At 43.6% G+C, this 288,358-nt stretch overlaps 1 protein-coding gene, 2 long non-coding RNA genes and 3 pseudogenes across 3 annotated transcripts, besides 11 other annotated features; 3 read left to right on the forward strand and 3 right to left on the reverse strand.

Moving 5' to 3' along the window:
• Window positions 1-8,754: 8,754 nt before the first annotated feature.
• LINC00668 (long intergenic non-protein coding RNA 668) lies at window positions 8,755-13,150 on the reverse strand. Its single transcript, NR_034100.1, has 7 exons — window positions 13,064-13,150; window positions 12,132-12,249; window positions 11,401-11,500; window positions 9,938-10,865; window positions 9,721-9,839; window positions 9,353-9,506; window positions 8,755-8,999 (listed from the first exon to the last, which is right to left on the reverse strand). It is a non-coding gene; the product is annotated as a long intergenic non-protein coding RNA 668 (long non-coding RNA).
• Window positions 10,255-11,496, forward strand: SCML2P1 (SCML2 pseudogene 1; annotated as a pseudogene).
• Window positions 20,193-20,301, reverse strand: RNU6-916P (RNA, U6 small nuclear 916, pseudogene; annotated as a pseudogene).
• On the reverse strand, window positions 25,023-201,078 carry LAMA1 (laminin subunit alpha 1). Its single transcript, NM_005559.4, has 63 exons — window positions 200,941-201,078; window positions 163,568-163,738; window positions 163,256-163,368; window positions 133,975-134,217; window positions 132,359-132,538; window positions 129,559-129,648; window positions 128,003-128,120; window positions 126,508-126,686; window positions 125,426-125,531; window positions 123,357-123,517; window positions 122,091-122,231; window positions 120,859-121,032; window positions 119,268-119,369; window positions 117,760-117,971; window positions 116,265-116,376; window positions 115,347-115,457; window positions 109,260-109,387; window positions 107,661-107,747; window positions 106,445-106,656; window positions 100,559-100,665; window positions 99,772-99,952; window positions 99,003-99,139; window positions 97,096-97,332; window positions 95,276-95,419; window positions 94,581-94,760; window positions 93,481-93,666; window positions 92,520-92,647; window positions 91,769-91,889; window positions 90,420-90,557; window positions 85,545-85,666; window positions 83,192-83,278; window positions 82,726-82,919; window positions 81,023-81,165; window positions 78,638-78,727; window positions 76,922-77,033; window positions 75,842-76,001; window positions 69,418-69,628; window positions 68,808-68,924; window positions 68,518-68,681; window positions 66,380-66,515; window positions 65,778-65,871; window positions 63,802-63,918; window positions 61,477-61,659; window positions 61,008-61,162; window positions 59,218-59,361; window positions 58,184-58,317; window positions 56,338-56,488; window positions 55,138-55,262; window positions 49,428-49,578; window positions 48,569-48,713; window positions 47,943-48,084; window positions 45,226-45,340; window positions 44,867-45,040; window positions 42,622-42,773; window positions 41,758-41,943; window positions 39,917-40,046; window positions 38,634-38,746; window positions 34,063-34,252; window positions 32,382-32,540; window positions 31,684-31,837; window positions 30,444-30,577; window positions 26,461-26,683; window positions 25,023-25,520 (listed from the first exon to the last, which is right to left on the reverse strand). Exons 1-63 carry the CDS (start codon window positions 200,999-201,001, stop codon window positions 25,360-25,362), a joined length of 9,228 nt encoding a protein of 3,075 aa, NP_005550.2. The 5' UTR covers window positions 201,002-201,078; the 3' UTR covers window positions 25,023-25,359.
• Window positions 34,605-35,162: an enhancer, noted in NCBI's record as "H3K4me1 hESC enhancer chr18:6951323-6951880 (GRCh37/hg19 assembly coordinates)". NCBI's record gives its function as "activates a minimal SCP1, AML or CMV promoter by ChIP-STARR-seq in naive H9 embryonic stem cells {active_cell/tissue: H9 hESC(naive)}" and the evidence as "EXISTENCE:reporter gene assay evidence [ECO:0000049][PMID:30033119]".
• LOC101927188 (uncharacterized) lies at window positions 37,958-40,700 on the forward strand. The gene is made up of 2 exons (NR_126040.1): window positions 37,958-38,198; window positions 38,647-40,700. It is a non-coding gene; the product is annotated as an uncharacterized LOC101927188 (long non-coding RNA).
• Window positions 41,928-43,127: an enhancer, noted in NCBI's record as "BRD4-independent group 4 enhancer chr18:6958646-6959845 (GRCh37/hg19 assembly coordinates)". NCBI's record gives its function as "activates an origin of replication core promoter dependent on BRD2, P300/CBP, MED14 and CDK7 cofactors, and independent of BRD4, by STARR-seq in HCT116 cells {active_cell/tissue: HCT116}" and the evidence as "EXISTENCE:reporter gene assay evidence [ECO:0000049][PMID:35650434]".
• Window positions 117,969-119,168: an enhancer, noted in NCBI's record as "MED14-independent group 3 enhancer chr18:7034687-7035886 (GRCh37/hg19 assembly coordinates)". NCBI's record gives its function as "activates an origin of replication core promoter dependent on BRD2, BRD4, P300/CBP and CDK7 cofactors, and independent of MED14, by STARR-seq in HCT116 cells {active_cell/tissue: HCT116}" and the evidence as "EXISTENCE:reporter gene assay evidence [ECO:0000049][PMID:35650434]".
• Window positions 121,382-121,882: an enhancer, noted in NCBI's record as "H3K4me1 hESC enhancer chr18:7038100-7038600 (GRCh37/hg19 assembly coordinates)". NCBI's record gives its function as "activates a minimal SCP1, AML or CMV promoter by ChIP-STARR-seq in naive H9 embryonic stem cells {active_cell/tissue: H9 hESC(naive)}" and the evidence as "EXISTENCE:reporter gene assay evidence [ECO:0000049][PMID:30033119]".
• Window positions 121,382-122,627: a biological region, named in NCBI's record as "P300/CBP strongly-dependent group 1 enhancer GRCh37_chr18:7038146-7039345".
• Window positions 121,428-122,627: an enhancer, noted in NCBI's record as "P300/CBP strongly-dependent group 1 enhancer chr18:7038146-7039345 (GRCh37/hg19 assembly coordinates)". NCBI's record gives its function as "activates an origin of replication core promoter dependent on BRD2, BRD4, P300/CBP, MED14 and CDK7 cofactors, with strong dependence on P300/CBP, by STARR-seq in HCT116 cells {active_cell/tissue: HCT116}" and the evidence as "EXISTENCE:reporter gene assay evidence [ECO:0000049][PMID:35650434]".
• Window positions 121,591-121,885: an enhancer, noted in NCBI's record as "tiled region #1572; HepG2 Activating non-DNase unmatched - State 12:CtcfO, and K562 Activating DNase unmatched - State 12:CtcfO". NCBI's record gives its function as "activates a minimal TATA promoter and a strong SV40 promoter by Sharpr-MPRA in HepG2 cells, with weak activation in K562 cells {active_cell/tissue: HepG2 | K562}" and the evidence as "EXISTENCE:reporter gene assay evidence [ECO:0000049][PMID:27701403]".
• Window positions 121,883-122,383: an enhancer, noted in NCBI's record as "H3K4me1 hESC enhancer chr18:7038601-7039101 (GRCh37/hg19 assembly coordinates)". NCBI's record gives its function as "activates a minimal SCP1, AML or CMV promoter by ChIP-STARR-seq in naive H9 embryonic stem cells {active_cell/tissue: H9 hESC(naive)}" and the evidence as "EXISTENCE:reporter gene assay evidence [ECO:0000049][PMID:30033119]".
• Window positions 127,029-127,230: a silencer, noted in NCBI's record as "fragment chr18:7043747-7043948 (GRCh37/hg19 assembly coordinates)". NCBI's record gives its function as "represses an EF-1alpha promoter that drives an FKBP-Casp9 reporter gene in an ReSE screen in HepG2 liver carcinoma cells {active_cell/tissue: HepG2}" and the evidence as "EXISTENCE:reporter gene assay evidence [ECO:0000049][PMID:32094911]".
• SLC25A51P2 (SLC25A51 pseudogene 2) lies at window positions 217,401-219,156 on the forward strand (annotated as a pseudogene).
• Window positions 241,493-241,993: an enhancer, noted in NCBI's record as "H3K4me1 hESC enhancer chr18:7158211-7158711 (GRCh37/hg19 assembly coordinates)". NCBI's record gives its function as "activates a minimal SCP1, AML or CMV promoter by ChIP-STARR-seq in naive H9 embryonic stem cells {active_cell/tissue: H9 hESC(naive)}" and the evidence as "EXISTENCE:reporter gene assay evidence [ECO:0000049][PMID:30033119]".
• Window positions 286,402-287,079: an enhancer, noted in NCBI's record as "NANOG-H3K27ac-H3K4me1 hESC enhancer chr18:7203119-7203796 (GRCh37/hg19 assembly coordinates)". NCBI's record gives its function as "activates a minimal SCP1, AML or CMV promoter by ChIP-STARR-seq in primed H9 embryonic stem cells {active_cell/tissue: H9 hESC(primed)}" and the evidence as "EXISTENCE:reporter gene assay evidence [ECO:0000049][PMID:30033119]".

Below are 288,358 nucleotides of genomic sequence, written 5' to 3' on the forward strand. Positions count from 1 at the left end.
TGCCAAGGGAAATTAAATATGAACTCAGTAAATGGAAGGATAGTCCACGTTCCTGTATTGCAATATTCAATGTTGTTAAGGCATGCATTCTCCCCCAAATGGACCTGTAGACACAACGAAATCCAAATCAGAATTCCAGGAGTCTTTTTTTGTTGTAGAAATTGAGAAGCTGATTTTAAAATGCATACGGAAATTCAAAGGACTTAGAATAATCAAAGAGTCTTGAGAAAGTACGATAAATTTGAAGGACTTATATTACTTGTTTCCAGACTTATTACAAAGCTACAGTTATCAGTACAGTGTGGTATTGGTGTAAGGATAAGCAGAAGGATCACTGGAACAGACTAGAGTTAAGAAATAGACGCATACATACATAGTTGATTTTTCACAAACTGCCAAGGCAATTCAGTGGGGAATGGAAATTCTCTTTAAAATACAGTGCTGTGATTCCCGGGTGTGATGATTAACTTTAGGTGTCAGGTTGACTGGACTGAGGAATGCCTAGTTGCCTGGTGATGCACTGTCTCTGGGTATTTCTGTTAGGCTGTTTCTAGAGGAGACTCGCCTGTGAGTCAGTGAACTGAGAGAAGCCCCACCCTCAATATGGGTGGGCACAATTCAATGGGCTGGAGGTTTGGCTGGGACAAACAGGTGGAAGAAAGGGGAATTCTCTGCTGTCTCCTCTCTGTTCTCTCTCTCCCTTCCAGAGACAGATGCCTTTTTTCCTTCTGCCCTACCAGACTCCAGGTTCTTCAGGTTTGGACTCTGTGACTTGCACCACAAGACTCCCGAGGGGCTCTCAGACTTTAGGTCTCAGACTTGGGGCTGCTTCCAGAATGAGCCGAGCTATGGGTTTCTCTGGTCTTCAGCTTGCAGATTCCCCTATGGTGGGAATTTTCCACCTCTCGTTGATTTTGGGAGCCAATTCCCCTGAATAAATCCCTTCCCATATATATGATTGGTTCTCTCTGGAGTACTCTGACTAATACACCGGGACATCCCTTTGGGAAAAAAAAAAACCATGATGAACCTGGACTTCTATTTCACAAAAGTACAATATATGCAAGTTAGATCACAGGCTTTAATGTGAAAGCTAAAAGTATAGTCTTCCAGAAGAAGACTGGGGAGGTTATCTTTATGACTTTGAAGTAAGTAATATTCCTCAGACAACGTTGCAAGACATCTTCTCAATTCCAAAGTTCTCTTCAAAATATTATTTCTTTGACAACAACACATGCAAACAGATGGAAGAGAATCAGGAGTTGGGGCAACGCAGGGCCCTTGGATATGTCATTTATCTCTGCCACCATAAATCATACTTTCTCTCAATACCTACAGACGGGGGTAAGCAGTGAGGAGAATTGGTAGGGGTATGATTTTGAAAGATTTTACCGTATGTGTACTCTTACAATGTGTTTATGAACTTGTACCTAATGATAATTCATTCTGAGCTTTGCTCTTCCATCTCGTAACATTTTTATCACTGTGCAGGTGCAAGCCTGTGCTACAGTGTAGACTCCACCACCCCAGGGCACCAATCCAATCACATAACAATCTGCATGTATAAGTACCAAAATCGGTACTACCATACCCATCAGTAATAGTCCGCCAATTCTCCAATCTAAAAATCTATTGCCTAACAGGGTTGTGGAAGCTATTTTCTGCTTCCATAAATCTTTCAATGCTGCAACTTTTTGTTTTCGAACAGTAACAGTTCGGTTTCAACAACAGCTATTTTGCAAATGGTTACCAACATGATCCAGTTCTAACAAGTAATCCACAGTTATTCTGTTGTCAATTACATGATCAGTTACAGTATTTCTAACCCTACAACTCTTGACTCAGTAATGAAATCATTCATGAAGTATGATTTAGTGATGCAGATGATAAGCACAAAATATGCTGCGCATAAACAGTTAGCATCCCTCTACATTAATTTGACAAGTTAACGTCACCCCACGCCATTTTGCCAACGGTTGTAAGCAAAAGGATTCATAAATGATAAAGAATCCCGGGATGCTATTCTTAGCCACCTCTATTTGAAGAAGAATATGAATTTACAAGTCTGGAGAGTTTCCTTGGTCACAACACCAAATAGCAGTCACTTGTTCATCTTTTGAACACGCTGTGATGTCATGCAGAGATTTCAAAGTGCACTTCCGGGAGTAAGGCAGGGCCAAGCACAGTTGTTGTCCTCAGCAGTTTACAGAGGGATGAGTCTGGGGAGTTAATCTCGGTGGTCTTTCTGTGCCTACCGGAGCTAGAACCAGAACTCTATGTCAATACATTGCGCTACCCAACCAGTTGAGGAGAAGTCTTTTCTGTTTCAGGACAGAAAGGTTACAAAGACCATAGTTTGAAAAGATACATCCTAAGATCGGCCATTCTTTTCCTAAAAGCAATGCTCTCAAGCAAACATTTCATGTCACCAGGTTCCCAGGGGAAAGGAGGTAGACAGCCTGCAGTTAGATTTTCACAGAGATAGAGAAAAGATTATGTTAACCTTTTATGCAGTCCTTCCACCATGTGATGTAGGTTCAATCCACTTAACATACAAATATGCAAAGTGATATATATATGAGAACCAGCATTTGACTTTTTCTATGGGACAGTAATCTCCCTTTCACCTCTTGACCAATCCAATTACTTAATGTCCAAGTAATCTTAATACGACTCCAATATTTTTATCCTGGGAATTATGGGCGTAGTTACATCAAATAACAGCATGACAATGTTTAACATATCAAATTATAGTACAGCTAATTTTTTTGGTTTTCAAGCCATGTTTCATTTTTATTTTAAAAAATAAATCTGGTGGTGTATATTTAAGGTGTTCAACACGATATTATGTATCTAGTGAAATGGTTACTAGAGTACAACAGATTAATATATCCATCATCTCACATAGTTACCCGTTTTTCCATTTTTCCGTTTTTCCGCCTTGTGGCAAGAGCAGCTATGATCTACTGATTTTGCAAAAATCCTTAACACAACACACTATAGAAACGACAGTCCCGATGTTGTTCATTAGATCTTTTGATTTGTTCCTCCTACATACTTGCTACTCTGTATCCTTTGACCTAAAAGGGGACGCGTGCTAACCTGGAGACAGCATAATTATTGCTCAGTTTAGCAAGTATTCCCTTTTAAACATTCCAATTTAGCACGTTTCAAACTGGATTTTTAAATCTTTATGCCCAAATCCGTTCCACCCACATTAAAAAAAAAAAAAATCTCAGTTAACAGTGGCTTTTTCAGTTTCTCAAGTCAGAAATCTTGGAGTCCCCTTGACGACTTTCTTCTTGTCACATCCCACACCAGCCCCTTAGCAAGTGCGGGGTGACCCAGTTCAAGGCACTGTCATGAACACAGGATGACCAGGTTCTTCTGGCTTGCACTTGCAAACCTTTAGACGATCACTTTTTGCCTCTTAAACAGCTTTCTTACTATATATTCTGCTTTCCCGGTATTCGTCGCTAGACGGCAGCAGAGGATTTTGATTGGATTCCAAACTGGTTGGTTAAAGCAGCCTGAGCAGCTCAGAGGGAGGTTGTGGTTGTGTGTTGTGGTGCTGGTGTGTGGTTGTGGTTGTGGTGTTGTGTGGTTGTGGTTATGTGTGGTTGTGTGTGGTTCTGGTGTGTGGTGGTGGTGTGTGGTTGTGTGTGGTTGTGGCAGTGTGGGGTTGGTGGTGTGTGGTTGTGGAGGTGTGTGGTGTGGTTGTGGTAGTGTGTGGTGGTGGTGGCGTGTGGTTGTGGCGGTGTGTGGTTGTGTCGTCCTTGCTGTTGCCTTACTTGTCTTGGAACTCTTCAGCAGGCAGAGGAGAGAGAGGTTCTTCAGACCGTCCTCATACCTGGGGACTAGTGGGTGGCTGTGCGGCCGGAGGCTTTAAAGCTTTGTCTTGCATCCGCGGGCCACGCTGGAGGTCGGGCGCCCGCAACCCTGCGCCAGGCCGTCCTGGGCTTGCCGACGCTCGGCCCCTGCAGCTCCATCCGCCCGCGGGCTGCCTTTGCTTTGCCTCCCTGTGTGGCTGGGAACCAGCGGGGCGGGTGCCATCGTCCGGCCTCACCCCCTACCCTGGGTCCTGCACGTGGGCACTGCGGGCTTCTGGGCCACCTCCGCCCTTGCAGCGCAGAGGGCCCCGTGGTCTTCGTCAGCGCTCAGTCAAGGTGAGTAGGGCAGGCAGTCTTTTCTTGAGTCTCTTCGTTTCTGACACCTGTAAACAAAGGTGAACCCTAAAGAGCCACTCCTTCAAGAGGCACCCAGATGGCCAGCTGGGCCTACATTTTGAATAGAGCCACGCAGCCATCTGCAGTTGACTAGAGGTCACCCTGAGTCCCCAGACCACCCGCACTTCTGCTGTACTTTGCCACACGCTGCGCTCACCTGAACCAGCCAAGGAGATCTCAGCTGTATCAACCAATCAACCAGAGCTCAGCTGTATTGACCAATCACAACTAGGCAAGTTTGAATCTTTTATTTGCATAAATGAACATGATTGGGCACCTGGGCAGGCACTGTCACTATAAAACCAGAGCCCTCCCTTTGTACTTTGGAATGTACCTTCCTTTAAGGCTGTATCTCCCAGGTTTGCAAACTGTTCACTGGAATAAGCCTCTTTCCTCCAAATTCCTTTTCAAACGACTTTTGTTCACAAACCCCGCACAAACAGCTTCATCCCATAGGGTTAATTTACTTCCCTGGATATAGCTCCTGACTTTGGCACAGAATGGCCCTGAATGATAACTAAGCCCATGCACCCCATGCACTATCTCTATCCTTTCTCTTTCTTGGCGGATCCAAATGCTAGGTTTGGAAGAGTAATGGCAATTGTCATCCTATGGTAATATTTCCTGCCCTGTTACTGGTATTTTTTCTGTTCCATAGCTAAGAAAGCTGTCATTCCTAGTTAATTGATGGCTTCAAGGGCATATTTAGGAGGTTATCTATTCCTACCTTCTTGACTAGGAAATGCCTGCTGTCCCCTTCTGGCCATCCTGGAAGGTTCTGGCCCTGAGCTGGGTTGCAATCTCTTCCACTAGATCAACTTGGAACCCTGCTGGCATTATCTCAGTTCCAAAGACATCTACAAAATGTTGTTTGACAGCAAAGCACACAGCAGATGGAAAAGAATCAGGAGCTCCAGGGAAGCTGGAGGCTCTATTAGACACATTTCTCTCTTCTTCCCAGCAGTAAATTACACCTTCTCTGACCAGAAAGAAGTTGGAAAGGGATACATGGGAGGGGACACCTTTGAAAAATTTATCTGAATTTTGCCAACTAACAATCACTTGCATAGTCTTCCAGGCAATGACATCTTATTTATGACCTTTTATGTTATATAACACATACAGCTCATTTTCGGTAGTTGCTCTGCATTTGCATAACATTTCTATCACTGCATAGCAGTGAGCTTTGCTATAGTCCTGAGCTCCATTTCCTTAGACATTGGAAACAGGCTTCTCTACCACACAGTTCTGTGTCACTACAATAGGACCACAAAAACCTTAGCCATAGAAGGAAATCATTGATAAATTGGATCCATACAATTTAATATTTTTGCTCAGTCAATAAACTGTTAAAGGAAAGCTATAGATTAGGTGAAGAATGTGTGTGTTTGTGTGTGTGTGTGTGTATAATTCACAGAATATGTAAAGAACTCTAACAAATCACTGATTTTAAAAAGATAATTTTTTAATGGACAAAAGACTTGAACACTTCACAAAAGTATAGAAATAGACAACATGCATAAAAAGATACTCAACATCATCAGTCATCAGAGAAATGCAAATTAAACCACCAGGTGATAGCACTATGCAACCACAAGAATACTCAACATTGGCTGGGCACGGTGGCTCATGCCTGTAATCCCAGCACTTTGGGAGGCTGAGGCAGGTGCATCACAAGGTCAGGAGATCAAGACCATCTTGGCTAACATGGTGAAACCTCGTCTCTACTAAAAACACAAAAAATTAGCTGGGCGTGGTGGTGGGTGCCTGTAGTCCCAGCTACTTGGGAGGCCGAGGCAGGAGAATCACTTCAATCCGGGAGGCAGAGGTTGCAGTGAGCCGAGATTGCACCACTGCACTCCAGCCTGGGTGACAGAGCGAGACTCGGTCTCCAGAAAAAAAAAAAAAAAAAAAAAAACCATGCTCAACATTAAAAAGAGACATAATACCAAGTGTTGGCAAGGAATACAACAACTGGCGTTCTCATACATTGCTGTTGGGAGTATAAAGTAGCAGAACTACTTTGGAAAACTGGCAATATAGTATAAACATAACCATGTACCTACCCTATAACCTAGAAATCAACTCCTAAGATATTACCCAAGAGAAATTAAAACACATCCACACAAATACTTGTGCAAGAATGTCCACTGAAGTTTTATTCATAACACACAAAACTTGGAAAAGGGTTAAATACACTTGGTTAATTCATATAACGGAGTACTACTCAACAATAAAATAAAATGAATTTAGAGCACATGCAACAATATGAATTTCAAAAACATGTTGCATGCAAAAAGTCAAACATGAGTCCATACTGACAAAGGTTTTCTTTGACCTAACTCCAGTGAGGCCCTCTAAGCCCTCAAAGCTTAAACTTTAGACTGTCCTTGGTTCATTTAGGTGAGTTACAATCTTGTTGGGTCAGTTTATCGAAAATCCCCCACCATTGTTATCTGATCAAATTCCACACCCCCCACTCTTCATATCTTCCCATACTGGCCTGCCTTGAGCAAAGATCCTGTTGAGCTCCTCTAACAAAAACCTCCCTAGCTTTGATGTTTCCTCTTAGTAACTTTCCATCCACTGAGCCCCACCCTGCTCCTTGGCTAGAAACCCCCAGTTGTCCTTGTTGTGTTCAGAGTGGAGCCAAACCTTTCTTCCCTACTGCAAAACCCCATTATGGAGGTCCCCCATGTTAAAATCTGCCTTATCATCTTTAATGAGTGTCATGAATAATTTTTCTTTAACAATGCATGATTCCACTTACATGAAATTCAACAGCAGGAAAAACTAATCTATGGAGATATACATTAGAAAAGTGGGTCGCTTGGAGCAGGGGCCGACTGGAAATGGGCATGGGGTAATTCCCCTGGGCTCTCCATGATCAGGCCCAACCTACTTTGTCCTTTTTCCTCTCCCATTGCTGCACAGCAGGGTCCCTCTGCTTCAGTCAAGAGGTTAGATCTGCCATGCCTTCACCACCCACCCATCCCCACAGTCTCATCCCCACAGTGACAGCACTTTGTGAACTGGGCTGCTCTACCACAAAGGCTGCCAGCACACATTCTGCAGAGCCTGGTTACAGATGGCATCTTAACAGATGCCCATATCATTCACTCCATCCCACTGTACAAGTTAGCCCTTCATTTTGTAGTGTTTTAAGGTTAAAAACACATATGCCTCTTGATCCTTGCAATTTTAATAAAGCACTCTCTCCATTTTCACCTCAACATCCAGTCCAGGTGAAAGGTAACAATTGATAAATATCTGTTGATGAATGTTCAACATTTAATCATGTATCACTCCTAAATAGCATGAATCATGTTAAGACAGCTGCATGGACAGACCAAATGGGAAAGGAATGCCTTATTGTAGAAGGCCTATTTGTTGGACCCTATTCTCCAGGTCCAAGAAGTCTTTGTCTTTGACACAAAATGAAGTTACTCCTGGCCCACTTGTGGTACTTCTATGGACTTATTCAAGGGGTTGACAAACTTTAGAAAGGCCTAAAGAAATTGTAATTGAATACAACTTCCTTCTTTCATTGTTCTGCTCCTTCTGAAATGTAGGGGACTGCCACTCACTAGCATCCTTTGTCCGGAACACATTCCCACTCCGGGAACTTAAGAGGAAACAGCCGGCCTGCATGCAATGTCAGGGTAAATTGAGAACATCACTGTCTTAGTCCATATGTGTTGCTCTAAAGGAATACCTGAGGCTGGGTAATTTATAAAAATAGGTTTATTTGACTCGTGGTTCTGCTGGCAACAGCATCTACTTCTGGTGAGGGCTTCCAGGAGTTTCCACTCATGGCAGAAGGGGAGCCAGTGTGTGCAGACATTACATGATGAGACAGGAAGCAAGAGAGACAGAGGGGAGATGCCAGGCTCTCTTTAATAACCAGCTCTGGAGGGAACTGATTATGTGAGAACTCACTCATTGCCATGAGAACAGCACCAAGCCGTTCATGAGTGATCCACCCCCATGACCCAAACACCTTCCACCAGGCCCCACCTCCAACACTGGGGACTAAATTTCAACATGAGGTTTGGAGGGTCAAATATTCAAACTATAGCATCAGCCAAAATTATAGCTGCAGGGAAATTAGAAGAAAAACTGGCAAGATGAAGAAAGATTTAGTGGAATATAACACATTAGAGAATAAAAAGGGGAGTCTATAGGGTGCAATTATAGTTGATTGTATGTTTTTGCATAATTGGTTTGTTCAATTAACTGTTATGGGAATTTTACTGAGGATTTTAACATCTGAATACAATAGTTGAAAGTGTTCTCTAAGTGTCTAACAATTTCCTTACCTTGTTTGGGAGTCAGGATTATAACAGCCTTGATAAATGTGTAGGGAAGCTTTCTTCTTGCCTTTCGGGAAAAAGCGCATTAAGTATTTGAGGGGTTGAAGGGAGGGGCTCCAAAGGGCATGGGGAAATTTTCAGGGGTAATGGGTATATTCCTTATCTTCAGTGTGCTGATGGTTGCAGGGGTATATACAAATGCCCAAACGCATAAATTGTACACTTTAAATATTCAAGTTTATTGTATGTCAATTATACTTCAATAAAGCTTTTTTTTTTTTTAAACCCTCACAATTTAGTTCTGGGCTCTGTGCTTGGGCTCTTGAAATTCGGTGGCAGTGGCCTGAATCCCCATGCCCACTGTGACAGAGCAGGAGCACCATCCTCTCGGACAAACACCGCCACTTTAAGTGCCAGCTCCCTTTCCAGCCTCATGCATTTCAAGAAAATCACTTCTCTTCTAACAACAAGCAGACAGAAAGAGCAGACAGTAAAACATAGATGAGACAGCTCAGGCACAGAGGGAGGTGGGGGGAAAGTCTCTTGGGTAATTGCCAAACTTCACCCTCATACATTGGGCCCCAGTATAACAGTGGGCCTTAATAAGCACATTCTTTCCCTTCAGGTGCACTAAGATAGGGAAGCTAAAAGCAGACCTGGGGGTATGCCTGCAGCTGCAGGAAGATGTATGGAAACAGACACACAACTCCCTCCCAGATAAGCACACCTAAAGAGACACAGAAGCAGTCCAAGCCTCTGATAAACTCTCCCACCCTGAATCCTTAAAAACTCTTAGTCTGTAAGAGAGCATGCCTCTGATCTAACTCAGCCAGAAGCCACTCTTGGGTTTGTTTTCTTTAAAATAAACCTGTCCTCGACCATCAAGCCATTGTGTTTCTTTCCTCTTTCTTTAATTCTTACACACTGGAGCCTAGGGAAAGGATCATTCTCTGCCCACTTCCATTACCTGAGAAAAGAACGCCAGAAAAAGAAGCCATGGGGAAAACATTAAGATTTGTAGCCAGGCATGGCAGCTGATGCCTGTAATGCCAGCACTTAGGGGGGTTGAGGTAGAGGATTGTTTGAGGCCAGGAGTTTGAGACCAGCCTGGGCAACATAGTGAGACCCTGTCTCTACAAAAAAAGTTTTTAAATAAATTATCTGGGCCTGGGGGCAAGTACCTGTAGTCCCAGCTGCTTAGGAGGCGGAGACGGGAAGATCCCTCGAGCTCAGTACAGCTCAGGCTGTAGTGAGCTATGATGGCACCACTGCATTCCAGACTGGGTGACAGAGCAAGACCCTGTCTCAAAAAAAAAAAAAAAAAGATTTGTAGACTTTTGTAGACTGTCAAGAGGGACATCAAAAATGTCTCCTGTGAGGCCGGGCATGGTAGCTTACATCTGTAATCCCAAGCACTTTGAGAAGCCACCGCGGGAGGATTACTTGAGCCCAGGAGTTCGAGATCAGCCTAGGCAAGATAGACTTTGTCTCTACAAATAAAAATAATTAGCCAGGCATGGTGGTGCAGGCCTGTGGCCCCAGCTCCTCAGGGGACTGAGGCAGGAGGATTGCTTGAGCAGTCCTCAGGCAGTGGAGGCACCAGTGACCTGTGGTAACAACACTGCACTCCAGCCTGGGCGACAGAGTGAGACCCTGTCTCAAAAGAAAATAAATAAAACAGAATGTCTCCTGTGTAAAATGACAACTTCCAGTAGAACAATTATAGGAAAGATACAGGATCTTTCTGTTCTTTCCACAGTATCTCAGATTTCAGACCGCCCAAGATTCCTCTAGCTAATGACTTCACAGTTGGTAACAGCGAGTTAACTTCACAATGTTTCTTCAGCATCTATTATGACAGTTCTTGGAACTATACGTGCCAGATTACAGTTCACACCTGGTGGTAGTGACAATGGAAATGCCTTTAGGAGGCTTGCAGATCCCTTGGACCCAGAAAATACAACTTTTTGAGACATATGGGAGAAAAAAGAGGTTTTTACATCAGCTTTCCCTGGGGTTCCACGAACACTAAATGAATCTGAAGACACACCTTCAACATTCTTTAAGAAGGAACCATGGAAGCCAACCTTGTATTGTTTAAAGAGAGAATGAAACTTGAAGCAACAGACAGGAAGAACCCTTATCTGATCTGCTCCGCAACTATTGGAAACATTGAAGGAGACAGTTTACACTACAGTGGATGGGAGTGGTGGCTTAGGCCTATAATGCTAGTGCTTTGGAAGGCAGAGTGGGGAGAATTGCTTGAGGGAGAGTTCAAGGTTGCAGGGAGCTGTGATCCAGCCTCAGCAACAGAGTGAGATCCTGTCTGTAAAAAAAGAAAAGAAAAAAAAGTTTACATTACATTTGGAGACTAGAGAGGAGCTTTTGAATATTGCTATGATTCTTCAGATAGTCTCCTAATTGGGTAGGTTGTATCGCTTGACAAATGTCTTACAACCATCAGAAAATAATGCTCCCATTACAATAAGTAGAGCGAAAGCACAATCTTCTCCTTCCCGTGTGGCTCAGCATTCAATGCAGGCGAGAAAACTCGCCCAGTAACTTGGGTCAAGAAATCAGGTTGGGATAAACCACCTGCATAACTTTCCTCCCCACGAAGGAAAGGTTTCTTAAAAATGATTCCCTGACAAAGGTCAGCATTCGTAATTAAAAGAGGCCCAAAATGAGAGAAAAAGGAAAAATTGTCTTCCTGTTTTGTGTTCTCCTCCATCTCTACTTATGTAGTTGCTAGAAAGAGACCTTGGCCTTCCACTAGATCAGGGATGACGTTGCCGAGACCATGACTGCAGCAATGTCTGCAGTCTGTTTCTTTGCAGACAAACAGGGGACTCCATACTCACCTGCTTCAGAAGAGAGCCCAGCAGCTGCCCACCTCCCGCTGGCCCCGTGGGTATGCAGCTCGGTGGACCATGCAGACCTATGTGGATTGTGCCTTCCGAGCTGTGATAGAAGAGTTAAAAATAAATTATTTAGGCAGACAGAATAAGGAAGTCCTTGGTAAGGTTTTCCTTTTAATGAAAAGCATTAAAAGGAATGCCCCAAATCATTTTCTTTTCTAACAAAGAACAACCTGTAAAATCAAGCTGCAGGCACAGACAAGCAAGCTGGAAGCTTGCATAGGCTAATACTGGTGGTTGTGCCAACAGAGAAAGGTTACCTGGGAATAGACACGTTCAAAACGGTGGCTCCATCTTCTCCTGTCTTTGCCACCCGCGTGTATAGTAAGGAGCAGACAAGATGGTACTGGCCAAGTAGAAAGCCCATTTGTTTAATAAGATTAGGGTGGGACGACCAGCCTTCCCCGAGCGCTATGTAAACGTCACACCTGATCAGACCAATCTGTGGGCCCTGTGTAAATCAGACGCCGCCTCCTCAAGCCTGCCTATCAAGTCTGCTGTGGTCCACCTCAGGCCGGCTTTTTCCCTTTTGGATGCCTCTCTCTAGAAAGAGAGAGAAAGCTGCTCTCCTCTCTCCTTTCTTCAGCCTATTAAAATTTCCGCTCCTCAACCCACTCACATGTGTCCATGTCTTTAATCTTCTTGGTGCAAGATGGTGAACCCCAGGTATTTACCTCAGACAGTGATGCTGCTTCAGCTGGACGGCTCTTGAATGCCTCCATAGAGGAGACGTGGTCGCTGCCTCCTCTGGTGGGGAAAAACATTCTACCTCCCTTCGGTGGTTAACACCTCCTCAAAATAAAAATGGTAAAAGCCAATCAGCAGAGGCAGACATACTGATGCTCTCAGAACCCTCCATCATATGCCACTCCTCTCTCACCTAAGGATCCCACAGAGGTATATGTACCACAGGCAGAAATATTGTCTTATGACGACAGACATGCCAGAAGAGCAGAGGCTTTCAGAAAGCCACCAATTCAGCAAACTAACTCTCCGAGCATGGACTGGGGAAATTCCTCAGCTCTCTTAACTATAGGAATTATTTTCAGCCTGTGTCAGCTATGCTGAGCTCATCCCCAGTTCTGAATAAACTATCACTGATTTCTACCAAGGACAATTATAAGAAGTCAGTAAAATCCACATGCAGAGGAGATGGACACCCAACTCAACAAGTGAATGTGACTACCCAGAGGGAGAGCCCTGTAGAGTCCCCGCCCAGCGTGCCCACCCAGGGTTTCCACCCAGTGTCCCCGCCCAGGTCCTCAACCAGGTCCCCGCCCAGCGTCCCCGCCCAGCCTCCCGGGGTCTACACCAGGCCACCTGCGCTCGCTGGTTGACAGCACAGCCCCTTCCGGCTAGCTTGACGGCCTCCGCCCGATCCACCCTGCGTGAATACAATTATTTCCCTCTGCCTTCCACTCGGAGAGAGCGGCCAGGATGCCAACTGGCTTCACTGGAAACACCCCGGCCCCCCAGCCCTCCTGGGGCATCTCTAGGTGACACCCCACAAGGCCTGAGGCCTCTACGCCTTCTCTCCCATCCGCAGTGACCCTGCCTCGCACCTGCCACGTGGGTCCAGCCACACTGTCCCGGCAGACGCTCTCACCTTAGCCTCGGGCTGGACTTACTGCTTCCAAAAGCGCTGGGCACAGCCTTATATGACTGACCCCGCCCCCGAGTCCCAGGCCGCCCCATGCAACCGCCCAACCGCCCAACCGCCACTCCAAAGGTCACCAACCACTGCTCCAGGCCACGGGCTGCCTCTCCCCACGGCTCTAGGGCCCTTCCCCTCCACCGCAGGCTGACCCCGCCCACCTCACCAACAGACACGCCAACTGCGTCTGGCCCCGCCCCCGCCGTTCTCTCTTCCGGCTCCACGGCCCCACCCCTTCGCAGCGGGTCTACTCTGCCCGCCCCAAGAACCACCACTTCCACAGCCAGGCACCCCAGCTCGGGCTGAGGTCTTCTTTGGCTCCTGGCAGCTGTTACCCCTGCAGCCATGTGTACCAGATGTCTGCTGTGTTTTGTCCCCCACATATAGTTTTGATACATTTTTAAAACTTAATCTATATCTCACTTACTCCACTCCCTGTGAGGGTGGGCAAATGCCTGTTCAGCTTAGGATCGGATCCTTAGCACCTGATACAGGGGCTGGTGCTCTATACCCACACCTGCTCTGCCGGCTGCACAGGATCATCATGGCAAAATGAGATGGTCTATGTAAGAGCACTTGTGAAAATTCTAGAACTCTTTCTATACCCCTGAAACTCCAGAAACGTAAAGAATTATTTTCATTATTATTGCTTTTCAGTACATTGATCTGGGCCCCACATTTCCAGCTTATGGTTTGGTTACAGCTCTGCATGACCCAAATGGAAAGATAAAAATGCTCTCCTTTGCTCATCTCCGTTTTAAACATGATTTCTTCTTAAAGGTGCTTAAAGGAATTTCATATGCAGTCAGTCCTTTTATCATCTATCTCTAATGTTTTACCTGGATTTTTTATTGGCTGTCATACAGTAATGACAAGAAAATCCATTTGTGGATTGGAATCTTTAGGTATGAAATGTGCCATGCTTGCCTGGTTGAAACAATGTAGGACCGTCAAGCGAGGGCTGGAGGTTTGTTTGCACTGGTGTGGAAGAGGAAGAGGAGAAAGAAAAAAGGAAAACATAGGGTCACTTTAGGCCAACTGCTCAGAAGATGAGAGAAACTGGACCCAGTGGCACTTAGGCTGAGACCTGGCTGGGTAAAAACAGGTGGCAATGTTTTTCTAACAAAAACATCAGGACTCGTAAATAAGTACAAAGAAACTTTTGTGGGTAGTGGTACTAAATATTTCCAATTGGAATTGCTGAATAAGATGCAATATTTATGGTTGCTATAGTATAGGAATGATGACTGATTATGTGTTTTGGATGTTTGTCCTTTCCAAATCTCAAGCTGAAATGCGATTCCCAGTGTTGGAGGTGGGGCCTGGTGGGAGGTGATGGGATCATGGGGGTGGATCCCTCATGAATGGTTTCTCACCCCCCCCTTGGTGATGAGTTCTCGCTCAGTTCATTCTTGGTTGAGATCTGGTTGTTTGAAAGAGTTGGACATCCGCCTTCTCTATCTCTCTTTCTCCCATTCTCTCCACGTGATGTGCCTGCCCCCCGCACCGCCACAACTTCACCTTCCACCACCATTGTAAGCTTCTTGAGGCCCTCACCAGAAGCCAAGCAGTTGTTGGTGCCATGCTTGTACAACTTGCAGAACCGTGTGCCAATTCAACTTTTTTTCTTTATAAATTACCCAGGCTCAAGTATTCCTTTATAGCAATGCAAGAACAGCCTAATAAAAGTAGAGTCAGCCTGAAGAGATAGTGTTTCACATCCCTCGATGTCTGTCATCTCTTCATCTCTGGAAATCTACAAATCTCACCCTCCTCTTCTCTCTTTCCATCTCTTCTCTCTTTCTGAATAGCTTCAATAAGGCCCTAAAGAAGTGGGGAAGTTGAACATTTTACATTTCTCTTAAAGTGTCAGTGGCTGTGCACCACAGAGTATTTTCCCCTTTGATTGTAATCTACCACCCTGCATTTTTTCTAACAAATGTCAACACCTGGGGCTGTTTCCTAAGACCAAAGCATGGGTATCCTCTGTGTCTAACTTAGTGGCTCACGGAATTTGTCTCATCTTTTCCTTAAATCTTACAATGATTAATGAAGTAGGACTTGGTATAACATTGTATTAGCAGCCAAAAAGCACACTAGCTCCAAAATACCCAAGTTAGAATAATTTTCATGAATGAATAAATTTTCATTCTCAGGCCCAGAGCAGTTGATAGGAATTGCAATGACAGGTGCTGCGAGGGCGAAGTTTGAGAGCAAACTCACCTACAAAGAAATACAAGACACTATCTTGGGAGCGATCACAAACAGGACTTTGTTTTAAGATAATCTGTCCTCGAATTTGTAGGATAGGGCATGTTAAATGTCACAGAGTTTCTGCTATGTTACAAAAACTCACTTTAACATTTCTCCTATGAGTACATGTTGGCAATATGGCTTTGTATGTCTACCTACATGTTTCTAAAATTCCACTTCTGAACACAGATCTTTTTTTTTTTTTTTTTAGATGGAGTCTCGCTCTGCTGCCCAGGCTGGAGTGTGGTGGCGCGATCTCAGCTCACCGCAACCTCTGTCTCCTGGGCTCAAGCAATTCTCCTAACTCAGCCTCCCGAGTAGCTGGGATTACTGGTGCCCGCCACCATGCCCAACTAATTTTTGCATTTTCAGTAGAGATGGGGTTTTACCACGTTGGCCAGGGTGGTCTTGAACTCCTGACCTCAGGTGATCCGCCTGCCTCGGCCTCCCAAAGTGATTACAGGTGTGAGCCACCGCGCCCAGCCTGAACACAGATCTTTCAAACATCAGCCTGTTTGGGGGATTTATTCAGTGTGGGTGAGCTTTGCCAAGAAAAATCATGTTGCTGTCATCTATTTATTTTTTCATAATTATGGTGATTAAACATATGTAACGAAATTCACTATTTTAACCACGCTTAAGTGTGGTTCTGTAGCATTAAGTACATTCACATTGTTGGGCAACCATCACCGGAACTTTCCACCTTCCCCATTCTCCCCAGTCCCCCGACCCTGGCAGCCACTATTCTACTTTCTATCTCTATAAACTTGAAAGTGTGTGACTTTCAGTGTTGTTCTTCATTTGCAAGATTGTTTTGGCTATTCAGGATCCTTGAGATTCGGTATGAATTTCAGAATTGTTTTCTGTTTCTGCTAAAAACATTGCTGGAATCTGTAGATTGCTTTGGGTGATATTGACATCTCAACAGTATTAAGTCTTATTTATTAACAAGGATATCTTTCCGTTTATTGCTGCCCTTAGTTTTAATTTCTCTCAGTAATGCTTCAAGGTTGTTAGTGTATAAGTCTTTCAGCTCCTTGGCTAAGTTGATTCCTAAGTATTTTATTCTTTCTAATGCTATTGTAAATGAAATTGTTTTCTCTATTTCTTTTGGGATTGTTCATTGTTCGTATGTAGAAACGCACCTGATTTTTGTGGGTTAATTTTGTATCTTCCAACTTTGCTGAAATTATTGATTAATTGTAAGAGTTTGTTTTATAGAATATTTAGAGCTTTCTAACATATACGATAATATTGTTTGCTAACAGAGAGAATTTTACTTTTTCTTTTCCAATTTGGATGCCTTTCATTTATTTATTTTCTTCCCTAAATTCTCTAGCTAGGACTTCTAAGACTATGTTAAATAGAAGTGGCAAAAGCAGCATTCTTGTCTTGCCTTTTTTTTTTTTTTTTGTCTTTTTGAGATGGAGTCTTGCCCTGTCGCCCAGGCTGCAGTGCAATGGCACAATCTTGATTCACTACAACCTTGCCTCCTGGGTTCAAGCGACTCTCCAGCCTCAACCTTCTGAGCAGCTGGGATTATAGGTGCTCATCACCACGCCCAGCTAATTTTTTTATTTTTAGTAGAGACGGGGTTTCACCATGTTGGCCAGGCTGGTCTCGAACTCTTGACCTCAGGTGACCCACCCACCTCAGCCTCCCAAAATGCTGGGATTACAGGAGTGAGCCACTGTGCCCGGCCCCCTTGTCTCGCTTCTTAGATCTTAGATCTTAGAGGAAAAGCTTTCAAACTTGCACTATTCAGCACAATGTTAGCTATTGACTAAAGAGAGAGGATTTTAGTCAATAGCTATTGAGTAAAGAGGATTTGGGGAAGCCGCATTTTTAATTGATTAGTTTTTACAACTTACTGAGGTATTATTAAGTAGTATTGAACAGCACTGTTCAAAATGATGGGTTTTGATATTTGTTTACACCCCTGAGGTCATCATAATCGAGATAGTAAACAGTTCCATTGCCCAACAAGTTTCCTCATGCAATTTTGTAACCTATTCCTCCCTCCATTTAACCCCTGGCATTTTCTAAAAATTTTATGCAAATATGATGAAGTATGTATTTTGGTGTAAGGCATTTTAAAATTCATCATATTTCTGAGATTCATTCACATTGTTGTATGTATCATGGTTTAGTCCTTCTTATTGCTACATAGTATTCCCTTGTATGCATATGCTACAGTTCATCTATTCTACTGATGGATACCTGGGATAGTTCCAGAGTTTAGCTAGTATAAATAAAGCTCTGACATTTATCCATAAATCTTTGCCAAGAATAGCTTACCTGGGACATATGGTAAGTATATTTAAGTTCTAAAGAAATTACTAAACTTTTTCCAAAGTGGTTGTAGCATTTTACATTCCCACCCCTCAACAATGTACAAGAATTCTAGTTGCTCCACATCCTTCCAACAGTTTTAGCTATCCTGGAAGGTATGTAGTTAGATCTCCCTGTGGTTTTAATTTGCATTTCCCTAAGGACTGATAGTGCTGAGCCTGTTTTCTTATGTTTGTTGGCCATTCATATTTGTAAAATATCTATTCAAATCTTTTGATCATTTATAATTGGGTTGTTCATCTCATGCTGAGTTATGAGAGTTCTTTCCATGGGCCCAAGAGTAGGACCTGGTAATGACTTCTTTTTGTTGTCTTTCTTGTGAGAATGTCTTTATTTCACCTTTATTGCTGTAAGATATTTGTAATGGATATAAAATTATAGGTTGAGAAGCTCTTTTCTTTCAGTACTTTTAAGATGTAGTCCTGCTGTCTTCTGGACTTCATGGTTTCTCGGAGAAATCATGGACATAAAGTCATGATTTCCCTCTATGTAATGTGTGCTTTTTGTTTTTTTTTCCACTATAGCTACTTTCAAGAATTTTTTAGGTATCTTGGGATTCAGAAACTTGATTCTTATGTGTTAATAGGGATTGTTTCCTTTGAGTTTGTTTTGCCCAGAGTTTGCTAAGTGTCTTGAATCTGTAAATTTATGTCTTTCACTAAATTGGGGAGTTTCTGGGCATTCTTGCTGAAATTTTTTTTCTATTTTAATCTTTTTCTCCTCTCTTTCTGAGACTCAACTTACACTATGTTAGACCTTTAGATGGTAACACACAGGTACCTGACACTCTGGGTTTGTTTTCTTTAAACCCTTTATCTCTCTTTGTAGATTGGATAATTTTCATTGTTCTACCTTCAACTTAATTTTCCTTTTATCATCTTTATTCTGCTATTGAGTCCAACCAATGATTAACTTTTGACTGCAGAGATTGTATTTTTCATTTCAATATTTTTTATTTGCTTCCTTTTTAAATTTTCCTTTTTTCTGTTGAGCACTTCTATCATATCAGTCAATCGAAGTGTGCTTTCCCTGACCTTACGAGCATAGATAAAATAGCTGCTTTAAAGTCTTTGTCTGATAATTTTCTCTTGAGGTTGGTATTTGTTTGATTGTCTTTCCACCTTAAGAATCAGTACCATTTTCCTGGTTGTTTGTATATCAAGAGATTTTGAATTGTTTCCTGGACATTGTGAATGTTGTGTATTGCAGACTCTGGATCTATTGTCGGCCTCTGGAAAATGTTGATGTCTGTTTTAGTAAAAAATTAGACTACGTTATGTTCAGACTATAAGTTATATCCCATCTTCTGTGGTTATATCAGTTTAAATACACACACACACACACACACCCCTTTCCACTTAACTTTGGGAAGTACTGTGAGAATCAGCAGTAATTCAATGATTTGCCTGGTGATTTTATCATTTTAGGATTCCTTCCCTCCAATTCACTCAATTTCAATGTAACACCTAATAAAAGAAGAGAAATGTGTTTCCTTTTAGGTTAGCTTACTAAAAAAGATTTTCTTTAGTTTGCTTCCAATGCTACCTAAATCAAAAGCTTTCCACTGAGTCTTCTTCCAAGCTTGAACATTTTTTCCTAGCAAGACTTAGTGAATGGTCTTGATCATTTCCTACTTATTCTTTTGTCATTTTTACTCACACTTCTTAAATTCCATGTTCGATTTAATCAGACCTCAAGGGTGCAGAATTACATTTAAGCCACATAGTATTAATCACACTAACTCCCTATCCATACCTACGTCCTGCCGACCTTCTAGTCTGGGTGGCAAAGCCGCACATGCATCCTCTGGTACTTGTGTGTCTATTCTTTACAACCTCCTACCTCCTCCCTTGACTGATGTTCTTCCTCTAATTGTTTTCTTCTGACCACCTTCAGGGACACAATTCAGCATTGTACCATTTTTAGCAAAGATTTTACTGGGTTTTATTCATATCAGAAAATCACATTTGCATTTCAAACACATGCTAAAAATTAAATCATGGATGAAATGCCTGATGCATAGAACGGTTCTCGTTAAAATAAACTTGTCTCTTTTATAACAATGTGAACAGAGACCACAGTTCTTTAGCATTCACACTGGAGTTCATGTTTCAATACTTTATAATTAAGCATTATGCTCAGCATATACTGTGAAAGGACAACATCATTTTAAAAATGTGTTACTCAGAGAGAAAACAGTGATTTTCATTATGTTCCCCTCCAAGCCTTTGCTTCAGACAGCTGGTATGGCTCCCATTGTCGGACACTGAAGGGGTTTGAAAGGAACATGAGCGCTGCCATTGTCACCCTGTGAAAAAAAATCCTGATAGTTTTTACATTTCAGGATATATTAAGTTGAAAACTTCACTGTATATTATGAAAACTGTTAAGCCTGTAGATCTTTTTGCGGAATATGTTGCAAAATGGCTGATTTTGTCATTTTAAAATTCTTTCTCAAATTTTCTATTAGACTTTTAAAAATATGGAATGCTTCACGAATGTGCATGTCATCCTTGCACAGGGCCCATGCTAACCTCTGGATCGCTCCACTTTTAGTATAATATATGTGCTACCGAAGAGAGCATGATTCTGTTCTGTTTAAATGCTTGTTCGATGGCTTGTTAGAAGAATCACATTTGCAAAGATCTTTTGAAATTTATGGAAAAACGACACTGCTGAAGTATGTTTAGAGAAAAATGAGAAACTAGTATTCAGTTTAATAATTATGTACTAATAACCTCTGCCATGTCCTTATTGTATTAACTATTATGTCAGGGAGAAATGCCTAAGAAATATCCAACAGAATATCGACCTTCAAGGAGCTATAAAACAACTAGAGGCTCTTTGAGGAGAACATCCAATCTGAGGGGAAAACTCAGCATTAACTTAGAGCCATTAAGAACCAGAACAGTTCCGGCCGGGTGTGGTGGTTCACACCTGTAATCCCAGCACTTTGGGAGGCCGAGGCGGGCGGATCACGAGGTCAGGAGATCGAGACTATCCTGGCTAACATGGTGAAACCCTGTCTCTACTAAAAATAAATAAATAAATAAAAAAGGCGCCTGTAGTCCCAGCTACTCCGGAGGCTGAGGCAGGAGAATGGCGTGAACCCGGGAGGCGGAGCTTGCAGTGAGCCGAGATCGCGCCACTGCACTCCAGCCTGGGTGACAGAGCGAGACTCCGTCTCAAAATAAATAAATAAATAAATAAATAAATTAATTAATTAATTAATTAATTTAAAAAAGAGAAACAGAACAGTTCCAGGGCAGTCAGCACTGCAGGGGGCTGACCAGGAAGACTTACCAAGGGCACCAGAAGGCGAAGATGTTGCCTGCACACCACTAAATACAAACGGGAGCCATGAGCACTTGGGATGTATGTGATACTTCTGAAATTTTGAAAACTATGTGAAATATGAACCTGACAGAGAAATACCTTCCATACAGTACAATTTCAAGAAGAAAAAGCAAATGGGTATCACAAAGTGATGGGAGATGTGTCCAGATCCGTTTTGCAGTCTGAGGCAGGAAATTGACCCGATGCTTCCCGTTGACTTCCTTCAGACATTCAGAAACTGTGCTAGAGACTGACTGTCCCATGAGGAACAACTAAGTAACAACATAGCTTGCAGCTGTGAAAAGGGTCCCGGGCAGGACGCAGGGCAGAACATCACGGAGGCAGGTACTGGAGAATTATCTTCAGCCACAGTTCCAAGCTAGCGGGAAAAGCAGGTAGTAGTGTGGAGAGGGAGTTTATTACGGCTGAGGGGAACACACCCAGGGCATTGTGTGACATTTAAAAATATATACTCAGCCGTTACAAAGTTTCTGCCACTGGGGAAGAAGGAAGTGCCACAGGTACCAAGTAGTATTGTTGTTATAAGAAAAATAGTGAAACTTCCTTATCTCTGAATCACTAATTTTCTGGTTTTTTTTTTTTTTTCTTTGAGACGGAGTCTCAGTGGTGTGTGCCTATAATCCCAGCTGCTCAGGAGGGTGAGGCAAAATAATCACTTGAACCTGGAGGGTGGAAGTTGCAGTGAACCGAGATCATGCCATTGCACTCCAGCCTGGGCAACAAGAGTGAAATACCATCTCAAAATAAATAAATAAAAAAATGAAGTTTCAGTTATGCAAGCTGAGTAAGCTCTAGGGATCTGCTGTCTGTACAACATGGTGCCTATAGTTAACAATAATATATTGTGCATTTAACATATGTTAAGAGGGTAGATCTTATGCCAAATGTTTGACCATAATAAAAAAATTACCACATGTGAGAATAAAAGAAGAATTTACGGGCTTGCAAATGTACTTAGTTATCATTTCCCCTAAGGACTGAATTGAATTTATTAGTATTTTATAAAAGATATTTACATCAAAGTCCGTAAGTAAAGTTGGTCTGTAATTGTTTTATACTTGTCTTGTTTCATATGAAGTTATTCCATCAGTGTTAAATGAGTTGGTCAGTTTTCTTCTCTTTTCTGATGTTTACCAATGCTTGCCTATAAATCCATCGGTTGTTGGACATTCTTGGAAGGCAGGTGTGACTGAGGATTAAATTTCACTATGGTCAATGCTGTTGGCTTATCCACGTGCTCTCTCTCTGAAAAAAATTTTAATACTATTTTCTAAATATTGTGATACCTTTTTGAGGTTGGTATCACAACCTTTTTTACAGATGAAGAAACTGAGGCTTGAGAACAGTGCTGCATGCTATGGAAAACAGTATAGTTCTTTCTCAAAAAATTACAAATAGGGGCCAGGCGCCGTGGCTCATGCCTGTAATCCCAACACTTAGTGGATCATTTGAGGTCAGGAGTTTGAGATCATCTTGGCCAACACGGTGAAACCCGTCTCTACTAAAAATACAAAAATTAGGCAGGCGTGGTGGCACCCGCCTGTAGTCCCAGCTACTCGGGAGGCTGAAGCAGGAGAATTGCTTGAGCCTGGGAGGTGGAGGTTGCCATGAGCCAAGATCACAGCACTGCACTCCAGCCTGGATGACAGAGTGAGACTCTGTCTCAAAAAAAAAAAAAAAATTACCAATAGATTTACCATATGATCCAGCAATTCCACTTCTGGATATATGCCCCAGAGAGTTGAAAGCAGGGACTCTGAACAGACATTTGTGCATCCATGTTCATTGCGGCACTATTCACAATAGCCAAAAGATGGCAGCAACCCAAGTACCCATCAAGGGATTAATGGATGAGCATAATGTCTATACATACAATGGGATGCTATTCAGAATTAAAAGGGAGGAAATTCTGACACATGCTAAATAGAGATGAACCTTGAAGCTATTATGGTAAGTCACTTATATGAAGTACCCAGAGTGGTCAAATGTGTAGAGACAGAAAGAATGGTGGTTGCCAGGAGCTGAGGGAAGGAAGGAATGGGGGCCTACTGTTTAATTGGTACAGAGTTTTAGGTTTACAAGATGAAAAGAATTCTGGAGATGAATGGTAGTGGTTGCATACCGTATAAATGTATTGAATTTCATGGAAATGTACGCTTAAAGATGGCTTAAAATGGTAAATTTTATATTTTCTATATTTTGCCAGAATAAAAAAAAGTACTACATTAATTGACAGACTAAACAAGGACTTTTGGCACCAAAATTAGACTTTGGAAAGAAATCAGTCTCTCAGTAAAGTCGTCATGAGAAAAACATGATCGTCAATAGGTTTTGTTGCATGTGCTTTAAGACATAGATTTGCTTTTATTTGGAATCGCTTGGCAGTGAGGGAAAGGGTATCATAATCTTTTTATGCCCTTGGGCTCCAAAGTAGGGTTGCCAGATTCAGCAAATGAAAAACACAGGAGCTGTGCAATATTTAGCATGTGCTTACGCTAAAAACATGTCTGTGGTGTTTATCTGAAATTCAGATTTCCCTGGGTTCTGTGTTTTATCTGGCAACCCTCTCTAAGAACCTGAGTCCAGACTTGGCGAGAGGAATTAAGGAATAAGTGTGAGAACCCGAAGTGAGAACCATAGCTGGTGTCTGACCTGGGAGCACAGGCTCAAGGTCACGGGGACAGATCTACACCCAGGTCACTCTACTCTGTGCTTGTGAAAGGCCAAGGGAGAGCTGGTGGGTTCTCCCCCGAGGGATCCTTCAGAGAGACCTTGTGAACAGCTGTACTGATGAAAAGCCCATGCTCCATTTTAACTCTGTTAAAGAGCGGGTGGAGGCAGGGCTGGAGTGCAAAGCTCAAGGCAACTCCACAGTCTGTGCTCTATGTCCTGGTTTTGGTCACTTCCTCACCCAACACGGTGGGCCAGGATCTAGAATGTCAGAGCCTTCATATCCCACTGTAGCTGGTTTCCGCAGAAACATGAAACCAAAGACCACCCACAGCCCAGCAAAGAGGTTCTCGGTGCACGTGCACTGCCGCTGAGACGGGCAGGTGCCTCTTCTGAGCCCAGCTGCCCAGGAGCTGCCTTTGAAAAGTCTGCATTCCTCCCATGGCTGGTGCTACAGAAACAGCACGTCCACAACTGGCGGCTGCCTTTCTCTAAGAAACATCTTCATGCAGGTATTTAAATGGGAAAGAATTATAAATTTCAAATATACACATCAAGAGGTGTGAATCCCCATAAGGGTTCAAAAACAAGAAGGCAATGAACAGGGACAGGGACCAGAAGCACAGCTGCCTTCCTTGTTTATCCAATCAAAATCTCTCAGAGACACAGACACTAATTCTGGCCTCCTCCATGTTGGAAAAGCAGGTCATGGCTAAGACAGGTGGAGACTGCTCTTCAAGTGAGCCTTTGGAAAATGGGATCATTTTTCTGAAGGATACGGATAGCGGCCACTGTGACCCGAGCTGCAGCCACAGAGCAGAACTAAAATGAATGTGGACTGAATGCGACTTCAGAAATCTGGGTCTACAGCTGCTTGGTCCATTAAAATAATATACTTACATGGTTTTAAAATGTTCTCTCTTTTCAAATTACACATACTATACCAGAAAAGTAGCTGATTAAGGCAAACTGTTTCATTCCAAGTGATGAAAATAAAATTGACAATAAAGGAAGCACTAATTTAAAATGATGCCATCTTTTCTTTTTTTCTGTCCTGCAAAATGCGCTGTTAGGTGAGGTCCTGATAGCACAAGGCCACCTCCAAGGACGGTCCAGCTCCTTCCTTTGCTCCCTTTGCCCCTGTGACTTGCTGGAGCCTCCCTAAAAGGTTATGTGGCAAACAGCTGGTGTGCTCATCTGGAATTAATCAATGAACATTGCTTGTCTGTTGTAGAAATTGGAGCTTAGAGTTTTCTTGAAGAAATAAAAGGCTTCATACTCTGATCTGTTATCATCTGTATTGATACTTTTTTAAAAAGCTCAAAATGAAAAACATAAAATACTATCAAGTAATCAACAGAACATTCAATGTGTATAAAGATTTTTTTAAAAATACGTTTAAAAAGAGAGCCAGGGAATTCAATTTACATTTTAGACCATTTAATGGAGGTATTTGTTGCACATGTGGTTTTAGTGTAACGTAAACACAACATCTCTCCCCAGAAACACTTAACCTGAGTTGGAAATGAAATATGAACTGAAGAGATTCTTAATTCACACATACACTTCTCCTCAAAATATTAGCAATGATTCCAACTGAGGATTCTGCTTGAAGTTCAGGACTCGGTCCCAGGACAGGAATGAAGGAAAACTCCGTGCAGTTCGAACGCTCTGCTGAAGTCAAAGGACTGCACCTGCGGGCTCTTAATCAGAGCTAGCTTCCTCAAACACCCGCGGAACGAGGTCTGGCTGCGCAGGCATTTTTGCTTCACACCAGCTGTTCAGGAAAGAAGAGAAGACAAATCTTGCTTAATTTTGTTGAAATGCGATCCATAGCACAAAAGCAACAGAAATAATCTCAAGCGGGTTTTTTTATTTTTTAAATTTTTCACTATCAAAATTAGGAGAATATCTTCCACATATGTGGTGTCAGTGACTAGCAGAATTCAGAGAAAACTTTTTTTTTTTTGAGATGGAGTCTCGCTCTGCCACCTAGGCTGGAGTGCAGTGGCGCGATCTCGGCTCACTGCAACCTCTGCCTCCCGGGTTCAAGTGATTCTCCTGTCTCAGCCTCCCGAGTAGCTGGGGTTACAGGCACCCGTCACCACGTCCAGCTTATTTTTGTATTTTTAGTAGAGAGAGGGTTTCACCATGTTGGCCAGGCTGGTCTCAAACTCCTGACCTCAAGTGATCCACCCACCTTGGCCTCCCAAAGTGCCGGGATTATAGGTGTAAGCCACCGCACCTGGCCAAAAACTTTTAATATATAAAATTTTAAGGCATAGTTATAACTTAAAAAAAGTCATACAACAGGTGTTTATTATTTGCAACAATTCCTTGGAACATCTAAAATACATAATTCTAATCCAAAATTGACCAGAGAGATGAGTCACAAGTTTGTTTCCTAAAACGATTCCCTAGCCCTAAAATGACTCCCAAGTCTGACAGTCATGAAATTTACTTCGGTAGAGTCATACGGCTGCCTTTATATCAGACCCAATGTTCTCACAGTCTTACCCAATGATTAACTTGTGTATGTAGATTATTTTAAGTTATCCAAGAATTCTTAGATATTTGAAATAGCCTTTCTAAAATGGTAAAGGATTTGTCACCCAAACCATGTACCTTTCTCAATCCCTATTCTACATCCACCTGAACCAAGACTTCCTCCAGGGACAGTGCCCCTTTTGAGTGGAAGAGCAGGTACCCGTACATACCAGGATAGCCACCAACATAAATGGGATTGTTGGTGTCCACTGAGGTAGACTGGGTGTGTGGACTTTCAGCGCCAACTGCGTTCCCGTCAACAATCAGAGTGATACGGTGTTTGCTTTTGTTAGCTTGAAGAGTGTGCCATTTTCCATCACAGAGCACAGTGGCGGTTTTGGGCTCATATGCAGCTGTTATCCTGCCAGCACCATTGTTGACATGGAACAAGACCTAAAAGCAAATATCTTGGTGAGTTTTTGTGTATTTAAGGAACACAGTCCATTTGTATAAGCTCTTGGAGTAGATAAAATTGCAGCATTATGTTTAAAAGGAGAGCTAACTAGGAGAAACAGAAAATAGTTTTGAAAAGTAACCTTTTAAAGGATTCAGATGATGGCTGGGCATGGTGGCTCACACCTGTAATCCTGGCATTTTAGGAGGCCGAGGCAGGCGGATCACCTGAGGTCAGGAATTCGAGACCAGCCTGAGCAACATGGAGAAACCCTGTCTCTACTAAAAACACAAAAAAATTAGCTAGGCGCATGCCTGTAATCCCAGCAACTCAGGAGGCTGAGGCAGGAAAATCGCTTAAACCTAGGAGGCAGAGGTTGCGGTGAGCCAAGATCGTACCATTGCACTCCAGCCTGGGCAACAAGAGCGAAACTCCATCTCAAAAAAAAAAAAAAAAAAAAAAGATTCAGATGTTATACTAGTCCCCAAATTCCAGAAAGCGCAAATGGCCACCTTCATGACCACAAGTCTGAGCACACTGCATCCTTAAATGAGGGCCTCAATTTTAGGACATTTTAGGAGCTAATAGCCTTACTGGAGGTGCTGGTCATACTTTCATTTTTTTTCTTTGAGATGGAGCTTCGCTCCTGTTGTCCAGGCTGGAGTGCAGTGGCGCGGTCTTGGCTTACTGCAAACTCCACCTCCTGGGTTCAAGTGATTCTTTTGCCTCAGCCTCCCGCATAGCTGGGATTACAGGCATCCACCACCATGCCCAGCTAATTTTTGTATTTTTAGTAGAGACAGGGTTTCACCATGTTGGCCAGGCTGGTCTTGAATTCCTGACCTCAGGTGATTTGCCCACCTCGGCCTCCCAAAGTGCCGGGATTACAGGTGTGAGCCACCGCACCTGGCCCGGTCATACCTATTGATAGCACCTATGAGCGAATATTTACTAACTCTCTTCTGATGAACTGTAGATGCTCTCCCACAGCAAGTAAAGAGATCTCAGCTTTGCAAAGGATAGGAGGTGTTATGGGCTGAAGACCGCCCTCCAAAATTCATATGCTGAAGTCCTAACCCCCAGTACCTCAGAATGTGATTGTATTTGAAGATGGAGCTTTTAAAGAGGTAATTAAGTAAAGATGAGTGACTAGGGTGGCCCTCATCCAATCTGACTGTGTCTTTATAAGAAGAGATTAGGACACAGACATGCACAGAGGGAAGACCATGTGAGAACACAGGGAGAACGAGGCATCTGTAAGTCAAAGAGACAGGCCTCAGAATAAAGAACCTTACTAACACATTGATCTCGGACTTCTAGTCTCTAGAGTGGCAAGAAAATAAATTTCCATTGTTTAAGCCACACAGTCTGTGGTACTTTGTTCTGGCACCCCAAGCAGACTAAGACAGGAGGAAAGAATTTCAAATGTACTTTTTGAAGATTCTTATGCTATATATGAAACTGCTCAGTATTATTTCTAGGTGGACTGTGACAATTAAGGATATGTCATAAACCCTTAGGTAACAACTAAAAATGTTAAAAAAGAACTATGCATAATAATCCAATAAGAAGTAAAATGTATAATACAACAGAAAATTACATTGTTTGCAGCAATTACACTTCTGATTGCATTCCTAATTTTTTATTTATCTAAATAAAATATTTTTCAAAAATAGAGATGGGGTGTCGCTATGTTGCCCTGGCTGGTCTCAAACTCCTGGGCTCAAGCAATCCTCCTGCCTCAGCCTCCCAAGGTTTTGGGATTACAGGTGTTAGCCACCATATCTGGCCCTGGTAACATTTTTTAGATGTCACATAAAAACATGCAAATAGATACAAAAGTTTTTAAAGTATAGATGAGGGAAAAAGTTGGCTGTAAGTCAGTGTAGAGAGGCAGCAATATGACATCAAGTTAGTTCTGGTTTGTCATGAATCGGAAAAGAGGTGAAGGGCAAAAGGTCAGACATGACCTTTCAGATCCTCCCCACCCCCACTCTAGGATATCCTAGGGGTCAAAACCCAGCGGGGAGTAAGTAGGGAAATACCAGAAACAACCGGTAAGTCCTGGGGAATCTAGAACATGGAGACTTTTTCCTTGCCTTCCAAGAGGCACTAGTGTTGGAAAATTCAGGCATCTTACTCCCACAACAACAAACATTGACCACAGTGCTGCAGAAATGCTGGTAAAATGTAGTTAGGTAGAGAGAGGACCAGAGAGACACCATCCCTGATTCCCCATGGCCTCTGTGTGGCTTGGCAGAAATCCCCAAGTTTGCACATGACCCCACGGGGAAGCGGGAAGATGAAGAGGTGGCACTACTCATGACAACCAGGATGAGAAGCCTGAGCTGAAATGGACGCTGGCCAAACTCTCCAGGAGCAGCCCCCATGCAGGGGCAACACTGAGACCCCAGACCACTCACTGTAAGAGGCTGCCCTGAAGACCACGATATGGCTATGGCTCAGCTGCTGTCCACTAGAGAGCCCACAGAAAGGAAAAGGGCCATCGAGACTCCCTTCCCCGCATCCTGCCTGCGCCCAGACAGCCCCAAAGGGGAGAGGAAGGGAAGTGAGAACTGGGAGAAACTGTGAAGGAGGCGGTTTTCAAGCAGGAGACTAAAGGACTAGTACTGCAAATTGTGGAGTTCATTTTGTTGCCAGCAGGAGAGGGACATGAGAGGCTGAAAAGCAAGGGCAGAACAGTCACAGAAAAAAATAACATGTTCTACATTAAAAAAAAATTATAGCATGGTACGTCTATCCCACAGAGTAATACGCCACCACAAAAGGGAACGGACTGTTGATATGCACAACCACCCAGATGACCTTCCCAAGATCAGGCTGAGTGTGAAAAGCTGATCTCATAAGGATACCTACTGCGTTATTTCATTTATATAACACTGGCAAAACAGAAATTAGAGGGACAGCAAACAGATTAGTGGTTGCCTAGGATTAGGGGTACAGGAGTTGGGTGTGGCCATGATGGGGTATTAAGGGGGAGCCTTGTAGTATTGATACAATTAAGTATCTTGATTGTGCTAGAAAAATGCATAATGTTTGTAATCCCAGCACTTTGGGAGGCGAGGCGGGCGGATCACGAGGTCAGGAGTTCGAGAACAGCCTGACCAACATGGTGAAACCTGGTCTCTACTAAAAAATACAAAAATTAGCCGGGTGTGGTGGTGCACGCCTGTAATCCCAGCTACTCAGGAGGCTGAGGCAGGAGAATCACTTGGACCTGGGAGGCAGAGGTTGCAGTGAGCTGAGATTGCACCATTGCACTCTAGCTTGGGCAACAAGAGCGAAACTCCGTCTCAAAAAGAAAAAAAATGCATAGTGCTACCACTGGGAAACCTGGGTCTGGGTGAATGGTGCATGGGGCCCTCCCTGTACATTTCATTGCAACTTCCTATGAATCTGTAATAATTTCCAAATAAAAAGTTAAAAAAAATTATTAGAAGGGATAGGGCATCAGGTCAGCAGCTTATTCTCAGATGGTTCAGGAAAAAAAGTTCTTTGTATTATAGTTGTAATTTTGCTGAAAGCTTACTTTCAAACATATAAAAAGTTATTTTTGAAAAGCTTTTAAAAAATAAACCAAAAAGGTTTTCTTGTAGCAATATCTGTTTTTAAAATAGTAATGGGACCATTGTTTGACTCCATGAAAATAGATAGTTGTGAATTTGAATCTGCTGTTTCTCAATTGCTCTGTCTCTGACACTGGGGGGAGGAAGACCCTCATGGAGAGGAAGCACCCACCTTGCCGTCCACAAGCTCTAGTCCAATGGCATCCACTTTGGCAGTGCTGATCCCCAGGAGGACGCCATTCTGCGAGGAGGTTCGAAACTCCAGTGTGATGTTCACATCTGACTGGACTTTGTAGCCCTCTTTGACTGTAACACACAAGGAGGACCCAAGTCAGGGTGAGCGCTGCCAGGCCCAGGTTGAGCATTTGGCCTCCTGGCTAGGGGTTGGGGGACCTGGCTCTAGCTCCTCCTTTGGATCCAGCTGCATCCCCACCAGCAGGTCACTCCTGCCCTCTGAGCCTCGGCTTCCACATCTGGGAGATGACGTGGAGCTTTTAAAGAAGACGCATGCAGTCAGCCAGGTCAGAGCAGAGCCAGGCACCTCCTTCATCTGTGGCCACAGAAGCACGTGGCCCTGCCTCACCCTGTGGACACGTCCTCCCTGCGGCAGTCTTTCCCGTGGGCTGTTGGGATTTGATCCCTGGAATCCCTTTATCATCATCCGAGAATAGTCCACTTTATTTTCCTAGTATCTGTGTACTTGTGGGAATCATCATTTACTGAGTGTATCAGAGTCCATACTAAGTTTGTTAAAGGTGGGGATTGAATGGAATGCTTTTTTAATTCAGGTGATAAAAAAGCCGAGGAGCCACACTGGGTGGGGCTATTGACAACAGCAGGCAGTTGTTACCATGCCCAGGGCTGAAGGGAAAAGGGGAGAAGATGGTATGCCCAGAGCTGGGGGGTGCAAGGGGAGCTGAGGCCATGGAGGGGGCTGCCCAGCAGGGCTGGAGCCTGAGCCCCAGGAACAGGAGAAAGGAAGCACAGAGTGAACGAGAGATGTTCTGCTGGCTTCCCCCTCTTCCCCACCCAAACTTCTGCACAGCCTCCCTGGCGCCAGCTGGTCTAGACATTTTATGCTGCTGATTTTTAATTCAAAGCCCTTTCTTAACTTGGACAGTAAGTGTGCATTACAGAACCTGGGGAAACTATAGATGAAACTAGCACCCCATGTCTGGCCTCTGTCAGGAGTCACACCACTCCTTGGGGGAGACTTTGTCAGGCCATCCAGATAGCACAAGACCTGAGAAGGCTTTTTACGCCAAGAAATTAGGAATCAACTGGAATACTAAACTCAATGTGGTTTTCCTGCAGCCTTGTCCAGTGGGTCCTGTCTTATACTCTTGGATCCACATCGCTTTAGAGTACAGACTCATTCGGGGACTGCCTTCGAGAGTGTTGCTAACACATACCAAGAGCTGCATATCCGCTTCCGTCAAAGTATGTTCCTTCCTGGGCCACTGCGTAGCACCTGTTCACCGTGAAGGCAGACACCGGGCTGTCCTTGTCCAGCTGTTTGCTGTTAACCGTCACATCCCCAATGCAGGCAGGGATGCTGTGGGTGATCTAAGCCAAATGACATGCAAGAGTAGACAGTGGTGATTCTAATGGGAAGGGTTTGGACACATTTTCCTTCCACTTCATCAGACTGGTCTCAGCAAAACACATTAAAATGTAATCTTTTTGTTTTAAAACTTTAATTGCCACAATACTTCACATGAATGTCTAAGTTAGAGCTACCATTTGAGTATCTTTGCTAATAATGCAGTGGAAGTGTTTTCTATTATTTTAGTGAAATATTGTGGAAATCAAAAAATGCTGAGTTTACTAATGTGCGAATATGCATTTGCTGGGCTTCCCTGAATTGTGCTGTGGCCACGTGGCTGCGGAAAGGGAGATGTTCATTAACTAACAGGCTGGAAAGACTGATCGGGTTCTGAGGGGCGGCCCTGGCACACGATCTGTGGACATGCCTGCAAAGTAAACCTCTTCACAAGCCCCAGGTTCAAACAAGGTAATTTAAACATAAAGATGCCGTGAGGTATGCTCTTCTACAAAATAAACACGAACACAACGAAGGTAAAATGTCAGTATGGAAAATGCTGCTTACATTTCCAATTTTCCTGGCCTGGTACTGGGAGGGCAGGCCTCCTAGGTAGAACAAACCCTCCACATCCAGCATGGTTCCATCTCCCACCACAGTCACCATGGGAGACTCTCGGCCGTCGACAGTTATGAAGCCTTTTCTTTTAACATAGTCTGTCTTGACCTACAGCAAAGTGAAAACATGCATAATTTTTGAGGAATCTGAAAAAACTTTTAACAGATGTATAAACTTTAACAGATGCAACATCTGTTTCTGAGAGCTATAACAACCTGAATGCAATGCTAAAGGAAGGTTCAAATTTTTAGACAGTTGGTGACGAAAAGTGGATGAGCCTGGCAGAAGAAAGGAGGCAGGTATGAAACTGCCTTTGCAAAAACTGTAACAGTGAAAGAAATCTGACATAGAAAAATGACAGCAAGAGGAATCTGACATAACTGACTCTATCTTGCTTCTAACCTCATAAGCTGTCTTTGCTAATTCAACCTAGCTATGGGAGGAATTTAGTTGATAGTTTAAAACAAAGATGATAACAGTCCCTTCTGGAAATGGGAGGAATTTAGTGGATAGTTTAACTTTAAATCAAAGATGATAACAGTCCCTTCCCGAAATGGGAGGAATTTAGTTGACAGTTTAAAACAAAGATGGTTAACAGTCCCTCCCCAAAACTAACTCCCTCCTTGCTCAGGGACCAAAATCGCCTTTGTAAAATTAAGGAAATGCCACAAGGTTGGAATTGTGATAGGGGCCTGAATTCTGCTAAGATACAGGCATAAACTCTAACCAGCCATTGTTTCTCCTGCTAAGATGTAGGCATAAACTCTAACCAGTCATTGTTTATACTTTGCCCTTTTAAACTACTTATTGCTTAGGAATCACGTAGCCAATAGTCGTTAAGTGTTATACCTTCTCCAATTGCCCCATATAGATAACATTGCTATTGTAAAACCTAGGACTGGCATTTGAGATATTTTTCAGACTTTGCATTCAGTATGAACCAAATGGCACCACCCAGAGCAGTAACCCCTACCCAGGAACTGGCTCAGCACAAGAAGACAACTTCGACCCCCTGTGATTTCTTCCCCAATCCAATCAATCAGCATTTGCCATTCCTTATCCCCCGGCTGCCAAACTATCCTTGTTTACACGAGGTTTTAACCCTAGTCCTTGAATTCTTGGGGAGGCGGCTTTGAGAATTATCTCCTGGCAAGTTGCCTATGCAATAATTAAACTCTTTCTTTGCTGCAAAACCTGCCACTCTTAGTGCATTTGCTTTTCTGGGCAGTGGACAAGAACAACCCAGCTGGCCGATTACAGGCACAGGTAAAGCGTGCTGCACACCAGAAAGTGCTCCAGAGTTCCGGTTATCAGAAAGCAAATGCCATGAGGGGAGGCTAGGCTTTACATACTCCTTGCCAAGTCAAGAACATGTCTAGTACCTTTTGTTCATCCCGCCAATGTTTGCTGAATGTCTATTTCACGTCAGGTACTAAGCAAGGCCCTGGGGATATTTCGGAAGCAGAAAAGATCCCTGCCTTCAAGACTTGTAGTCTCTGGGGGAGACACCAGACACACACGGCGAGATAGAGATTAATGGGGATAATGTGCCTTTGAGAAATGGAGTGAACCCGAGTGATAGATGGAACAGAACTCAGAAGCAGCCACCACAAGCCTCCTGAGATCGTACCGTGTGCCACTTGCCATCACTGAGCAGTGCAGGGTGAGAGACCTTTGTTCTGCCTTTGCCAAGGTCAAACATGAAGTGGAGGCGGCCCCCGTGCAGCTGGAGCACAGCGTAGTCTGCTTGGTTCTGATGAGCCATGTAGTAAATCAGGCCGCTGGAGGCGAACGTGCGGATGCTTAGCTCAACCGAGAGCCTGGGGAAAACAAGTGCTCAGCGTTGAGAAAGGAAACTTTTACTTTTCATTTTTAAAACCTCAAAAGAGGACCCAACAATTGTTTCAGCGTTTACATTGAACATCTCAGGAGAGAGGGGTATTCATTCCTTCATCCATTTACACATCCATTCATATAATGAGTTATTAGTGCCTACCTCTGTCTGCCGGGAACTGTTTCAGGATGAGGATAAAGCTGTGAACAAAGAGGAAGATCCCTTTGCTCATGAAACTAATACAGAAACACATCAGACAGTAAAGTGGGTCCTGTAGAGGCCAACCAGTGGCTACCTTAAGCATTCAACGCGGGTAACTCTGCAAAGCTGATATCTCAGCTGAGGTCTGAATGACAGAAAGGGGCAAGCCCCTGCAAAGTGAGAGCTTGATGGCAGGGGACATCAGGAAGCCCACCTGAGGCCGTGGGGGAACCAGAGTTACTGCAGGTGTGGAGGAAGGCTGCGCCTGGGTAGGCCCTGTCAGAGGGACCACGGTGTCACTGGACCACCCAGGGACAGCACCAGGGCAGATGTGGCTCCAACATAGGGAGGAGGGGCTTTGAGGGTGTTTGGATTTTCGGCACAGTGGGAAGTCACAGGAGGGCTTTGAAAGGGGGAGTGGCCGAGAATTCCTTTAAGAGATCCTCTGTCTAAACTGAAGAACAGGTCAGGGGGTCAGGGGTGAAGCGGGTCCCATCAGGCAGCTGTTACGACAGCCAACGGGAGGGAGTCGGGTGGCTTAGACCAGGGTGGCGGTGGGGACTCAGAACAGATTCAGGAAACGTTCTGGAGGAAGAAGCAACAGGATTTGCCAATGGACTGGATTTGGAGAGTGAGAAAAAGTGAAATGAAAAATAGCCCCTAGGCTTGGGCCTTGGGCAACCAGGTGAATGGTGATTGTGCCCGCGGCAACGGCAAAGAGCAGGAGAGCAGGACTGAGGGAAGCCTGCGAATTCCATTCGGGGTGATGAGGCCCAGGAGACTGTCCCAGGCCACACAGAGATGTTGAGTGGCTGAGGAACCTGTCCCAGTCCACATGCAGATCTCGAGTGGCTGGTGGGCCCACAAATCCTGAGTTCTAAGTGGAGGCCAGAGCTACACAGGTAGGTTCTGCCATATCTAGGTGGCATTTTAAGGTGATCGGAACATAGAAGGCCATCCTGGGAGAGCGTGTGGAAGGGCCCAGCACTCTCAGCTGGGAGACTGAGGAAGGCGGGCCGAGAGAGAGCAGGGAACTAGGAGAGTGTGCATCTGTGACAGCCAAGGAAGTCCAGGGGCTGCTGAGAGCCCAGTGCAGGGGGCTCCGCACCATGTAGCTGCACAGGGGTCTCGAGTAACTCTCTCAAGAGCAGCTGGGGGTGTGCGGGAGGCTGACCGGATGGTTAAACGAGGAAACAGTCCCTGAGGAAAGGGCAGCTCTTTCAAGAGCCTTGCTGGGAAACAGAGCCAGGTACTGTGCATGTGTGTGCGGGGGAATGTGACGTCTCCTGGGGGGTTCTGCTTTAGAAGTCAAAGTGAGAGAGGGAGTGCAGCACAGAGGTTACAGCAGTCCCTTCTTATTTGCGGTTTTGCCTTCCAAGGTTTCACTTTTTGAGGTTTCAGTTACCTGCAGTCAACTGAGGTCTGAAAATACTAAATGGGAAGTTCTGGAAATAAATAATACATAAGTTTTAAATTGGGCATCACTCTGAGTAGCGTGATGAGATCTCATGCCATCCCACTCGGTCCTGCCCAGAAAGTGAATCCTGTCTGTGTCCAGTGGATTCACGCCATGGGAGCCATGTCTGCCTATGTCCAGTGGATCCACACCATGGGAGCCATGTCTGCCCGTGTCCAGTGGATCCACGCCATAGGAGCCATGTCTGCCTGTGTCCAGCGGATCCACGCCATGGGAGCCATGTCTGCCTGTGTCCAGCAGATCCACGCCATGGGAGCCATGTCTGCCTGTGTCCAGTGGATCCACACCATGGGAGCCATGTCTGCCTGTGTCCGGCGGATCCACGCCATAGGAGCCATGTCTGCCTGTGTCCAGTGGATCCACGCCATGGGAGCCATGTCTGCCTGTGTCCGGCGGATCCACGCCATGGGAGCCATGTCTGCCTGTGTCCAGTGGATCCACACCATAGGAGCCATGTCTGCCTGTGTCCAGCGGATCCACGCCATGGGAGCCATGTCTGCCTGTGTCCAGCGGATCCACGCCATGGGAGCCATGTCTGCCCGTGTCCAGCGGATCCACACCATAGGAGCCATGGGCCCATTGGTCACTTTATAGCTGTCTAGGTTCGCAGATCGACTGTGGCAGTACAGCGGGGCTTGTGTTCAGGTCACCCTGATTTTACTCAATAATGCCCTCGAGGCACAAGAGGAGTGATGCTGGCATATTGTTATAATTCTTCTATTTTATTATTATTGTTAATCTCTTCCTGTGCCTAATTTATAAATTCAACTTTATCATAGATATGCATGCATAGGAAAACACAGTGTATATGACGTTTAGGTACTAGCCGAGGTTTCAGGCAACCACTGGGGGTCCTGAACGTATCCCCCGAGGAGAAGGGGAAACTACTCTACAGGCACAGACTCTGGAGCCAGAAGGCCTGGGTTCGAATCCCGGCTCTACCATTTACCAGCTGTGTGACTTTGAGCAGATGCCTCAGGCTCCCTATACCTCAATCTCCTTATCTGTTAAATGGAGATAATAACAATTCCTTCCTCATAGGAGAATTATGAGGAGTAAATTAGGGCATCTGTGTAAAAATCTTTGTGTCAACCTCCAGCACAATAGTTTGCTGCTCTTGCTGTCACTGCTGACGATGGGGTGACAGCGGCATCTGTGTGCTGGTCTGTGAGGAGTGGCTGCTGTGCATGTCCTAGGAGGAGAGGGCGGATGGGATCCAGAGGACAAGCTGGGGCTGGCTGGGTGGGCTTTGCTAGGAACAAGTACCCTTCATCTGTGGTAGCAGAAGAGATAGAGGGTCAGGAACAAAAGCAGGGGCTGGTCTTTTTGGTGGTGGACGGATGAAGGAGCTCTTTCTTCTCAACGAGGCAAGTCATCAGCTGGGGTGGGAAGAGGGACTGCGGTGCACAGGGCTCTGAGCTAAGAGCAGCTATGAGGAAGTAGTCATGGAGAATAAAAACCATGAACATATTAGAGCAATGCACTGGCTCCCCATGTCGTTTGGAGGCTCCATCTGAGATTGACGGCTATGATATCCAGCTCAAACCAGCTAGGAAGGAGACATCCATCTCCTTGGCCTTGGTCTCCCGTGTGGGTTCTGGCACAGAGAAGGCGGAATGTTGGCTTTTACCTGGGCTCGCAGGAGTGGGAGAGAGAAAGGGTTAGGGGATTTTGCAGAGGACACCTGTAACACTGGCCTGGAACCTATCTGGGGGATGAATTGTGATTTGGGGCTAGAGAAGAGGGGAGATAGTGGTGGGAGGGCATTAGGGCTAGCGGCTTAGAGGTCTCCATGCAGCTGAGAAACTGCAGGAGTGGGGAGGCACAGAGTGGAGACAAGAAGAAAGGGGTGTGCTAATAGGAGGCTTTTAAAGTCGAGACTGTGAGAGGGATGGATACCTGTGAAGAAGTCAAGGGTATGGCCACGGAAGAGGCTGGCTGAGGAGGGAGCAGGGAAAGACCTTCCACAGATCACAGTTTGAGCACAGAAAGGTCAGGTGTTAGGCAGCTGTTGAATTCACAGAGAGTGATGGCAGGAGCTGCAGAAGACAGACAGGAGCCCAGGTCTAAGGGGGTATGACAGGGTGGCACAGCCAATGACAACAAGACGGGCAGGGCATGGCAGAGACTGCAGGCAAGCCTGGCAGGTGAGCTGGAGGACCTCAGGAGGAGAGAGGAGCAACATGGAGTCCGGGAGCCCCAAGCTCCAGGCCTTGAGATCTTCCCTTGGCAGAAGGGTCCCAGGGACAGGCAGGTATGAGGGCCAGAAGGTGCAGAGAGGGGTGGGTGTGGCACTCGGGATTTTGGCCACCACAGTGTAAGAGTTTGGGTAGACAAAGACATCAGACTAGGGAATGCTTAAAGTGGAATGGGGTTGAAAGTCCAGACAATAATAGATCCAGGAGACTTAATTTAGATGCCCACACGCTTCCTTACATGCACACAGAAAGGGGAAGCCAGCCACTCTCCAGAAGGGAAAAGGCAGAAACCACAGACTCCCCAGTGAACCACCATGAAAGCGTTGTGATTTGCACCAACACTGAATTCCTTCTCTTTGCCATTTGGTTGCAAATCAAGCACTTCATCATAAAATAAAAGCAGGTTCTTTTGGAAAAGACTCTGTGGCTGCAGAACACCCCCATACATCTAGCAATGAGACGCCGCATAAGGATGTTAGAATGATACCTACTTCTTTCTGACAGCCGACTGATTAAAAGGCAAGATGAAATGGCTGTTTTGTGTGAGACCAAACTGGTGAGCGCCGGGAACGTACTCCAGAGCTGCATCCACCACACACTGTTCCTGTAAGAGACACACAGGGACACTCAGCCGCCACCCGCAGCCCGAACCCCACTGACACACGCGTGTTCCGCCATGAAGGGCCATCTACGAAGCAATCCCATTAGAACAGCAACAACCACCAGTGCCTGTTGGCGCTCACTCCATCTTCGGTTTAAATGATGCACTCGCCAGCGCTTTATCTCCCTGAAGAAAGCACTTAGAGCTTCTGTCTGTCACCTTAATCCCACTCGGCTTCACTGAAATTCATAAGGACACTGAAGTCTCTCCTACAAATTTTCATCAGGCTTAAGGGGCAAAGGCCTTGCTGTCCCCCTAGGCCCCCGCCGTGACCCGAGGTTTTGGGAATGGCCCTAAGGATGCAGCTGCCGAGACGAGCTGCGGACCAGGCACTGGAAAACTGGAGGTGCCCACAGGTGACATGTTTTGCAGGGCCTCAGAGTGTGAACCTAGGTCCACACTGACAGGGCAGGATGCAGACAAGAGGAGCCAGGCGGGAAGGGCCCCTGAACCCCACGCAACCATCTGCGGGCTGTCCTAAGAGTGCCCAAGTCATGGGGGTCCCAGATGCTGTTTTCTGCTTCAGCACAGGCAGATGCTACCATGAAAACTGCCCCGAACTCAAAGCCTCGCCCTGCTCAGAAGGTCCTGCTCTTGAATGCTTCTGCCATCTTCTAAATTATTAGAGTGCACACTTTAAACCAGGGAAACAGAGAAAGCAAAAGGGGAGAACATGAAAAATAGCAATGGCTGCCATTCAAAATATTTGGCCAGAACTGGCTTTTCCTAATGAATTGAATCTTTTTTTTTTTTTAAAGCAACAAATATGTGCACAATGGCTTTACATGAAGTACTTATTTTCATGCTTTCCTGGCTAAATGTAAATTGATAATGAGTCCTTATAGAAGCTCTGCCAAAAGCATATTATACATCAGCCCAATGCGCGGCCTGGGTGTTGGGGCCTACAATCTATGGATTGGGCCGTGTCATCTGAGTTGCTTGAGGCACCCTTTCCCTCCCTGTCCCCGCTCTGATTTTTAGCACAGCTCCAGCTCCAGCTCCAGCTCCAGCTTTCGCAGGCACCTTTACAGCAAGGCCCCATTTTAACTCCCTCTGTCCTAGGCCCTCCTTTGCTGACTGGACCTGACTGATAGTAAAGGAAGCCGCTCCTACTGGAAAAGCCCGGGGCTCTGGCAAGAGCTTGCTGTCCTCTGCATCGGGAGCCAGCTTAGGCCTTTCTGACAGCCAGCAGGTGTCCAGGTCGACTTGCTCATGGCCAACTGCACTGTTGAAATCCAAAAGTCTAGGTAGAAACAAGAGAGTGTTTTCAAAATTAGGATATCACAAACCAGTCCATGAACCCAAGTCATCTGATAACTGTACAATGAAAATCAATTAAAAACCATGTATATATTTCTCTTAGAGTAACCAAAGTGCCAATCCTTCACTGTGACTCAGAGTCCAAACATGCTATCTTAATATTTCTTGTCTGAAGCTTCTGCTTGCAATGGCACCCAGCCTAGCATATCCCCATGTCAGACCCTGGCCATTCCTGAGCACCCCCCAGGTCAGCTCCGATGCCATCGCCTCCTCCTGCAGCCTTGACTGGGCTGCCTCAGGGACACGTTTTTGTCTCTAGTTCCCAAGCGCTGCACAGTGACCTCCACGAAACACTGATTTCTTGTTTACGTGCTTCCCCTTGCCAGGAGGTTGTGGGCTACGCTTGTCACATGCACTTTCACTCTGCAGCTCCTGTGCTGTGTCCTGTGCCTGCGCACGTCCCCCTGGCACTTTCCCGGGCACAGCTGGGAACTCCACAGAAACGTTTCTGCTCTACCGAGTCCACAAACCCATGACTTTCAGGAGCATGAGGATGCCTCATGAATGAATGAATGAATGAATGAATGAATGAACAGACAACTGGGGGAATAAACATAAACCTGTGCAAAAATCTAAACCAGAGCTCTGACATTATGATTGTATTCAAACCCAACGCTATGTTTTATTCTTGCAAATTTCAGGGACTCCTAAGAGGTAATTTCACAGATAAGGACACTGTGACCATGAAAGATCCAAGTCTTTGTCCAAGGTCACTAGACAAGTCAGTGACCCAGCCAGGAGGGAGCTTCAATTTCCTGATGCCCAGGGCACTTCCAGGTGTTCCTGGGCAGATGCTGGTCCCACAGAGCAGAGCACAGCTTGTGTCCCATCAGCACCCTGTCCAGAGGCAGAGGGTGAGCAAGGAGGAATGAACTGCTCATGGGCACATGTCAGTTCTTTTCCTCATCATGAGCTCCACACAGGGAATGGAGGCTTCCAGTTCTTTTTTTTTCTGAGACAGAGTCTCACTCTGTCGCCCAGGCTGGAGTGCAGCAATGGTGCAATCTCAGCTCACTGCACCTCCGCCTCCCGGGTTCAAGTGATTCTCCTGCCTCAGCCTCCGGAGTAGCTGGGATTACAGGTGCCTGCCACCACACCCGGCTAATTTTTTGTATTTTTAGTAGAGACGGGGTTTCACTATGTTGGCCAGGCTGGTCTCAAACTCCTGACCTCATGATCTGCCTGCCTTGGACCCCCAAAGGCTTCTGGTTCTTAATTATACAGTAATTGTTTTTGGGGAAGCCATTGATAACCTGAAGCTGCTAGTAGCCCCATAGTAAACAGCTCCTTCAAAGCAATGCTCTCAGGACAGCAAGAGACTTACATCACAAAATCCCTATGTTCCTTCAAATGCATGTCAAAAATATATTAAAATCCCGGCTCTTTATGGACAGCCACAGAGAGCTAATGTTCAGCGATGGTTTTTAAAGTATGATGACCAGATCTGTCTAACATTCTAATCCAATAAAATCCATCTGGGGAGACTTACATGATAGAACAATGGGGTTCACTCATTATTTGGGAATTTGCAAAGTTTTCAATCTCAAACAGTACAATGAGATTTCAGATTAGTGTTAGCACTCACCATGAAAGGTCAGAAAGTGCAAGAACATGCAGAGAGCAGGTACACTTACTCCAAATTGAAGATCAGGTTTTTGATACAGCCATGGAACGATCTTCTCATTGTGAGCAGTGACGTCCCCTCTCCCTCTGGAATTCCCCCGACGTACAGATTGGACACATTTATCGTCCTGCTTTCTACTAATGTGCCCAACTTCATTTCCACAGGATTGTTCTCATCCAATTGGACAGTGATAATTCTAAAAGACCAATGGAGAAAATAAATGAAAAGCTTTAAACATAATGAAATAATAATTCCATTTTAGTCCATAATTCCCACAAGTTCTCACTGAATAATAAAAGTTCCCTAAAGGTTCATTTTAACAAGACACTGTCTGTGACCAAAAAGGTGAATCTTGAAAATTAAAACTCACAACTGAAGATTTTTCAGAAACGAATGGAATGTTATTAAATATCCATTGAATGAGATTGCTTTTTGGAGAGATTTTCTTTTTCTTTTTTTTTTAACCTCTTTACCTATGATGAAAATGCCCAGTGTGCTTTTAAAGCATTCAGTCTATATTTTGGAGGGAAATATACAGGAATGTTGATATAATGCTATTTACTATTGATATAATACTATTTACTAATAGTGTACTACTATTTGCCACAGAATCAATCCAATGTAAAGACAATTTATGCTGGGCCCCAGTAAAGGGCAGAGCTAAAGTTGTTTAATTATAAAAATTCTACAAGTATCTTATTACAAAGCAGATGAAACTGGTTCCCAGGAAAGAATCCTAGCAAGGTTCTAGAATCGTCTGGATGCCGATGACCCCAGTCATCTAGCCGCCCAGGGCACCACCGCAAGGTTCCTCCCACATTCCCTCTGAGCTCACCACACCTTCATTACACACTGCCTGGCCGCGTGCAAGTACCTCCGATTCCTGACCAAGGAGATGGAATGCGCTTGTCCATCACTGCAGGTACCCGTGGGAGCGTGCAGGAGAGCTTTTCTCAGGCCTGTCCCATCCCCAGGATTGACATGTACCTCAATGTTGCCTCCGATCAGCATGACGGAAAAGAAGGGCTGGGGAGGTTGCATAGAGAATTTCCCAGACAAAACACATTACTATATGATTTAGAAAACTTTCATCTTATGAAGATAACGTGAGAAGATTAACATCAAGTGAGTAGAGCAATTCCTTAAGAATCTCTTCAGCTGTCACAATGTTACATTTTGTATGTTACTTTCTAATCTCTGTTCATATAATTTATATTCTGCATTATGCTATTATTGCTGAAGATTTCAAACATTTCCATTCTGCATTGCCTCATATTTATGGTTTATTGCTACATTAGATACCAATAAGTAGATATATTGTAATTTGTCTTTTTATCAATGAAATTTAAAGTATTTTCCAACTTTTTATTACCATACATGTGAATGTTTAATTGTTTTGCCTGTGATGTTGTTTCCAACATTATGAAAAGTAGAATTAAACATTTGAAGGATGTGAAAATGTTTAAAGCTTTTAATTTTTTTTCGACACATTGAAAAGAGGTAGTTTATACACTAGAAGAATTGGAACGTGAGTATCTCACAATACCCTTGCTAGCAATGGCTAATATCATTCCTTTTTGCTGACTTAGTAAGCACACTTTGATTTGAAGGTAACCTTACTAAGACTAATGGAGAAGAAGTTTGGCAGTTCCTCAAAAAGTTAAACATAGAATTATCATATAACCAGTGATTCCACTCCTAAGTATACACCCAGAAGAACTGAAGACAGGGACTCAAACAAATACTTATCCACATATGTTCATAGCAGCATTTATTCATAATAGCTAAAAGGCAGAAATGCCCCAAAGTTCATCCATGAAGTAACTGATGAACACACTGTGGTATGTATATACAGTGGAATATTACTCAGCCATAAAAAGGAATGAAGTACTGATCCATGCTCCAATGGGGATGAACTTCAAAGACATGCTAAGTGAAAGATGCAAGACATCATCATATGATTCCATTTGTACAAAATATCCAGAATAGTAAATCCATCTATACAGCCGGAAAGCAAATTGGTGGTTGCCAGGAGTGGGGAGAGAGGAGAATGGGGAGTGACTAATTAATGGCATAGGCTTTTGAGTGATGAAAATGTTTGCAACTAGATAGGAAAGGTGGCCTCGTAACATTGTGAATGCACTAAACGCTGCTGAATTGTTCACTATGAAATGGTCGATTTTAGGTTATATGAATTTCAGCTCAACTACAAAAAAAAAAAAAAAGATCAGTGGAACTCATTAACCAGTCGTAGTCACTGTCAGCCCTTCCCCAAGTATGTCGTGACATGTTTGGGTTCTGCAAACTTGTGTTCCAGTCCTGACTGTGACTCATACCAGTGGTGTGACCTTGGTCAGGTTTACTAGGCTCTCTCAGCACATTTCTTCCTCAGCAAAATGTAGGAAGCAGCATTCCCCTTGCAGCATGGTTGTGATTAATTACACAGCAATGTCTGTAAAGTACCCTGCAGAGTACAAGGTGGCATTCTATAGATTTTAGCTGCATGGACTCAACTTGATTAAGACAGTGTGCTAACATTCTGTAAAGTCTCTTCAAATTATGTGATAGACACAAATTTGAGCAGAGGATGGGGAAATATCACCTATGCTCTTGAAAAGGAACATAAATAAGGAAAATGGTCATCATTTCTCTCCTTTCCCCCTGTTAGTTTACTGTGCTTATCACAGCCCACATTTCCCTTGCTGCTCCTTTCAATCCTATAATAGATAAAGAAAGTCTTGCTTCATCCAGCAGTAGACTGAAGACCTCGACAGGATTTAAGGACTGCTGTTGGCCTTGGAATGAAGAAAAATGACCACAACATGGGGAAGAAAACTCCGTATATGCTATCTGAATGAGTTTTTAAAAAATTAGAGGTAGACAGCAAATAACTTTTTCCTCAGTCACCAGACAATGAAGATGGATTATGCAATATGAGAAATCATTGATTCATAATGGGATGACATTCAGCAACAATAACTTTTACTTATTGAAAATGCACATCCATAAACAACCAGGAACACGGTGACAATAAATGTTTATGAGTCAGTCATTTTCCACTCATTGTTTCCCGAAGTAATTTCCTGAGCTTGGGGCTCAGGAGCACTGGCCCTACTCACCACGTGTGCTTCCTCACGATCACCCCGCTTCTCCACATCCCCGCCGAGGGCAGCCAGGATGATGCCACTGCTGTTCGTGGTGGCAAATGTTACCAGCCATTCTGATTCTGGTGACAAAGATTTGGGTGGCAATTCAATGTAGCCGCCTTTCAGGAAGCTAACACTCCGGATGGGCTGGACACAGAGGAGATGGAACAGCATGGTGAGTTCCTAGCTGCGGCCAAACCTTCCGTGGGGAGGACACTGCTGATTTCCCCATCATCTCTTTTCTATCCCCACTGGTTTGTTGTGTTATGATGTTGATAAATCAATGGACACTTATGGAAACTCATTTGAACATTAATAACAATGTTTCCTACCTCCAGTAAACAGCCTTTTCTCACTCCATAGGAATTTCTGAGTAAGTCAAAGGTTGATCTGGATATTTCCAGGTTCTTGATGCAGCCCACAAAGCTTTTGGTGGTGACACCTCTCCTGTAGGGAAGGGCATGAGAACAATCACAAAATTTGGGTTTTTAAATTCCATTTTTGAAAGAAGGAATACAAAGCCACTGGGCAAGGCACAGTGGCTTATGCCTGTAATCCCAGCACTTTGGAAGGCTGAGGTAGAAGGATTACCTAAGCCCACGAGTTTGAGACAAGCCAGGGCAACATAGTGAGACCCTGTCTCTACAAAAAATAAAAAATTAGCCAGGCATGGTAGCATGCACTTGTAGTCCCAGAGACTGAGGCAGGAGGATTGCTTGAGCCCAGGAGTTTGAGGCTGCATTGAGCCATGATTGTTCCACTGCACTCCAGCCTGGGTGACAGAGCAAGATCCTGCCCCCCAAAACAAGAAAGGGCGGGGGGTGGGGGGAACCCTATACTTCTGGAATACCTGTTTCCATGTGTTACTCTGCAGAAATGTCTTGGCCTCCCTCTAAGAGCAATATTGATAGTGAGAACTTCAGGTCAAACAAATACTCTCTTACTCTCCTTAGGACTAGAGAAAGGGATCAAACTTAGTGAGTTTGGCTACTTGGATGGCTACCTACAGAAAACACAGGCCAATTATAAGAAAGACAGTGCACAGTGCATTGCAGCACATAGATTATAATCCAGTCTCCATGTAGAGTAGAATGTTTGCTTCCCATGGGGACAAGTGCAGGTAATGCTATTTGCCAGGATCTGACTGCTAACAAAGGAAGTCATTGGCTGTTGTTTACGTTGCATATCCATGAACTTTGTCCTAAAGGAAGTAACTGTATTTGGTGAAGTCTGGGATTATCCGAAACTCTACTTCTCAATGTTCAAGTCAATATCATATTTTTCTTACCAGAAGTCTCCACACTCCTGGCTGAGGTCAGGCTATAATGTAGTCCAGCTCTAATTTCCAAAATATGGAGACCACTGAACATCTCCCAGCTGCACTCTTCTGTACCAGCTCTTCACAGGAGAGCTTTGCAATAACATGGTTTCCTGTTACAGCCACACCTCATTTTTTTTTTTTCTCATGTTGAACAATGAGCTATGGACCATTAAGCAACTATATGATTTTGGACAAATTTCAGCCTTTCTAGATCTCAATTTCTTTCCATGTAAACGAGGAGGCTGGCTTTGATGACACCTAAGTCCCTTCTACTGAGAACATCTGTGATATGGGCTTCTGTCCTTTCCTGCGTTGTCTACACTGGGCCGTCTGGGCAAAGTCCAGATGTACTAGGACATAGCCGAGGCTACAGGAACACCCCAGTCCTGGTCCCAGCATGACAGGGCATGAATCTGGGATGGGATCTGGAGACAGCTTCCAGTCCTGGCTCCGTCTTGGCAGGAAGGTAAGACTTCGCAAGTGACCAACTCCGCTGAGGTTTAAATGGATTCAATTCTAAGATCAGGAGGCGGCTGTGGTTGCAAACTGTGTTCCCTGGGACTTTCTAAGATACCTGGCAAAGAGAAGGGGCACAGTGGAGAAGTGGCTCTCTCTACAAAAGGCTGCTCATCATAGCAACTGAATGGCTGCAGCTCTGTGCCACATAAGAGGAGTCTATGAAAGAACTTGACCTAAAGATAGAGCACTGCTACAAATGGACATTTGCTAACCACTACGCTGAATGGCCCAGTTTGGACATCTAATGACCCCACTCCCTGCAAGCTGTCTTACCTTGACTATTGGACTTTCACAAATGTCTTTTTTGAATGGTGTGAAAGAACCTTAGAGTTTAATTACAACCAAAATTACAAAACTGAGGACAATGAACCAGCCACACAAAGTTTCTGTAAATCATTAAAATCACAAAGCTCAACATGAATCAGTCTTACACAAGGATTCCATTGTGTGTCCTGTGCCATTTCATTCCACTTCTTGATGCTGGTCTTTCAACTTGCACATACATTATTCAGTCTAACCACACAAAGGAGAATCCAGAAAAGTCTGCAGAAAGCATGATTTCTTTTTTTTTTTTTCCTTTTGCCTTAAAAGAGATCTACTTCTCTAAAATGTCTAGAGAGAGGGAGATGAAGTATGACAGCAAGTAGGGTCTCCAAATATTGCACGGTAACAGGATTTAGACGTTCTAAAGGCAATACATATAAAATCACTAATTTTTCTGCAGAAGGCCTGCTTTACTTCTCAAATCACATGGCATAGAGTACTCTGAATAAATAGAAGCAGATGTTACAGGTTGAACCGTGTCCTCCCAAAAGATGTGGTAGTCTTGATCCTCCTTATGTGTGAATGTGGCCTTCATTTGGAAAAGGTCTTTGCAGAGGTAATCAAGTTAGGATGAGGTCATTAGGGGAAGTCCTTATGCAACATGACAGTTGTCCTTATAAAAAGGGGAAATGTGGACACAGGACCCAGGCCAAGGAATCCCTGAGGCGACCAGAAGCTAGGAGCATGGAACAGATTCTCTCTCACAGCCCTCAAAAGGAAGCAAGCCCTGCCAACACCTTGCTTTTGGACTTGCAGCCTCTAGAACTGGGAAAGAATAAATTAGTGTTGTTTAAGCCACCTGGTTTGTGATACAGTCCATTCTCAGCCCTAGCAAGCTAATAAAGTTGGAAATCAGCGACATGAAAATTCTGCAGTTTAATATACCTTACAACTCTTGACCTTGGTAATCCACCCACATAAATCGGGTCCTTGTCTAGGCGGTTGAGGTCAGAAGATGCTCCCGGAGTCTCGCCCTGCTTGGTTTCTTTATTACTGGTGTTATAGGCATCGATAACTGCTAGCACTCCTAAAAGGAGAGCACAGGCAAGAGATAAGAAAAGGAAAATCCCTTTCCATGTTAAGGTAAAATGCAAACTTCTGGCAACAAAGCTCATTTACAAATGCATATTCTTTTAGATTCTGCGAATTTGATCAGCTAATGTTCTTGGCTATTGAAGGACAAGTGAAAATCCTCTCTATCAAAGTCAATACACATTGCTAAATAAGAGCAGTATGCATGTGGAAGAAAACAGAATGGATTTGATTCTTGATTCCAATCCAGCATTTACTGTTAAATAACACACTTGGAAATCACAGGCAAATACAAGTATAACCCTCCTCCAGCAAAATGTGAATCCTGTTGGTTAGTATTCCAAAGACAACACTGGCTTCCAAGTAGACTATCATTCAATACCCAGGAAACTACTGTGGAAAAAAAGAATGCTGATTTTGAAAAGATTTCTATTCTTATGAGGGTGACCGACATCTGGTGAGTCCATCTGTGTCCCTACCTTGCTTCCGGTTTCGCTGGAAGGCAATTTTGTACCAGGTTCCATTGTTATAACGTCTGTCTGTCAAAAGGGTAATGGGTCCTGAACCCAGGTCAGTCATAACCTTCACTCTGCCACGAAACAGCTCGATGGATAAAAAGTCTTTCTGTAAAAAAGAGAACACAGTTCCCCAGGTTATAGCTTTATCCCAGGTTTCCCTTTCCCTTCAAGTCAGGGATGGCTGAAACCTTCTAAAGTCAAACTGAGAAAACTGGATCTGGCCCCACAGCCAGAGGTCTATCGGCTACGAAACCAAAAATGCCCACGAAGGCTTTCTAGAACACTACACTAATATAAATGAAATGTCATCTGTTGTTACCAAAATCCACAATTCAGTAAGAGAAGTGGAATCTCCTCGTATCTTTTTCATTGAGACTGACAAGGGGCCCGTTCTAAAAAATAAAACCAAAAGACTGAAAGACAGAAATCACCAGCCCATGAGATGCAAACAAGAACATGAAATTCCCATGGATGGAATTCAAACAATGTCACGGTGGTCACAGTGAACCCAGAACAAGACATATTATTTGAGCTCGAAATTTAATAACAAATGTTGAATTGATATCTATAAAGACTAGAAGGCTAGTTTCTACTTGGTGTTCTTCTATATTTTTCTAAAGGTTCTACAATGATAATAAATAATTTAAAATGAGGAAATTGTTTAGCACACACATATATTAATACTAGCATATGCTCATAAAAATTGTATGGTATACATATGTACATATTTAATTAGTAAATCCTCATTAAACATAAACAACCACATAGCAATCTAAATGTGTGTATACAGTAGGGCCTAGGGCCGCACAAACACTCTTACTGTGCCGTATGAACCCAGGTAGAGAAGAAGTCCATTAGGTGAAAAGGTATTAAAAAGCATGATTATCTGGGTCACGGTAGCCGGAAGTGACTTCTCCACGACAGAGTACCCACTCCCGTCAAAATGGAAGGAAGGGTCTTCATTCTGGGAGCTGCAAAGCAGAAGAGATGAAATAGAATCCATTCTCAGGAGGGTAGAAAGAACCAAGAACACACTTACTGAGTTCTCCTTCACAAAGATCACTGTAGAGCTATTAGTTCCATACTTTCATAACAAGTGTAGATGATAATATTTAAAAATATGCTTGCCATGTGAAGATGCAAGACAAATGCCCAGCTGCTTTATAAGGAAAATAATGTTAATGTAGGCAGTATTCATTGTGGTAAAAATACATTTCTTTACAGGAGGATAACTGCTATAAATATTTCAGTTTATCAACTGGATTTATTTATTCTAATCTCCTTTAATATAACTGTCCTCTCTTAACTCTGGTGCCTTCAGAATAATTTTTATATTGACATTTTCACTTTGCTGATGAGGTTTTATCTAATACCTTAGGGAAACTAGAGTTATGATGGAAAGCAAGTATGTGCCCATATACCAGAAGCATCACTTCACAAAACAATCATCACTGACATCCTCAAAAATCTGCAGGATGAGCTTAAAGACCCATATCATACTTAGAGATGAGTACGTAGGTTGAAACAGGGATATAATACGGCCCAGGGCATTTTCAGGTGAGTGTGTTTTCTGGTCTTCTCCCCCAACAGAGCAAAAGGCTGACTTGACTCACTATTCAATCGCAAAGCCATTCATCTGGAACAGATCATAATTATGTTCCAAAAATAATTTTCTGGAATATCATGAGGCTTGAGAGTGAAACTTGGATGAGGATAGTTTTTGGGTAAGAATTTGAACTGTTCCCAGTTAGAGGTGTAACAACAAAACTCAGTGCCACATTTCCAAGCAAGGCAGTCTAACCAAACAGTAAAATCGTTTCCATGGATGATAAAAGAAAACAAAACAAAAAATAGTGCTTTGTGAAACCTGAGGTTTCAAATGTATAACTATAACTACCTGCACTCTTGCTTTTTCAAAAATTTCCATCATGTGGTCTCTTTGAGGAATTATAACTTAAAAGAAATGCACTCTAGATAAATTCTTCAACTATGGTTTAATTCTTTAATTCTTAAGCCTGTGGCTTCCTAGCCATATGTTCCATTGTTCTACCTCTTGGCCAACCACAGTGCATGTGCCGGAGGATAGAGACTCTAGAGCTAGACTACTAGGGTTCAAATCCCAGGTCCCCAACATACTAGCTGTGTGAACTTGGAAAACTCACCTAACCTCTCTGTGTGCCCTTTCCTTCAGCTATAAAACAGGGATAACCATAAAACCTCTCTGGGAGGGCTGCCCCAGGCAGTTCTTAGAACAGTGCCTGGCACACAACAGATGTTTTCTCTCATTATTCTGCAGTGTTCGGAGGTCCTCGATGGGCCGGTCTTCATTTCTGCCTATGAAAAGCTGAGCCTCAAAGATTAAAGTACCTTGTTCAAGGACACACCCCAAGAAATCACAAAGCCAGGTTTCAAACAAAACTCCAGAAATTTGTCTTGGTCCTCAGTGCATGGCCCTTCCCTCTCCAGAGCCCGTGAGCCCTCCTCTCCCAAAAACATGGGGGCTTTCTCCCTTCCCAGAGCCTGTGAGCCCTCCTCTCTCAAGAACGCGGGGGCTCTGCTACTGGGTTCTCTCCCCAAACAGGGCCTGCTGGAGTGAGGTGGCCACGAAGAGGGGGACCTCAAATGAAATGATGACTGAACATGACCGAAGGCTTGTCCCCATGTCAGTCACTTCCCTGAACTTCTCCCAGAGCCCCTGCCAGTTTCCAGACTATGACCAGAGGCACATGTGCCTCAACAGTCGGCCCAGGTGCCTGTTCCCCAAGTGGGTCTCTGCCTTGGTAAGGGCCCAGGACAAATGAAAGCTCGGTTCATCACAGCACTTTGTGGACAGCTCTGTTCCAGCCTTGGAAATGCCACCATCACCCGCAGGTTCAAGTGGGAGCCTGGAATTAGGAGAGCGTCCGCCCTCCCCAGCGCTCAGCCCCGTGAGTCTGGAAGAATCACCAGACCTCCCTGATTCTCCGAGGGCTCCCTCATGAGATGTGGATAATCCGGAGCTGACCTACTAGCATGCCCTGCTGCCGTCATGCGAGGGCATGAGATAACCCTGGCCCGGGCTTGGGATGCTGCTTCTCCAACTCTGGCCCCTTGCCACAGCCCATGCATTTTCTGCTTTCTATACAGGCATTTTCCCCTACGCCATGAGATGTCTGAGGACATAAATGTGTGATGTATGTGGACATGGCCGGTACCTAGCAGAGGGCCCGGAACGCAGGTGACTGACTCGTGTCAAAGGCCAGCCACGTAGCCAGCACTCTCTCACAATGTCCACTCGTAAATAATACAAGGATTATGCCTGTTAATTAAATAAAGGGTCTTTCCATATTGATTTTGATGAGGACTGTTAGAATCAGTGGTTAATTCTGCAGCATCCTTTGAGAATATAACAGACTGCTCATAATTACAGAGTGACCCCATGTACAAGTGTAATAATATATTCAAGGAGGAATAAAAAAGTTTCAATTCATTTACTTGGTAATATAAATCACGTTTAAGAGTAAACAGTCAAAAATTTTTTAAAAATTTAGAGGACATCGATGGGCTACACTAATGATTTAATAATGGCAAATTATACACAAACAGAAAGGGACAAGGAATTATAATCTAAGTCTGCTAAAATGGATTGTTACTAGAATTAGGGTATTAACTCTTTGAACTAAAGTTCTTGTCTAACAGGAGAAGGGGTGCAGTGGGGGATGTTACCTAAAATGAAGACGGTTCAATCAATTTACAAACAGACGTAAAGTGCCAGTCTGTGCCTATATCAGCACTTCACAAAATATGTTTTACGAGGCAGATGCAACTCCAGATGCACTTTTTTTTTTTTGAGACAGGATCTCACTCTGTCACCCAGGCAGAAGTGCAGGGGCTCAAGTGCTCCTCCTACCTCAGCCTCCGGAGTAGCTGGGACTACAGGCGCACGCCACCATGCCTGGCTAATCTTTTTCAATCCACCTGCCTTGGCCTCCCAAAGTGCTGGGATTACAGGCGTGACCCTCACCCAGAGGTACCTTTTCAGAAAGGGTTCAAGCTCAAGTGAGTTTGGGAAATGCTGCAACTCTAGCCTCTCCCCAGGACAGGGTTACCATGCATGTCAGCATATTAATGCTAATTAAAGGCTCCGATGGCCTCGCAGCCAAGAAACATGCTTATTTTTTTAACTCAGTGTTTCCCAAACATTTATGATCAGTACACAATACCTATTAATACCCTACACCAAACTAGCATTCTTTACAAACACGTATTTTTGGAAATGTTGGCCAATATAACAGTGGATTTGTTCAGTCCCCAGAAAAACATATTTAATCAGACCCTAGTTTGGTTGAGCTGATGAGTCAATGTGGTTCTACTACTCAGCTGGGTGGCCAGCCCTCCGTCAAAAAGCCAGTCTCGAGTTGGCAGGAGGGCAGCATCTTTGACCCAAAGGTCCAGGGTGTGTGGAAATCCGGAGGCAGGCCAGGTATTTCAAGGGGAACAAAACATGTGACCACCTAAAAAGCTGACTTCCTCATCCCAACAAAAAAAGAAGAGCCGGAAATCATTCAATTCATTCAGTGCTGTAGCTTGACGTCAATGATTTCAAAATACCTCTGGAAATGACTGATGAAAATAGAGGATATGGTCACAGGTAAAGTAGGGGGACTTTTTCATACTAGAAATGTTTAATTTCTGTTAACCATTTTTCTTTCTAACAGTGAGGTTAATGATCTGGGGTCAGTGGAGGGGATAGAGTCTAGGGGTCGGGGTGTTTTTCATGTTAGAATTACTAAATTGCTGGAAGAGTTCCTTGCTGGAAACACAGAATAAGGAAAAAGTGGCGGATCAGAGAGCCTGAATTCAGATGCTCTTTCCACTGAAGTTCCAGAGCAGGGTGTGTCATTACCTCACGAGGCAACAGCATTTTTTATCATAGCTGCCAATTACAAAGCCATGCTTTTTCACACGTTTATTGTCAAAAAAAAATCCTGTGACATTTATCTACAAAGCAAAGCCACATCACTGTAGGAGACCAGTGGTGAAGACTGGTAAAGTGTTTCCAGTTTATAAAGCATTTTCACACGCATCATGTTGTGTGTTCATCACTGTGATTTATAGAGGTGGGTAAGACAAGAACGATGATCATTTTTCTTTTCTGGAAAAAGAAACCAAACCTCAGTGAGGTGAAGAGACTTATTATCCAAAGTCAGGGAAGAAAATTTTGGTGGGGGACCTGGGCCAGAAGCCTGAGAAACTCAAGACTCCAAACCCTATATTCTTTTTCAATCTTAAGGCTACAATCACCAAACCTCTGGTCCTAACTTTTTTTTTTTTTTGAGATGGAGTTTCGCTCTGTCACCCATGCTGGAGTGCAGTGGCATGATCTTGGCTCTGCCTCCCGGGTTCAAGCAATTCTCCTGTCTCAGCCTCCTGAGTAGCTGGGACTACATGCATGTGCCACCATGCCCAGATAATTTTTGTATTTTTAATAGAGACGGAGTTTCACCATATTGATCAGGCTGGTATCGAACTCCTAACCTCAGGTGATCCGCCCGCCTCGGCCTCCCAAAGTGCTGGGATTACAGGCGTGAGCCACCATGACCGCCTGGTCCTAACTTTTTAAACAAGCGAAGGAAGGGGAAAAGAGAAGGCTTAAACTACAGACCTGACAATGACAAAATGAAAAATTCACCCGTGAGTTTCTAAATGTGCTGTGAGTTGCTTTAACTGATCTTGTCACTGGATAATTGCAGATATCCATCTGGACAGAGCAGCCCATTAGACAAGAGAAATTATATCAGATGTTACATTTCTCTAACGGAAAAAAGCAATTTATGTCTTAATTACTAAAGTGATGGAAAACAGGTTTTATATACTTAAGGAGTTGCAGTTATTTTGTTATAAAATAATGGGTTGGGGGGGAAGATGTTGCACTTGGTAAGGTTAAGTCATTGAATGCCTTTATATCAATATATGCAGAAACATACTCATTTTTCTCTATTTCCTAATGCATTTTATTTCTGGAATTATAGAACTTGGTTCGGAATTGGAAAGTACTTAGCTGTAAAAACTGACCACACGTGAAAAAATTCTTATCCTTGGAGATATTTTCAAAATAAAAATGTACAGTGATTTATAAAGATTTGGTTGTGGCTCTCTGAGACAGAAGGTTGTTTGAGAAATTGTCTGAAACGTTTAGGGTTTATGATCCATGATCAAAGCATAAAAGACATAGGAAAAAGAGCACTTCTTTTTAAAGGGTTAAAAATGATACCTGTGCTTCTCTCAGTAACTAATCTACATTATATCATCTGACAATATAATATAATAATATAATGTAGATTGGTATAATCTACATTATACCAATGTCACAGGATTTTTTTTTGACAATAAACGTATGAAAAAGCATGGCTTTGTAATTGGCAGCTAAACACCTACCAGCGATATCACAAACTCTATTCCTTGACGTGCATGTATTAATACATTCTTTCAGCACTTCTCAGATGTTAACAGAATAACATACTATGTGCTAAACCGTGACGACATCTTACCTTCCGAAGCACCCACGGCACTTGCCTTCCCTTTCAATATAGTTCCATAGGCCTATGGATTTTCCATTCAGGAAGGCCTCCCCCAAGCAGCCTTTAAAATGAGTAACCTTCACAGCAGGAGATTTCTAATGCAAACAAGCAAACAAACATAACCAATATATAAGCTGACCAAGCAAAATACATTCTCCAAGTGCACAAAACTTCTCTCTGGGAGCTTCAATCTAACAGATCCAAATTTTGAGAGAGCCACATTAGAAAAAAGCCAGTTTGTAATCACTGGATTTCCTTTCAGTTATGAAGTGGAATCCTAGAATGAGTAACAACTGGGCAGGATCTTAAAGATCATCTCAGTGACTAGGGTTGATGGAGAGAATCGTGTTGTACGAGTGAGAAAACAGAGAGCCAGAGAATGTGATTGGTAGTGAGGGCCCAGCTGGACCTGAGACCTAGACTCCCACTTCAGAGCATTGAACCAGATCCAAAAAACACAATTATATTTGGTGAGAGGAGAACTGATATAATAAAATAAATATGGTGGGCTTTTTTGCTAAACACTGATTAGTATTAATTGACCACTAACTAGAGCTAGACTAGAGATAAAGAAACTTTACAGAAATTAACGTGGAGCACTGAATTTCCTGTTCATCACTGGGAAAGAAACCCAAACAGCAAGATGAGCCATTGGCTTTTTCTCCATTTATGCTACTGATGAAGCATCACCCTTTACTGTACAAAACCAGCCTAACTCTGCAGAGGAACTGTCAGAAAGCAAAACAAAAGCAGAAACATCTTCATCTGCTTAGGATATATTCAACCATCTAAACATATGCTTTTATTTTTTTATTTTTTTGAGATGGAGTTTTGCTCCTGTTGCCCAGGCTGGAGTGCAATGGCGCGATCTCAGCTCACTGCAACCTCCACCTCCCAGGGTTCAAGTGATTCTCCTGCCTCAGCCCCCTGAGTAGCTGGGATTACAGGCATGTGCCACCACACCCGGCTAATTTTGTATTTTTAGTAGAGACAAGAGTTTCTCCATGTTGGTCAGGCTGGTCTTGAACTCCGGACCTCAGGTGATCTGCCCACCTTGGCCTCCCAAAGTTCTGGGATTACAGGCGTGAGCCACCACGCCCGGCCCATGACTTTTATATATAGGTAAAATCAGTCAATCAGTCCTGTTCAGAAGAACTTTCGTAATGTTACCTTGATTTGTCCTCCAAGACCTCCAACAAACATGAGTGTTGAATTGTTTACATCCAGAACATTAGCTGTCCCAGGGGATTTACTTGTTTTTGTTGGTGACTTTTGATTTGAGCTCATTTCCTTTACACTCAGTGAACCAATGTTTCCAAATCTAAGGGTTACAAAGAATTGCAAAAGAAATTTTCAGAATTTCCAGTCAGCGCACATACAATCCCGTTTCCTTCACACCCACCATCTGCTTCTCCCCAAGGGCCCTGCAACAGCACCCCCCTGCTGGCCTCCTGGCTTCCAGTCTTGCCTACTGCCCGAAATCTTCAAGAGTGTCTCTTCCGAAACAGAAATTTCATCATGTTGTGTCCCTGCTTAAAACATCTGAGATGAGCTAAACTGTATCTGAAGATATGTCTACTCCGTAAATATTATCCCATTTTGTAAATTAAAAAAATCCCAACAAACCATAATATTATAGAAAAGTGAAAACATACACTTAAAGCTGCTCAAAAGTGATTACCTCTGAAGGATTTTAAAAAGAAGAATTTTGCTTTGTGCCTGAATTTTAAGAAAATGCACCCCCCACTTGCATCCTTATTTTCTGTCCTTGACTTAAGTGCAATGTGCTGCCAGCCACATGCAATGTCTACCATGCCACACCTTACACCTCTCTCCTGAGGAATTTTACCAGGTTGGCTGCCTTACACGTAGACTTTCTAAAAGTAACATTCTTTACTTTTTAACTTTATTAGAGGCAGGGTCTTGCTCTGTCGCCCAGACTGGAACGCAGTGGTGTGATCATTGCTCACTGCAGCCTTGACCTCCTGTGCTCCAGTGATTCCCTGCCTGAACCTCCCGAGTGGCTAGGACTACAGGCACACACCACTGTGCTTGGATAAATTTTTAACTTTTTTTTAGAGACAGAGTCTCACTATGTTGCCCAGGCTAACCTCAAACTCCTTCTTGCTCAAACAATCCTCCCACCTCGGCCTCCCAAAGCACTGGGATTACAGGAGTGAGCCACCATGCCTGGTCTCCAAAGGTAACCTAAACTTTTAGACATTTTAGACATTCTAAAGGTAACCTAAGCTTTTCAGTTTTTTCTTCTTCTGATTGTTGATTTTGGTATCAAAGTTTGTTTCTCCTGCAGTAAGAAAAAAATCCAAACCTTAAGTTTTTAAAAAAATTTTTTGAATTAATTTTTATTATATATTGTCAAATTATAGTTGTATATACTTCTGAGGTGCAAAATGTTGTTATGATTTTTGGATATGATGTGGAATGATTAACCATCAATGTGTGAATGGATAAAGAAAATGTGGTTTTATACACAAATACACAATGGAATACTATTATTCAGCCTTAAAAAAGAAGTTCTGTCACTTGTAACAAATGCTTATTTCTTTTCTTTTTTTTTTTTTTTTTTGAGATGGGAGTCTCGCTCTGTTGCCCAGGCTGGAGTGCAGTGGTACGACCTCCACTCACTGCAACCTCCACCTCCTGGGTTCAAGCAATTCTCCTGCCTCAGTCTCTTGAGTAGCTGGGATTACAGGCACCCACCACCACGCCCAGCTAATTTTTGTATTTTTAGTAGAGATGGGGTTTCACCAGGCTGGTCTCGAACTCCTGACCTCAGGTGATCCGCCTGCCTTGGCCTCCGAAAGTGCTGGGATTACAGGTGTGAGCCACTGGCCACAAATGCTTATTTCTACAGCTAACCTAAACCAAGTATTGTTTGGTTATAATCTGACTTTCCAGAAGTTTCAAAGCCTATTATATGATGTTACAAGCATGTAATTACTTATGAGACACACTTTAAAAAAGAGAGCTGCTTTGAGAGAACATTCTCTTCTACCTGGCTACATGGATACTGTGCCATCTGTTGTCATCAATGGGAAAGTCTGGAAACTCCAAGCGTGTGGACCCGGAGCCCAGGTCCCACAGGAAGGCCACTCTCCCTCGCCGCATCTCCACTGCAAGGAAATCAGACTGGGGGGCGAGGAATGAACGGGGATCAGTTTACACACTGGACTGTTTGCTGACCACCACAACACTTTACAGAGTCAATTCTTACGGGGTTTTCTCTTTTCTTAAAAATAAATACATAAAAAGCAAACCCCCCAAATCTATTTTCTTTTGTTTGAAATGGTCCCTTCCCTGGAGCTGGGGCATGACTCACAGCCCCGGGGACATTAGCGCCTCCCTGCGTGCCTGGCATGGCCCTCCTCAATGTCTCCCACAGAGTCCCCAGGAAAATTCGCTGCAGGTCACAGGCAGTCCACAGGGAGCACCAGGGAAGGCACTGAGCTTGCTCCTTTGCCCAGTCTCCGAGGTAAGAAATGGATGTGAAATATGCAGTAAGACAGGAGCCATGAGGTCCCACCCCTGTCACAGACTTGCATGCACTTTGCATCTCATCTCCTGAAGACATTTCAGATACTATATGTGCCCGTTAACATTTTCTGCCCTACACACCCCAGGCTTCTGACCTGTTCTCACTGGCACAGCCAAGGTATCGAAGACCTTTCATAGGCACTTGCCATCTGGAGACCACTGGAATCCTTGGCAAGAAAAACCTGACAGAAGCTTGACAATTCTGCTACTCAGTCACTCCAGGGGTCAACGGGGGAATCACAAAAAAGTTCCATCCCCAAGGCTTACAATTAAGATGGCATCCTTCAGAAACGCCACTTTCCTTCTCACAGGCATTCCATTTGGTAGTTTGTTCATTTTTCATCTAATGCTACCATTTTAACAAAGGTTAGTCCCTATGGGAGATTTAGAGATTTCACTAAGGCCTATTTTTTTTTCGTCAAATAAGTGAAAATTCAGAAAAATCTAGAAGTGCATAAAAGATTCAGTGTCGCTTTCCAAAGGTCCATAACTTACAGCGGTGCTGCTACCGAGGTAGAAGAGAAGATTATCGGGTTCCTGTGTCTTAACATTTAGTGTTAAGGTATTGTAGTTGGTAGAGGAAATCTGAGGCTGGTAGGCCCGGATGCAATCTCTGTCTGCAGACACGGCGACTTTAATCTGTAGAAGGAAAATGAAAGTGTCCCCATCATTTAGTGACACACACCGGCAGCTCACCAGCAGCTCAACAATGCTATTCTGTAATGAATTTTCACTGAGGCAGGTTTCCTCTCTTGATAACATACAATGGTTCATGTTTCATGAAGTGACATATCAGATGGTAACAAAAATGATTTCATTAAGTGTTTAAATATGAGAAAATCAGTGTTAGTTTTTAATAAGTTATTTTATATAGGAAACTGTCTTGCTCATATAAGATTTAATTCCTTAAAGACAAGGATCTTATCACCTTGGAATCTTTCCGCCTGACACAAAGAAAGAGGGTATTTGATAATCATCTGTTGAATAAATGGAGAGGTAATATATTTATTCACTCAGCAGATATTTATAGAGCAATTATTGCACTTACTACATATTTCTTTGACTAGTAATTCGTTGCATATGTATCTTACATTAAAGAGTCTAAGTTTGGTATTAACCTAGCATCAAGAAGCATTCCTTGGGCTTATATTTATTTATTTATTTATTTATTTATTTATTTATTTATTTAGGGTCTTGCTCTGTTGCCCAGGCTGGAGTGCAGTGGCGTGATCATAGCTCACTGCAGCCTTGAACTCCTAGGCTTGAGCAATCCTCCTGCCTCAGCCTCCTGAGTAGCTGGGACTACAGGTTCACACCACCAAGCCTGGTTATTATTATTATTTTTTTTAGTAGAGACAGGATCTTATTATGTTTCCTAAGCTCATCTCAAACTCCCGGCCTCAAGCAATCCTCCCACCTCAACCTCCCAAATTGTGGGAGTTACGGGTGTGAGCTACCAGGCCCAGCCTGTATTTATTTAGCAATTGTAACTGAAACAGATGCAAGCCAGAGCTCATGGAAACCAACATTCCTTTTCCAATAGCAAGGACACTTGAGGTTTTGGAAAAGACAGAGCCCTGTGCTCCTTTCTCTTCCCTAGAAAGCCTCAGGTGGACAAATGCAAGCCCAGAGGCTGCATTCATCCTCTCGAAGTCCCCAATCACATGACGACTGCACATTCTCTCAAAAGGAAACTTTTTCCCTTAGGGCACAGCCAGTGCCATGTGCCATGGGTAAAACATCTTCTCATGTGTGAACTGCTCCAGGTGTCCAGTGCCTCAGGCATTTAGTGACCTGGATTTGTGCAGCCTTCGTTGCATACAAACTGTTTTCTCAGACACCTCAAGGATGAGGCCCATACTACACAAACATTTTAAGGAATACTTGGATTATTAAAACTAAGTTGGTAAAACGAAGAACTAACACCACATGCAACCCATAAACTTAAGAGTGATGTTAACACGTAGATTTGACATGTTCCGCACTGTCCAGGCTAATAGTTTTAAATTTAGTCTATAATGATAAATCTCCATAAAGACATGGAAATCTCTTTGCTAACAACATTTTGAAGCATGTTGAACAAAAGCAGAACTCAAAGAAAATGAAGCTAGTTATTGGCTTTAAATATACCAAGACAGGGCTATGAGGAAGCCCAGATTATTGGGATCTGGGTCTTTGGAAGCCCTAAGGGGCGCAGTGTGACTGAGGGCCATGTCTGCATGAATTCCCTGGGACCCCACATGACTGAGAGCCCAGTTACGAAAGCCACGGGGCCCCAAACTCACAGAAGCTGCTTGTTTGCGGGCCTGGCTGATCAACAGTTTAATTTCTGATAGGTTTCTGCTCAGATTCTCCTCTAACATCTTCAAAGGCTTCAACCGATCAAACAAAAGGTTGGCTTGAATTTCCACGTCTTTGACTTTTCTTCCAGCCAACAGAGCTAACAAATACAAGAAGGCAAGGGGTGGCAAGAAAGTTGGGGAGAGGGAAAAACAAGATAATTAATTGTCCATTAACAATGCACTTGGTAAAACAACACCCTAACAATCAAAGCCATGACATTGTGGTACAAAGATGAAAACTGCACAAGTAGCATGCATTTCCCAAGGTCCTTCTCTTAATAAAGGCTAATCCAGATGTTAGCATACTTCTACTTTTCAGGAATGTTGTGAAAAACGCACCACTGTGTGCTTAGCTAGCTCCACGTCTGCATGACGCAGACGATCATGACTGGAAGGAAGGGCGCTGACATACTGGCCATGGTGGAGTCCTGCAGAAGCTGGTGTGTCTCTCGTAATGTGGTGTTGACCCTGGACAGGCTGGCAGATGTGTTCAGCAGCTCCTGGCTCAGCCCCGCCACGTCCCTCAGCGTGCTCACCGCGCTCTGGCTTGCAGACGTGGCCAGCTCTTTGGTTTTGGCTCCCTTGTCTCTTATACCTAAAATAAATGTATATAAAAGCATGCACTTCTGGTGCTTACACACAGAGAAAAGAATAAAACGACAACAAATGTAATTTCGCACAGAAATATATTATTGTCATATTACTGATGCTGAACACAAACTGAGGCTTGTCTGTTTGCTTTTTTTTCTTTTGGGCAGTGGTCAATGAACTAAGAGCTTCTTGTTTCTAATGGCAATATTAAAGCTGCATATCATATGCTCTACTATCCCCTTTTAGGGACAAATGAAATAATTTTTGTTAATACTTCTCTGGAATATGATTTCAATAAACAATGAGATCACAAAAGTAATGGCCAATCGCTGTGTGAGCTGTGTCTTACATCTTAATAAGCTGAACTTCTTTATTTGGGTCCTTTTCCATCACTCCTTTCTCAGCTTCATGAAACATGTCCTCCACCTCCTTTCATGTCTGGATAATAAGGATTTGGATCCTAGGTCTGCAGCTAAGGTGGGAATGTCTTAAGTTAAAGGAAGAGGTATTTGCCCATAGCATCAACTGGCTGCTAGAAGTAACAGCAGAATAAAGCCCAAACAGCCACTCAAGGTAAATTGGAATTCAGTTATTCTAGAAAATCTGGGTGAGGATTTTTAAAAGACACTATCATTCATTTTCGAAGCATTTAATCACAAGTGGGGCAAAACATTTACAGCAGAAAAAGCTGGAAAAAGGGTATACAGGTGGCCTTTTTACTTTTCCTGAAACTTTTCTGTAGGCTCGAAATTATTTTCAAATAAAAACGTTATTAAGCATTTAGTCAAAATATACCATGGCATCCTTATAAAAAAAGAAAAGGAAAAAAAAAATCTTCCGGATCAGAAAATGCTCCATTGTTTCAAAGTAAGAAGTAAGCCCAATGCAGCATGCCCAGTTTCCCCAGGTAACTTCCATGCTTACAAACAGGACTTTGGGGCTTCCTGTTTTTAATGGCTTTAAAGCACTTTATAAGACTTTTTCAAAAGATGCTTATTAAGAAAAAAAGGAGGACAGGCACAGTGGCTCACACTTGTAATCCCAGAACTTTGGGAGACCAAGGCAAGAGGGTCGCTTGAGGCCAAGAGTTCAAGGCCAATCTGGGCAACATAGCAAGACACGGTCTCTATAAAACAATTGAAATTTTCAAAGTAAAAAACAACAAAAGAACAAAAGAGAAGTTTGAGGTGCAGCACGATTCATTTGTATTACACATAAAAAAATTATCCTATTTAAAACTTTAGGCCAGGCGCGGTGGCTCACGCCTGTAATCCCAACACTTTGGGAGGCCAAGGCGGGCGGATCACGAGGTCAGGAGATCGAGACCATCCTGGCTAACACGGTGAAACCCCATCTCTACTAAAAATACAAAAAATTAGCCGGGGACGGTGGCGGGCGCCTGTAGTCCCAGCTACTCGGGAGGCTGAGGCAGGAGAATGGTGTGAACCCGGGGGGCGGAGCTTGCAGTGAGCCAAGATCGCGCCACTGCACTCCAGCCTGGGCGACAGAGCGAGACTCTGTCTCAAAAAATGTGTGCTGCTAGCCGGGTTCAGGCTTCACCCACTGGAAAGAACCACCATCTGCTCTAATCATGTAGACTTATTGCGGCCTGGCTTCTCTGTTACAATAAAATTACTGTAGACCCCCCCAAAAAATTTCATGAATACCACATTTCTAAACCATCAGTATTAAAGTGATCAGTGAGCCTAATGTTTTACTGCCTCACTGAGGAAGATGGCCAAGCGAGCAGTCTTCAGTTCGCCACACTGATAATGAATCTGGCATTTTCCCCTTAGGCAGGTAAAGCACATTCCAGCTTCTTTACTTGCTGACTTCTTTCAATGGTCCTTCTTCCTCTAAGCAATGTGTCAATCCCATTTCAAAAGTAAGCAATTCAGATACTATGCAGTCTCTGTTTTTAAGACTATAATTCTAGTAGCTTGATGCAAGTATTGTGATGTTATTTTAAAAACCAATGATTTTCATTTCTAAATCATATTCCTTTGCAAGTAAAAATTTTGCCAATCTTAGTCTCATTTTTGAGCTAAAGCCTTTATCAGTCTTGAGGCAGGACTTCCTTATGTTCCTGAGTGATGCTTTTACAATGAGAAGACGTTATTTACAGAAGAAAGTCCTTTCCACTTACCTTTAGGAATTGCTCTAAGTATCAAGAGTGATTCATTGGTTTGCCTGGTAATTTCAACAGCATTCTCTTGAAATCTGTTTGTCTTATTTCTCAATTCACTCAGTTCCAATGCAATACCTATTTAAAGGGAGAAAAATGTTTCCTTTCAGGTTAGCCTACAAAAAAGTTGCCTAGGCAACAGCTTTATCATTCTTGACCATCGACAGAATTCATAGCTTTCTAAAGAGATTCCCAATATTGACAGTTTTTCCAGCAAGACTGAGCACCACTCATTATAGAAATTAAGAGTATGGGCCAGGCGCGATGGCTCACGCCTGTAATCCCAGCACTTTGGGAGGCCGAGGCAGGCAGATCACAAGGTCAGGAGATTGAGACCAGCCTGGCTAACACAGTGAAACCCCGTCTCTACTAAAAATAAAAATAAAAATAAACATTAGCCAGACGTGGTGGTGGGCGCCTGTAGTCCCAGCTACTTGGGAGGCTGAGGCAGGAGAATGGCGTGAACCCGGGAGGTGGAACTTGCAGTGAGCTGAGATCGTGCCACTGCACTCCAGCCTGGGCGACGGAGCGAGACTCCGTCTCAAAAAAAAAAAAAAAGAAATTAAGAATGTGTTTCTAGCTTGCTCGATCATTTTCTCTACTTTGCTTGTTGACTTTTTCACTAATATTTCTACTTAAATTTCATGTCCAATTTTACTAGAGCTCAAGGATGAAGAGCTGTGTTTAAGTCACTCAGTCTTAATCAGACACACTAACTTTCTATTCCCATCTGAATCCTGGCCACCTTTCTCCTCTGGGTTGTAAAACCCCTAGGGTGGGCTCCTACCTGGGAGTCTTCCTCACAGTCTCCCACCTGCATCTCTGGCCAATCCTCCATCCCCTACTATTCCCTTCTGGCCACCCAACTGGAACTCAACTCAACCTCCTTCTCAAGTTTGATCACAGCTTTTACTTTTAAAATTTCTGTTCATAACATACAATCACATTTGGATTTTGAGCACATGGTTAAAACGTGAAATTTTAATTGCCAGCAAGCTCCCAATTTCACTACCTATGAAGTACCTCTAGTTGTACAGACTGAAATTACAGCCCATCAACACATTATACATTTTCGATACTGTGAGATGACAACATAAATTTTAAACTGTGTCACTCAATGAGAAAAAAAAATTATGTACATATCCAAGCCTTTAGTTCAGACAGCTGTGGAAGGATCCAGTGTTAGACTCGGAAGTAAGTCACCTGTAAAGGGTATGAGCTGTGTGCCTGGCCCACTATTTACTCCTCCAGAAATCTTGGTATTTTTGATCTATTAGAATATATTAAGGTGGAAAGCACATTATTTGTTATAAAAAATTGTAGGCCTACGTAGTTTCTCTTACATAACAGATTCCTGCTGCCACTTTGGTTCATGTTTATTGGATGGATTGCTCTTACATATGCCAAGTCATTCTTTCTTGAAACTTTAGGACAAACTAAACTGCATAGGTATTTTTTGAAAAATGGCTAAATCAATTAGGATTTAATTTAATGATTATTAAATGAGAACCTACCATGAGTCTAATATGATATTAGTTCCATGAGAAAGGTAAAAGAAATATCAAGCATAATACATCTCCTCAAGGAAAAACTAGAGGAGCACACGCAATCAAAGATAACCCAACAGACACTAGGAAGAACAGTGAAGGCTCCAAGCTAAGGCAATGAGTGGAGGATTATGGACAGGTTAAAGATAGAGATGACTGCACAATAAAGGAACAGATATCACTAGAATAAAAATGCCAAATTATATGAAGTTTATATGATAGGAAGTTTATACGATAGGAAAATTTATATGATAGGAAATTGGAATATAAATGGGACACAGAAATGCTAAGCTTCAAGTTGCTGCATGCAAGGAGAACATTCTTAGAGGCTGCTCAGCGAGACGCTCACGCTCACTCTGCCTGTCTACACCGTCCGAGCCACATACTGACCTGGAAGCTTCCTGCTGAGGTTGTTGCCTTCTTTTAGAAATCTGGAGCTGCGCTGCACGGCCGCTTTCCCGTTAGAAACAAGGGATTCTGAGAGCTGGAAAACAGAACCACTTAAGCGTGGTGAGAGCAGGGCAGGGTGGAGTCCTGCTGGGGACAGAGGAAGTGACTCCATCAGAGTAGCCCCCAGACACATTCCCAGCAAGAAAGTCAGCCAGGTACCAGGTAGGGACAATTTAAAATGGCTGAGGCAAGAGAAAACAAAGACATTTTTAAGTAGATAAGGAAGGAAACCAGCCATTCAATAAAGATTTTCACCATGGTTATAGAAAAATGTCTCCAGTAGGTATCAAGTAGCATCATCATTTTTAGCGCAAGGAAATGTGAGATTGTTCTCATCTCCACACTGGTTTCTAGTCTGTATAAAGAAGTATTTATGACCTTAAAAAATTAAAACACAGATCATATGATGACAGAAGCCAGAAACAGATTCCACCAGAAAAGAATGTTAATAGGCAGAAATTGGGGCCACTGAATCTCTGCTCAAACCCGGTACAGAAAAATCTCCCACAGAGCCCAGAAAAAGAAGCCACGTCGTTTCCTACCAGGCTCGTCTCAGTCACAGTCCTGTGAGCATCTCTGGCCAGTTCCTCCGATTCTTCAATCAGGCTCTGGATGTTGTAATGGACATAGGCTGCACTGGTGGCATTCAGGGACACATTTCTGATGTTTTCAAGGCCACTATCAAAGCAGCATATTTAGATACGTTATGATAAACTAAATCAAACTTGCCAATTCACTCACAAAAATCATAAATGCCTACCAGTTTTGAAAGCCTCCTATCTTCTTTCCCCTTAGAAGAGTATCATCCATAAAAAATAACAACCTATGGGTTCCCATGTAACTTCAAAAGTAATCTTTGAGAAGCCGTAGCCACTTTGTCATAACACTCAGAACTGCTATTCAATCAATACCCAAGAAGAGACTATTGCTGTTTCCCTTAGACGACCATTCATCACTTTCCACCAGCTGCCCTCAGCATTCCTCAATCTCTGTTCCAATCCCCTGCGCGTGTCTAGGGCGCCACTGCATGCTTGCATTGGTTATAAACTTCCTGCAACATACTTGGTAACCTCCAAGAAGTGTTTCTAAGCATACCTGAGGCCGCTGAATCTTATCCCTCTAATGGCATACGACAATTTTACAAAATTCACTAGAGATTTTGGAGGAAGATCAGCTAATATTTCAATCAGCTTAACATCATTCTAACAAGTGGGCACATTGCTTAGGAACTTGGTAACTGGTAATGGCACAATGTCATCCAGTGCTCTCTGTCTTGAAAATAAAGTCTGGCAATGGGCACATCTTTGCCTGCTGAGTAACTCACTTCATTTTCTTTCCAAGGTTATTGAGTCGGGCAATTCCCAGACCGAATATTAGCAGCTATTGTTTGTTACTATTGGACTGGCAAAATTCTGTGATTTATAAATAAAAGATAATTATTTAACTTTGTGTTAAATCACAACAAATTGTTTCTATTACTCATACGAAGTAATAAAGATTTTGTTTTAGCTAGGTATGGAGTCAGAATATTTTTTTCTCTTTGGGGGAAATGATGAAAACTGATGAGAAGAGAGGAGCTGGTATCTAATGCCATTTTCCACTACTGATCCCTAAGACATATTAGGAAGCAGTACTCAATTTAGCGCATAATTTATGCAATATTCTATCTTATACGATTTTTAATTGCTTTTGTTGTGTGAACTAATCTTTTATGTCAGCATTTTTCCAATAAGGAGACACGCATCTTTCCCCTTCCACAGAACATGCACAAGAACATACATTTTCCCAGTGTGGTCAGACTTGTCACCCATAACGCATAGCAAATTTTAAAGAAAGAAATTTACCAATTAACTCACAGTATTATGTAAATCACTGATAACACCTAAAACTTTGGTTCCCACATTTGCAGCACATTAGAATCACCTGAGGGTTTTTAAAAAATCACAAAATCCTACACCCCAGACCCATTAAGTCACAATCTTTGGGGGGAAGGCAGCTAAAGGACAAAGGCATCGGTGGCTTAAGAAGCTCCCCAGGTGATTCCAATGTGCAGACAAGTTTGAAACGGATGGCTAAAATTGTGCTTCTCGTTTAAAGGAATTTTTAGCAAGTTGAGTACATATTTTTTAAATATCCAAAAAATATAAGTTAAAGTAATTGTATTACAATGGCAGACTTTCAGGCAGTAGAAAATAATTGGAGGTGGTATCTCTCAGGGATTGGAAAAGAGACTCCCAACACTTCTATAGGTAGAGAGTGGGCAGCCACATCCTCCAACCAAATAATAAACTCCAAAGAGGCAAGATCTGTAAAGAAATTAATAACCTCATTCTGTTCCACCTGCAACCTAACAAAGCCCTGAGCATTCAGTAGGTGCTTAATAAAGCCTTGATGGCTTGATACTGTAGCATAATATGTGTTTTATTATATTAATATTATACTGTAGCATATTATGTGTTTTAAGTCTTCTCCTGTTATTTGCATTTTTCCACCATATATGTAGGCCAATGGTAAACTATGTTAGCAGACACAAGGAAATCCAACTTGCCAGGTAAATAAAACAGGAGTGCTCATTTTTACACAAAGGAAGAGTGACCCATCACTGTGAATAGAAACATCCATCTATTTCTCCGATCAATAGACTGCAAGCTCTTGAGTTCCCACAAAGGCGTGTTCCTACCTGTACAGAACATCTGCTAGTCTCTGGAACTCAGCGGCATGGTCCTCAGCTCTGTAGACCAGGTCGACTGCGTTCCTTTGGGACATGTGCATGACCAGGTCATCTATGTGGTGCCTGATTTTGGCAGACCATAAAAGTAGCTTATCCTGGTGATCCTCTAAGTGCTACATGGAGAAATTAATATTGTAAATATATGCACATCTACTTAATAACAGATATGTGTGCATATAGAAAAGATGTGTGAAGATTCTTTAAAAACTGTACTGTGGCTGTGCTGAGATGTAATTTACCTCTAGAGCATCTTGTACAGCATCTGTTTGTGCAGCAGCAGCATCTATCAATCCTCTTCCTTGGACAATGAGCTCTGAGGTCAGATTTTGTTCTTCTTGAACATGCAGCTTTTTATCCTGCAGCAGAAACGGCATTTTAAGGGTGCTTCATAAAAGCAACCCTGCTTCTGACCTTTGGTGCCTAATGCTACGTGCAGAAGTTAGTGCATGGGACTCACTTTTATTTTATTTTAAAGTTATTTTCATTTTTTGAGATGGAGTCTCATTCTGTTGCCAGGCTGGAGTGCGGTGGCATGATCTCGGCTCACTACAACCTCCATCTCCCAAGTTCAAGCGATTCTGCTGCCTCAGCCTCCCGAGTAGCTGGGACTACAGGCGCATGCCACCACGCCCAGCTAATTTTTGTATTTTTAGTAGAGACCGGGGTTTCACCATGTTGGCCAGGATGGTCTCGATCTCTTGACCTCATGATCTGCCTGCCTCGGCCTCCCAAAGTGCTGGGATTACAAGCGTGAGCCACCCAGCCAGGCCAGGGCTCACTTTTAATTGCTTACGTTGGAGTATTTTGTTACCTGTTCTAATTGAGAAGGAGAGAGCAAGTGAGACTCACACTGAATTCTCTCAGATTAGCATTGACCATGAGCAGCAGGTGGTTGCTTTCCTGCATCTTTGCCTCAGCTTCCCTCACGAGCGCCTCAGCCGCCTTTAGTTCATTGTTGTGCTTTGAAAGGACGTGGCTTGCTGCTTCTTTCAATACCTCCAATTCTTCCAGCGGCTTCTGGTAATTTTCCTGAATTTGTGACAATAAATCTTCAGCAGCCCTGATAAATATGAATGGTTCACATAGTAAGTAAATGAACAACAAAGCTCCTATCTCTGAAATAATAGTGGAAAAAATTTTTACGTATTTATGCCTAGTCTCTTTTTGAAATTGTAAGTGATACATCATAACTTCTTAAGAATGGAAACAATTTTTCTAAGATAGCTACAGGTATGGCAGGTTTATATTTTATCCTTAACAAATTGTCTTTTTTTTTTTTTAGTGGTGCATCTCACAGATACATTTATTCATGACAGGAAGTAAATGGTACTTATATAAGTGCACAGTGATGTTCCATGTTCCCATATAGTTTGCTGAAATTTACAGGCACGGTGATCTTTCATCTCATGTGTATTTCAAGTTAAGCCGGTTAGGATGACCACAAGCAGGCACAAGTCTTGAAGCTTTCAAAGCTTTACTTCTTATTTTTTGAGAGAAGACTTGCTCTTGTCCCCTAGGTTTGAGTGCAATGGCTTGATCTCAGCTCACTGCAACCTCCACCTCCCATGTTCAAACGATTCTCCTGCCTCTGCCTCCCAAGTAGCTGGGATTAAGGTGCCTGCCATCACGCCCAGCTAATTTTTTTTAGTAGAGACGGGGTTTGGGTTTCACCTGTTGGCCAGGCTAGTCTCAAACTCCTGACCTCAGGTGACTTGCCCACCTCGGCCTCTCAAAGTGCTGGGATTACAGGCGTAAGCCACTGCGCCCGGCCCAAAGCTTTACTTCTTTTATCAGCAGCTCTGATGATTTTATAAATGATGAAGCTCATTAAATCCCACCTCCCCAAATTTCCTGGTAAACTTGGGTCCAGTGGGCTTTGTGGGAATCCGAACACTTAAACTTTCTAATACATTTTAGTAATGGAATTAAAAAAGATCATCTCCATGAATCTGGATTCAGGAAATTGGGACAACATTCTGTGTTGATGGGAACTGCAATCTTTCATTATATATAATACAGCAAGAAATTGAAAGAAAGCTATTCAGTGATTTGTTAAGAATTTACCAATTTATATATACGATAAAAGGATTTTCTGCAGCTAGTTAAGAAGAAACAGATTTCATAAAAGCTTTCAAATTCAAATTGACAAAAAGATATGATTTGTACCATGGATAAATGCAAGCTTTAGAATACCAAAAGATTTTTTTCCTATGTCTTTATAAATATGCCATCAAATTGCTGATTTAAATCAATTTTGAATTTATAGCTGCATAGAATAATAAAATTTCATGCTACAAATCCTTGCAGTGGTGGAGTATATCCTATTAACTCTTCATTTTAATTTGTCAGGACAATTTTGAAAAATTCTATGGAAAATGCCCTGTAAAACACCCTCAGCTTTCACAGGTGTCAGGTCACTGGGTTAAGACACGACCAAAAACATTTTTCAAGGTTATAAATTTGAACTCTGACATTATTAGAATAACATCGGCACTTATAATTTTTAATGATATAATTTTTAACGATAATAAAGACGTTGCATTATGAGCAGGCAACAAGAACTAAAACACATACGTAAGAAAACACAAATAAACCCAATATATTTCTAATGTGTGATCATGAATCTATTATTCCTTATTATTAAATAAGATATCTCTCTAAGAAAATTTAAAATAAATTAGCCAGGCATGGTGGTGCGTGCCTGTAGTCCCAGCTACCCAGGAGGCTGAGGTGGGAAAATCGCTTGAGCCTGGGAGGTGGAGGTTGCAGTGAGCTGAGATTGCGCCACTGCACTCCAGCCTGGGTGACAGAGTGAGACCGTGTCTCAAAAAGAGAAAAAAGAAAGCTCAAAACAGAGGCCAAATTTTCATCTACAAGATGACTCTTCTATCTAAACTACAATCAGGTGAAATGACATAGTCCTCAATGACTTGAACAAGATTAATCAACAAAAAAACCCCACTCAGCACTTCATTAGCTTCTTCTAGCAAAATTAACAGAGGAAACTGGTGTTTCTCAAACTATGTTCCTCTACAACACCAATGTCCCATGAACTGCCAGGCAGATTCCTTGAACAAATATTCCAGGGTGAAAGAAGTGAGCCGGATCCTCCACGGGGCTGCTGATGTGCGTCAGCGTACTAAAAGCTTTGAGAAGACCTGCAGTACAGAACTTGGCTCTCCTTAGTAGACACTGTGTCTTGGAATGTGCTTCTTTAATGACATATCTTTGGTCGGGCGCAGTGGCTCATGCCTGTAATCCCCGCACTTTGGGAGGCCAAGGCGGGCAGATCACCTGAGGTCAGGAGTCCAAGACCAGCCTGGCCAACATGGTGAAACCCTGTCTCTACAAAAATACAAAATTACAAAAATTAGCCGGGCATGATGGTAGGTGCCCGTAATCCCAGCTACTCAGGAGGCTGAGGAGGGAGAATCGCTTGAACCCGGGAGGCGGAAGCTGCAGTGAGCTAAGATCGCACCACTGAACCCCAACCTGGGAGACAGAGGAGACTCCGTCTCAATAAAAAAAAAAAAAAAAAAAAAATCTTTTAATAGGTCTGAGATACCAGCATGGAAATCATTTGAAAAACAGCTACAAACAATAATCCGAAGTGTACAGTAAAGAGTCAACGTGGCGGGCTGGATGGAGTCTGCTCTCCTCTGAAAGGCCTGCTGGCGAGGTGGGCTGCGTTCCCACTGATCCCTAACTGCTAAGAGTAGCTCACTACCTGGGCTGTTTGTGCAAGCAACATGGTTTATGCTGAACACCTGCTTTCCTTCTGGGAGTCGACTTTTGCTATGTGCTAGGCAGAGGGTGCCTACCAGTACAGCTCCAACAAAATCCCTGGATACTGCATCTCTGACAGGCTTCCCTGGGCAGAAACATCACACACATGTTGCTGCATTTTTCTTGCTGGGGGAGGAGTGCTCTCTGGGATCCCACATGGGGAGAGGACTTCAGGGATTTCTCCAGACTCTGCTGTGTCCTTTTGTTCCATCTGGCTGGACTTCCTTAATAAATCTTAGCTGTAAGTACAGTTATATGCTGAATCCTGGGGGTCCTGGTGAAACTCTGAATGTGGTGTTAGTTCTGGAGACCCCCGACCCAGCATGAAAAGTAATCAGTCTGTGTGCTAAACTTCTCATCTATACAATTGCCATGCTTCAGCATGAACCACCAATGTTTTAAGAATTATAATTAAAAAGCAGATAATTCCTAAAATAATCCATGTATTTTGAAATGGCATATATATAGGGATTATCTATGGAAAATCAGAAAGTGGAGGCCAGAGAATACATTTTAAACTCTTGATTTTTAAAATAAAAGGTCTCTTTAGTAGTATTTTAACTTACAAATTAAAGGGATCCTAGAGGCCCTCGCCAATAGGGGAGGGTCAGGAGGCACTGAGGGGAACAGGTGGGGGTGGGGGCTGGCCCTGCCTACCCACCTCCTTTCAGGTCTCTCCAACCAGGTCTTCCCAGGAACCACGCACTCTGGAGGCAGTGCCCCAGGGCTGGGCTCCACTCCCTAACCTTCCTCAGCCCCCCACACATCTGAGTTGCTGGGGAGCTTGTTAAGGATGGAGAGTCCCAGGCCTGCCTTGCAGATCCTAGGAAGGTTAATATTTGTTCAAGGAATCTGCCCAGGAGTTCATGGGACACTAGTGTTATAGAGGCACATAGCTTGAGAAACACCAGTTTCCTCTGTCAATTTTGCTAGAAGAAGCTAATGAAGAGTGCTGGGTTTTTTGTTTTGTTTTGTTTTTGGTGGTTAATCATGTTCAAGTCATTAAGGACTATATCATTTCATGTGATTGTGGTTTAGATACTAACATCATCCTATAGATGAAAATTTGACCTCTATTTTAAACTTTCTTATTGTATTTAAAGTGCATATTCAGAAAATAAACTTTCCCTAAATTGACCAGGAGCTCCTAGTGGGCAAAAGGCTCTATTGTTCCCCTGTATGTTCCCAACTCCTGGCACAATGCTTGTAACCAGGGTTCAGGTCACTTTGCTGAATGAATGAATGAATGAACTGACCTCAGAAGGGTAACGGTGGGAGGGGAGAGCCCCACAAAATGATTCTCTAGGATCTGCAGGGTGGGCCTGGGAATCTCCATCCTTCACATGCTCCCCACCAACTCAGATGTGTGGGGGGCTGAGGAAGGTTAGGGAGCAGAGCCCCACCCAGGGGCATCGCCTCCAGGGTGGGCAGGTCCTGGGAAGCCCTGGTTGGAGCTGCCCGAGAAGAGCACAGCTGAAGCCTCAGTGTGCAGTCGGGGCTGCAGGACTAACGTTCGCACCTTGGCTTCTGTCACCACTACCCATTGCCTCTCAAATTCGATGCAAACTTCAGCTGAGCTTCTTTGGCTCCAGTGTTCCCTTGTTCAATGGCTCTCCACCTATGCTAGACTTAGATCTCGTTTCCCCGCCCCTGAAAGGCCCTCGATGTCTCCGACTGTCCAAATTCCACCTGCCCATCTTTTATGGAATGGGTCTCAAATGGTACTTCCTTTTGTTCTGGGTGGGAAAATAATAGGGTTTAGACTCAAACAGATTCAGGTTTGTGGTCAGGTTTCATATTGTCCCGGGGGCTTAACATAGGGCAAGTTACTTATATTCCCTGGGCCTCAGTTTCCTCAACTGGGTTCTCCCCTACTTGGAAAGACTGAGATGATCACAGAACACAATGTGAGAAGAGAAGCCAGCACTCTCCTGGCACAGAGGAGGGGCTCCACAGACAGCTGCTCACGCCCATCTCCCAGGACCACGTCCTCCTCTCATTCCCCCTGCGCAAGGCCTTTAGATCCTAGTTCTCTCAGAGCCCTTTCCAGGCCCTATTATTCTAGTAATTAGATTACTAGTCCTCTCTCCAAACTCCATCCAACTGTAAGCACCTCCTTTTGTTTTTCACCTAACAAATCAACAACGTCAAAAATTATGCTCTATGATGAAAAAAGACACATACCCAACCCTCTAGTGTGTTGCTGGTGGCAGTGAACATTGTTTTTAAAAAATATAAAAAAAAAATTATTTGGAAGTGCATGTTAGGAATCCTCAAAACACAAATTCTTTGACTAAATAATTCCACTTCTTCTTCTTTTTTTTTTTTTTTTTTTGAGACGGAGTCTTGCTCTGTCGCCCAGGCTGGAGTGCAGTGGCATGATCTCAGTTCACTGCAACCTCCGCTACCCAGGTTCAAGCAATTCTCCTGCCTCAGCCTCCCGAGTAGCTGAGATTACAGGCATCTACCACCATGCCCAGCTAATTTTTGTATTTTTAGTAGAGACGGGTTTTGCCTTGTTGGCCAGGCTGGTTTTGAACTCCTGATCCCAGATGATCTGCCCGCCTCAGCCTCCCAAAGTGCTGGGATTACATGCGTGAGCCACCACGCCCAGCCAATAATTCTACTTCTTAATATCTACCCTGAAAATAATCTGAAATACAGAAAAAGAAGAGATATATACAGTATAAATAAATATTTGATATTTCAATATAGAAAAAGATATAAAACATTTGAATAAGAAGTCCCTCACAACATAATTTAAAATAGCAAAATATTAAAGTTTAAATATCTCACATGACTATATCATTTCATTAGATTATAGTTTAGATAGTAACGTCCAGAGTAGAGTTTTAATAAAGTATCATGTAACTATTTATAACAGCACTTCAGACATTCATTACAACCTGCAGAGAGACAGCCTGTGCTAGTATATCAAGTAATACCTGTGTGGAAATGCTAAGATAAAAGCTGGAAAGGAAACTCCAAACTCCTTGTGACTGTATGTAAGAATGCTTTGTGATCTCTGTGTCACTTCACATCGTGGGTTTCAATGTAACTATACTTTTTTATATAACTAAGCTCAATTATTCTGGCATAACATTGACCTGTCTTAGAGTTCATGGTATGGGTGGCCACCAACGATTTTTTTCTATGAGAGTTTACTGCCTTATCCTTGATCTACAGTACCATGAGGCTATGCTGTTTGTGCTAAGTGGAAACATCCCGGAATCACAGAAAAGGACAGAAGCTACCGCATGATAGCACAAAGATAGATTACACTGACTGCACAGATTACACCTTTCTATATTTGGAGGGGTCAGTACCCATCTCTTCATTTACTTGACCACAGGGCCCCTTCTCCTCTCTTAGGATATTTCATTTCCAGTGAGCACTTTTCTTCCACGATGCCTCCTTCTCCTTTGGAGATAGCGTGCAAGTTTCTCTCTCTACTTGGTTGCATTGCACACAGTAATTAGAAACTTACTTGAGTTCAAGGGTGGCATTTTGGTGCAACTGTGTGAAGTCTCTTATCTGCATGATTTCTAGCAAAGATGTACCATTCTGTTGCATGTTCTGAAGAGTAGAATTGGGTAGTAGGAAATCTTCATCCAAAGTCTGATTTAAAGTTGTCTTTTCCATAATTTCTATGGAGAAAATTCATCAATTATTTAATAAGCCTCTCAAAAGTGGCTAGTACCAAGTGAAGAACTTAGAAACTTCTCTGCTGAGGACTGCTCTGTTTACCTAAGCTGAGTTGGACCTCCATGTCAGGCCAGGCCACCTGGCATATCCCAGTGTACTCTGCACATCCCCTAACTAAACATTCATGAACTTGGGATTACTGGTCTATTTCAAAGTCTTCTCATGCACCAATAAACTCCCTAAAGGCAAGGACATGGTGTCAACCTCAGCATTTCCTTGTACCTGGCAGAGACATCTGCACATGAAAAATAAATGTTCTCAATAAATATTTACTGCATAAATAAACCACCAATGCTTGATCCTACTTTTTTTATTAAGTATACTTTGTTCTAATAATTTCCTTACCTTTTGCCCTATAAAGTCTGATTTTTATTGGATTCTGTACTTTTTAAGCCCTTACACTATAATATAAAAAGAAGAGCGATCATATGTTTCTGGTAGCCAGAAAACTGAAAATAGTATGCTAAAAGCCACAGCACACCCAACTGAGAAGTGATTAAATTATTCTAATGTGATGGATATACTTGGTACCTAACTGAAGTCCCAAATCCTGTCAGCTCCTATTCTGGGCAAATGGATGGAGAGCTACCATACTAACTTTACCATAACAGGGCTTGAGAATTAGGATCTAAGTTTTAGGCATAATGCAGAAAATAAAAAAAGAAATATGCATTTTTTTAAAGCTAAAACTCTCAGTCAAAGACTAAAGTTTGCACATCTCAGGATCCCCAAACTATTCCAGCCCCTCTGGTTCCGGAAACCCGATGCAAGAGATATACATCTATTCATATGTTTAATAAAGCAATGGTGACTTCTTACTAGATAAGCACAGATACTTCAAACTAGACACTGCCCACACTACCTGTGATGCTCATCTGCAGCCTCTCAATGGCTATGGCCAGGTCTTGACTCTCCTTGAAGATTCTCTCAGTTGCCCTATTCACCTTTTGGGTACTCGCTAACATCCTAGTGAGCTGGTGGAAAAATAAAGTCTCAGGTTAGTTTGACTTTAAGTAATTAGTTTGACTTTAAATAATACGCAAGTTGTAATATTCCACTGTTGCCGCTTATAAGCAACAACATATATTCCAGAATATAGAGTAAAGATGAGCATTATCATGCAAGCCGAGCTTAATATTTTGGGGTTAGAAATGGACTAAGTAGTTAATGAAATAATTTACAACTCACTCAGCATAAGAAAAGATGGGTATGTTTTTAAAAGCAGGCTAATTGTGTATTAAACTACAGATTCTCCTAGTGGCTATACTGTGAGGGCCCTCGATTCACTTTAAAACCCAAATATACAGAATATAGAAAGTAAACCTTACTGATTTGTATGGCCTATGAGATGTTAGTCTCTAGGAGTTAAGAACACGGAGTCAGGCAAGCTGATTTTAGACCTGATTCTCCAGGCTGTGGACAGGCCCAGACATCTCCAAGCATTGTCTGTAACACTTGGGAAACAGCAACGCTTACCTCCCAGGGCTGCTACGAGAACTACACAAGACGAGAGCCAGGAAGTCAGCAGCCCAGAGGCTGACACTTAGCTGTCCTCAGCTGTTATTTCTACTGGGATTTTTACTCTTTGTTAAAGGAAAGGTTGTTTGTAATTTCCAAGAATGTAGAGTAACCCAGTCTGAGTTTGGTGTTTTCTAGTCAAGACCAAAGAGAATAACGGATACAGAGAATTTATTTTAATCAGCCTATTTCCAACCAAATGTTTGCTTGATGAGGTACTTAAACCCAAACTTAAACCCTTCAACTCTTTCCAAAACATCGTTAATTCTAAATTAACAGGAGCCAAACTATACTTCCTAGGGTGATGTTTGTGTATGTGTGCATGTGTTGATGGAGATTAGACATCCATATGTATAGATACACCATCACAGTACAGACACACACACACACACACACACACACATACAAAATTCATAAATGAAAAAACAGTAAATTTGACAATAATCCTTCCTCACCATCTGCAGAAGGGGAGATTCTTTTTTAGGTCACTAAATGCCATTCCTCTGGCACAGGCTAAACAGAATAAATAATTCCCTGATGACAGAAAAACAAGCTCACTTGCCATTCAGGGCCCTAAAATCAGAACCACCCCAGCCTGAAGCCTGAAGTTTGCACAGATGCCTCATCATGAGGTCTGTGCCCTCCCTGCTCCACCCAGCAAGCTGCAGAGAGCATTACTGATGTTCAGTCCGTGCTTTTGGGCTCACCGTGTACTTCGTTACTGAATGAATTTAGGAGAAGGAAGAAACCTCAGCAATCTTTTCATCCCCGCCCCACCTTTGTTTCAGAGGAGAAAATGAAAGTCAGAGCCAAGAGACTGCCCAACTCTGTCCTCAGCAGAGATGACAACAGACATTAAGTCGGGAGCCTTTTCCCACTAAACCACAGAAACTGGCAGGGTCAAAACCAATTTGATGATTAAGTACCTGGAGCACAGCTCGTGGGAGGAAGAGGCTGGCATGATCTAATCAGAACCTTCCAGACAGCCCCAAGGCAACTGCTCAGGAGGGCTGATGGGAGGGACCAGGAGGAAGGTTGGTTGGTTATGGAAAGAATTTACCTTCTTTTGCAGGTTGTCCGTTTCTTCTGCAACACCTTCAAGCTTAATTTTTCCCAGGTCCTTTTGCATATTTTCTTTTAATAAAGATTCCTAGGAAGAATGGAGGAAACAAATTACAATGCTTCGAAGTAAAATGTTCTGATTCTTAACTAAGAAGCACTTGCATTTCTTTTTTGTTCACAGAAAGAAATTCTTCTTTCCTTGGAACTGTCATTTTAAAAAAAAATGGATCACATTTACTTAGGTTTCGATTATAGCGACATGATTCTACACTGCCATCCTTTGCATTATATTTCTGATATAGATATAAATTTAAAATCTGTTGTGTTCAGCAGAATCTGATACTGCTGCAATTCTCAGATAAAAGTCTGGCTTTATCTCAATAGCAGAGTCACACAAATTTAACTATAATTGCAACACCTAAGAAAAAAATGCCTTTTAGGCTAAACTACAAAAGAATTCAATAAAGAAAGACTTTATAAATACTAAAAATAAAGAAAAATAAAGTGCTTAATTTATGCCAACAGCCTTCTAATTTCTTGTATAATTTTATTTCAACCTTAAAACTTGATGAATACTTTACATAAACACAAAAAGTTATTTAAAGAAAACGGACAAGTGGTTTATTTAGAGCAAATCATTCAAAATGAGTTAAAATTTAAATCAAATATTTGTCTTATTTGATATATATAAAATAGTTATATCCCTGGGACCAAGACTGGCAGATATTATACTGATCGTGTATATAGTGATTGGAAAAAAAAGTTAAATATTCTTTTTTTTATAGAGGTAAAAGCTCTCATTTTTCAAAAACACTTTGTGACGTTTGAGGAAAGTATAACATAAAAACATCTCTTAGAGGTCCCTAACCTTTCTGAACTACCATTATAGAGAAAAGACCACTGCAAATCAAGACGGATTCAAGAACCAGCCCCATCCCAGCGCACACATAAACACACGCACACACCTAAGGAAGTCCTAAGTTTGAGGAAAACTCTTATCTAAGAAAAGGCATTTAGGAATGGCCATCCCTTTTATTGCTACCTGGTGCACTGCATAGATTATGTCAAATTCTAACGCATATATAAAGCAAAATTTAAGAATCACACTGTTTTCCAATTAGAATTAAAAGTAGGTCGGGCGTGGTAGCTCATGCCTATAATCCCAGAAATTTGAGAGGTCAAGGTGGGAGGTTCTCTTGAGCTTAGGAGTTCAAGACCAGCCTGCACAACATAGTGAGAGCTCATCTCTATTAAAAATAAAAATAAAAGAACTAGCCAGGCATGGTGGTGTGTGCCTGTAGTCTCAGCTACTTGGGAGGCTAAGGCAGGAGGATCCCTTGAGCTATGGAGGTTAAGGCTGCAGTGGGCCATGACTGCGCCACTGCATGCCAACCTGGGTGACTGAGGGAGACCCTGTCTCAAAAAAATAATAAAATAAATAAATAAGATAATAAAAATAAATAAGTGCTATAGTAGGATGCTGTCTACTAAGTTAATTTCTTAACTCCTCACCCTTTTTTGACCCAGGCTCTGTTGATGAAAACATAAAACTATGATTTACTGCCAGACATTTAATGTAGCCTTCCAGGGAGGAGAGATTTTGTGCCCTGCAACTTTAGTGCAGTGAAGAATAATACACTTTAAAAATAATATACCTTAAAGAAGATACTGTTCAGATTTATTTTCTGCTTTTCTTCTCTTTTTCTTTTTCTTTTTCTTTTTCTGAGATGGAGTCTTGCTCTGTCGCCAGGCTGGAGTGCAGTGGTGTGATCTCGGCTCACTGCAACCTCCACCTCCCAGGTTCAAGCAATTCTCCTGCCTCAGCCTCCCAGGTAGCTGGGACTACAGGCACGCGCCACCACATCCAGCTAATTTTTGTATTTTTGGTAGAGATGGGGTTTCACCACGTTGGCCAGGATGGTCTCGATCTCTTGACCTCGTGATCCACCCGCCTTGGCCCCCCAAAGTGCTGGGATGCTGGGATTACAGGTGTGAGCCACCGTGCCTGGCCTATTTTCTGCTTTTCTAATAGGGCAGCTGTTTGCAAATACCCAAAGTTGTCTTACAGAAGAGCAAGTGGACTTGGCCTTATCCCAAAAGGCAGAATGAGGGCCACAGAGGGCAGCATTGATGAGGAGTCCTCCAGAGAGCACTGAAATGATGAGAGCTGTCCCACCGTGAAACAAGCTAGCGTGTGAGATAAGTAAGTAAGTGCCTGTCACTGGTCACAGTCAAGGAAAGACTGGACACCTGCCCGCAGGGGCTGATGGAAGTTGGGCTCTCACAATGTGGGGAGGACACATGGAATGACTCCCACCATTCCCAATGACTATATCCCTTAATGATACAAGTGTCTGTTCATCTCTGTATTTCCAGTACCTACCTGGAGATATTTAGTTGTATTTTCCAGGTTTGACAAAATTCCATATGGGACAGGGATAATGCCAGTGAGGTTCAGAGAAAGAACGGCATCACCAATCTCATCCAAGTCATTCAGCAGCACACCTACACACTCATCATCACAGGCTACAAGACAAATTTTTAAAAAGGAGAGTTAAAGTTAATGCGATGTGGTCTGCCCATTTTTTCATGGAGTTGCGCAAGTTGTTTTGTGAAAATGACACATGCGGTCAGAGTACACTCCAAGACCCCGTGCACCACATCTGATCTCATTCTCACTCCAACTGTGCCATGGGTGGCACGGCAGGAAGTGCTAGGCCCCTATTCAATGATGACGCCAAGACTCAGATCAGATAAGTAACTTCCCAGAGGTCACACAGAAAGAAACAGCTGAGGCCAAGAGTGGCGCCCAGTAAGCAAAAGGGTCTTTGCTTACTAAGTGATAAGGTGGTAAGAGAGTTGAAACAACTATGAGCAAGCATGAAAAACAGCAGGGGGAAGAGGGGTGAACACACGCTGACGAAAAGAACTTTATTGACTGTAATGAAAGGCGAGGAAGGCAAGCCAGGGAAGCAAAGGCAAGGAAGTAAGGCAGAACTGGAGAACGGATGCACCTAAAGACAGGCAGGGAGTTATGGCACACATTTCATTCTTCTGCCCCCATCTTTATGCTGCCTGGCTCATCTTTAACTAGGACCCACTGCACTGAATCCCAGCATTCCCTTCCACAGCCTGCTCTGTCACCTCCTCAGGCAGTTTGCAAATGCATCTTTCACAAGTACAAGTGAAGGACACTGGAGAGAATAGTGGGGGTGTTTGTGCTTATAACCCACACAAAAGTCAAAGCAAAAAAGACCTCCAATGCCATGGTCCTAACAGGCCTCCCTATCTTCCCCATTAACCCCTGAGAAGACATCCCAAGCTGACTATCTCATGCACTTGCTGGTAGAATAAATCAGAACTGGAAAAAAAGTTTACAAAAGCCCACGACAGGCCGGGCATGGTGGTTCATGCCTGTAATCCCAGAATTTTGGGAGGCCAAGGCAGGCGGATTGCCTGAGGTCAGGAGTTCAAGACCAGCCTGGCCAACATGGTGAAACCCTGTCTCTACTAAAAATACAAAAATTAGCCAGGCAAGGTGGTGGACACCTGTGATCCCAGCTACTCGGGAGGCTGAGGCAGAGGAATCACTTGAGTCCAGGAGGCGGAGGTTGCAATAAGCCGAGATTGTGCTACTGCACTCCAGCCTGGGGGACAGAGCAAGACTCCATTTTTTTGTTTTTGTTTTTTTTTTAAGTCCATGATAGTCACGAGTGGAAGCTATCATGAAATTGGGGTAACACAAATGACAACCCCACAAAGCTGTTTCCTCTCCTGCACTAAATCACTCCTGGCTCCACTAAAGGAAATATTAATGCCACTAAAGGAGAAAGTTGAAATCACTGTGCTGCTCTGAGTGCCAGAGGAATAAACTGCTATCTTAGAACCTCCTGCCTCAGCTGGAAAACACATGATGAAAGGTTCAGTTCAGCAGATGCAACAGTGATCTATGCTTAGAAAATAAGAAAATGAAAATAAAATAGGATGTTTTTATTCTGCAGACACTTTAGCGTGCCGTCACCACTTCTTTCCCGACACATTTGGGAGGAAAAACCATCTTTACACATTTAGAGGAGAAATACTCACAAACACAATCTGTTTCCATCAGAATGTGCCTCGGTTCACACTCATCGCACCGGAGCCCCGAGGCCCCCAGCCTGCAAACGCACTGCCCAGATGTGCGGTCACAGTCACCGTGGACAGAGCCGTGCGGGTTGCAGTCACACTTCTGGCAACTGCCACCTGGTGTTTGAGGGTTCCCATAATAGCTTGAGGAGCACCTACAGAAAGGAAGGGACATAGGTGCAGACAGGATGGTCAATACCAGCTTCTAACTTGCGACAGTAATCATTTCCGCCAAATGAAATGCAAAGCACAGATCCATTCACCTTGGGAAAACTTGTTCTGGAACAGTAATGAGGTCTTATTTCAATCAAGCACATCCAAACTGATAATTGATAATGGCTCCCAGATTACTATAGTAAATATGCCCAATACCTTATAAAAGAAACAGAGTGCCCAGGGATTTCCACATGACAATCCACCCATGTACCTTTCACAGTGTTTTCCTTCATAGCCCAGGAGACAGGCGTCACAACGGAAATCGTGGTCCCCTTCCAAGACACAAGTGGGACTAAAACTGGAGGAAAAGAATTTCTTTTTGAATTTTCAGATATACAATTTCCATCTTTCCTTAAGGTACTTATTCATTACTCTTAGGATACACCATACTGGTCTCAAAGTTATGTGATTACACATAGCTTTTTAGAGCTTACAATCTACCTGGCAAAAAGAAGGAAAATAAAAGTAATCAGTAAGTGCACACACATCTTGTATCCAAAAGACATTCATAAGACCCTGTCCAGGGACAATCATGTGAATGTTAAGTGGAAGAAGACTGACCTTAGGGATTATCACTAATTGGCCACCCAACAAGAGAGTGTCCCAAGGAAAAAGGGTCTTTGCTTACTAAGTGATAAGGTGGTAAGAGAGCTGAAACAACTATGAGCAAGCATGAAAAACAGCAGAGGGAAGATGGCTGAACACACGCTGACGAAAAGAACTTTATTGACTGTAACGAAAGGCGAGGAAGGAAAGCCAGGGAGGCAAAGGCAAGGAAATAAGGCAGAACTGGAGAACGGATGCACCTAAAGGCAGGCAGGGAGTTATGTGGTAGGCTGCCATAAGCAAAATGACAGAGCCTCTCAAAGTTTAATCATCGACTGGGATTTGATCTCCTCATTCATGGATTTCTGCTTTTGTTTTACTCCTTTTTCTCAACATCCTCTACCCTCTGCCTTCACGTTTTAAATTACCAATGTGCCATCTAGAGGCTGAGCTGGGTGCATGCAAACTACTGGAGACAACAATAAAAAACAAAACCAGTTAGAGCCAAGTCTGGTTCCTTTTCGTTAGCAAGATGAAGTTTCCAGCGTCAGTTATCAGCCCCATACCACTTCCGACTCTTTTTCCTCCTTAAAATAGTAAAGGGATAGACTTCAGTGGAAACAAAATATGTAGAAAATAAAGCGTGTGTTTTAGGGCATCTGAGATTCAGAGCACACAAGAATGTTCACAACCTGACAATCTCTTCCTGATAGCACAAACTTTAATTTATTAATGCGGACTTTGGGGATGTTTATAACCTTTTTATGATTGCAGAAGTAAAATATTCAAACAGCACAGAAACGTGCAAAGTAGTAGGGTAGAATGTCCTTCCCAATACTTCTCTGGGCACATATATAGCCACCTATAATATGGGTATGAATAGACGTGGATATGAATTTTTTCCAAAATGGCATCACACTCCATATTCAATTACATACTTCAATTGGCCATTTCTCCAATTCTGTGCCTACAGATATACCTTATTCTTTTCTCCGTGTTTGTAAAATATTTCACTCTAGGAATGTAACACAATGTATATAATCAATTCCCCGTAAGTAGATATTTCCGTTTTCCCCCTATTCCTCATGAGTAAAAAGCAATGCAAAAACACATCCATCTTTACACACACATGCAAGTATTTCTATAGCACAGACTACAGAAGTGGAATTGACAAGTCAAAATTTATATATATACATTTAATATAAAAAATAAGCACTAGTAACAACAAATTTTAGGATGCTTCATAGCTTGCAAGGGAAGTGTACATAGTGCCTCTCATTTGGTACTCACCATCAGGCATCATTTACTTGGAGGCAATAAAAAACAGAAGATTCAGACAAATATTAAAAGGAATACTTCATTGCAGTATACCAAGAGTTAACATTTGATCTTTGTATGTTCAATACCTTGCCAAATATTCTAAGCAATAATAAAATATTATTGATGAGTTATAATTTTCATTTGATCCAAAGAGGATTCTTTGATATTCTAATTCCCACTTAAAATTTCTGGTTCCCTTTTGCATTCAGGTAATTCTGTACAAGCATCATAAGTACAAGGTAGAAACTAGTCCCAATTTTATCACCATGTGGTATTTCAGCACTTAGGCACCAGCTTATATAAACTCTAACCCCATTCCCTTATATAAACTCTAACCCCATTCCCTTAAATGGTAATTGGGTTCTTTTGTATCATTATCAATAAAATTAATAGCAATTTATCTCCATGCAGATTGGATACATATGCTGTGGGCTAAAATGAGTCTTAAAAAACAAAACCTAAAAGTCCTTTCTTTAATTGCTTCCATCCAAACATCCAATACCAAAACAGATACTTTGCTTTTGAAAAGATTCTCTTCCAATGCTTTTGAGAATGAACACCTTTTCTTAAAATTAGCCTTTTGCAACCAATGGAGAATATTCATTAACAACAGACCACTCAGAGACCCTTGAAAATGAGGCTGAACTGGAAGCAGCCCTGGGCAGCCCAGCATGCCAGCTGCCCCTGTGGGGACTCACCTGGCAGGAGGGCTGTGAGGACAGGCACACAGAGCACAGTCACTTGCTGAGCCAGTCACCTTCCCGTAGTAGCCAGAAGTACACACATCACAATGGTCACCTGCTGTGTTATCGCCACAGTTCTGGGAGCCCACATTTAAAGGAAGGGGGAAAAAATGGGAAATTGTTAGAAATCATTCTTATCTGGTAATAGCTAAGCACTGCCACGTTTTATATCAGCTAGCTTTTAAAAATATTCTTCAGGAAAGGGGAGCATTTTCCTCCATATTCTTAAAATCCTGAAAACATTTCCCGCTCTGTGGCTTTCATTCATCCTAAGGCTGCATTCATCCACTACAGCCAAGAAATTACTAGTACATTCTTCTTAAGGAAAATAGACATAGGAGCCCTAAAAGCAGTTTGCAGAACCTTAAAACACAGATTTAAAATATTTAGTGCCCCAAAAAACAATTTGAAGCACCAGTTTTGCACACAGTCAGGGTTCAACAACCACATGTAAGGAGTTGAAGAATGGATAGATGATTTAGGAAATAGACAATGAGGGAAGAAAACTCATGGTTTTAGAGCACCACTGATAGATTACTGCAACCAACAACTAACTTCCAGTTAATTTTTTTCTTTCTTTTTTTTTTTTAAGGACGAGGTCTCCCTGTGTTGCCCAGGCTAGAGTGCAGTGGTGCAATCATAGCTCACTGTAGCTTTGACCTCCCAGGCTCAAGTGATTCTCCTGCCTCAGCCTCTCGAGTAGCTGGGACCAGAGGCACACGCCACCATGTTTGTCTAACTTTTAACTTTTTTGTACAGGTAGGGGGTCTTGCTATGTTGCCCAGGCTGGTCTCAAACTCCTGGCCTCAGGTGATCCTCCTGCCTTGGCCTCCTAAGTAGCTGGGACGACATGCACGAGCCACCCCATGTGGCATTTCCAGTTAAATTTTATATCATCCTTTGGACCTACGGTCTTGCTATTAAAAAAGGTACACTTATTTTGGTTGTTTTTTTTTTTTTGAGACAGAGTCTCGCTCTGTCACCCAGGCCAGAGTGCAGAGGCATTATCTCGGCTCACTGTGAGCTCCACCTCCCGGGTTCACGCCATTCTCCTGCCTCAGCCTCCCGAGTAGCCGGGACTACAGGTGCCCACCACCACAACCGGCTAATTTTATTTTTATTTTTATTTTTAGTAGAGACAGGATTTCACTGTGTTAGCCAGGATGGTCTCGATCTCCTGACCTTGTGATCTGCCCGCCTCGGCCTCCCAAAGTGCTGGGATTACAGGCGTGAGCCACCGTGCCCGGCCAAAAAGGTACACATTTTTAAAGCTAAAAGAACAAGCAGTTCTTGCCATCTGATTCCAATTTGAAATTGGCATTTGCTCAATTCATCTCTATTTACTCAGCCACTGGGCACAAGATTCCATGTCTGATGCAGCTGAATAGGTTTCCAGGATCAGTGAGGAACACCTGAGCAAACTCCCAGGCTGACTCACACTTTTATCCTTGGCAGTGAGAGGTGATACAGAAAGACATCTTGTTACATGTTAAAAAGGACTATTTTAAGTTCATTTAAATGTTTTTAAAATTCTAGTATTTTTCATTTTAAAGTTCTATTCCTATTTTTTTCCCTGATGAGGATAAATTTTACTGGGATCTACCTGACCTCTCAAACTCATCTCTCTGTAGAAGTAAAATTTGTAATCTCTCTCTTGAAAAGTAAAAGTGTTAATGGCATGGCCTAAACCTGACAAGGAATAAATATTAGATGATGAGAGAGAATTGAAGATTTTCAGGTTTTCCATGGCTAACACCAACTCCCTCTGACTTACGACAGACTGTGGGCTCCCTAGAGAAGCAAAGACAAGCTGCCCCAAGAGTGGCAGGGAAACAAGGACCCCCTAATGAGAACCAAAGTGTGGGCTGAATTAGTTGCTATGGGAAATTCACAGAGAATGCCTGCCAATATTTCACTGATGTAAAAAGGTTCAGTCGTATCTCCCAGAAGGCGGTGGTAGGGAGTGGGTAACCAGGACGAGGAGCTCCCAGGCTACCGCCCTTGTCCTCAGTCTCCCCAGCCCCTTCCAAGGCATACTTCCAATCAATCACTTTTTTTTTTGAGGTGGAGTTTCGCTCCTGTTGCCCAGGCTGGAGTGTAATGGGGCGATCTCAGCTCACCGCAACCTCTGCCTCCTGGGTTCAAGTGATTCTTCTGCCCCAGCCTCCCGAGCAGCTGGGATTACATGCATGAGCCACCACGCCTGGCTAATTTTGTATTTTTAGTAGAGATGGGGTTTCTCCATGTTGGTCAGGCTGGTCTCAAACTCCCAGCCCCAGGTGATCCGCCCACCTTGGCCTCCCAAAGTGTTGGTATTACAGGCGTGAGCCACTGCGCCCGGCCCCAATCATTTTTATGATAACACCAAATGCTCAGTGACCTGAACATCCTATATACTAATGACAAAATCAGATCCAAAAAGGTCTTCATATCTACCTGTACAATAAGCACAGGGGGAGTGCTTAGGAGATTATGTTGAAGGGAAATGAACTGCACTAAACCACAAAAGGATTTGAAAAACTGAGGATGGAAGGGAAGGTCCTGAGCTCAAAGAGCAAGGAAGAAGGGACTGAGGCGCTATATTGATGGGAAGAGTTCAAGGGTCTTGTGTCTAGTCAATGCCGTGAGGCAGCAGTGACAGGGCAGGTATGACTACCCTGTCCAGGCTGGGCCATGGAGACACAGCACCTCGAGTTAAGGAGGGAAGCTCCCACTGACTCTGGGAGCAAAGGCGTTAGGCTCAGGGCAGGATACCGAAGACAGACAGTGACATGCACACCACAGGCTGGTGAACGGACCCACGACCACTCCATCTGGCCTCCAGGCATGTGAGGGTACGTGACTTGGAGGGCTGAAGATTCAGGGCCTTTGGACATGGGAAAGAGGGATTTGATCAAGTAGTTTCACAAGGTATCTGTTAAGATCCCATCACTTTTCATGAATAATCTGAACTCATGGTTTATCTCAACAGCTCCAAAGAATAAAACTGCACCAACAGATGCATGGTCAGGGGCACTGGCTTAGAAAGAATCAGAGCTGCCCAAAGATGAGCAGAGCTGTTTTGGGAGTGAGCTCCCCATTGTTGCAGGTGTGTAAAATGTACACTAAATTACTGCCTGGCATGGCTGCTATAGTTCAGACTTAATATCTGAAGGGACAGCCGGGCGTGATGGCTCATGCCTGTAATCCCAGCACCTTGGGAGGCCAAGGCAGGTGGATCATTGGAGGTCAGGAGTTCGAAACCAGCCTGGCCAACATGGTGAAACCCTGCCTCTACTAAAAATACAAAAATTAGCTGGGTGTGGTGGCAGGCGCCTGTAATCTCAGCTACTCAGGAGGCTGAGCAGGAGAATTGCTTGAAGCCAAGAGGCAGATGTTGCAGTGAGCTGACTGCGCCATTGTACTCCAGCCTGGGTGACAGAGCAAGCCTCCATCTTGAAAAAAATAATAATAATAAAAAAATGTGAAGGGACTCTGACAAGAATAGAAGGACCACTGCAACCCTGAAATCCCATCCTCCAAGCCCAGACACCATTTTTTGTTTATAATGGGTTTCAGTGACAGGAATTGTCAAAAAGAGGGAAAACCAGAATCAAAATGTGGCGGGAGGCAGGTTGGGAGCCTGCAGTCCTAATTCCTCTGTTTTGGCTCCAGTGTTTCCTTGTGATTGGGCCACACCCAGGATCTCCGAGGCTTCGGGTGTGTCCTTGGTGGGCAGCTCATTTCCCTTCAATGCATTATTTTACCCAAGGCGAGTTAATCTTGGAACAATTAGTAATCAATGTTTCCACCTGAGTGACTGTAAAGCATGAGGCTTCAGGAGTAGGAAACGAATATCACATTATTTTGTTATCTGCCTCATTGGCTTAAGCTAAATCATGGACACAGGAATTTGTCCTCGGTCAGGGCTGCGAGGCTTCTGTCTGGGCCGCTTAGTCGTTTACAGTGGTCAGAGCTCTCCATGTGTCCCCGAGACCAATCTTGGCCTAGGAGAAGGTGGCTGAGAAGCAAACACACACTAACATGTGAATAATGTGCTGTTATCATCCCCTAGAGAATATGCATTTTTTTAAAAAATGCAAGGAGAGGGCAATACTTTACACAGAGAAATACATTTTCAACACTGGCATTAACTTATTTTAAAATTCCCACGTGAGCCCCCAAACTTCATCGTATACAGTTCTCATCTATTTTGACTACGGCAACCAGTACTGCAATTAAAAACAAGGCATGCAACTACAGTCATCCATCACTTAAAGATGGGGATACTGCCTGAGAAATGCATCCCTAGCTGATTTCGTCACGGTGTGAACGTCATAGAGTGCACTTATACAAACCTAGATGGCACAGCCTACTACACGCCTAGGCCATATGGTAGAGCCTATTGCTCCTGGGCCACAAACCTGTCCAGCATGTTACCGTACTGAATACTGTAGGCAGTTGCAACACAACAGGAAATATTTGTGCATCTAACTATAACTAACATAGAAAAGGTACAGTAAAAACACAGTATTATAGTCTTATCAGACCACTGTCCTATATGTGATCTGTTGTTGATGAAAATGTCATTATTTGGTGCACGACTATAATTCCCAAATTGATGCCCACAGATAAATTCATCAAGAAAGGAAAATTTATAAAAGAATTTCCACTGATAAGGTCAGAACCACTAAGCTATGCCGTCCTCAAGGAAATAGGTTTATATTTTATATTTAGCTAAATTTAACCTCTCACTAAACCAAGGCACGGCTATGACTTAGACCGGAAATCTGACACTCAGCGTCCACTTTACTTCTAAACTCAGGCAAGCACCCCCACAAACCAGCATACCAGACACTTCCCGGTGTTGGGGTCACAGGTGTCACTGTGGTTGTTGCAACTGCAGGGAACACAAGGAGCAACCAGAGGGCGTGGTCCCCTGTCACTCCCTGCTGGGAGCTTCCCTCTGTGGTACCCAGGGGCGCAGTCCTGAGGGGGTGCAAAAGGGAGGACAAAAAAGTCTGATTAATGAGTGAGTGAAGGACTTGAATAGACACTTCTCCAAAGGAGACATACAAATGGCCAACAGGTATGTGAAAAGAAGTTCGACATCTCTATCAGAGAAATGCAAATGAAAAAACACAAGGTGATGCCACCGCACACCTGTTAGGGTATCAACTATCAAAAAAAAAAAAAAAACTAACAAGTATTGGTGAGAAACTGGACCTTGTATACTGCTGGTGAGAATGGAAAATGGCACAGGAAAAACCAGTAGCTATACCATTTCCATCCCTCCAAAGATGGAAAATACAAGTACCATATGATTCTGCAAGTCCACTTTTGGGTACACAACCAAAAGAACTGGAAGCAGAATCTCAAAGAGATATTTGAACCCCTATGTTCATAGCGGCATTATTCACAATAGCCAAGATGGGGAAGCCACCCAAGTTTATTCACTGACAGATTAACGAATAAGCAAAATGTGGCATGTATGTACAATGGAATATTATTCAGCCTTAAAAAGGAGGGAAATTCTGACACATGCTACAACATGGATGAGCCTTGAGGACATTATGCTAAGTGAAACAAGCCATTCGCAAAAAGACAAGTTCTGTATTACTCCACTTTTATTTATTTATTTATTTATTTATTTATTTATTTTTGAGACGGAGTATCTCTCTGTCACTCAGGCTGGAGTGCAATGGCACGATCTCGGCTCACTGCAGCCTTCACCTCCCAGGTTCAAGTGATTCTCCTGCCTCAGCCTCCTGAGTAGCTGGGATTACAGGCATGTGCCATGCATATATATATATCATATAAGAGGGCCATAGAGTGGTCAAATACATAGAGACCAAAAGGAGAATGGTGGTTTTGGGGCACTGGGGAGAGAGGAAATGGGGAGCTAGTGTTTAATGAGTGCAGAGTTTGCGTTTCGGATGATAAAAAGTTCTGAGGATGATAGTGGTGACAGTTGTACAACAACGTGACTGTACTTAACACAACTAAACTGTACCCTGAAGAATGGTTAAGATGGAAGATTTTGTTATGTACATTTTACCAAAATTAATTTCTTTTTAATTCAAAAAGAGAAAAAAATGATATAGTAGATACACATAAGTTCTGTTCATCTCTGGGAGTTGCTGTAACAAGCACATTTCAACTCAAACCCAGGAAATAGATTTCGACTAGAGTCTCCGTACCTGACATGAGAATCCCACAGTGCCAGGAGGACAGACACAATTCTCTAAAAGAGATGCAACCTCTTCTTCTGGGTGCAGCTTTTCAGCCTTTCTGCCAACCTCCATTGAAATGTCTGAGATTCTGTGCAGCCATCATGTTAAGAGAGGAAACGCTAACATTTGAAAAACTTTCTAGAAACATAGCACATGACCTAACACTTGCATATATATGAAACCAGAGCTTTCTTCCCTGTTTGGAGTAGTTCCTGCTTGTGATTGTAAGTGAAGTGTGTTAAAGCACATTACTAACTGTCATGACACACTTTAGACATTTTAGAATTTAAAAATAATGTGACACAAGTACACCTAAAAGACCTCTTGAAGTGCTGATTTGGCCAAGACCTAATGGCTTTCTTTTTGGGCTAAAGTATGAGATGAGTAGGTGACAGCATTCTTTATACATCACTACGAAGACATGGGCATTTCAGTTTTCATGTGCAGAAACAGCAATTGTTTTTTTTGCATTTTATCTTCAGCTAAGATTCCAACATTATGTCCTTATATTTTATATCGACATTAGCATGCTAGGTGGATACTTTAAGTTATAATTCGCACATTCCATAATGATATTAATATTTAACAATGTTTTGGTAAGGAACTGAACTACATGGATTAATAAAAATAGTAGGTAATGGAAGTGAAGTGAGTCAAATTCTTTCAGTTTGCTTTCAAATATGAAAATAACGGTCAAAATTCTAGAAGCTCCAAGTACCTGCTCTGCTGTAATCCTTGACCATACGATGCCTTGATGAGGATGTACTCAATATCGCTGAGGACAGACATAAAATCCTCTCGCGTGACAGGTTTTTCAGAAACAGAGTTAAAATATTTCCAAAAATTCTGTAGAATGAGAAACACATTCAATTAAGCTCAGAGGCCAAATTCTGACAGGCATAAAACTTATAAAGAATAAATTCTTTTATAAATTTCTCCAGAAATGAGCCATGTTCTGTGCATGCCACTGAGTGTAACTGACAAAGACCTCCTGAAACCTCCATGGACAGGCGCAGTGTCAGTTCCATTATCAATAGATATGCATTACCTAAGGCAGTGCCAGCCACACAGCAAACATCCAGTAAACATCTGCTGGAAGAATAAACACTTCCCAAATCTGAGCAAGTCCAAAGTCTCCTGTACCACTATCTCTATGCAGGTTGAAAATAGTACGCCAAGATAAAGAATTTAAGATGCAGTGCCCACTAAATTGACATAAAACTAATATACATTTCTTGAGAATTTGAAATTCAAACTGTTTTTGGAGATCTTGCTAATCTCACTGGAATTTTGATCCCAGGGTCTTCTTGCTCGGTCTCTCTGTCGCACAAGCTGGAGTACAGTGGCACAATCTCGGCTCACTGCAACCTCCGCCTCCTGGGTTCAAGAGATTCTCCTGCCTCAGCCTCCCAAGTAGCTGGGACTACAGGTGTGTGCCACCATGCCTGGCTAATTTTTATATTTTTAGTAGAGACGGGGATTCATCATGTTGGACAGGCTGGTCTCAAACTCCTGACCTCAGGTGATCCACCCACCTCGGCTTCTCAAAGTGGTGGGATTACAGGTGTGAGCCACCGTACCTGGCTGCTCATTCTCTTATTAATGGCTTTCATCTTTCACTACATCCATAGCAAAGTCAATGTCTTTAAGGAACTTCTATGAAAAGATCCCATTATCACCTCTCTCATTGCTACTTCTTGTTCCTGTCTCACTCCATTCTCTGGGGCTGGTGCATCCATGTAAATGACTTGCTTTCTGATCCGACCACCTTTGATGAGAACTTGAGGCTCAAAATTGGAGGTGCCGACGCCATCCAAAGAATAGAAGGCCACGCTGTACTTCAGTTTGCCACCATAGGCCATGAGCTATCAAATAATAAAGTGTTGTTTACTTCTCTGACAAAGCTTTCATTCAAAAACATTTTATTGCAAGACTGCCACCATAAGAGAGAAATCTTGTATCTTAAAAATACATCACATGGGTGAAATTTGTTGTCTGGAATTTGCTTCCTTCTAATTCCATTTAATTATGGATTATTAAGTTGACCTAAGTTATATAGTTCCTTTCGAGAAAACAAACAAAAGTGAGCTCCAAAATAACAAATCAATGTGGTAGTGATGCAAATTATTTTCAAGCTCCTTTAGATTAAAAATTTCTCTATCTCCAGGAGCACTGGGTGCATATTTGCAAATTGTAAAGATCAGGGTGAATTCACACACAGACTCCAATGTTTATATAAACAAAAATCCAAGTGATGCCTTTCATGATCTTTTATAGTAGTTTTTTCCCCCCAAATGAGTGATAATTTCTTGAAAAGGGACTCCCAGGCCATAGCACCTAGGTTTGTACCAAGAGCATATCAGTAAACACAGTGGGTCCCATACCACGTAATGATATTTCAGTCAATGACAAACCACATATACGACCATGGTCTCATGAGATTATAATAATAACTTTCGCACCTAATGACACATTCCCCTAGAATGTCTCTCCATTGTTAAGTGACACATGACTGTATATGTCTGTTGAATGACTGCTTTAGGAAGAACCAAATTAATATAACGTGAACTTAAAAAACTTTTAAAATTAATGAAAAATTTTAAGGAACCATATATTTGAGGAGACTTTTATGAGCATTAAACTTCTCTGATCCCACTTAAAAGAGGAAATTAATAACTACTTCTTTAAATGACAGGCCGGCCCAGACTATGGTGATTTTAAACAATTTCTGTATATCCTAGGAAGCACCGACTGGCTCTCGGCTGGGCGTGCACCTCACCTGGTCTCCTTGGAACTGCTGCGGCAGCCGCCAGTAAAACGGCTCTGCACGGATGTGCTGCCGGACGGTGGCGGCATCCAGCAGGAAGTCGGGGGCCTGGTAGTAAACCCCCTCGGTCGTGCCCCTCAAGTTACTCTGAGAAACCACACGCAGAAGAGGCTGATCGGAGCCCAGCGTTACCTAAACCACGAAAGGAGGGGAAAGTGCACTTCAAAATGCGAACTTTCCACTCCAGTTTCATTCTTTAGATTCCATCATTGTTTCACAGATGAAACAGCTTCATTATTAAAACAGAAACAGTAAAGACTTTTCCTTTAAACTAAACATCTGGAAGAAAATGAACTGAAAGTGCTTTAAACTACTGCCATTTAGGGCCAAACTGTTGCTACGCTGGGGAAACGTTCAATGATATGCAGAAGACGGCTGAGATTTTGCAGTTCTATCTTCTCTCCAATGAAAGCTTTTCATAGATTAGCTAAGGAACAACATGGACAGCCTTTAGTTCAAGCTCCATTTACTTCCTCGGCCAGCAGAAGCTGAGCTCTGATTCCTGTTCTAACCCAAATTAGCTTCCTAGAATTTTGGATGCCATAAGAGCAAAATTTAATGTGAACACTTGGCTGTGTTTCCCACCCCCACCCACCTCCCAGGGGAGTGGGGTTAGAAGCAGAACACTTTCGCTGTGTGTGACTTACTGGGGTCCTCACGTAGTCCTCCAGCTCTGAGCAGAGGTGGGACAGCCCGGAGCAGAAGCACGGGCTGCAGCCCAGGGGGTTGTCTGCGCGGAGAGCGAAGGTGCCCTCTCGACATTCGTTGCACTGAGGACCAAAGACATTTTCCTACAGGGGAGCAAATAAAGGACTCGTTTTTGCCTAAAAAAGAGATGTGATTTCTGAACAAACAGAGACAAAATAGAGCACAAACATAATTTTAAACATAATTATAGATGCACAAACATTAGTTTCCTCTAGCCAGGCCCGGAGCTTTCTGAGTGTCAGTTTTCTCAAAGATCCAATCAGTGATTCTCAAACACAGATGATTAACAGAATCATCTTGGAAGTGTTTGGAAAATACAGAGTCCCTGATGAGAATGTCCCGAGACAACTCTGGAAGCCGCCTCGAGTCTCCAGGTGATTCTGATGATCCCTGGGTGTGAGAGCCACCGGCCAGGTGATAAATATTATTATTATTATTATTATATTATTATTATTATTATTATTATTTAAGACAGAGTCTCGCTCTGTCACCCAGGCTGGAGTGCAGTGGCACAATCTTGGCTCACTGCAACCTCCACCCCCCGGGTTCAAGCGATTCTCCTGCCTCAGCCTCCCGAGTAGCTGGGACTACAGGCGCCTGCCACCATGCCCAGCTAATTTTGTATTTTTAGTAGAGATGGGGTTTCGCCATGTTGGCCAGGCTGGTCTCGAACTCCTGACCTCAAGTGATTCACCCACCTCAGCCTTCCAAAGTGCTGGGATTACAGGTATGAGCCACCGTGCTTGGCCCAGGTGATTATTAAGACAAGGCCTGCTGCTCTACTCGTCTATCATCACAGCTGTTATCATAAGATGTGGCAGAGTCTGGGCACGGTGGTTCACACCTGTAATCCCAGCACTTTGGGAGGTTGAGGCAGAGGGATCACCTGAGGTCAGGAGTTCGAGACCAGCCTGGCCAATATGGTGAAACCCCGTCTCTACCAAAAATACAAAAATTTAGCCAGGCGTGGTGGTGGGCACCTCTAGTCCCAGCTACTCGGGAGGCTGAGGCAGGAGAATTGCTTGAACCCGGGAGGCGGAGGTTGCAGTGAGCCGAGATTGTGCCACTGCACTCCAGCCTGAGAGACAGAGCAAGACTCTGTCTCTAAATAAATAAATAAGGCCGAAAACGGGGAGACTGATGCTTCCATTACTCCCAGGCCATGATATGTACATGAGTTTTCCTTCCTATCTCCAGTCACCCATCAGCTCATTACCATCATCAAGCCAGAGGGCTCCCATCTCACCACCCATGGGAAAAGGACCAGAGGAGGTGGCTCTGACCTCCTAATAGCAAAGCACATTGGGAAAACTAACGGAAACACACAAAACTTATAATGACATTGAAGTCTTACCTCTTGGGAAAATAATAAACCCCGATTTCCTTCAATGTGGCCAGCACATACGGGAGCCCAATAACCTCACAGGGATCACATCACAAATCCCGAAGCCCTGAGAAACCCACCTCACCTGCATACTCAAGATACGCAGCCACTCAGCCTCTGGGATATATGATTAAAACTTCAGGGCAGTTTTCAAATCAGTTCCATCAACTGACACTAGTAACAGTAAAAATTCAATTTCAAAAATCATCCGTCACTCTAGAGGAGCATAAGAGACTTTGAACTCAGATGCGGAAGGGAGTGTGAACTCACTAGGAAAAGCATCCAAAACCTGGCTGCTTAGGTAAGTAGTCAAAGCCCAGGAGTCATGATGAGGAGCCAGAGACAGGATGAAAGAGGAGGATGGATGGTAAATACCTTGCAAGGGCAGGCCCCGGTTTCCTCCACACAGCCGCAGAGACCCTGCTCCAGGTTGCAGGCGTCCCCCGACGTCCCCCTCAGGTCACAGTCACAGGGAACACAGTCGGGAAAGTCTCTGTAACCCAAGGAACACTGATCGCAGGCCCGGCCACCAAATTTTGACTTGCACTGGCAATGGCCGGTGACCACATCGCACCGATGATGAGTCGACCCCACGAGACTGCAATTGCAGGCCTGAGAGAAGGGAAAACCAACTCAATTAAAAAGGCAGATTTGATGCTTCCAAATGCACACATATTTGAATTACAGGAAAACACTACATGTGGGGAAGTTCTACAAATGAACCATCTCTCTCTTGCTATTGCTGCATGGATTCACGTTGCCATGTGCCAACAGGAGACAGGCATTGTGTTGCCGGAAATCTGTGCATCTTAGTGGCACATGCGCACGGGGCCAGAATTGTGAACTGAAATTAAATCTACTAGGTCAAAACAAGTCTAACGAAATTACTGTAGAAATCAGGCCAGGCACAGTGGTTCACGCCTGCAATTATGGCACTTTGGGATACAGAGGTGGGAAGATCACTTGAGCCCAGGAGTTTGAGACCAGCCTGGACAACATAGTGAGACCCCCGTCTCTACAAATAATCAAAAAATTAGCTGGGCGTGATAGCACATGCCTGTAGTCCCAGCCACTTGGGGGCCTGAAGCGGGAGGATTGCTTGAGCCCAAGAGGTCAAGGATACAGTGAGCTTTGAGGATACAGTGAGCTTTGATGGTGTCACTGCACTCCAGCCTGGGTGACAGAGTAAGATCCTGTCTCAATTAAAAAAAAAAAAAAAGTAATTTCCTCTTGTTTCCAAAACACAAACTATACCCAAATTTAACTGAAGAAGGCTACATAGAAAACTGGAGGCCTCATGGTTTGGACATAAACCCCCAATAAAGTGATTTATTACTTTCTCTTGGAAGATAGTATACATTGCACAATATTTATTAAAGGACACTCAAATATTTTTTGGATTTTCTTTTCTTTTCTTTTTTTTCTGAGACAGAGTCTTGCTCTGTTGCCCAGGCTGGAATGCAGTGGCCCGATATCGGCTCACTGCAAGCTCCGCCTCCCGGGTTCACGTCGTTCTCCTGCCTCAGCCTCCTGAGTAGCTGGGACTACAGGCGCCCATCACCACGCCCAGCTAATTTTTTTTGTATTTTTAGTAGAGACGGGGTTTCACCGTGTTAGCCAGGATGGTCTCAATCTCCTGACCTTGTGATCTGCCCACCTCGGTCTCCCAAAGTGCTGGGATGACAGGCGTGAGCCACCGCACCCAGCCATTTTTTGGATTTTCTAACCATCAATGCAACAACTAGGTTCTTGAAGAAAACCTAGAATAAGGTGTCTTAAGGGTGTCCTGTCTTCCACTTTGATTCCTATCATCTGCATTAAGGTGTATTGTTTTTGTTTTTGATTTTTAAGATAGAGTCTTTCTCTGTTGTTCAGGCTGAAGTGCAGTGTTGCCATCACAGCTCACTACAGCCTTGAATCCCTAGGCTCAAGTGATCCTCCTGCCTCAGTCTCCCAAGTAGCTGAGACCACAGGCGTGTGCCACCACACCAGGCTAAATTTTTTTTTAATCGTTATTTTTTGCAAAGACAGGGTCTTGCTTTGTTGCCCAGGCTGGTCTTGAATTCCTGGCTTCAAACGATCCTCCTGCCTCAGTCTCCCAAAGTGCAGTGATTACAGGTGTGAGCCACTGTGCCTGGCCCACATTGAGTTTTTTTTTTTTTTTTAAATTCACAAAGCTATTCAACAGATTAAAGTCCAGAAAATATATAGAAGAACAGGCCTGAAACTTGCTACAGCAAAGCAACTCTCAGTTAAGCAAGAGCGTGGATGACAGTGCTCACCTGGCACCCCACCTCCGCATCGTAGCCCCAGTGCCCATCCTCACATTCTTCACACTTCACACCCTGTGTGTGAGGGGGGCAGACACACTCTCCAGTTTCTGGGTCGCAGGTATTCTGAGTGTGTGGGCAGTCACAGGCTGAAATAAAGATGAATGCTGGGTTACAGATCTGGGTGATGTCATTAAAGGGCTAAGAGCTGATGCTGTTATTTCCCTTTTATTAAGAGTCCAAGCCACTCTTCTCACTCCTAAAAGACGCCTCACAATTCCCAAGACCCCTCCATGTCTCATGGAGGTAGCCGGCCCTCCATCTCAGGAGATGCTGAGGGAAGCGGGGAAATGGGGACAGGACAGGGGAAATAGAGAAAAGAGTGAAAAAGCCCTCACTAGGTGATCACAGAGGGAGCCAATATTTACTAAGCACTTACTGCAGGCCCAATGCCATGCTGAGGACTTTATATAGAACACTTACACTAACTTCTCAATGCAGATTCTCATTAGCATCCCCATTTTACAGATGAGGAAACTGAGGCCAAGCAAAGTTAAGTAATGAATCTAAGCTCCCACAATTAGTAGGCGGCAGAGCCATGACCAAAACTTAGGCTTGTACCCTGATAGGGACCAGAAACCAGAAAAAAGGTATGAAATCCTCCAGGGAAAGAAGAGAAAAAGTAAAGGCACTTAACCAAAATTAGTTGGAAGTAGAGGGAGGGCCCAAGGAAAGCTCTGGGAATGACTACAAAGTCTCAAACAAGGAAATCAAGGCTTACGTGTACAGCTACCATCCTGGTAGGCGTAGAAGCCATGGGCACACCTGTCACACCTTTTCCCTGCCACACCTGGGACACAGTGACACTGGCCTTCATCCGTGCAGCCATCTGACACGGAGCCTGCCACGCTGCAGTTGCAGGGCCGGCAGCCATGGCCTGAGTCCAGCCCATAATAGCCATGCTGTTTCACCAAAGGGGGAGAAAGTGGAAACCAACATACGTTTTAATAAATGACTCCTCATATTAGTATGTTCCAGAACACACACAGGGTATTTCATAGAATCATAAAGTATTCATGACACCATCCCCATCCCTTTATAGCAAACATCCACTCTCTAGACAGGCACGGCACTTGTCAGCCACACTTTATGACATGGTTTGACTCTGTGTCCCCACCCAAATCTCAAATCGAATTGTAATCCCCATGTGTCAAAGGAGAGAGGTGATTTGATCATAGGGGCAGCTCCCCATGCTGTTCTGGTGATAGTGAATTCTCATGAGATCTGATGATTTTATAAGTGTTGACAGTTACTCTCTCCTGCTGCCTTGTAAAGAAGGTGCCTGCTTCCCCTTCCACCATGATTGTAAGTTTCCTGAGGCCTCCCCAACCATGCGAAACTGTGAGTCAATCAAACCTCCTTTGTTGATAAATTCCCCAGTCTTGGGTAGTATCTCTATAGCAGTGTGAGAACAAACTAATACACTTGGGGACTTAGCTCCTTCTGAGTCATGGATTCAATCGCCTCTGTACCAAGGCTAAGGTGTCAATTAGTCACATGCATCTTACCAAGCACTGGTCACACTGCTGTCCAGTCACGTTTGGTTTGCAGTCACAGAGCCCGGTCTCAAGATGGCACACGGCAGAATGGGAGCCTTTCACATGGCATTCACAGGCTAAACACATGCACACAAAGACATATTAACCCTCACTTCTGAGGATGGTTATCATAAGATCCGTCATCCCCAAAGGAAAAAAAAAATGTAAACTTTCAATGTTTCAAATCACAAAACTAAAAATAATATTATTGGCAATAACTTTAGAAGTTTAGCATTTTTCTGAAGAGTAAACTGAAACAGGGTTAGTGGAAGGATCCATCACAGGAAAAACACATTGAAGCTATTAAGACAATAATTAGCGAATTCGCTTCACCAATTTCATGACTTCCTCGACATATTTTAAATGAGCTACAAATTCCCATGAAAAACATGCAATGGAGATTTCAAAATCAACTTAGCCATTTGCCCTGATTCCAATCAGGTACATATTCAATATTTTAAAGCTCAGTTAAAACGTAATCTAAATAAGTACATATTAATATTATATTTCATAATTTAATGAAAAATATCTTTTCATTAAATATGATATCCCAGTTCTAAGTCATGAGTCATTTGTAGTTTCAGGTCAGATGGTTCCATTTTATCTACAGTTACAACATTGATGCTTAAAGCTACAAAGTTCCCTACCTTTGCAAAGTGATACAATCTTACGGGTCCAAAATATATTTAATCAATATTCACAGGGGAACCCTTAATAAGCACTTCAGTTAGAATATTTAATATGTTGGCTGTGCGCAGTGGCTCATGCCTGTAATCCCAGCACTTTGGGAGGACAAGGAAGGCGGATCACCTGAGATCAGGCGTTCAAGACCAGCCTGGCCAACGTGGTGAAACCCCATCTCTACTAAAAATACAAAAATTAGCCAGGCGTGGTGGCACGTGCCTGTAATCCCAGCTACTTGGGAGGCTGAGGCAGGAGAATCTCGTGAACCTGGGAGGCGGAGGTTGCAGTGAGCCAAGATCACACCACTGCATTCTAGCCTGAGCGACAAGTGTGAAACTCCATCTCAAAAAAAAAAAAAAAAAAAAAAGAACATTTAATATGTTGCCTGACAAAATATTCCAGGTACTCTTTTTTTTTTTTTTGAGACGGAGTGTCACTCTGTCACCCAGGCTGGAGTGCAGTGGCGTGATCTCAGCTCACTGCAAGCTCCGCCTTTCGGGTTCATGCCATTCTCCTGCCTCAGCCTCCCGAGTAGCTGGGACTACAGGCGCCTGCCACCACGCCTGGCTAATTTTTTGTATTTTTAGTAGAGACAGGGTTTCACCGTGTTAGCCAGGATGGTCTCGATCTCCTGACCTTGTGATCTGCCCGCCTCGGCCTTCCAAAGTGCTGGGATTACAGGCGTGAGCCACCGCGCCGGGCCCCCAGGCACTCTTTATAAATGTGTGGACTCAGAACATGTACAGTGTGTGTCATGACATAACAATGTAAGAAAAAAGAGAGAAAAACTTCACAAATAATGGAAGGCCTAAACACGACCTGGAGGCTGCAGCAAGAGTGCTGGACATGGGACATGACATGGGAAGGTCAGGGGCAGAGGAAACGTGCTGGGATCCGCCTCCTTCATGATCTAGGCCAGGCTGGCCGTCTGTTTTCCTGGAGTGGGGGCCTTAATGCTGCAGTCCCACGAGAGGCCCCATTCACCGGTGCCCTTCAGGGACTTGCTCCATCAACCCCGTAGCTGGACCGTGCGGACTCTGCTGCTAACTCCCCAGCACATCCTTCTCCACTGCCCCCATCAAACACAAGACACCCCCTCCCTTTTATCCTCCATCAGAACATCCACCTCCCTGGCACGTCCGTCCAATCCAAGTTTCGCATAGTGTCCTCCTGGCCCCTTGTCTGCTGCAACTGTTCTCCCTAAAGTCTCCAGAGATTTCCCAGGCACCAAATTCAGGGAGCAGACTTCGGTCCCCCTCTTACCCCGTGGCTCTGCGGAAGGGACCCCGTGACCTCCCTCTCCCTTTTGCATCGCCCTCTTCCTGTGGTATTTGGGACGCCCACTCTCCTGCCCTCCCTCTTGTTTCTCGTGTGTCTCCCCTCCGTGTTTCATTTCAAGCCGCCTCTTTCTCTGGGGAATATTTAAAGTTCAATGCAAGTATGATCAATGTAAACTATTGATGATAATTTAAAAAATCATATTCACTGTATGATGTGTCTGTTAGTCTGTGCCTGTCACATTCAGTATTTCTTTGTACTTTCACCACAAACCAAGGAGGGAGGCGAAATAATGTTCTCTATTTTCGGTGTGAAATCTACAACTTGGAAAGATTAGATAACTTTCCATAGGTCACACTGCTATTACTAGTTCTCTCTCTGCAGTAATAATTATTATGGTAATTCTTTTTTTTTTTTTTTTTTTTTTTTTGAGACAGGGTCTCACTCCGTCACCCAGGCTGGAGTGCCGTGGCGCAATCTCAGTTCACTGCCACCTCCGCCTCCCAGGCTCAAGTGATCCTCCCACCTCAGCCTCCCAAGTAGCTAGGATTACAGGCACTCACCACCACGCCCAGCTAATTTTTGTATTTTTAGTAGAGATGGGGTTTTGCCATGTTGGGCAGGCTGGTCTCGAACTCCTGACCTTAGGTGATCCACCTGCCTCAGCCTCCCAAAGTGCTGAGATTACAGGTGTGAACCACCATGCCCGGCCTATTATAGTAATTCTTAATTAAAATAGTATTTATGTTATAAATAGTACTAATTTAAAATAGTGTTATTTTAGGCCAATTACTGAATAGCCAGGTACTTTATATATATTTTAATTCTCAGGAGTAGCTCACAATATAAAAATTATCCTCATTTAACTTATTTAATATAAGAGTCCTTTAATATTAGAGTTCTGTGAGGTTTCTCACCACCCTCATCTCCCTCAGTGCTCTACTCTACCTGGACGGCCTGTCCACACCTCCGGCTGCAGCCGCTGCCCCACAGCAGAGGCAGGAGGTGAACCTGACGATCAGTTTCTCCTCCTACCAAGCTTCAAGTGAGTGAGAGTTATGGGGGGTGAGGGGAAACAGATAAATACTGGGTTGAACTATACGCGCTTGCTTTAGAGAAGGTCAATCACACACAACACCGGCACTTGCACTTGGTTTAACCTAACAGACTATAGTATTATATAAGAATGGGGGGCCCTACAAGAAGTCCACAGAGGGAACCCTGTTATAGAAATGGAAGGACTGCTCGTGGGATATGCAGAAACAGTTCACAGGACTTTGTCTCATCGAAGCGAGGGGATGCGAGAGAAGGGATGAGAAAGGATAAAAGCTGTTAAGTGTTCAGAAACCAGAGACAGCCTGGTCAGCATCAGCCCTACTAGCCCAGGCCCAGACCCAAACCCCAGCTGCTCTAACCGTCCTTCCTCCACCTTCCAACCTGTCATCAAGACCTATTTTACGTCTTCTCTTTTATCTCCATGGCAAAGGCCCTACCTGAAGCCCTCATCAATGCTTACCAGAAAGATTCATTTCGGGTCTTGTCTCCTAACCCAACACCCCTGGCAGCCATTCCCTCCTCAACGCTGGCAGCAGGGCGATATTCAAACACACAGCTCCAATCACACCCTGGCCCACTCCATGTCTGCACAAGTTGCTGGTGAGTCCCAGGACAGGGAGGACGAGGTGACCTCAGCACCTCAACACTGCACAGGAGACCCTTCCGACGTGGCTGCTTCCCACCTATCAGCCCGAGACCTCCCCTCCCTGTCTCTGTCTTTTCCATTCTGGTCACTCTCTCTCCAGTGTCTACCTCGGGCAGGGCCTGCCTACTTGCCTGGGCCCGTCTTCCCACGCTGGTCACTCTTCTTGGGGCTCTTCTTCCCATCCTTCAGGTCTCAGATGAACAGCACCCCCTTCAGGAGGCAGCCCGGGCCACCCTGGGCTGATGGGCCTGCCCGCCTCCGTGCCTTCAAGTGCAACCCCCGACAGTCATTCATCGCCTTGACCTTCACAGTCCTGTCCTGTGGCCGCTAACCACACATGTCTACCAAATGCTGGAGATGTGGCTGATGCAAGCGAAGAACCAAATCTCTGAGTTTAAATTTAAATACTGAAGCGGTTTTGTCAATGTGGATGCCAATATTAAAGAAAATAATTTTTGGTACAGGACGGAAAAATTTTAAATATGTTTGAACTACCTTTTCAATTGTAAATTTTCTGTAATCTACATGTAGATCAAGTATTTCTGAGGAAAATGTAGCATCCTAATTGAGCTGGGCTATAAAATATACACTCAATTTTGATGACTCAGTACTAAAAAAGAAAGTAAATATTGCTTAATACTTTTAAAACCTGATCACATGACAAAATGCTTATTTTTAATATATCAGCTCAGATAGAATGTATTATTAAAATACATTTCACCTACTTCTTTTTACTATTGAAAAATGTGACTACTAAAAAATTTTAAATTACATGGGTGGTTTACATTGTATTTCTGTTGGACAGCAGTGGAGTGAAAATATAATAATATATTATATTATATAATATATATTATATAATATAATAATATATTATATTATATTATATATATTATATATTAGAAAATATAATAATAATTGGTTTATTACTAGTAATTATAATAGCTGCCATTTATTTCATGTCTAGAACTTTAAATGTTACCGCACTGACTTCTCAGAAAGGCCTTGATATACACATATAATTATGTCTATTTTATGAATAACAAAATAGTGGCTCAGAGAGGCTAATAAATTAGCCCAATGTCACACAGTTGGTCCTGGAATAAAACTCACATTAGTCGAGACTCCAACACCTGGATCCACAGGTATGTTTTCCCCCCATACCATCATCATGTGTAGCTTCCCAGTAGACTTGAATCACAATTTCCCAACTACCTGTCGCAGTTCTTAGTACAGTGTCTGGGAAATACCGGACACTTAATAAACAATGAATGAACGGAGGAATGAATCACCAAGGCTTGCAGTAATGATGAAAAGAAATGACATGAAAATGATAAAAACATTCTACAAATCGTGAAGCCTTGTAGAAATGCTGTTATCATAATTATCCTGGTATGATAGCCAGTCAAGGTGGCCACCTGCTGGAGATCAGCTTGATTGGCCCAGGGCCATAAAACATTTCCAATCTCTCCACGTGTGCCTGGGAAAGTATGTTTTCTGTACAGCTGGTGCCCTCTTGTGTCCCCATGTCGTAGTACCATAGTATGACTGGCGTTTATATGAAATACTCAAAATAATTTATAATTGCCACTTTTGTTCTTTCACTCCTTCAAAATCTGAGGGCTGAATCATCCCTCCGGCCAGGTCATCTGCTGTGCAGGAGAATCTAGTTTTCTCCACGATCCATAATTTCAAGGATCGAATTCAGCAGAGTGCCATAGGGGTCGGGCAGTTCTGGCACAGAGGGCTAAGATGCACCACACGGTGCTTTACGCAGTTTCTGGGGTTACAGTCTTACCATTTCCCACCCTTCATCTTGGAATCCCATCTGCCTCGTGCAGCCTCTGAAGCATCTCCCTTACGAATGTGACAGGCTCTGAGCTTCCCCACTTTCATTTCAGTCACGGGGAGCAGAGCCGGAACTCTGTCAAGTCACACTGGCCGCTCGGGTGGCAGGCTGCATCTTTCCAGGCCACTGACCCCTATGGGTTATGACTAACCAAGCTCAGGATAGGGTAGCTAGGGAAGAACTGGGTCGTGGGTCTGTATTTGATCAGAGACCCAGCATTAATGCAAGTAACCCCTCAAGAGAGTGTGACCTCCTAGGCGGGGCCCTGTGTGACACATGTGACTATACGGTTGAAGACTTCCTATGGCAATAAACAGCTGACCTGACTTCACGCTCACGCACTCACCGCGGCAGTTCTTGGCTGTCACAGCGTCCCCATAGAACCCGTCAGCACACCTTTCACAGTGGGCGCCATCTGTGTTCCCCAGGCACTTCAGGCACTCCCCGGTGACTGAGTCACAGTGACCAGCCTCCGAGGGGTCCACGTTGCCGCTGCAGTCACAGGGAACACAAGATTCGCCAGGCACTGTTGGGTTTCCATAGTAACCATCTGCACATCTGTATCAAAGATTGAAAGTGGGATCAGACAAATGCAGTTACTTAAGGCCTTACCGCACTATCCAGGGACTCCCTGAATGGCTAATAAATCAGACGGACTCTGTTCCCTGAGATTTACTGTGAAAGGGATATGACTCCCCACTCGGGCATTCCCAGATCTCCTTCACCTGTCGCGGTGAAGGGGGAGAGCATCCAAAATGAGGCATAAATCCAGGGGACATGCACCTGTTTCCAGGGCCAACTCTGACCCACCCCTGACCACTCCGGATGCCGCACAGCCTCCTGCAGGCTCAGCCAGAGCTGGGCACTGAGACGCACACATAGGAAAGACAGCACTGGCCTTCAGGAGCCAGAAGACGGCTACTAAAGCAAACCACCTGTCATCTCCAGAACAGCCCGGAGCAATGGAATATTCAAATGTGTGAACCACAGATACCGACTCCTTGCTGCTTCCTATTGTTTTTGTTTTGTTTTGTTTTTTGAGATAGAGTCTCACTCTGTCTCCTAGGCTGGAGTGCAATGGCGCAATCTCCACTCACTGCAACCTCCACCTCCCAGGTTCAAGTGATTCTCCTGCCTCAGCCTCCCAAGTAGCTAGGATTACAGGCACCCGCCGTCATGCCCGGCCTTTTGTTTTTTTTTTCTTTTTGTAGAGACAGGGTTTTACCACGTTGGTCAGGCTGGTCTCGAACTCCTAACCTCAGGTGATCCACCTGCCTCAGCCTCCCAAAGTCCTGGCATTACATGTGTGGGCCACCAAACCCGGCCTATTGTTCTTGATGAGAACTCAGATTAGCCAGGAAAAGAGTACCGTTCTTTAAAAATTCCCAGTAAGGTTTAACATTAATTTTAAAACATGAAATACTGATTTTTCTCAATGATTCTATGAAATAACAATTATGCATCAAAACTCCAAAACCACACTTAACTACGCATTTAAAAATAAACACATAGAATTTATATTTAATTTCGAAAATGTGTTGAAGCCAGTGGATGCAGAGTACCTCTCACACCAAGCTCCTGAGTAGCCCGGGGCACACCAGTCACAGACCACTTCATCTCCATCATTGAGGTGGCAGGTGGGGCTGAAACTGTCAAAACATTAGAAATGAACAAAATTTTCCAATGGATGAAGCCGAATTTCTAACTATTTAAAATGCTTCATTTCTACTACTCCTGTGCTTCCAGACCTTCAATGAGACCTCCTTAGCTCAGAATCCGGGGCCTCTGGTCACCCAGCCCACCCTGTGAGTCTCAACCCCTCACAGACTCCTGGTCCCATGATCCAGGCACTGACACTCACTCCTCACTCCCTGCTCCCTACTCCTCTCATTCTCAGCCCACAGCGCGCCTGCTTCTCTCGCTGTCTGCCTGGGTTAACCCAGCTCAGCCCCAGTGCCCAACTCAGCTGATGCTTCCTCCAGGAGGCCTGCTCGGGTGCTCCTAGGATGCTGGGTTCCCCAGCTCGGGTTCCCTGGCACTGACTTCCCACCTCAGAGCACTGCCCATACCAGGGCAAAAGTGAGCTCACTCAAACACAAAGTGGTCAGGAGGCTCTCGCACCTCTCCAGGGACCCCCTGCTAACGGATGCCCCTTCCAACCCTATTCCTAAACCTTGAGGATCCTGTGCAGGGTGGATGACAGTACCCACCCCCAATTTCATCATGAGTAACCCTGACTGCATCCTTTTTATATACTGGGAATTCTTTGAGAGTGGGTGAAGGAAGAGTTCTAAAGGTTAAACCAGCGAGAGACAGAGGCTTTTAAGCTGCTGGCCTGTGGGATGCACTTGCCCCAGTGTGACTATAAGACCTTGCCTGGTACATCTCCTTCCACCTCCCTCCATGCCTTCTGTTCCATGGCCTGCTGCAGTTCCTCAAATGGGCGATGCCTGTTCCTGCTGCCATGCCATGGCACGCCCAGCTCCATCTGCCTAGAACGCCCGTCTATGCTGCCTGTGAAACTCCTTCTCCTGCAAATCTGAGAGAAGAGCTTCCTGCACCCACCTAGGTAGGCTGGACACTGCTCTCCCTCCTCCCCACCATCTGGTGGACAGGCCTCACTACAGTCACGACCACACTGAGTCCCCTGGGGCCCACGGCCAGGTGAGAACAGTTTGCTATTCAGAACACCTGCTGTAAAACTCAGGACACAGTAGGCACTCCATAAATATCTGTTGAATCAATGAATGGATTTAGACTGCTCTTGTTTAGCCTCATGCGTACATATTTTGGTCATTAGATCAAAAACTCCCTAAGTCGAGGGACAATGTTTTATTCCTCTCTGTATCCCTCCACCTCCTAGCCCACTGGTAAGTAGACAACATATACTTGTGAAACAACTGATGACCAAGAGGAATCAAGAGGGAAAACGGCGTGTATAGGTCCTTGCTGGCACACACCTCTTCTTGCCTGCTTTCATAAGCCAAACGTTGGTTTACAAGAAAATAACCCACCCCTCTGTCTTTAATCCAAATCAATTGTCACTGGGCAAAATTCACACACGTATTACACACACAGTCTTGCTCTGAAGTCATTAGTACGCATCTGGGTGGGAATCCTGGCCATGCTGGCAGGAACCGCTGATGAGGTCCGAGGCTTACTTGTTGGAGGCTATGGTGAGAGGGCAGGCGCAGGGCTGGCAGTCCCCAGGTGTCCCTCGGGAAGGCTCCCCGTAGAAGCCGGGCAAGCACTGCTCACAGTGGACGCCGGTGGTGTTGTGCGCACACGCCTAGGAACATGCACCAGAAGAATCAGCTCAGGTTGTCTTAAAGGATTTTCAGATTTATCTATAAGCAACTTGAAGTCCAAGCGGAAAAAAAAAAGACAAAATGCTAAAACCAGTCACCAACCTCTGAGCTATATGAGGAAGGCCTCCTGTTTTCAGATTAATATCAGCAAGTGTAATTTGTATAAATGAGAAATCTGAGAGCTTTCTCTCTGACTGATGAGCATGGACAAGGGCAGGAGATGGAGGATCAAGCTTTTGCAAACATGACAGCAAGTGCTGCTTCGGCCAGAACCTTCCGACTGCTACCTCTAAGGGGAATTCTGATGAAGAGTGGGATATGCACGTGGTCTCACAGTGTCCGCCTCCAACTGTTTTTTAGTTGCAAAAGGAAAGAATCGTTCATATATAGTGGAAAAATTGACCAACACCTTGCCTGTGTAATCAGAATTAATATCACCAGTGAGGGCCAGACAGACACTGGGACTCCCATTGGCAGTGCTCTGAGAGACTCATCCTTGACAAAGTATTCCGGCCTGAATAATCCAAGAGAAACAAAAGAAGGGCCCAGAACCAAGGACATTGTATTTTTTTAAAAAAATGATCATATTCGGCCAGGTGCGGTGGCTCATGCCTGTAATCCCAGCACTTTGGGAGGCCAAGGCAGGTGGATTGCGAGGTCAGGAGATCAACACAACCCTGGCTAACACGGTGAAACCCCATCTCTACTAAAAATACAAAAAATTAGCTGGGCTTGGTGGCGGGCGCCTGTAGTCCCAGCTACCTGGGAGGCTGAGGCAGAATGGCGTGAACCTGGGAGATGGAGCTTGTAGTCAGCTGAGATGGCGCCACTGCCTGGGTGACAGCGAGACTCCGTCTCAAAAAAAAAAAAAAAAGATTATATTATTCAAAATGCCAATAGCATAAAATACAAAGAAAGGCAGTAGAAACATTTCCTGTTAAAAGCCTAAGGAGACACAACAATAAAATTCAACATCTGATCCTAGATGGGGGCCTGTGCTGGAGGGAAGGATGCTATACAGGACATAATTGGGTCAACTGACAAAACTGAGCAACAGGTGGTAGGTTAGAAAAAGTAGAGTACCAGCGTTACATTGACTTAAGTTGATAAGTGTACTATGGTTATACAAGAGACAAGCCTTATTCTTGCAATATACACACCAAAATGGCCATTGTCTATGCAAACTATTCTCAAGGAGTTTAGAAAAACATACTATAATTAGATAGGTAGACAGATAATGATATTAATAAGGCAAATGGGGAAAATGGCAACAACACGGGAGTCTAGATAAATGGCAGGTGTTCTACGTACCACTCTTATTCTTACAAATCTTGGGTAAACTCCTAATTATTTCCAAATAAAGAGCTGGGTTTTTTTTTATGGGGAATGAAAATAACTAGACATGAGAAACAACAACAACAACAAAAAAAAGCGATCCACAATCAGGGGAAAAAAAAAACAAAACCCAGTCATTAGAAACATGTCCACAAATCATAGAGATGATGGAATTGGCAGGCTTTTAAAACACTGTTATAGGCCAGGCGCGGTGGTTCACGCCTGTAATCCCAGCACTTTGGTAGGCCAAGGCGGGTGGACCACCTGAGGTCAGGAGTTCGAGACCAGCCTGGCCAACAGGGAGAAACCCCATCTCTACTAAAAATACAAAAATTAGCCGGGCGTGGTGGTGTGCACCTGTAATCCCAGCTACTTAGGAGGCTGAGGTGGGAGAATTGCATGAACCTGGGAGGCAGAGGTTGCAGTGAGCCAAGATCACGTGACTGCACTCCAGCCTGGGCAACAGAGAGAGACTCCATCTCAAAACAAAAACAAAAAAGCTATTATAAGCATGCTCAAAGACTTGAAGGAAACATAAAAACTGTGAAAAGAGAAATGCAAGATATAAAGTAGGACCAAGTAGAACTTCTAGAACTAGAAGCTACCATATCCAAAATGAAGTACTGAATGGGTGGGCATCGGCTTCGACATTGTAGGAGAAAAGACTAGTGAATTTGAAGACAACAACAGAAACTCAAACTTCAGGAAAAAACAAAAGATCCCAGCCTCTATCATCTGTGGATCAATGTCACGTGCAATTAGATTGGCGTGGGAAGCTGAAAAGCTATTTGGTCAAAACTTTTCATAAGTTGATAGCTACAAACTCACAAATTCTAGAAGCTCAATAAACCCCAGCATAAAGAAATACACACCAAGGCACAGTCAAAGTGTTCAAACCCAGGGACACAGAGACCCTCCTAACAGCAGGCAGAGAAAAAAGGCAGAATAACACACAGAAATAAGCAGATGACCACCAACTAACTTCTCACTTGAAGCCATGTAAGCCACAAGGCAACAGAACAATATTAAAGTACTGAAAGAGAAATCTGTAAAAATCAATTTCAAAACTGAAGGCAAGCCTTTTTCAGATAAAGGAGAGTTAAGAGAATCTGTCAACCAGCAGATCTGCACTACAGAAAGGCTAACAATCCAGGCTGTAGAAAGGTGATACCTACTAGACGAAATCATAGATTTATACCAGCGAATGAAGAGCACTGGAAATGGTACATACATGAAAAAATATGAAAAACCTTCCCCCCCTCATTTAAAACATTCTAAAAGAAAGTGCAGTCGGTGGTTAGGAGGTGTGCAGGAGCAAAGGGGAGGGGTGCGGAGGTCGGCACTGGGGCCAGGACCAGGCAGCACTGACCCCCGGGCAGCTACGGGCTCGAAGGGAGCGGGGCTTGTTCTGCACACGTGTGTCGCTGCTCCTCTTGGTGTGCACCTCAGCTCCCATTTCCCCGTGTCCCCTTCTCCTACGGCCACTCATTTTACATACTTTCATTGGTCATTTTTCATCTAGCAATTTAGTATTTTCAGTTTCTAAACCATATACATTTCCATCATTCCTCAGGTTGATGAAAGTTTTCCCATATACCACATTTAATTTGGAATTGTAAGCATTTGTATTACATCCATTTTACTCCAGGGTTTCATCAGTTTTACTTAGGGTTATCCTAGACCAGAGCATCTAAACTGGAATATGAATCTATTAATAAGTGCACCTGGGTTACCTGTAGACTCTGGTTCAGGGGATCTGAGGTGGGGCCTGAGTTTCTGCACTTCTAGCAAGCTCCCAGGTGATGCCCACACTGCTGGTCCTCAGACAACAGAGTCTTAGACCCTTTTTTCCTTCCCATCCTTCATAGGACCTTGGGTTTGATAATGAATCCAAATTAATTCAAGATGCAACTGGTCTTAGTAAAGGGTTACATGGTTGAGCTAAAAGTATTCTGCAGAGTAACTGCAATTTCATTTTAAAAATATTTGATAATGCTCATTTGGAACATGTCTATGGTATGTTTTCTTTGATCAAGGAGTCAGATAGTGCTTTCTTTCTCTTTGGGGAAACTAGTATGTAGTTCTGTTGAAAAACCCACTGAGGGTCTGTTTCAGTGCTTTTTCAGGCGTGTGCCACCAGCCCTTTACCTGACTGTCCCTGTTGGTGAATCTGGTATGTGAAGGAATGAGACTATTCCTCTCCTTGGGGAGGAAAAACATCTTTCGATTGAAAAAAGAAAGACATGAGGGCCCAAGACATGCACAATTTACTGTGATGCCATTCTCTTTTCTAAATCATGCCAAGCTGCAAGGAAAATACACAGACTTCTCCTTTGAATAAAGAGCTAAGAGAGCTCAGAGAGAAAAACAGGGGCTCTAAGAGCAACTGGAACCTCATCTCTAATGAACTGTGAATAAAGAATTAACTCCTGGAAGCTAGATAGTTATACGCAAGGCCCAGGGCTATGAACAACTACACAAAAGGAAGAATTCAAGCTTGTTTTTACAATATATTAGAAAAAAAAAAACCAGCAAGGTTAGATTTAACAGATATATGATGCTACCACGTTTTTTGTATTTCCTTAAATTCTAATTTAAATTTTTATTATTTTTGCCCTCTCAAACATTAATTAAGAAGGGAGAAATAGTAACTTCAGAGTGGAAAAACCTAGCAGACATCACCTAATTCAAGTGACCCAGATTAAGATCCCCAGGAAGAAGACACAATGATATCCTATCCATCTGCTCTCAATGAGAGGGCACGGCACCTCCACGTCTTCTGGTCAAAAATGTGTAACCTCAACCTAGTCATAAGAAAGCATCAGACAAGCCCTGGCTGGGGGACATTCCACAGAATGCTCAGTGCTCTTCAAAAGTGTCATAGTCATGAAGGACAAGGAAGTCTGAGGAACTTTCCTAGAGGAGAGGAGACTAAAAAGGCAAAGTCACTGAATGGTGTGGGGTCCTGGGTTCGATCCTACAAAAAAAAGGAGCATGAGTGAAAAACTGATGAAATCAGAATGTGGGGTGTAGTTCATCTTATCGTGCTACTTCTTCATTCTGATAACTCCACTCTAGTTATGCAAGATGGTAGCATTAGGGGATGCTGGGGGAAGGTTACTTCAGAACTCTCTGTACTTCTGTAACTCTTTCATAGCTCTTCTGTAAGTCTAAAATTATTTCCAAAACATGTTTAAAGCTATAAAATTATTATTTATTAAAATTAAAGCTTTAAGGCCAGTTGCTATTTAGCATTATCACTTTAATGTGAATATATATTTGTAAACATACATTAATGGAAGCATGAGAAATCTACTCTTTCAGCCTAGCTACAAAAGACATAAGTGGCAGAACCACAGCCTGCTGTACCCCCCACCCCACCCCACCCCAAATGCTGGCAGGAGGCCTTGCAAACCCAAATGGCAAAGGAAAGGAGGTGAAAAAAAAAGCAACCACCTCATCAAGCGGTTGGAAGCTGTGCACCTGAGGAAAGCAATCCTGGAGGGACTGAGTCTGCCCGTAAACCACCCCTTCATGCAATTCCTACAGAAGCTTTACTTACAGAACAAAGGGCAAAACAAAAGTTTTACTTACAGAATAAAGAAAAATTAAGTTCTAAGCCATCCTGGACATAAGCCATCCTGGACATCATTCTAAGATCTTCTCCCTGGGTCTGGTAATTAATTTTCCCTAACTCTGTGACTCAGTCAATCTCTTTTGGAAAAAGCATGAACATTTCCCTGCCAGGCGACCAGGGTACAGCTGATCAGCATATGCAGTCACTCCACCTCTGAGGATCAAACCCATGAGACCCCAGAGTGTGGCCTGGCTTCAGGGCATAGGGCCTAGAAGAATTCCTGATTGAAGTTAAGAAACAAGTCTTGCCCCACACCTGCCCCAAAGTTCATTCTCAAGATTAACTACCTATTTCTTAAGCCCTATTTCAACTCATATTGCATGAAAGAAGTACCTGTTTGATTAATTTATCCCAACTAACTATAAAGCATGGTATATAAGTGAGTGTGATTATACTTTATTCTTCTTCTTAGGGTATATTATGTAATATCATGATTTAAAAAAAATACTAGCATTGTCTGTGGCCTCAGCTACTTGGAGGGTTGAGGTGGGAGGACCATTTGAGCCCAGAAGATCCAGGGCTGCAGTAAGCAGTGTTGGTGCCACCACACTCCAGCCTGGGTGACAAGGTAAGACCCTGTCTCAAATAAATAAATAAATAAATATTAGCACTGTCATCTAAAGATCCTATGCTTTGTATTTAATAAGTAGACAACATTTTTTTACCTTTCTATTGCTTTATAGTCTCAGCAAATAAAAACAATTACTTTATATTAATCTAATAAAAAGAACTATAATGAAGTTGTATATCCCTTTTCCACTATTACCAAAGTAACTTTTTTCAAAAAAAAAACAAAAAAAAAAACGGGAAACATTTCATGACATGAGCTTAAATCTGTAAATTTTCTTTGGGGTCTATGAGGCTAGGGTTATTCCGTGGAGGAAGCACTTAAAAAAAAATCACTTGTACACAGCAAATGGCTCTGAATTGAGGAGGAGAGGGCACCTGAACTACAGTGAGAGACTCACAATGCAAACGCCGTGAACATTACACTCAGCTGCATGGCCGTGGCATTCACAGGGTTGACAAATTCCTCCAAAGAGTATTCCATCCACGCGGTAATAGCCAGAGAGGCACGACTGCAAGAGAAGGGAAAGTCATCCTCTTTCCACTACGTTACAAACAGAAACTGCTCAGTTGCCAGAGTACAGAAATGTCTTTTTTCTTAAACATCTTAACTGAGGTATCATTTACATGCTACACAATTCACCCATTTTAAGTGTACAATTCAATGACTTTTAGTAAAAACCTTACCGAGCTGTGCAACCATCACCATAATCCAGTTCCTTATTTCTTTTTAAAGGTAGAAACACACACACAAAAACGTAATGGTTGTGCAATGAGTCTTACGGCCTATTCTTGTTATGGTATTAATATCAATATGTTTGTCCAAGTGATTTCAAAATATTTTTAGCAACAGATTACTTTCATTGAGGATTCCAAGCGCATTTTCATATATTTCACATGTAAGGTGGAGCCCACCAAAGTAAAATAGCGAGGGGCCATAAAAGGTCTCAAAATAGGGCTGGCTTGTCTAAAGCTACCCAGGTCACATGCTGGTGATTTGTAAATGTTCAGATATGATCAAGTTCCATCCTCCTTAGAAACACAGTCAATGGCATGAGTATTGCAAGTTTCTTGTTGACTAAGGCAAGAGGGCAGCACTAAGTCAGAATATTGTCCGGTGCTCCAGCCCATTCCTGGTGGAGGAATCTGATTTTTTTAAACAATGTGACTTCTAATATTTCTATTGCCCAAAAAAGACTGAGCCAAACATTGGGCTGCTAAAGCTAAAAATCAAATGTTTGCCATGACATCCCCTTCAGTGCACTGTTTTCCCCTTAGGAAGGAACGAAAGGAAAAAGACAGGAAGAGAGAAGCGTCACCTCACAGGAGGTCCCTGTGTAGCCTTGCGGACATTCACAGTGCTCCACATCAGCGGCCACCACCAGGTCGATGGCATTAGAGCTGGCTATGTCCAGAGAGACGGACTCCAACCTACAAATAGACAGATTGTTATGTGACTCACACGCTCGCAAATACATCTCACATCTCAATGAAGATGGGCTCCTAAAAGATTTAAATCCGGCCGGGCGCAGTGGCTCACGCCTGTAATCCCAGCACTTTGGGAGGCCAAGGTGGGTGGATCACGAGGTCAAGAGATCGAGACCATCCTGGCTAATATGGTGAAACTATTAAAAATACAAAATTAGCCGGGCGTGGTGGCATGTGCCTGTAGTCCCAGCTACTCAGGAGGCTGAGGCAGGAGAATCGCTTGATCCTGGGAGGCAGAGCTTGCAGTGAGCTGAGATCACGCCACTGCACTCCAGCCTGGGTGATAGAGGGAGACTCTGTCTCAAAAAAAAAAAAAAAGACTTAAATCCAATAAAAGGGTGATGTGATTTTTGTAAATAACTAAAGGTCTTTCACAACAATATATTATCTGGGAGCCATCATTATTCCCTGGAAATGCCTTCAATGTTTGGTACAAAGTCATGCTGCTGCCCATAGATGACTGTGGGAAAGGTCTGGTGTTGCCTATTTGGAGTTGAAGCACCTCAGAAAAATTAATCCATTCAATTATCACAAATAGAAAGATTACCCTTAAATGTGTCATGCTATGTTTGTGTTAGATGCATACAACTTTTTTTTTTTGAGACAAAGTCTCGTTGTGCTGCCCCAGCTGGAGTGCAGTGCCTTAACCTCAGCTCACTGCAACGTGCACCTCCTGGGTTCAAATGATTCTCATGCCTCAGCCTCCTGAATAGCTGGGACTACAGGCATGCGCCACCATGCCTGGCTAATTTTTTGTATTTTTAGTAGAGATGGGGTTTCACCATGTTGGCCAGGCTGGTCTCAAACTCCTGACCTCATGCAATCCACCTGCCTCGGCCTCCCAAAGTGCTGGGATTACAGGTGTGAGCCACCATGCCCAGCCTAGCTGCATACAACTTTTATGCTTGGCACGGCATTGCCAGAAATTGTCCTCCCGAAAGTAATCAAATGACCAACGATGGATACGTTCACTTAAATGGACTGAGTAAAAGCTAAGACCATTAACATTAGGATGGTGAGAACCAGGTGCAACATGGTCCAGACAATCGCTAACTCATCGTGCATTTCCCAGAAACCCCCTTTGAAAGTTTCTCATCCTAATGTCAAGTCTGTCTTCTACTGGATACACTTGATGTGGATAACTGTTCTTACGTTTTCAATAAAATTACATTTATAAACTTAATAATTCTTAAGACAGCCAGATCCTGTAGCTGTGTCCTTAATATAATGAATGTAAAATACGTTGAGCTTTAAATATATATGAATAAACAAACATAAAATGGAAGTACCTTCACCGTAAGTTTTTCCTCCATTTTCAATACATACCTGTAAAGAGCCATTTTTGCAGAATTGTAGTTGGCTCTGATCAAAAGATGTGTCACATTGGCAAGGACAGTCATCAGCTGGTCACGATCAATCTGCCTTTTGCTGTGAAAATCTTGGAAGTTTTCAGGCACAAGTCTAACCACGTTTAGGTACTCTTCATAAGGCTGCAATGACAGACCCTCAGCCTGTGTGCTTAAAGTGAGTCCGTTTCCCTAACATTTAAAAACAAGAGAAAATATATTTGTCATTCAATTTAATGATAAAATAAAAATAAAATCAAATTTTGTATTCAGCAACGTGGTTTTTCATTCGTGCCTAGCTTCTTGTGGCAAACGTGTAATGGTGTGTACAGCTCTTGGCCCAGAATTATCAGAGAAAAGGTGTTTCATTGTATTATTTTTAGAGGGGTTCTGGTAATAAACTGAAAGCCTGTGTACTTCGCTGGGATCTTGGAAAAGAAAGAAAGTCGTGCAGTTGCCCACAGCTTTTATCAAAGCAACCCATCTGACACCTCTAATCTTTAACTAAAGTACAGAAGTAGAAAAAGTATGTAAACATAGCTCCAGCTTTTCATCAAGTTGCTGTTCACAAAAGTGATTTACCGTGTGCGGTCTGCAATTGGTCAGGCTGGAGATGGAGGTGAAGATAGCTCCAGGTGAAAGGACATGAGAGACAAGAACCTGGAGTGGTTTCTGCCCAGACATGCCCCAGACCCTGGGACATTACCACTTGGGGAGTCCTCCTGACTGAGCTGGATCTTTTTATGGAGACTGAGGATGTGGGGATAGGGACAGAGGCTGAGGACAAGTATGGCAACACGTCTACTGTCCTCAGACCGCCAAGTACTGCCTAATCCATTCATCTGAGAGGCAAAGTGGCACAGGGAAGAAGAGACTTCAAAAAGAAGATTCAAGGTCAGAGCAAAAATTTGTCTCCTTTTTACTTAAAATTTTTTTTTTTTTGAGATAGGCTCTCTCTCTGTCACCCAGGTTGGAGTGCAGTGGTGCAATCACAGCTCACTATAACCTTGAACTCCTGGGCTCAAGCCATCCTCCTGCCTCACCCTCCCGAGTACCTGGGATTACAGGCACGTGCCACGGTGCCTGGCTAATATTTTTTGAGAGACGGGGGTCTCACTATGTTGCCCAGACTGGTCTCAAACTCCTGGCTTCAAACAATCCTCCTGTCTCAGCCTCCCAAAGCACTTACATTATAAGCATGAGCCACCAAGCCCAGCTCCCTTTCTTTTTAAATGTGAAAAGATGGGTACACCCTGGAGATGAAGAGAAGAGTGGCGGGTGCTGTCCTGAGGCAACTCCAGAAATGGGCTCAAAGACAGATTCTCACACTCACCATCTCAGTAGTCCCCACGCAAGTCCAGGGTCTACTGAATGGCCACCTGGCCACCAGCTCCTTGCTGGGATGTCCTCACCTAGTAACTTTCAGTCATAAACTATCAGCCCACTAAGCCCTAAGCTCTATAGCAGAATCAAAGCAAAAACAATCACCTTAATGATGACGTCAGCATGCGACATGAGGTTACTGTCTACCGTCTCTACCGGAATATCGTAGGACACCGTGTATTTCAGGAATCCGCCAAACGCAGTCAGCTGAAATGTTTAAGCGAGAATGAACACGAAAGGGGAAGACAATCACAGCAACAATCAAGTAAGAGGAAGTGGTCACTGGGATCCATCTGCAAACAACTAGGCTACAACTATCCCCTTGACCATGACAGACAAGGAAATTCACATTAAAGGCAGTGAAAGGGGAGTATATTCATAAACATTTTGGTTAATCAATATTACCAACATGCAGGACACTGTTTGAAAGCACAGAAGAAAAATGTACTCTTTGTTAGAGACCACAAGGCAAATTACTATAAACTTTTGTTAATCACACAATAGATATTTACTTCGGTTAAGTAATTTAGGGGATGAGGAGTTTGACCCATGTCTACAATCTCCACATTTTCATTTCAGCATCCTCCTCATAGGACAACAAAGAATATGTCTGATTTGCTAGTTAGAGAAAGGACTAAAGGTGTTTCTTCTGATTAGATGTCCTTCAATATAAAATTAAGATTTTCTTTCTGATGGGTATATGACAGCAATATATTGTTCAGAACCCAACTTTGCACCATAAAATTGGAGAAGTGATATCAAGAGAAAAAAAAATCATTGAACTCTGTTGATAAAATCATATCAATAGAGCACATGTTCTAGGATTATAATTTGAGAAAAAAATAATTTTCAAAAATAAATACTCCTTAAAAATATACAAAACAAGTTTTAAAATGAAAATATCATCAAATTAAATAGAAGCGTACCAAGCTACAAGACTACACTAGCATGCCTGTATGCCATTACTTTAAAACAAAACAAAACCAAAAACCCGGGAAGGTAAGCAGGGAGCTATAATAATTGAGATGCATTCTCGGGAATAAATTTTCGTATCAATCAGAATCTGGAGAGATGCGGCATAAGTGGGGAGGGGGGAATGGGAACACATCATTGCAAGGAAGGCCCAAGCCTACAAACCAACCTCCACATTGCAGAATCACCAGTTTGCATTTTCTTGAAATATAACAAAAGCAGAAAGTATTCCATCTGTTCCTAAATGTGAGCTTCAGATGAGCACAGCCTGCCACGGTACTCAAAGTGAGGGAGCAGCACAGCAGTCCCATTGCTGGAACCTTCCCTGGGTTGTTTCTTGTATGCCAGGCCCTCCACTAAGCCATGGAGGCTCTAAGCTGAGCCTATGGCAAACTAAACAAAGCGGGAATGTGAGGAACACTTCATAAACAAGTGATCCAGGGACCCAGAAAGTTTATCTCAGAGACGGGGATGAGACTTCACCAAACACACTGCTCAGGAACCAGACCAGAAGAGCAGAAGTTCTTATTTGAATAATACAACATAAAGTCTAACAAGGCTAGAAAACCTTCTTTGTATCATCAGATGCAAGTACAGGCTATGAAATGCTGTCCAACACTCAGGTGCCCTATGAGACTACCTAAAATGCAGGCAGCGCAAGTTCTTTCTCAGTGTTCCCTGAGATCTTCATCTGAGACATCGCTACCTGCAGGGTCACACGCACCTTATTTCCAAGGTAGGCCTCGGGGGCTGCCCAGTAGTACTTGGGAGCCAGTCTCTGCATGACCGCGGTGTTGTTGATGCTGACCTGATGGCGCCCGCCTAGTGCATCTTGCTGAGACGGGATCTTCCTGGGACTGATCAAGTCGGTGACCAGCCACCCGGACATACTGTTTACCTTAAAAACAAATTCAAGAATTTTGAAGTATGAAATAGAACTTACCTTAGATTTCACCCAGTGCAGCAGTAATATTTTCACAATGAAGAAATGGGCCAGAAAGCTTCTCTAGGGATGGCATTAACATAACACCTGTGGCTGCTGAACCTCATGACCCTTGACCCTTCCACTTGTAAAGGACCAGGAGGACCTGAGAACAAGTCTCACTACTCCAAATCCAGATCCAGTATAAGCAAATAAATGAGCAAAACCATAAAGGCCATGGGTATAGATTTTAGATTTAAAACAACAAAGAACATCATAAATGCATTCAGCAAAATGTCTCTTGCTAAGTCTGACTCCCTCTTCTTCGTTGCCCCCTGCTTTTTACCCAAATGTTGAAAAATGTACAAAGATAACCTCTAGATCTTATACTCCCAATGCGTCACCGACATAGAGGTGATGGTACTCCCCCCAGCGTGGTGTCCACAGCAGTCACTGCTGGGTAAGTCCCTACCGAGCAGCTCCTCCCTTGCCTGCAGCCATCACACCATCTCCACCTCTCCTAGCCACCACTGGACACCCCTGTTGAACCCATCACCCCAGAACTCCCTGTTCCGGAAACAACTTGGCCTGCATTCCTAAACCCTGCACCACGTGCCGCTGTTCCCACCCTCGCCACTGGAGGGCCTCCTACTCCTTAGCGTCTTTGAGCTGGAAAATCCCCATGGCCCCACGGCCCTCTGGGCTCCCAGGCCTGAGAGCAGCAGGGGCGGGCGGAGGGAGAGCCGACCTCCCCACCCAATCCATTTCCCCACAGAAGAAATTGAAACAAGACGTGTTCTCTAGTGCCACATCATCCTGTTTTTTCCATAGAGAAATGTGTGTGGGAGTAAGCACATGACCTATAAAGAATCTTGAGAGGCAGACGGCTGCCTTTGACCCACGTCAGTATCATTGCATAGCGATGAGAGTGGTGTCACGGGAAGTCATCCTCATTTCCTCCTCACACAGCTCGTGCCAAGCTTGTGCAATACGACCTGCTCATTAAATCCCGCCGCGCAGATGGCGCCTCCCACCTGACCAACAGGCCAAGAGAGGCTGCTGCAGACATCAGAAACGCCAAAGCAGAAGCACTCGGAGCAGCCCCGGGGGTTTTTTTCCTTCAAGTTATAGAATCCTGGCTTGCAGCGATCACAGGCCTTCCCCTCAACGTTTTCCTGTAAGTTAGGGTAAAAGATTAGCTTTTGAAACCAATGTGTCTGTCCAGAGAGAATAAAATGACATTAACAAGATAGGTGTTCGGTGATCCACAGAGACAGGTGAATAAACGTCCAAAGTAAAGGTGAGGCCTCATAAAGTCAATATTTCCAGAATAGAGATTTTGAATTATATATAATTTGATTTTGTACTCAAGAACAAGGCTGGAGATCTTAGAACTCGGTCATTCCATTTAAATTGTTTTGTTTTGTTTTAAATTTTTCATTTTTTTACTGATCTTTCCAGCATTTCAAAATCTGAAGAGAGCTATAGAATTTTCTCTTATTCATAAATGCTCAAGATTATTTCCAGTAGTATATAACATGTGCCTAAGACTGCACAGGTGGGAATAAGCACATAGGTACAATGGAATGTCCTATGAATTATGAAGAAATTGTTATTAATATTGTAAGGCCAAATAAAACCCCTCACTGGCACCATATTAATGCATTTCTTATGACTATTCAACTCCTTTTTAACAGACACTCAAAATAGCATATCTGCGTTTAATTGGTGTTCTCAGAAATTTAATGTTAATCTGGTTCTCTTCCGAATACAAAGCTGGAAAAGAATACCATAGAATTAAGCTAGGGGTCAACAGCATCTCTTTTGCAACTACTCAACTCAGCCTTTATTGGTTGAACATAGTCATAGAAAATACATAAGCAAATGGATACAGCTCTGTTCCAATAAAACTTTATTCACAAAACAGGCAGTGTGTCAGATTTGGCCCACGAGCCATAGTTTACCAAGTCCTGGTTTAAAGAAAGAAAACAGAGATGAGGCCCACAGAGGAGGTGGGAATATAAAGGTATGCAGTGTTTGGTGTCCTCTAAGAAGTCACAGAAATGCCTCTGGAATATATCACCATTACCAGAGGTACAAAAAAAGAAGCCAGATGCCCATGTGAGTCCAAGCATATATAATACAGCCAACTCGGTGTGGCTTGGAGAGAAGGGGCAAGGGGAGTTCTGCTTAAACCTTACCACTTTGCTCAAGAACTGATCATTGGAGCCAATGGAAAACACTCCTTTTCCAGAGAAGCTCAAAGGAAGCTCAGGGGTGTCTCTGACCTCCCCACTTACCTTACAAACACAGGGCCCTGTGCAGGGCTCATCACTGGCACTGCCCACTGGGTTGCACCCACAGGAGACACAGGTCGGGTAATCCTTATAGCCAAGTTGGCAGCGATCACATTTTTCTCCTGTATAACCTTCCTTACATGGGCACTGACCTGGCTGCTTCCCTAGAAAGACAACAATGGCAATGACCCAACATGAAGGCAAAAGAGGTTTAAAGCAGGGGTTGGCAAATGTTTTCTGTAAAGGGTCAGAGGGTATCTATTTTAGGCTTTTTGGCCTCAGAGTCTCATTTGCAGCTGCTCAGCTCAGCCATTATTGTTCGAACACAGCCATAGAGAATACACAGGCAAATGGCTATATCTCCATTCCAATAAAACTTTATTCATAAGAACAGACAGTGTGCTGGATTTGGCCCATGGGCCATAGTTTGCCAATTCCTTGTTTAAAGAAAGAAAACAGAGATGAAACCCGTGGAGGGAGCTGGGAATATAAAATGGTAGAGTGACTTTGGAAAACCTTTTGACACTTCTTCAAAATGTTAAGTTATAGAGTTGCCATAAGATCCAGCAACTGCACTCCTAAGTAAACACCCAATAAAATAATGAAAACATACACCCACAAAAGTCCCTAGTAGCATTGTTCATAATGGCCCCAAAGTAGAAACAATTCAAATGTTCATCAACTGATGAATGGATATATGAAACATGGTATGTCCATACTATGAAATATTATTTGGTAATAAAAAGGGTTGAAATACTGATACATGGTACAACACGGATGACCTTGAAAACATTATACTAAATGAAAGAAGCCAGTCACCAAAAACCAACATATATGGTTCCATTTCTAAGTTCAGAATAGGTAAATCTGCAAAGAAAAAGGTAATTAACGATTGCCAGGGGCCGGGAGAAGGGGCTGGAGGAAAGTAAGAAGTGACAGCTAGTTTGTAAGGGGCTTCTTTATGGGATGATGAAAATGTTCGACTCTTAGATTGTGGTGATGGTTGCACCAATACACCAAAACAATGAATTGTAGACTTCAAATGGGAGAACTGTATCGTTGTAAATTATAAAACTGTTTTGTAAAAAAAAAAAAGCACAGAGGCAAGTGGCAGAGAGCAGCAAGCACTATCTTTGCTTTTAATGTCAGTTTTGAAACCTTCAGGCAGTTAACCTTCTTGACTGCTCTGAGCTACAGCAAAGTGGGTTAAGTAATTTCTATCTGCTATGGTTGCAAAGTTTAAATGATATATTTTTTTAAATGAACTCAATTGAGGGTAAATGTCACCACCACTATCACCATCATCATCTTCATTATTATCATCGTCATCATCCCCTCACCAGGTGCACGTAAGAATCAATTCAGTTGGGTAATTTACCCTCCCCATCGCTGGGGGGCCCACCCATCCCTACTGGTCGATATCCATTTTAACTGCCAGTGGCTGAGAACTTGATGGGGTCACAAGAGTCTTTGAACAGACGCAACCTATTCAGGAGACTCTGGTATTTGCAAGTCAATTTGCCAGTTTTTGAAACGGAAAGAGAACTCTGACATTTACCAAGTTAATGGGAGGACTTGCTTGATCTGTGAGATGATTTATGCAAAAGCCCTCCAAATGTCTTCTAAAAGCTAAGGAGAGCAATTGCTATTTACTGTGTTCCACGCATGGCTTTAAACTGGGCCTTATTTCTTCCTTCACCAAATGCTCAATTATCTGCTCAAATGTCATTTCATCACCCCAACATTGTCACCTCATTACCCCATCTCCCTCCATTCATGAGTCCTAATTTTGCTTTATGTCCATGACACTACCTCTCGACCTGGCATTATATTACCCATGTACCTGTTTGTTTAGTGTTTTTGTGAGCAAGGACTTTGACTACCTTGTTAAGTACACATTCCCAGGTCCTCAAAAACTGCCTGACACATAGTAGGTGCTTGATACGTACTTGGTGAACAAAAGAATCAATAATCATGTTACCAACTGGCTATTACCATTAGTTCCAGTATGTGCAAATCTTCCACACACACACAAAATCAATTACAAGCACAAAAGTGAATCAAGTACTTACCATTGTGTAAGTCAGAATGGAGGTCATCCTTAATACAGACAGAACTGAGGGACCCCACAGGGTCACAATTACAGGGGCGGCAAGGCTCATCCTCATAAGGAGACACCTGAAAGGCAGAGGTTGCCCTGGATTCTCTTACTAGAAATAACAGCAATGTTGGCAATAGTATAAATAAGAAGGTATTGGCTTTTTACTCAAGATGGGACTATTACGATGATTTTGTGCATGGGGGTGGGGGTTAGGTTTGAGGAAGATAAGATGATCCCAAGCCAGGAAGCCCAAACATCTTTTTGATGGTGGCAGTAGTTAGTACCCTTAGCAAAGTGTCATCTTTTTCTATTATCCCTGCTCTCCAGCCCCCCTCGCGCTGCTGTCTCTCAGAGCCACGTTATAACCAGGACACCACAAGGACTCATGTAAGAACTACATATCAAGTCAATTAAAGATTGGCTGAACACGGCCAGGCGTGGTGGCTCACATCTGTAATCCCAGCACTCTGGGAGGCCAAGGCAGGCGGACCACAAGGTCAAGGGATTGAGACCATCCTGGCCGACATGGTGAAACCCTGTCTCTACTAAAAATACAAAAATTAGCTGGGTGTGGTGGAACATGCCTGTAATCCCAGCTACTCGGGAGGCTGAGGCAGGAGAATCGCTTGAACCCGGGAGGTGGAGGTTGCAGTGAGCCGAGATCGCACCACTGCACTCCAGCCTGGCGACAGAGCGAGACTCCGTCTCAAAAAATAAAAATTAAAAAAAAAAGATTGGCTGAACATCTCCTACAGGCAAGAGACAGCTGCTTTAGTTATAGCTGAATTTTCACATCTGTAGTTAGTATTATGACCCAGGATTACATAGCTAATGGACCCCTGAATTCAAGATAAATAACAATGACTGACATCTTATTTTGAGCAAGAAAAGCAGGATAGAGTAGGAAATATATATATAAAAACACTACTGGCATAACAAGGATATAAATGAAATATTACAAAAGTCTCCAATACAGAGGTTAAGACTTGACAAAGTCTCTTTTCCACCTGGGGAAGATGATGAAGATCAGCAATGGCAAAGAAATACTCTTACTTTGTGTGGTCTATAATATCCATCAATACAGGTTTCACAGTTGATTCCCATGGTGTTCTGCAAGCAATTTATGCAAACCCCTCCTCCTCTGAACTGTCCAGCAGTATTCAAACTTTTCTTCTGCTTTGCAACACTTTCATCATAGTAACAGTCTTTGGCTTTATTGTGACAATTACATGCTAGGAGAATATTTTTAACATCTCAATTAATTTACATAGCATGCCTTATACAAAGAAAACTCTTAACCTCCCTAAGTAAGTTCTATGATTTTAGATTAAATTAAAATCCTAGAATAAGTAATTTTAATAAGATATGGGCAGTATTATGGAGGACAATTGGGAAGAGCTATTAATATCAAAATAATAAATGCACATACCCATTTGACCCAGCAAACCATCTCCTGGGATTATATTTCGCAGAAGTACTTGCCCACTTGAGAAGGACACATACAGGGTTAATCACTGCACCATTGTTTGTGTGGACAACAGACTAATAACCATCAAAATAACCGCCGATAGGTGGTTGTTTAATAAATTATACTACATTTGTATAATGGAATTCTGTGCAACTGTTTTTAAAAACAGCATTTCTAATTGCTAATATGGAAAGAATTTCACAATACATTGTTAAATATAAAAAGCGATGTGGGCTGGGCGCCATGGCACACGCCTGTAATCCCAGCACTTTGGGAGGCCGAGGCGGGCGGATCACGAGGTCAAGAGATGGAGACCATCCTGGCTAACACAGTGAAACCCCGTCTCTACTAAAAATACAAAAAAATTAGCCGGGTGTGGTGGTGGGCACCTGTAGTCCCAGCTACTCAGGAGGCTGAGGCAGGAGAATGGCATGAAGCATGAACCTGGGAGGCAGAGGTTGCAGTGAGCCGAGATCGCGCCACTGCACTCCAGCGTAGGTGACAGAGTGAGACTCCATCTCAAAAAAAAAAAAAAAAAAAAAAAGCGATATGTACAATGGCATGCATAGTACATTGTCTTCTGCGTAAGAACTGTGTTGGCTGGAGGGATATGTTAACATATGCGTTATATGCATAACAATTTTAGGAAGGACATACTAGAAAACAATAAAAAGTGCGAAGGAGGGAGATGAAGTGGAAGTCATGCTTTTAACTACATACTTTTACATATTGTTAGATCTAGGAATCTTGTGAATATATTGCTTATTTAAAACTTAAATCCAAATCAATACAGAATATACAACCTGGCATATCCCATGGTAAAAAAACAAAAACAAAAGTAAAATTAATACAGAATAATAGACTATACGGGAAGGGGGACTCATAGATAAAACAGCAAACCCATAAAGATACATTTAGGCCACAATAGTTAAAATTTTAAGGTCATCTGCAGCTTTGGAAACTACTTAAATTTCTAAGAAAACAAGTTACCTGCTAACTATAAAAGTTGTTAAGACACCATAAACTTGGGACGTATTAAGAGGAAAACTGTACTGACCTTCAGATTCTAAGTATACTGACCTTCACATGTATTGCCGGAGGACACGGTTCCCGGCCTCCAGGGCTGCTGATGGTACCCAGGACAGCACCTGTTACAGCTCTCCCCGCAAGTATTATGCTCACATTGACACTGCAGTTTCTACACAATAAGGAAGCCAAAACTGAATTAGAAAATGTATCTGCTTATGTTTCTTAATTTCATGGTAAAAAGAACCTATCTGTCAAATATGTGGCAAGAACCTCACAACAGAGGATATATGATTATCATCAAAGCAAACTGGCATTTAATTTTTAGATGCCAATATATACAAATAACCTGGTTACAAACAGAAATGAAGAGGAATAAAGCAAAACCAGAATACGACTTAGCTAATAAAAACTTTTTTTAAAAATATACATGGAACTTATTAAGGGTTTAGAAACTCCTATTAATAATTTTCTTAGTGTTCATCTACAGATTTTTCAGCATCGATAACAGAATAGTCCTATTCAAGAGGTAAAGAATTACAAAGATTAGAAGAAAATAAGAAGTAACTTCATGCAAGTGTTTTAAAAGGGAAGATGCCAGGACCAGCCTGGCCAACATGGTGAAACCCCATCTCTACTAAAAATACAAAAAATTAGCTGGGCATGGTGGCACGTGCCTGTAATCCCAGCTACTCAGGAGGCTGAAGCAAGATAATCCCTTGAACCCAGGATGCGGAGGTTGCAGTGAGCCGAGATTGCACCACTGCACTCCAGCATGGACAACAAGAGCAAAACTGTCTCTAAATAAATAAAAATTTTAAAAAATAAAAGGAGAAGATGTCATATTATTCATTTAATGTAATGCTAAAAGAGATAAACTGTTAAATCTTTTTTTTAAATTTTTTTATTGAGACAGAGTCTCGCTCTGTCACCCAGGCTGGAGTGCAGCAGCATGATCTCAGCTCACTGCAACCTCCACCTCCCGAGTTCAAGCCATTCTCCTGCCTCAACCTCTCGAGTAGCTGGGACTATAGGTGCATACCACCACGCCCCACTAATTTTTGTATTTTCAGCAAAGATGGGGTTTTGCCATGTTGGCCAGACTGGTCTCAAATTCCTAGCCTCAAGTGATCCACCCGCCTCTGCCTCCCAAAGTGCTGGGATTACAGGTGTAAGCCACCATGCCCCTTTTAAATCTTGATTTAGCACCAAAAAAAACGGAAGGGGAGAAAATAGGAAGAGAAAACCTTTCTTCTAAAAAATATAAACATAATTTATAATTGCACTTTTTTTTTTTTTTACTTTCTTACAGACAGAAGGGCTTCAAAATTAATAAGGCCACTGAACTGTACACTTTCAAATGGTAAACTTTATGTTAGGGATATTTTATCACATAAAAAAATCATTGTAAGAACTTAATTAGAAACATATCCTCCAAAGCAAAATGAAATTGTTTAAAAATGACACAAGTTAAATTTCTGAAAATCTGTTTTTTTGGAGCATAATTTTATACCTTTCATGTTTGTTTGGAATAAAAAAGAGTAATGCAAATATTATAGCTACAATTTCTGTTTTGAAGTTTTAGTAAAATGTGAAATACTAGAACTCACCTTTGTAGTTTCATCCCATGGGCAGCTACTAGCATGGCCATAGCAGATACACATGCCTCCAACAGAAATGTCCTTTATTGAATAATAATACTAAGGAAAAAGAAAGTTATGAACAAAAATTAAAACCTAGATTTCAGTGAAATGAAAATGTTGGCACACCAACAAATATCTCATGTAGTTTAAGAGTTTTTATTGGTAATCTAAAATATAATTACATGTACATTTAAAAATTATATTTCATGCACAAAGAATCCTGTGCTCAATTAAAATAAATTAGGCTCAAATTAGCTCATCAGAACCCAAAGAAGTCTAAAAGAATTCCCCAACTGCATCTTAAACCAAGTCAGTAATGTTTCAAAACTCATTATTGAAAACCGTAAAATAATTGGCAAATTGAATACAGCACTCTATAGAAAAGATCATGAACAAGTAAGAGTTACCCTAGAATGCAAAGTTAATCTACCACACAAAAATCAAGAAATGTAAATCACATTAACAGAACAAAGTGCTTTCCTCTGAAGAAATGCACTCACCAGTTCTCTATGTTTTTACATGTTAGTGTTAATAGACTTCTTTTTAGATTTCATTTTCCATTGTTCATTGCTAGTGACTAAAAATGTGATTCATTTTTGTTCATTGATTTTGTATACTGCAACACTGCTAAATTCACTTGTTATTTCTGGTAGTTGCTTTGTAGCTTTTCTACATACATAATCATGTCATCTACAAATAATAACAGTTTAGTCTTACTATGTGTGCCTTGATTTCTTTTTTTTTTTTTTTTTGAGACAGAGTCTCGGTCTATCACCCAGGCTGGAGTGCAGTGGCGCGATCTCAGCTCTCTGCAACCTCTACCTCCTGGGTTCAAGCTATTCTCCTGCCTCAGCCTCCTGAGTAGCTGGGATTACAGGCATGCGCCACCACGCCCAGCTAATTTTTGTATTTTTAGTAGAGACGGGGTTTCACCGTGTTAGCCAGGATGGTCTTGATCTCCTGACCTCGTGATCCACCCGCCTCAGCCTCCCAAAGTGCTGGGATTACAGCATGAGCCACTGTGCCCGGCCTTCTTTTTTCATTATTGAACATTGTTGAGCATTATTGAACAAGACCTTTTCAAATAAACAATAAAACTCTGCCAAAGAGAATTAAAGAAGATTTAGATAAGTGAAAAGTTATATATCAGGTGCACAGATTGGATGACTCAACATTGTTAAAATGTCTTATAAAATTCTTCACAAATTGGTGTAAAGAATCAATGGAATCCCAATGAAAATCTTAGCAGGCTTTATTTTTTTTGCAGAAATTAACAAACTGATTCTAAAATTCATAAGGAAATACAAGAAACCTGACCTCTCAAGACCTACTGTAAAGCTACAGTAACCAAGAAAGCTTGTTATTGGCACAAGAATAGACAAACAGATCTATAGAACAGTAGAGAGTCCAGAAATAAACCCACAATAATAAGGTTGAATAGTTTTCAACAACGGCCCCAAAACAAGTAAAGCATTCTCAACAAATGGTGCTAGAACAATTGCATATACATATAGGAAAAAAAACAAAAGCAAAAAAAACTCTGACTCCTCCCTCACACCAATCACAAAAATTAATACAAAATGAATTATAGATGTAAAAGCTAAAACTATACAGCTACTAAAAGAAAGCCTACCATGATATCTTGGTAAATTTGGGATAAGCTAATATTTTTTGAGGTCATAGAAAGCATTAATCATAAAAGAAAAAATGGTAAATTGGGATTCGTCACAAAACCTCTGCTCATCCAAAGTCACAGGAAGGTGAATAAGCAAACACCAAGTAGAACGGATATGTTTGCAATATATACATATCTGATGAAGGATTCGTATACAAAATATATAAAATTCTTTTATAAGTCAGTAACAAGGAGGCTTATTTTTTGTCCAATTTAAAAATGGACAAAAAAAATCTGATCGTATACTAGTAAGCACATTGTCAACATTAGTCAGCAGAGAAACACAAATTAACGTCACAAAATGCCAATACACGCACACAGGAACAGCGGGCATAAAAATGACTGATAGCACTAAATATCTAACAGTGTGTAGTGCAGCCAGAACTCTCACACATTGCTGGTCAGACTACAAAAACGGACACAACTACTTTTATTTTTATTTTTTAAATAGAGTTGAGGTCTCACTCTATTGCCCAGGCTGGTCCCAAACTCCCAGGCTTCAGTGACCCTCCCATTTCAGCCTCCCAAAGTGTTGGGATTACACACGTGAGCCACAACACCCAGCTGAATACAACTACTTTTTATATAAGTTTAGCATTTTCTTAAAAAGGTAAACATCCAGCTACCCTATAACTTAGTAATCCCACTCCTGGGTTATTGAAGGGATATGAAAATTTTTGCGACACCAGTCTTACACACTTAACTACATACTTAAAATCTGTATGCTTTCCTGAATGTAAATTATGTCTCAAACTTTAAAATTTGATATGAAAGAAAATTCTCAGTTGCTGAAGATCAGATGTGGAACCAGACTACGATGTGAAGAACAAAGACCATGGCATTCACCACATTATGGCACTATGGGGACGGGGTGGGTGAGGGACCTAAGGATATGATTTTGGCCCATCACCTAAAGGCAGCATCTGTAACAACATAGCAATCTTACATGAAATAAGGATACAGCTGCTGGCAAGAAAAAAGGCCAACATGTCGGGGAAAGAACAACCAAAAAGGAAAGAAGAAAAATAATAGTTCCTTTAAATAAAATGAATCTTTTTATTTTATTTGGCAGGACTGCCGTCCCATACTCACGCGTCTGGTAACAATAGGATCCAGTTCTTTAGGTTCCCGGTGGCTAAGGGTCATGAGATCTGCATTGAGCGTTCTAATGCGTTGCAAGCGAAGGCGAATATATCGTGCAGAAGTGAATTCCAACAACTTGGGTGAAAGATCGTCAGCGCTTGGTCTGCCATTGATGAGTGATGTATGAATCTGAAGATGAAGGCATCAAAATAGATGAATGTCAATTGTTTATTTATTTATTTATTTTTTGAGATGGCGTCTCGCTCTTTGGTCCAGGCTGGAGTGCAGTGGCACAATCTTGGCTCACTGTAACCTCCACCTCCCAGGTTCAAGCAATTCTCCTGCCTCAGCCTCCCGAGTAGCTGGGACTATAGGTGTGCACCACCACGCCCAGCTAATTTTTGTATTTTTAGTAGAGACAGGGTTTCACTATATTCACCAGGTTGGTCTTGAACTCCTGAACTCAGGTGATCCGCCTGCCTTGCCTCCCAAAATGCTGGGATTATAGGCATGAGCCACCATACCTGACCACAAATGTCAATTTTAAGCATGCAAAAATATAGCCCTGATTGTCTAATGTCAGGACAGAATCTTTTAGAGATACCATCTAAAATCAAAACAAAACAACTAGCTTCTTGTAAAAATATGTCTAACATTTGTTAATTACTTGTGAATTACCATGATCTCAATGTCTTCAGTTTATTGAAGGTATCTATTTCACTGTCTCAGATATACTATATACTTAAAATCTGTATGTTTTCCTGAATGTAAATTATGTCTCAAACTTTAAAATTTGATATAAAAGAAAACCCTCACTTGCCAAAGATCAGATGTGGAACCAGACTACAATGTGAAGAACAAAGACTACGGCATTCATCACATTATGGCATTATTGCTGAAAATCTTTTAAGAAGACCGTTTCTCTCCAAGTGGTTAGAATATTTCAGCATCTGTCCCTGGGCTACAACTTCTCTGAAGCAAATTTAAAATGTTATGAATAGGCTTCGAGAAGAACAAAGAAAAAGTCCACAAAGCCTGAATGATACAGGCTGTCTTAATTAATCTCTGCCCTTGAAACAACTCACAGCTCGCTGCAGAGTTCCCGCTGTGAAGAGCACTGGAGAATTTTTGTAGTTTCATCTCATCAAGCCAGGTGCTACTAAAGAATGGGCTGTTTCTCATTATACTCTGACTTCAAGGAAGTGTATACAATCTGGGCATGTTGGGCACTAAGCTGCAAGACTTCAAGAGTCTCCAGTGCTCACCACCTACCGAGGAGAACACTGAGAAAAGGGAACTACAACTTTGGGGGACATTTTAGCTCTCTAATATTTCAACAAACATTCTTGCCCTGGTGCTGTGGGGAAGATGCTCTGAAGGAGGATCCAAGGGCGTTATTAAATCACAGCAGAGTGAAGACTGAGAGCCTCCTTGAAGAGAGGAAGTCAACAAGGTAAACCATATTGTTTGTGAAATTACTTATAATAGACATGACTCAAGGCCACTTTAAATAGAGCTAGATAGTTATATTAAAGATCTTTGTATTGAGAGAGATCAATTTTGAGTCTGAGACAGGGAGACTCTGATGAGGAAACAGATCTTGCTGCAGCGGGCACCATACCTACCTCTCCATGCTCAAGTGGCACCAATCTGGAATAATAGGAGGTGCAGATCACTTCATCATCAGCCCTGTAGGTGGGTGGCCCTCGTCTTGGAGTTATATTGTAACGAGACAAACACTCTGAGTCGCTGACTGCATAATACTGCCAGGGGCTGAACGTGGTGCCATCCAGAGAACGCTCCAAAATCCAGTTTCCAGGTCGAGGGGCATTGGCAGCTTTAATGATGACATATGCAACTTGAAAGACCTGAAACAAAGACACTGAAAAGTCTCAATCCAGAATCAATACAAGCCAGGCACAGAATGAGAGCTACTGCATGATCTAACTTAAAGGTAGAATCTAAGATAGTTGAACTTAGAATCAGACAGTAGAATGGTGGCTGCCATGAGGTGCGAGGAGAGGGGAATAGGGAGATGGTGGTTAATGCATACCAAGTTTCAGTTATGCAAGATGAATAAGTTCTGGAGATATAATGGATGGTAACAATAGTGTACTGTATACTAGAAATTTATTTATTAAAAGGGTAGATCTTAAGTATGCTCATCATATACACAAAAGGGTAACTATGTGAAGTGATAAATATATTAATTATCTGGATTGTGATGATTCTTTCACATTGCATATGTATATCAAATCAAGTTGTACACCTTAAATATACACAATAATTTTTTTAAAAAATAGAATCAGTAGCAACTGTTCAAAAACAAAAGTGCACCTTGAGAGAACTGGTATACATTGGTTGCCAAAATCGAAGCTTTGGAGTATAACTGCTCATACATGTTAATCAGAAATGTGTCTTGTGAATAATCTCCTAGTAGCATTTGTTTTCAGAATGAACTCAAAAAGTACTCACAAATAAATATGTAGTATTATTATTATTAACAATATTGATATGAACATAAGAGCTTGTTCTTGTTTCCAATGTCTTTATTTGGATCTTGAAAGATACTAGTGTTATGTTACATTAATAGTAGTGTTAAAAGTATTTTTCATAGTGATTTGGAGATAACACATCTAAAATTGAGAAAAAAGTCAGCCCACTACACATCTACAGAATGGCTAAAATCCAAAACACTGACAACACCAAATGCTGGGGAGGATGTGGAGCAACAGGAACTCTCATTCATTTCTGGTGTGAATGTAAAAAGGTACAGCCTCTTTGGAAAATAGTTTGGCAGTTTCTTACAAAACTAAACATGCTCACCATTCTCAGTAATAAAAATGCTCACCATACTCAGCAATCATGCTCCTGGGAATTCAACCAAATGAACTGAAAACTTAGGTCCACAGGAAAACTTGCACCACCATTGCCAAAACTTGGAAGCAACCAAGATGTCCTTTAATAGGTAAATAGAAACACACGCTATGGTGCATGCAGACCATGGAATATTATGATAAAAAGAAATGAATTCTCAAGCCACAAAAAGACACGAAGAAACCTCGAATGCATATTACTGGCCGGGTTCAGTGGTTCATGTCTGTAATCCCAGCACTTTGGGAGGCCAAAGCTGGTGGATCGCCTGAGCCCAGGAGTTTGAGAACACCCAGGGGCAACATGGTAAAATCCCATCTCTACTAAAATACAAAAAAATTAGCTGCGTGTGGTGGCAGGCGCCTGTAGTCCCCACTACTCAGGAGGCTGAGTCACGAGAATCACTTGAGCCCCAGAAGCAGAGGTTACAGGGAGCTGAGATTGCACCACTGCACTCCAGCTTGGGCTACAGAGTGAGACTCTGTATCAAAAAAAAAAAAATGGCTGGGCACCATGGCTCACACCTGTAATCCCAGCACTTTGGGAGGCCGAGGCAGGCAGATCAGCTGAGGTCAGGAGTTCGAGACCAGCCTGACCAACACGGTGAAACCACACCTCTACTAAATACAAAAAAATTAGCCGGCCGTGGAGGCGCATGCATGTAATCCCAGCTACTTTTGAGGCTGAGGCAGGAGAATCACTTGAACCTGGGAGTCAGAGGTTGCAGTGAGCTGAGACTGAACCATTGCACTCCAGCCTGGGCAACAAGAGAGAAACTGTCTCAAAAAATAAATAGATAGACTGGGCATGGTGGCTCACGCCTGTAATCCCAGCACTTTGGGAGACTGAGAGTGAATCATGAGGTCAGGAGATCGAGACCATCCTGGCTAATACAGTGAAACCCCATCTCTACTAAAACTACAAAAAAATTATCCAGGTATGGTGGTGCATGCCTGTAGTCCGACTACTCGGGAGGCTGAGGCAGGAGAATCGCTTGAACCCAGGAGGCGGAGGTTGTAGTGAGCCGAGATCGTGCCACTGCACTCCAGCCTGGGCAACAGAGCAAGACTCTGTCTCAAAAATAATAAATAAATAAATAAACAAACAAATGCATATTACTAAGTGAAAGAAGCCAATCTGAAAAGGCTACATACTATATGATTCCAACTGTATGACACTGTGTCAAAGGCAAAACTATGAAGACAGCAAAAAGATCAGTGGCTGCCAGCGTCTCAGGGTGAGGGAAGGAGGGATGAATAGGTGGGGCACAGGAGATTTTTAGGGCGGTGAAACCACCCTGTATGATACTCTAATGGTGGGAACTTGTCATTACACATTTGTCTAAACACACAGAATGTACAACACCAAGAGGGAACCCTCAGGTAAACTATGGACTCAACAATAATAATGCATCAATATTGTCTCATCAATGATAACAAATGTACCATTCTAATGCAACATGGTAATAGTGGGAGCAACTGGAGGGAAGGGAGAGAGTGAGGAGTATGGAACTTCGTACTTTCTGCTCATTTTTCTACAAACTGAAAACTGTTCCAAAAATGTCTATTAATTGAAAAAAATTAAAAGCCAGAGTAATGAGGAAACAAACTGGGGGGAAAAAAAAATGAATGTAGATGACTATTAGCAGCGGGAGGAAACTAGCCAGACAAATCCTGGATTTGGAAGGGACCCTGGTAGATATCTAGCCCAAAATCTAAAACTGAGAAGGAATTACCTCTCCAAAAACCCCAGGCCTTCTGCAAGTACTTCCAGTGACAGGAAATTCATTAGCTCCTAAGACAGTCCTTTTGTTTTATGACAACTCCCTCATTAGAGGATTTTTTTTTTTTTTTTTTGAGACAAGGTCTCACTCTGTTGCCCAGGCTGCTGGAGTGCAATGGCACGATATCAGCTCACGGCAGTCCCAACCTCCTGGGCTCAAGTGATCCTCCCACCTCGGCCTCCAGAGTGGCATGCAGCACCACACCTGGCTAATCTTTGTATTTTTTTGTGTGACAGGGTCTCACTATGTTGCCTAGGCTGGTCTCAAACTCCTGGGCTCAAGTGGTCTGCCCACCTTGACCTCCCAAAGTGCTTGGATTACAGCCTTGAGCCACCATGCCTGGCCAGATAATCTTTTTTTTACATTGATTCAAGCTCCCCCATAATATTCGACATGCTGGAGCTGCAGAAAAGATCTTGGATTCCACTTTCATGTAACTGTCCTTCAAGTATCTGAACATAACTATCATATATCACCTCCAGAATCTCTCGTTTTTATCCTCAGTATTCTGGTTTCCTGAAAACATTCATCATTTAACAAGACATCCTTGCCTTGTCATAAGGCTCTGGACACAACTTTATTTTAAAATGCAGCTCCCAGGAATTGAATAGAGAACTCTAAATGTTTTCTGAATTGTCAAGAACGTAGTGAAAATATCACACCCCTGTTTTAGTTATTCAGCCTTAGCAAGCATTCACTTTTCTGACAGTAAACTTAGATTACTAACTCAGGTTGGGGTAGCAAGCAACAAAAAACAAAAATGCCTTTCTCCAGGTGAACTGCTACTGACTGCAGACTTCCTCTAACCTGGATGGATATGGGTGATTTGTTTAAAAACCAAAGTCCAGTACTTTTAATTTGTAAAATAGCCATGCAATACATGTGTGTAAATGGACCTCTAAACGTGTGTGTGTGTACAGTTGACCCTTGAACAACACGGGTTTAAACTACATAGGTCCACTTATAAACTAATTTTTTTGTGTGCTTCTGCCACCCCTGAGACAGCAAAACCAACCCCTCTTCCTCCTCCTCCTCAGCCTACTCAATGTGAAGATGACAAGGATGAGGACCTTGATGGATCCACGTCCACTTAATGAATAGTAAATATAGTATTGTCTCTTCCTTACAATTTTAATAACAATTTCTTTTCTCTAGCTTACTTTAAGAATATACCATAAACATACAACACATAAATACATATATAATACATAATACAATACATACAACACATAAAATATGTGGTAACTGTTTATGTTATCAGCAAGGCTTCAAGTCAATAATAGGCTATTAGTAGTTAAGTCTTTTACGGAAGTCAAATGTTATTCATGGATTTTTTGACTGCCTTGGGAGTTGGCACTCCCAACCCTCAAGTTATTCAAGGGTCAGCTGTGTGTGTGTGTGTGTGTGTGTGTGTAAATATATATATGTATATATAAAAATTTAGGCCAGGAGCGGTGGCTCATGCCTGGAATCCCAGCACTTTAGGAGGCCGAGGCGGGCAGATCACTCGAGGTCAGGAGTTCGAGACCAGCCTGGCCAACATGGTGAAACCCCATCTCTACTAAAAAAATACAAAAATTAGCTGGGTGTAGTGGCACATGCCTGTAATCCCAGCTAATTGGGAGGCTGAGGCCAGAAAATTGCTTGAACCCGGGAGGCAGAGGTTGCAGTGAGCCAAGATCGCACCACTGCACTCCCAGCCTGGGTGACAGAGTGAAACTCCGTCTCAAAAAAAAAAAAAAAAAAAAAAAATTTACCCACGTACACACACATACACATATATGTGTATGTCTTGGGAAGGAAGTTGTTAATTTACTGAGTCTTATTGCCTGGATTTTCTTGGGTTTTATTTCTTTGTTTTTCTTTTCCCTGATTCTGGAATTCCACAGAATCAATAAGGACTAACAATTCTATCTCATTATAGTCACTCTTTCCACCTGCCAGAAACATTCTCCAATCGACTTCAGTCTGCGAGTGATTTCAGTGTGTCAGATGTTTTGGCTATCTCTGAGCATGAGCTACTTTCCTTTCGAAGACAATGGCTGTTTCTAAAGCACATTAGAAGCGAAATAAGGCCTGGGCGTGGTGGCTCGCACCTGTAATCCCAGCATTTTGGGAGGCCGAGGCGGGCGGATCACGAGGTCAGGAGATCGAGACCATCCTGGCTAACACAGTGAAACCCCGTCTCCACTAAAATACAAAAAATTAGCTGGGCGTGGTGGCGGACGCCTGTAGTCCCAGCTACTCGAGAAGCTGAGGCAGGAGAATGGCGTGAACCCGGGAGGCAGAGCTTGCAGTGAGTGGAGCTTGCACCACTGCACTTCAGCCTGGGCGACAGTGTGAGACTGTCTCCAAAAAAAAAAAAACAGAAGTGAAATAATGTGTTCGGGGCTTTGACAAGGAGGACAACGGAGAACATCCTCATAGCTACTCATCACTGTCCAACTGTTTTGTAAATGTTTGCATCATAAAAGTTGAACTCAATATGTGGGTTGTGACCATCCATTACTGCTGCACCTGTGAAACTTGACTTCACAAAGCAGAGGCGCCACATGAGCCAGGGTGATCAGGCAGCCCATTGGGGAGGGAGAGAAGGCAAGGTCATTTACAAAGACATCTGAAACAGAATGTAATTACTTTGTCTTCCAGTTTCACACTTGAATATGGAAAGAACTAACAAGTTTACCACGTGCGTGTTAAGAGCTTTATACATATATCATCACATTTAATCCCAAACAACCCCATTATTGTTTTTGTGCCCATTTTACACATTTGGAAACTGATGAAGAGAGAGGTCAAGAAACAAACTACTGAGTTGCAGGTCCCAAAAGAAACCAGGTGGTGTCAACTCCAGAGCCCTTCAGCCACCCTGCGTGCTGCCTGCCCCCAAATGTCCACACACACCTAGGGTCACTGAACTTTCATTTTTGTAATGCCAAGAAACAAACAAACAAAAAGATTCCTACATTCACCTGGAGACCGGGTTCATATGTTAAGCATAGTGGCAGCTCTTCCAGTTATTCTGTTAGGTGGGGGAACACGATGGAGAGTGTGCAAGAAACAAAGATTAATGAATGCTAATGCCACGAAGCACTTACTGTGGCCAGTACCAATACCACGTGCTTCATTAGGATTGTTAACGCTTTGAATTTTTTTTTTTTTTTGAGACAGTGTCTCGCTCTGTCTCCCAGACTGGAGTGCAGTGGCATGATCTTGGCTCACTGCAACCTCCGCCTCTTGGGTTCAAGTGATTCTCCTGCCTCAGCCTCCGGAGTAGCTGGGATTACTGGTGCACGCCACCATGTCCAGCTAATTTTTGTATTTTTAGTAGAGATGAGGTTTTACCATATTGGCCAGGCTGGTCTGAAACTCCTGACCTCAAATGATCCATGCCTCTCAAACTGCTGGGATTAAAGACATGAGGCACCATGCCCCAACAACTCTGAATTCTTACAACAACATTCTTCTTACAAAGTAAGTACTGTCATTTCCCCCCATTACAGATGAGGAAATTGGGGCACAGAAAGGTTAGGTAATCTTCCCAGGATCTCACAGGTGCTAAACTGTATACAGCAGGGATTGAACCCAGGCAGTTTGTACTCTTAAGCACTATGCTGCACTACTTCTATATATTGCAAAGAAAAGGAAAGAAATCCCAGGCTGAGACAACGGATAAGCCCTAATCCAGTTTTTCCACCCTTTCACTTTAACCAGTGTCATTTCTTTCTTTCTTTTCTTTTCTTTTCTTTTTTTTTTTTTTTTTTTTTGAGATAGGATCTCACTCTATCACCCAGGCTGGAGTGCAATGGCGTGGTCACAGCTCACTACAGCCTTGACCTCCTGGGCTCAAGAGATTCTCCTACCTCAGCCTCCCAAATCTCTGGAACCACAGACAAGCCACACCATGCCTGGCTGATTTTTTTCAATTTTCTTCATAGTCACGGGGTCTCACTATATTGCCCAGGCTGGTCTTGAACTCTTGGGCTCAAGTGATCCACCCGCCTTGGCCTCCCAAACTGCCGTGATTACAGATGTGAACCACCGCATCCAGCCCAAAATTCTTTCTTTCTTTCTTTTTTTTTTTTTTGAGATAGAGTCTCACTCTGTTGCCCAGGTTGGAGTGCAGTGGTGCGATCTCCGCTCACTGCAACCTCCACCTCCTGGGCTCAAGCGGTTCTCCTGCCTCAGCCTCCCGAGTAGCTGGGATTATAGGCACTTGCCACCACGTCCGGCCAATTTTTTTTAATTTTTTTTTTTTAGTAGAGACAGGGTTTCACCAACTTGGCTAGGCTGGTCTTGAACTCCTGACCTTGTGATCCACCCGTCTCAGCCTCCCAAAGTGCTAGGATTACAGGCATGAGCCTCCGCGCCTGGCCCAGCCCATAATTATTTCAATACCATGTTCCAGTATTTTACCAACCTTTTGCCAGCTTTTATTCTGAGAGCTTAGTCATATATAAGAAAATGATACTAAATGGAAGAACAGCCGTAGTGAAAAACTTCAGGACAAGCTCTCAAGGGAGGAGTTACTTAACTTTTATCTTGATCAAAGACTTCCTTAGGATGCTGGGCCATTGTTCCCACAATCTCTCAATAGTCCTCAAGGTCCCCAAACTGGAGACCAGGAAACAAACTAGGGGTCCTGAGAGTGGTAAGTCTGATAAACAGGCAAAGGGTGCTATGAAGAACCTAAATACAATTTGTCTTCACTTTGCCCTGTTATGGGCTGAACTGTTTCCCGCAAAAGTCATACATTGAAGTTCTAACTTCCAGTAGCTCAGAATATGGCTGTATCTGGCGATAGGCTCTTTAAAGAGGTGATTAAGTTAAATGAGGGCATTGTAGTGGGCCCTATTTGAATATTTCTGGTGTCATAAGAAAAGCAGATTAGGACACAGACAGTACAGAGGGAAGACCATGTGAGGACTCAGGGAGAAGAAGCCACTATGAGCCAGAAGAAACCGACTCTGCTGACACCTTGACCTTAGACTTCAGCCTCCAGAACTGTGAGGACATTAATGTCTCTTGCTTAAGCTGTCCAGTTGGTGCTACTTGTTACAGCAGTCTCACCTGATTAATACAGGCCGAATTCACCAATCATGTGTTGACAAATTGGTCTTATATGTAATGTAGAAAAACTGAAGGACTGTCTGTTAGTATGTAGATTTTTTTTTTCTTTTTGAGACAAAGTTTCTCTCTTGTTGCCCAGGCTGGAGTGCAATGGCACAATCTCGACTCACTGCAACCTCTGCCTCCTGGGTTCAAGCGATTCTCCTGCCTCAGCCTCCCAAGTAGCTGGGATTACAGGCACCTGCCACCATGCCCAACTAATTTTTGTATTTTTAGTAGAGACGAGGTTTCACCACATTGGCCAGGATGGTCTCGAACTCCTAACCTCAGGTGATCCACCTGCCTCGGCCTCCCAAAGTGCTGGGATTACAGGCATGAGCCACTGTGCCTGGCCAGTATATAGAATATTAAACCCTTGTCCCAATAAAGTCCACAATATTTCTTTTGCCCTTTTTTTGCATGGTTGACTAAACTGCCTTTTCTCTGGATTTAAGGTTGGCTGAACACAAATTGATGATGCAGGGGTTCTCACTAGACTCAGAGTCAATGTAGTCTTGCTAAACCTGCAGCTGATACAGCCATTTTTAAATCCACTTTCATCACGATTTTCCACCAAGTAGCCTTTGTTAATGATCACTGGAATGCACATAAACAGTGTCACATAAATAAAGTAGGCACACATCAAACGCCACTTTCTGAAAAGGAATCCAGACAGGAATGTTCATGTGGGCCTCAATCTTAACTTAAATATATTAAATCCATCTCAGGCACAGATGTCTAAAAAATACAGATAACCTAATTTTCCAGCATCAGAGGTCAACTTCCCATGTGCAGACAGAAGTGAAGCCTCTCCTCTCCACAGAAAGTGCAGCTGTTCTCCGCAGGCTCTCAGGAAATCTATGGGGCTCAATACCAGGCATGACTCCGGTCTGAAAATTCTCCATAAAAGAACCTACCTGCCTCCACGGTGGTAACTGAACAGTGAATGAAGGCATGTTTTCTCTCTTGCATGAAGGAAATAAACTTTTCCCAGACAAAAGAGATTTAGATGAACAGTTAAGTGCATTTGATAAATAATATTGCTGAGTTATCCCTGTGAAAGTGGCGATTTTGTGCTCTGTGAGATTTATGTCTCATGAAATTATTAGAGAATGAAATGTAAAATGACCATTTGAATTAACACTTACTACTCATGAATAAAGAAGCAGTGATTTAATAGGAGGCTAATTACCAATGCAGATATGGCTCACTTCCAGTTTTATAGCGTGTCAATCACGAAAGCACTTAGTCAATTATCAGCACGTGAAGTGGCAACAAAAACTAGCAAAAACTGAGATGCTAGGGAGCTGAGAGGGAAGGAAGGATGTCTGCAATACACATTTTAAATACATTTCTCAGAGCAATTACTTGAAATGTCATTTATATTATATTTCAGTTGGCAGTTTTAACTGTTATCTCATTTTAGGAGCAGCATACTCAACAGACAAAAAGAAACAGCTTCATAAACGAGAAGAACATTTCAGAATAAAACGTGATTTGTTTCTCTTTAAATTTGGTGCTACCATTAGATGTGCAAAATAAACATGTCCCAAAATTAAAACAAAACAAAATATGTCCTTGTCCAGTAACTTTTCTCTTTTTTGCTCCTTTTCTTTTTGCTTTTTGTTTTGATTAGGGGAGGAGGGACAGGCTGCCAATAGTGATAAATTTAGATCAAGCAGATTTCTTTCCTTAAAATTCTTAAAATTCATGTCTCAGACAATCTAGGAATGCTCCCTTCAGAACCATGCTGAGATACTTAAAGTGGACATTGAAGAAAAGCCAAAGTAAGAGAGATGATTGCTGACAAATAGAGGGCACAGAGATACGAGCCCATTTAAAACGTAAATAGTAACCCATGATCGGTAATCTGAAGATAGGAAAGAAATACTTCAAACACCTGTCAGAAGCAGTTCTGACTTCCATCAATTAGAAAAGCGATTTCAAAAGGAGCCCACCCCGCAAGCTGACCCACGGTCCAGGTGTCACCATTTCCATTTGAGGGTGACTAATAGTATTGTTGTTTTAAAAAGTGTGCAGGCTGGGGGTGGTGGCTCATGCCTGTAATCCCAGCACTTTGGGAGGCCAAGGTGGGCAGACTGCTTGAGCCCAGAAATTTGAGACCAGCCTGGGCAACACGGCAAAACCTCATCTCTGCAAAAACTACAAAAAAAATCATGCAGGCATGGTGGTGCATGCCTTTGGTCCCAGCCATGGAGAGGCTGAAGTGGGAGGATCACTTGAGCCTGGGAGGTCGAGGCTGCAGTGAGCCGTGATGGTGCCACTGCACTCCAGCCTGGATGACAGAGCAAGACCCTGTCCCTCATCCCCCACAAAAAGTGTTGAACTGCTTTATCTAAGAAACAGAACAGACAAGTAAAAGGTTGTCTTCCCTTCCTAGTCTCGATGTATTTCTCCCTATAATTGTTCCTGTTGCTCAAGTTGACGAGGTGTTCTTGGTGATTTTGCTAAATTTGTGGAAAATTAGCTGGAACAGCCTCAAAACCACAGCCAGGCATGTCACCAAATGCTCTTTGTGAGGATCTTCATTTCTTTTCCCCACCTTGTAAGATCCACATGACAGCCAAGTGCCCCTAGAATGATATAAACCCACTTGTGAAATGCAGTTACAGGCCATTCTCAGACCTAAGAAATCCAAAAAGCACCTTTTCTATTCCCCAACTCCTAACGATTCCCTTGGCCGTTAACTATCAAGTTTTCACCTAGGACCATCTAAGCCTTTGAAATCACACTAGGCTTTCTCCAAAATGCAGTTCCCCATTTGTTCATGTTGGGACAGTGGTGGCAATGAATGGCATCCCTTCCTTCCTCTTCTGATGTGGAAGTAGGCTCACAAATCTGTCATGGAGATTGGAAAAAGCAGTCTGCAATATTCCATAAAAAAGCAAAACTGGAGGATATGATGTAGATGGGCGCGGTGGAGGCCTGCTCGACACACTCCCTCCTGCATCACAGCCTGAGTGGGTGCTTGTGGACCCACCCTGGAAGCTCTGTCCTGTGGGCCAGTACCTGTGCGTCTGAGAACAGCCTGCACGGGAAAAGAAGAGCACACTGTGCCCTGGGGGAGAGAGTCAGCTGTCCCCGAGTTAGGCAATGACTGCTCCTCCCTTGAGGACAGGTGGGGGAGGGGTGAGCAAAGGAACACTCCACATGGACACAGGACACTGGGGACAAGGGACGCCCACTAACAATTTTTCACTGAAGCTTCGTCCAGTCATCATTAACTGAGCATCTGCTTTGTCACAGGGACTAAGCCAGGTGCCACAAATATGGCAGTGGATGGAAGGTCTATGTGACCCAATGCCCTGGTGGGAAAGCCAGAGGCTGACCAAGTCACCAGGGAGAAGGGTGGAGGCTGTGAGAGTGTCTGGGTGTTGGGGGAAGGCCCATTAACTCTGGAGAAGGCAGATAGTCAGGGAAGTCTTCCCTGAAGGTAAGAGAAGGTATCTCTGAAACCAGATGAGAGATGTCCAGGTAACTGGAGCAAAGGTGAGGAAAGACACTGAGGGGAACTCTGAGGGCAGAGCACAGAGGAAGGAGTGCAGAGATGGCAGGAGAGAGCCGGCGGGCGCCTGGCCAGGGCTGTCGGCCATCACGCAGATGTTTGTGCACCGTGGTTAAAACGCTTAGACCATCCCAGGGACTGAAACCAAGGAGCTACAGGGTCACCGGAGCTGAAGGTCACAGGATTGGATGTTGGTGCCTGGAAATCATGAGAGATGGTGGTGCTGACTTTGTAAACACCAAGAGACCAGAGCAGAGATAAAAGCAACGGGTCTTACAGGGTTTTCTAAAAGGCCAAAACATGAGTGAGAAGGAAAACACAAAGAGGCCAAGCAGTGTCTTCCAGCTCGATCAGATCCCTCTCTCCACTGTAGGAAGAGTGCAGAGTTCTCTCCTACATGGCCCCAAAGCCCACACTTCCCCGCTCTTGCCTCAGTCCCAGAGAATATCTGGCTAAAAATTCAACTTCTTTTCACCTCTTCTCCTAGTCCTCACATTGACCTGTTTTTGCTCCAGTTGATGGAGCGATGGTGAAGAGCTTACAGCTTGCATCCCTTCTTCGCATGCCTTATTATGAGAAAACACACGAGCATCACACTCAGTGACAGTAAAAGGGGCCCTTAATCATTAAGCCTCTAAAATCCAACAGGTGATACTGCCCAGAAAAGCTGTGCAAATCTGTACTTAACGAACTCCATTAAACATTAACCTATTAGTTATACATTTACAACACCCAGAAACAATAATTATGTGTTTTCTTTCCTTTGGGCCCTAAATCTAGCTGAATCGTTGATAGTTTTAGCACTAGAGAGATGAGAAAGTATTGTTTCTTGTGAGTGTGTAAAATTTCACTTTTTATATGGATCCTTGGTCTATATTCTACTTGAAGATTCTCCTTTTTCTTTAGACACATCTAACTTCACTGAGTATCTAACTGACAAATCATAATATTTAAAGCTTATTTTTTAAAAGAGAATATCCAAATATGTAGGATACATAATATATAGGAAGGCTTTTGTTTATTTTTTTAAAAGATGCAGTGGGAATGTAAAATGGTGCAGGTACTATGGAAAACAGTATGGTGGTCCCTCAAAAAATTAAACATAGAATTACAACATGATGCAGAAATTCCTCTTCCAGGTATATATCCAGAAGAAGAGAAAGCAGGGACTCGAATACACATGTACACCAATGTTCACAGCAGCATTATTCACAATAGCTAAAAGGTGGAAACAGCCCAGGTACCCGTTGATGGATGAATGGCTAAACAAAATATGGTCTATGCATACAATGGAATATTATTCAGTCTTTAAAAGGAAGGAAATTGTAATACATGCTACAACATAGATAAGCCTTGAGGACATTATGTACGCTAAGTGAAATAAGCCAGACAAAAGGACAAATAGAATATGATTCCACTTATGTAAGCTTGATTACCCAGAGTAATCAAATTCATAGACAAAAGCTGAATGGAGGCTACCCAGGGCTGGGGGAAGAGAGGAACGTGGAGTTGGTGTTTAAGGGGTACAGAGTTTCTGTTTGGGAAGATGAAAAAGTTCTGGGGATGGATGGTGGTGACGGTTGCACAATATACTTAATGCCACTGTACTGTACACTTAAAAATGGTTAAAATGGCTCCCACTGCAGCCTCAAGTGCCCCTGTCCCACCTGGCTCCCCCTGCTGATGTCTAGTGTTTTTTTCTCTCCTGTCTTTGTATTGAAGGCAGGAAACAAGGGTGTCAAGCCCCCATTCCCTCCCTACTCTGACAGCAGGATTGGATGTTGTGTATTGTGGATTTTTTTTTGTTTATTTTGTTCTGAAATTAAAGTATGCAAAATAGAGAATATGCCATTTTTAATACAAAAAAAGGTTACAATGGTAAATTTTATGATATGCATATTTTATAATAACACCCCCTCCAAAAAAAAAGAGATGAAAAGTGAATGGTATGAAGATTCAACCTTGTGAAAGACTGAGCTGTCTAAGTTGAAAATGAGTAGGAATGTAGTATTTCTAGGCAGGGGCCAACTCCATAGAAACCAATTAAGTCAGTGGAGGTCAAGCAAACAGCTCCGAGGGGATGTTTGAAATCTTATCTTTCTCATGACCTGATTTCGGTCACATTCTTACTGAGCTCTGGCAAGGCATGATGATACTTCACAAAATACAAAACCAGAGCCCCAAACTCAGGACTTTACAGTGAAAGACCCATTGTTCACACAATGCTTTCTCCTTGGTGGCATTTCCTGAACAGCAAGTTCGGGCAGCCCCATTTCTTGCCTGGCTCAGTCTATAAGACTGATACAAGACTGGTATAAAGTTGTAAATGATTCTAAATATTGTTCATCCCACTAGAGACCTACTAAGTGGTTATTTAACTGACATTTTTTTGTGCTTCCTTCATATGAAGAACACAGATAAATATCTTCTGATTACATACCATTAAATAGTAGGAAAAGCAAAAATTCTTAAATTATATGATTGACAATTCTCATGATCGTCTTGTAAATACTACGGAGGAAAAGGTCTTAGAAACTGTTGAACTGCACTGGATCAGTCACTTGCTCTTAAAAGGGTGATTAAGAATAGCCAAGGCCGGGCGCAGTGGCTCACGCCTGTAATCCCAGCACTTTGGGAGGGGGGCAGGTGGATCACAAGGTCAGGAGATCAAGACCATCCTGGCTAACAGGGTGAATCCTCGTCTCTACTAAAAATACAAAAAATTAGCCAGGCATAGTGGCACGTGCCTGTAGTCCCAGCTACTCAGGAGGCTGAGGCAGGAGAATCACTTGAACTCGAGAGGCGGAGGTTGCAGTGAGCTGAGATTGCGCCACTGCACTCCAGCCTGGGTGACAGAGTGAGACTCTATCTCAAAAAAAAAAAAAAAAAAAAACAACGACTAGCCAAAATTTGATCCAAAAACTATTGTACAGAGGGGTGTGGGGGAATTCTCTGTACTTTACATTCAATTTTTCTGTAAACCTAAAACTTCTCTAAAAAATAGTCTATTATTTTTTAAAACAAGAAAACAATTACACATATTCTAGTAATTCTCAACTGATAAGAAAGCTTATGTTGGCCAGGTATGGTGGCTCACACCTGTAATCCCAGCACTTTGGGAGGCCAAGGTAGGTGAATCACTTATCACTTGAGGCCAGGAGTTCGAGACCAGCCTGGGCAGCATGGCAAAACCTCATCTCTACTAAAAATTCAAAAATTAGCCAGGTGTGGTGGCACGCACCTGTAGTCCCAGCTACTCGGGATGCCGAAGCACAAGAATGGCTGGAACGGAGGAGGCAGAGATTGCAGTGAGCTGAGATCGCACCGTTGCACTCCAGCTTGGGTGACAGAGTGAGACTCTGTCTCAAAAATCAGCCCAGTTGGCTGAACAGAAGCGAATAAGTATAATAGTTTTAAAGCTTTACCAAATTTCCCGGGCTATCTCAGTTTGTACAGCTATGCCATCCAGCTAATTATTTGCAGGTTTAAATTTGACCTCACAGTTTTCCTAGCTTCATTTCCGAAACAGTCAGGCCAGAGCGAGTCAGTGCTTTCTAAGTGCCTGCATACAAATTGCAAAGAGACCACAGGTCTGAGGAGGTGCACGGCATCAACAGGCAGCTGTCCCAGTCACTAAGAAGTCTCTACCTTCAGTGCACTTTGGCAGCCTGGTCATCTCACCAAAACCAATGCTTTCAGAGTCAGAATTCCACAATCACCCATATTCCCCTGGAAAAAGGTAGTGATAGGTGAGTAATATATTTTTAATTTCCTATAGCCTAGAGAACTTTAAAACTACATTGAATGTTTTCCATGATTTAGGCTTAAAACGACAAATCCAGAGGATGTATTCTCTACATCCCAGTGCATATTCGTGAATGACGTGGATACAAATCGACACATTTTTCAGATTTTTCATGTAAGCATAAGATGAAATAATGAACAGGAAAGCACTTTATAAAATGCACAATACAGAGGTAAGGTATCAGATTTTTAATCAATATTCCAATGTTCCATAGTTATTCTTGTGACAACTGGAACTTCTCAAAATAATGAGACTTAGAGTCAAATCGGTTCTTTCTCTTTGGTTAGAATATGACTTGAAAAGTCTGTCCAGCCTCTAATATTGATATTCAATATCTAAAAATGTCACCACCGTGTTATAGCAATTTGACTGCCTCAATAGATTAATAATCATAAAATTTACACATGTGAAGATAATAAATCAGACCAAACATTGTTTAAGCATCTGAATTTAGCTTAGTCCTCCCAAAGATATGTCCAGTACAGTGACATAATGTGACAACTCATTATAAACAAATAAATTCTCTGCTATTCAATTAGCATAGGACAAAAAAGAAAAGAAAAGAAAATTCTGATCTCTATACTACCAAGGAATTGTGAAACACACTTTATCACTGTTACTGAGCATATAAATTGAGCAATGTTTTTGAAAAAAATAAGGCAATAAAGATCACATTTTAAAAAATTTAAGCATTTAACCAAATAATCTAATTTTTTGGAATCGACACTAAAAAATAAACTACCGTAACAGCCATAAAATATTCAAATGTTTGTTGCAGCATAACTTAGAATAGCCCCAAATTGGAAACACCTTAAGTGTCTCCCAATGGGAACAGGTTAAATGAATTATTGTGTAGCCAAATGATAAAATATCATTCTTCCATTAAAAATTATTACAGGCATTTTGCTGGTCGCTAGGAAGAAGAAATTGGTAGCACCTGGCTCTCCTCCAGTGAACAGCTAGAACTCTGGACACAGGATATAAACAATGGGTTTCAAATATTGGACAGCAGGCAGCACGGGACAGTGACTCCTGGGAGAAGAGCCCAGGATTGCTTTGCTTTCAGCAGCATTTTTACAATAGACAAAAACTGGAAATACCCAGCAAGACAGTGGATAAATAAATGTTGCTATATCCATAAAGTGAAATTACTACACAGAAATGAATGGAACAAGCCACTCATACAAGCAATGGCATGTGAATCTGACAAACCTCATGCTCACAGAAAGAAGCCAGACACAAAAAAGGACGCACTGTGATTCCATTAATAAGAAGTCATCTCACAGGCAAAACTCTTCCAAAGTGAAAAAAAAAAAAAATTCAGGACAGCGGTTCCTCTGGCTGCTGGGAGGGAGGAGAGCAAGTGGGGAATTGGCTGGGAAGGGGGTGGGGGAGCCTTTTGGGGTGACGCAAACGTTCTATACCAAGGGAATGGCTTATACAAGTGTCTGTATTTATCAAAACTCACCCAACTATACACTCGAGATTTGTGCATTTCACTATATGTCAATTATGTCCCAATAAATAGAAAAGAAAAACGAGAGGAAATGTTTATTCTAGGACTGAATGTACTATGTCAGCTCCACAGACATGCCAGGCTTTCTAATTTCCAGGCCTTTCCCACCCTGCTCTTCCCTGCTGCTTCTTCCTTCTGTATTCCTGCCTCCCTTCCTCCGGTGGGTCCTTTTCGCATTTTTTTTTTTTTGAGACGGCGTTTTGCTCTTGTTGCCCCGGCTGGAGTGCAATGGCACGATCTTGGCTCACTGCAAACTCTGCCCCCTGGGTTCAAGCGATTCTCCTGGCTCAGCCTCCTGAGTAGGTGGCATTACAGGCATGCACCACCATGCCTGGCTAATTTTGTATTTTTAGTAGAGACAGAGTTTGTCCATGTTGGTCAGGCTGGTCTTGATCTCCTGACCTCAGGTAATCCACCTGCCTCGGCTTCCCAAAGTGCTGGGATTACAGGCGTGAGCCACCGCGCCCGGCCTGCATTGTTTCTCTGAGCCACGAAGTGGTCCTTCTGAAGTGTTCTCTGTGCACCCCCGGTCCCTGCACACTCTACACCACTCAGCAGAAGCCTATTTTTCCCCACCAGACCAGAAGCCCCTTGAGAGCTGGGGCCTGCCTTTAAAGATGCAATGAAAGCGAGCCTGCTCATCACTGCTAATAACCAACATACTGAAGGAACCGCCCATGTGTTGTCCACTTTCTTTGCACTAAGGGCTTAATGTGAATCCGATCGTTGTCTTGTTCATCGATGAATCCTGAGATCCCAGTATGCACAAGACAGAGATTCCCTGATTTCTTAAATATATTCAGTGTTCTTAGATATGATGCAATGGAGCAAAAGGTCACCCCTGATTGTAAGAATCACAGGGGATTTTTTAAATAACTTTTTTCTTATATTTTTCTATAGTTTAAAAACTTTCTGCTATTATCTGTTACTAGTACATCAAAATAAAGGAAGTTCTGTGTAGAGAAAAGGTCCACTGAAGACATTAAAAACACAAGAGATATTCTGAGACCTAGCTGAGGTTTTTATAAGCCATGTTTTAAAAACGTTGTTACAGCTTTGTTTTTAAAGATGGAAATACTACAATCTGAGTAGAAGTTAAGTCAATACATAAAAAAGAAAAAAAAAAAGCTAGAATGGATACCAAACTGCACTATATTTTTCAAAGAAATATCTCTTGAGAAATTAAAACTTACCCCTTTTTTTCAGCTTCAATATAATGGAAGAAATAATTTCAGAACGGACTTCCCTTTTTTCCCATAAATATACAAAAATCTTTACTTTGATGCCAAAACAGTTGGGGATATGAAAAGCATTTTGTGATCCAATCCTGCAAAACTGTCTTCACGGATTTCCCTGAATCCTCCCAGGCCAAATGCAGGAAGCCCTGCTGGGTAGAAACACTGAAATAGTGCAGCCAAACCTTGGCAGCTCAAAATCTAAAGAGAACTGAGCTCTGCCAAATGGCAAAATGGTTATCCTGGACTGTTTGGCAATCCCCACCGATAATATGTAAGCGAGAAAGCTTAAATATAAATCGTATCAAGAAACAAAAACTCCATCTTGTTCCTAAAGCCTAGCCTCCATTGTTTTCACTTATTCAGCTCACTTATCGTTAAAAGAACAGTATGTGCATTCCTGTTTGGTTCCTATAAGCTCTTCACCTCACCTAAAGACAGGGGTGCGGCCCCTACAAGATAAGATATGCAAGGCTGCAAAGATTAAAGCCTCCTAGAGAAAGACCCTTTCAGAAGGCTGATGCAGTAGCAGTTTTAAAACAGGCCTCAAATTCTTCACCCCTCCTCCGGTTGACGGGTGAGGCTGGTCTATCTTTCCCAAGTTGAATCTCTGCCAACCTGAGTGACTGGGTGGCTCATACAGCACAGGGAAACTGGCACTGTGTGACTGGAGACCAGGTCTAAGAGGGGACACAACTTCTGCCTCCTGCCCCAAGCTGCCCTATAAGCAAGCTGCCTTAAAGTCGCCATGCTGTGAGGAAGCTCAGGCACCCATGTGGAAAGACCACACGGAGACGCCCTGAACTCTCATGAACATAGCCTCCAGCTGCCCCAGGAACCTTCTCCCAGCTGGTCTGGCACCCTCTTCCCCAGCTGCCCCAAACCCCCTCCTCCAGCTGCCCCAGAGAACCTCTCCCCTAAGCTGCTCCAAGTCTAGCCCCCCATGGTCTGCAGCCTTAGACATACCCACTCAGGCCTTTCCTAAATCCTGACCCCACTGAAATCAGGAAAGGTATAAAATGAATGTTGCTGTTTTAAGCCATAAAGTTTCACAGTGATTTCTTACACAATAGATAACCAGCAGAGAAGCTATGCATGAGAAAATAAAACGAGATAATGAAAATGTGAAAACAAAAGAAAGACCTATTTCTGAGTCTAGTAGCTTCACAGAGAACATGACAACACAGATAAAAATGTCTGAAGGACAGGAATTTAGGGTGGCTTACTTCCAAATCATAATGATGAGCTTAAGATTTCTTCCAATCTATTTATTTTACCAAGCAAATTCAAGAAACCTTAATATTTGAAATTGGTGGAGGCCAGTATGAAGTAATAGAAAACTGGAATAGAATCATTAGAGTACAAAAAGCATACAGTAAAAGTAATTTCTATCTGAGTGCTTCTAGGAAGGGTTTCTGCCTAATCTCTTTCCAGGAACAGCCAAAATTCACTTGTAATGAGACGCTCCAATTTAGATGCAATTCTTGCAATAAAAATCTTTAAAGATTTTATCTTAAGAATGTGAAATTTCCCTATTTTCTTGTTGACCTTGTCGATGTGCTTAATAAATACTTTATATTTGAATGATATAATAATAAACCTCACTCAATACTGGTCAATTTTTCAGAAATTTGGGGGAAAAAACAACTGACATCTGAATTAATGAGGTTTTACAAAACCCAGCACACAAGCAGCTCTTGTCTAAAAGTTTGCATAAAACAAAGGCTCCTCTGTGATTATGTTCCCACAACAAAGTGCTACTTCCTAATTAAACCTACACATAAAATAAAGCACTGCTCCAAAAGGCAGCTTTATTTTCAATGCCATAGGGAACTTCCCTTTTTTACAAAACAGATCTTATCTTCTAAAAGACTATTATACATTTTTACTCACAAATCTGACCCTCACTCCCACTGAAATGTTCTCCGGCTTTAAAAGTTTTTTAAGGAAAATAGGAGATAACTGATTTATTTTCCTGCTTCTTGATCAAAAAAAAAAAAAAAAACACGTTAGGTAGCACCCAATTCTATCAGCCACTGCAAAAGCATGAAGGAAGTGTCAATACCCTGCTGGATTCATAGGGGAGAGGACCCTACTGAGCAGGCAAACAGAACAAGAGGGAAAGGGCTAGAATCTGAACACTCCCAACATCAAGAGGGAATTGCAAGAGCTCTTGCCAGTCTCCCCATAAAGTCAGAACAAAGGAAAACAATAATTGGAGACCAAAGACAAGGAGACAGCGTGGCATGGTGTAGAGGGAACCAGAGGTCCTGGTTTCCAGGCCTAGCTTGAGCACCTGCAGCCGTAGACTCTGGGCAAGCCTGTGACCTGCTTACTCTGTGCCGTGATTTTTGTACCTGCAAAGAGGCGATCACTCGCATTCCAGAACTGCTGGGAAAAGCAGATGAAATAACATGGACGAGGAAAAAAATGCTATAACCCATATCTATAAATTCCTATATATGTACCTGTTAATAACATTCCTCTTTCAAAAGATGCTCAAAACAAAATTAACCATAAATTTGTCATATAAACCTCAAACATGATTGATACTCACTGTATTACTTCATTGGTATACATACGAAATGAACCTTTTTTCACTGAAAGCTCAAGTTATTACCCATAACAGAAAAAGCACCAAAATGTCAGGCCTGAGGATTCTTAGGCAAATGATGCGTAAGCCATATAGAAACTATTAATGCAGCTTTAACAATTATTAATCATGAGTTTCAGTTATACTGGGAAATGTTCATGCTATACAATTACATAAAACATTAGAACACAAATTTATATATCACATAATCTGTCTCAGCTGGAGGGTCAGAGTGGTGCAATGATGCAGAGCTCAGGCTCTTAAGCTTCAGTGAGTCCTACCCTTGAGCAAGCCTCTTAAACTCTCTAAGTCTCAGTTTCGTCATCTGTCAAAAGGGGATAATAACAGGAGCCAAGTCACAGGCGATTATGAGAATTCAATGACATAATCCTGATCAAGTGCATAGCACAATGTCTGGCACAGTAAGTATGTAATACATGATAGTATTGTTGTAGCATTATTAAATGCATAGAATTGTAGGCAAATGACAAAGTAAATATCCCAAGGGATCAATTAGCGATTGTTACAGAGCGAAGAGATGATGTGTTTCTGCCTGTTTACACTTATCTTATCTTCCATTTTTCTATGATGATTCCATCTTAATTTCCTAATCAGAAAAAACAGAATAATTATTGACTTATGAATTTCTCAAAATCTGCATAACTGCACTCCTTAATCCTGTTAGCTAACTGTAATTAGATTCTATTAAGGCCTGGTTTAACATTTCCCTTGGTGATATCTGAAGATCTTTGGGAACCTAAAGTAATTTGTGTATTAGAAATATGACAGAGGGAAAGAAAACTCATGTTTATTAAATGTGAGGAGTTTGTTAGGTACTCTACATCCTTCAAGCTATCACATTTCACTTTGTATATATCACCCTACCACACTTCATGCATCTCCACCACATCACACCACCAAAACCCAATAGTTAATACATAAATGGAACTGCTTCTGTATTTCCTCCATCCCTGTCCTGAAGGTCCCAGGACCAAGCTGGTGCCCTGATGCAGTCTCTCGGCTGAGAACCAAGAATACCTAGTTTGTAATGTATTAGACAGCAGTCCATGATTTCTCCAGGAGAATTCTAAAATTTGCATTTTCATTCCAAAGTTATTCTAAAAAACTTAATATGAGCATATTTAGGATGTGGCTGACCACCATAATAACAAAATCCTGCCCCAGGATGTCGAGGGCTGCTCTGTCTCTGTGTTTCTGTTGGTATACTGGTGCAAGTGACCACCTACTGAGAAGAAGTGTTTGCGCTGGTTGCTAAGCACCTGCCAGCCCAGCTTTGGATGCTGAGGCTGGGACGCTGCAAATCGATGCTCCCTGACGGCGACACTAGTGGGAGGCTGGAGGGCTGGAGGGAGGCAGGACTTCTCCCATGTCTACTTCCGGGTCCTATCAGCCTTGCCCAGCAGCGGCCCTCTGCCTTGGGCTGTAGCAGCTGACTCCAGCCTCCAGCTTTCCAGGACCCCCAGAAGAGCATTCTGAAAGATAGGAGACTCTCTTCCCAGGCTCTAGGTGCTATAACCACACCCTCCTGCGTTGCTGCCTCCTCCACCACTACTACCCCCAAGTTACCTTCCTGCTCCCTCTCCCAGCTCTCCCACACTGTCAAACCAATTCCTCACACTAAATTTGTGCCTTTAAATGACTGGTGTGGCTTCCATATTCCTGACTGACCCTGGCTGACATAATACACCAAATATTTCACAGTGTATTAACTTTTTTAAGTTGTAGAAAAATATACGTAACATAAAAACCACGACTTTAGCCATGTTTAAGTGTAGAATTCAGTGGCATTAAGTATATTCACACTGTTGTGCAATGATCACTACCATCTATCTCCAGAACTTCCGAACCTAAACTGTGCACCCATTAAACAACAACTCCCCATTCTCTCTCCTCCCAGCTCCTGGCAACCACCCCGCTCCACTTTCTGTCTCTATGAACTGACTTCTCCAGGTACTTCATCCAAATTGATTCATATAATATTTCTTCTTTTGTGTGTGGCTTATTTCATTTAGCGTAATGTTTCCAGGGTACATACATGCTGTGGTATGTGTCAAAATTTCATTCCTTTTTAAGGCTAAGATTCTACTGTATGCACATACCATGTTTTGACTATCCATTCACCTGTTGATGGTTGATGGACATCTGGGTTGCTTCCACCTCCTGGCTACTGTGAATAATGCTGCTCTGAACACTGGCATCTGTTTGAGTCCCTACTTTAAATTCTTTACGGCATTCCCTAGTAGTGGAATTGCTGTAATTCTATGTTTATTTCTGAGGAACAACCATACTGGTTGTGTGTGTGTGTGTGTGTGTGTGTGTTTATGAGAAGGAGTCTTGCTCTGTCGCCAGGCTGGAGTGCAGTGGCGTGATCTCAGCTCACTGCAACCTCCACCTCCCGGGTTCAAGCTATTCCCCTGCCTCAGCCTCCCAAGTAGCTGGGATTATAGGCATTGGCCACCACGCCCGGCTAATTTTTTGTATTTTAGTAGAGACAGGGTTTCACCATGTTGGCCGAGATGGTCTCAATCTCCTGACCTCGTGATCTGACCTCCTCGGCCTCCCAAAGTGCTGGGATTACAGACATGAGCCACCACGCCCGGCCAGAACAACCACACTGTTTTTCATAACACTGTGCCATTTTACATTTCCACCCACAGTGCACAGGGTTCCATTTTCTTCACATCCTCACCAACACTTATTATTTTCCAACTCTTTCAATATAGCAATCCTAATGGGTGTGAAGGGGTATCTTATTGTGGTTTGATTTTCACTTCCCTATTGAATAATGACGATGAACATCTTTTCATCTCAACAGTGTATTAACTTTTAAAATAGTGGTTCTCAAACAGGAAATCTTCATGTTCTTCTACTGAGAAATGCTACCATAGGGAATAAATTTTCCTGTAATTCGTGGAACCTATAGGATTTTGGACAATTATAAATGCAAGATTCATGAAATGTGCATGCTCTTTCAGAATAATTTCTCTTAAATTTTAAGTTGTCAAAAAAGATCACTGTTCAGTGGTAGTATTGATATATGAGATCCTAAACCACTTGGTGAGCAGCATTTTATTAATGGAGACCACAACATATATGTTAATTTTGTATTTGTTAAAGTTGATGATTATTATGCTTTACTTTTCTTAAAAATATCACACACATGAAATTCCTATGAATTTTTTAAAAGTAAGATACTGCTAGATATCTGACAGTGTATCTTCTAAAATACTGTGAATCAATGAAAGAAGTGAATAGTAGACATTATTTTTAAAAAGCAAAGAAGTAAATCTCATTATTCCTCTTGTAATACATTACTAAAATAAACAGTAGTTAAACCTTATTGCAAACCATACAACATTTATGGACTTCTGATAAGACTACTTTTTAATCTTTTCTTTAGTTTATCTTGCAGATAACCAAACCTAATACATAGAGGCAAAAAAAAAAAAAAAAAAAAAAAAAAAAAAAAAAAAATGCTGTAATTCTGACAGCTGTCATCAATTAGAGAATCAGGAACAGGATCAATGTTAGCATTTGCCAACACAGAATGCAGCTAATTTGGTCATAAAACCTCAAGAGCTGATATTTACCAAGTTACACAAACACATTTATAATATTAAGTTTTACAACTCTTGATAAGACTAAGGTCTACCTGTAATTTTACTTTAGAAATCTATACTTTAGATTTTACATTTTTATAGTACTGAAACAAAGCAGCCAAAAGGTTTGTTCCTTGTTCTTTTCTATTCAGACTGTGAACAAGAAAAGAGGAGGGGGGGGAAGTTAAAAAAAATTTTTAAAAAAGCACAAGGTCAGGCGCGGTGGCTCACACCTGTGATCCCGGCATTTTGGGAGGCCAAGGTGGGCAGGTCACCTGAGGTTGGGAGTTCGAGGCCAGCCTGACCAACATGGAGAAACCCTGTCTCTACTAAAAATACAAAATTAGCCGGGCATGGTGGTGCATGCCTGTAATCCCAGCTACTCAGAAGGCTGAGGCAGGAGAATCGCTTGAACCCTGGGAGGCGGAGGTTGCAGTGAGCCGAGATCGCGCCATTGCCCTCCAGTCTGGGAAACAAGAGCGAAACTCCGTCTCAAAAAAAAAATAACGGAAGAAAGAAAGCACTAGGCTGGGCGCGGTGGCTTACGCCGGTAATTCCAGCACTTTGGGAGGCCGAGGCAGGCAGATCACTTGAGGTCAGGAGTTCAAGGCCAGCCTGGGCAACATGATGAAACCACGTCTCTACTAAAAATACAAAAATAGCTGGGTACAGTGGTGTGTGCCTGTAGTCCCAGCCACTTGGGAGGATGGGGTGGGAGAATCTCTTGAACCTGGGAGGCAGAGGTTGCAGTGAGCCGAGATCACGCCAATGCACTCCAGCCTGGGCGACAGAGTGAGGCTCCATTTAAAAAAAAAAAAAAAGTACTGATCCATAATGCAATTATTGACTCAGTGCCTGAACTGTGCCAATGTCTGGGTGTGCAGAAGTGAATAAGACATCTCTCTATAAATACTAACCAGGAAAGGAAAGGGCAGAGAAAGAAAAGTAGAAGACAGCTGTGGTCCCATCCCTCATGGAGTATATAGTCTAGAAAACAACTGGTAGTTGGCTAATGGCTAAGGAAACATGCAGATTTTGGCAAGGTAAAAAAAAGTCATCAGAAGGTGTAGCCATGCTGTAGATCTGAATGTCAGTGAGATCTAAGAAACAATGGGGATATGGGACAGAAAAAAGGAAGTAACATTACAAGGAAGAAACCTGACTTTTAACACCCAGAGAGAATTCAAATTTAGCACCACTACTAGTGGGACAACCAGCCCTGGGTGCCTCCTGATGTGAGGTGAGAGGATGGCTGGTGATGTGGTCTTCTGAAAAACACTTAACTGGAATCTAATCAGGTCTCTAGAGCTGAATTTGGTGTATAGGAAATAGAGAGCACAGAAGAATATGTTAAATAAAACCATGAAGAAACAATCTGACAAATCCAGAATGTGGCATATTCTACAGGACAACTGGTCTGGTCTATTCATATATTCAATAGCATTTTTTTTAAGTGAAGGACAATTCAGATGAGAAGAGATTTAAGAAGCATAGCAATCCAATGCAACAAGTGGTCCTTACTGGATCCTGGTTAAAAAAAAAAAAAAGCAGTAAAAGATACTAGTTGATAAACTGGGAAAATTGAATGTGGATGGGAAAAGAGTTATTAAGAAATTACTGTTAATTTTGCCCAAGGAGGCTGAAATGGTATGGTATCTAATCAGAACAAACGTCTTTATTTTTTGAAGACACAAACTGAAGGACTGGCAAAATGTTGTGATGACTGCAATTCACTGAAACGAACATGGTCCAGTGTTTTAAAATCCCCAAATCTCAAGGGTGGGTATATGTGTATTCACTGTAATATGCTTTCTACATATGCAAAAGTGTTTGTAATAAAAAGGCTCAATAAATAAATAAATCTGAGAAAGGCTTGATCAGATATAAGCATAATGTGCTTTGTTTAAAAAAAAACAAAGCACAGCAGAATTTTTATACTGTGTAAATGGTAAAGAAATTTCTGAATACTAATTATTTTAAGTGATCTTATTTTAAAAGCATATCCTAAAACACTAAAAATTACCTAAAGCAGCCTATAACTATATGTCTATGGTTTTTTCTGTTCTTTTCTTTTTTTTTTTTTTTTTTTTGAGACGGAGTCTCGCTCTGTCGCCCAGGCTGGAGTGCAGTGGTGCAGTCTCGGCTCACTGCAAGCTCCGCCTCCTGGGTTCACGCCATTCTCCTGCCTCAGCCTCCCGAGTAGCTGGGACTACAGGTGCCCACCACCACGCCTGGCTCATTTTTTTGTATCTTTTTTAGTAGAGACGGGATTTCACTGTGTTAGCCAGGATGGTCTCGATCTCCTGACCTCGTGATCCGCCCACCTCAGCCTCCGAAAGTGCTGGGATTACAGGCATGAGCCACTGCACCTGGCTGTCTATGCTTATTTTTTAAAAATGCCTTAAACATCTAAAATGGAGACTGCCTTCTGGAATTCCTCAGACTAACTTAGTCCATCCCTTCAGGATGAAGTCAAGCATGACAAATTTCAAGACAAAGGATAGACTTACAGAGGTTTGAAATCTATATGTAAAATGTCCAGGTCTTAATTTGGCCAAACTCATATAATATCACATTCTTAATAATGAACACAGTTTTACTTTTTCCTTTAGAAAAAGGAAAATATGTCAGAAAGGTGATGGGAAAAACCGAAATCTTCCAGAGAACCATTCTTACCACTGAGATAAACACAAAGGCCAGGGTTAAAAAGAAGCTCTTGGCTGGACGTGGTGCTCATGCCTCTAATCCCGGCACTTTGGGAAGCCGAGGCCGGTGGATCACCTGAGATCAGAAGTTCGAGACCACACTCCTGTAATCCCAGCTACTCAGGAGGCTGAGGCAGGAGAATCGCGTGAACCCGGGAGGCAGAGGTTGCAGTGAGCCAAGATCCAGCCACTGCACTCCAGCCTGGGTAATAAGAGTGAAACTCCGTCTCAAAAAAAAAAAAAAAACAAAAAACAAAACACAACAACAAAGAAGCTCTTTTCAAAGAAGCTCTTTTCTCTTTTTATTTTTTTTTGTTTTTTATTTTATTTTATTTTATTTTATTTTTTTTGAGACAGAGTCTCGCTCTGTCGCCCAGGCTGGAGTGCAGTGGTGTGATCTCGGCTCACTGCAACCTCTGCCTCCTGGGTTCACGCCATTCTCCTGCCTCAGCCTCCCGAGTAGCTGGGACTACAGGCGCCTGCCACCACGCCCAGCTAATTTTTTGTATTTTTAGTAAAGACGGGGTTTCACCGTGTTAGCCAGGATGGTCTCGATCTCCTGACCTCGTGATCCACCCGCCTTGGCCTCCCAAAGTGCCGGGATTACAGGCGTGAGCCACCGCACCTGGCTCTTTTCTCTTTTTCTTTAAGGGGATTTGAAAATATTAAGGAGTGTCACATTAATTCATGTCTTATACCTGAAAGCTATTAAAAGTGTTATTTTACTTTCATAATACTGTGAACCTGAACTTGGAAAATGTCTCCTGAGCTGCACATCTTGCTACCTTATTTGCTGTAATTATTACAGAACACAAGTTCCTTGTACATCAATATATGAAGTATCACCTTGTCTTCTTAAAATCCTGCACATTTGGCCAGGTCTGGTGGCTCACTCCTGTAATCCCAGCACTTTGGGAGGCCAAGGCAGGCGGATCACGAGGTCAAGAGATGAGACCATCCTGGCCAACATAGTGAAATCCTGTCTACTAAAAACACAAAAAAATTAACCAGGCATGGCGACAGGAGCCTGTAGTCCCAGCTAATCGGGAGGCTGAGGCAGGAGAATCGCTTGAACCGGGGAGGCGGAAGTTGCAGTGTGCCGAGATCGCGCCACTGCACTCCAGCCTGACGACAGAGTGAGACTTTGTCTCAAAAAATAAAAAATAAAAATAAAAAATAAAAAAAAATTCCTGCACATTTTAAAACTATCACTTATTCAAAGAATTCTGATTGTCATTAAATCTCTATAATTCCTATTTAAATCCTACAATGCACATCACAATTACTTGTGTCTTTTAACCGATCTCATATTTTACATGAAACTTATGAGTTCTAACACAAGAGAAACTGAATGGAAATAAATAAGAATTAATGCGATGGCTTTTCTGAAAAGCTCAAAACAGAACCAGGACAACAGCTCCAAAACACCTGCCATCTCTCTTTTTCATTCCTTCCACTCAGACTCCTTTTGTTTTTCTTTCCCAGGAACATCAGGGCAACTGGGGCTCATCTCATATTTCTCTCCATCCTCCTATGTGGACTTGAAGCAAGGTAAGGAGATGCAGGTGTGGCTGGAGCCAGTCATACCTTCCCTCTCCCCACTCATGCTGAAGGCACTGCTTAAGTTACTATTGGGCAACTCCAGCTTACCTGGCCCAGACAGACTACATGTGGCAGGGGAGACACAGTCAAGAGGTTTAACACCGTTTTGTCTTTTTTTCTTCTAGCCTTATATAATCCTTATACAATAACTTACTCAATGACATTAGCAAGACAGTAAGCTAAAAGTTAGGAAATACATGTGTTTTCCCCCTCTCCCTCCCCATGCATCTGTTGGCAGCCAGCAAACAGCCTGACATGATACCCTGGATGGATGAGTGTGCCCTGTTGACACAGCTTCGAAGAACATCAACCATATGGAAGCAATTTCACCCATCTCCCTGAAGACACCTGGGAATGATGAAAGTGACAAGAAATGGCACCAGGGACTCCTTCTGTATACCACTTGCCTTCACCTGGTGGAAATAGTGAGATTAGAATGTAAATGTGTTCAGAAAGAAGCCAGACTTTCCCAAAGGTCATCAGAAGACCACAGCTCAGCAGCCTGTAGACACTCTTCAATGGTTCTGGGCTCACCTACCTGTCTTAAGTCCAGAGTGATTGTGACCCAGTGATATTCTCTCCCATTCTGAATGCTGGGACTTTGCCACCAGTTATTGGTGCCATCTATGGCATGTGATATTGGATGGCGTTCTGTTGAAAGAAAATAAAAAACATGAATTCCTCTCGGCTGTTGCTTTAAATTTCTTAAGTTCTAAACCGTAATGCTAGTGGAAACAAAGAGCAGTGAAGGTGAACACAATGTTTATGGCTTCCTAACAGAAGTCTCAGTCCTCATTTCACAAAGTGTACATTCCCATGGGAATTTCAGAAATAAAGGCGCGACACTTGCCTCTGGGGTTTGCGCTGTTGCCATCACAGATCCGGCACTGTGGGTTTCGGACGGGCCGACCTGGCACATGCTCCACAAGTTTGCAGAACATCTCCGGCCCCTTCTCGCCACAGGTGGCATTGGTGCTGATGTGAGCATTGCTGGCAAGATTGAGAATGGCAGGAAACAGGCCTGAAAGTGAAAATTTACCAAATCAGCTGAGCCACTTGAAATCCAAAGAATGAGCTTACCCCATCCCACTTGGTAGGTGAATCAAAAGGAGATTGAAAGTCTATGTGCTGAATGAAGGAATCCTTACACAAACACCGTATACGCAGCATGGTTTCATCTATATGAAATTCTGGGAGAAGCAAAATTCATCTACGGAGAAAAGTCAAACCATTGTTGCAGGGGGTGGGGATTGACTATGAAACGACAGAGGAACTTTCTAGGGTAATACGTTCATATCTCGATAAAGCTTTGGGTTTCACAGGCAGATGCAATTGTGAAAAATCATAGAATGAGTACACCTAAGTAAGATTTGGGTAGATCCGTGTATCTTAGTATGTGCACGTTCTACCTCAAAAATAAATAAATAAATAAAAGAATCATAAATACCAATGTACATGCGGAAATGTTTAGGAGTAAAGTCTACTTATGTCTCCAATTCACTTCGAAATGCACCACAAAGTAAGCTGGCTTCCAATGATATGCCATCTCACACTAGTCAGAATGTCTATTATTAAAAAGTCAAAAAACAACAGATACTGGAGAAGCTGTGGAGAAAAGGGAATGCTTATATACTGTCGGTGGGAGTGTAAATCAGTTCAGCCGCTGTGGAGATTGTGCCACTGCACTCCAGCCTGGACAATAGAGCGAGACTGAGCCTCAAAAACAACAACAAAAAAAAACCAAGGCGAGAGTATGGGTGTTCACTGTACAATTCTTTCCACTTTTCTGATTGAAAATGTTTACAATAAAATGTTGTGAAACAGGCCTTAAGGGAAGTTTCAAATGATCCAATGCATATATTTATCAATGCAATCCAAACGTCTTTCACTTGAAAGAAGGGCATTTATTCTGTCCTCACTTTGGTCCAGTTGACTCTGGTAGTATTTACAAGGTCTTTTCTATAATTATCTAGGATTTTTTTTGTCTCTCTCTTCTCTTTCTTTACTCCTGTTTTCTTTGCTGAATAAAATTTTAGAACACAAAGATACAGTTTTCAAAATGCTTTTCAAGTCATTATTGATCTTTGCCTTTGTACTGTTCCTTTGTCTCAGCTGATTTTATCTTTAAGCAGCCAAGATCAGTACCAGGTCCAAACTATTCAGGAAACAATTTCTGGGTGACTGTGAGAAAAGTACCTCCATTCGGTTCTTTGGAGATTTAACTTTATCTTGGTAAAAGGGGATAGCAGCAGTGAAGATTCTGTAAAGATCTAGAAACAATGGTGTACGCGATGTTGAAGAGACATTCTCCAGGCATGGACACTGAGCTGAGAGCATACTGCGAGGGTCTCAGCTTAGTGGCGTTTCTCTAACATAGTACAGCTTGATCTTAAAAGATCACAGAATATAATCTTTTCTTTGTAAAAACCATATAGAAATACCATTACTGAAATGTTTATTTTTCAGTGAAATTTAAAATAGCACAGTGTAATTTTAGTAACACAGAAGGAATTCATGGCTTCCACTGTTATTTTTTAGGCACTGCCTAATACGTTCAATGATCTTTTCCATTATAAATATTTTAAATTTTAAATTATCAAACAAAAATGGTTATTTCTCTAACACTTGCTACACTAAAAACCTTACCATGCATCTATTAAAAAAATACATTAGGTAGTCTTTCAAAAACTTTTTACATAAAACAGAACTACCTATTAGTAATTCTGTCAAATAGAAGGACCCCATTCTGTCAATAAGTCCTTACCCTCTCAAGATAAAATAGTTATTTAATATTTGTACTCTAAAGCATTATTCTTAATTTTGAAACATAGCATGAACTTACATCATATACTATGTTTAATATATTTATTTTCATTTTTAACTTAAAGATGCTTATTTTTATCATATCCCTGTAAAGGGACTTCGTTTGTTTTTAATATAAAATAAGAAAAAAAAATGCTTTATGCGGAACCAGATGAGTCATTGTGTTTAATCATGCAGCTCCCCAATTTATTATTTTCATCAACCAGTAGTTAGACAGTTATATTTTATGTAATAATGTAGCTCCTACAGTAACACATACATTCTTATGTGTGGTACTTACCTGTAGCAGGGGCTGACGTTTATTCTATTTAGTACTAAGATAAACAATAATTTCCTCCATCCTTTATGACCATAATATTCAGGTATTCTGATTCAAATTTCTCTTATCAGCTAATCATTTTAAATAAAATATGCTTTTAAACTATAGCGTTTTGTCCAAACAGCTAAAATGACATTTTTTGGCTCTGTATTACATACATGCAATTAGATTTACAGTACAATCAACTCTATCCATTCCCTTCACAAAGACTAGTCAAGCAAGAAAAAGAAACCAAGGTTACAAGAACTGACTTCACAATGCATTTCTCTATTAACAACAAATACTTCACCAGTTAACGAATGTTCCCACTTGCTCCTTATTCACCCCCACCAGTTGCAGGACATCAAAAGAACTCCCCACTACCTCCCAATCTGAGTAACTGCAGGGTCTTGTGTTATTGAGGAGGGGAGGGGGCCAGGGAGTCATGGAGGCACCACACACTGTGTATGCTGGAGTCTTTGCCCTGAGCCACTGAGAAAAAGCAGCTCAAACCTCATGAACATAAATTTAACTGTTTTTGGAGAATAATATCTCAGTTATAGTAATCAGCATCAGGTAGTTCTTTGCACTAGACAGGTTTCTTACCTGGCTGTTCTAAATATATATATATATACATTTTTTTTTTTTTTGAGACATAGTCTCTGTCGCCCAGGCTGGAGTGCAGTGGCACGATCTTGGCTCACTGCAACCTCCACCTCCCGGGTTCAAGCGATTCTCCTGCCTCAGCCTCCTGAGTAGCTGGGATTACACATGCGCACCACCACGCCCAGCTAATTTTTGTATTTTTAATAGAGACGGAGTTTCACCATGTTGGTCAGGCTGGTCTTGATCTTCTGACCTCAAGTGCTCCACTCGTCTCGGCCTCCCAAAGTGCTGGGATTACAGGCTTGAGCCACCGCGCCGGGCCCTAAATATACTTTTAATAAAAAGAAAGATTGCTTTTTTATTGAAAGTATATTTAGAAGAAATATACTTCATTAGCATGCCTATGCAAGTAAAACCTTCAAATAATTAATTTCATAAAAATATTTGGGTTGTCTTTCACTAAAACTAAATCTTCCTTCTCAGATAAGCTAATATTTGGAAAAAAATATTCACTAAAAATGATGTCTTACATATTATATTTACTCCCTTTTCATAGTTAATCACTATCCTTTTGTTGCAAAGAACCACATCTGTTCCAAGATGAAAGAAGATGAAAGAAGGTTGGGGCCGGGCGCAATGGCTCACGCCTGTAATCCCAGCACTTCGGGAGGCCGAGGCGGGCGGATCACTTGAGGTCAGGAGTTCGAGACCAGCCTGGCCACCATGGTAAAACTCCATCTCTACTAAAATTACAAAAAAAATTAGTGGGGCATGGTGGCACATGCCTGTAATCCAGCTACTCGGGAGGCTGAGGCAGGAGAATCACTTAAAGTTGAGAAGCGGAGGTTGCAGTGAGCTGAGATCACGCCACTGCACTCCAGCCTGGGCAACAGAGTGAGATTCTGTCTCAGAAAAAAAAAAAAAAAAAAAAAAAAAGCGGCGGTGGGGCTGTGGGGTTAGAAATGTGTACTAGAGCAAGCATGTTTTAAACAGAATTTTTATTTTTTTTTTAGATGGGGTTTCACTCTTTTTGCCCAGACTGGTAAATAGAATTTTTTTTAAAGTCCCTAAGGTTGCTGACTCATTGCAGACTACTGAAATAGTTCAATAAAGGGGAACCACATGACCATTGAGCAGGAGGTGAGATAGGAAATCAGAGAGTGAGAAGGAGCATTAGGATCAGGACAGTACCAAGAAGCTATGTTTGGTTTTACACATAAAAATCAAGGGTAGAACGAGGACTGTAGCTATGTGGCGTGACACAGTTTTCCCACTACTTCATCAAGGACTTAATAAATTAGTCTGCATGTTTTTTGTTGAGAAATGTTATTCACTTCAGTTACTGTTACTGTGATACTAATTTTTACTTTTTTCTTCCACTCAGGACACACAATGGAATCATTCCTCTACTGTGGATTTAACCAGCAGCTAAAAAATTTATAAAGCCAAACTCCATCGAGCATGAAATAAATTCCTTCTCACTCACTAGCAGTTACTGTTTTTAAACCCTTTCTGTACACTTGGCCTTTTGAAGTGCATTTCAGGATCATGTTAACCTACTGGAAGATTCTCTTATAAACATTAGGTGAAAAACGGCCACCAAGGTGGCAGACAACAATGCTACTACCATAATTACCACAGCTGAGACACTTCCAGATAGTTTATAATTCATTTTTAGAGGTTTTTGGATTTCTTCCCAGCAGAATATATCTTCCCTGTCTTAAAACCAAAGCATCTAAAATGTTGGCTAGGCCTGAGACTTGTTACAACAACTTCTTTGCCAATATTTTTCAAATGATTCAGAAGCCAAGCATTCAAAGTCTTAATTCATTTGTGTGTAAGAGAAGTATGAGGTTTTTTTTCCATTTTGGAAAAAAAAAAGTTTCTGAGTTCTAGAAAATGTTGTATTTGCTTGATCCATACTCAAAATCAAGGTGATGTTCTGAAAAGAAAATGATTTGCAATTCTTAGCTACAGGATCTGAGGCAATATTTCCAGATCATTTTTTTCCAGAATGAAACAAGAGAATATGAATATTTTATAGGGTTGAATAATCAGGGTGGCTTCTGGTGTTGGGAGTTTTTATTTTGAAAAACAAAGCTACTTATTCAATCCATGGAGAAATTTGGAAAAGTAGGAATTTAAGTTTCTAAATTTCTCAATCTAAATTGAGAAATTTGTGATCTTTAAAAAACATACAAATCCATTTTGTTTTCCATTTATTTTACTCTTTTTTTCTTCTTCTTCTTCTTTTTTTTTTTTTTTTTTTTTTGAGACAAGAGTCTTGCTCTGTCGCCCAGGCTGTAGTGCAGTGGCACGATCTCCGCTCACTGCAAGCTCCACCTCCCGGGTTCATGCCATTCTCCTGTCTCAGCCTCCAGAGTAGCTGGGACTATAGGCACCCGCCACCAAGCCCGGCTAATTTTTTGTATTTTTAGTAGAGATGGGGTTTCACCACGTTAGCCAGGATGGTCTCGATCTCCTGACTTCCTGATCCGCCCGCCTCAGCCTCCCAAAGTGCTGGGATTACAGGCGTGAGCCACCGCTCCTGGCCTATTTTACCCTTAATCTTACCCATTCGCCCAAGTGAACATCTATAATTTGATCAGAGAAGTCTGGTATTAGAAAGAAGCTACCCTGTTAATCAGCACTTTCTTTGAAACCTGGTAGTCACCTGACTGAGCAATAAAAACAGCACCTCTAACAACTACAAATAGCATGATTTAGTGAAAAATTCTGGAACTATTTAATAATATTCCAGGATAATAATATCAAGGTATTCTAATAACATAGTATTCCAGGTTAATAAGATTAAGGTATTCTAATGACATGAATTTTAGGAGGGTGGCTGGATTCCTATTCAGTAACATATCTATGATTTACACATATGCGTCAGAAAAAGCGGCTGAGAATGAATGTTTGATTAAGGTCAATAAACTTTTAACAAGCACCTCTTAGGTGTGCAGCACTGTGCCAGGCACCTCCCAGGGCACTATGATGAATGACCGAGCTTTTCCTGACCCCAGGGTTCTCACAACCAAGAAGGAAAGAGAAGCTTCTTCTCACCGATGTGGATAAACATAACATTAAAACTGCAGCAATATTTGAAAACAGATTTGAGGAGATGTTCTAGAGCAAGAGAAATGAGCAGGCATCATCTAGGCAGAAATAGAAGGGCATGCATTCAGACAGGAACAGATACAACGTCTTTCACTGACTCCTCTCCATGCTCTTTAGATCCATTTCAATTTCCTTCCCTTTGTACCTTTCATAGATCCATTCACGCCCTATTCATCCTTCCAGCCAAGTCCAGATCTTTCCTGAACCCCAGGCGAATGTCTTTGGTTGTACCTCAGCTCAGCATGCCCCACTGCACTTATCATTCATACAGAGATCATGAATTTACTGACCTGTCTCTCCCCAGTTCTTCTCCCCCACTATCCTTTTCCAAAAAATAAAAACAAAAACGGCCCTAGGACAGTGTCTGGCTCGCGTGAATGACGATAATGCCTGAGTGGAAGAATGAGTAAGTGAAGGAAGGAGATCCCTCTGCCTCTCCCTCAGGGACCACACAGGCGCACGGGACCGAGCACCTAAAATCTAGACTCAGCCTGCTGCCGACTCTGTGTCTTTGGGCAAGTCAAATTCTCAGCCTCAATTTCCTCAGCTATTAAATGAGTATCTCTATGAGTCCTTTTTTTCTGAGATGCTGTGATTCTTAATTTTACCTTAGTAAACTACCAGCTAAATCTGCCCACCATGATCTCTCTATTTAGAAAATGAAGTGAGAAAAACTTTTCTCCATTCAGTGTGCGCAAGGGTGGACAGAAATAATTTGGTAATTCTTTGATCTTTTTGGACAAAAGAAGCAAATAGAAATAGAGAGAAAAATTATTATTCTTTGCTTCTTTGTGCGTCGGACTGAAGTTGACCCTTTCATCTAAAAAAAGAAAGGTCTATAAAATGTCCTGTAATGACTTCAGAAAGATGACAAAAATGTCATAATAAGTGGGAATTTTGGTAGCAGTAACAAGTCCTGGTTGAGGTATTGCAGGTAAAATCAAAGTTCATCAAGTCTTTAAATCTATCCCTTCATAGGTTAACCTTCCAATTCTTAAGAATCAGATTTTATCACTATCTTCCAGAATAGGAATGGGTGAATAAGGGGTGGAGCACTGGCAGGAAAGTTGCTCCTTCACAACTTCCACCATAAGATGAGTTGGAAGAGAAACAGATGATGCTCCACGCCATCTTGGCTCAGGAAGCCAGAGGATCCTGGAGGATGGCTTTGCTTCCAGCCGATGCCCATGGCAACCAGCTCTTCCTTCCCCTGGCCCACTCCTCAGGATGTGAGTAAACCTACATCATGCGGAATTATTTCAAGACAGTAAATTCTATTCAAATATAGCATATTGAGTGTCTAACCTGTGTGTCCAGGTTTCAAATGGAAATGTTAATTCTAATTATGTATTTTTATATCAATATGTATTTGGATTTTGTTGGAATCCAAACTCTGAAATCGCTAGTGCCTAGGAAAGATGGCATTGATAAAGAGGAAGAACACAGGCTTCAAGTCAGGCAGCCCCCAGTGTGAATTCCAGGTCTACTGGCTGCCATCAGTGTGGCCTTGGCCGAGGGCTTTACCTCCCAGTCTCTCTATATGAATGATGAGAAGCACGGCACCCAGGCGTTTTTGTGAGCAATCAATGAGATCATGTAGGTAAAGGGTTTCATACAATGTATTAAGATCTCAACAAATAGCTGCTCTTATTATGTTCATATTATCAGGGGGTATCACTAAGTTTCCTCAAATATAATTAGTCTTTCATGATTATAGCTCATATATTTGAATCTCTGTTTCTCTTAAGTTTTAGAAGAAGAAGTGGGTTGGCCTTTAGGGGCCACTGGGTATGAAAAGCACATACCTCGAAATAGAAGAAATACTCTTAGCCCAGAAAAATGTGCACAGTGAGAGGCCTAAAGGAAAGGCTGACCTCAGCTCAGCTCAGGGGCTCGTCAAGGCATGGCCTCATAGCACGATTCGCCCGTTCCCCCTTCCCTTCCTCCCTTCGTCTCCTCCGTCCTCCCTGCCCTTTTCTCATTTGATCTTATTGTTCTTGCTGCTGTTGGCTTTGCCACACTGAGTACTTATGCCCCTGTAAGTTAACTGCATGTTTGTAAATCACAATCTTTTAATTGTCACGTAAGCCGAGAAGGGAAAGCACCTCAGGAGGTAACACTGAACGGGTTATGTAAAAAATGAGAGGGAGCTAGCCATGCATGGGTAACACTGAATTTCAACATACTTGGCTTTCTTTCTAACTTTTTTTGTTTTAAAAAATTATTTATTATTATTATTATTTTATTTTTTGGAGATAGGTTTTTATTCTGTTGCTCAGGCTGGAGTGCAGCGGTGCAATCACAGCTCACTGCCACCTCGAACTCCCAGGCTCAAGCGATCCTCCTACCTCAGCCTCCCGAGTACCTGGGGCTAGGGTGCATGCCACCATGCCTGGTTGATTTTATTTATTTATTTTTCTCGTAGAGACAGAGTCTCTCAATGTTGCCCAGGCTGGTCGGACTCCTGGCCTCAAACAATCCTTCCATCTCAGCCTCCCAAACTGCTGAGATTACAGGCGTGAGCCACAGTGCCTGCTGTCTAATATATTCTTTATGCATTTAAAAATATGTCAAGAGGCTGGACACGGAGGCTCAGGTCTGTAATCCCAGCTTCTGGGGAGACTGAGGCAAGAGGATCGCTTGAGCCTAGGAGCTCGAGGTTGCAGAGCTATGATTTCGCCACCGCACTCCAGCCTGGGAGACAGTGAGACTTTGTCTCTAAAAAAAACAGCAACAAAAACCATGCTGAGAATAGGTCCACAAGCTCTGCCAAAGGGATTAATTGGGACCATAAAGGTAAAGAAACCTGCTAGGGGCCAGGGTGGTGGCTCATGCCTGTAATCTCAGCACGTTCGGAGGCTGAGGCAGGCGAATCACTTGAGGTCAGGAGTTCGAGACCACCATCAGGAGATGATGGTGAACCTCATCTCTACTAAAAATACAAAAAATTAGCCAGACGTGGTGAAGCACCTGTAGTCCCACCTAATCGGGAGATTGAGGCAGGAGAATCACTTGAACCCAGGAGGCGGACATTGCAGTGAGCCAAGATCGTGCCACTGCACTCCAGCCTGGGCAAAAAAAACAAAACAAAACGCTGGTAGGGAAGGTGCAAGGAGTTAAGGGCAGAGGAAGAATTCCACTTGGTGGTGAGGTGACTCTGCTAGTGTCCTTGCCCTACCTCCTCTTCCAGGATCCCGTGCATCTCAGGAACAAGGCAGCCAGGAGGCCCATGACCTCTCACCCACATGGATTGTGAAGGTGAGTGGGAGGGGCTCAAGCCAAGAGCTCAGGCGAAGGCCCAATGACCTGGCGTGGGCCTGGCAGCAGCTGCCTCCAGCCCCGGTCCTCAATAAACCCCCTGTTGCCTGAGCGAGGTTTTATTTCTCCTGGGGAATAAAATCACCCTCTTCAAACATAATTATTATCTGATTTCTTGCACTTGATGCTCCAGCACGTTTTCAGGGACATGTTCTCCGTGAATGCTGAGGGCTGTGAACACATAGGAAAGGTGTGAGGGGTGGAGATGGGGGAAGGATTAAACTGAAATGATTTGGAGCAATGCATCCCCAACAGGTTCAGGGGGGCTGTTTACAAGTTGTGGCGAAATTCATCTTCACTCAAACCTTTTATTTCCCCAGAAAACAATACAAATATAGCCACGTGTCATAAAGTAGGTGTGTTTTAAAATTAAGTATACATGAACATGCGTTCCCAATACTACATAGTTCCAAGAGGCCTCAGCTCCACTTCTGAGCCATCAGCAAGTGGCAATGGCACCCTACAATAAGTGCTTCCTTATTCCCGGATCCTCTCCCCTGGGAAACCTGCCACCAAACATGTTCCCATAACAGGAGTCCCCTGCTTAAAGAAATTCTGTTTCCAGTTATTTGTTATAAGTTAAAAATTATTTTAAACCACTACTAAATGAACTCATTTTGTGTCTCAAAGACCAGTATTCTCAGTATGACTAAAAAATCAAAGCTAAGGCTTAAATATGTGAAATATATCAAAGTCTTGCCTGTTTAATGTAAAACGAGACTCTCATTTCCAAAGGGAACTATTTAAAATAACCAGTAGTTATTTTATGACTCTAATAAAGAGATCTCTAACACCTGGGAGTATTTTTTTTTAAGGAAGGTGACTTGACTTACTCTAAGCAGGGAGCTCTTTCAGCTTGATGCAGAAACACTAAGGGGAGAATAACCCCCTCCTTCAAAAGCAAATTCTTGGTTTTTGGACTAAACCAAAGTAATCATTGATGGCTGTTAGTAAAAGAAAAGCTTTAAGATATTCTAGCGATTCCACCAGGCAAGGACCAAAGCCCTTTCCAACACAGGACAAGAAAATATGTGGGTGGTGAGAAAGAAAGACAGGGAGAGATATTGAAAGAAAGAAAGAGAACAGAGAGAGAGAGAGAAAAAGAGAGAGAAGGAAGGGAGGGAGAGAGGGAGGGAGGGAGGGAATAAAGACCCCATACAAACAGTGAGAGAAAAGTCAAATCCAAACTCCTGGGAGTCTGGCATTTAACAAGTTGATTTCTTTTCCCCCCTCATGTGAGACGATGAAGAGAAGTTTAATCAGAAAACAAGAGGGGGTGGTAAGCAGAAGGATTTAGCAGGGTTTTGTTAAGAGTTCCATTTCCCTAGCAATGTGCTCAAGGTGTCCTTGAAAAAGACAGAGGTTTTGATTGTAAGAGAAACACATGGTATGAACAAGTTAACCACAAATATTTTCTGCAGAAAAACAGTATGTTATCAGTATCCACTTACTCCTCTCACAATGGTTCATTTAAATGCTCATATTCAATGACTCTGTGATTTTTCATTTAGTATACAAGTTTAGTTGGCAGAGAAAAGAACTTTAATTCATTCATCGTGAAGCAGTTTTCTCTTTTGTTTCCAAGGACAACAATTTAAATGTTCTACCTGATTAAAATTATTATTGCACTTACGCAAAACACAATAGCACCACAATATGCAACACATTTAAAATTTCATATCATTCCCATTGTCCTGAGAAGTCACTGTACCTCTCTCCTAAATCCTTACAGGTGAAAAATAAAAAAGCAAATGCAGCCTTTAAGTTGAATAATGACAACACTGTTGGATTAAAATGCAGCTATATTAAATTTTGCTTATATCATTTATGACACTTACAATATTTATATCCTTTAAATACTTAAAACACCAGTTTTCTGACCAGCCCAAACACTTCCAAAGGCCATGAACTTTTCTACAAAACCCTGAAGGTCTTAGTTATTTCTTTCCCTTTCTTCTGCCACTTCTGCACTTGATTGTACAGATTTTACTTGCTTATGCTTTAAAACTTTAGCATCCTTGTTTCACTATCGCGGGGCATGTGCTGAGGACCATTTCATGAGTATGTGACCTGCACAATCACTTTTCGTTTAGTGCTATGCTGAAACTGTTGAAATGTTTAATAATTTAAAGAAAGAGTCCCACATTTTCACTTTGCACTGGCTCCTCAATTTACATGACTGGTCCTGCATGTGCCTAGTGGTAACTGCAATAAGAAATTGTCCTTAAAAATGTCCAGTGACCAGTACCTCCGATCAAATCATTTGGCACTTGAGATGTCAAATGCATCACCATCTCTAACAGAACACCAGCACGAAGACCCCAAGGTGGCTGGATCCACAGGATTAGAGCTACTTTTATTCCAGTACATATCTAAAGGGTCATCTTACAGACAAAGAAATCATTTGAGTTACGTTTTACCTTATGCACCAATGGCAGACAAATATATTTAACAACAAAACACTCTGATCACAGGTGCACAGAGTTAAATTATTTTGGTGTCATTCTCACTGGGATTGATACAACACTATATTTTCTCAGTTCTAGTACCATTTTTCCCCTGAAATGAAGCCACCTCTTTATAAGCACATATACTTTGAACCTGGTAGTTTTTCTCTTTTTCAAAAGGCTATTCCTAGATTAAGGCTGTATATAACAAGAATTGTCTTCATTGTCTCCAATTCTTTGCCTCACATTCTCTCTTCACTCAGTTCCAACTGAGAAGCTGTTCCTTTTAATCACTAAGAATGCCGGCTGGGTGCGGTGGCTCATGCCAGCACTTTGGGAGGCCGAGGCAGGTGGATCACGAGGTCAGGAGATCGAGACCATCCTGGCTAACATGGTGAAACCCCATTTCTACTAAAAATACAAAAAAATTAGCCGGGCGTGGTGGCACGCACTGTAGTCGCCGCTACTCGGGAGGCTGAGGCAGGAGAATCACTTGAACCCAGGAGGTGGAGGCTGCAGTGAGCTGGGATCAGGCCACTGCACTCCAGCCTGGCAACAGAGCGAGTCTCTGTCTCGGGAAAAAAAAAAAAAAAAAAAGAATGCCCTTTGCAAGGTCTCCATAGCTTCCATCTTGGCAAACCCAACAAGCAGTTTACTTTCAGTACACTTGAACTTGCAGCAGCTTTTGTCAAAAATGATCTTTCTCTCTTTCTTAAACCCTGTTTCTTTTGGTCTCCACGCTACATATATCATGCTACATACATACATCATACATCATAATACAGACTCGTGGTTTCCCTCAAGCAACTTCTCAGTCTCTTCTGCTGGCCATCCCAAAGGTCTCCATGTGAATCAATTTCCTGTGGTGGCAGCACATGCTCATTCACCGCACAGGTGCAATCGCATGGGGAAAACCTGGGAAGGAGTATATTTTCCCAAAATGTGGTCTTTAAAAAGGACGCAAGCAACATAAAGTATACCGAATTGAGGAGCAGAGAACTGGGTTTTCCATGCTGTGTACCCAACACTTCCTTGTTCAATATTTTAAATCCTGACTTAGATAATGGTATTAAAAAGGCGTCAAATGGCGGGGCACAGTGGCTCACGCCTGTAATCCCAGCACTTTGGGAGGCCGAGGCGGGCGGATCACGAGGTCAGGATATCAAGACCATCCTGGCTAACACGGTGAAACCCCGTCTCTACTAAAAATATAAAAAATTAGCCGGGCGGGGTGGCGGGCGCCTGTGGTCCCAGCTACTCAGGAGGCTGAGGCAGGAGAATGGCATGAACCCGGGAGGTGGAGCTTGCAGTGATCCAAGATCGCGCCACTGCACTCCAGCCTGGGCGACAGAGCCAGACTCGGTCAAAAAAAAAGGCATCAAATGTGTGAAAAGTACATGGAATTAGGGGAATCTCAAGAGTGGCCAAAATAAAACCAGAGTAAGTTTAGTAGGGATCAATACAGCACCTTCCACTTTTCCCCCAAAATCCACCTGCAAGCACAGCAAGTCCTGGCAAAGGTGGAAAAGATGTTATGGTTCTCTGTGAGAGGTGTGCACAATGTGAGAACAGCACTAGGAAAAATGCTAACATGATCTAAGGTTGATTAATAATACCATAACATTAAGGTAGATGGAAGATGACCCTTTAGCATTCACACATTTGATAACTAAGATTTAATTATGCACAAGGTAGAGAGATAAGAATTACTGCAGGGTTTCTCAACTTTTTTTTTTTTTTTTTTTTCAGACAATCTCTCTCTGTTGCCCAGGCTGGAGTGCAGTGTCACGATATCGGCTCCCCGCATCCTCCGCCTCCCGGGTTCAAGGGATCCTCCCACTTCAGCCTCCGGGAGTAGCTGGGACTACAGGTGTGTGCCACCATGCCCGGCTAATTTTTTGTATTTTTAGTAGAGACAGGGTTTTGCCACGTTGTCCAAGCTTGTCTCAATCTCCTAAGCTCAGGCAGTCTGCTCACCTCAGTCTCCCAAAGTGCCAGGATTATAGGAGTGAGCCACTACGCCCAGCCAAGGGCTTCTCCACTTTCACATGTACAAATCTCCTGGGTATCCGGTTCCAGTGCAGATTCTGATGCAGTAGGTCTGGAGTGGGGCTGAGATACTTCGATTTAACAAGTTCCCAGGGGATGCTGCACTGAGTTCAAGAAATTATCAAGACCATCCTGGCTAACACAGTGAAACCCTGTCTCTATTAAAAATACAAAAAATGAGCCGCGCGTGGTGGCAAGCACCTGTAGTCCCAGCTACTCGGGAGGCTGAGGCAGGAGAATGGCCTGAACCCAGGAGGCGGAGGTTGCAGTGAGCCTAGATTATTGCGCCACTGCACTCCAGCTTGGGTGACAGAGCAAGACTCCGTCTCAAAAAAAAAAAAAAAAAAAAAAGATATTAGATGATCTCCTGGACCTTTTTTCCAGCTCAAACACCCTGAGTTTAACCAATTCAGCCAAACTTGGCACAAGATCATCAGACTGCTTCATAAGCTCTCACTCCTTCCAGCAGCTTTCTGTCACTATTTAACTAGAACTCCAGATTCCTCACTCTTCATCCAAGTCTTGGAGACCTTTAGCAACTATTTTTAAAGGCAATGTGGTACTTCAGTTAAAACAAAGGTTTTTGGCTTACTGTTAAGAGGAAAAACTTCAAGGGTTCCAAAACTAAGGACACAACATAGGAACAAGTTCAACTCAGTAACAACCAGGGAAATCTATTAAGTCAAACCAGTGCAGTTCAGGCCCCATCCACACAGGCAGTGCCCAGAACTATAAATTTCTCAGTTTTATTCAAAAAGAATAAAATATTTAGGAAAAACATTTTAACAAAATAAATTCAAGACCAATACACTGAAAACCTATAAACATTTTTCGAGAAATTGAAGAAGTTCTAAATGAATAAAAAGATAATTCTTATTTGTAGATAGGAAGATTCAACATTGTGAGATAGCAGTTCTCTCCAAATTGATCTATAGATTCTATCCGATTCCAGCAATATCCCTTGACTGTTTTTTTTTTTTTTTTGTAGAAATTGACAAGCTGTTCCCTGGTTGCCTCAGGACCTTTCTCTCTCTCTCTCTCTCTCTCTCTCTCTCTCTCTCCTCTGCTGTCATTAAAAAATTAACAATTTGTTTCCTTTGATTTCCTAAGTTCTTCCCTATATTTGTATTATGATAATACAGTGACGGAAAATTTACTTTATGTCCACACTTTGGTAATGAAGGAATCAAAACCCAGGCTGGACCACATTAATAGATTACTCTCTTAAATCACATTTATGCGAGCCTTGTTTAATGTATTTTCTTTTAAAACAAACTGGTAGTACTCAAATGGTCTATCCTCACTACACCCCCCACTATGATGTACACACAGAACAGTGAATTTTCTCCCTTTCAGTTCTTGGTTGCACTTTCTACCCCTTCTCCTCCAGGAGCCCTCCCCTTCCTGTCTCCAGCCCCCAGGCTCCAGCTCTGAAGAAGGCTGGCAAGTTTAAGGGCCTCATTGGTTTCCAGGAGAGTGCCAGCTCTCTTTCAGCTTCTGGGGCTATGGGCCCAAGCAGCCCAAAGAGCCCTTCTTTGAATTTGGCATCTGTTTCCTCTCAGGGACTGCAATTCCCACGGAATTCTCCTTTACTTCAGTGTGCTGACAATTACTCAAACTGGAGACATTAACTGAGTGAGGTTTGACTAAAGGTGAAAATCCAGTTAAATAGCTTGAAAACACTTCAGTAGGCCAGGCGCTGTGGCTCACGCCTGTATCCCAGCACTTTGGGAGGCCCAGGCGGGCAGATCATGAGGTCAGGAATTGGAGACCAGCCTGGCAAACATAGTGAAACCCCGTCTCTACTAAAAATACAAAAAATTCGCCAGGCGTGGTGGCAGGCGCCTGTAATTCCAGTTACTCAGAAGGCTGAGGCAGGGGAATCGCTTGAACCTAGGAGGCGGAGGTTGCAGTGAGCCGAGATCGCGCCATTGCGCTCCAGCCCAGGCAACAGCGCGAGACTCCGTCTCAAAAAAAAAGAAAATACTTCAGTATAGACTGTGGTATGGTATATGTGTGTGTGAGAGACACAGGTTAAGCAGCTAGTATTAAAACAGGTGATGTGTCTTCCTGGATAGTTAGCTGGTGGTTCTCCAATCCGGAATACTGCCCACATTCCAGAGGCACCCTGCTCTTTCTGTCTCCATGACAGCAGCACTTTGTTAATTACCAGGGAGAATATAGCAATGGGATATTAGTAAAATCAGTGGATTGTTAATGGCATGATGACTAATGGAAACAGATTTCCACTGGTGAAATTCATGGTAGTCAAGGTCTCCATATCAATTACATTTTAGAGCTGGGCATCGTGGCTCACACCTATAATCCCAGCATTTTGAGAAGTCGGGGCAGGAAGACTGCTTGAGCCCAGGAGTACAACACCAGCCTGGGTAACAATTTTTTTTTAATTAGCTGGGCATGGTAGTGCGTGTCTGTAGTCCCAGCTACTCAGGAAGCTGAAGTGGGAAGATCTCTTGAGCCCAGGAGGTCAAGGCTGCAATGAGCCGTGATCACACCACTGCAATCCAGTCTAGGTGACCAAGCAAGACACTCTCTCTCTCTCTCTCTATCTCTCCCCCACCCCATTCCATATGTGTATATATATAAAATATAGAGCAACTTTTGTCTATGGCATAATAAGGAAGTTGACAAATTCTCTCCCACCCAAAAAAATTATGTAAGTGAACAAAGTTTTCAAAAGCAACCATTTCAGGACTCTGAAAATCATCTTAAGACAAACAACAAACTGGCAAGCTTTTCTTTAGGAAAAGCTGCTAGAGTTTTGGGTAAGATGCGTGGAAGAGAGCGTCCTTCCAGCAGAGGCAGCTCCATTCTTACCCCAGCCCGTCGGCAGGGGAGTTTCCTAAGGCAGGGCTAGCCGTGAAAGCCAGCAGCTCCACTGATGGAGAAGGCTGGCTTGATTCAGAGCAGAGCAGAAGCACATGCCTAATGATCTTATCAGCAAAAGTAGTGAACTTGGTAGAAAATGAATGGGGAAAGCTCACAGCTGGGCTAGCCTGAGGTTTTAGTCCCAGTAGGGTGCATGCAACCGATAGCTGGACCAGCCAAAATTGTAATAACGAGATCCTGGAAACAGGAGAGCCACAGAAGGGCTGGATCAGCTCTCCATCCACACCAGGCTTCTTTATTCAAAAGGAACAAAATACTTGAACAAAAAAAATAATAAAAAAAAAAGAATGAAAGAAATTCAAGAAAAATTCAATGAAAGAAATGTTATTCACAGAAAACCTATAAAAATTTTGGGGGAGAAATTAGAGAAGATTTAAATGAATGAAAAGATATTTCTTATTCATGAACGGGAAGATTCAATATTGTTAGACAGCAATTCTCCTTAAATTGATCTGTAGGTTCCATCCAATTGCTATCAAAATCTCAGCTGGCTTTTTTTTTTTTTTTTTTTGTAGAAATTGGCAAGCTGATACAATTGGAAATACAAATGACCTAGAACAGTTAAAGCACTTTAGAAAAAGTTAACAAAGTTGAATGACTTACACTACCTATTTCAAAACTTACTATAAAGCCAAAGAAGTCCAGACAGTGTGATATTAGCATAAAACAGATGCATAGATCAATAGAACAAAATAGAGTCCAAAAGTATATACTTATTTTTATGGTCATTTGATTTTTGGCAAAGGTGCGAAGGCAATTTTCAACAAATGTTGCTGGGACCACTGGATATCTATATGCAAAAAATGAACTTACACCTCTCCCTCTCCCTCTCCCCTCTCCCCTCTCCCCTCTCCCCACGGTCTCCCTCTCCCTCTCTTTCCACGGTCTCCCTCTCATGCTGAGCCGAAGCTGGACTGCACTGCTGCCATCTCGGCTCACTGCAACCTCCCTGCCTGATTCTCCTGACTCAGCCTGCCTAGTGCCTGCGATTGCAGGCTCGCGCCGCCACGCCTGACTGGTTTTGGTGGAGACGGGGTTTCGCTGTGTTGGCCAGGCCGGTCTCCAGCCCCTAACCGCAAGTAATCCGCCAGCCTCAGCCTCCCGAGGTGCCGGGATTGCAGACGGAGTCTCCTTCACTCAGTGCTCAATGGTGCCCAGGCTGGAGTGCAGTGGCGTGATCTCGGCTCGCTACAACCTCCACCTCCCAGCCGCCTGCCTTGGCCTCCCAAAGTGCCGAGATTGCAGCCTCTGCCCGGCTGCCACCCCGTCTGGGAAGTGAGGAGTGTCTCTGCCTGGCCGCCCATCGTCTGGGATGTGAGGAGCCCCTCTGCCTGGCTGCCCAGTCTGGAAAGTGAGGAGCGTCTCCGCCCGGCCGCCATCCCACCTAGGAAGTGAGGAGCACCTCTTCCCGGCCGCCATCACATCTAGGAAGTGAGGAGCGTCCCTGCCCGGCCGCCCATCGTCTAAGATGTGGGGAGCGCCTCTGCCCCGCCGCCCCGTCTGGGATGTGAGGAGCACCTCTGCCCGGCTGCGACCCCGTCTGGGAGGTGAGGAGCATCTCTGCCCGGCCGCCCCGTCTGAGAAGTGAGGAGACCCTCTGCCCGGCAACCGCCCCGTCTGAGAAGTGAGGAGCCTCTCCGACCGGCAGCCACCCAGTCTGGGAAGTGAGGAGCGTCTCCGCCCGGCAGCCACCCCATCCGGGAGGGAGGTGGGGGGGTCAGCCCCCCGCCCGGCCAGCCACCCCGTCCAGGAGGTGAGGGGCGCCTCTGCCCGGCCACCCCTACTGGGAAGTGAGGAGCCCCTCTGCCCGGCCACCGCCCCGTCCGGGAGGGAGGTGGGGGGGTCAGCCCCCCGCCCGGCCAGCCGCCCCGTCCGGGAGGTGAGGGGCGCCTCTGCCCGGCCGCCCCTACTGGGAAGTGAGGAGCCCCTCTGCCCGGCCACCACCCCGTCTGGGAGGTGTACTCAACAGCTCATTGAGAACAGGCCATGATGACAATGGTGGTTTTGTGGAATAGAAAGGGGGGAAAGGCGGGGAAAAGATTGAGAAATCGGATGGTTGCCGTGTCTGTGTAGAAAGAAGTAGACATGGGAGACTTTTCATTTTGTTCTGTACTAAGATAAATTCTTCTGCCTTGGGATCCTGTTGATCTGTGACCTTACCCCCAACCCTGTGCTCTCTGAAACATGTGCTGTGTCCACTCAGGGTTAAATGGATTAAGGGCGGTGCAAGATGTGCTTTGTTAAACAGATGCTTGAAGGCAGCATGCTCGTTAAGAGTCATCACCACTCCCTAATCTCAAGTACCCAGGGACACAAACACTGCGGAAGGCCGCAGGGTCCTCTGCCTAGGAAAACCAGAGACCTTTGTTCACTTGTTTATATGCTGACCTTCCCTCCACTATTGTCCTATGACCCTGCCAAATCCCCCTCTGTGAGAAACACCCAAGAATTATCAATAAAAAATAAATAAATTTAAAAAAAAACAAAAAAAAAAATGAACTTACACCCTGACTCCTTACCATACACAAAAGCTAACTCAAATGGATCATAAGAGCTAAATTTAAGAGCTAAATTATAAACTTTCCAGAAGAAAACCTAAGATCTTGGATTAGGCAAAGAAATTCTCAAATATGACACCAAAAGAATAACCCACAAAAGAAAATAATTGATCAAATGGACCTCATCAAAACAAACATAAAAATAATAAAAAATAAAAAAAACCTATGGCACTACAAAACATACCATTAAGAAAACAAAAAGACAAGCATAGGCCAGGCACGGTGGTTCACACCTGCAATCCCAGCACTTTGGGAGGCTGAGGAGGGCAGATCATGAGGTCAGGAGATTGAGACCATCCTGGCTAACACGGTGAAACCCCGTCTCTACTAAAAAATACAAAAAATTAGCCGGGTGTGGTGGTGAGCACCTGTAGTCCCAGCTACTCAGGAGGCTGAGGCAGGAGAATGGCGTGAACCAGGGAGGCGGAGCTTGCAGTGAGCCGAGATCGCGCCACTGCATTCCAGCCTGGGCAACAGAGCCAGACTTTGTCTCAAAAAAAAAAAAAAAAAAAAAAAAGACAAGCATAGACTGGGAGAAAATACTTTCAAATCACATGTCTGATAAAGACTTTGTATCCAGGAAATATGCAAAACTCTTAACTAAGAATATAAACAACTTGATTAAAAATTGGGCAAAATACTTGAATAGACATTTCACCAAAGATATATGAATGGCTAAGAAGCATCTGAAAAGATGCTCAATGTCATTAATCATTGGAGAAATACAAAATAATACCATGAGATACCACTTTGAACTCACTGTATGTCTATCATCAGGTAATGCATAGTGTTGGTAAGAATGTGGGGAAGATGGAACACTCAGACACTGCTGGTAGGGCTGTAAAACAGTGCAGACACTTTGGAAAACACAAACTTACCACACGATCCATATTCTAATCCTAGGAATTTCACTCAAGAGAAATGAAACCTATATCTAAACAAAGAATTGTATGTGAATGTTTACAGCATTCTTCTTGATAGCTCCAAAAACCTGAAAACAATCAAAATGTCCATCAACTGATGACTGAATAAATAAAATGTGGTGTATCTACACACTGGAATACCATTCAGCAATAAAGTAGAACATTATTGACATATGCTACAAAATAGATGAACCTAGAAAACACTAACCGAGAGAAGTAGACACAAAAGACTCCATTTTGGTCAGGTGAGGTGGCTCACACCTGTAATCCCAGCACTTTGGGGGGCCGAGACTGGCAGATCACTTGAGGTCAGGAGTTCTAGACTACCCTGGCCAATGTAGTGAAACCCTACCTCTACTAAAAATACAACAATTAGCCAGGGGTGGTGGCAGGTGCCTGTAATCCCAGCTACTCGGGAGTCTGAGGCAGGACAATCACTTGAACCCGGGAGGTGGAGGCTGCAGTGAGCCAAGATCACACCACTGCACTCCAGCCTGGGAAACAGAGCTGGGGTATGACAGAGCTGGACTCTGTCTCAAAAAAAAGACTCCATTTTGTATGACTCCATGTATATGAAATTTCCAGAACAGGCACTTCCCAAAGTACAGACAGCAGAAGATTTCTGGGCACAAATGAAAATGATGACACTTTCTGCAGTCTTGGAAAGGTTCATACCAGACTGTGATTGTATAGCACTCTAAATTTACTAAAAAACATTAAACTGTACACTTAACAATTGGCAGAGGTTTAGGGTATGTAAATTATACTACAATAAAACTGTTAAAACAGAGATTCTCCTCACTCTTGTAAGTAAGTGGTATAAATTTATGTGGCCTGAAACTCACATCCTGAAGGAATTTGATGGAACCTGATGCTTGATCCCTGAAATGTCCTGTATCCAGCATTAGGAAGGCGGCCAATCACCAAGAGAGAAGTCTGAATACCCAAAAAGACAGAAAGCTGTGACTATCAGTTTGAAGGATATGGCCTAGGACTTGTTATGAGTCTGCTTGCTAGTAAAGGTATGTTCATAATGTGTATTGCAGAAGTGCGTGTTGGATCCAAGTTATTCTCTTGTGATTATCTATGTGGTCAGATTGTAGGGACTAACCAATCCTCGTGTACCTCCATCTTCTTCAGTGGCTTCCATTATCCACCAAAAAGTGGATACACGTTTTATTTATATTTTTATTTTTAGAGATGGGGTCTCACCCTGTGGCTCAGGCTAGAATATAGTGGTGCAATCATAGTTTACTGCAGCCTCGACCTCTTGGGCTCAAGTGATCCTCCTGCTTCAGCATCCTAAGTAGCTGGGGCTACAGATGCATGCCACCACACCTGGCTAATTTCTATTTTTTTTTTTTTTTTGTAGAGCTGGGGGGGTCTCCCTATGTTGCCCAGGCTGGTCTCGAACTCCTGGGCTTAAGGGATCTTCCTGCCTCAGCCTCTCAAAGTGCTGAGATTATAGGTGTGACCACCACATCTGGCCCCTACAACAGTGACCAAAGGGTTATTTTCTTTATTAGCTGATTCCTTCAAATATTATTTTGGATTTATTTTAATATTGAATTTGAAATTATTCCCTTTACCAATAACCATCTTATACATACATTTTCAAGGAAAGTTTGATTATATAAAACACGGCCCATTTAAATTCAGTCAATTATAATAATTAAAAGTAAACCAACAAAGTTAGAAACCACTAAAGACAAAGGAGATGTTATGCTCATATTTCTAAAGAGAATGGGCCATTCTTTTGTTTAGTAATAAGTGATATTTATCAAACAAAAATCCATCTATGACATAAATTCTGTATGCCTTTGTTCTGTTCCTGAGAGGAGGAGGAAGTCTTAGCCCAGAACGCCTGGAGGAGAACAGCTGTTCTCTCACTTAAAGAAAGCCCTTTAAAGCCATGCAGGTAGAGTTCCCTTAAAAAAAAGAAAAACCTCTACTATACGTAAAAATATCACTACTCAGCAAATGCCAACAAGTCTGCAGTCACATTAGAGTATTTTGAAGTCATATTCTTTAAAAGGAGACTTCATGCAGTAGAAATGTAGTGTTTAATTACAATTCTCTTTCTGTTGACGATGATACTATCCCACAGCAATAAGTGGAGTGATACAGGTGTCTGAGACTTTCAGAAACAGAAACCGCTCCCAAATCTGAACTGAGGAACACACTTAGTAGGATTCTTGGACACTTCTCATGCTTGACTCCTAGCACTGGGGTCTGGAGTACAAGGTCCACCTGTCACCTGTATGGCACTTTCTAGATACTCAACAAATACTTGTTGACTATGTGTGTTAATGAATTTCTGGCTAGAGATCAGTGGCTCTAAATCTAGAAATAAGTTTTTGTTGAGTATAATGTAAGTTTTAAGGCTGAATGGAATATTCATCATCAGTAAATAATCCTATTACAAAAAATGTAATCCATTTCTTCTTTGCATTGATTGGGTAGATGAGAACATGCCAGATTAATAATGTCTTCAAGTCATCAGGGTCCTCCTGGTTACTAGATTCTGTGGATTTTCTGTAACCATATTTGGACTCCACTCATGAGTGCAGAGAGTGTCTGAACTTCTTGTTTCTGCTGCTGGCTTGTTCCTGACCTTGTATTCTGGTTTAGAATGTGAGTGGAGGCCGGCCAGGCACGGTGGCTCACGCCTGTAATCCCACCACTTTGGGAGGCCGAGGCAGGCGGATCACGAGGTCAGGAGATCAAGACCATCACGGCTAACATGGTGAACTAAAAATACAAAAAATTAGCCGGGCATGGTGGCGGGCGCCTGTAGTCCCAGCTACTCGGGAGGCTGAGGCAGGAGAATGGTGTGAACCCAGGAGGCGGAGCTTGCAGTGAGCTGAGATCGCTCCACTGCACTCCAGCCTGGGTGACAGAGCGAGACTCCATCTCAAAAATAAAAAATAAAAAAAATAATGTGAGCAGAGGCCTTGGTTCCAAAAGTTCTATCCATTCTCTTTCTTAGTCTGGTTACCTGGATTCTTCCTTGTTCCACCTTTAAATCCTGCCTGAGGCCTGGTGTGGTGGCTCACGCCTGTAATCCTAGCACTTTGGGAGGCCGAGATAGATGGGTGGTGGATCACCTGAGGTCAGGAGTTCCAGACCAGTCTGGCCAACATGGTGAAACCCCATCACTACTAAAAATACCAAAAAAAAACTAGCCAGGCATGGTGGTGGGTGCCTGTAGTCCCAGCTACTAGGGAGGCTGAGGCAGAAGAATCGCTTAAACCCAGGAGGTGGAGGTTGCATTGAGCCGAGATTGTGCCACTGCACTCCAGCCTGGGTGACAGAGTAAGACTCCGTCTTAAAAAAAAAAAAATCCTGCCTGGGTGACCCACTGAGGTCTCCTAGCCTTCTGGAGCCAGCCCCTGCCCCTCCCCAGCGGATCTTCGCTCTGCTTCCTCACTAGTTACTGCCCTAACCCCTCTGTCCGTCTGTCTGGTCTCTAAATAATACCCATTATTTTTGTTTGTTTGTTTTTGTTTTGAGATGGAGTCTCACTCTGTTGCCAGGCTGGAGTGCAGTGGCACCATGTCAGCTCACTGCAACCTCCGCCTCCTAGGTTCAAGCAATTCTCTGCCTCAGCTTCCTGAGTAGCTGGGATTACAGGCGACCGCCACCACGCTTGGCTGATTTTTGTAATTTTAGTAGAGACAGGGTTTCACCATGTGGGCCAGGCTGGTCTTGAACTCCTGACCTCATGATCCACCCACCTCGGCCTCCCAAAGCGCTGGGATTACAGGCGTGAGCCACCGCGTCCAGCCAATACCTACTATTAACAGATTTCCATTGCTTGTCTGTATTGGGATTTGTTCACTCAACAAATATTTACAGAATCTACATTGTATGTCAGGCACTGTGCTAGGCATAACAAATATAGGCAAAACTCTCGGCCCTTAAGGAGAGACAGGCAAGTCAACAAATAGGTGAAAAATGGTGTACTGGTCAGATGTACAAAGAAATCGCTATGGAAACAATAAGAAGGATGACAGGGTGGGCTGGAGTCCGTCAGAGTGCCATAGGTGAAATGAAGCTCCCGTGATGGAACTACAGATATCACAGAATGGTCGAGATGTGGTTAGCAGTGGGAGAAGAGGCTGTGGAGAGGTCTGGGCAGGGTCAGACCACACAGGGCCTTAGAAGTCCCACTCAATAGAGAATGAGATGCCATTGAAGCAATTCAACAGGGATGGCATGACACGGTCAACCTCACAGTCCATTAACTCAGAGGGAACTTCCAATGTCAACAGCTTTCTGGGCTCTTGGAAAACTGTTACATTACATGCTACATTGGACTTCATCCCAGCACTTGCAGCTGGACTGGCCCTTCCAGAAGAACCTGCTCTACCCTGCAGACGGGCCCAGGCCCAGGTTCTGGCTCTGCTCGGTTGGGTTCAGTGCGATACCTCCCCAAGTGCCTGTAGCAGGGAAGCCAGGTAGGCAGCTGGTCTGTAAGTCAATATAGGCAGATGTGTAAGGGGTGTGTGTGTGCATGTATGTCTGAGTGTGACAGGGATATGGAAAGGAAAATGGCTCGTTTTGTTGGGTGGAAGAGAAATAATAAGCCAAATATTGAGGAAAACTTCTGAAGGAGGCCAGAAAAGCAAGTGCATAATGAATTATCAATTATTAAAGATAAGAGCAGACCAGGCGCAGTGGCTCACACCTGTAAGCCCAGCACTTCAAGAGGCCGAGGCAGGTGGATCACCTGAGGTCAGGAGTTCTCAAGACCAGCCTGGCCAACATGGTGAAACCTCATCTCTACAAAAATACAAAAATTAGCCAGGCATGATGGCTGGTGCTTGTAATCCAGCTACTTGGGAGGCTGAGGTGGCAGAATTGCTTGAACCCGGGAGGCGGAGGTTGCAGTGAGCTGAGATCGCACCTCTGCACTCGAGCCTCGGCGACAGAGTGAGACTTCATCTCAAAAAATAAATAAATAAATAAATAAATAAATAAATAAATAAACAAACAAGAGCAGAAGAGGACAGGAGCAGTAGGTGAATAAAGACAGCTAGACCCTGGAGTCGCCAGACATGAGAAGGTGCAAGAGGAGATCAGCAGGTTGTATAAGGGAAGAAGGGGGTGGCCCAGATAATCCCAAAGAAAAGGCTCCTGTGACCTGTCCATTTAAAGGCATTGAGAAAGAAGGGATGCGGCACAGAATAATGCCTGAATATGGAGGACACTTTTTAAATTTTGGATGAATTCGTTAAAGAATGAACAATTCAGTGCAACACCAGATCAATCAACACCCAATTCTGCAACACCAGACTTTATCCCAAAACTTGAGGACTCTAAATGTCATACATGATCAAGAGTATTTTTCAAAGAAGGGTCTTGGCGAATGACCAAGTCAGCAAAGCAAGACTAAACTGTGGGGAAACCCATTTAAACACAAGTGCAACAATGAACCATCAGGTGAGAACTTTCCAAGTAAAAAACATTACACAAGGGACAATGGGGACACAGAAGAAACTGGCTTTCCCTGAGCCACTTCACTGATCCAACGTGGTCTCTAAGTGCAGGGATTACTCACAGCTCTGAGATGTGTGGGTGTTGTTATCCCCACTTCACAGAGCTGTGGGAATATCAGAAAATAGACATGAAATGAGGAGAGTCAGTTGGGACCCGAGTATTCCACATCTGTTATGTACAGAGCACTAGTCTGTGGGCTGCGGTGGGCAGGACGGGATCAATGCCCCAACTTGCACCCTACAGACAAAGCGAGGGATGGTGGCAGATCCTGCCTCCTTGCATTGCTGTGTAAACTGCATTCACCTACAAAGTTTATGATGTTAACTGAGTGGTTCTCAACCCTGGCTGCACAGTGGAATCACCTGGGAAGCATTTTTTTTTTTTTTTTGAGACAGAGTCTCACTCTGTCGCCAGGCTGGAGTGCAGTGGCGTAATCTCAGCTCACTACAACCTCCACCTCCTGGGTTCAAGTGATTCTCCTGCCTCAGCCTCCCAAGTAGCTCGGACTACAGGTGTGCACCACCACTCCCAGCTAATTTTTGTATTTTTAGTAGATTCGGGGTTTCACCATGTTGGTCATGATGGTTTCGAGCTCTTGACCTCGTGATCCACCCGCCTTGGCCCCTCCCAAAGTGCTGGGATTACAGGCGTGAGCCACCGCGCCCGGCCAGAAGCATTTTTAAAATGCAAATGATATGACCCCCACCCCAGACCGGACACACTATAATCCCTGGGAGTAAGACCTGGGTATTGATATTATTGAAATTTAATGTGCAGCCCACAGAGGGAACTTCTGTGTCACTGTTTGAGTCTGCTCTTCTGACACACACAGAAGTGCTGGCCAAGCAGGTGACTCTGAGTTCTCCATGGAAGAAAGGAAGCCTAAGGGAAACAGCCACCACCCACCAACAGTGGCATATGATGTAGAAGCTGACCCCGCACCTCCAATAAAGCAGCCAGCCAGTGCTGCACGCCTCTGCCCCTCCTCCCCCGCTTTCCTCGACCCATGACCTGGACTACTCATTTCACCCCTAACTTACATGAATATGAGCAAGCAGAACGTAGATGGCAATGTCCACTCCTATGACTTTAACTCCTTACTTGATCATCATTTCTTATGGAGAAAACTCCTTTTTTTTTTTTTTTGAGACGGAGTCTCACTCTGTCACCCAGGCTGAAGTGCAGTGGCGTGATCCTGGCTCACTGCAAGCTCCGCCTGCCGGGTTCACGCCATTCTCCTGCCTCTGCCTCCTGAGTAGCTAGGACTACAGGCACCCGCCACCACGCCCGGCTAATTTTTTGTATTTTTAGTGGAGACGGAGTTTCACTGTGTTAGCCAGGATGGTCTCCATCTCCTGACCTCGTGATCCACCCGCCTCCGCCTCCCAAAGTGCTGAGATTACAGGCGTGAGCCACCGCCCCCAGCCAGAAAACTCCTTTTGATATATGCACTTTTCAGTTCCTTGGACTTCAAAAACAAATACACTAAGAATGCCAAGAAGTGTCCTGGATTCACAGTGAGGAAGGCAGCCGAGAACAGGGCTCTCCAGACACACTACCTTTGAACATCCTTGACCCAGGGCCTGGAGGAGTGGAGGTCCCAAAGTGTCTTCAGTGCATGGATGAATGAGTGAATAAATGAATGATCAAGTGCATGAAAAAAAATTTAAAAACTGAATAGAAATGACAATACTCCTATAAGGAAATACTATTCTCCTCTCCAATGAGGTGTTAACTCTAAAATACTTTCTCAGTGGCTCACACCTGTAATCCCAGCACTTTGGGAGGCTGAGGCGGGCAGATCACGAGGTCAGGAGATTGAGACCGTCCTGGCTACCATGGTGAAACCCCGTCTCTACTAAAAATACAAAAAATTAGCCGGGCCTGGTGGCGGGTGCCTGTAGTCCCAGCTACTCTGGAGGCTGAGGCAGGAGAATGGCGTGAATCTGGGAGGCAGAGCTTGCAGTGAGCCAAGATCGCGCCACTGCACTCCAGCCTGGGCGACAGAGCGAGACTCCGTCTCAAATAAAAAAAATAACAAAAAAAAAAAGAAAAGAAAAAATGCTAACTCTCTCGGTGGCTCACACCTCTAATCCCAGCACTTTGGGAGGCCAAGGCAGGTGGATCACGAGGTCAGGAGTTCGAGACAACCCTGACCAACATAGTGAAACTCCGTCTCTACTAAAAATACAAAAATTAGCCAGGCATGGCGGTGTGTGCCTGTAGTCCCAGCTACTCAAGAGGCTGAGGCAGGAGAATCACTTGAACCTGGGAGGCAGAGGTTTCTGTGAGCCGAGATGGCACCACTGCACTCCACCACTTCAGCCTAGGCAACAGAGCGAGACTCTGTCTCAAAAAAATAAATATAAAAATAAAATGCTAACTCCCAGCTAGGCATGGTGGCTCATACCTGTAATCCCAGCACTTTGGGAGGCTGAGGCAGGCAGATCACTTGAGGTCAGGAGTTCAAGACCAGCCCCGCCAACATGGTGAAACCCTGTCTCTACTAAAAATACAAAAATTAGCTGGGTGTGGTGGCAGGCCATTCCCAGCTACTCAGGAGGCTGAGGCAAGAGAATTGCTTGAACCCGGAAGGCAGAGGTTGCAGTGAGCCGAGACCATGCCACTGCACTGAGACAGACTCTGTCTCAAAAAAAAAAAAAAAAAAAAAAAAAAAGCTAACTCCCTTTTAAAGAAAAACACTGGGAGCTTCCAAAAGCATTCATATGTGGATGCATTATCTCCAGTTCTCCCCACTCCAAACTTCTAGAATGAACAAAAGTATGCCCATGAAGCCAGGGGTGAAGTTGCAAAGAGTTGGAAAAACTTAGTTTGTACAAAAGCAAAGGTAAAAATGGCAGAGTTGGAGATTCAGATAAAAGGGCTGAAGAGACAAACTGTGGATTTTGACGGGTGGGGAAAGAGTGCTAGCCCATCACAGGACACAGCAGCAAGGACAGAAAGCAAGCAGTGGCAGGAAGAGTTCTGGAAACAACTATTTGAACCAGAAACCCAAAGGGTCTGCTTGAAGACCAACTGGAAAGGTTCTTGTGCCTCTGGATACAAAATGGGAAAAGGTTTTTTGAAACACAGATTTTGGTTCCTACCCAGATCAAATCAACTGCAATCCATTTGATTGGATGATACAAAGTCTAAGAGGCTGAAGGACCACATACCCAGAGAGGTGCCAGGGCTGGGTTTGTTATCCAGAGTCCGGGGACCGGCTTTATGGTTGCTCAGGCAACCTGACTACCTGTGGGGAGTTCCTCGGTGTTACTGCCCTCCGGCTACTAATGACCCAGGTTTTAATGCTAGAACCCCCCTGGGGTTGTCTGTGTATTCAAAGAAATGCCGGGAGCTAAGGTTTTGATCTTCGAAACAGAAATGTCCCTTCTTTTTGACACTGGCTCATGTCATTCTGGACCAGCCATTCAAAAGAGGACCGGATGGCAACTTTGGCTGGGTGGGAACTCCAATTTATCACAAAATACAATGCAGATTCAGAAGTGAGACAGTTGAAACAGGCCATCACATCGAGGCTGTCCTGGGGTTGGTATATTGCAGCCTGTGCATGAGTGGTCTGGTTAGGTTTTCAGTGGGAAACGGGAGTACATTTCAGGTGAGAGAGTCATGTAACCAAATCACACAGCTGCAAGTCAATATACCACGTGCAGTTAGACAGGAAGGAGACCCCTGCAATGGAAGCTAATAGTTCAGCTACAGAAAGGTGTGGAGAAGGGCGGGGTGACTGAACTTGGAGGGATCACTGAGGGCCATAGCAGGTGGGCAGGAGCAGAGGGAGAACATTACGAAGGCGGTATTTTGGCGGGGTTACTCTAACTGCAGTGTGGGACTGGATTAAATGAAAGGACACGAGCTAGCATCACAGACCCGATAAAAAGCAGCCGGCTGGCCGGGTGCGGTGGCTCACGCCTGTAATCCCAGCACTTTGGGAGGCCAAGGCGGGTGGATCACAAGGTCAGGAGATCGAGACCATCCTGGCCAACATGATAAAACCCTGTTTCTACTAAAATACAAAAATTAGCAGGGTGTAGTGGCGCGCACCTGTGATCCCAGCTACTCGGGAGGCTGAGGCAGAAGAATCGCTTGAACCCAGGAGGCAGAGGTTTCAGTGAGCCGAGATCACGCTACTGCACTCCAGCCTGGGTGACAGAGCAAGACTCCATCCCCCCACCCGCTGCCAAAAAAAAAAAAGCGGCTAGTTACACTATAGCAGCTGGTTTAGAGGCTGGTGGCATTTGCAGTGCTAACAGAGAGAAACTAAAACAAAAAGATCAGGAAGTTTTTCAAGGAAAGAAACAAAATTAAGAGAGACAATTTGGATAAGGGGATACAGAAAAAGAAAAACAGAAAAGGAAATGAAGCCTAGGTAACCAAAAGAATGCCAAGAACAGGAGAAACAGGGAGGGCAGCCATCTGGAGAAAGAACGAATTCCTTGTCCTGAGCTGGAGATAACAAGATTCCACTTGTTGTGGGTAAAATTCTGTCATTACCAAAAGGTTGGAAGACATTTAAATGTGTGGTGTAGGCTGGACATGGTGGCTCATTCCTGTAATCTCAGCACTTTGAGAGGCTAAGGCAGGCGGATCACTTGAGATCAGGAGTTCGAGACCAGCCTGGCCAACACGGCAAAACCCCATATCTACTAAAAATATAAAAATTAGCCTGGCATGGTGGTGGGCGCCTATAATCCCAGCTACTCAGGAGGCTGAGGCAGGAGAATCGCTTGAACTGGGAGGCGGAGGTTGCAGTCAGCAGACATTGAGCCACTGCACGCCAGCCTGGGCAACAGAGTGAGACTCCATGTCAAAGGAAAAAACAAAGAAAAAAGTATGGTGTACCATAATCAACTGTGGTGTGAGGGTTTTTTTTCCCTCCCCCCCCCCACTTCTAATTGTTCTCTTTTAACTAAAAATCATCTGCTAAATTTAAGCATCTTCTTTAACACTGCTATTGTCATAGAGAATCTCCTGAAGTTCTGGCAGGAAACTATGGAGCAATGGAACAAGATGCAGGAAATACTTTCGGGAATGAGAAAAGATGGCACTTTCCATAAATACTCATTGATCTAAATTTGACATTCCCACCAGCAATACAGGAGGTTCTCTGGCACAAGAATGTCAGTCATACTGCCTGCTGGGCCAGCAGATCAGACTTCAAAGATAACTTCTGGAATGAAGAGATTCAAACTTCAAATGGTTGATTAAAAAAAAAATGTGCACGCACACTGAAGTCACACTGGTGATTTCACAGTGGTATTTCTCTGCCACCATTTCTGAATTAACACTTCGAGATAAATGCTTACCTAGGCAAGAATGTTATCTACCCAAGCTGATTTGGAATCTCTCTGCCTCCATTGTCTGCCTCCTGCCCCCAAGCAAGATGAGGAACAAGTTAACCCAAAGAAAGCTCTCCTGAGCCAGCCTTGAGAAAACAAAGACACAAGTGGGAAGATTCTGTGCTATTTATTATCAAATGGTTACTCTGGGCACTGTCACACCCAGTATAAAGGACATGAAAATACAATGAATCCAGCTATCGTGTGGCGTTTTATGCTGAAATAGCTCCCTGACAGACGTGTTCCAACAGAACCAAAGTTCATGACCTTAACTAAATTACTTCTATGAAGGGTTTTTCCTCCTCGTTAATTTTGCAATGCCTTGGTTTATTCAATTGTCCATGGATGCATATTGATATTTTAGAAATAAAACAAGTAAAAGAATTATTTGCAAACTTGTAAGTAACTACATACATCATTCTTAGGAGATGATAGTTTATCTAGTTCATCCAAATATTTCTGAAGAATGTAACGAAAAACTTCAGCTAAGGTCTAAGTTCCACAGTTCTGTCCAGTCGCTATCAATTAATTTCTGTATTCAAGGTGTAGACTTAACTTCTTCATTAGAAATTTTTTTAAATACATATTTTCTGTACCTGCCATAGTGTTCCAGTAATAAGTCATACTTATTGGTCAATACATTAACTTATCCTTAACGTGTAATAGAATTGTTCTCAAACTCAACTTCTCTATATCATAAATCTTAAAATTCTAAAATATATTTTTTAAAATTCTCTATGGCTTAAAAATAGCTTATTAATACTATAGTAAACAATACTTTTAGAAGTAGTACAATGCCATGAAATCAATCAAGTTTTTAAACCCCAAAAGATCTAGGAAACACTGCTCTAACAATACCTTTCTGTCAAAGCCCTACTTGGAAGGACAAGTTGCAAGGTGAAAAGTTTGCAAGTACATACATTTACTAAATGATGTGTTAATATCCAGCACAAGGTCCAGTAAAGAAGTTAGTATGAGGGGAGGACAGTGGACAGAGGGATACTGTTCCATGCATCCATGTTTTGGCAGAAAATCACTGGTGTCCCTCTTACACTAATAGGGAAGAAGTAGATTTTATGATGTAGCTTGCTTTTAAAAGTTACCTGAAGAAACATCTTTAGACGCTTATCCAAAAAATTAAAGCCAGTGGTTACCTCAAAAGAGAGTAAAAAAGCCAAGTCTTAACTTTTTTCTACCTATAGTACCTTTTGCATTTCATACCATAAATGTGGATTATCTATTAAAATATATATATATACACACATATATGTATTTTATATATATATATACATTTTTTTTTTTTGAGACAGAGTTTCACTCTTGTTGCCCAGGCTGGAATGCAATGGCACGATCTCGGCTCACCACAACTTCCGCCTCCAGGGTTCAAGCAATTCTCCTGCCTCAGCCTCCTGAGTAGCTGGGATTACAGGCCCCACCACCACGCCTGGCTAATTTTGTATTTTTGGTAGAGATGGGGTTTCTCCATGTTGGTCAGTCTGGTCTTGAACTCCCGACCTCATGTGACCCACCTGCCTCGGCCTCCCAAAGTGCTGGGATTACAGGCGTGAGCCACTGCGCCCAGCTATTCAAAATATTTTTAAAGTTACTTGATTCCTAAATAAAGATGTTCATTTCAACTTAGCTCAACAACAAGAAGTGGCTACTAACTGCTAGAAACACTGCAAAGCAATGAACAGATATGCATAAAACAGTCCCTGCCCTTGACAAGGCCGAGAGAGAAGGTGAGCCAGATAAGTCATTGGCCCCATGACAGGCAAGACAATAGCATTGAGCAGGGAAAGCCCTGTGAGTACAGGGAAGGTTGTCTAACAAATACTTCAGCAGAGAGAGAGCTGGGAAGATTTTCCAGGGTTCTTTAGAACCCAAATGAAAGATGTGTCCGGCACTTAAGAGCCCATGTGCCAGGAAACATTAGTTAGCTACAAATAGGTGCAGGCGTATCCCAGATAATGCCTCTCAGCTCTGAGACAGCAGGCCAGCTGGGGTCCCAGCCTCCTTGCTTTACCCCCAATGTGACACAGCAGGACACTGTCATTTTGTGCATCTTATAAAGTGAGGGGTTTGGGGCACATAATCTAAACTTATAGGGTGGGCCCTGGAGAAGGATGTGGAGTGAAAAGGGCACACCTTGGAAGAAGACCACTTGCTTAAACATGAAGGAAAGTAAGTCACATTGGGGAACATTAAGTAATTTGATAAAGAAACGGTGAGAAATGGGAAGAATTTTAAACAAGAGTAGGAGCGGTTATCGAGATGGTGTTTCTAGAAACATCACAGTGATGGCACTGCTGAGGAGGGAGAACAGGTGAGGCTGCTGGCCTGCTGAGTGAACCATCACACTATTTCCTGAGAAAAACAAACAACCTGAGAAAAACAAACAATTCCTAAGTCTAGCCAGCAGTGAGAATAAAAAATGGGAAAGAGGCCGGGGGCAGTGGCTCACTCCTGTAATACCAACACTTTGGGAGGCCGAGGTGGGTGGATCACCAGGTCATGAGATCGAGACCATCCTGGCTAACATGGTGAAACCCCGTCTCTACTAAAGAATACAAAAAATTAGCTGGGCGTGGTGGCGGGCGCCTGTAGTCCCAGCTACTCAGGAGGCTGAGGCAGGAGAATGGCGTGAACCTGGGAGGCGGAGCTTGCAGTGAGCCGAGATCGTGCCACTGCACTCCAGCCTGGGCGACAGAGCGAGACTCCGTCTCAAAAAAAAAAAAAAAAGAAAAAAGGGAAAGAGACTACACAGATTTTCAGGAGGTAAAATCAATAAGTCTCAATGACCAAATGGATTTCAGCAATGAAAGAGAGATGATGTCCAGGATGATGAGCAAGTACAATAGGTGTAACAGTAATAACCATCATGCACTGAGTACCTATGACACACCCTACACTGTGCTAATATTTTTCACATATTATTTAATAGTATCAATGCTATCCATTTTATAGATAGAAAGCTGACATTCAGAGAAGTTAAGAAACTTAGCCATGGCCATAGCTAATTAAAGTGACAGGTCTGGCATTTGAGCCCAAGACTATTTGATTCCAAATCCAGACTTCAAATTTCTAAACAATTATGCATTTTGGAGAATATAGTTTAAAAATATATAGTTCTTTATAAAATAGTAACAGTGATGAACATAAATAAACTTGCTTGTTGAGGGTTAACTCTGTACTAGATACTGGTCTAACAACTTTTCTCACATTATTTCATTTAATCATTAACATCCCTTTCAGGTAGGCACTATTATTATTCCCATTTTACAGACAGTGAAACTAAAACACACGTTATGTCCCCAATTTGCCATAGCTAGTAAAGCCAGAGAATTAAACACCTGAAGCTTAAAGACAGACCTTGTGTTATTTCCCCATAACAATTTACTGTACATGAAAATGAATATCCATAGGATTTTATGAATGAATTAGTATAAAATGGTAGGGCATTTCAAGGATCATTACCCTGAAATAAATGGTCCCAGAAGCATTTTATATGAGTTTATAAAGCAGTGCAATTATAAAGCAGTGGCACAAGACACTAAAGATCAGTATATGTATTTATTCTAATATTCTTGATGCATTTGAATTCTCAATCATGCTAGATTAACTACAGATGTAGGCTTCATATTTAATGTCTGGAAAAGAAGAAGGAAAAAAAGAATGGACTAAAGTCCAGGCTATGTAGGAGGTGGGCAGTGAGGCTTCTGTTACACATACCCTTGTTTCCAACTGCTACGATCAATATTTTTCATGGGCCCTTAGAGAATACAGTGACAGAAAAGAAAAAACGCACCTCTGAAATCCATTCAGGCATGCATACTTTACTGTGGAGCACATACTTGCTAAATTTGAATACTATGTCATATATGAGAATGAAGTGAATTTTCTTGTAGATTTTTTTCTGTCCTTAGAATTGTCTATTTTAGAAAAAAAGAAGGGATAGTTTCCAACAAAAGTGATGAAGCAACCATAATTTTATGTGATTGCCAGCTATGAATTTAACACATTATTTTTACAAACACAATACGTCCTATTCAATACTTAGGAGGAGCTCACTTGAAACTCATTAAATTTCAAAGGAAAGTGAGCCATCAGGTCATATACTATGAGCTGTAAGGTAACCCAGAGAGACTGCAGAAATGACAGGGAACGTCTAACAATCTGAATGTCAATAGATAATAAGTTATTTTAAAAAATAACACCAGACAACTAACTAGCAGGTGATTTGCAGGTCAGGATTATTGACCAAAACACACAACTTTACAAATCATTCATGCTATTCATGGGGCACAAAATCGTTTCTTAAAAAAAAAAAAAAAATCAGGCCGGGCGCGGCGGCTCACGCCTGCAAACCCAGCACTTTGGGAGGCCGAGGTGGGCTGATCACGAGGTCAGGAGTTTGAGACCAGCCTGGCCAATATGGTGAAACCCTGTCTCCACTAAAAATACAAAAAAAAAAAAAAAAAAATAGCCGGGCGTGGTGGCACGCGCCTGTAGTCCCAGCTACTCGGGAGGCTGAGGCAGAATTGTTTGAACCCGGGAGGCGGAGGTCGCAGTGAGCCGAGATGGTGCCACTCCACTCCTGCCTGCAGCCCGGAGACTGCAAAAAAAAAAAATCAAAACTGCTCAAGGAGGCTAGTTAGGAAGGGTGAGGGTTGGTGGGGTGCGGAAGGCAAAAAGGCAAACAGGGAATGCGATATGAAACATTAAAGGGCTCCTGCCCTGGGAGGTTTTCCGCAGCATCTCAAAGCAGGAAAGCCCCATGAGGTCCCACTTTCTCCAAAAACCACTCATAACCGCCAGGCCAAGTGCCGAGCCCCGAGGGGCCAGGACAACCTTCAGGCCATCTCCTCAGTCTAAGACTTTCAATTTCGGGGAACAATAAGCTGAGGCAAGCTGCTCTTTCTCTACCCTGTGGGAAACCGGGACTTGTTCACCTTCAGCAGCCTGATAGACAGGAGTCCCCTCGCAATCCTTTAAGGCTCCTCTCCCTCCCCAAAGGCTCCTTTCTTCTGGCTGATAACTATGTAAATTCCCTCTTCCCAGCCTGGCTCTGCGCAGCAGACTCGCAGCTATTCAATGCTGCGTTTCCAGCTCCGGTCCAGTGCTTCCATCATGAATGCTTGAATGAATGAGATGGTCGCGTTTCTGCAGAGCTCACAACTCAGCACAATGCCCAAACACACGTTTCCCACGAGGGCACTGCAAATTCCGCCCACTACTTTTGACTCGAATTTTTTTTTAATGAAGTTTATATTCGTGGGAATACGCCCATTGTCATGTGCTGCATACATTAAGATGTTTTCAACAAATATTTGTGACTGCCTAGCCAACACGAAGCCACGCTGCGAAGACAGCTCTAGGGGTGGCGTGGGTGACTAGGGTTGTCCCCCAAAAGGGAAAAGAATTCTTTCTTTCTTTTTCTTTCTTTCTCTCTCTTTCTTTTCTCTTTCTCTCTCTCTTTCTTTCTTCTCTCTCTCTCTCTTTCCGCCCGCCCGCAAAAACAGAAAATGAAAATTCGCTCTGAGTTTCTCTTCTCAATCCTTGCAACGCGCATGCAAGGTGCTCCCTTCTCCGCTGGTCCCTCGCCCCGGCGCGCCCACGGTCAATCCCGCGCAGTGAATGAGCGGGTTTGGCCACTTCGCCTATTGCACAAAAAGCGCGGGTCGGGAAGGCGCATCAGTGCCCTGGACGCCGCCTGCGGGTCCCCCTGCCCGGGACGGCTGGCTAGGGGCGCCCTTCTCGCCGCGTCTCTCCCCACTAGCCCGCTTGGCTGCCAGGGGCCCCGAGGAATCCGCCCTTTCCCGGCCGCCGCGACCCAGCTTGCGCAGCCGGACAATGAGGGCGACTCGGGAGAGCTCTTTCTCCATTCATCCCCCGCGCCCGGCCAACAGCCCCGCCACCCCCGCCCGCGCAGCCGGGGCACTAAAAGCAACCCCCGGCGCCCCGCTCCGGGCGCCCCGCTCCCGCCACCCCCAGCACTGCTCGCGTAGATGGCGCTCCTGGGTCGCGAAGTCCCGCAAAAGCCAGAGGCGAGGCTGGGCTTTAACCCCAAAGCCCGAGGAGGTTAAAGCCTAAGCCTGCAAAGAGCGGGCAGCGTCCGGCAGGAGCGGCGTCCCCATCCAGCCCTCCCCGGCAAGCGCGGGAGACCCACGTGGCCGAGACACCCACTCCGAGGTGGATCAGGATGCGCGCCCGGACTCCAGCAGCCCCAACGCGACGGGCTTTGTCCGCGGCCGCCCCCGCCCGCCCGCCTGCGGGGGACAGGGACCCTAGGACCCGGGCCGGGCTCACCTCTCTGCCGGCACTGCGCGGCGACACACAGCAGCAAGACCAGGAGCACGCCCCCGCGCATCTCGCCTCCGCCGCCACTCGGTGGGTCTGGGGAGAAAGCCGCGCGCCCGCCTGGAACGCTCCACGGGACGCGAGTCCGCGCTGCCCTGGCCCCGCCGCTCCTGGAGTCCTGCCGCCCCTCCCTCCAGCCGCCCTCGGACACACCCCTCGGCTGCGCCCCGCCCCGCCCCGTCCCGCCCCGGCTTGGCCCCGCCACCCAGACCCCTCCCCCGGGGGCGCCCAGCTTGGCCTCTGGGTCCCGGCGCACGCGGACCCCAAGTCGGGGAGGCCGGGCTGACCGCGGCCGCCTCCCCGGCTCCGGGTAGGAGGTGGGCAGAGAAGGTGGGCTGAGGGGAGGAGAAACTGGGCTGCGGGGGTCCGGGAGGGTGGATTCCGAGAAACTATGTGCCCAGCTGACCCTGCCCGCCCCGCCGCGGCCCTGCAGTCCCCGGGCCAGGACCCACGCGCCCCTGCCAGGAGCTGGGCGAGAGGCGACCCCTCGGGAAGCCACCCAGGCTCGGCCGACCCGCCGCCCTTTCCGCCGTGGGCAGAGGACTTGAGGATTTTTTCTGAAAATGAGTTGCAACTTGTTCCCGACTTTGTTTGCCTAAAGAAGGCAAGGTCACTTGGACTTAATTATTATAATTAGATACCCTTACTGCTGGAGAGAGAGGACGCGCTCCTGACACGCAACTTCAACTGCTGTTATTATAATTATTATTATTTTAAAACTATGTCTGGTCCCCGATAAAGAATTTTTAATTTCCTCTGATTTTTTTTTTCTATCAAAAGTATTGGATGGGTGCAGTGGCTCACGCCTGTAATTCCAGCACTTTGGGAGGCCGAGGCGGGTGGATCACTTGAGGTCAGGAGTTCGAAACCAGCCTGGCCATCATGGTGAAACCTCGTCTCTACTAAAAACATACAAAAATTAGCTGGGTGTGGTGGCACGCGCTTGCAGTCCCAGCTACTTGGGAGGCTGAGGCAGGAGAATTGCTTGAACCCGGGAGTGGGAGGTTGCAGTGAGCTGAGATCACACCAGCTGCACTCCAGCCTGGGCGACAGAGCGAGACTCTGTCTCAAAAAAGAAAAAAAAGGTATTCATAACACTTTGTAGATTTCACATTTTCTCAATATAAATATACAGGGACAATATCTCATTATCATCCCACCATCTTATTTTGCAGGGTTTTTTTTTCTTGATAGGAAGATAATTTCCTCTCACTTGTGTGAATCTATTTGACAACTCTATCAATTCCTGTTTTTCTGAGGACACTTCCTTACACATCTAGTGAGTAGAACTTAGTTATAGTACTTAGCCATCGATTAATTTTTAAAAATCATGGAACAAAATGATAGTTTGGCCGTTTTAAAAGGATGCAATATAGTTCAGTGAATACTCCATACAGTACTAAATTTAAAATGCAGACGTTCGTAACTATTAAAATGTTACTAAGTAATTATTAAATAAGTAAACTTAGTATTTAATAAATGATCAAATATTATAGTATTAGGCACATAGCTATTAAAATGCAGAATTATAAGCATTTATGCACTGAAATAACTGCACACACAGACCTAGCATTCATATAGATTATCTTTTGGGATCTTCACAACTCTATGAGATGCTTGCCAGGAGATAAGGAAGTGAGTTCTCAGTGTCAGCAAATGTCTGGTCTAGAGCTAGACCCCATGTCTGGTTTCTAGTCCATAGTCCTTTACAACACCACGCTGAAATCACAGAGGATGTTGATCAAAAGCAAACTTGGAGGTGGTGGCTAACGCCTGTAATCCCAGCACTTTGGGAGGCCGAGGCGGGTGGATCACCTGAGGTCAGGAGATCGAGACCATCCTGGCTAACGCGGTGAAACCCCGTCTCCACTAAAAATACAAAAAATTAGCCGGGGGGCGGTGGCAGGCGCCTGTAGTCCCAGCTACTCGGGAGGCTGAGACAGGAGAATGGTGTGAACCCGGGAGGCGGAGCTTGCAGTGAGCCAGGATAGCGCCACTGCACCCCCGCCTGGGCGACAGAGCAAGACTCCGTCTCAAAAAAAAAAAAAAAAAAAACCACACTGGAGGAATCACAAGGGGTGTCCCCATATTCTGGGTCTCCCCATATCCTGGGTTCCTAGAAATTCAGGCAGGAGGTCAATGGGACCTTATCTTTGAACTGCAAGCAGGGATCTCACGTGTGTAATTTCAAGGGAGGCAAGTGGTCAGCACCTCTGGGGAGTGAATAGGAAGCATCAAAAGTTACAAATTGGCACTATTTATCACTGCTCAAAATTAAGCAGAAAAGATTTCAATGAAAAGAATTCAGAACAAACTTGGATAAAATGCAGCAGTAAAAATGTCATAATTCTACACATCTTCTAAAAACCCTGCAGTACAAATTTTTCCAATCTTTAGCATGCTTGGAAAATATCTAAATTACCTAGAGCCCTATGAAAGTGCAGGGCTGGCTTGTTCAAGTTGAAAATGAGTATAACAAGAATGTTCACATTTTGTGAGAAAGTAAAAATTCAACTCAACTGGACACAAAAAGATCCTTGCTTCAAAGTCACCTATAAATAATGAACAATTGAAAATGCCTAAATGTCAAGCGATAGTTTAAATGGTTAAGTACTTTATAAATCAATGTAACAGGCTATTATGTAGCTACTTTTGAATTGTGAAACTCTGCAATGAAAAACAACTCATATGTTAAGAAATGCAACATTCCAAATAACATAGACATTCTGATTACAATTATGTATATAAAATAAGCACATGTGGCCAGGAGTGGTGGCTCAAGCCTGTAATCTCAGCACTTTGGGAGGCCAAGACGGGCAGATCACCTGAGGTTAGGAGTTCGAGACCAGCCTGGTCAACATGATGAAACCCCATCTCTTCCAAAAATACAAAAATTAGCCGGGCGTGGTGGCGGATTCCTGTAATCCCAGCTACTTGGGACGCTGAGGCAGGAGAATTGCTTGAACCCGGGAGGCAGAGGCTGCAGTGAGCCGAGATCATGCCATTGCACTCCAGTCTGGACAACAAGAGCAAAACTCCATCTCAAAATAATAATAATAATAATTTTTAAAAAGCACATGTGCAAACAAGGAACTAGAAAACCAACATACAGAAGTAAACAGTTTTGTTCAGGTGGTCAGAAGATGGGTAGAGGTATGGATGTTTTAGATAGTGAAGAAAAGCTCAGGCTGGGCTCAGCGATGGTTCACATTCTTTCCCCACGCTTACTAGCAGTGACATCTTGGGCAAGTTCCTCCTCTGTAAAATAGAGATAGCAATGGTGCCTACTTCATTCATTCAATAAACATTTTTTAAGTGGCTGCTAAGTGCCAGTGCTAGGGATATACCATGAAATGAGAAAGACGTATGACATTTCCCACCATGTGGAGCATGCAGTCTGATGGTTAAGGCAGAAAAAAGAAAAAATAATCATAAATTTAATAAGTGCCATCAAGGAAATATCTGGTTACTTAGATAAAGAATGGGAGGACCAGGTACCGATTGGGCAGTTTGGGAAAGTTTTGCTAAGACGGCTTATTGTATGGCAGGGCGCCGTGGCTCACCCCTGTAATCCCAGCACTTTGGGAGGCTGAGGCGGGTGGATCACAAGGTCAGGAGATCGAGACCATCCTGGCTAACACGGTGAAATCCCATCTCTACTAAAAATACAAAAAAGTAGCCGGGCGTGGTGGCGGGCACCTGTAGTCCCAGCTACTCAGGAGGCTGAGGCAGGAGAATGGCATGAACCCGGGAGGCGGAGCTTGCAGTGAGCCAAGATCAGGCCACTGCGCTCCAGCCTGCATGACGGAGCAAGACTCCGTCTCCAGAAAGAAAAAAAAAGAAGGCTTATTGTAAGCATTAAATGAGCCAATGTATGGAAGTCACCAGCACTCTGCCTTGCACATGTCAAATGATAATAAAGATGAATGAATTCTTTTTTCTTTCTTTTTTTTTTTTTTTAGACAGAATGTCTAGGAGACATTCTGTCACCTAGGCTGGAGTGCAGTGGCATGATGTTGGCTCACTGCAGCCTCAACCTCCTGAGCTCAATGGTAGACCACCTCAGCCTCTTGAGCTCTTGAGTAGCTGGGACTACAGGCGCACACTGCCACACTCAGCTAATCTTTGTATTATTATTTTGATTACTTTTCTTTTTCGGGGGCAGAGATGGGTTTTGCCATGTTGTCCAAGCTGGTCTTGAACTCCTGAGCTCAAGTGATCTGCCCACCTCAGCCTCCCAAAGTGCTGGAATATGAATTTGTATTTCAGTAATTTCACTAATACTATTATATTTTTTAACATAAAAAAAAAAAAGCTTAATTATGACCATTTTCAAAACCAGGGCTCACACAGGCTGAGCTAAATTGGAGCTTTCAAATCCCTTGGGTGATCCTGTTGAAATCCAGATTCTAGTTCAATAGTTCTGGGTTGCAGGCCTGAGTTCCTGCATTTCTAACAAGCTCCCCATGATGCTGATGCTGCGGATAGGCAGAGCACATCTTGACCAGCACATAGCTTGCTTGCTTGTTCTCCATCTTGTTTGCAAACTGAAATCAGTGGAGGAATTTAAAAAATACTGATTCTGGTTTCCACCCCGATAGATTATGATTCAATTGGTATGGGGTACAGCTTGGACATCTAGATATTTCTAATGATCTCCAGGTAATTCTAATGTGAAGCAAAGTTTCAGAAACACAGCTAGACTGACCTGCTCCTGCATGTAGAAAATCCAGGTTCTGGTCATTGGTGGCTGAGCAGGCTGGGGGAGCCACATTCAGAGTGTGGTCACTCTGGCCTGGCAAGAAGCCTGGCCTGGCAAGTGTTTTTCCTCGTATCCTGACACCCACATAGCAGGGATCCAGCCACGGTGCCCAGAATACAGGACAGGACCGTTTCTCTGGAGAGTTAGTACAAGCAAGGCTGCCTCTTAGTTCTAAAGGACTGAGATACAAGGCAGAGACTTAGGCACAGGAGCATCACACCGGGATCCAGGCAGAAGGCCTGGATGTAAAGCTAGGGGCTTGGTTACAAGGATAGAGGCAAGAGGTCAGTTACTAGAATTGGTTATGGTGTCAGAGTCTCATCTAGGACAAAGTTAGAGGGGCTGACCATAGGAAAAGCTCCTTAAGGTCTCGTGGCTAGAAATAAGGTGGTTGAGACCCTTCGCTTTAGGCAGGGGTGAGGGCTGGAAGGACTAGCAGTCAATGAAAGCAAATTGGAGGTGGGAGGCAAAAATGGTCCCTCAAAGGTGCGTGTCCCATGTCCTAATGGCTGGAACCTGGAAATACATTATATTACATGACAAAAGGCACTTTGCAGATGTGATTAAATAAGAGTCTTAAGATGAGGAGATTATCTAGTATTTGCCAAGCGGACTAATGTAATCAGTAGAAGTCTTCATAAGTGAAAGAGAGAGTAGGAGAGGAAGACTCGGTGATTCAATGCGAGAAGGACTCAACCAGCCATTGCTGGCTTTGAAGATGGGGGTGGGGATCATGAGTCCTGGAATGTGAGCAGCTTCTAGATCCTGGGAAGGCAAGGACACAGATCTTCCCCTAGAGCCTCCAGAAAGAGCCAGCTGTAAGGACACCTTGAGTTTGCCCAGGTGAAACCCATTTTGGACTTTGGAATTCCGGAACTATAAGATAACAATACAAATTGTTATCTTATAGTTTGTATTGTTTTATGTCAAGAAGTGTGTGATAATTTGTTACAGTAGCAGTAGGGAACTAATACATTAGGCAAAGACTACTCCCAGGAAGCAAGTGGAGATGAAGTTAGGGGGAAAAATGAGTATCTATATTAGGATTGAAGTAGAGCCTGAAGATTCCATTTGTGCCCGTGATAAAGAGCAGAAGATAGAAGAATTTGAAAGAATTACCTGAAATACTGGAAAAAAGAGAAGGAAGAATAGAGGTCTCAGAGGATAGCAATGGAGAACATGGCGTCTGGAGAGGGACAAAATTGCTATTCATGATGTTTATAAGCTTTGGTTTTCATGCAAGTTGTGCCATAAACTCTGGGAACAATTTGGACAAAGTGGCTATAAAGTGATAGGCAGAACTCTGTTTATAGCCCTAGGTAACAGACTGCTGGTTGCCTCTCAAAATCCAGGCTCCTGTTCTTCTGAGCACTTAGTCACCCAGGTAGATCACCAGGTGGGCACTGCATTGCCAGCCTGCCTCAAAGCTAGATTTAAATCTGTATTAGTCTGCCCAGGCTGCTGTAACAAAATATCACAGGCTGGGAGGCTTAAACAGCAGAAACTTATTTTCTTATAGTTCTGGAGGCTGAAAGTCCCAAATCAAGGTCTGGCAGCATTCAGTTTCTGGTGAGGGCTCTCTTCCTGGCTTGCAGGCAGCCACCTTCTCACTGTGACCTCACGTGGTGGAGACAAAGAGCAAGCTTTCATAAGTGTCTCTTCTTACAAGAACACAAATCCTATTGGATCAGAGCCCCATTCTTACTACCTCATTTAACCTTAATCACTTTCTCAGAGGTCCCATTTCCAAATTCAGCCACACTGAGGAAAAGGGCTTCAACACATGAATTTGGGGGGAACATAAACATTCTCCTGCCTCAGCCTGCAGTGTAGTTGAGACTACAGGTATGTGCCACAGCACCAGGCAGCGTTTGCCTTTTGACATTTAATCTCTTCTCAAGGGGCTTGTAGTATTTTACATTTACATAGCTGAATTTCCAGAGCATAATGTAAAAAATACATTTAAATAGGATTTAACAAAGATGTTACGCAAGAAAAAGCAGTGGTTAAAAAATACAGGAATCAAACTGCCTGGGACCGAATACCAGCTCTCACGTTTACTTGATTGGGTGATTTGTGGAAAATTATTTAACTTGTCCTCAGTTTACTCACTTTACTATAAAATATCCCCATTTTACTACAAAATGGGAATAAAAATAAGATGTATATCAAAAGGTGAGAATTGAATGACATAATGAACACAGAATTGTTAGCGTAGTTCCTGGCATCAAGTAAACATTCGATAATTAGTTTCTTCTATGATATCATCTTCATCACCATGGGTTAGGAAGAGTGTTGTACAGTTGCCATAAGACGATAATGTTTGGCTCTAATGGAGCTTTTCAACACATGGTTACAAAAGGCAGTTGGACATTTGCAAAGAGATGAACTATTATCTGTCTTCTTATTTATGTAGAAAGAAGCGCTAGAGACCCAAAGGGGAGACGTGAGCTAGGAAAGGGCATCTCCCTAAAGCCAAGGAGTGGATGGAGGTTACAAGAAAATAGCAACCAGCTATATCAAAAACTAAAAAGACTTTTAAAAATTGGTTTTGGCAGGGATTTGGTCCTTAAGGAACTTGGTGAGTGTGTTTTTCTTTTATAGAGGAAGAGGAAGCCAAATTGGAGGGGTCTAGAAGACAGCTGTTCATACTGACATGTAGACAGCATTTGTCCCCAGGACTCTGCAGGACATCCCTGCCTGCTGGGTATCTGTAACAATGCAGCCTTTCAACAGGAAAGTCAGACTTCGAAAGCGAAGTTTGCAACGGTAGCAGCAAATACGAATTTTTTATTTTATTTTTTAATTATTTTTATTTTTTTATTTTTTTGAGATGGAGTCTCACTGTGTCACCCAGGCCGGAGTACAGTGGCGCTATCTTGGCTCACTGCAACCTCTGCTTCCCAGGTTCAAGTGATTCTCCTGCCTCAGCCTCCCGAGTAGCTGGGACTACAGGCGTGCACCACTGTGCTCAGCTAATTTTTGTATATATTTTTAGAGATGGGGTTTCATTATGTTGGTCCAGGTCTCGAACTCCTGACCTCGTGATCCACACGCCTCAGCATCCCAAAGCCACTGGGCCTAGCCCCCGAAAATAAGAACTTTATAGGTGGACACCAATTATCTAGAAAGTCAGAAATACATGTTTATGAAGATACTTGTCATTGTGTCACTTGTATTACACCGCTCACTATTATTGGAGCTTCCTTCAGTTTTGTTTTGTGTTTTGTGTTTTGAGATGGAGTCTCGCTCTGTCGCCCAGGCTGGAGTGCAGTGGCATGATCTTGGCTCACTGCAAGCTCTGCCTCCTGGGTTCACACCATTCTCCTGCCTCAGCCTCCCGAGTAGCTGTGATTACAGGTGACTGCCACCACGCCCGGCTAGTTTTTTGTATTTTTAGTAGAGATGGGGTTTCACCATGTTAGCCGGGATAGTCTCAATCTCCTGACCTCGTGATCCGCCTGCGTCAGCCTCCCACAGTGCTGGGATTACAGGCATGAGCCACCGTGCCCAGCCTTTTTTTTTTCTTGAGACGGAGTCTTGCTCTGTCACTCAGGCTGGAGTGCAGTGGCTCAATCTCGGCTCACTGCAACCTCCACCTCCCAGTTCAAATGATCCTCCCACTTCAGCCTCCCGAGTAGCTAGGACTACAGGCATGCACCACACCCAGCTAATTTTTGTATTTTTAGTAGAGATGGGTTTTCATCATATTGGCCAGGCTGGTCTTGAACTCCTGACCTTGTGATCCGCCCACCTCGGCCTCCCAAAGTGCTGGGATTACAGGCATGAGCCACAGCGCCCAACCTTCCTTCAGCTTTTTACTAATTTCTTCTACTATTTGTTCCCGATGGAGGCAAATATTCTACAATATTTTACACTTTAGGTTCTCTAAGAGCTTCTTTTCTTCGTGTTTGACTCTCGATCCGCACTTGTGTCATTTTATGACATATCTCCAGACTCATCATCAAGAAGCCAAATTTGAGTTAAATAACTCGTAAACCTGGCATTGGCTTAGTGGCAAGGACAATATTCAAATTTTAGGAAGAAGATGTTACTAAGTAATAGGATCAGTTGCCTGAAAAGACAATATTCTTTCATCAGAAAGCATTTTACAGGATCTCATTTAATCTTGAGAAGCAACACATTGGATATGTGAAGGTCAGAAGACTGAAATTAAAATTGTAGCTCTAGAAATTGTTAGCGATTTGACGTTTCAACAGGTCAGTTAGCTTTTCTGAGTCTCAGTTTCCCTCCTCTGTAAAATGTAAATAACCGCATCTTTTGCTAGAAATGGTAGTCACTGGCTGGACGCAGTGGCTCACGCCTGTAATCCCAGCATTTTGGGAGGCCTAGATGGGCGGATTGCCTGGGCGCACCCTGGGTAACATGCTAGAACCCTGTCTCTACTAAAATACAAAAAATTAGCCACGCATTGTGGTAGGCGCCTCCATTCCCACCTACTTGGGAGGCTAATGCATGAGAATTGTTTGAACCCGGGAGGCAGAGGTTGCAGTGAGCCGAGATTGCACCACTGCACTCCAGCCTGAGCGACAGAGCAAGACTCTATCTCAAAAAAAAAAAGAAGTAGTAATGACAGGATAATAACAGTTATCATGTATTGAATCTTCAAATCATACTTTACACCGATTGTCTCACTTACTCTGCTTAAATCTCCAACTCCACCATGGTGCAGGTGGAGTTGGAGATTTAAGCAGAATATGGGAGAAGATGGACTGCACCATGGCCACTGAAGGCGGCTAGAGAATCATGCTGACCCATCTCATTTCAACTCCTGCCCACGGTCATTAAGGGGACTTTAGAATTGCCAGGCAATCACACTCCCTACCCTAAACTGTTCACTTTCCCACTGAGCAGCCCCATCCTTTCAGAGCTCAGCTGCGTTTCCCACTATGTGTGATGCCCAGCCCTTCCTTTCTCCACCTTTGAATTCCTGGTCTTTCTTCAGCACCCAGGTCAAACGTCTCCTCCCCCAGGAAGCCTTCTATGATTGTTCCAGAACTCACCAACCACTTGCTCCCTTGTGGACCCGACGCCCTCTGTAATTCAATCTCTGTTGCAACTGTTGTTGATTTTATAAACATACTTTTCCCATTAAAGAAGACACATATGCTCCTTCTAAGTTTATTTAGTTTTCCCACTCCCCCACGGTGTCTAAAACTTGACAAATATTTGTTGATTTTGACAATAATGTAGTTTGGTTGCAGTTGTGTGTTTACTGTGTTCCAGGCGTTACGCTAAGCATGTTTCATAAACTAGCTCCAAATGGTATAAAAGTCCTAAGGTGGCAGAAAGTAATGCAACCTGCTAAGTATGAACAGTTCTAAGTCACAAGAACAAAAGCTGCCTCTGGCCACCTTAAACAAAGGCAAGTTAATCAGAGGGATGTCACAGCAGGGAGAATGGGGATCATAGAATCCATGGGAACTTGGAGAGGAGGGCTTGGAAAACAGGAACCAAGAGAGTCACAGATGCTATGCAGCAGAATCCACGGCCAAGGTCACCCACCAAAAACAGTCTAGCTGAAGCAGACTGCAGCACCCGGAGCTGTCTGACCTTCAAATGTTCTCTGCATCTTTGTTTCACCAGCTCAAGGCTCAGAGCCTGGAGAGCCAGTCACTGATTGGCTGAGCTTATATTGTGTGCCCCAGGTAGGCAGTGAAGAAGCCTTGACCTTCCCTTCTCTTCCACAGTAGGAGCTGGGAGTGAGAAAGAGGAAAGCAAGGTTTTACCCATGGGGAATCCTCCCCCAGACAGAGAAGGGGGTGCTGAGAGGAGGAGGGTGCTGCTGGCCAACAAGCAAGATGGCACCTGTCTTCCACAGGTGGACAGGAAGAGCTCCACGAAGGGGGTGAAAAGCCAGCAGTCAATGCAGGATAAGTCTAATTTTGAAAGGCACAACAAAACAGAAAAAGTTGTGGGGAATCACTTTGGCAGGGGCATAGAGACAACACTGGAAATGTTTGGATGGAGCAGATCCATAGGCAGGCTGTATGAGATGCAGATCTGATGGGCCCCCACCCTGGGGCTGTTGGGCTCTCCTGTCTGGCTTCTTGTCTGTTATTGGAGTTTCTCCTCCTTCCTACACTTATGGGCTTAGGTGAAACACCACGCCACACTGTGTACAATCTGGCACCCTAAGTAGCAATAGAGTGGGACAGATGATGAAACCCAGAAGTGGGGGTCAGTTTACTCCCCATGGGATGAATTTTGACCAATGAGAAATAGAAGAGGGAGAGAGCTAGACTGAAGTTCTCCTTTTTCTCTCTACTATGCACCTCTGCCAGGCCCAGTTTCTCCTAGCAGCCCACTTGGACAAGTCCAGGGTGCAGACACGCCTGCCAAGTCCATGCTGGGTTTCTTCCCTTGAAGCAGCATTAGGCAGTCACACATCACTCTAGGTTGCTCCCCATCTCTCTCCTCATTTTCTTCTTCGTTGCCATGGATTTGCATGTCTCAAAGCGTATACCATCAGCATTTTCATCTTTGCCTCAGGATCTGTCTATGGAGATATTGGACTAAGAAAGGACCCTTTGCATGGAGCAATTAGTGAGATGTGGGAGATATGTTTGAATCCTACAGGTAAACCATATGTGTAGGGAGAAACCAGGGGTAAGGAATTTGAGCTTGAGGCAGAGGCAATGTGAAATTATTATCAATTCTTTTTTTTTTTTTTTTTTTTGAGGAGTCTCACTGTATCACCCAGGCTGGAGTACAGTGGCATGATCTTGGCTCTGCCTCCCAAGTTCAAGCAATTCTCCTGTCTTAGCCTCCTGAGTAGCTGGGACTACAGGCACAGGCCACCATGCCTGGCTACTTTTGTTTTTTTTTTTGAGACGGAGTCTTGCTCTGTCACCCAGGCTGGAGTGCAGCGGCGCAATCTCGGCTCACTGCAAGCTCCGTCTTCCGGGTTCACGCCATTCTCCTGCCTCAGCCTCCCAAGTAGCTGGGAATACAGGCACCCGCCACCACGCCCGGCTAATTTTTTTGTATTTTTTTTAGTAGATACGGGGTTTCACCATGTTAGCCAGGATGGTCTTGATCTCCTGACCTCATGATCCGCCCGCCTCCGCCTCCCAAAGTGCTGGGATTACAGGTGTCAGCCACCGCGCCCAGCCACCCAGCTACTTTTTGTATTTTTAGTAGAGACCGGGTTTCACCATGTTGGCCAGGCTGGTCTCAAACTCCTGACCTGAAGTGATCCACCTGCCTCAGCCTCCCAAAGTGCTGGGATTACAGGTGTGAGCCACCACACCCAGCCTATTATCAATTCTTAAGCACAAGAACAAGACAAAAATCTTTTTTTTTTAATTTTTTTTAATGAAAATCTACCTGCTAGCAGTAAACAGAAAGAGCAGAATGAAGAGAAATGGAAGTGGCCATGTGGGTGGAGGTAGGGGACACAGAAGAGGAATGTGGAGCGAGAATGAAGAAGGAGGAATCAGATGAGATTTCAAACGAAGAAACATGACTTAGTGACTAATTGGATGCAGACGATCAAGGAAATTGTTGAGTTAAAATTTTCTTTCTGAGAATGAAAAAAAGAAGGGTTAGATGAAAGATGAACCGACGGGAGAGGAAATCATGAGCACAGTTTGATTGTTGTCATTTCGATGTTACCAGATAGTCAAATGGCAATGTTAGAAAAACAGCTGGAAATTCAAGACAGATGGAGATTGTGGCTGAGGCCAGAGGACTGAGTCTTCTTTGCATGATCTCAAAGTCACTGATATGCAGGAGCTCACCAAGTTGAGACTGTGCAGAGAAAGGTCATGGAGAACTGAAGTGAAAGCAAGGCAAGACAAGAGGGCTCCTAGAAGATGGTGGAACCTTCCCTGAAAAGGGGATCCATGATTGACCCAGTGAACGTGAGAGCTGGAGTAGGGACATTTGGGGAAGGAGAAAGAACAAAGGAGGAAATAATGGTCATGATGAGGACGCCAGAAAGTTAGAGAAGATAACTGACATGCCCTTTGCTGAGCCATTACTATGCCAGCTGCTTAATCCTCGTATGCAAGACAATTTTTTTTTTTTTTTTTTGAGACGGAGTTTCACTCTTGTTGCCAGGCTGGAATGCAATGGCTCAATCTCAGCTCACTGCAACCTCTGCTTCCTGGGTTCAAGCGATTCTCCTGCCTCAGCCTCCCAAGTAGCTGGGATTACAGGCTCCGCCACCATGCCCAGCTAATTTTTTTGTATTTTTAGTAGAGTTGGGGTTTCGTCATGTTGGCCATGACGAACTCCCGACCTCAGGTGATCCACCCACCACAACCTCCCAAAGTGCTGGGATTACAGGCGTGAGCCACTGTGCCCAGCTTATGCAAGATAAATATGATTCCCGTTTTATGGGTAAAACCACAGAGATTCACAGAGGCTGGCTAACCTGCTTGAGTTTGCAGAGCTAAAAAGTGTGCTTTCATTTTTGCTGTATCATAAACCAACCCCAAACTTAATGGTTTTGAGCAACAATCATTTATTTTCCTCAAGATGATTCTGTGGGTTGCCAGCTAGATGCGCTCAGTTGGATGCTTCTTCTGTTGGCCCTCCTGAGCTCCTTCACGCATCTGCAGTCAACTCCAGGTTAAGGGATGAGTGATTTAGGGGGAGCCACAGCCCAGATGCATGGAGCTAAAACACAGGAGTCCTCCATCGTCAAAGGAAGCTGATAGATCAAGAATTAGAAATTTAAAACAAAATGAGAATTAGAACAAAATATCAAGAATGGAGAGTAAGTCTATTGAGTGTGGTAGAGAGCAGTTGCTGACAGTACATCATAATGACAATAATTATTAGAGCAAGCAGCTCCTGAGCACATGTAATGTGCCAGAGACTGGGCCCAGGCTTTTGTGCATTGTCTCACTGAATCCCCACAGCAGCCCTAGGAGATAAGGTAGGCTGATTAGCATTGTTTTTCAATGAGGAAACAGGCACCTAATGCCTCTAGTAGCTTAATCAAGATGAATCCAGGCAGAGGGGTGTGGAGATTGGAATTTGGAAAAAGGTTTGATTTAGTGACTGCTGATATGAAGAAGAAACGTTCTACAGGTAAGGTGGGCAGGAACTATGATTCTAAGATGCTAAAGGTTGTAAACATGGATGTTGATGTCGCTAAGAATAATGATGGATAATAAGGTGTAAAATAAAAAAAAAATTCAAACTAAGTCCTGAAATATCTAATGAAATACGGGATGTGAAAATGTTATACAATACTGGGAAAACAGAAAAATTAAAGACCAACCCAGGGGAGGACATAACATGGGGATAGGCTAGGTTATACTGCGGTAACAAACAAGTCCCAAACCTCAGAAGCATAAAACAACAGAGATCTCTTTCTCGATTATTGTGGGTTAGCAGTGGGCTCCGTTCACTATTGTAACTCGGGGATCCCAGCTGATGGAAGCTTCGTTTCAACATATGCTTCCCACTGAGGCAAGTAAAGAAGTAAGTCACACACTGGCTCTTAAAGTTTCTGTTTATATTCCGTAGTCCACGGCAAATCACCTGGTCATACCTAACCTCAAGAAACCATGATAGTGGGGCCCTATTATGTGCCTGTAAGTGGGGGAGAACCAGAAATATTAGGAAAATAGTGCTAACGAGGACCACAGAGAAATTCTTGTAGACTATGCTAGGACAGTGCTGGGAGAAACATGAGAGCTAGAACTCAGGTCTAGGAATTCCCGCTGAACATGGAGAAGAAATGGAGAGCCAGAAAGACAGGGATAGGCAAGATCAAGCCACGCCAGCATCCAAAGCACAATCAGGACTGCTTTCCACAGGGTAGCCATTCAGATGGAGTTTGCGGCAAACAGGGAAGCTTATTATTGGAGCAGCTTGGGGTTCTCTTGAGGACCCCAATTCAGGAGACTCTAATCCGTGCTAGGATGGGGAGGTTCTTTTCCTTCTGCTCCAGACGTCCTCCAAGTGTGTCCTGAGACAATGCATTACCAATTCCAGGTGTGGAATGAGAACTTTACTAGGGGCAAGAAGGGGCCTTAAGAAAGAAGTGAGTCTAGAGTCATGTTATCTGGAGGGCCCAGGTCTCTAGAGCTGAGCCTTTGCCGGGGGCTCTGACGGAGACCATTTACAAAAGCAAATATTTCAGTTGTATCTACACTACACTCATCATTATAATTCTGCGGTAGGTTTCGCTTTTATGTTTCCTGACAACTAAGGACTGCAAGGTTTTCATGTTCTAATGAAAGAAAACATGGACATTTATCTGCAGAGACAAACACTGAAGCCTAAATAATTTCAAGAGTGAATGTATTTGTGGATTATCAGCATAACGGACAATACTTTTAGTTACAGGTTTCCAAGACACAGTGCTATTCAAACAGATTCTCATATTAACCTTCTTTATAGCCCAGGGCACAGCTTTACGTCTTTATTAACTCAGGGAGGGCTTTGAAGAAGAAAAGAGACTGAGATAATGAGGTCAGGCTTGTTTGTTTTTTGATTACCTACATTCCTAAGGTATCTAGGACCTAAAGAATCTAAAAGAATGCACCGATTATTTTTCTATCAGATTGAGTTTCTTAAATATCAGATGTTTCAAGTGAGCTGATACCAGATCTTAATCTGTGCCTTAATTCCTTAAGTACCAATAATGCATCACTAGTAGCAGAGCAGAAGTTATGCATAGCTCTGTAACTCACACGTAAAATGCTAGGGAGAAGCCGGGACCACCCTAGACCCATTGTAGTGAGAACCATCAGTGTAAGGCAGACTTCTTAAATTTCAGTACAGACATTAGAGAAGGAAGCAAAACATATGTAGTGGAGAAAAATAAACATTTCAAGAGCTAAGCAGCATATGCCTTTCCTCTCTGATTTAGGCCAACAATGACCTCCCTTCAAAGCCAGAAGGATAAGCTAAGCAGCCAAGGATTGAAAATAAAATAACCCACATGGAGCAAAGGAAAAGAAGAGTTAAAAGAAGGTCACATACCATATGTGTTGGTCACAGTGTCACAAGTTGTTCCAGGGTAGCTTAATCTACTCTTCCTTAGTTGCCTGCTTGTTGAGCTGGAGGTTTTGTTTGATATGTGACTTCTAATTGAATGGCTATTTTTCATTAACATTCTGCACAGTTTTGGTTCAATAGGTAATTACTACTATGAAAGGCTGGATTTTAATTATGAGATGAAGAGTCCATCATTTCAATAAGGGCATTTGTGTTCTCCAAAGTCTGCATATAGATGACCCAGGGCAGAAGACACTGCTGATTGTAACCCTATCTTCCTTCCAGGCTGTTTTGAGGGAAGACCAGCTTTTTTTCACCCCGGGGGAGTGAATCTTGATAAACTGAAGTTGGTCAAGGTAATTCTATTCTGTTTGCCAGTGATTGGCTCAGATACAAGCTCCTTTTCCTAATCAGCATTATTGAGGTATATTTTATGGAAAAGAAACTGCAGCAATTTTAAGTTTACAGTTTGGTAAGTTTGACAAATGTACACAATTGCAGCCACCCCCATATTCATGATAGAAAACATTTTCCTCACCCTCGAAAAGTTGCCTACTGTCTTTTGTAATCAGTTTCCAGCCACCTATTTCTGGAAACCACTGTCTTTCTTTATGTCACTACAGGTTAGCCCTTTTACATTTTTCATATAGATGGAATTATAGGTGCCTGCATGGGCCCTGGCTCACTCACCGTCCTGCAGGATGCCTTGGCAATGGGAAATCCAGTTATCAGAATTGATTCCAGAAGAGAGAAACTAACAGAACAATAACAATGGAAGAAATTGGGAACATTATCAAAAAGCTAACATCCTGCAAAACTCCAGGCTCAGATGGTGTTACAGGTTAAAAAAAAAAAGTCCTTCATGAAAAAGAAAGATCTCTTTATTTTGAAACAGAGTTTCGCTTTTGCCCAGGCTGGAGTGCAATGGCGCAATCTCGGCTCACCTCCCAGGTTCAAGCGATTCTCCTGCCTCAGCCTCTGGAGTAGCTGGGATTACAGGCATGCACCACCATGCCCGGCTAATTTTGTATTTTTAGTAGAGACGGAGTTTCTCCATGTTGATCAGGCTGGTCTCAAACTCCTGACCTTGTGTGATCCGCCTGTCTCAGCCTCCCAAAGTGCTGGGATTACAGGCGTGAGCCACCGCACCTAGCAAAACTTTTTTTTTTTCTGAGATGGCGTCTCACTCTGTCATCCAGGCTGGAGTGCAATGGCGCGATCTCGGCTCACTGCAACCTCCACTTCCCTGGTTCAAGCAATTCCCCTTCCTCAGCTTCCCGAGTAGCTGGGATTACAGGCGCGCACCACCATGCCTGGCTAAATTTTGTATTTTTAATAGAGACAGGGTTTCCCCCTGTTGGCCAGACTGGTCTTGAACTCCTGACCTCAGGCAATCCACCGGCCTCAGCCTCCCAAAGTGCTGTGATTACAGGCGTGAGCCACTGTGCCCAGCCCCAGAAAGATCTTAAGCAACATGATGGATTCAGAAGCTCATGAAAAGAGGCCACCAATGCTAACTTCTTCAAAACAAGATATATCACCTCATATTATAAATGTTGGTGAAATGAAGCATGACTTGTGTGGCTGCTGTGCAGCCTTCAACACGTAGAAATCACATTTCCCATTCAGAAGGTCCTCTTTCAACAACAGCTGTATGGCATCAAAACCCGGGATGCAATACTTCAGTTGAGAAGGGATGGATTTTGAAACTTGTATCCTGGAATCCTTCCCTAATTGATGCAAAAGACAATTACACTTGCACTTATGTTTGGTCTGTATGAGGATTTATCCTACCTTCTCCACAAGCATGTCAGTGCTCCAGAGTTTGCAACCCGTGTCGTGGTGGCAGTGCTTGCAAGGACAGCAGAAGCAATTTTCACTCCACTGCAAAGAGTTCAGACATTGCTTCAAGACCACAAGCATCATGACAAATTTACCAGCACTTATCAGGCTTTCAAGGCACTGAAATGCCATAGAATTGGAGAGCGTTATCGAGGCTTGCTGCCCATTCTTTTCCAGAATGGACTCAACAATGTCTTGTTTTTCGGCCTTCGAGGTCCCATTAAGGAGCATCTGCCTACCTCAACGACTCACAGTGCTCATTTGGTCAATGATTTTCTCTGTGGAGGTCAGTTGGGTGCCATGCTGGGATTCTTGTTTTTTCTAATTAATGTTGTGAAAACTAGCATACAGTCTCAGCCTAGTGGGGAATTTCAGTCTTTCCCCAAGGTTTTCCAAAAAATCTGGCTGGAACGGGACAGAAAACTGATAAATCTTTTCAGAGGTGCCCATCTGAATTACCACCGGTCCCTTATCTCTTGGGGCATAATCAGTGCAACTTATGAGTTCCTGTTAAAGTTATATGGCAAAAAACATCAGTTAAGTGCCATTTATTAACTGAATAGACCTTCTAAGAAGAATGCAGTCTGGCCTCTTTCTTAATTGGCCAAATATAAGTTGGTGTCATGACTCCAGGCCACAGTGAGTTATGGGCAAAGCTGTTTTCCTCAAGCATCAACAAAACAGAATAAAAGTTTCCAATAGGAAAAATAAATAAATAAATAAATGGAATTATACAGTGTTTTGTCTTTATCTTCTTTTCTTTCACTTTACATAATGCTATTGAGATTCAACCATTCTGATGTGAGAGTCAGTAGTCCATTCTTTTTTATAGCTGAGAAGCTTTCCATTGTATAAGTATACCTCTATTTATTTATCAGTTTAGATGACCCACAGTTTTTGGCTCTTATGCATAAACCTGTTCTGAATTTCAAGTGCAAATCTTTGTGTGAAGCTGGATTTCTGAATTGCATTGTAAGTATATATGAACTCTTTAAGAAGCTGCAGAAGTATTTTCCAAAGTGATATTCCCATCAACAATATAAAATTCCAAGATTTCCAGTAGCTTCACATCCTCACTTACATTTGGTATTAACAGGTTTTTTAATTTTTTTGTTGTTGTTTGTTTGTTTTTGGGACCGAGTCTTGCTCTGTCACGCAGGCTGGCAGCGTGATCTTGGCTCACTGCAACCTCCACCTCCGGGGTTCAAACGATTCTCCTGCCTCAGCCTCCCGAGTAGCTGGGACTACAGGCATGCACCACCACGCCCGGTTAATTTTTTTTGGATTTTTTTTCTTTTTTTTTTTTTTGAGATGGAGTCTCCCTCCGTCGCCCAGGCTGGAGTGCAGTGGCGCGATCTCGGCTCACTGCAAGCTCCGCCTCCCGGGTTCACGCCATTCTCCTGCCTCAGCCTCCCGAGTAGCTGGGACTACAGGCGCCTGCTACCACGCCCGGCTAATTTTTTGTATTTTTAGTAGAGACGGGGTTTCACCGGGTTAGCCAGGATGGTCTCGATCTCCTGACCTCGTGATCTGCCCGCCTCGGCCTCCCAAAGTGCTGGGATTACAGGCTTGAGCCACCGCGCCCGGCCATTTTTTTTGTATTGTTTAGTAGAGACTGGGTTTCACCGTGTTGGTCAGGTTGCTTTCAAACTCCTGACCTCAAATGATCCACCCACCTCGGCCTCCCAAAGTGCTGGGATTACAGGCATGAGCCACTGCGCCTGGCCTATCAGGTTTTTTTAATAGCAACAATTCTAGTAATAGTATCTCACTGGAGTTTAATTTGCATTTACTAATGATAAATGATATGATATGATATTGACCATCTTTTCCTGTGCTTATTTGCCATCTGTATGATCTTTGGTGAAGTGTCTGTTCAAGTCTTTTGCCTATTTTCTTTTTAATTCAGTTGTTTGTCTTCCTAATATTAAGTAAAATATGAAATATAAAATTAAATATAAAAGTTCTATATGTATTCTGGGTATAAATTCTTTATCAGGCATGTTTTTCCATTTTCTGCTAGTATGTGCTTGTCTTTTCATTTTCTTAATGGTAACTTTTTGTTGTTGTTGTTGTTGTTTGAGACAGAATCTTGTTCTGTCACCCAGGCTGGAGTGCAGTGGCACGATCTCCACTCACTGCAACCTCCGCCTCCTGGGTTCAAGCGATTCTCGTGCCTCAACCCTCCGAGTAGCTGGGATTACAGTTGCACACCACCACACCCAGTTATTTTTTGTATGTTTATTTGAGACAGGGTTTCACCGTGCTACCCAGACTGGTCTCGAACTCCTGACCTCAGGTGATCCACCCGCCTTGGCCTCCCAAAGTGCTGGGATTACAGGCATGAGCTACCGCGCCTGGCTGGTAACTTTTGAATTAAAACAATTTTTAAAATACTTTCAGATTTACAGAAAAAGTAAGCAGGTAGGAGAGTTCTCACATACTCTCCCATCCTGTACAGTTTCCCCTACTGTTAGCACCTTACATTAGAATGGTATATTTGTTGCAATTATTTAACTAGTATCAATACATTCCTATTAACTAAAGTCCACACTTTATTCAATTTTTACTAGTTTTTATCTTATGTCCTTTTTCTCTTCTAGGATCCCACAGGACACCACATTATATTTAATCATCATATCTATTTAGATTTTCTTGGCTATGAAAGTTTCTCGGACTTTCCTTGTTTTTGATGACCCGGACACCCAGACAGTTTTGAGGAGTACTGATCAGGAATTTTGTAGGATGTTTTTCTACTGGAATTTGTCTTTTGTTTTTTTCTCATGATCAGATTGGGGTTATGGGTCTTAGGAGGAAGAAGACAGAGGTAAAGTGACATTTTCATCACATCCTATCATACCACACACACACACACACACACACACACAAAGTCTACATGAACTATGACTGTTTTTTGTTTTTGTTTTTCTTTTTGTTTTTGTTTTTTTGAGACGGAGTCTTGCTCTGTTGCCAGGCTGGAGTGCAGTGGCGCAATCTCAGCTCACTGCAACCTCCACCTCCTAGGTTCAAGTGATTCGCCTGCTTCAGCCTCCTGAGTAGCTGGGACTACAGGCACATGCCACCACGCCCAGCTAATTTTTGTATTTTTAGTAGAGACGGAGTTTCCTCATGTTGGCCAGGATAGTCTCGATCTCTTGACCTCGTGATCCACCCGCCTTGGCCTCCCAAAGTGCTGGGATTACAGGCGTGCGCCACTGAGCCCGGCCAAGCTGTGACTGTTAATGTTGATCTTGATCACTCCGCCGATGTAGTGTTTGTCAGGTTCCTCCACTGTGAAGTTCCTCTTTCTTTTTTGTCCTTTTCCCTACTGCACTCTTTGGACAGCAGTCTTTGCTATGGTTTAAATAATTGTGTCCCCTCCAAAATTCATGTTGAAATTTAATCCCCATATCGGTTGTATTAAGATGTGGGGCCTTTGGGGAGGTGATTGAGTCGTGATGACTCTGCCCTCATGAATTGATTAGGGCCCTTATTAAAAGGGCTTGTGGGGCCAGGCGCGATAGTTTACACCGGTAATCCCAACACTTTGGGAGGCCGAGGTGGGCGGATCACCTGAGGCCAGGAGTTCGAGACCACCCCGGCCAACACAGTGAAAACCCGTCTCTACTACAAATACAAAATTAGGCCGGGCGCAGTGGCTCACGCCTGTAAACCCAGCACTCTGGGAGGCCGAGATGGGCGAATTACAAGGTCAGGAGATCGAGACCATCCTGGCTAACACGGTGAAACCCCGTCTCTACTAAAAAAAAAAAAAAAAAAAAAAAAAAAAAATTAGCTGGGCGTGGTGGCAGGTGCCTGTAGTCCCAGCTACTCAGGAGACTGAGGCAGGAGAATGGCGTGAACCCGGGAGGCGGAGCTTGCAGTGAACTGAGATCACACCACTGCGCTCCAGCCTGGGCGACAGAGTGAGACTCCGTCTCAAAAAAAAAAAAAAAAAATTAGCCGGGCATGATGGTGGATGCCTGTAATCCCAGCTACTCGGGAGTCTGAGGCCGCCAAGGCAGGAGAATCGCTTGAACGCGGGAGGCAAAGGCTGCAGTGAGCCGAGATCATGCCATTGCACTGTAGCCTGGGCGACAAGAGTGAGACTCCGTCTCAAAAAAAAAAGGGGTGGTGGGGGGCTTGTGGATGTGGTTTTTCTTTCTTCTGCTGTTCTGTCGTAGGAGGACACCTACATGGCACGATTTATGAGGGAAAATCCATAGGATCACCCTCAACAGATACAGTGAAAGTATTTGAGAATAATGGACATTTATATGATAAAAACTCTTGCGTAACTAGGAAGAGAAGGGAACTTAACCTGATAAAGTACTTGCACAAAAAACCTACAGGCAATATCACACCATGTGACTGTCTTAGTCTGTCTGTGCTGCTATAAAGAAATACCACCAACTGAGTCATTTATCAAGAACAGAAATTATTTCTCACAGTTCTAGAGGATTGGAGGTCCAGGTGAAGGTGCTGGCAGGTTTGGTGTCTGGCAAGGGTTCATTCCTCATGGTCTTCTTCCAATTTGTTAGGCTGGCCTTGCATCCCTTGGAGAAACTCCACTTAGTAATAATATTTATGCGCTTTATGCTTTATTGGATTCAATTTGCTGAAATTTTGTTAAGGAGTTTTATATTAATGTTTTTGAGAAATATTAGTGGGTAGTGTTCTTTATGGTAATGTATTGTTATGTTTGTGGTATCAAGGTAATGCTGACCTCATAAAATGAATTGATAAATGTTTGCTCTTAGTCTATTAAAAGGAAGACTTTGTGTAAAAAGATGGTATTATTTCTCACTTAAATGTTTGGTATAATTTACCAGTGAAGTCATATGAGCATAAGTTTTCTTTGTCAGAAGGTTTTAAACCATGAATTAAATTTCTTTATTAATAGAAATCTATTAAAGTTATCTATTTCTTCTTGAGTACTGTGTGTCTTTAAAGAACATTTTCCATTTCATTTGAGTTGTCAATTTTTGTCATAAAATTATTCATATTAATTTTTTTATTACTTTTTTTTTTTGAGATGGAGTTTCGCTCTTATTGCTCAGGCTGGAGTGCAGTGGCATGATCTTGGCTCACTGCAACCTCCGCCTTCCAGGTTCAAGGGATTCTCCTGCTTCAGCCTCCCAAGTAGCTGGGACTACTGGCATGCGCCACCACGCCCAGCTTATTTTGCATTTTTAGTAGAGATGGGGTTTCACCATGTTGGTCAGGCTGGTCTTGAACTCCCGATCTCTGGTGATCGGCCCGCCTTGGCCTCCCAAAGGGCTGAGATTTCAGGCGTGAGCCACTGCGTCCAGCCGTTTTTTTTTTTTTTTTTTTTGGTGACATGGAGGCTCGCTCTGTCACCCAGGCTGGAGTATAGTTGCATGATCTCTGCTCACTGCAACGTCTACCTCCCGGGCTGAAGCAATTATCCTGCCTCGGCCTCCCGAGTAGCTGGAATTACAGGCACCTGCCACCACGCCCAGCTAATTTTTGTATTTTTAGTAGAGATGGGGTTTTACCATGTTGTCTGGGCTGGTCTCGAACTCCTGACCTCTGGTGATCCACCTGCCTCGGCCTCCCAAAGTTCTGGGATCACAGGCTTGAGTCCCCATGCCTGGACCTATCTTGATGTCTATAGGTTTTCAAGAAATATCATTACTCTCATCCATGATATCAATGATTTATTTTCTCTCACTCTTTTTTCATCAGTCTTCATAGAGCTTGTTCAAGTTCATTGATCTTTTCAAGAACCAGCTTTTGGTCTCATTGATTTTCTTTATTGTTTTACTGTGTTCTCTTTCACCTACTTCTCCTCTCTATTATTTTCATTTTTCTGCTTGCTTTGGGTTTAATTTGCTGTTTTTTTTCTAGTTTCCTTAGGTAGAAGCTTAGATTGATTCAATAACTTTCTTCTTTTTTGACAAAAGCGTTTCACTGTAATTTTTCATCTAACAACTGCTTAAGTTGTACCTCACATATTTTGATGTGTTTTGATTTTGTATTTAGTTTCCAGGTGTTTGGGTTGTTTAATTTCCAAGTGTTTGGGTATTTTTCAGACATCTATCTCTTGTTGATTTCTAGTTTAATTCAGTTGTGCTTAGAGAATATATTTTGTATGACTTCAATTCTTCTAAATTTATTGAGACTGGTCTTATGGTACAGGATATGGTCTATTTTGATAAATGCTATGTGTGCATTTTTACAAAATTTGTATTTTGTTGTTTGGCAGAGTATTTAATGATTGCCAGCTAGGTCAAATTGGTGGATAGATTGGTTCTTGTCCACTCATTGTGTATTTTTGTATTTATTGTTGGAAAGAGAGTGTTAAAGTACCCAACAATATTTGTAGATTTGCCAATTTTTCCTTTCAGTTCTGTTTTTGTTTCATGTGTGTTGAAACTCTGTTACTAGGAGTATGGATATCTATGGTTGTTATGTCCTCTTAATGAATTGGCCTCTTTTTTATTATGAAATGTCTCTTTTTATCCCAGCTCACATTTCTTATTCTGAAATCTACTTTGTCTAATATAAATGTTTTGCATTTGATTCACGTTTGCATGATATATCTCATTCCATCCTTTAAGTTTTAGCCTAGGCATATGTTTAAGGTAAGTTTCTTGTTCACAGTATACAGTTGGGGCTAACTTTATTATCCAGTCTAACAATCTCTGCCTTTTAATTGGAAAATCTATGTGATTTACAAATAATGTAACTATCAATATGGATGGGTTCAAACCTAATACCTTCCTATTTCTTTTCTATTTGCCCAATCTGTTCTTTGTTCCTCGTTTTCTCTTTTCTGATGTCTCTTGGCTTGATTCAGCATTTTGAGTTATTCAATTTTATGTCTAATAAGGGCTTATTAATGCTGCTTCTTTTTAGTTAGTATCATTTTCTAGTTAATGCTGTAAACTTTACAACTTACTTCTTTGTGCTGTTGTTGCTCCACATTTTATTCCTATGTATATTATAAACCTCAATACATGGTTATTATTTTTTATTTACAAAGGCACGGACTTTTCTAATAAAATTTAAAACTAAGGAAAAAAATCTTTTATTTTACTCACAAATTTGCCATATTTGGTGTTATAGAATTTGTTGTGCAAATCTGAATTTTCGTCGTTTCATTTTTCTTTTGCTTGAAGAATTTCTTTTAATGCATTGTGTATTGTAGATCTGCTGGTGATGAATTTTCTCAGCTTGTGCTTGTTTGGAGAATTTGTTTCACCCTTATTGTTGAAACATATTTTCATCAGGAATAGAACTCTAGGTTGACAATTGTTTTATTTCAGTACTTTAAGGACATTGCTCTTCTGATTTAAATATTTTCTGATGAGGAGTCAGAAAGTATTAACTCATCTTTGGATATCTATATCTTTGCTATAACTCTTATCTTTGTTTCTCTGAAGGCAATATATCTTGTTTTCCTGCCTGCTTTTTAAATTTTGTCTTTATTGCTGGTTTTCAGCAGTTCAATTATGATGTATCTGGGTGTGGTTTTCTATCTATTCTGCTTCGTGTTCATTGAGATTTTTAGATTTGTTTGTATCATTTTCATCAAACTAGGAAAATTTTGGCCATTGTTTCTTCCAATATTTTTATATTTTCCCTGAATTTACTCTTCCAGGACTCAAATTATATGTATGTTACACAGCTTGATATTGTCCCACAGGTCACTTATCGCTTATGATTTTTAGTCTTTTTCTCTGTTTTATTATTTTTACATAGTTTCTGTTGCTTCGTATGCAAGTTTGCTGAGCTTTTCTTCTGCAGTGTCTGATCTGCTGGTAATTCCATTCACTGTATTTTTCATCTCTGGAAACTCCATTTGGATTTTTGTTTTACATACTCCATTTTTCTATCACATTCCCCTCTACTTTTTTTGAGCATATGAAGCATTTCTATATAGTCTTGTCGTATGTATAACATGTCACTATAGCTTTGTCATTTCTGGATCTGTTTTTATTCATTGATTTTACCATTTGTTATGGGTTATAGTTTCCTTTTTCTTTGCATGCCTGGTAATTTTTTAATGTACTTGCTGTTTTTACTTTTTACTTTGTTTTGTGCTAGATTTTATTGTGTTTCTTTAAATATGCTTTGGTTTGTTTTGGCATGTAGTTAAATTACTTGAGAGCAGTTTGATGCTATCAAAATTTGTTTTCAAACTTTCTAAAGGTAGTTCCAGAGCAGCCTTTATTCTATGGTTAATTTATAATATGATGATTTGGTCTGATTTTATTTAGTCTTAGAAAAGGGACAGGAGGAAGGAGTGTCCTCTATTCCAGCCTTTAGACATTATTGTGTGAGAATATGATGCCTAGAATTCTGTGACCACCAAGGGTAGTAGCCGACACCCTGAAGATGGCAAATAGAAAGAGCCAATAATCTATGTCCTACATGATATTGCTGGGCTATTGAATTAACCAACCTGGAGCCAGCTACTTCCAGACTTCTTATCATGTGAGATAACATTGAAAACATTGTTTAAACAGATTTCCATTGTATTTTCTGTTACAGCCAAAACCATCCTAACTGACATATTCTTCCAAATATACATATCAACAGATTTTTGCCAACTTGGTTCCTCTCGGTTGTTTGGTTGATTTGATTTTTTTTTTTTTTTTTTTTTTGAGATAGAGTCTTACTCTGTCACCCAGGCGTGAGTGCAGTGGTGTGATCTCAGCTCACTGCAACCTCTGCCTTCTGGGTTCAAGTGATTCTCCTGCCTCAGTCTCCCAAGTAGCTGGGATTACAGGCACCCGCCACCATGCCCGGCTATTTTTTTATTTTTAGTAGAGATGGAGTTTCACCATGTTAGTCAGGCTGGTCTCGAACTCCCGACCTCAGGTGATCCACACACCTAGGCCTCCCAAAGTGCTGGGATTACAGGCGTGAACCACTGCGCCCGGCAGATTTGATTTTTTTAAGTTGAATTTAATAAAAACCTAGTGAGCCTGGGCAAAATGGCTCACGCCTGTAATCCCAGCACTTTGGGAGGCTGAGGCGGGCAGATCTCAAGATCAGGATATTGAGACCATCCTGGCCAATATGGTGAAACCCCATCTCTACTAAAAATTAAAAAATTAGCTGGGCGTGGTGACGCGTACCTGTAATCCCAGCTACTAGGGAGGCTGAGGCAGGAGACTCGCTTGAACCAGGAAGTTGGAGGTTGCAGTGAGCGGAGATTGCGCCATTGCACTCCAGTCTGGCGACAGAGTGAGACTCTTGTCTCAAAAAAAATAAATAAATAATAAATAAATAAATAAATAAAACCTAGTGAGTGAGACATTGCGCCAAGAATTATAGGAGATGCAGGGATAAGTATTACATGGTCCCTGCCTTTCAAGCACTTATACTCTGAAATAGAAAAAAAACAAGGTTACAAACTAATAACCACACTAAAGGAATGATAAAACACATTTAATAAAAGAAAAAAATAAGGAAGGTGGCTAATGAATGAAACCAGTTAAGCTTTCAGAAATGACTGCATGCATCAAAATGTTAGGTAACCTTAATTTTATTTATTATTATTATTATTATTTTGAGACAAAATCTCGCTCTGTTGCCCAGGCTGGAGTGCAGTGGCATGATCTTGCCTCACTGCAACCTCTGCCCCCCGGGTTCAATCTATTCTCCTGCCTCAGCCTCCTGAACAGCAGGGATTACAGGCGCATGCCACCAAGCCCAGCTAATTTTTTTTTGTATTTTTAGTAGAGACAGGGATTTCACCATGTTGGTCAGGCTGGTCTCGAACTCCTGACCTCAAGTGATCCACCCGCTTTAGCCTCCCAAAGTGCTGGGATTACAGACGTGGGCCCCTGCTCCGGGCCGGTAACTTTAATTTTAAATGAACGGACTCCTGACGTGTCCCACGCTGTGTTATCTGACACAGTCTATTAAATAATGTGCATATTTAAATTAAATGCGAAAGGCCTGGCCTGGTGGCTCACGCTTGTAATCTAGCACTTTGTGAGGCAGAGGAGGGTAGATCGCCTGAGGTCAGGAGTTTGAAACCAGCCTGGCCAACATGGTGAAACCCCGTCTCTATTTCTAAAAATACAAAAAACGGCCGGGCACGGTGGCTCACGCCTGTAATCCCAGCACTTTGGGAGGCCGAGGCGGGCGGATCACGAGGTCAGGAGATCAAGACCATCCTGGCTAACACGGTGAAACCCCGTCTCTACTAAAAATACAAAAAATTAGCCAGGCGTGGTGGCGGGCACCTGTAGTCCCAAGTACTCAGGAGGCTGAGGCTGGAGAGTGGCGTGAACCCGGGAGGCGGAGCTTGCAGTGAGCAGAGATGGCGCCACTGCACTCCAGCCTGGGTGACACGGGGAGACTCCGTCTCAAAAAAAAAAAAAAAAAATGAGGAAACAAAAAAGCAAAACCTTTCCAAATAATAAATTTAGTCATAATAATAATAATAATAATGTATTTTTATTTCAAACATTCACCTAATAACAGAAAAAAACATTCATATAGATAACCTGTAATCCCAAATATTTGGGAGGCTGAGGCACGAGAATCACTTGAACTCGGGAGGCGGAGGTTGCAGTGAGCAGAGAACGCTCCATTGCACTCCAGCCTGGGTAACAAGAGTGAAACTCAGTCTCAAAAAAAAAAAGTTATTACTATTATCTTAATATTTTCTAAATTAGGCTATGGGCAATAATATATTTAATTCATTTTCAGAACATCTTGATCCTTTTTAGGGAAAAAAAAAATCAATTGAAGAGACATGAGAGCTGGTCTTAGCTTGTCCCAAAAATCTAATCCTAACAATGCTAATCCTTCTTCCATTATGTGTGTACTGGTTGAAACATGTCTATGCATGGGCTTTAGATATTGTGGGAAATGTAACAGAAAGATCACCAGAGTCATTAGTTAAATGGAACCATCTCCCAACATCTGAGGGCAAGGAGAAAGAGTTACTAACATACTGTGAAATCCAGGAAAGCTTGGATTGAGACACAAGAAGCCCTATTGACAGCAGAAAAGGGATATTTGGTGAGTAATGCCGGCAGAACACAAGGAAGTAGATGGCTGTGAAAGATCAGCCTTGACACAGACACCTAAAACACAAAGGGCAAGACAATCTCCCTCTTACATTTTTTTTGGGATGAGACAATTAAACATTCTATAACAGTATACTTCAAAATGATGCTGTAATCCTCTTATGTGAACTACATTCTTAAATATCTAGAAGAGGCCAGGTGCGGTGGTTCATGCCTGTAATCCCAGCACTTTGGGAGGCCGAGGCAGGCGGATCACCTAAGGTCAGGAGTTCAAGACCAGCCTGGCCAACATGGTGAAACCCCGTCTCTACTAAAAATACTAATATTAGCCAGGCGTGGTGGCAGGCACCTGTAATCCCAGCTACTTGGGAGGCTGAGGCAGGAGAATCACTTGAACCTGGGAAGCGGAGGTTGCAGTGAGCCAAGATTGCACCATTGCACTGCAGCCTGGGCAACAAGAGCAAAACTCCATCTTGAAAAAAAGAAAAAAGTACCTAGGAGAGCAGTTTGCCTTTGGAATTAATAATTAATTAATTAATTACTATGTACAATTCAGTCTTAGGTATGGATTATGAAGACTTCTAACCTGGCCAGTGTCCTCCTCCCTGTCCCCCACTTCAACTATAACCCCCACACTGCCCAATCTTAATGGGTAAAAAGTGATGACACCAGGCCACCAACTGGGCCCAGTTCAAGTACATGCTCAGTAATGGTAACAAGAATACTTCACCATTTTCTTTAGCACTTTACAATCTACAAAATTTTTTTCTACATTCATTGTCTCATTTAAACCACACAACAAACCCATCTGGTGTTAGTGTTCCTGTTTTATAGATGAGAAAACAGGCTCAGTGGAATCCCAGTAGCTCATGCTGTTCAAATAGTGATAGGATAAATAGGTCATTGTATTAGTATTCTGTTGTACGTAACAAATTATCACAAACCAGCAGCTTACAACGACACTCATTTATTAACTCACAATTAATAAGGTCAGAAGCCTAGGTGGACTCATTTGGTTTCCCTGCTTAGGGTCTCAAAGGCTGGGCTCTTCTCTGGAAACGGGGGAAAATCTGTGTTTGGCCTCCTTCAGCTCATTGGCAGAATTCAGTTCCACATGGCTGCAGGGCGAAAGTCCCCATTTCCATGCTAAATGTTGTCTTGGGACTGCTCTCAGCTCCTAGAAGCCACTCTCTGTTCCTCCTCACACGTGACCTCTTCTATCCTCAAGCCAGCAACAGTGAGCTGTTCTTAACGCTTCAAATCTCTTTGACTTTCCTTCTACGACCAGCCTGAGAAAGCTTTCTAAGCTTAAAGGATTCGTGTGATTAGATTAGGGCCACTCACGCATTCTCTCTTTGGCTTATAGCATAACGTAATCACAGGAGTGATAAACACATTCTGTTTTCACCCACAAGGAAGAGGGCCCTGAGGATTACTCTTAGAATTCTGCCTATCACATTAACAAGCATTGTCACCCTGCAGAGAGAAAGGGAGAAAGAGAAGAGATGGCCAGTCCTCTAGCACGGAGCTAGGCTCAGTTTAGCTCACTGATTGAGGAAGTGGAGAGCTCCTGGAGGAGAATTAGTGGAAGAGAAGACCAAATAAAAAATCAGAGAGAGCAGGAGCGCAGAGACTTAGCTGGGCCTTCCTGAGAGTCCTAGCAGCTTAACTACAGAACACAGCAGAGGGAGAGCCCTGTGAGCGTAGGACCCCTGGTGCCCAGTGGCCCTGCCAACTAACAAGTGAAACCTAACCAACCCCTTGACCGCTGGGATTAGCATTTCCTGCTCTGGGAGAATAGGGGTAGAAAGAGAGGTGGATGGAGGGGAATAAGCGTCTCTCTTTTTTTTTCCAGGGGAACCAACACTTTCCTTTTTTTTTTTTTTTTTTTTTTTTGAGACAGTGTTGCCCAGGCTGGAGTGCAATGGTGCAATCTTGGCTCACTACAACCTCTGCCTCCCGGGTTCAAGAGATTCTCCTGCCTCAGCCTCCCAAGTAGCTGGGATTCCAGGCACGCGCCACCATGCCCAGCTAATTTTTGTATTTTAGTAGAGATGGGGTTTCACCGTGTTGGCCAGGCTGGTCTTGAACTCCTGACCTTGTGATCCGCCCGCCTCAGCCTCCCAAAGTGCTGGGATTACAGGCGTGAGCCACCACGCACAGCCAGAACTAAGACTTTCTAAACCACATTTCAACAGCTGGATGTGGTAGCTCAAGCCTGTAATCTCAGCTACTTGAGAAGCTGGGGCAGGAGGATCGCTTGAGCCCGGGAGTTTGAGGCTACAGTGAGCTATGATGGCACCACAGCACTCCAGCCTGGGTGACAGAACTAGACCTTGTCTCTAAAAATCAATAAATAAATAAACCACATTTCTTCAACAGTCCTTTCCACTTGGAAATCTATCTGTTCCACATCCTCTAGAGATGGTCTAGTATGCACTTGCTATCTGCATTTCTTCAAAAGCCATTTGCTTTTCCACACCCCTATAAATAGATGTGTAGATTGTTTCCAAACTTTGGATCTTAAAAAAAAAAGCTGGTGATGAACATCCTCCTTAAACAAACATTTACATACTTCTCCAAAGACAAGTTACTTACTGCTAATCTAGACTTGAAATTCAAATGTTTTCATAAAATTGCTAACCAGGGCCGGGCGTGTTGGCTCACATCAGTAATCCCAGCACTTTGGGAGGCCAAGGTGGGTGGATCACGAGGTCAAGAGATCGAGACCATCCTGGCCAACATGGTGAAAGCCAGTCTCTACTAAAAATACAAAAATTAGCTGGGCGTGGTGGCAGGCACCTGTAGTCTCAGCTACTTGGGAGGCTGAGGCAGGAGAATCACTTGAACCCGGGAGGCGAAGGTTGCAGTGAGCTGAGATTGCGCCACTGCACTCCTGCCTGGGTGACAGAGCGAGACTCCCGTCTCAAAAAAAAAAAAAAATGCTAACCAGGAACAAATTCATCATTATTTAGTATTTCTTGTTACATATAAATACCAAACCCCTAATGCTTATCAAAAACATAACTATGCCTGGCACGGTGGCTCATGCCTGAGGCTGAGGCGAGTGGATCATGAGGTCAGGAGATCGAGACCATTCTGGCTAACACGGTGAAACCCCATCTCTACTAAAAATACAAAAAATTAGCCGGGCATGGGGGGCGGGCGCCTGTAATCCCAGCTACTCGGGAGGCTGAGGCAGGAGAATGGCATGAACCCAGGAGGCGAAGGTTGCAGTGAGCTGAGATCGCACCACTGCACTCCAGCCTGGGCGACAAAGAGAGACTCCATCTCAAAAAAAAAAAAAAAAAAACAACAGCAACAACAACAAAAAAACATAACTACAAGATAGCAAAGGCCGGGCAAGGTGATTCATGCCTGTAATCCCAGCACTTTGGGAGGTCAAGGCAGGTGGATCACCTGAGGCCAGGAGTTCAAGACCAGCCTGGACAACGTGGTGAAACCTCGTCTCTACTAAAAGTACAAAAATTTGCTGGACACGATGGTGCATGCCTGTAGTCCCAGCTACTCAGGAGGCTGAGGCTGAAGAATCACTTGAACCCAGGAGGTAGAGGTTGCAGTGAGCCAAGATCACACCGTTGCACTCCAGCCTGGGCAACAGAACGCGACTCCATCTCAAAAAAAAAAAAAAAAATAGCAAAAATGATGAAAATGATGATATTAAAAGGCAAACTACTTTGGCACTCAAACTTAAGCCAAACATCACAGGTAAGGGCACAGCCCTCCACAAGACCAGCCTCACTTCAGATACCAGCCACAAGTTTGGAGATTCCCAAGGCTGCCCTCACTTCTGACCAGCTGGCTGCAAATTTGGGGGTCCTCATGGACTCCCTAAGGTTTGATAATTTGCTAAAAGGGTTCATAGCACTCAGGAGAGCTCTATATTTACAACTGCAGTTTTATTATAACAAAAAGATGCAAATCAAAACAAGCCAGAGAGAGAGAATCACAGGGTGAGATCTGGGAGGATTCCAAATGCAAACCTCCTGGCATCCTCAGGGATGCATCTCCCCTTTTCCCCAACAATCCAGTATATCGATGGCACAATTTTTTTTTTTTAATTTATTTTTTGAGACAGGGTCTGGCTCTGTCACCCAGGCTGGAGTGAAGTGGCATGATCTCGGCTCACTGCAACCTCCACCTCCCAGTTCAAGTGATCCTCCCACCTCAGCCTCCTGAGTAGCTAGGACTACAGGCATGCACCACACCCAGCTAATTTTTGTATTTTTAGTAGAGATGGGGTTTCACCATGTTGGCCAAACTGGTCTTAAACTCCTGATTGCCAGTGACCCGCCTGCCTCGACCTCCCAAAATGCTGGGATTACAGGCCCTGTGCCCGGCCCTGGACAGAGTACTCTTAACCAGGGAAGCTAACCTGGGCTTCAGTGTCCAGAGTTTTAATGGTGTTTCTTATTGAATCGTTGCCCATGTGACTCCATCTCCAGTCCCTGCCTTTCTTCAGAGGTCACACTGATATTACATGACTCAAAGCCCCAGTCCTATAATCACATGGTTGGTCTTTCTGCTGTGGCCATTCCCCATACTGAGCCGTCTTGTCAGTATAAAGTATGGAGAGGCCCAGCACAAGTCACCTGGTTAGCATCAACTGTCAGGTGTAGTCCCATGGCCTGCCATGAATAACAAATAAATGCCAATCACTCTGGAAATTCCAAGAGTGTAGAGGTTACCTCCTAGGAACTGAGGACAAAGACCAGTCAGATTCTCTGTTACACATATGATAAGATTAAATGCTTAAAACATTATGTTCTGAAGATAATTCAAGAATATGACCGCTGTGTGATTAGTTTTGTTCTGACGCTTCTTTTAGCCCCAACAACATGTGAGGTGTGACATGTTGTGTCGTGTGTCACCTGGTGGTGACACTCAGCTTGACTCGGAAAATGTCTTCACAAGACATTAGTGCTCTACCTGTTATATCTGGAATGTCACTCAAGACTTTTACATGTATCTTTCATTTAAAATGTATTGAGCTTTTTGTATGTACATATACAAAAATGTATATTGTGTAAATATATCAACAGAGAAACACAAATATCAATGAAGATTGAATATTAAAATGTTAACTAGGCAGAAGCACTGCAGATGCCTTTCATTTCCTCAGGTTAACTTTCTAGAAGTGAGATTCCTGTGTTACAAAGTATATACATGTTGCCTGGGCACAGTGGCTCATGCCTGTAATCCGAGCACTTTGGGAGGCCGAGGAGGCGGGCAGATCACCTGAGGTCGGGAGTTCGAGACCAGCCTGACCAACATGGAGAAACCCCATCTCTACTAAAAATACATAAATTAGCCAGGCGTGGTGGTGCATGCCTGTAATCCCAGCTACTCGGAGGCTGAGGCAGGATAATTGCTTGAACCCGGGAGGCAGAGGTTGCGGTGAGCGGATATCGTGCCATTGCACTCCAGCCTGGCCAACAAGAGGGAGACTCCATCTCAGAAACAAAAACAAAAACAAATTGTAGTGTGCACACACACACACACACATATATATATACACAATCGAATATTCTTCAGACTTATGAAGGAGGAAGGGAATTCTGACACATGTTATGGTACAACATGGATGAACTTTAAAGACAGAATGCCAAGTGAAGTAAGCCAGACACAGCAGGACAAATACTCTGTCATTTCACTTATCTGAGGCACCTAGAGTGGTCAGATTCCTACAGACAGGAAGTAGACTGGTGCTTACCAGGGGCTAGAGGGAAGGAAGAAAGGGGCGCTGCTGTTTAATGGGTACAGAGTTTCAGTTTGCAATCATGAAAAAGTTCTGGATGGTGATGATGACTGCACAACGGTGTGAATGTACTTAATGCCACTGCACTATACACTTAAAGCAGTTACAATGGTAGATTTTATGTTATTTATTTTACCACAATAAAAAGTACATACATTCTTTTACAATTTGATGTGTTTTGCCAAACTGTCCTCCAAAAAAGTTATACTACTTTACCATCTTTCTAGTGTCTTAGAAAACTGAGTCTGATGCATAGCTTACATGTGAATAGGCTATTGGGGGTTTGCTGTCTTGAGAGAGCTAGAAAGAGGGAAAAAAGGAAATAAGAAGGAAAGAGAGCAAATTAAAGAGATGTTTTACACAGCTGGTCATAGCTTCTTGCAAAAACTCAGTTGCTTTGCAAGGAGAGTGTTTCTGGAAATGTCATAGGAAACCACTGTGCCTTGGAACAGTCTGTTGGAAAAAATGAGGCGGAGAAATTACCAGCTGTTGTCTCCCATTGGTCATGGGGTGCTAACTTCTCTTTCCTTGCAGGTAGAGGGCAGCTGCTAGGGAAGCTAGATCCACATGCCAGAGGCTGGCCTTCAGAAGGGAAGCCAAGATGATCTGCAGTGCTAAGAAGCAAAGCTACTCTTGTGGTATCTGGAGCTTTTGCAAGCCCCCAAAGGCCTGGGAGGCAGATGGATACAAGCCAAAATAAGGATGTGCACTACCAGTGTATGAGAATAGCTACTTCCTCTCCACTCTCACCCATGCTGACATATTGTCAACATTATAATAAAGTGTTGCCTTTGCTAACATTATAATAAAAAGTATACATAGTTATTACATTTGCATTTTTGATTGCATAATGCTAAGAGATGTTAAGTAATAAATTTGGCCAGGCGCGGTGGCTCGCGCCTGTAATCCCAGCATTTTGGGAGGCCGAGGCAGGTGGATCACCTGAGGTCAGGCATTGGAGACCAGCCTGGCCAACATAGTGAAATCCCGTCTCTACTAAAAATACAAAAAATTAGATAGTCAGGGTGACATGTGCCTGTAATCCCAGGTACTGGGGAGGCTGAGGCAGGAGAATTGCTTGAACCCAGGAGGCAGAGGTTGCAGTGAGCTGAGATCATGCCATTGCACTCCAGCTTGGGCAACAAGAATGAAACTCCCTCTCAAAATAATAATAGGGCCGGGCACGGTGGCTTATGCCTGTAGTCCCAGCACTTTGGGAGGCCGAGGCGGGTGGATCATCTGAGGTCAGGAGTTCGAGAGCAGCCTGGCCATCATGGTGAAACCCTGTTTCTACTAAAAATACAAAAAATTAGCCGGATGTGGTGGTGCACGCCTGTAATCCCAGCTACTCGGGAGGCTGAGGCAGGAGAATCACTTGAACCCGAGAGGCGGAGGTTGCAGGCGGAGGTTGCAGAACAAAGATCGTGCCATTGCACTCCAGCCTGGGCAACAAGAGTGAAACTCCGTCTCAAAAATAAATAAATAAAAATAATAATTAATAAATTAATTGCCCATATGTATGTTTTCTTTTTTGAATAACTTGTATGGCTACTTTTCTATGAGGATATTAATTACCTATTAATATGCAAGGGTTTATTGTCTAAGAGATATTAACACTTTGTCATGTAAGTCAGGAAGAGAAATAGGAATCATGAGTCCTGGGCCGCTGCTCTGGCCATATGAAAACAGCAATGTTCCACTGACTCCTTCCACTTAGAGGGAGAGTGAAACTGCCCAAGTCTGAGATCTGACCGAGTTGAAAGTAACCTTCATTTCACTGTTGGTGGGACTGTAAACTAGTTCAACCATTGTGGAAGTCAGTGTGGCGATTCCTCAAGGATCTAGAACTAGAAATACCATTTGACCCAGCCATCCCATTACTGGGTATATACCCAAAGGACTATAAATCATGCTGCTATAAAGACACATGCACACGTATGTTTATTGCGGCATTATTCACAATAGCAAAGACTTGGAACCAACCCAAATGTCCAACAATGATAGACTGGATTAAGAAAATGTGGCACATATACACCATGGAATACTATGCAGCCATAAAAAAGGATGAGTTCACGTCCTCTGTAGGGACATGGATGAAATTGGAAATCATCATTCTCAGTAAACTATCGCAAGAACAAAAAACCAAACACTGCATATTCTCACTCATAGGTGGGAATTGAACAATGAGAGCACATGGACACAGGAAGGGGAACATCACACTCTGGGGACTGTTGTGGGGTGGGGGGAGGGGGGAGGGATAGCATTGGGAGATATACCTAATGCTAGAAGACGAGTTAGTGGGTGCAGCGCACCAGCATGGCGCATGTATACATATGTAACTAACCTGCACAATGTGCACATGTACCCTAAAACTTAAAGTATAATAATAAAAAATAAATAAATAAATAAATAAATAAATAAAAAGAAACCTTCATTTCAAAGCTTTAGCCTGTTCTTTCCTGTTGCCAGGATGGAGATCTGGGATTCAGGTCCCTTTTGTTTTGTAAAAACACCATACGAGCCTTTGGCTGTGATGAGTTCTCCCGCAGGTAATCTCCGTAGGCTGGGTTACAACAAAGAAAACCAAATTTCTGTGCTCACAAGAATATTTTTTAAAGCAATGATGCAACCCTTAAATTTTTCCCTAATAGAGAAGCTGGGAAGATGAGGTTGTGAGATGCCTGGACTGGATGGGAGAATTGAGAGAGGAGAGGGCAGGGTCTTGGCAGGGGTTCAAGTGAAACGGCGGGAGGTAGGACCATGAGGGAACTGCCATAGATTGTGATTTCTTGTCCAGGTGCAGTGCCTCACGCCTGTGATCCCAGCACTTTGGGAGGCTGAAGCAGACAGATCACTGGAGGTCAGGAGTTCGAGACCAGCCTGGCCAGCATGGTGAAACCCCATCTCTACTACACATATACACACACACACACACACACACACACACACACACGCACACACACACAAATGTGATTTCTTTGTAGTTGTAGGTGGAGAAATTGTATAACAGAGGTGTGTTCTGTTGCACTTCAAAACCTCACTCTGCTGAAATCGCCTTGTGTTTGAGAAGCTCTGTGGGATGAGGCAGGAGGTGGTGTCCAGGGTGAGGAGGTGAAGAAGAGGAAAGTGGCAAGTTGCTGCCTGGCCCCTGAGAGGTCCTCAGGACAGGGATTCTGAACAAGAAGTGAGCAGGGACCAGACCGTGGCCTCCTCCAGGAGACACTCTGGAGATGGCAGCAGGCACCGACTTCCCACGGTAGGTGAGGCCGATGGGGTGGGGACCCATGCATTTCAATTTGATCTTAAAGGAATAAAAGATTTTAAAAGGAGCTGGATTTGAGGACATCACCTTGATAGCCATTCAGTCACATGTGTCAAAAATACCTTCCTCCTTATTGTGTGTCTTTTAACCTCAGCGTGCTCTAATTCCCTGGCCCTATTTGCACTCGACAAGCTCACCTTCTGGCCTCTCTTTTCTTTGCCATTGACTCTGTTCAGTTTTATATCAGTTCATATAAAATTCAACTGCATATAAAAGAAAACTCAATACAATCATGGCTTAAAAACACAAGTGTTTGTTTTCTCACACAGAAGAGCTCCAGAGGTAGCTAGTCCAGGACTGATAAGGACTTTCAGAAAATCTTCGGGAACCCAGGGTGTTTCATTCTTTCTGCTCCATCATTCTCGCTTTGAGGCTTCACCTGAATATCACCTCAGGGCCCAGTACGATTGCTGGAGCTTCAACCAACATGTCTGCACTCAGGGTAACAAGCAGGAAAATAACGAAAAAGGTGTGACTTCCAGATTCAGCTTCTGTTAAGTTAATTTACTTCCAAGTTCCACGTTTTTACTTACATCTCTTTGGCCAGAACGTGCCCTGTCCTGGCATCGAGGGAAGCTGGGCAATGTAATTTGTTAGGTGGGGGATTTATTCACACCAAATAAAATCAAAGTTCCTTACCTAAGCAATAATTTCAAGACGAATAATTGCCAGGTAGGCAAATATCAGTCTCTGCCACAGCTCTATGACATTACCCCATCCCTAAATTTAGGACTTGTCCAAGGGTTTTCCTCTAACCCCGTTCCATCTCCTCTCAACACCCACTCTTCAGTCCTTCGGCTCAAGACAGTAACTTTTCTTTTCTTTTTTTCTTTCTTTTTTTTTTTTGTTTTGAAACGGAGTTTCGCTCTTGTCGCCCAGGCTGGAGTGCAATGGCACAATCTCAGTTCACTGCAACCTCCGCCTCCTGGGTTCAAGCGATTCTCCTGCCTCAGCCTCCCAAGTAGCTGGAATTACAGGTGCCCACCACCATGCCTAGCTAATTTTTGTATTTTTAGTAGAGATGGGGTTTCACTATTTTGGTCAGGCTGGTCTTGAACTCCTGACCTCAGGTGATCCAGTCTCCTCAGCCTCCCAAAGTGTTGGGATTACAGGCATGAGCCACCACACCCGGGCTCCCAAAGTCCCGTTATTGTGAGGTGGGTTTTTTTGTTTTTTGGTTTTTTTTTTTTTATGGAGTCTTGCTCTGTCACCAGGCTGGAGTTCAGTGGTGCAATCTCAGCTCACTGCAACCTCTGCCTCCCTGGTTCAAGCGATTCTCCTGCCTCAGCCTCCCGAGTAGCTGGGATTACAGGCGTGTGCCACTGCGCCCGGCAGAGAGGTGGGGTTTTAAGCGGTGACTGCCCTGTCCCACCTTGGGACTCTGCAGACAGTCTCCACCAGATGTGGGCCCTTCACCTTGGACTTCTCAGCCTCCATAACTGTAAGACATGAATTCGTCTTCTTTATAAATTACTCAAATTTCAAGTTTTCTGTTATAAGAAAGAGAAACAGATTAACATTAACATTAAATACAAGAATGCAGTCGAGCTATCCGCTGGAGTGTAGAGTTTATGGTTTCCAGGACAGACAAATTGGAAGTTTGAGTTATGTATCACTGACTTTTTAGTGATTGTGTGTCAAGCAAAAAGAACCAACACATTGATGAATACATTGTTTCTTCTCCCCGTTCTCAAGGCTAAGTTTTGGATAAAATGTCAGTCATTTAATTAGAAAGTTAGGGTGTGTCACATGAAAAAAGGACTTGATTACTTGGTGATGTGAAATGAAATATAAACATACTTGGGAAATGTAAGCATTTTTATTTATTAAGGTGTAAGAGTGACCTTTAATCAAAGTACTATTTAATGTTAGGGAAGGAAAAAAAGAAACGATTAAACTGTAAGCAAGAGAGACACCACTTTAACTACTGTGCTTTCCTGAGTGTTTGGGGCATTTAGTCTTGTGCCAGAAAAGAAGCCATTGAAGAACTCCATCTCCATTACTTCCTGGGATTTAATTAAATTAACTCACATCTGAATACTAAATAGATACTTTGCAAGGGAGCAAGTCATGAAGACAGGTAGCAGAACAAGGTAAAGCGAATGGCAGAAGGGTGGTAGATGGCTCGAGGGCACTAACATGGTGCTCTTTCAGGGGCCTCCCAAGTGTTCCAAAGGGGCAAAGAAATAGACCTGGGGATTCCTAGTTTGCTTCACAGAGCCAATTCTGGGCCCAACCTGGGACAATTTCTCCATCTTCTGAGAGTGTTATTGTAGAGCCTGCTCATTTCTGAGCAGAGGGAGAGAGAAGGAGGAAGAGGAATGTCTTCAGTGGACTCTGTTCATATGCCTGCTCCCTAATTTCTAGCTAAAGGAGGCAGTCAGGGCAAGCAGTTGGCCTGTCCTGAACCTATCAGTGTTAGCAATGGTGATCCCTACAACCTCCACACAAGTCGGCTTGCCTTATCTTTTGATAAAAGCCTTAGCAAAGCAAAGCACACTAACCCAAAGTCTTTCTCTTTCAAGATAACAAGGCAAACTTTATCAAGACTGCAGCCAGGGGCGTAGTGTGGCTCTGATTTCTGGAGGCGTGGGCTGGTGGGGGAAGGAGGCCCCAGCAGGGCTTTGCAGTGCTATTGACTCCTTTTACCATCTTCTCAAAAAAAACCTCCAGCTCTTGCTTTCATACTGCTTCCTCCAAGTTCTTTTGAACTTTGCAAAAAGCAGTCATCACCTGTACATGTTACCTTTAACCCTTTAAAAGGTGACAGTTTTGCAGAACTTGCTCTGGTAGTTCCCGATGTCCTGAGCTCGCTGCAGTTCTATTGGAACTGTAAACTGTGGGATGACTTTAGGTAGCAGTGGCGGCTGGAGGGCTTCGTTACAAGGCTGGGTTGGAATGAACACGTTGGGTGTGGCATGGGAGCGAGAGGAAGACCCAAATCAGGAGACTGAGGCACATGAGGGAGCAGGAGTCCCGGGCTGCGCATGCAGTGGGAGGGCAGGCATTCCTCAGAGCTTGACACTGTTTCTAGAGGGGATGTTTGTCCGCTGACTCACACCGAGGCACGAACCACTGTCTACATCTTCCCTCTTTCTCCTCCTTTCAGATATCAGCCATGGTTTCATGGTTTGCATCCCAGGATAGAACACCAGGAAGCTCTGGTACTCTGGCTTCCCAGGCTGGATTATTTGGGGGATATTCTCATAATAGAGGCAATAAAGTGGACCCAGAACAGGCCTTGAATGGCCCAAGCTCAAATCTCCACCCTGCCACTTACTATCAGTTACACCCAACATCTCTGAGCTGCAGTTTTTTAAATCTGTAAAACGGGATCCCTAATGCCTGTCTAGAAAAGTTGTTATCATTAAGTATGATATCCATAAGTATTATATATATATAATAGATAATCAGGAAGTTATGTTTGTTATTATCTCTATGTTACTTTCTCTATGTCTGTACCTGTATTTGTGTCTATGTCTATATCTATATGTTATAGCTTTATCTACATGAATCTATATATGGAGTAAACTTATTTATGTTAAGAGCTTTATTGAGATATAATTTATATACAATTAAATCCATTTATTTTTTAAGAGTACAACTCAATGACTTTTAATAGTAAATTTACTAGTTATGCAACCATTGTTACAATAATGTTAAAACATTTTTATCACCCCCCCAGAAAAAACCTCATGGACATTTGCACTCACTAGAGTAAACTCTTTACCAAGACATTTACACTCATGAAAAGTTTTGTTAGAATTTTGTATGAAAAAAAATTTTTTTTCTTTTTATTTTTTTGAGAGGGAGTCTCACTCTGTCACCAGGCTGGAGTGCAGTGGCACAATCTCAGCTCACTGCAACCTCTGCCTCCCAGGTTCAAGCAATTCTCCTGCCTCAGCCTCCTGAGTAGCTGGGACCACAGGCACACGCCACTATGCCCAGGTAATTTTTGTATTTTTAGTACAGATGGGGTTTCACCATGTTGGCCAGGATGGTCTCGATCTCTTGACCTCATGATCCGCCTGCTTCAGCCTCCCAAAGTGCTGGGATTACAGGTGTGAGCCACTACACCCAGCAAAAAAAATTTTAAAGTGATTAGTTTATATATATATATATATATATATATATATATATATATATATATATATTTAAATTATACTTTAAGTTCTAGGGTACATGTGCACAACGTGCAGGTTTGTTACATGTGTATACATGTGCCATGTTGGTGTGCTGCACCCATTAACTCGTCATTTACATTAGGTATCTCTCCTAATGCTATCCCTCCCCCCTCCCCCCTTTATTTGTGAGATGTGAGATGATGAACTTAATACAAATTCAAAAGGAAAAAAGGAGTATACAAGTGATGTCTCCCTCAGGGTTTCTCTCAGTTAACATTAGTTGCCTCTAAAAAGAACTGCTTGAAATCCCAGAGAGGTAGACAGAGATTTTAAACTCAAGGATGTATGCTGATTTTATCAAATTCTTTTTCGTCATCTAGAAGTGTGCTGTTCAATAAGGTAACCATTACCTCCTGTGGCTGGCTCACAAACACTTGAAATTTGGCTAGTGTGATTGAGGAACTGAATTTTTAATTTAATTTTAATTAAACTAAATTTTAAGACTGATAATTCAGTTACTGAAAAACTCAAGTATGTTTGCAACTTGGATATATACACCTACTTTTTTGTATCATAAACTTCACTAAATCTTAATGCAGATCAAGCTTTTCCAATGAAAATTTTGTGTCTGAATTGCGGTGAGCTAGGACAGTACATTTTAGATATATTGGGTTAAATAAAATATCATTAAAATTTGTTTTATCTGTTGCTTTTTACTTATTTGAAATGTGGCTTCTAGAATATCTAAAATTACCCACGTGGTTCACTTTATCTTCCTATTGGACATGCTGCTCTAGAGAGATATCATATGCTTTTTCTCATTTTATCTATTATTATGGTGAAATATATTAGTGTATTTTCTAATAATTTTTCTCTTTTTGCATTTCTGGCATAACCACCACTTGGTCATGGCATTCTGAATTATTTACCATAATTCTTTATTCTTTATTTAGCTCCTTTGGCCTTAATATTCATATGTAAGATTGGTCTTTAGTTTTATTGGGCTATCATCACACATCTGGAAGCTGTTCCTGTCTAGTCTTGACATTATTTAAATAACATAGAAGATATTGTTCTTTGGGCCCGGCGTGGTGGCCCATGCACTTTGGGAGGCTGAGGCGGGTGGATCACTTGAGGTCAGGAGTTCGAGACTAGCCTGGCCAACACGGTGAAACCCTATTTCTACTCAAAATACAAAAAATTAGCCGGGTGTGGTGGCTCATGCCTGTAATCCCAGCTACTCAGGAGGCTGAGACAGGAGAATCACTTGAACCTGGAAGGCAGAGGTTGTAGTGAGCCAAGATCGTGCCATTGCACTCCAGCCTGGACAACAGAGTGAGACTTCATCTCAAAAAAAAAAAAAAAAAAAAAGGCCGGGGGCAGTGGCTCACGCCTGTAAACCCAGCATTTTGGGAGGCCGAGGTGGGCGTCACGAGGTCAGGAGATCAAAACCATCCTGGCTAACACGGTGAAACCCCGTCTCTACTAAAAAATACAAAAAAATTTAGCCGGGTGTGATGGTGGGTGCCTGTAGTCCCAGCTACTCAGGAGGCTGAGGCAGGAGAATGTTGTGAACCCGGGAGGCGGAGCTTGCAGTGAGCGGAGATCGCACCACTGCACTCCAGCCTGGGCGACAGAGTGAGACTCCGTCTCAAAAAAAAAAAAAAAAAAAATGGGACCTTAGAGAGATGATTAGGTGATAAGGGCTCTGCTCTCACGAAGGAATTAATGTCATTATCTCAGGAATGGGATTTTCATAAGTTAGGGAGTTCTGCCCACTTTTTCTCCCTCTCTCTCAGTGTCTCTCACCACATGATGCCCTTCTGCCATCTTAGGATGCAGCAAGAAGGCCCTTGCCAGATGCAGCTTTCAGTCTTGGACGTCCCAGCTTCTGTGAGCCAAACAGATCTCTTTTTAAAAATAAAATTACCTAGTCTGTATATTGTGTTTTAGCAGCAGAATACGAACAGGGTGGCCCAGTTTGAGTATCATTGCACCTAGGACCCTGAACCAGGCTTCTCTAGCTCCACTCTCATGCTCAGTTGCTGACTACACATTCTCTCTAGGGGTCCCCCTGTCCCTTCAACAATCAGGCTTCTGTCAAATCTGGCTTCACCCAAATTCATTCAACAAATTTACTCATGTGTGAACCCCAGTGATTAATAAGCTCAAATTGTTTGCTAGGTGTCTCTCTAGCCACTGTGCAAATCTCTGGATACAAATGTTTGTCCTGGAGACAGGATACTGGCTAACTCTCTTGAAGCCACATTCCAAATGGAAATTGGAGGAAGGGTCATATCCTCCAGCTCCCACCAAACTAATACACCCTGTTACAAAAGAATGTGGTTACTCAGTCTATCAACTTTGCTTTGGGTTCAGGATGTTGCACAACATACTGGTGAGATGTTAGAGGGAAAAGAAGAGAAAAGTTAGATACTAGAAACCCTCCCAGAGGGATTCTTCTGAAGAGAGATTCTTCTATAGCTCTACAATTATTAGGGCCTTAGGCTTGAGAGTCAAGTGAGTTGATATATGTAAAGCACTTAGGGTAGTGACAGGCACATAGTAAGAGCTATGAAAGTCTAGTTATTTATTTATTTATTTATTTATTTATTTATTTATTTATTTATTATTTTGAGACGGAGTCTCTCTCTGTCACCCAGGCTGGAGTGCAGTGGCACGATCTCAGCTCAGTGCAAACTGTGCCTCCCAGGTTCATGCCATTCTCCTGCCTCAGCCTCTCGAGTAGCTGGGACTACAGGTGCCCGCCACCACGCCCAGCTAATTTTTTTTGTATTTTTAGTAGAGACGGGGTTTCACCTTGTTAGCCAGGATGTTCTCAATCTCCTGACCTCGTGATCTGCCTGCCTCCCAAAGTGCTGGGATTACAGGCGTGAGCCACCGCGCCCAGCCAAGTTTAGTTATTTTTATCTCCATGCTCGGCATCACCGCTCCCTGTCCTGCCACCATGGGAATGTGGGCCCATCCCAGCACAGCCTCCTTCCTCCTGCTGCCAAGGCTGCTTAGGTTCCACACCTGAGTCAGGAAAGTCCCAAATCCACCATGTTCAGAGAAGATACTTTCAGTTTCCAGCCCCATGACAGCCCTTAGGGTAGTTCACAAATACTCTTCTTTGCCTTCTTCAGGGACCTGGTAGGATTATAATTCCTCATGTCTTTTGATGTCCCATGTGGGCATGCGACTCTCTTGGCCAACAAAACCTGGAAGGAGTTAACTTGTGTTGCTTCTGGATGGAAGTTTTAAGAGGCCATGTGTGAGTCGCCACAACCCCTTATCACTGCTGCAGCGATTGTGAACTTGTGTCCAGCCAGAGCTTCCATCAGCCCAGGACCCCGAGAGATGGCACTGAGTTCGGCCCCAGCTGACCTGCACTGATGTGTGGTGTCAGTGAAAACAAACCTTTAGTGTATGAGGTCCCTGGGATTTGGGGGTTGCTCCTGCAACGTAATGAGCCTACCATGAATGACACACCCCTAATGAGGCTTGTATGAAATGTGATAGGCTTGAATTAAATCCCACACACTGGGATTGAGAAAGGGGGAGACTCAAACTAATGTTCATCCTTCTCAACAAAGTGCAGGTCCCTGTGTCATCTCAGGCATATGTGAGTATATCCCTGTCCTCGGGAGCCTTCCACATGCCCCCATTACAGCTCTTCCACACTTCCACACAGGTGGTTGTTTGTTGCCTGTCTGATTCTCCTCTACAACTATGAGCTCCCAAAAGGCAGCAATGATATATTTTTACCCAACCATCCAATGAACTTTTTTTTTTTTTTTTTTTTTTTTTTTTTGAGATGGAGTCTCACTCTTTCGCCCAGGCTGGAGTGCAGTGGAAAGATCTTCGCCCACTGCAACCTCTGCCTCCTGGTTTCAGGTGATTCTGCTGCCTCAGCCTCCGGAGTAGCTGGGATTACAGGTGCGTGCCACCACACTCAGCTAATTTTTTATAGTTTTGAGTAGAGACAGGGTTTCACCATGCTGGACAGGCTGGTCTCGAACTCCTGACCTCAAGTGATCTGCCTGCCTTGGCCTCCCAAGTGCTAGGATTATTGGCGTGAGCCACCCCACCCGGCCCCAATGAACTTTTAATCAAGTTCCTTAACAGGTCTGTGCTTCAGTTTCCTTATCTATAAAACACAAATAATAATCATACTTAGCTCAGAGTTGCAGTGAGAATTTGATTGAATAAATGAACCAATACATTTGAATGGTAGTTAAATCACTATTAGGGCAGTGCCTGCCACATAAGCCATACTATGTAAGTGTTACCTTTTATTTTATCATTTCTGTTTGAAGGACTCTTGATTCCTGAATTATCTGTGTAAACCATTGCACTCTGCGTAGTCCCAGCACTGTGCCTTACAGATGAAGCAGCTGTGGTTCAAGGGACAAAAGAGGCAAGAATGAACGGTTCCAGGATTTCCGGCTTGGGGAACCTGGTGGGCGTTATGCCTTCAGCCAAGAAAAAGAAAGTAAGAGGGATAGATTTAAGGGGGATACTGAACTGACTTTGGATGTGTTGAGTTTTAGGCGCCTGCAGGTCATCTAGACGGAGATGACTGATAGGCATTTAGGCAGGTGGATTTGGAAGTAAGCCGAGAGATGGGGTGTGGGGGGAGCAGATGTAGACGCATGTGTCATCAGCATGTCCATGGCAGGTAAAGTCGTGGGATTCGAGGGACAAGGACTGAGGACCGCCCCCATGGGGAGAACCTATAGTCAAGGAGAGGTGGGAGGAACAAAAATGAGCCTGCCACTGGGATGGCAGAGACAACATTTACTATAAACTCAAAATAAAAAGAAAAACATGGACTTTTGACTGTTCTGGGAAATTGCATAAACTCAAAGTTCTCTCCCTATAATCTCTTAGAATATGTGTGTGAAGAGATTCTCTACAACATGGGAGTGTGCACAAGCTGCTCTGAGCTTGCCACACCGCATCCCACGAGGACAGGGTGGTGCCTGGGCTGACCTCAGGCCTGGGAGGCACATCATTCTCGTTTCTGAACGATAAAATGTTGTTCAGAGCTAAAGAACACAGTTTTCTCCCTTCACCCCTCCCAATCGTTTTAAATGAAAAAGCATTATAGCCATGCATAATGTCTCTTCTCATTAAAGTTTAATCCTAATCTGCAATAAGTCATACTGAACACATACTAATGCAGTAATTGTGGGTTTGGGTGTGAAAGAGAATTCAGTCTTCACGTGTTCTGGACCACGACAGTTTACTCCGAGCCCCAATAGATGGCACTGCTGATGCATGCAGCAGGAGAAACCAAGCATGGCTTCCTGAGTGGAACCAGAGTGATTCTACTACTTCATCTGTCTTTGGTAATAATCTATCATCCCCCAAGAAACATTATCTCCAGATGCAGTTTCTTATTCTGTATTCCATGTGGCACACTTAGAACCTGCTGCCCCACCAAACCCTGTCCCCCACCTTGGATCCTTCTCCTAAGGTTTTGGGCAAAAGAGCTCCTCTTCCTTTTCAGTGGTAGCTGCCTAGAATTGCCTTCCTCTCCTTCTTTTCCTTCTGCTTCCCTCTTCCTCACAACCCTACAGCTGTCCAAAAGCAGCCAGAGCCTGTGACCCCCATCACTTGTCCTCCTGGGTGCCCAGCCTGGCAGACGTCACCTGCAGATACCTGGCCTGCACTCTGGAAGCACACGCCCCCTACCATGTGGGAAGGTAATATCTTCTTTCAGATATCACATTGTTTGGCCAGTCATCAAATGCATCATTTTACTTCAACCAGATTAGGAGTTCAGTGGTTCTGGGGGGCTGGGGGAACACGGCCACCAATCCTAACAACCCTATCACTCAGTGAGTCCCAAACCCAAAGGCGGTGATTGGCTGAGATAAAATGGGATCACAGCTAGGTGACTGCATCACACAGTAAGTGCTGTGACAGGGCTGTAAGGAAAATGCCATAAGGGAATTCCTTATTCCTCCAGGTGAAGGCTGAAGCAAGGCATAGTGAAGGAGGTGATATTGAGCATGATCTATGAAGAGCCGTTCAGCAGAAGGAGTGGGGAGTGTAGGGACAGGAGGCAGTGCCCACCAAGACCACAGTGTGCTTCTGGCCTGGGAGGCTAGGAAGCTTGATGTAAAGTGAGTAGATTGACCAATGGGAAGAAGGGAGAGGGGGCTGAGGACAGACTGAGCAACCTTGAGTGCCCCTCGGTCCTTAGGCTTGAACGCTAAGCTATGAGGAGCCAGCAAAGGTTTTCCAGGTCAAGAGTTGAGTGTGTCCCCCTCAAAAAGATATAAAGTCCTAGCCTCCATACCTTAGAATGCGACGTAATTTGGAAAAAGGGCTGTTGCAGATGTGGTTAGTTAAGGTAAGGTGAGGTCATACTGAAGTATGTGGGCCTTTAATCCCAAACAACTGGTGCTCCTATGAGAGGAGAAAAGACCCAGACACACAGGGTGGGAGGGCCACAAGGCAATGCAGGCGGAGGTTGGAGTGGTGTGGCTGCACGCCGAGGAATGCCAAAGGTTGCTGGCAACACCAGAAGCTGGGACAGGCAAGGAAGAAGCACCTATGGGTTTCAGCAGGAGCGTGGCCCTACTGATGCCTTGACCTTGGACTTCTAGCCTCAGACTCTGAGATAATCAGCTACTGCTGTTTAAGCACCCAGCTGGTGGTGCTTTGTTACGGAAGCTCCAGGAAAGTGAGCCACGGCCCTCCTCACACCCTGCTTATGTCCCTGCTAATCACCTGCACCTGAGCTGGGAGACCCTGTCCTCACCTCCTTGTGCTCCTCCACGCCCTCCTATCTGTGCTTCCATGATTACCTCGAAGCCCTCCTCCTCCTCAACCCACCACGACCCTCAGTCCCAGTGACTTCCCTCTTGCCACTTACAGCCTCCACTGCACACTTGTCCTTGCTGTTCCACAGCCTCCCCTGCTCTCTCATTGTCTCCCAGATATTAGGCTGCTTCCCCAATGAAGCTCTAAGGGCCTTGAATGCTGTCCCCAAGTTTAGGAGCTGTGTTTAACATTAGGCCAATCTAAGCCATCATGAACACATTTACTGAGTTGACTGATTTGCTCAGGGCTTTGGAGGAAGAAGCAAGAGACAGAGTTGACAGCAGCCTCAAGCACTAGCATAGGGATATTTTCATAATAATTATCAAGCCAGAGGGCATATGTGATAAAACAAGCTTTGAGACAGAATAGCTCTGAGGTATGACCTCAGCTCTACTACTTAGCAGCTGGTTAACCTTGGGCAAGTCACATGACGTCCCTGTGTCTGTTTCCTCACCTAAAAGATAATGTCTGTGACTCCAGATTGTGAACTGAATGTCTATGGAAGATCAGATGTTCATGAAAAGTCTTTGCGCAGTGGATGTCCAACACTGTACATGGCCATGGTGATTCGCACTCCAGCCAGCCCCGACTTCCTGTATCAGTCAATGATACCAGGATGTAAAGAATTTGCATTCTGTGAATTTGCACTATGAAGAATTTCCCTCAGATCATAATAAAGTATAATTTCATAAATAATGGGCTTTCTATGTTGTCTAAGAATTTCAAGTGAGGCCCTGAAGCTGAGAACAATACATCACCATGGCCCCTGTGTTCTAGAAAGTGGTGTGAGGCCATCTGGGCAGAACTTGCTGAGGGTGGGCCCAAAGCCAGTTCTGCAGCCCCTGCATGTCACTCACTTTTCATCCACTTTTAATCTAAAAGAGATGAGAATGGGCCAGGCACAGTGGCTCACGCCTGTAATCCTAGCACTTTGGGAGGCCGAGGTAGGAGGATCACCTGAGGTCATGAGTTTGAGACCATCCTCGCCAACATGGTGAAACCCTGTCTTTACTAAAAATACAAAAATTAGCCGGGTGTGGTGGCACGCATTTATAATCCCAGCTACTCTGGAGGCTGGGGCAGGAGAATCACTTGAACCCGGGAGGCGGAGTTTGCAGTGAGCCGAGATTGCACCACTGCACTCCAGCCTGGATGACAGAGCGATATTCTGTCTCAATAAATAAATAAATAAATAAATAAATAAATAAATAAATAGGAGATGAGAATGGTAGGAGGAAAAGGTGATTTCTTTGAAAACAGCAGTCAGTGTAAGAGAATAGACTGCAGTCCCTTCTCCCACTGCCCAAGGATGTGTTCTGCTGCTGGGATGTTTGCTGAGGAGGGAGGTCCCCAGGCCCTGTGGCAGAAAAACAGGGCAGGATGAAGGGCCTTGTGAGAGCTGCAAGTGAGACCCCAGGTCGGGTGCCCCCCACCCCGGGACCACCCCCTGGTTCTCACCTGGAAAAGTCTGAAGGCAAGAGATGGTGGACGCTGTCCCCAGCAACAGAGAGGTGGTGCTGCAGGGGGCGGCACCTGAACTGCTGGAGGGGAGGGGAAATTGTGAGCCAAGGTGGAGCCGACTTCAAAGATGCCTCTGCCCAAGACCTTCTTTCACAGAGGGGACCCCAACAGACAGGGGCTCTGTGGCGTGGAAGCAGAGCCTGAGGGCCAGCCCTAGGAAGTCAGACAGAGGCTGCTTTGCTCCCTCCAGGGAGGGGCCACATCTAATGTCCCCAGCTGTGTGTGTGCCTGAAGAACCCACAAGAGCAGCCCTCCAGACCGTCATCATGACACCACTGCCACAGCACCAGATGGCCACAACATCACGCAAGAAGCCCCTTTTCCCTGTCTGCCCCACCCTTCACCGTGCCCTGGAGAAGCCAGAAATGAACTTAGAGCTGCCAAACCCAGCTCAGGCCTGCGTCGTGGAAGCTTTCCATTGAATGAGATGTTTGCATTTTGAGTCAAAGGGTCTGGACTCTTTTTTTTTTTTTTTTTTTTTTTTACAGTTTAAGTTCTAGGGTACATGTGCACAACATGCAGGTTTGTTACATATGTATACGTGTGCCATGTTGGTGTGCTGCACCCATTAACTCGTCATTAGGAGATATACCTAATGTAAATGACGAGTTAATGGGTCTGGACTTTTTAATGTCTGAGAAGGAGATTGCTCTAATCCCTGAAAGTCACAGGGAAAGCTTAAGTACATCTTCCAGGCCTTAGGAATGGAGATCGGGGGTGCAGGTGTGAAGACAGTGGTGGGAAGAACAAAAGCTCCTTTTTCCTTGCTCTTAGCAAGGTCAGTTCATCCAATAAACCCTTCGAACGCATATTACGTGTTCTCCTGCTGACTTTATTGTCTTCATTTTTTGAAGTGTTGGCATTTTAAATGATCCTAATGACACTGAATCTGTCTTAATTACAACCTTTCCTCTCAGGGCACAGAGTTGTCTGTGAAAGAATCTTCTAAATTTCTTAATTAACCTGCAGTGGCTTTATTTTGCCAAAGACTGTGCTTGCAGCCATTATGAGATACTCTCTATGTGCTACCCCAGCGTAGTTAAAACTTTAAAAACTACCCTATAAAGCAGAAAGCCTATAACAATAAAGTGCTTGGCAATGAAAGGTCAGGAAGCCTAAGTAAATAGGCAACAATTAGATTAAGAATTTAAAGTCCAAGGTCTCAGAGATTAACCTTCACATCCTGCACAATCATTTCCAAGGGAATATTTAAGGATAATTGTATTTTATGAACCTGCCTCAAATCCCATTTTTGATGACGAGGTTTTTGTAAGCAAGCTTTAATTCATTAATATGCAGCTCTTTACTACCCAATCTACTTTATCTTTCAAAGCAAGTGGTTAGGCCTTCCTGTCAATGGAGACCAGACCTTAGGTTTGGCAAATAGAATTGGGCAGAGATATCATTGGGAGGAAAATTCCTCATATCCCCAGTTTCCTTTTAGATTTCAGCTCTTTCCAGTAGACAAGGACTTACGGGGAGACCAAGGAATCTTTAGGCTCCCCACTCACTTGAGTCTCTTGTAAGGCCTGGGAGGGACCCCGGTAATATCATCAGAAGGTCATCTGTTTTTATCAAGTTGGCAAAATTAAGATAATTGAACAGCAGTTTGTCCAGAGCATCCTGTCTTTCCACGCTAACTTGCCCTTTCTAAAACTTTTTTCAGATCTGGTGGCATTGGGGTGTCTATGGGCATTTTGGGGACTTGGCTAGAGCAAAGTTGAGCTAACTGGGTTCAAGAACGCCGTTCTGAGGTGTGGATGGGGGACCCCTACCTCAGGGGGTCCTTGGAGGGTGCTGCCCCCCAGGTGCTGTCCCTGACATGGTCTCTCGGTTGCTGGGGCTGCAGGCCACGTGGCCATCTGAGAACCCACACAGCTCGGCTTGCTGAGCCGGGGCTAGGGGCTGGGGGAGTCCCTGCCTCTTCTGAGACACCCCCACCCCCAAAACCCCTGCCACCACGGGCCTGAGCCTCTCTTTGCCTGCCGGGCTTCTAGGCGCCTTCTCCTCTGGAGCCTTGTGGGGGTCTCTGCACAGCTCCAGGCCACGGCAGCCCATTCTGCACTCTCCGCCAGGGCCTCCAGGGCCCAACTGCCCTGGATTCCTGTCTGGAGCAGCCCCCACGGTCACACCACTCCGGAATCACTGTGAATGCTTTCCTGCGTGTGCTTTTCTGGAACTGCTCCCCAGGGCGCAGGGATGGCTGGTGGCTGGAGAGTGATAGCTCCTCCCTTCGCTTTCAGAGCGTCTGGAGAGAGGAACTAGGAGTCCTACTTCTGTTTGCCTTTTTCGCGATGTCTCTCCCATTCTCTCCCCTATGGCAAAGAGTAGCCCCCCTGCCCCATGCCATGATGGCTCATGTGTGTGCAGCGCTTAGTAGGTGCCCAGGTGGGAAGGTGCTCATATTGGCCCATTTAGCCTTCACACATATTTTACCTAATATCCTCTCCTCCCTATGGATGAAGAAACCAAGGCACAGGAGCCCAAGTGACCTGAGCGCCCCCCAGGCTGCCCTCAGCCCAGCCCCGGCACCCGGCACCCAACCCCACCTGGAGGCTGGCCAAGCCCAGGGATTTGCTCTGAGCAGCACAGACTTCCTTGCTGGCTGCTGTGCTAAGACGGGGCTGGGGAGTCTGGAAACTTTTTTCTCAAGACAACAGCCAGGCTGGCCTTCAAGCCTACAGTTTTGCTGAAGAGAAGACGACATGCCCCTTGTCAGTGGGAAGGGGAGAGGCCGCTATACCTTTGGGGGCAGGAACGTGCATCAGCTGAATATTTCCTCGGTTCAGAAAGCACTGGGGAGAAGATAACTTCACCTCGCACTTTGGAATGTTGCATTGTTTTAAATTGCTGGATCGTTTGGAGCCCTGGTTGGTTTTCTGTGAAAATTGCGGCTCACAGCCAGGTGCAGTGGCTCACACCTGTAATCTCAGCACTTCAGGAGGCCGAGGCAGGAGGATCACTTGAGGTCAGGAGTTTGAGACCAGCCTGAGCAACACAATGAGGCCCCGTCCCTACCAAAATTACAAAACTTAGCTGGGCGTGGTGCATGCCTGGCCCCAGTTACTTGGGAGGCTGAGGTGGGAGGATCGCTTGAACCTGGGAAGTGGAAGTTGCAGTGAGCCAGGATCACACTACTGAGCACCAACCTGGGCAGCAGAGGGAGACCTGTCTCAAGAAAAAAAAAAGGGTCTGACTTTGCTGGTACTCTGTTTAGGCTCAGGGAGAGTCTTTGTAAGCCCTATTAGCTAAGGAGAGGATATGTGTGGTGGGAGTGGCGGGGGAGCCTGTTTATCTCAACCACATGCAATCTGAGCAATCTCATTGCATCTTGCTAAAGTCTCTTTTTTGAGACAGAGTCTCACTCTGTCACCCAGGCTGGAGTGCAATGGTGTGATCTCTGCTCACTGCAACCTCCGCCTACCAGGCTCAAGCAATTCTCCTGCCTCACCCTCCCAAGCAGCTGGGATTACAGGTCCCACCACCATACCCAGCTAATTTTTTTTATTTTTAGTAGAGATGGGGTTTCACCATGTTGGCCAGGCTCGTCTCAAACTCCTGACCTCAGGTGATCCACCCGCCTTGACCTCCCAAAGTACTGGAATTATAGGTGTGAGCCACCGCGCCCAGCCCTAAAGTCTTTTTTAATCTAGAATATTGAGGAGCCCTGCGGGGCCCTGCAGGACACCTCTCCTGGATGTGTCTGGGGGCCACTCCATGGAGGTACTTCTTGATTTTCCCACTCTGGTGTCTGCAGCAACTGAGAATTAGTTCTTTTTTTTTTTTTTTTTTTTTTTGAGATGGGAGTCTCACTCTGTCACCCAGGCTGGAGTGCACTGGCGTGATCTCGGCTCACTGCAAGCTCTGCCTCCCGGTTCATGCCATTCTCCTGCTTCAGCCTCCCAAGCAGCTGAGACTACAGCCACCCACCACCACACCTGGCTAATTTCTTGTATTTTTAGTAGAGACGGGGTTTCACCACGTTAGCCAGGATGGTCTCGATCTCTTGATCTCGTGATCCGCCCGCCCTGGCCTCCCAAAGTGCTGGGATTACAGGCATGAGCCACCGCGCCCGGCCTAGTCACTGCATTCCTTGTCTTTTCCCGATGGTGCTATATTTGGCCTGTTTATCTAGACTCACCCAAAATAAGAAAAGTCCCGGATCAATTGAACATTAGGGAGGAGGCCAAAACCCCTCTCCTATGGAAAGTTCCTTGAAGCAGTGGGAGCCTCCAAGTTCACTGCCAGGCAAACTGTCACAGACACCAAGGAACAGAGAGGCTCACAGGTTAAAGTACAGTATTTGAAACACACTGCTTATTAAATGAATTGGAAATACGGGACAAAAAGCAAGGAGAAAGAGACAGGATAGGTAACAACCCTGGAGACACAGGGCTACCAGGGCGGAAGAGCCACAATCCTCAGCCTTGTCCTCTCCCCTCACTCCCAGCCCCCACTGCCGGCCTTCTCCTTGTTGCTGTGCTTTTGGGAACCAAAGTACAGGATGATCAAGTGCCTATGGCAAACGCTTCTTGAGCAGAGGGGCCACGGAGGCAGAATGCGTCTCCCCACTAGATGCAGACTTCAGCCTCATTAATACCGGGTACCTGCCGGATATATGAGCTTCCCGAATCTCAGCTCTGAAATAAAACATGACTTGTAAAAGAGGAGGCCAGCCTGTGAGCTGTAGTTTGCTGATAAGATCTTTAGAAAGACTGCATGAAGATATTATCCAGCTTGATTACAAAGTTTTTTGGTGGCCCCTTAAGTTTTGTGCCAAGTGGAGCTCCTCAGCGCCTCACTAACCTGGCCCTGAGGGGTGGAGCCACGACTGGGACGCAGACAGCCTGGCCCGCTAGTCCAACAGACCCCAAAGCCCCCGACAAAGTAGTTCCTGTGGTTTACTTGGGAGACCTTGGGAGGTGAGTCAAGCATTCCTTCATCTGCCTGTGCCGGCCAACGTGAATACACCTCTATACACAGCAGGCACTGTGTCATCGTTAAGATGTGCAAACAGATGGCGCAGCATTAGGTACCTTACCTCCGTCTGCACAGCTAGCTAGCCTGGGTCTGACCCTAGGACTCTGTTGCCAAAGCCAAACTATGGTAAACATATGTGGTGTCTTCAGCTGAAACTAGACAAACATAGGCCTAGAATAACGGTTTTACCCTGAAAAGAAACCAAACATACACAGAAAGGGTAAATAGAGGCACAGGCAGGGAGGGGAGAAACAGAAGAGGCGTGGGAGGGGAGCAACTGGCAGAGGAATGGAGACGGGGTGGGGAAGGGGAGGTAAGAGAGATGGGGGAGTGAATGGGAGGCCCCTTAGGGATGCCGTTCATAGCAGAGGGCTCCAGAATTGAGCGTTGTGATTTTGCATGCGCTCTCCATGACAGCCCTGTGAAGCACACGGAAGAGACTGCAGGCGGGCAGCGGTGAGGCTGGACGTGCGGCAACCTGCTTGCCCAAGGATATGCCCGGAGGTGAGCCAGGGTCTCTCAGGCCACGCCTGCGGCACATCTGATTTCTCCATGAATGCTGAAGTCCTTTGAGGGCTGAGAATAGATTCTGATAAGATTAACAGCAAGAACTTGCTATCTTCCGGGCCTTGAGGTGAGGCAACTATCCCCAAATCTCACACGCCATAAGCGACAGAGCCCTGGAGAGCCCAGGCAGACCAGCTCTGCTTGGCCACGCTGCCTCATCTGCCTCTGGACCACGGCTTTCTTGTACCAGATTGAGAACCGGGACTGTCTACACCACACAGCTCACTGTCTACAGGAACGTGACTTCACTGGCGTGTTTGTCCTCGTCAACATGAGTTTACTATTCCAGAAAACTCTTGCCACAGAGCTGTAGATAACTTTATCTTTTCAGCGTCTTCTGGAAAGACCCATCAGCTTTTCAATACAAAACATCAAACCCTCTCAAGTCTCTTTTAACCCTGCCTCAGAATCACCGGTTTGCTGTGTCATCCCGCAATCCTCACCTATTACAACATGGTCCTCACCCAAGCCTAATCAAGGCCCCATTCAATGGGAAAACCCACCTGGAATCAGACTTCAGCATCTCAATAAAAATGCCAGCTTTGTCCTCCTGCCTCTGCCTCTTCTTCCTTAGAGTCAGAATCTACAGGGCTTTGTGTGCTTATCAACAGATTGTTTCGGTGACACCTTGGGGAGTTAGCATTTGATAACACAGAAAGAAAAGAGAAAAGGGAGATTAAAAAAAAAGTGGGGGGCCAGGCACAGTGGCTCACGCCTGTAATCCTAGCACTTTGGGAGGCCGAGGCGGGTGGATTGCCTGAGGTCAGGAGTTCCAGACCAGTGCAGCCTACATGGTGAAACCCCGTCTCTACTAAAAATACAAAAAAATTAGCCAGGTGTGGTGGCGTGCACCTGTAGTCCCAGCTACTCGGGAGGCTGAGGCAGGGGAATTGCTTGAACCAGGGAGGTGGAGGTTGCAGTGAGCCGAGATCACGCCACTGCAATCCAGCCTGGGAGACAGAGTGAGACTGTGTCAAAAAAAAAAGAAAAAAAAAAAAAGAAGAAGAAGAAGGACCGTGGGGACATTTCACAAGGGACAAGTGATTATGCCATCTCCCAGCAGTGAAATTCCACCATTTGGGCATGGTGCCCAGATGACACCTGGGACTTTTTTGCAGTTTAGCAGAAGTGGCGGCTGGCCCTGGAATCCAGGGCTGCATGTGCCACCCTTGGGCTCCTTGCATGGGAAGTTGCCGATTCCGAGGAAAGCTACAGTTTCCCTCCTGTGCCCCGAAGGGAATGTTGCATCTGCTGCAATTTGCCTTTGACAGGAAAACACTCCCTCCTTCAGCACCCCACACCCACACCCTCTCCCTTGTCTTCCAACGGTGCCTGGACAAGGAAGCCTGGGCTCTGCAGCTGGGACTTGTGCTGCTCTCGGTGTCCTTGGCTTCTAAGCCACAGTGACTGTCACCCTGGTCATTGATCACTGCTGCCATCTGCTGCCACCACCCTCTTAGGTCAGCTGGCCCAGTGTCTCCCTGCTGGCCTGGCCCCACCTCCCTCTCCAAAGAGCAGAAGCCAACTGTGACTCCATGCGCTCCCCAGCCGGGGCAGTTGCTCTGCTGTGTCGGCCTACGGGGCCCAGGTTTTTCCCTCATAGCAACCACTGTCCCCCTCAGCTCATCCTCCCGCATGTGAATGGCCTTCTGGACCCTCCATGTGGCCCACGCCAGGATTAGGGACCCGCCGGGCATCCCAGGAGCTGAGGGAGAAGTGGGCAGCTGAAGATGTGTCCTTCCATGCCCAGCGATGCTACGGATTGCACACTAACAGGAACCTCATGTTGGATCAAGAATGCTAAGAGGTTTTCTCCCCAGAATCCCAATGGGAAGCAGGACAAGGGAGCTTCTGCCCTCAGCGCCCATCAGCCTGTTCATAGTCAGGCCACAACCCGGTGGCCAGGAGGGACAGTCAGGCCTGTCTCAGTCTGCTGCAGGTGTCATAGCAAAGAATCATGGGCTAGGAGGCTGAAGCGACAGAAACTTATTTCCTCTCAGTTCTGGAGGCTAAAGTCCAAGACCAAGGTGTTGGCAGGGTTGGGTTCTGGTGAGGTCTCTCCTTGGCTTGGATGGCTGTCTTCTCCCTGTGTCCTCAATGGTCTTCCCTCTGTGTGGGTCTCTATGTCCAAATTTCCTCTTCTTATGACATCAGTCAGATTGGATCAGGGCCCACCCTAATGACTTCATTTTACCTCGATCCCCTCTTGAAAGAGCCCTCTGCAAACACAGCCATATTCTGAGGCACTGGGGTTTGGACTGCAGCAGATGAGTTGGGGAACACGGTTCAGCCCTTAACAGACCTCTTCTCTACCGTCTCCCCCGTGCTCCAGCCTGTTCCCTGCACGAGCCAGTAGCTCCCATTGTCCCTCCTTTCTCTTTCTAGATGGAAGTTTTCTTAACATTTCTCTTTTTCTTTTTTCTTTTCTTTGAGCTAACATCTCATTCCGTCACCCAGGCTGGAGTGCAATGGTGCCATCATGGCTCACTGCAGCCTCAACCTCCCAGGCTCAAGCAATCCTCCCGCCTCAGCCTCCCGAGTAGCTGGGACTACAGGCTTGTGCCAGGTTCCTTTTTGTACTTTTGGTAGAGAAGGGGTTTCACCATGTTGCCCAGGCTGGTCTCAAATGCCTAGGCTCAAGCCATCCGCCTGCCTTGGTCTTCCAAAATGCTGGGATTACAGGTGTGAACCACCATGCCCGGCCACATTTCTCTTTCTTTCTTTTTCTTTCTTTTTTTTTTTTTTTTTGAGACAGAGTTTTGCTCTTGTTGCCCAGGCTGGAGTGCAATGGCGTGATCTCGGCTCACCGCAATCTCCACCTCCTGGGTTCAAGCGATTCTCCTGCCTCAGCCTCCCCAATAGCTGGGATTACAGGTATGTGCCACCACACCCAGCTAATTTTGTATTTTTAGTAGAGACTGGGTTTCTCCATGTTGGTCAGGCTGGTCTTGAATTCCCAACCTCAGGTGATCCGCCTGCCTCAGCATCCCAAAGTGCTGGAATTACAGGCGTGAGCCACCGCGCCCGGCCCACATTTCTCGTTCTGATCTACCTTCCCCACTTCCAAAATGGTCTAGTGACTGCTATGGGACGTGACTTCCAGCGGAAAGAAGTGAGAAATCCATTAGTTAAACGTTTTCGACAAATCATCCTCCTTACCTTCAAGTGAGACTGAGGATACCCACAGATAGGCCTGGAAACTGAGTTGAGGAAAAAGGAGGTTGATAAAAAATGGAGCGTGCAGGAGCAAACACGGGGACCCCGAGAGCAGATGTGCTCCAAGAAGATTCTAGAATTGGGGGAAGACATCCAAATGCTGCTGAGATTCTGCAGTTACAAAACGGGTTTATCTAGCCAACAAAAATTCATCTGTCAGTATTCATATAACCTTCCTTACACCCCCTGGCTGGTGAGGGCTGGGTATAACCAGGATTTTTTGAATTGGATTGAAAAAGAGAAAAAAGTAAAAAGTAGGCCTTGTTGATTGACAACATTTTCATGGCCGTTTATTCTTTAATAAGCAGTTTTGGGGCCATTCATCATGTAACTCTTAACCTACTCTCCCTTTCAACTTTAATGAAATGTGTTCCTTGTATGGAATTTTCATAATTTTACTTTCTCTGTTAGAGAAGTTGTTAGGATTTGATGATGAGCTGTAAGCCAGCTGAATATTCTTCAGAAGTTTTCAAGGTATCTGATTGAGTTTATCAGCTTTTTTTTCCTAGCTGCTTTGCTGTCTCTCTGAATAAGCGCTTACAGAGTTCTTTCATAATTGTGCCAAGTATGAAATGATAATGAACCACTCCTAATCAGAAAGTAGCTTCACAGACCAGGCAGAGGCCAGCACTGGTTTACTGAGTAATGAAGGACCAACAGCTCCCCTTAGCGACATAATGGGGGTAGTACCTGCTCACACTAGCTAACAGGAACCCTGTGAAGGGAGCACAAATTCAGATTTAAACCTCATTTTATTGCAGATTTTTACAGGCAGAATAAAAAACTGTAGGTGAAAATATTAATTATCAATTAGGAAGAAGTTACATAACATATTGGTTATTCTTTTTGTAACTGAAAGACTTTATACTATCATGCATACATTTAAATAATGAAATCTGAATAAACACAGATAAAAGTGAATCTAATTATCTTAAAACACTCACTCAACATCAAAATATAATCTCCAGGGTTTATTAAAAGAATAGCTTATTTTGCTAGACTACTGGTAAGAACAAAATATTATTGTGTCCGGAATTGGTGGGTTCTTGATCTCACTGACTTCAAGAATGAAGCTGCGGACCCTCGCGGTGAGTGTTACAGCTCTTAAGGTGGCGCGTCTGGAGTTTGTTCCTTCTGATGTTCGGAGTTTCTTCCTTCTGGTGGGTTTGTGGTCTCGCTGGCTCAGGAGTGAAGCTGCAGACCTTGGTAGTGAGTGTTACAGCTCTTAAGGCGGCGCATCTGGAGTTGTTCGTTCTTCCCGGTGGGCTCTGGGCTCGTGGTCTCGCTGGCTTCAGGAGTGAAGCTGCAGACCTTTGTGGTGAGTGTTACAGCTCATAAAGGCAGTGTGGACCCAAAGAGTGAGCAGTAGCAAGATTTATTGCAAAGAGTGAAAGAACAAAGCTTCCACAGTGTGGAAGAGGACCCGAGTGGGTTGCCACTGTTGGCTCGGGCAGCCTGCTTTTATTCTCTTATCTGGCCCCACCCACATCCTGCTGATTGGTAGAGCCCAGTGGTCTGTTTTGACAGGGTGCTGATTGGTGCATTTACAATCCCTGAGCTAGATACAAAGGTTCTCCACCTCCCCATCAGATTAGTTAGATACAGAGTATCCACACGAAGGTTCTCCAAGGCCCCACCAGAGCAGCTAGATACAGAGTGTCAATTGGTGCACTCACAAACCTTGAGCTAAACACAGGGTGCTGATTGGTGTGTTTACAAACCTTGAGCTAGATACAGAGTGCCGATTGGTGTATTTACAATCCCTGAGCTAGACATAAAGGTTCTCCAAGGGCCCACCAGAGCAGCTAGATACAGAGTGTCGATTGGTGCACTCACAAACCCTGAGCTAGACATGGGGTGCTGATTGGTGTGTTTACAATCCCTGAGCTAGACATAAAGACTCTCCACGTCCCCACCAGACTCAGGAGCCCAGCTGACTTCAACCAGTGGATCCCCCACCGGGGCCACAGGTGGAGCTGCCTGCCAGTCCTGTGCCATGCACTCGCACTCCTCAGCCCTTGGGCAGTCGATGGGACTGGGCACCGTGGAGCAGGGGGAGGCGCTCGTCGGGGAGGCTCGGGCCGCACAGGAGCCCATGGAGTGGGTGGGAGGCTCAGGCATGGCGGGCTGCAGGTCCGAGCCCTGCCCCGCGGGAAGGCAGCTAAGGCCCAGTGAGAAATCAAGCGCAGTGCCAGTGGGCCGGCACTGCTGGGGGACCCAGTGCACCCTCCGCAGCCACTGGCCCGGGTGCTAAGTCCCTCATTGCCCGGGGCCAGCAGGGCCGGCTGGCTGCTCCGAGTGTGGGGCCCGCCAAGCCCACGCCCACCCGGAACTCCAGCTGGCCCGCGAGCGCCGCACGCCGCCCTGGTTCCCCCTCGCGCCTTTCCCGCCACACCTCCCTGCAAGCTGAGGGAGCCGGCTCTGGCCTTGGCCAGCCCAGAAAGGGGCTCCCACAGTGCAACGGTGGGCTGAAGGGTTCCTCAAGTGCCGCCAAAGTGGGAGCCCAGGCAGAGGAGGTGCCGAGAGCAAGCGAAGGCTCTGAGGACTGCCAGCACTCTGTCACCTCTCATTATAACTTAATTTTCATGAGAAATTAATAAATATGGCTCAATAACTGCCATTAATACGTTTGGGGAAAATGATGAAATGCCAAGAAAAGAAAAACGTATCCAATTTTTCTTTTCAAAACTTTCTCTGAGTCTGAACCAGGCTTAGAAGACATTTGTGACATCAATTACTGCCTTTCCTAGTTGCCTCACTCATCTAAATGGAAAATTATTCTGCATAATTCTGAGTTAATATGAGACAAGAGAAAAAATATACCCAGAAGACTTTGAAAGTTAAACTGAAAGAGACCCAAAGGCCAAATTACTCAGAGACACAAGTTGTATGGAGAAATCAAGTCAATAAAGATTTGATGGCCTGGCACAGTGGCTCACGCCTTTAGTCTTAGCACTTCAGGAGGCTGAGGTGGGCGGATCACAAGGTCAAGAGATCGAGACCATCCTGGCCAACATGGTGAAACCCTGTCTCTACTAAAAATGCAAAAATTAGCTGGGCGTGGTGGCGCATGCCTGTGGTCCCAGCTACTCGAGAGGCTGAGGCAGGAGAATCACTTTAACCCGGGAGGCAGAGGTTGCAGTGAGCTGAGATCGCACCACTGTATTCCAGCCTGGTGACAGAGTGAGACTTTGTCTAAAAAAAAAGATTGTGGAGAAGGTTTGACAGAGGAGAAATCACGTCTTCAGACTCTACCAGTACTGAATATGAACGTGTGCTAATGTTATTCATCCACAGTCTAACTGCATTCACTTACCATATTAGATGCAAGCTACCACCAAAGCAAACTGAGAAATGTAAGCCATCGAGAGTTGGTTAACATTCAATATTAACCTACCATTTTTCGCATCCGACAAAATGATCAAAGAGAAGATCAAGCATTGAACCAGAAACTGAAACATTCACAGTTGTTTGAATTTGCAGGCAGAAATACAAATCCAATAATTCAGGGTTAGCTACAGAGTTTCTGATACAAACATGTAGAAAATGAGTTTCAAGGCAATTAGTTTTCATTAGCAGAATCTGATGGATGAAAAACAAATTAAGTCTTAACGTGTGTAATTTCTGGAATAGGATCCAAATTTGGAGTCCTGGCTACCTCCAGCAGTGATTATTTGGGACTGTCTATCCTGCCCAAGCCTTTTAAATGCACCTGTGCTGGCCACAGAAATATGTGGCCATGTGAGACACTCGCCATCTCCGGCTGGAGAGTTAATTAATCCCATCTCCCACTTAACCCTCTGTGCCTCATGGAAGACCTTAGTTCCTTTATTCTGTTCTTTTTCCCTCCCTACATATGTTTTTAAAAACTTACCTGTGATGGGCCGGGCACGGTGGCTCACACCTGTAATCCCAGCAATTTGGGAGGCTGAGGCAGGCGGATTATGAGGCCAGGAGATCAAGACCATCCTGGCTAACATGGTGAAACCCTGTTTCTACTAAAAATTCAAAAAAATCAGCCAGGCATGGTGGCAGGCGCCTCTAGTCCCAGGTACTTGGGAGGCTGAGGCAGGAGAATGGCATGAACCTGGGAGGAGGAGCTTGCAGTGAGCCGAGATAGCGCCACTGCACTCCAGCCTGGGCGACAGAGTGAGACTCCATCTCAAAAAAAACAAAAACAAAAACAAACAAAAAAACAGAAACTCACTCAAAACCGCAGAACTACATGGAAACTGAACAACCTGCTCCTGAATGACTACTGGGTAAATAACGAAATGAAGGCAGAAATAAAGATGTTCTTTGAAACCAATGAGAACAAAGACACAACATACCAGTATCTCTGGGACACATTTAAAGCAGTGTGTAGAGGGAAATTTATAGCACTAAATGCCCACAAGAAAAAGCAAGAAAGATCTAAAACCGACACCCTAACATCACAACTAAAAGTGCTAGAGAAGCAAGAGCAAACAAATTCAAAAGCTAGCAGAAGGCAAGAAATAACTTAAGATCAGAGCAGAACTGAAGGAGATAGAGACACAAAAAAAAACCCTTCAAAAAATCAATGAATCCAGGAGCTGGTTTTTTGAAAAGATCAACAAAATAGATGACCGCTAGCAAGACTAATAAAGAAGAAAAGAGAGAAGAATCAAATAGATGCAATAAAAAATGACAAAGGGGATATCACCACCAATCCCACAGAAATACAAACTACCATCAGAGCATACTATAAACACCTCTATGCAAATAAACTAGAAAATCAGAAGACATGGATAAATTCCTGGACACATACACCTCCCTAAGACTAAACCAGGAAGAAGTTGAATCTCCGAATAGACCAATAACAGGCTCTGAAATTGAGGCAATACTTAATAGCCTACCAACCAAAAAAAGTCCAGAACCAGATGGATTCACAGTCGAATTCTACCAGAGGTATAAACAGGAGCTAGTACCATTCCTTCTGAAACCACTCCAATCAATAGAAAAAGAGAGAATCCTCCCTAACTCATTTTATGAGGCCAGCATCATCCTGATACCAAAGCCTGGCAGAGACACAACAAAAAGAGATAATTTTAGACCAATATCCCTGATGAACATCAATGCAAAAATCCTCAATAAAATACTGGCAAACCGAATCCAGCAGCACATCAAAAAGCTCATCCACCACGATCAAGTCGGCTTCTTCCCTGGGTTGCAAGGGTGGTTCAACAAACGCAAATCAATAAATATAATCTGTCGCATAAACAGAACCAACGATAAAAACCACATGATTATCTCAGTAGTTGTAGAAAAGGCATTTGACAAAATTCAACAGCACTTCATGCTAAAAATTCTCAATAAACTAGGTATTGATGGAGCATATCTCAAAATAATAAGAGCTATTTATGACAGACCCACAGCCAGTATCATACTGAATGGGCAAAAACTGGAAGCATTCCCTTTGAAAACCGGCGCAAGACAGGGATGCCCTCTCTCACCATTCCTACTCCACATACTGTTGGAAGTTCTGGCCAGGGCAATCAGGCAAGAGAAAAAAATAAAGGGTATTCAATTAGGAAAAGAGGAAGTCAAATTGTCCCTGTTTGCAGGTGACATGATTGTATATTTAGAAAACCCCATCGTCTCAGACCAAAACCTCCTTAAGCTGATAAGCAACTTCAGCAAAGTCTCAGGGTACAAAATCAATGTGCAAAAATCACAAGCATTCCTATACACCAATAACAGACAGAGAGCCAAATCATGAGTGAACTTCCATTCACAATTGCTACAAAGAGAATAAAATTCGTAGGAATCCAACTTACAATGGATGTGAAGGACCTCTTCAAGGAGAACTACAAACCACTGCTCAACAAAATAAAAGAGAACACAAACAAATGGAAGAACATTCCATGCTCATGGATAGGAAGAATCAATATTGTGAAAATGGCCATACTGCCCAAGGTAATTTATAGATTCAATGTCATCCCCATCAAGCTACCAATGACTTTCTTCACAGAATTGGAAAAAACTACTCTAAATTTCATATGGAACCAAAAAAGAGCCCACATAGCCAAAACAATCCTGAGCAAAAAGAACAAAGCTGGAGGCATCATGCTACCTGACTTCAAACTATACTACAAGGCTGCAGAAACCAAAACAGCATGGTACTGGAACCAAAACAAATATATAGACCAATGGAACAGAACAGAGGTCTCAGAAATAACACCACATATCTACAACCATCTAATGTTTGACAAACCTGACAAAAACAAGAAATGAGGAAAGGATTCCCTATTTAATAAACGGTGCTGGGAAAACTGGCTAACCATATGTAGAAAGCTGAAACTGGATCCCTTCCTTACACTGTATACAAAAATCAATTCAAGATGGATTAAAGACTTAAACGTTAGACCTAAAACCATAAAAACCCTAGAAGAAAACCTAGGCAATACCATTAAGGACAGAGGCATGGGCAAAGACTTCATGTCTAAAACACCAAAAGCAATGGCAACAAAAGCCAAAATAGAAAAATGAGAGCTAATTAAACTGAAGAGCTTCTGCACAGCAAAAGAAACTATCAGCAGAGTGAGCAGGCAACCTACAGAATGGGAGAAAATTTTTGCAATCTACCCATCTGACAAAGGGCTAATATCCAGAATTTACAAAGAACTTAAACAAATGTACAAGAAAAAAAACAACCCAATCAAAAAGTGGGCAAAGGATATGAACAGACACTTCTCAAAAGAAGACATTTATGCAGCTAACAGACACATGAAAAAATGCTCATCATCACTGGTCATCAGAGAAATGCAAATCAAAAACACAATGAGATACCATCCCATGCCAGTTAGAATGGCGATCATTAAAAAACCAGGAAACAACAGGTGCTGGAGAGGAGGTGGAGAACTAGGAACGCTTTTACACTGTTGGTGGGAGTGTAAATTAGTTCAACCATTGTGGAAGACAGTGTGGCGATTCCTCAAGGATCTAGAACTAGAAATACCATTTGACCCAGCCATCCCATTACTGGGTATATACCCAAAGGACTATAAATCATGCTACTATAAAGACACATGTACATATATGTTTATTGCGGCACTATTCACAATAGCAAAGACTTGGAACCAACCCAAATGTCCATCAATGATAGACTGGAGTAAGAAAATGTGGCACATATACACCGTGGAATACTATGCAGCCATAAAAAAGGATGAGTTCATGTTCTTTGCAGGGACATGGATGAAGCTGGAAACCATCATTCTCAGCAAACTATCACAAGGACGGAAAACCAAACACCTCATGTTCTCACTCATATGTGGGAATTTAACAATGAGAACACATGGACACAGGGCAGGGAACATCACACACTGGGGCCTGTTGGAGGGTGGGGCACTGGGGGAGGGATAGCATTAGGAGAAATACCTAATGTAAATGACGAGTTGATAGGTGCAGCAAACCACCATGGCACATGTATATGTATGTAACAAACCTGCACGTTGTGCACATATACCCTAGAACTTAAAGTATAATAATAAAAAAAAAAGTCCGGAATGACAACTATATACTTCCTGTATGCCAGAGGCTCCGGAATGTCTATCTTCAATCCACACCTCTGCCCTAAACACCAAACTCACATATCAAACTACTTACTTGGCATCGCCACTTGGATATCTGTTGGACAATTCAAATTTACACACATCCTAAACCCGTCTTTCCCCTTCAAAAGACAAGCAACAACAAACAAAACAAAACAAAGCAAAAATAAACCTTGTTGCACTTGAACGCCTTTTCATCTCATTTGATGGCAATGTCATCAAAGCCCCCGTTGCTCAATCCAAACATCTCTTTCTCAATCCATCAGGAAGTGCGAGTGACTCTAAAAACTCTCTCCAGGACTCACTTCCCACTGCCAAGGTGCAGCTCTGAGACGGTGTCACTTCTCACCTGGATCACTGGCTTCTGTCCCCCCATTTCTATCATTGGCCCTCAAGATTGTTTTTCTTACAGCATCCAGGGTGATCCTTTTAAAATGTTAAGTCAGACCATAACAGTTCTCTGCTAAAAATATTCTGAGATGCCTTCCCATTTCACCCAGAGTAAAAGCTGGAGTCTTTACAATGGTCCTTAAGGACCACCCCAGGCGCCCCACCCACCCCTCACGTCTCCTGCCCTGTCCTCCTTCTGCCCTTGCACTTGTCACCACTCTGACTTCATCTCCTGTGCTCTCCACTGGCCTCCTGACCATTCCTGCTGCTTTAGAGCATTGTACTGGAAGTTTCTGCCGCCCTACGTGCTCGTCTCTCAGACATCTACTTGGCTAAATCCCTGCTGCCCTCCACATTCACGATGTGGCTTTCTCTATGAGACCCACCCTAGTGAATACTGCAGCTCCCTCCCTAACCCTACGGTCCTGCACTCCCAGCTGCATCACTCTGCTCTATTTTTCTCTGTTCCCTAGCATTTATCACTTTCTAGAATGCTACTTAATTTGCTAATTATATCTATTGTTTATTGTTTATCTCTCTCACACACACATACACACACACAGACAAATACGAGGTTCACAGGAATAGGAACATTTTCTTTTCCTTTTTTTTCTTTCTTTCTTTCTTTTTTTTTTTTTTTGAGACGGAGTTTCACTCTTGTCCCCCAGGCTGGACCGCAATGACGTGATATCGGCTCACTGCCACCTACGCCTCCTGGGTTCAAGTGATTCTCCTGTCTCAGTCTCCCAAGTAGCTGGGTTTACAGGCACCCGCCACCACATCCGGCTAATTTTTGTATTTTTAGTAGAGACGAGGTCTCACCATGTTGGCCAGGCTGGTCTTGAACTTCTGACCTCAGGTGATCCACCCACCTAAGCCTCCCAAAGTGCTGGGATTACAGGTGTGAGCCATGGCACCTGGCCAGGAATAGGAACCTTTACTACTTTGCATATCAATCTTTTCCTAAGCACCCATGACTGTGCCTGGAATATAGTTGGTTCTCAATATTTTTAAAAATAGAAATGAATAAACCGATAAAAAAGAAATATCATGCATAACTGCCACAATTGTTTCAAAAGAAATAGACCATTCAATCCAGCAATCCCACTACTGGGTATCTCCTCAAAGGAAAAAAAGTCACTATATGAAAAAGACAGATGCACATGCATGTTTGTAGCAGCACAATTTGTAGTCATAAACATATGAAACCAATCTAAGTGCCCATCAATCAATGAAGAGATAAAGAAAATGAGGTATATATACACAATGGAATACTACTCAGCCAGGAAAAGGAATGAAATAATGTTTTCTGTAGCAACTTGGATGGAGCTGGAGGCCATTATTCTAAGTGAAGTAACTCAGGAATAGAAAACCAAATATTGTTACGTTCTTACTCATAAGTAGGAGCTAAGCTATGAGGACGCAGAGTCATAATAATGATATAATGGACTTCAGGGACTTAGCGAGGGGAAGGTTGGGGCTGGTAAGGGATAATAGTCTACATATTCGGTACAATGTACACTGCTCAGGTGATGGGTGCAGTAAAATCTCAGAAACCACCACTAAAAAACTGATCCATGTAACCAAAAACCACCTGTACTCCCAAAACGATTGAAATTAAACAAAGAAATAGAAAGGAAAAAAATATTCCATCAATGCAAAGAAGGCAAGAAATGAGAGAAAAATAAATAACAACAACGAACAAACAGGATGAACAAATAAAAAGCACAAATAATATGGTAGAAATAAATCCAAATTAAACACCAATTATAATTCATATTAATGTGCTAAAAGTTCCAGCAAAATGACAATGATTTTAGAGAGAAATTACTAAAAGTAAACAGTTATAAGTTGTTTATTTGTATTTTATTTATTTTTGAGACGGAGTCTTGCTCTATTGCCCAGGCTGGAGTGCAATGGCACAATCTTGGCTTACTGCAAACTCTGCCTCCCAGGTTCAAGCAATTCTCCTGCCTCAGCCTCCCAAGTAGCTGGGACTACAGGCATGCCCCACTATGCCCAGCTAATTCTTTTTTTTTTTTAAGTAGAGACGGAGTTTCACCATGTTGGCCAGGGTGGCCTCGAACTCCTGACCTCAGGTGATCCACCGACCTCGGCCTCCCAAAGTGCTGAAATTACAGGTGTCAGCCACCATGCTTGGCTGCAGGAACTATTTTTTAAAAGCATCTAAAATATACAGGATCCAGAAAGGTTGAAAGTAAAACAACAAAAAAAGATAAACCATGTAAACACCAACCAGAAGAAACCTATTAATAGTAGGCACAATAGGCCGGGCAGAGTGGCTCACACCTGTAATCCCAGCACTTTGGGAGGCCGAGGCAGGCGGATCACGAGGTCAGGAGATCGAGACCATCCTGGCTAACATGGTGAAACCCCGTCTCTACTAAAAATACAAAAAATTAGCCGGGCGTGGTGGCGGGTGCCTGTAGTCCCAACTACTTGGGAGGCTGAGGCAGAAGAATGGCATGAACCCGGGCGGCGGAGTTTGCAGTGAGCTGAGATTGTGCCACGGCACTCCAGCCTGTGTGACAGAGCGAGACTCTGTCTCAAAAAAAAAAAAAAAATACTAGGTACAATCGATCTTATGGCAACAAACCCCCCAAAACTGGTAACACAGGGTGCTTTTTTTTTTTTTTTTTTTTTTTTTTTTTTGTGAGACTGAGTTTCTCTCTTGTTGCCCAGGCTGGAGTGCAATGGTGTGATGTTGGCTCACGGCAACCTCTGCCTCCAGGGTTCAAGCGATTCTCCTGTCTCAGCCTCCTGAGTAGCTAGGATACAGGCATGTGCCACTACACCCGGCTAATTTTGTATTTTTAGTGGAGACGGGGTTTCTCCATGTTGGTCAGACTGGTCTCGAACTCCTGACCTCAGATAATCCACCCACCTCAGCTTCCCAAAGTGCTGGGATTACAGGTGTGAGCCACCACGCCCAGCTGACAGGGTGTGGTTTTTTTTTGTTGTTTTTTTGTTTTTTGGTGGGTTTTGTTGGTTTGTTTTTTGAGACGGAGTTTTGCTCTTCACCCAGGCTGGAGTACAGTGGCACGATTTCGGCTCACTACAACCTCCTCTTCCCAGGTTCAAGTGATTCTCCTGCCTCAGCTTCCTGAGTAGCTGGGATTACAGGTGCCCGCCACCATGCCTGGCTAATTTTTTATTTATTTTTTGTATTTTTAGTAGAGACGGGGTTTCACAATGTTGGCCAGACTGGTCTCAAACTCCTGACCTCAGAAGATCCGCCTCAGCCTCCCAAAGTACTGGGATTACAGGCCTGAGCCACTGCGCCTGGCTGACAGGGTGCTTTTTTATGTCTTCTTTTTAAGAATTTTATTTTATTGTAAATTGACAAATTATAATTGTATATATTTGTGGTGCACAAAGTGATGTTATGATTTATGAATACAATATATTCATAATATAACAAATCAAACTAATTAACATATCCATTCCTTCAAATGCTTTCCTTTTTTGTAGTTAGAGGATTTGAAATGTACTGCCTGAGCAACTTTGAAATATACAATACACTATTATTAATTGTATTCACCATGCTGTGTACTGGATCTCCAAGCAAAACATTTCTCCTAAGACTTGATACCCTTTGACCAATATCTCCTCAAGGCCCCCAACCCCAGCCTCTAGTAACCACCATCCTATTCCATTCTGCTTCTAGAAGTCCAAGTGATTTAGATTCCACCTGTAAGTGAAGACATGCATTATTTGTCTTTCTGTCCCTGCCTTTTTGGAAGTTTTTCAAAAAACTAAAAATAGACTAAATAAGAGCCAGAGATCCTACTTCTCGGTATTTATCCAAAATATTGAACTAGGTATGTCGAAGAGATGTCTGCACTGCCATGTTCATTGCAGCATTATTCACAATAGCCAACTTATGGAATCAACCTAAATGTCCATTAGCAGATGAATGGATAAAGATGATATGGTATATAGTGGTATATATGCACAATAGAGTACCATACAGCCTTAAAAAAGAAGGAAATTCTGTCATTTGCTCCAACATGGATGAACGTGAAGGGGGCTTCTTATTGATTTAAGTTCCAGTTAACTAGGAAGATATAACAATTTAAAACTTTTATGCATCTTTTGCAACTTCTACACTATAGCTGTGAATGTATTTTTAAAAGTTGACATAACTAAGAATATATATCTGTCTCAGGAGATGATAAGCATGAAGAATTTGATAATGATAGAGAAGACTTGAACATGACACATTTAATAATTTGACCAAATATATGCACATGTAACACCAGACCCAACAGTGCTGGAAGACAAATTATTTTCAGGTACACAAGGCCATTTACAGATGTAAATGTTTCATATACATATACACACATTATGTTAAATCTTACCAAATTGTATAGTTTAAACACATACAGTTTATTTTATGTTGGTTATATTTTATTAAAGCTTTTTCCTTTTTTTTTTTTTTGAGACAGAGTCTCGCTCTGTCACCCAGGCTGGAGTGCAGTGGCACGATCTCAGCTCACTGCAAGCTCCGCCTCCCAGGTTCACGCCATTCTCCTGCCTCAGTCTCCTGAGTAGCTTGGGACTACAGGCGCCCGCCACCACGCCCGGCTGATTTTTTGTATTTTTAGTAGAGATGGGCTTTCACCATGTTAGAGTGACCTGGGAGGCGGAGCTTGCAGTGAGCTGAGATCGGCCACTGCACTCCAGCCTGGGTGACAGAGTGAGACTCCATCTCAAAAAAAAAAAAAAAAGCCAGTCAGCACAAAATACATGCAGCATGGCCCCATTTTTACATAAAGTTCAAAAGCAGGCAGAATTTAATGGTATAATAGTTTTTCCCTCACACCTCTTTGTATCTGCTCCATATTACTGAATTGCCCAGATGACAGGTTTCGTATAATCTATAAACTTGAGTAAAATCTAATACTGCTTCAAGTGCTGATTGTAAAATGAAGGAAATAGACATGTCCTTAAATGATAGTAATGGCCGGGCGCAGTGGCTCACACCTGTAATCCCAACACTCTGGGAGGCTGAGCTCAGGAGTTCGAGACCAGCCTGACCAATATGGTGAAACCCCATCTCTACTAAAAATACAAAACTTAGCCAGGTGTGGTGGCAGATTCCTGTAGTCCCAGCTCCTCAGGAGGCTGAGGCAGGAGAATTGCTTGAAACCAGGAGGCAGAGGTTGCAGTGAGCCGAGATCACGCCATTGTATTCCAGCCTGGGCAACATAGCGAAACTCCATCTCAAAAAAAAAAAAAAAAAAATGATGACAGTAAAAGCTGGAATTGATAAGCAAATAGGAAACTTGCACTTCCAATAATGTGAGAAGGTAGAGGACAGAGAACTAAATGGGCTCATTAAGTAGTCAGAGAAGATTTGTAAAAGATTTAAAATGGAGCTTGAAGGAAGAGTGCATGAAATGGGACCTGTGATTTTGGGTAAATCCCAGTGAGGAAAGTGCTTGGATGGTCAGGGCTGAGGCCAGAGTCAGGCGGGGTGACCAGAGAGGGGTGAAGAGTAACCCAGTTTGCCTGGAGATGAGGAGATGTTATTGCAGACAGGATTCCAGCTGAAAACACAAAGAAGGAATGAAAATTTTGTCTAGCTTGGAAATTTTGAGAATAACAGTATAGGGTAGGAAACTGAAAATAAAAGCAACAATTTGAGTGATCGTCTATACACATTTATTAGAAAAACTTGGAAGACCAACACTGTTCCATACATAAACATTATCTGCCCTTAGACAGAATGTGAAAATTGGTGCTCAGGTGAAACTCTTGCCCAAGGCACCTGGCTGGTGAGGCATAAAGCAAGGAAATAGAATTTTATGTTTTTTTTTTTCATGTATTCAAATCTTACTGCACAGAGCTTGGAACTGTAGGAGCAATCCATGTCCTTCTCTGGTTGCTGGACTTATTTGAGATAAAGGAAAAACTCACAGATATATTTGGAGAGAAAACATAGCCATATGTTCTGATCTAGTAACAAGATGATGACTAGGAATTAGACTTTCAAAGGAGAGTGTGTTACAAGGAAAACTTCCTTTCATGGGCTTCTGCTTTTATTGAGAATTACATGTGCTCTATTACACAGGTCTCACTCTGAGAGCTCTAGGGATTACAGTGATTACCCAACATGATCAATAAACTGGCCAATAACTCATCCGGGGTGGCTGGAGTGCAACACACTTTGCATTTTGTGATTGAAATTTCCTTCAAACTGTCACTTGTAACTTTGGTTTTATTCCAAATCTAGTAACCCATGAAAGTACAATGATCTTGGGGATTTATTGGCTGCATTGTGGCTGATGAAAACAGAATCTCTGACAGCCCAATTGCAATGTTCCCCATGAGACTTGTAACTAAGCAGAGGAGCCACTGTGATTACTCCAGGAGTCAGAAAACCTGAACTGTGACTGTGATTCTACCTCCATCACCAAGCCGTGTGAACTTGAATAAACCAGCTCACCTCTGGGAAATTAGCCTCATTCTCTAAACAGGGAAACAGCAACATTTAATCTCCTGAATTCACAGCATCTGTGTGAAAATCAGAAAATGAAAGCAATATTTGTCTAAAAACTTAAGCATTTCCATTAAAAAAGGAAATACTTTTTTTTTCCTACTTAAACAACTGAGGAGATAAACTTACTTTAAAAAAAGCTTTAAGGGCCGGGCATGGTGGCTCATGCCTGTAATCCCAGCACTTTGGGAGGCTGAGGTGGGCGGATCACGAGGTCAGGAAATCGAGGCCATCCTGGCTAACACGGTGAAAGCCCATCTCTACTAAAAATACAAAAAATTAGCCTGGTGTGGTGGTGGGTGCCTGTAGTCCCAGCTACTCGGGAGGCTGAGGCAGGAGAATGGCGTGAACCTGGGAGGCAGAGCTTGCAGTGAGCTGAGATCATGCCACTGCACTCCAGCCTGGGCGACAGAGCGAGACTCTGTCTCAAAAAAAAAAAAAAAAAAAAAGGAAAAAGCTTTAATAAGATATAACCAATATAAAATAAACTGTATGTGTTTAAACTATACAATTTGGTAAGATTTAACATAATGTGTGTATATGTATATGAAACTGTCTGCACGATCCAATCATGAACATATTCGAAATCCTCAAATTTTCCTGATAGCCTTGGTAATTCCCCTCCAGGCCACAGAATCCTAAGGCAACCAATGATCTGCTTTCTGTCCCTATTGATTAGCTTGAATATTCAATACTTTTATATAAACGGGAAAATAAAGTATGTACTCTTATTTGTTTTTGTTTCTAGCCTGGCCTTTTTCCTTCAGTGTAATTATTTTGAGAGTCATCAATTTTGTTGCGTGTATCAGCAGTTTGTTCCTTTTTATCACTGTCTACTATTCCATTGTGTGGATTATACTACAATTTGTTTAACCTTTCACCTGTTGATGGACATTTGGCTTGTTTCCATTTTTTGGCTATTACAAATACATTTGCTATGAATTTTAATTTGTTAGATGCTGGATATTTTCTCTCACAATGGATGTTTTTGAGCTTTGTTCTGGAATGCCATTTAGTTACTTGAAGAAAGTTCAATCCTTTTGTAGCATACCTTGAAGCTTTGTTGGCTGGGTCAAAGTAGACCTTATTACAAAGTTTCCCCACTGCAGAGGCAATACCATGTAAGTACTCTGCCTGATGTGGTGTGAAGTATGAGATTTTCTACTCGGGATCGCAAGCTGTTGCTGGGCCTGTGTGAGTTGAAGCGATTGGCCTCTGTAATCCTTTTGGGATTTTTTGGCTTTTTTCCGGGCCTTGGGTAGTCTTATCACATGCATACACCCATCAGTGCTCACCCACTGGCTGGAGGGCCTCTTAGCAGGTCTCTGGTGCTCTCTCTCTCTGTGTAACTCTCATCTCTGCGGTTCCCTCCCCTGCAAACTCTAGCCACTTTGGCCTCCCCATACTCCCAGCACTGTCTCCTGAACCATCTGTTTCTGCTTCCCTCCTTTCCAGGAAGTGAGCTGGGCGAGCAGGGCTCACCCTGTTGGTGTCCTCTAGCTCAGGGGTCAGTGTCCTGCACTGCTTGACGTCCAATGTCTGAAAACCATTGTTTTGTGTATTTTGTCCTGTTTTTTAGACATCTCATCTTGACTAGAAGTGAGAGTTTAGAATTTACTGTTTATACTGATTCTGCTTTACACAATCCTGTCTTTTTTCTGCTTGCCCGTCTACTTCTAATCAGGTGTTAGGATTTTGTTAAGCCAAAGCCATATTCAGTGGGAACCAAGGATTGGGAAGAAAGAAAGAACAGAAAATTAATGAAGTTAAAACAGTGTGACACGCCTTTGCTGGGTAACTTCCACAGGTGAGGCACTGTGCTAGGTATCCAGCAGGTGTTCCACACGTGCGTAAGCTACAGTCCCTGATAAGGATTCTGAGTCAAATGCTGTGATGGAAAACATTTTTTTTTTTTTGAGCTAAGAGTCTCGCCCTGTCGCCAAGGCTGGGGTGCAATGGTGCGATCTCAGCTCACTGCAACCTCTGCCTCCTGGGTTCAAACAATTCTCCTGCCTCAGCCTCCCAAGTAGCTGGGATTACAGGCACCTGCCCCCACGCCCGGCTAATTTTTTTTTTGGATTTTTAGTAGAGACGGGGTTTCACCATGTTGGCCAGGTTGCTCTGGAACTCCTGACCTTGTGATCTGCCCACCTCGGCCTCCCAAAGTGCTGGGATTACAGGCGTGAGCCACCGTGCCTGGCGGGAGAATGGTTTTTCCACAGCTTTAGGATTTCTCTGTGAAACAGAAGGTACCTCCATCCTGTTTCTTTTTTTTCTTGCTTGTCTCTCCATTCATTTCCCAAGCCTTTAAAAAAATGTCTCCAACAAGAGCATCTGTGATTGCTGCTTGGCAGTTCTGTGTGTCTGTGATCTTTCCCTCATTGCTACCGGCTTCCCAAGGCTGCCTACTCAACCATTCAGCCTTTATCTGAGAAGAAATGATAAATCCATTAACTGCATCCACTTTGGGATGGTCTTACAAAACCTGACTCTTGTCCTCATCTCAGTTCAATTACGCTTTCTGTTTTCCTGAATCTGCTGATGCTTTATTTATGTTGGACGCACACAGGCTGCTGCACTGGCCTTATTAGAGCAGTTTGTGCCCTTGCAGGAGCATTTCGTTGTGCTACATTTGTGTCACACATTTGCTACACAATGCAAGGCTGAAGTTAGGCGGTTCAAGGAAATGTCAGCCTGTGATGAGTGTGAAACCCAGCTGCGCTTCTCCATCCACCAGAAGAAACGTTACTCTAAATTGATTTGTCATTTGCAAAACCACACTCCTAATAAATGTTTCATTACAAGGTGCTACCAGCTTTTACTGGGGCCCTGGCTGTCTCTGCAGACTCCAAATCTGATCTGAGTTGATTTGTAGACTTCTGCTTATTTTTTAAACTGCCAACCGAATCAAACAGCAACGTTGGAATAGAAGCCTAGCAACAGAGGGTTACACTTCCCTGTAGGGGTAGGCTAGGATGCCCACTCATGCACTCCCTAGTGAGAGGGAAACCTGGGAAGTTGTGTAGACAGAGTAGTGACAACTACTATCAGTCTGTAGTTCATGAGAACCTACTAAGTGCAAAGAAGAAAATGCTTCCCTTCTCCAACTATTCACACTGGGCTCCAGTTAGGACCTGGCTCTTTAACCATGTTCCTTGTATTTATGCATCTTGTCTGTCTCCTCCTCTTTTCTTTCCTTTTTTTTTTTTTTTTTTTTTTGAGACAGAGTCTTGGTCTGTCACCAGCCTGGAGTGCAGTGGTGCGATCTCGGCTCACTGCAACCTCCACCTCCCAAGTTCAAGTGATTCTCCTACGTCAGCCTCCTGAGCAGCTGGGATTACAGGAGTGCGCCACCACACCCAGCTAATTTTTGTATTTTTAGTAGAGACGGGGTTTCACCATGTTGGCCAGGATGGTCTCGATCTCGACCTTGTGATCTACTCACCTCGGCCTCCCAAAGTGCAGGGATTACAGGTGTGAGCCACCGCACCCAGTCATTTTTCTTCTTTTTTTGAGATGAAGTTTTGCTCTTGTTGCCCAGGCTGGAGTGCAATGGTGAGATCTTGGCTCACTGCAGCCCAAGGTTCAAGAATTGCTTGAACCTCCCAGGTTCAAGCAATTCTCCTGCCTCAACCTCCTGAGTAGTTGGGATTACAGGTGCCTGCCACTCACCATGCCTGGCTAATTTTTTGTATCTTTAGTAGAGATGGGGTTTCACCATGTTAGCCAGGCTGGTCTGGAACTCCTGACCTCAGGTGATCTGCCCACCTCGGCCTCTGAAAGTGCTGGGATTACAGGCATGAACCACCACGCCCAGCCTCCTCCTCTATTTCTAAGACCAGGTCTTATACTTAGAATTTGGTGCTTTACCAGAGGAGCAGCATTCACTTGTACACACACATACACACACACAAACACACACACACACTCAGCTTCACTCAAGAGGAACACAGATGGCCGGGTGTGGCCTGTAATCCCAGCACTTTTTGGAGGCCGAGGCGGGCAGATCACCTGAGGTCAGGAGTTCAAGACCAGCCTGGCCAACATGGTGAAACCCCGTCTCTACAAAAATACAAAAATTAGCCACGCATGATGGCGGCCGGCTGTATTCCCAGCTACTGGGGAGGCTGAGGCAGGAGAATTGCTTGAACCCAGAAGGCAGAGAGAGGTTGCAGTGAGCCGAGATAGCGCCACTGCACTTCAAACTGGGCGACAGAGCAAGACTCCATCTCAAAAAAAAAAAAAAAAAAAAAAGAGGAATGCAGATGACATTCCCTCTCATCTTCCAGATGTCTGTACACATGCTGTCTCTATCCCCTGAGGCAGCACAAATGTCTTCCTAGAGTTGAGGCCACAGCACTAGTGAGTAAGGGAAGCTCTGCGAGCATCAGGTGGGGGAGATGTCCAAGGGGGCTGTGCCACATGTTCCTCTGCAAACAACTGGAACATCTCACCCAGACCTTCTTGTTCTCCAGTCACTTCTCAGTCATACAACTGCCGGCATGCTGCCTCTCATCTTTCCAGTAACCCGTATCAGCCTTTCTGGCTTCCCCCCTCACTCTGAGATTTCTTCTCAGAGGGAGCTTCAAATGCCTCTCCCTTCCATTATGAAAAAAACCTCAGCATTGTAGTAGCAACTGTACCCCAAACCCGCAGTCCCAAACCGTGTGCTATGCAAAACTATGGGCTCGCCAGGTAACAGGTTCTAACCTCCCTAGAAGGCAGTGTGGTGGTCATCTTTGTTACTTATTTATTCACTTTGAGTCTCATTTTCCTTTTTTTTTTTCATTTTTGAGATGGAGTCTTGCTCTCTTGCCCAGGCTGGAGTGCAGTGGCGCGATCTCGGCTCACTGCAAGCTCCGCCTCCCGGGTTCACGCCATTCTCCTGCCTCAGCCTCCCGAGTAGCTGGGACTACAGGCGCCCGCCACCACACCCGGCTAATTTTTTGTGTTTTTAGTAGAGACCAGGTTTCACCGTGTTAGCCAGGATGGTCTTGACCTCCTGACCTCGTGATCCACCCACCTCAGCCTCCCAAAGTGTTGGGATTACAGGCCTGAGCCACTGCGCCCGGCCTCGAGTCTCATTTTCAATCTAAGATTCTCAAAGTATTCTTTCCAGTGATTTTCCACATGGGAATTCTGGTGGAATAAATTTTCTCCATCACTTCTGCATCAGAGTTCAGACATGCAAGAGCAGATCACCATGAGATGGAATGACTAAAGAAGGCTTTAAGGAGAAGGTGACAGTGGAACTGGACCTTGACATGAGCAGGCTTAATAGGTGGGGGCTGGGTTTGGGAAACAGGGGCCATTTTGAGCTGCTTTCTGAACTTCCAAGCTATTCATATGTTAACACTTCCTAAATAGACTCACCAGAGAAAGAACTAGATCATCTTGTCATATTCCCCATAGAGCTTGGCTGCAACAGTTTCCAAGTTGTTCAGGAAGATGTCAAATCCTGCCCTCCAGAGGGCACCTGGAGTAGAACACAGGTGAGAGAATGGGAGGCAGGGATGTGTGCTGTGTAATTGTGGTCACTGCAGTAAAAACAGTTACACTAAACAAAGTACATGCAACATAGGCAAAAGCGAATCAATGTCTCCTGCGGGTGTAAGGCATAGAGTCCCATGTTTATACATACACACGCACACACACACATATATACTTAGGTATAAATCAGCCATACATTTCATAAAATTCACGAATTGTTCATGAGTTTTGTTTGACAAATGTACATGATTGTGTAATCACCACTACAGTCACGATATAAAACATTCTGCTCACCCAAAATGTTCCTTTGTGCCCCTTTAGAGTCAGTCTTCTTCCCCCACATCTGGGTAATAGCAATTACTAACCTTCTCTCCATCACAGTAGCCTTTCCTTTCCTAGGATAAATGGAACTATAAAGTATGTAGTCTCTTGTGTCTGTGTTCTTTCACTTAACACAATGCTTTCAAGATTTATTCATGTTAATTTGGCAGCTCTCTGAATAATTAATTGAATAGCCCAAGTACTAGTGGGAAGGAAATCAGACAGGAGACAACAGCAAAGGCCCCAGCAAGAGATAACAAGGATATCTGAACCAGTTTGCTGAGGGAATGACAGGAAAGACACAGAGAGCAAAACAAAGAAAGAGGAAGGAAGGAAAGAAGGAAGGAAGGAGGGAAGGAAGGAGAGAGAGAGAGAAAGAGAAAGAAAGAAAGGAAGAAAGGGAAGAAAGAAAGACCAGACGCAGTGGCTCACGCCTGTAACCCCAGCACTTTGGGAGGCCAAGGCAGGAGGATCACGAGGTCAAGAGATCGAGACCATCCTCGCCAACATGGTGAAACCCCATCTCTACTAAAAATACAAAAATTAGCTGGGCGTGGTGGTGCGCTCCTGCAGTCCCAGCTACTCTGGAGGCTGAGGCAGGAGAATTGCTTGAACCCAGGAGGTGGAGGTTGCAGTGAGCCAAGATCGTGCCACTGCACTCTGGCCTGGGGACAGAGCGAGACTCTGTCTCAAAAATAAAAATAAAAACAAAAATAAAGAAAAGGAAGAGCGGAAGGGAGGGAAGGAAGGCGAGAAGAAGAGAGGGAGGGAGGAAGAATTTAGAAAAAGAACGTTCTGGTGATGGATTGGATGGAGGAAGAGGGAGGGAAAAGAGTTAAGAATGGTTCATAGTTAGCCAGGGTTCCTTCCTGGTAGAGTGATAATTTTTTTTTTTTAAAAGGAAATCTGGGCTTAAAGAGAAGAGGAAAAAAGTTCAATATTAACTATATTCACTTTGAAATGCTTCTATAAAGTCCAAGTGGATGTCCAAAACTGAGAGCTGAAAATGTGGTCTTGAAGCTTTAGACAGCAGGCAGGAGGGGGTTGCCTTTTCAGAGTCATGCATGCAGTGCTGACGGTGGAATTGGAAGTGAGAGACATGGAGAGAAGGGCACTTATGTGAGGAATAAGAGTTTCAACAGGCCACTCCGCAGCAGCAGGAGGAAATGGGGAAATGCAAGGAAAATGAGTTTCCAGGCAGTGAAGACAGTCAATGTAGTTCTGGAAGCCTAAGGAAGCTAAGTGTTGAGGAGAAGGGAGAACCTATAGTGGCAATTACCAAAGAGAATGGATCCCAACACGCAGACATGGAACTGGGCAGGAAGAGGGGCAGGACAGCCTGGCCACAGCTGCTTGCTCAGTGGTATGGGCAGGAAAAGTGAGCTGGAGCAAGGGGTACACATTTGAGGCAGCCTTATAGTCCTAATGGTCCAGTGGTTTAGTAGGAAAATAAGGTGAAAGAAGGATGGTGTCTATGTCACAGGAAGCCAAGCCAAGAAATAAGCAACGGGCCCAGGGGAGACTCAAGTATGAGAGGGCAAGAGGGAACATTCTTGGTGCAGCAGGCAGAGCTCTCTGCTCACACGATCAGGGCCTCTGCTGGCAACACGTTTACACTCATAGAACCTGACCTTTATCCAAACATTTCCTCTGCATGCAAGAAAACAGACATGTAGAGAAGTAAGTCCACTTGCCCACAGTTACAAAAAAAAATCTGTGACAAAGCCAGAATAACTGTAACAATGTCACAATTTCTTTTAGAATTTGACAGAAGGATTCTTAATTTCACCATTAGAAAGAAAATACTCTGTAGTAAATACCTATGCCATCCAAGACAAATTATTTGTTTCCTTAAGTCTTGGTCTCCGTTTTGGCAAAATAGAAATAACTATGTTTAAACAAAAGGCATGTGAAAAGAGACAAAGTACCTAAAGGCCCTGTGTGGATCATCCTTATTATTTATTTGCTCCAGCCATATTGGGCTTTTCCATCTTCTTGCACACAATGTATTCCCTCGTTTCAATTTTGCCTTCACTCCTCACCTGGCTAAATCTCTCACGTCAGCCTAACTGCCACTTCCAATAGAAGCCACCCTTAATGCTGCCAGACCACGTCAAACATACTCAGTGCTTCTTTTTTTTTTTTTTTTTTTTTAAGATCTCTCTCTGTCACCAGACTAGAGTGCAGTGGCATGATCTTGGCTCACTGCAACCTCCGCCTCCCGGGTTCAAGCGATTCTCCTGCTTCAGCCTCCCGAGTAGCTGGGACTACAGGTGCACGTCACCACACCCAGCTAATTTTTGTATTTTTAGTAGAGACAGGGTTTCACCATGTTGGTCAGGATGGTCTCCATCTCTTGACCTCATGATCTGCCCACCTCAGCCTCCCAAAGTGCTGGTATTACAGGCGTGAGCCACCACGCCCGGCCTCACTCCTTCTATTATACTGTACATCTTAGTCCATTCATGCTGCTATAACAAAATACTTTAGACTGGGTACCTTATAAACAACAGAAATTTATTTCTCACAGTTCTGGAGGCTGGAAAGTCCGAGAGCAAGGTGCTAACAGATTGGGTGTCTGGGGAGGGCCCTCCTCATAGATGGTACCATCTAGGGGACCTCACGTGGTGGAAGGGGCCAATCAGCTCCCTTGGGCCTCTTTTATAAGGGCATGAATCCATTCGTGAGGACTCCATCTTCATGACCTAAACACCCCCCAAAGGACCCCACCTCCTAATACCATCATCTTGGGGGTTAGGATTTCAACATACAAATTTTGGTCTGACACAACTAGTCAGACCATAGCATTGTTGAATCACATTTTAAATGGGAATCAAAGTCTAAACTTAGCCTATAAGGCAAAAATTACATGTGGATAATCAAATAATATATTAAAAAACCCACACATGTATATATACACACACTTTTTTTTTTTTTTTTTAAGACGGAGTTTCACTCTTGTCACCCAGGCTGGAGTGCAATGGCGCCATCTCAGCTCACTGCAACCTCCGCCTCCCGGGTTCAAGCAATTCTCCTGCCTCAGCCTCCCGAGTAGCTGGGATTATAGGCATGCGCCACCACACCCAACTAATTCTGTATTTTTAGTAGAGACAAGGTTTCTCCATGTTGATTAGGCTGGTCTCGAACTCCGGGTCCTAGGTGATCCGCCCACCTCGGCCTCCCAAAGTACTGGGATTACAGGCGTGAGCCACTGCGCCCAGCCAATATACAGTTTTTAATGAAGTACTATTAAAACTGACCCAATAGTCCCAGAGACAGTTCTTCTGGATAAACATAAAAATTGACCCTTCTGCTAGTCAAGCTTGAAACTTTTATTTGTTTTATCTGAGTTCTTTCCTCAGTACAGGACCTTCAGGCCTCTCAAAAGAGTATCAAAGAACTGAAGCCTCACAAAGAAATGAAACTCACCAGGTCACACACAGCCAATGCTGGACCTCTCATTCATCGTGATTGCTTCATTGCCCCTCCCTAGTTCCTGTTTTCGTACATGTTGTTACATTTCTTCCCTGCTAAATAAACCCCTAGTTTTAGTCAGGGAGATGGATTTGAGACTGAACTCCCATCTCTTTGGTTGCAGCACCTGCTGAAAGCCATCTTCCTTGGCAGTACTTATAGTCTCAGTGATTGGCTTTCTGTGTGGCAAGCAGCAGGACCTAGGCCGAACCCCTGGTGTCTCAGCTACATTATCAATATGTGCAACGCAGCCAAGTTTTCTTCCATTATCAGAACAACAATGCAAAAATGGAAAATAATCAGACACATGTTGAATTCAAAGCAGGGGTGGCTGGGCACAATGGCTCATGCCTGTAATTCCAGCAGTTTGGGAGGCCGAGGCAGGAGGATTGCTTGAGACCAGGAATTCAAAATTAGCCTGGTCAACATAGCAAGACCCCATCTCTATAAAAAAAATCATTCAAAAATAGCTGGGCATAGTGGTACATGCCTGTAGTCCCAGCTACTCAAGGGCCTGAGGTGGGAGGATTGCTTAAGACCTGGAGATCAAGGCTGCAGAAAGCTGTGATCTTATCACTGCCCTCCAGCCTAGGTGACAGAGTGAGACCCTATTAAACTTGTATTTAGACACAGAGCGCTGATTGGTGCATTCTTACAGAGTGCTGATTGGTGCGTTGACAAACCTTTAGCTAGACACAGAGTGCTGATTGGTATGTTTACAATCCTTTAGCTAGACAGAAAAGTTCTCCAAGTCCCCACCGGACCCAGAAGCCCAGCCAGCTTCACCTCTCAGTCTCTCACTAATTTGTGAAAAATGTTTGCTTCTCAGGAATTCTGAGGGCACAAGAGGTCAAAAATGAGGAGTGCCTTCGTGACCTAAGGCCACACAGGTCTCAAGCCAACCGCTGATCTTGTACAGAATCTAACAGAACAGTTCAGACCACTGTTCAAAGGAATTGTTTAGCATATGGAGTAGCCACTGTTTCATAGATAGCCTATACTCCAGTGAAATCTGTCCAGCAGAAGTATAGTAACTGTGCACAGAGACTTCTTTTCCTCTTCTAGTTCTCCTGTACCTCCTATCATTCTAATCTCTAGCTTTACATCATCTGCTGCTATATATTTATGCATTTTCTCATTTCCATTTCATACATTTAAAGAATCATGGCTTTGGATTTCTAACCTCTGTTTCCCACACCAACGCTCCTTTTTTTTTTTTTTTTTTTTTTTTGACGGAGTTTCACTCCTGTTGCCCAGGCTGGAGTGCAGTGGCGCGATCTCGGCTCACTGCAAACTCTGCCTCCCAGGTTCAAGTGATTCTCCTGCCTCAGCCTCCTGAGTAGCTGGGATTACAGGCGCCTGGCACCACTCTGGCTAATTTTTAAATTAATTTTAATTTTAGCCAGGCTAATCTCGAACTCTTGACCTCAGGTGATCCACCCACCTCGGCCTCCCAAAGTGCTGGTATTACAGGCATGAGCCACTGCGCCCGGCCAAAAGCTCTTAACTGGTTAAAAAATAGCCCATGAAGAACACTAAAAAATAACATTACTAAATAATGATTGAAACAAAAGTCAAATACCCAAAGTACTCAGGTAAACTACTCAAAACATTACAACTTTTCATCCAAAACCAAATAGCTCATGGTAGGTAATCTTTAAAATATATTTAGCCTTTACTTGGCACTTGAGGCTCTAGAAAGATCACAAAGTCAGAGAAATCCAACTGAGAACGCAAACATCCATGCCTAAGGGGAAACCTACGTACGGGGTTCATGAGCATTACCAGGGCAGAGGGGAGGTTGGAGGTAAAGGCTTTCCAGGTGGCTGGGGTTAAGGGGGGCAAGCTCACTGGCAGGACTGGCCACAGCTACCAGAGACTGGAAGAGCAGAAACCTCGGGGAAATGCAGGGACCAGCTGGCATGGGGCCTGGTGAAGCACTTTCCTCTTTATTCTGGAGGCTAGAGCGGCTTTCTGATGAGCAGCTGCACATTCACATTTGATTCCAGCTGTCACAGAACACCGTCATCATTGCTCCCTGGCTCCTGAGGCAAAATACCAGCATCTTTTTTATATGAAGCATAAGTATGTGCATGCAAATGCACACCCGCGCGCACGCACACACACACACACCCCAGAATGATACAAGGTGCCGGTCTGTTAGCATTTCTCAAAAATTCCATTCCAACCCTGGTACAAAATATTCAGATTATAAGCAAGGATTGAACACTTCACATTGGCATTCCCATTTTCCCCCTAAGGGTTGCACTAATTTACAGTAAATCATTGAATAATGATTAATAATAATACGGCTTAAAATACTGCAATGATAATCTATTTAAGAAATAAGTATGTCCTTCTACTTAAATTAAAATCACCCAATAATAAATCTCCAAGTGAAATTGGATATTAATATCCAATTAAATAATATGAATACAACTTAATTTATATTCCCGATTTTATTGTATGAATTCCCCAATTACACTGTATGGGGGCCACTAAACTCTGCTCTGTGCTGAGTAGCGAGAATGGGGGGATTCTAGAGTGGGCACTAGACTCAGGGGAGTTTGGGTCTCCAATTTCACAACTTTCACCACATGGGCAGTGACCGTATCCTCTGCTAAATGCCATGGAAATAGCACAGTCCATGGCACGTGAGCCTCTCCAGTCACATCCGCTTTGATTTTGCCTTAGTTTTAGTCTTCAGGACCAAATTCTGTCTATTAGTCACATGGAGAAGAAGATTTTTCATTTATTTTATTATTATTTTTTTTTTTAGTATTTATTGACCATTCTTGGGTGCTTCTCGGAGAGGGGGATTTGGCAGGGTCATAGAACAATAGTGGAGGGAAGGTCAGCAGATAAACATGTGAACAAAAGTCTAGGCAGAAGGCCCTGCCGCCTTCCGCAGTGTTTGTGTCCCTGGGTACTTGAGATTAGGGAGTGGTGATGACTCTTAACGAGCATGCTGCCTTCAAGCCTCTGTTTAACAAAGCACGTCTTGCACCGCCCTTAATCCATTTAACCCTTAGTGGACACAGCACATGTTTCAGAGAGCACGGGGTTGGGGGTAAGGTCACAGATCAACAGGATCCCAAGGCAGAAGAATTTTTCTTAGTACAGAACAAAATGGAGTCTCCTATGTCTACTTCTCTCCACACAGACACAGTAACAATCCGATCTCTCTTTCTTTTCCCCACACTTCCCCCCTTTCTATTCGACAAAACCGCCATCGTCATCATGGCCCGTTCTCAATGAGCTGTTGGGTACACATCCCAGACGGTGGGGTGGCCGGGCAGAGGCGCCCCCCACCTCCCGGACGGGGCGGCTGCCGGGCGGAGACGCTCCTCACATCCCAGACGGGGCGGCGGGGCAGAGGCGCTCCTCACTTCCCAGACGGGATGACGGCGGGGCAGAGGCTGCAATCTCGGCACTTTGGGAGGCCAAGGCAGGCTGCTGGGAGGTGGAGGTTGTAGCGAGTGAGATCACGCCACTGCACTCCAGCCTGGGCACCATTGAGCACTGAGTGAGCGAGACTCCGTCTGCAATCCCGGCACCTCGGGAGGCCGAGGCTGGCAGATCACTCGCGGTCAGGAGCTGGAGACCAGCCCGGCCAACACGGCGAAACCCCGTCTCCACCAAAAAATACAAAAACCAGTCAGGCGTGGCGGCGCGCGCCTGCAATCCCAGGCACTGGGCAGGCTGAGGCAGGAGAATCAGGCAGGGAGGTTGCAGTGAGCCGAGATGGCAGCAGTACAGTCCAGCCTCAGCTAGGCATCAGAGGGAGACCGTGCAAAGGAGAGAGGGAGAGGGAGAGGGTTGGGAGAGGGAGAGGGAGAGGGAGCTCATTTCTTTTACTAATAAAATTAGTTAACATTTTTAGGGCAGTTAGGAATGTCCAGCCTTGAATAGAGCGCTGCACATGTGCTGACTCACTGAATCCCTACACTAGCCTGAGAGATACAGAGCTGGTTTTTCCATCTCCACTGCACACATGAGGAAACCGAGGCTTAGAAAGAGTAAAGAATGTGTCCAATGCACCATAAGGGGAAATGGTCAAATGAGGATTAAAACCCGGATTTGTCAAACACCAAAGTCCCTTCTCTTAAAGATTATACTAACTTGGTCACACTAAATAGTCCCATCTAGGCATTTGCTAACTTGCTAGGGGTGCCAAGAGCCAGAGGAGGGGTCAGTGTTTGAAAAAGTGCCCCGATTAATAATAATAACAACTCAAACGTGTATGGTGAATTTTGGCTTACAGTGGGCGATCGTGTCTGTTATCCCACTGAATTGTTTCCATTAGCTCTACTGTAGACGGCCTCTCTAGTTTATAAAGAGGAACTGGAGGCTCAGAGCGAGAGGCAAGTTGCGCAGACAGTCACTGGGAGAGCCGGCCTCAAAGCCAAGTCTCCCCACTGCAGAGGGAGTTCTCCATCCAGCACCCAATGTCATGATGGTGCCCTTCCTCCAGGGCCTCCTTCCCTTTCCTGTGAGGAGGAAGAGGGCTAAGAGGCTCCACATAAACATCAGCATTCTGCACACCACCCCGCTTCTCCCTTTTCTCCCCCAAAGTTAGTTTGACTTGTAGGGAGAGCAGGCAAACACCTTTCTTCATGGGGTGATCTCAGAGGCACAAGGGAGGCC

This window comes from Homo sapiens, chromosome 18, assembly GCF_000001405.40.
Source record: "Homo sapiens chromosome 18, GRCh38.p14 Primary Assembly".
Taxonomy (NCBI): Eukaryota; Metazoa; Chordata; class Mammalia; order Primates; family Hominidae; genus Homo; species Homo sapiens.

Coding starts and splice junctions, on each gene's coding strand:
- LAMA1 (NM_005559.4), bottom strand. CDS start 201,001: ATGCGCGGGGGCGTGCTCCTGGTCTTGCTGCTGTGTGTCGCCGCGCAG. Junction 163,369..163,567: donor CAACAGCGCAAACCCCAGAG/GCAAGTGTCGCG, acceptor TTCTTTCAACAG/AACGCCATCCAATATCACAT. Junction 132,539..133,974: donor TGCCACTTGAGCATGGAGAG/GTAGGTATGGTG, acceptor CTTCATCTTCAG/ATTCATACATCACTCATCAA.